The sequence below is a fragment of the Budorcas taxicolor genome, chromosome 1 (genome assembly GCF_023091745.1).
Source record: "Budorcas taxicolor isolate Tak-1 chromosome 1, Takin1.1, whole genome shotgun sequence".
Taxonomy (NCBI): Eukaryota; Metazoa; Chordata; class Mammalia; order Artiodactyla; family Bovidae; genus Budorcas; species Budorcas taxicolor.
In genome coordinates, this window is record NC_068910.1 from 8,635,103 (window position 1) to 8,923,460 (window position 288,358).

The following is a 288,358-nucleotide window of genomic DNA, read 5'->3' on the forward strand; positions in this document are numbered from 1 at the left end:
CACACGCCGGATGGTAATCTGCGCCTGTCCTCGCTTGCCTTCAGACCTTCTGCACGTAGTGACCCTGTCGTCCTTTGTAAACATCCATCTGGGACCCACACTTTCGGCTTCACACACCTTCCTCCCCTCTCATGGCTCCAGCCACACCAGTTCATTCCTGCCTTGGGGCGCTTGCAACAGCTATTCCCGCGACCTGGACCTCTGATTGTCATTTGTGAAGTGAAAGTCGCTCAGTCGCATCCGACTCTTTGCGACCCCATGGACTAATATAGTCCATGGAATTCTCCAGCCAGAATACTGGAGTGGGTAGCCTTTCCCTTCTCCAGGGGATCTTCCCAACCCAGGGATCGAACCCAGGTCTCCCGCATTGCAGGCGATTGTTTACCAACTAAGCTTGACGCTTTCAAAATCATAGCTTAAAGGTACTTCAAAAAAGTGATCCCTCCTAACCTTGCAGTCTTGAACAATCATACTCGCTCGACATTGTCGCGGTAGGACTCACCATGACTTGGTATTTTTCTTACTTTCTATATAAATTACATGAGAACCTAGTCTTGCTCACAGGTGTACCCTCAGTGCTGAGAAGGCCTGTTACCCAACAGATGTTCAATAAATATTTAATGAATGAATGAATGACTTATAGGGAGGCAGAAGAGTTTTAAATTATTAACGAAGTGTGTGATTGGCCGTTATGGAGTTTTGAACATAATGCTCTCTGACCCCAGAGCAGAAAGTGACAAGCTGTTTGTGAGTTTTTCAGACCAGCCTTTAAAGAAAAAAGAGAATATGATCAGGGAGGAAGGGAGATTGCAAACACGTGAGGGAAAAAAAAACAAAAACTGGAACAAAGGCTTTAAAGTGTGAAAGCATGCTTGGTGAAACTCCTTAAGCCCATGAACTGGAAGCAAAGATGTTACTTGGGGTGGCAGTGAATTTTGAATATCCTATAAGCACTGGAAAACCAGCTTGAAGACACAGAACGACATGACCAGATTTATAGATTAGGAAGTAGCTACTGCAGTAGTGTGAATGATAGAATAGAGAAAGAAAGCCTGGAAAAAAAATGCATGGACAACAAAAGAAAAAATAAATTGGACTTCATCCAAATTAAAATCTTGGGTGCTTCAAAATACACTGACAAGAAAATGAAAACACCCACTGAATGAGAAAAAACACTTGCAAATTATAAACCTGATGAGACATATTCAGAGAATAGGAAGAAAAAAAATAACTCTTACAACTTGATAATGAAAAACACCAAGATCCAATTTGACAAATTAATAACCAAATGGAATAAACTTAGTACATGCAACATTATGGATGAATCACCAGGTATTATACTGAGTTAAATAAATCTTACCTGAAAGGATATATACGGGATGATTCAATATATATGAAGTTATAGAACAGGCTAAACTTCAAAGTAGGGTTCCCTCTGGGGAAATAGAGGGGAAGGAGGGACATGAGGGAAATTTCCTGGGAGTGACAATAAGTTGATTTGAAATAGATTTGCATTACACAGATGTATGCATACCAGTTGTGGAATGGTAAAGAAAATTTATGCATTTTACTATAAATTTCCCCTCAGAAGAAAAGAACACTAAAGAGATACTGAACTCTTGTTCAAAATATGCATGCTAAAGTGTTCAGTGATGAACTATATCTTTCACCTAGTTCTCAAAGCTACATGCTAAATTCACACAGTGATCTATCCAAAAGTATCTTTATTGCTCAATAGGTGAAGAGTTGATTAGGTTTCTTCAGTTTTGAAGAAAAAAGAATTTTGAAAAGAACTGGAAATTGCATAATGGTTTGCCAGTTGTTACAGCCTTCTCAGTTCTGGGAGGTATACCAAAAAGCCTTCTCTAAAATGTACCAAAGAGTATGGTTTAGTAAATATTTTCTCTTTAATTTTTTATTTTAAAAAAATTAAAATTTTTTTTCTTTCCATTCTCTTTGTTTTTCAAAAGTTTGTGTTGAGGGCCAACTTTCAATAGATCACAGCGAGGGAGCTGCTCTGCTACTTACGAAACCCCAACTCAGAAGCAGGTCCTCTATGAATGGTTTAGCACTAGGTTCCCCACAAAGGAAAGTGAGGTGCGTGACGGGTAAGGGGGTGGCCGCCTTTCAGGTTTAGCAAATATTTTCTATAAAGGGTCAGATAACAAATATTTTAGGCTTGTGGGCCATATGTTCTTTGTGACAACTACTGAGCCCTACCCTTGTACCACAAAAGCCGCTATAGGCAATACATAAATGAGTGAGCATGGCTATATTCTAACAAAATTTTATTCACAAAAACAGGTGGTAGACAAGGGTTTTTGTTTGGGTTGATGAAAACGTTTAGGAGATGGATGGTAGCGATGTCTGTACAACATTGTGGTTGTACTTAATATCACTGAATTGTGTACCTAAAATTGATAAAATGGTAACTTTTATTATATATTTACCACCAAAAAAAGATTTTTTTAAAGCACAGTGGCAAGCCAGATTGAGTCTGTGCTGTATTTTGTTAAAAACTCCTGACAGTGACTAATATACATGTTACCTTTAGCTTAGAAGCATCTCAGTTATATCAATTTACTCAGATCTGCTTGAGAATATTACACTATTGCTTGTTTCACTGAGCTTTTATTTTGCCAGAGGCTTAGGTATATTGGTAGATTAGGTATACCATCTAGACCTTAGAGCCACAAATTTAGCTCATGTAATTTATGGAAAATGTCTGTCATATTACCTAATTGACAAAGTCAGTCTTATTGTCAACTCAGTTGGAAAAAAATGGTTTTGTCAGAGAAAATTTTACTTCATTTTTCAATTCAAATAAATGTGTTAATATTTAAGTCAAGAAATAATATAAAAGCTCTGAGGAATAGATTATGTAACATTTTATTCGATGGTTATTAAAAGCAGTCTGGTCAAGACTGAAATGATTATTTCAAAAACCTTCCAACAAAAACAAAGAAACTAAGAAAAGAGAGATTAAAAAAAAAAATTGCAACAAAGAAAAGCCTAGATATTTTGATGGCTTCAATGGCAAATTCTACCAAACATTTAAAGAAGAACTAATATTTACCCTTCTCAAACCTTCCCCAAAAAACTGAAGGGAAGGAACACCTCTAGACTCATTCTATGAGTCCAGCATTAACTTAATCCCCAAAACAGATAAGGTTACTACAATAAATATCACTTATGAACACTGATGAAAAAATCCTAAACTAAATACTGGCAAACCAAATTCAGCAGTATATTACAAGGGTTATACACCAAGGGAGATTTATTCCTGGAATGCAAGGTGGTTCAGCATACAGAAATCAATGTAACACACCACATTAAGAAAATAAAGGGAAAAAAACACATGATCTCTATAGCTGCAGAAAAATCATTTGACATAATTGAACACATTTTCATGATTAAAAAAATGCACATACTCAACAAACTAGGAATAGAAGGAAACTATCTCAGTATTAAATATAATAAAAGCCATGTAAGAGAAACCTACAGTGAATATCATACTCAATGGTGAATGAATGTTTTCCTCTAAGATCAAGAGAAAGGTAGAGATGCCTGCTTTCACCGCTTGTATTCAACATAGTACTGGAAGTTCTAGTCAGAACAATTAGTCAAGGAAAAGAAAAAGCATCCAAATTTAAGAAAGAAATAAGATATCTCTGTTTTCAGGTGATATGATTGTATACATAGAAAACCCTAAAAATTCTATTAAAAAAAAAAACTTGTATGACTAATAATACATGATTTCATCAAAGTAGCAGGATGTAAAATCAACACACAAAAAATCAGTGACATTTCTATATATGAATAATGAGCAAGCTAAAAAGGAAATTACAACAATTTCATTTACAATAGAACAAAAAACAATAAAACACTTAGGAATTAACCAAGCAGGTAAAATCATTATAAAATGAAAACTATAAAACTGCTGAGAGAAAACACAAATAAATGGAAACATATCCCTTGTTCATAGATGGAAGACCTAATAATTTTAAAATATCAGCACTACTCAAAGAAATCTACAGATTCAATACAAGCTCTATTAAAATCCCAGGGATGTTTTTTGAAGGAATACAAAAACCTATATAAACATAATGTTATCAATAGAATGTAAAAGAAAAAAGGAAAAAAACAAAAAATGTTGAAAAAAAATAACAAAGTTGGAGAAATCAACTTCCTGAATTCAAAACTAATCAAAGCACTATAGTACTGGCACTAAGACAGACATATAGATCAATGGAAAGAATAGAGAGCCCAGGAACAAACTTTGCATGTACGGTCAAGTGATCTTTTGATAACGGTGCCAAGACCATTCAATGGGGAAAGGGCAATCTTTTCAACAACTGGGACTGGTTAAACCAGATTAACTATATGCAAAAGAATGAAGTTGGACCCTTACCTCACACTGTATACAAAAATTAATTCACAATGGATCAAAAACCTCAGTATCAGAAATAAAACTATAAAATTACTAGGAGAAAACACAGGGTAAAATCTTAATGCCTGGATTTGGCAATGATTTCTTAGATATGACACCAAAGGCAATGATTTCTTGAATGTGACATCAGGGGCACAGGCAACAAAAGAAAAAGTAGACAAACAGGACTTAATGAAAAATTTTTAAATTCTGCATCAAAAGAATATCAACAGAGGAAAAAGGTGACCCATAGAGTGGGAGAAATCCCATAGACAGAGGAGCCTGGTGGGCTACAGTCCACAGGGTCACAAAGAAACAGACACACCTGACGCGACTTAGCACGCATGCATAATGAAGGATTTTATCCAGGATATGTGGTGGACTCCTAAAACTCAACAACAAATTCAAAAATTGACAAAGGAAATGATCTGATAGTTCTCTAAGGAAGATATACAAATGGATAATAAGCACATGAAAAGATTTTCAACATCTTTATAAACATTCAGTTCAGTTCAGTCGCTCAGTCATGTCCGACTCTTTGCAACCATCGCAGCACGCCAGGCCTCCCTGTCCATCACCAACTCCCGGAGTTCACTCAAACTCATGTCCATCAAGTCGGTGATGCTATCCAGCCATCTTATCCTCTGTCATCCCCTTCTCCTCCTGCCCCCAATCTCTCCCAGCATCAGAGTCTTTTCCAATGAGTCAACTCTTCGCATGAGGTGACCAAAGTATTGGAGTTTCAGCTTTAGCATCAGTCCTTCCAATGAACACCCAGGACTGATCTCCTTCAGAATGGACTGGTTGGATCTCCTTGCAGTCCAAGGGACTCTCAAGAGTCTTCTCCAATTGATGTTCAAAAGCATCAATTCTTCAGCGCTCAGCTTTCTTCACAGTCCAACTCTAACATCCATACATGACCACTGGAAAAACCATATCCTTGACTAGACAGACATTTGTTGGCAAAGTAATGTCTCTGCTTTTGAATACGCTATCTAGGTTGGTCATAACTTTCCTCCCAAGGAGTAAGCGTCTTTTAATTTCATGGCTGCAATCACCATCTGCAGCGAGTTTGGAGCCCCAAAAAATAAAGTCTGACACTGTTTCCCCATGTATTTCGCATGAAGTGATGGGACCAGATGCCATGATCTTTATTTTCTGAACGTTGAGCTTTAAGCCAACTTTTTCACTCTCCTCTTTCACTTTCATCAAGAGGCTTTTTAGTTTCTCTTCACTTTCTGCCATAAGGGTGGTGTCATCTGCATAAGTGTAAGTGTAGTCACTCAGTCATGTCCAACTCTGCGACCCCATGGACTCTAGCCCACCAGGGTCCTCCATCCATGGGATTCTCCAGGCAAGAATACTGGAGTGGGTTGCCATTTCCTTCTCCAGGAATATCAAAAGCACAAGCTGGAATCAAGATTGCCGGGAGAAATATCAATAACCTCATCTGCATATCTGAGGTTATTGATATTTCTCCCGGCAATCTTGATTCCAGCTTGTGCTTCTTCCAGCCCAGCGTTTCTCATGATGTACTCTGCATAGAAGTTAAATAAGCAGGGTGACAATATACAGCCTTGATGTACTCCTTTTCCTATTTGGAACCAGTGTGTTGTTTCATGTCCAGTTCTAACTGTTGCTTCCTGATGTGCATATAGGTTTCTCGATAGGCAGGTCTGGTGGTCTGGTACTCCCGTCTCTTTCAACATTAGAGAAATGAAAATCAAACATATAATGATGTACTACCTCATATCCATTAAGATGGCCACTATTAAAAATAATAAGTATTGACAAGGATGAGGAGAAATTGGAACCCTTGTGTACTGTTGGTGAGAATGTAAAGTATTACACTCACTATGAAAAACAGTATGATGATTCCTCAAAAATTAAGAACAGAATTACCATATGATCCAACAATACTACTTCCAGGTATACACCCACAAGAATTGAAAGCAAGGGCTTTAGGAATATTTGTACAACCACATACACAATAGCATGATTCACTAGCCAAAAAAAATGTGATACATACAATGGAATATTGTTGAGTTTTAAAAAGGAAAATGATTCTGATATAAGCTGCAACATGGATGAACTTTGAGGATATCACACTAAATGAAATACAACAGTCACAAAAAGATATGTATGATTCTACTTATATGAGGTACTAAAATGGGGAGTTACTGTTTAATGAGTACAGAGTTTCAATTTTATAAGATGAAAAGGGATATGGAGAGAGATGGGGTAATGGCTGTATAACATAATGAATGTAATTAATCACCGAACTGTACACTTAAAAATGGTTAAGATGCCTAAAGGAAATAAGTCTGACACAGAAAGATACCACATGATGGTCCCTTACATGTGGAGTCTAAAAAACAAAAATAAATACAGGCTTAAAGAGAGGAGAGACTGGTCGTTGCTAGAGGTGGAGGGTGGGGGATTGGAGAAATAGATGAAGAGGCTCAAAAGGCACACACTTTGAGTTTTAAAATAAATAAATTATAGGTATGAAATGTATAGCACTGTGACTATACTTAATAATACTGTATTATGTATTTGAAAGTTGCTAAGATGGTAGATCTTCAGTTCAGTTGCTCAGTCGTGTCCAACTCTTTGCAGCCCCATGGACTGCAGCACACCAGGCTTCCCTGTCCATTGCCAACTCCCAAAGCCTACTCAAACTCTTGTCCATTGAGTCGGTGATAGTAGCCCTTAAAAGTTCTCAAATCAAGGGACTTCCCTGGTGGTCCAGTGGCTAAGACTTCGTGTTCCCTATGTAGGGGGCCCAGGTTCAGTCCCTGGTCAGGGAACTAGATCCCACACGCTGCAACTACAGATCTTGCATACTGCAACTAAGAGTTTACACGCTGCAACGAAGACTGAAGGTCCTACATGCTGCAACTAAGACCTGGTGCAGCCAAAATAAATAATAAGGAAATATTTTCTTAAAAAGTTCTTACAACAAGAAAAAATTGTATAACTGTGTAAATGATGAATATTAACTGTTGTGATCATTTTGCAATGCATACAAATACTGAATCATGTTGTACACCTGAAATTAATATGTCAATTATATCTCAATGTAAAAAATAAAAATTAAGGGTTTCTCTGATGGTCCAGTGGTTAAGAATCTGCCTTGCAATGCAGGGGACATGGGTTCAATCCTTGGTCTGGAAGATTCCATGGGCCAGGGAGCAACTAAACTTATGTGCCACAAATACTGAATCCATGCACTGCAACTACCGAAGCCCAGAAGCCTAGAGCCCAAGCTCCGCAACAAGCACAGCCGCCACAATGAGAAGCCCGAGCACCACAACTAGAGAGCAGCCCCTGCTTGCTGCAACAGTGGACACCCCCACAGGCAAAAAACAGAGATATCAGATAAATCTTGCTTAAAAAAAGAATGGACTGATGCAAAATCAACCTTGTTAAAAAAAGTTTAAATTACAAAAATTGTTAACATGGCAAATGTTATGTGTATTTTATCACAATTAAGAATTTGGAAAGAAAGAGAACAGACCTACAGGGACTTCAAATATTGAGTTTATTACATATAAATCCATAAAACGGCTAACTTTTTTCTTTTTTCCCCCGCAGCTTTATTGAGATACAATTAACATATAAATTTTATTAGTTTAAGATTCACTATGCTTATTTTTAAGAAGTAAAATATAAGTTTGAAAGTTTCATCTAGAAATTGGAAAACTATGAGAAGTGATAGGTTTGAAAAAGAGCCAATGAGAAAATAAAATAAATGAAAGTGAAAGCTCACTGGACATGCTGAACACTAGACTGAACACAGCCAACGGATCAGTGAACTGGGGAGCTAAGTCAGAAGAAATAAGTCCTGAAGTTCAGAAAGACAAAAAAAAAAGGGAGGTATAAGGCAAGGGAAAGACAGGGTAAGAAAGAAGATACAGTGTTCTAACATACATGTTGTTGAGTCTCAGGATGAGAGAGAGTAGAGGCAATTGCTAAATAATGATTGAAAGTTATGTAAAAATAACAATGGATATTCATAGACTCAAGAAGCCTAACAAATCCCAAGCATGATAAATACAAAGAAATTCTCATTTATAATCATTTTAGTAAAACTGCAGAAATTCTAAAGGATGTACATCAGACAGAGAAAAAATGATTCCTGATTTGCAAAAAAGGAATGAAGAGCAAAGAGAGTAGTAAATAGTGGGTAACTCTCAATATTTACTGAGTAACTCTCTTAAAAAGAAGAGTGTGTTGTGTGGTTTTAAAAGACAGAATTTAAATACTTAACAAAAAAGGTAGGCAAGTTGCAAGTGGAGAAATGGTAGTAGTCTAAGAAGGAAGGTAAACATATTGATTACCATTAATATCTGACAAATTTAAGATACATGTTTAGTTTCTAGAGAACCAGTAGAGACTTGCATGTCATCCACAGTTACAGTTAGAAAATAATAAGCAAGAAAAGACTAGAATTGAGTATAGGGACAAATGAAAAACAAAACTGCATGGCAGGGCCAGCCCCAAATTTAGTAGCAATTGCATTAAACTTACCAGAAATAAAAGGCTTCACTTAAATGCAAAAATTTCAGATTAGATTTTTTTTTTAAACTAAAGCTTTCTCTCCTTCCCATTCCCTTCGTATCCTGAAAAATAGCTTCCAAAAGCTTTGGGCTTCCGTGGTGGCTCAGAGGGTAAAGAATCTACCTGCAATGTGGGAGACCCAGGTTTGATCCCTCGGTTGGGAAGAGCCCCTGGAGTAGGAAATGGCAACCCACTCTAGAATTCTTGCCTGGAGAATTCCATGGACAGAGGAGCCTGGCGGGCTATAGTCCATGAGGTCGCAAAGAGTCAGACATGACTGAGACTAACACACCAGGTGAGCAACTGTTTGCATGAGGAAGGGGACTACAGCAGCCCAGAGTGGGTTGAGTCTGGTGAGAAGGGCATTCACACAATGACTGAGGGCCTGTTTTTTCTTGGGGTGACAGTCCAAGAACAATTACGAGGGCGTCCATGGCGGGGGGGCAACCCAGCACAGTATGTGAGGTCCCACACGTGGTAAGGAGGGTGCTCAGAGTGCATAGGGGCAACCTGGCATGAGGGCATAGCCTAGATGGAGTGAGAAGGATTTCACATGGGAGAGCTGCTTGGTATGTTTGATCAGAGCCTGAGTTAAGTGAGGAAAGTCTCTCCAAGAAGAGAGCAGCCTGGCATGAAGTGTCAGAGCGAGAGGCATTTTTTCAGTCCGTCAGGGGCTGTCGATAATGTGACGGTCAAAAATGGACTAAAATTAAGTAGTCTAACTTAAAGAGAGGAAAGAGGAGATTCTAAATTTCAGGAAAGAACTAGATATTAATACTATCAAACGAAAAAAGAGCATGTGTGTGTCAGTCGCTCAGTCGTGTCTGACTCTTTGGGATCCCATGGGCTGTAGCCCGCCAGGCTCCTCTGTCCATGGGATTCTCCAGGCAAAAATAATGTAGTGAGTTGCCATTCCCTTTCCCAGGGGATCTTCTCAATCCAGGTGGATTTTTTTTTTTTTTTTTTTTTTACCATCTGAGCCACAAGGGAAGCAAAAGAGAGCATAACAGATTTGAAAAGGAGCAAGTAGGAATACTAAAGTCAAAAAACACAATGAATGTAATTGTAAGTTGATGCATACTTTTACTTTTGGGGGGTTTTTTTGGCTGCATGCCAACCAGGCGTCAAACCTGTGCCCCCTACATTGGGAGCGTGGAGTCTTAACTGCCAGGAAGACCCCCAATGGGTAGTTTTAATAGCAAACTAGACACAGCTAGGTAAACTGGAAAATCAAAAGACATATCCAGAAAGAAGCATGAGAAATAAAAAGAAAATACAAAGAATATAGGCTATGTGATGAAACGTCAACAAGAAGGGAAATTCACAAAGGACATACAGGACTTCTTTGCACTATTCTTTAAATTTCTGTTAGGGAAATTATTTCAAAAAAATTTAAAATCTACTTAGATATACTTCACACTATAGTCCAAGCTTTATGACAAGTTTTTGATATAACAATAAGGATAATATCTTTATAAAGTTAAAACCAGGTTTAATAATTTGTTAAGGTGCTGATCAGAGTTCTAACTCCAAGGTCTCATTCTCTAATTAACACACAGAGGACAGTGACATTGAAACATAAAACATACACTCTACTATATTCAGAAAGACAGTGGTGACGTCACTTCTAGATGCCCAGTGAGTCTTAGTTGGAAGAAACTGGGGAGGAGTCACTGCTCAGTAGGCCTCCTGGAACCCAAAGGAACTAAAGTGTTGACAAGGCAGGCTAAAGACCAGGCACTTGGAGAAGGTTCCTTCACTGAAGAACTTTAGAATGTAGTTTGGGTTAAAATGGAATCCAGTAAACAACAATTTTAAATTTTTTCACTGGAGTATGATGTACTTACAAAAATGCACGGAAATCATAATCTGGTTCACCAGATTATACCAAAGTAAACCCATTGTAAAACCATCACTCAGCTCATGACCTGGAGGTAACCAGAATGTCCTCTCCATGCCTTCTCTAATCCTTACTGCTTCCCAGTCCTAGAGCTTCTCTGTCGTCCTCGTCACTTACTGCGCCAGAAATTCTTCTACCAGTTCTAATAATACTCTAAACTGCCATAGGGTTTCAGCATTGAGTTTTACTTTTAAAACTCAATTTCCTTTTGTTTTTCTGCATATACAGAACTCAGATCCAAGGTAGAAATTCTGAGCATTTTATAAAACTTAGAACAAATGGCATAGTTCAGTTCTGGAAAAGCCATTTGACAAGGGTGAATTTCACAGCTCAACTTGAAAAGTTCTTTCCCTTGGTCAGTTGCCCTGGAAAGAAACAACTCCAGTAGCCAATCCATACTGACTCCATAAAGTTACTAGACATCTATGATGGGCCACAATAATACACTAAGGTCTTAGTAGCACAGAAATTACTCTGTTCTCATGTGACAACATCAGCTAAATGAAGTTAAGATGAGCCACTGCCTACTTAAACACAAGTTAAACATAACTACTGGTTTCAAACTCTGAGTAATCAAGTATTACTTGCAGAAAGTGACTAATAGCCACTACCACTAGAATTAATATAGTAAAGATGAAAACGGCAAAATTGGACAATTGGCCAGAGCAGAAGAGTGCTCCCTTCTAGGCATCCCAGTTGGTTCTCGGCTTATCCTTAGCAAAGGTTAAGATCAAGCCCTGTAAACTTTTGAGCAAATAAAGCCAAAGGTGAGAAAAAGAATCCTATCTGGGAGACCTCCAAGACAGTGAAAAAACCATATGATTTTTCAAGGTCAACTGTTAGCCAGAAAGATTCATAACAGTCTTCAGCAACAGTAAGACAATGTCTTGTATAAATCTATTTGTCCTAAGAGCCTACAAAGGCTCTCTAGGTACACGTACTCTGCTTGAAGTCTCATTCTGTAGCTACGCAGCCATATTCACAGACTATCTAACTAATTCCCATCAATGAAGAAGTACCATCTGTAAAACTCTGGCTTCCTAGATCTACCAGGCAGTTAAATACATCCTTGGCAACTATTTTGAGGAAGCTGAAATTCTAAGCGCCATAACTTAAAAAAAATCTGGTAGAGTCTTAGATGAAAGATAAGCTCTAAACACAAACGCATTCCTGCTTTGTGAGAATTTGACAAAAGTACTACGGTGAGTCCTATAGGGAAAGGAATGGAGCTTCCCAGGTGACTCAGTGGTAAAGAATCCACCTGCCAATGCAGGGAGATGAGGGTTCGATCTCTGGGTCAGGAAGATCCCTTGGAATAGGAAATGGCAACCCACTCCAGTATTCTTGCCTGAAAAATCCCATGAACAGAGGAACCTCGCAGGCTGTACAATCCATAGACAGGGTCACAAAGAGTAGGACATGACGAGGCCACAGAGCACAAGTGTGGTGGGGAAAGGAATAGTGAACCCTGCTGCCCTCTAGTGTGAATATAAGAACTGCACGTCCCGCGGCTGCCACTACTGCGTAGTCACTTCAGTCGTGTCCGACTCTGTGCAACCCCATAGGTGGAAGCCCACGAGGCTCCCCCGTCCCTGGGATTCTCCAGGCAAGAACATTGGAGTGGGTTGCCATTCCTTTCTCCAACATGTCCTGCTCAAAAGACCCAAAGGACAGGCCTGACACCAAAAAAGCAGGAAAGTGTGAATCTTTTACAGTCATTGTGATTATTGCTGTTTTGGTGTATATGTTTATTTTTCTGTTTACCATGCTTTTTCTTTACTTATATTCTGCCTTCTGTTCAATTCACAGTTTTATTTTTCTCTGTCTTGGAGAACTATATTTCTATTTCTTTAGTAGTTATATTTATATTTCCTTTATACTCTAAATAAAAATTTTTAACAAAATCCTATTCACCATCTTATCTTCCTCCTAAGTAAGACCTTACTTCTCCTTCTGAATCAGGGGTGGTCATTATTGCCCTAAGTGTTGGTGTATCTGCTCATGATGTGCTTGCTCATTAACTGTATTTTTAATTTCTAGGATTTCTAACTGGTTCTTTAAACATTTGCCATTTCATTTCTGATCACTTTTTTCATAATTTCTTCTTTCAGTAAAAGTATCTTTCCTTTATGTCTCTGAGTATTCCAAACATACTTAAAAGGTTTCAGTTCACGCCATTATTTTCATTTCAATTACAATGAATTCATCTCTTGATTCTGACTTTGTAGGTTATTTTTCTTTTGGCTAAGTTTTCTTGTATGCTTTAACATTAGTAAATTGACTCTGTTTGCACCGTGAAATTTGGGAGCCAGGAGATCCAGTCACCAAGTGAGAGGGTCGCTGGATTTAGGTCTGGATTCAGTGTTGTGTCTGCTTCCTAAGTATTCAACTTCACATAAACTATGTCTTCATGCACAGATGGGATGAAGTTTTTTCCAATATTAAGTTTAGGGAGCCCTACCTAAATTCCTAATTGCAAGCTGCAATCCAGGCCCCACATAGCCACATTCCCTCAATCGGTTACTTTCTAAGTTACAAACTCCAGACTGCCTCTATTTCTGAACTCATAGCCCGCCTGGCAAGATTACAGTAGTTTGTTCGTGGTCAACAAAATTGTTTATCTTGTTTTTGAATATGGATATGTTATTTCAACCTTTTCTGGTTAATTTTACCATGTGTTTGGAGCAGACGGAATAGCATCAAAGTGTGTACTATCTTGACAAGAAGTCAGTTTCATTCACTTTTTAAAAAAATGTTGGTCCTTAGGCAGTACCATGGTTAATAGTGATGGCTAAAAAGTGGCAGCTACAGTGGTAGCTGTACATTCTCTTTCCAGTTTTATCAAAAAATATTTTATAAGGTTGGGGATAACTGACTTGTACAATTTGGCCAATGACGTTAACTAGAGCTTCTGTTTGAAATAACTCATTTTGTGTTTACCGCATACCAAAACACGTGATACTTCATTACCTAAATTCCCCTATTTCTGCACTTTGAGGCTCAAAAAATTAATCCATGGAAAGTCAATACATCAATAAAATATAATCATGCTTTGATGCTGCAGTGGTACCAAACTTAAAATATTGGTACGAGGGAGAGAGGAGAGGGACAAGGGTAAAATTTACCCCAAAGAACTTACAGTGAACAGTGACAAAAATGATACTAAGGATTTACTAGCTTTCTAAAGTATGATACTGGTTTTGTTATTACACTGAATAAAATGAGTCTTCTAAAGATGCGCCCTGGAATTGTTACAGATGAAACGGTATCTGATTAAAAGAATCTGGGGTGGTAGACACTGGCTGATCTGGATGTAAAGATGAAACAGTTTTGGCCTTGAGTTGATAATTGTTAAAACTAGGTGGGAAAGATGGGGACCATGGGTGTTCATTGTACTGTCAGGATCTGGGCACGTGCAGGTCTGGAATTTTAACCTGCTGCTGCTGCTGCTAAGTCACTTCAGTTGTATCGGACTCTGTGCGACCCCATAGACGGCAGCCCACCAGGCTCCCCAGTCCCTGGGATTCTCCAGGCAAGAACACTGGAGTGGGTTGCCATTTCCTTCTCCAATGCAGGAAAGTGAAAAGTGAAAGTGAAGTCGCTCAATCGTGTCCAACTCTTAGCAACCCCATGGACTGCAGCCTACCAGGCTCCTCCATCCATGGGATTTTCCAGGCAAGAGTACTGGGGTGGGGTGCCATTCCCTTCTCCCAAACCAACTCTAACAACACCTTAATCTTGGTCCTATAGACTCCAGAACTACAAGAAAACAAATTTCTGTTGTTTAAATCACCTGGTCTTTGATATTTTGTTCTGACAGTCCAAGCAGACTATCGCAGATGTATTCTACTTTATTTAATTTCCTGATAAGAGATGTGGGGATTTTTAAAATTAAATGTAAGGTAGCAATGACTTTATCACACATATATGATTATGCTTAGATATACTCTTAGAACTGAAATGTGTCAAAGGGCACACACATCTTAAATCTGATTCAGCCAACCACTCTTTTTAAAAAAGTACTATTTACTGTCCCCTCAATACGAATGCATGTTTCCCTAAACTGGAACCAGTTTGCCACGTAACAACACTCCCTCATTCAACAACACTTATTCAGTATCTATTTCTGAATAGTACCAGGCACTGTGCAATGTGTTTAGGATATAGTGGTGAACAAAGGATTAAGTCCTTGACCTCAAGGATCTGTATTCTAGGTGGAAACGGGAGCTAAGGATACACATATAAATACACAAGATGGCCTGGGAAAGCTGTCTCTGAGAACATCTAAGCAGAGACCCAGATGGAAAGAGGAAACACATCTTACCAATACTTGAAGGAAAAATGGCAAGAGCGTTTCGTGGTTTTAATTGTCTTTTTAAAATAAGCAAAGTTGGGAGTTCCCCGGGGGGCTAGTGGTCAGGATTTGGTGCTTTCACAGCCATGTCCCTGGCCTAGGTTCAGTCCCTAGCAGGGAAAACTGAGATCCCTGCAGCCCCTTAAGCTTGTGAGGCATGGCCTAAAACGAAGACAAAAACAAGCTGCAATTCTATTCCTCACATACACCCCAAACAACAGAAAACAAACAGGTGTCCCAGTACTTGTGCACCAGCGTTCACAGCAGCACTGTTCTCAACAGGGCCACTATACAGGGAAGAATAAACAGCCCAAAGCAAGGCTGCGAAGGATAGGTAGGAAACTGTCAGAAGACGTGGAGACGTTTCTAGACAGAGAAGTTAGCAAAGAATGAAATCTAGGGACTGGACAGTGATAAGGGGAAAAAAAGGCAGTGATAAGGGCATAAGACTAGGCAGTGACTAGGAGATAAAAAGTGAAATACGGAGGTGGGGAGGGAAAAGACAGACACTAACGGGCACTTACCTTTATATAAAATGGGTCATTTTATCAGCCTCACCAGATACAGCCACTCATTAAGAATAGTCCCACGGCTCAAGAACAGGAAAAAACCTTCAGGTAAAAAACTAGAAACATAAAATGTGCAATAAGGAAAAGTGCTTAGAACATTCCACTTGTACCTCTTGCAGGCCTTCCTCTAGCTTTTAAGACTCATGTGCATGCTTTTCTCATCCTCTCTTCAGACTAGAATTTCCTCTGGAGCAGGCACCGCACCGTGTTTTTGTCATTTAACATTCTCAACAGCACTTCAAGCGCAATCTGAATGAGGCTGAATCTATCACCTCCAGTTTAATCGTATTAACATAATCCCTCTAGGCTTTCCTGGTGGCTCAGAGGTTAAAGCGTTTGCCTGCAATGCGGGAAACCTGGGTTCGATCCCTGGGTCAGGAAGATCCCCTGGAGAAGGCAATGGCACCCCACTCCAGTATTCTTGCCTGGAGAATCCCATGGACGGAGGAGCCTGGTGGGCGACAGTTCATGGGGTCGCAGAGTCGGACACGACTGAGCGACTTCACTTCACTTCTAGTCACCTGGGTACAACCTCAAAGTCATCCCTCCACACTCCTATGGCCAGAGACCAGTCTGGTGCTCTACAATCACCCTCTCATCTTTCTTGTCTTTTTCACTGCTGAGCACAGTTTAGTCCGTCATTACACTCATCTAATTAGTATCCTAGCTAATATTTTTCCAGCTGGCTCTATCCTCACACTTCCATAATAATGTCCCTAAAATAGAACAGTCATTCTACTCTACTTAGAACTGTAAAAATGTCTTACAAAGACATAAAGTAAAACTCCTAGTGTAGGAGAATGGATACATGTATATGTACGACTGAGGCCTTTTGCTGTTCACCTGAAACTATCACAACATTGTTAATTGGCTATACTCCAATACAAAATTTTAAAAAGTTAAAAAAATCCTAGTGTAGCATTCCTAACTCTACTTTTTCTGCTCTATCTCCTCTAAAGGACTTTCACATATCCAGCCCTCTGGTCACCCTAAACTACTGAATATTCTAAGGATTTCCCCTGTGTTCTGCCCGCATGCCTTTGCTCACAGGGTTCTCTCTCATCTTGGAATACTTTATACTTCCTCCCCAGCATTTACAACTTTCTTTTTGCTTGACGCAGATTTTCATCTTCTCTACTAGGCCTTAAGCCCCTTGGGGGCAGGATCTTTGTATCCTCTACACCTGCTTATCAATTGCTTTCTATCAATATTCATGCACAGATCATCCGCACGCGTCATAGTACCACGCCCTGCTCAAAACAGGTGACAATTATTTAACAGAACGATGTTCCATGCTCACCTCCCTCACCCTTCTGTCCAACGCAGAAAGTAAATAATAATAAATACTTGTTGAATTTATGTGTTTAGACAAAAATAACGGGATATGGCCACATCTTAAAAGCACATTTTAAGTCCTTCCAGCTGAAAATGGTGACCCAGCTTCAGAGCTATCCCCTACCGAGATTTCTCCTTTTGAAGCTGGAATTCACTGAACTCACACAGGAGTAGCCTCACTTCGAGGACAGAACAGAGCTTAAGGCCCTTTCTCACTTCTGAGCCGTGAGGGCGGAGAGGGAGGGGGCGTGACCTTCACAGCCGCCCAGCAGCACTCCGACCTGCAGGGGCCCCCTGGTCCTTTCCCTAGCGGAGTACTGTTTCCGACGCGCCATCACGTAGATTTCACCCTCGTAACAATCTCGTGAGGCAAAAATTCTCATCATCTCCCTGAAGAAACAAGATCTGAGGCGGGGTGGGGAGAGGGAGATGGAGAAGCTAGAAGAGGGGTGGCAACGAGCCGCGGCGAAGAAGGCGGGTGCGAGCCCAGGACTCGAGCGGGATGGATTTCGTTCCCGGCTCAGCCCTGATTCGAGCCCTGTGAGCTCACTAGCAGCGGGAGGCGCGGGGCGGGCGCGCAGACGACCCGAAGGCCCTCCCGCTCTCACAGCCCGGAGGCGAAGCCTCTGTGAGAGCCGAGCGGCTCACACTCGCCCCCTCGGAGGCCCCAGAGCCCCCCGCGCGCCCGCCCCCTTCGCTTTACCCTGACGGAAGTCCCGCCTCGCCCGGCCGCCATTGGACCCGGCTTCGGGGGTGGGGGTGGGGGTGGGTCTCGCCGCGGGTTGGCCGCCCGGGGGCGTGAGCCCTGGGCGGCCACTGCGAGCCCCAGGCTAGGGGGACCTTGCTCAAGAGCCGCGAAGACGCGGGGATCGAGCGCGGAAGGCGGGGTTGCTGGGGGGCGGGGGCGGCGCGGGGCGCCGAACGCCGGCAGCCGGCGGGACTTCCGCCACGGGACCCGGAAGGGGCCGCGCCGCCGCTGGTGGGAGTTGTAGTCCGGCCGTGGTTGGGGGGGCCCGCGGCTCATGCGCGGTGCATCGAGGCTTGTTTCACATCTGTAACAACAGGTGAATTGGGCTTTTAATTCTCCCCTTTCGTGCCCCCACCCCCGAGGAGCTTCCCGCGGCCGGGGGTGGTCAGCGCGAGCAGTGGGTCCGGGTCCGACCGCCGGCTTGGCTGAGAGTGGGGCGGAGAAGCGGGCGGGCCCGAGGAGCAGGCCGGGCATCCTAGGCCTGCCCGGGAAGCCGGCCGGGCCGAGCCTTGAGCAGCCAGGCCTCGGCCTGCCGTTGCCATGGAGGCGGGGCGGGGGCGGGGGCCAGACCGGTCCGCCAGGGCGGGCCTCGTAGCCAGGGGCACCGCGGGGGCCGCGGGAGAAGCCGCTCGATTGGCGCAACGACGCCTCCGCCTCAGGGGATGCTCTGTTTCCCCGAGGCAGGGCCTGGAGGAAGCCCCCGGAGTGCCCTGGGACCTTTGTCTGCCCCCGTGCCGCCTGGACCGTTCGTCCAAAAGGAGGCCTGGTGCATTCGGGCCCCCCTGGTTTGCCCCCTTTTGCACCGACCTTGTCACTTGGGGAGGCCAAGGGGTGAGATGTTCTTTGTTTGCTAGTGGCGACTTGCCCCATTTTGCAGGGGAAGACCTAATGCATGTTGGGTCCTTTGTTTGCAGTGATCTGGAGTCCCAGGAGTCCTCAGAACCCCTGAGCCAGGAGTATGGCGTTAGCATGCTGTCTGGCTAGTCCTCGTGTAGCAACACTGGTCACCTTAATTATGATTTTGCAAGGCGGAGTTTGTCCACTTTGCAATCCCCATCCACAGGGGCTTGTCATACACTTTAGCAAGTGGACTGCAAATGGCCAGTTGCAGATTCTCAACCTGTTTTTGGTTGCAACTGAACTGGTCAGAACGAAATGAGACATTGTTTGACGGCTTCCCTTGCAGTTTCTTTGAAGGCGATAATTCCACTGCCATTGTGGGTCTTGACTACATCTTATAATTTACACTTAAGTCTTGGAGTTTCCAGGAGGGAGATTTTTTTTCCCCGTGATACAGTATTTCGGATTTCCATAGTGCTGTTTATCTATGTAGCTGTTTTAGGTGCATAAAATACACCCTTTGTTGTGTTTTCTGCTGTGTAGATTGCCCCTTTACCTTGAAAAGATACTTACTCTCAAAGTGTTTTAATTTGTGGAACTGTGGTCCAAAGTTTATCAGGTGGACCTTCTTGCCTCTTTCAACCTTTGAAGATGTCAGTATAAAACAGTCTTCAAAGAATGAACCATGGACCTTGTAGGCAACAGCGTGACATCATGGAAGTAAGTAGTATAGTATAAGCATAGAAAACTTAGGAGCTCAGTACCTTAACTGCGATTTGCATTCTGCCCTGAGGCAGTTATGGCATCCTGAGCAGGTTGTGTAAACTTCTCTGGGAAAATCTGCCTCCATTTCCTTCTCCGGGGAAACAGATTAAGTGAGATAAAATCTGTGGAAGTACTTTGTAAATGGTACTTTTACCAATACAAATGGTACTTAACAGTCTTGTTTTCACAACCTGAAAGAGCTTCTTTATCTCACTTAGATAGGTTTCTATTATAGTCATAGGGGAGTCGAACTCAAAACTGAAGCAAGTTTTGCTCTGGGCTTGCAGAAAATGCTTTCAGGACTGTACATCCTTCTTTACCATGACATTATATTTCTTGGTATCTTACAGGTTCGGATATAGGACAGCTCACAACTTGATGGGTATAGAGAGTGGGTCATGGCTGGTCCTGAAGTGAGGCCAAAGTGTACGATGTGTGTTTCACGCCACTAACAAAACTTGTCCTTGTGTGTTAGAGTTAGTAGATGAATTTCAATGGTCCGGAACAACTTTCTTCCCCTGTGGGGGCCATCACTTTAGTGACCCAGCGTTGTACTTCCCAGGAGGAGGCCCAGCCTCGTGATGAGGAATAGCAAAGAGAGAATTCAGCTCCAGTTCAAAAGGATACAAAATCAGAGACTGTCACTGCTCTTGTAAGGTAAGTTGATTTAGTCACACACACAGAGCAGTGGTGGCTCTCCTGCTCAGCCACACTGTGAAGCAAAAGGCATGTGTTAAATCCATTTGTGACTGTCTTGGAAGAAGGGTATCATTTAAAATTATACTCTCTCTCTATCCTTGAATCATCTCAGAGAAACTCTGTCTGGAGTTAGGTGGTGTTTCATTATGCAAGAAATCTTGACATAATATTATTTTACTTTTCTCTAGATTATTTAAGAGAAACTCTAAACCACAAAGGTTTCTAACATAAATACTGTATAACAGCAAAGGCAATTTTCTTTTAGATTTCTATGATATTTCCTGTGAAGTATCTCTAAAAGATGCTATCTTGAATCTCATCATATATATTCTTTAAGACTGATACAGGAAAAGAGTGTCATATGAGCCTTGGTTGGCATAGAGAGGATCAGGGGCTTTTTGAAAGCAAAACCAAGTCTATTTACAAGCAAATAAACTGAAAACGTCTTAGCAAGAAAGTATCGATTCTTAAATTAACAATCACTTAGATGTTTTAGATTGTATAATATTCAGATTTTCTTTAAAATCAGAATCTCAAATTCCACCTTTTTTCTTTTAATTTGGATAGAAAGAATCTATAGAATGTAACTGATTAAAGTAAATTGTATCATTGTTGATATTGTATTGAAGTTTTCTCTCTGAGCTACCATATCCTATCGGCTGAAATTTCCGGCATCCCTGGGGGAGAGGAGGCCATCAGGGCAGACCTGCTATGGACCTGAAAGATTCGTCCCCAGGTCAGCCCTCCACCCCCACCCCCCCACGATTTGAGAATGAGAGGGAATAGCAGGCAGGAGCAGGAGTGTAGGCACCGTTAGACTCCCAGTCACGTTGGATTTGCACATCATCGTGATTTGCTAAAATGTGTTAGATGTTTTTAAACTAATGCCGCATAGGGTTACTGCGCTGAGACAGGAGTAGTACAGACAGTATTAAAACCTGTGGGGACTTCCCCGGCAGTCCAGCGGTTAAGACTCTGTAAGTCTGTAAGTGTGGAGTTGGAGTGTTTTTTAAAACAAAACCGTTACGCCAGAGGTGTTACTTTTGTGTACATGCGTGTTTTGGAGTCTCTAGGTATATTCCTAGTTAAATGTACTAATGAGCAAAATGCACCAACGTTTTTGACCGGCAGTTGAACTTTAACTTTAACATTTGTTATTTCATAGAGGTTCCGCCTTGAAAAGCCTTTTGTTTTGAATCACTCTTTGATACTGTCAGTCAAGTCCCATTCCTTGGGGGCTTGACTAGGTTTTCTGAAAGCCCAGTACACCAGTTTGTCCATAAGGCGATCATCAGTCCCATTTCCTGACGCCATATGAGAAAAGGGGTCATGTAGGATTTCCTTTCTTCCCACACGTCCCAGGATAACTGCAAGTATTGTGATGAGGTGGAAATATGTGTCTCTCGTGATGAAATCATCCCCTTCTGTTTAGGAGGGATCATGGAGTTTAGGACAGAGAAAAGAAGGAAGCTCTCAATTAGAAGCAAAGACATGTAATTACTCAATAGTGGAGGTGGCCCTTCCATCCTTAAGACTGGAAGCAGTTGGGGCTCATTAGTGAAGAGCTTCATTTCTCTTGTGTTTTGTACAGTGCTCTCTGTGTTACTGAAATCTGCTCTATGGTTCCTGAACCAAGAATGTTAACCACTTTTTTTCGGCCCTCCTTCTTCTTAGGATTCCAGCTTTCCCTCCTGGCCAGAAATGTTCAGCCTGGACTCATTCAGAAAAGGTAAGGGTGTGACTGCACTTGTGGCCTCAGGCCTGTCTTCCCTGTGATGGTCAGCTGTGAAGCCTGTGAAAATCCCTCCGGTACATATCCACTGCTTACTGAAATCCAGCTGTTTTTCTAGGCCAGTGTTTTACACCATTTCCTCTGTGAACCTTTCTTAATTCTATCAACCAAAAACAGTCTCTCTCCTTTCTGATTTCCTCAGTGCCGCCTCTGTACTTCGTCATGCATCCTCTCTCTGAACTACTCATTGCCTCACTAGATTAGAAGCTCCCTGCAGCCAGGGCCTGTTGAGCTCTTTTATCATCCATGGTACGTGGCATAGCGTTTTGCACATAACAGACCTCAGTAAAAGCTGGTGGAAGTGGACTGAGTCAATGTTTTTTATTAGTGGTTAGAGAAGTTGCCGCAAGACTTGAAATCAGTGTCCTGCAGCAGCTGGGGTGAGAGAGTTGCATAAGCAGTAGCAGAGTTGAGCCATGGCAGGGCGAGAGGACAGTGTCCAAGAGCTTCTCGTAGAAAGTGGTATAGCTGGTGAAGATTCGAGGCACCAGATCGCAAAGGCATTGTGTATCTTAGACAGGTGCGTGACTTTTCTCCTTTAAGGGAGTAAGGAGTAAAATGTCTGTCACCTGTATTAAAGCTGACCATGAGCCTCCTATCTGTACATATTTGACAAATAAATGAGAACCGTAACAGACCGTCTGTAACTGCTGATGAAAAAGATCCTCCCAGTTGTGTCTCCTCTCTGACTGGTGTCCCTGGAAGCCTGGAAAACCTTGGCCAGGTGGTGCCCTCTGTCGCTCACTGAATAGGGCCAAAAGGAGGATGGATGTTCCAGATCTCAGAGCCACCTCTTCCTGTCTCCTTGTTCGTTTCCAGCCGCCCCATCTGTTTCCATACTTCATGAAAAAACTAATTTTTGTCTTCCTCATTGTGTTGGTTAACTCTGTCTAATAGGAAAACACTGAACTTGAGATGAACGTGGACAGCACATTTTGAGCTAAAAATTAAGTGCATTTAACTGCCCTGCGTTTATCTCCTCATCAGTGGGTGTTGATGTCCACCCACTTGTAACAGTTGGATGAAAATGGGTTCTCTCCTGGTGGGAGTGTCTGAATTAACAATACTGATTTCTTAAAGAGATGGACAGCCCAATAAAATTAGAGTCCTCATCCTCCTCACTGTGGTAGGGACATGGTACCAGGTGAGAGAGTTTCGGGGCAAATTTGCTTTCTAGCCTTTTTGACTTCACTTTCTAGGCTGGAAATTGATTTGTTCAAGCGGTTTTCCATCAGGGGTGACACTGTTAGCACTCATCTTAGTGGGAGGCAGCAGAACCTGACTGAGCCAAAGCTGCCGACCCCGATGCCCAATTTACATCACGCTTCTGTGTCTCACTGGCCCAGGAGGCTTGGGTGGAGACCAAGCCTTGCTGTGCCTTCTTCTTCACTATCTAAGTGGTCATAGGGTTATTCTAAGGATCAGATGAGTTAATATGTATAAAGAGCTTAGAACAGTGCCTGACACCTGGTAAATTCACAAATCCATGGTATTAAGTAGTTTGAGGACATAGTAATCAGACACAGTCTGAATTTGGGGCCTTGCTTTCCACACAGTTTAGTATTTTTACCAAGAGCTGTCTTATGCTTGAAGGTCTTTAGGAAAACCATTAATCAGAGAGAGTCGTTTATTTGAATATTTTCCTTCAGGCAGACCTATCTTTTCGTGGCTGTGAGGCTGAATACCTTCTCCTGTCTTCTGAATGTGGCTCTCGTGCTTGGCTTGCATCACGACCTTGACAGTTGGTCATGATGGGCCTCCCAGTTGGCACTAGTGGTAAAGAACCCACCTGCCAATGTAGGGGATGAAAGAGACACGGTTTTGATTCCTGGGTCGGGAAGATCCCCCACAGAAGAGCATGGCAACCCACCCAACCCACTCCCAGCATTCTTGCCTGGGAAATCCCATGGACAGAGAAGCCTGGCGGGCTACAGTCCACGGGGTCACAAAGAGTTGGACATGGCTGAGCGACTTAGCACACACACGCCCAGCCTTGTGACACTCATTGTTGTATAGCACTTCTTTATCTCCTAGGGAGTTTTTCTGTGTTTCTTTGTTTCTCGTGGTGAAATTATGCGCTCCCTAGGGCATTATGAATCTTGAGAGAAAATGTTAACATGGTGTAAAGTTTGAGTCAAACTGGCTAGGGTTCCAATTTGGTCCCCATTAACACTAACAAGGTGTTAACTTACCTGTTTCCCTACCTTCAGGGGTGCAGTGAAGACAGAGGTGATACATGAAAAGCTTTTGGTTGTAGTCTGTCCCTGGCCCTTAGCCATGGGTTGGCAGGCACTTGATAAATGTGAGTTGATCTGTTTGGGGTAACAGCCACATAGCTCATGCTTTTCTGGAGAGTGACAGCCTAGCTGCAATATGCAGTGTGCTGTATGGCTGCAAAACTGAGGACCTGCTGTGTACAAGCCACTAGGGTGGAGATAGGTGTGTTTCAGAGACGATTTCTGGTACTCAGGGGTTTATGTTCTCAGTGGGCTGGGACTTTTTATGGTTCTGAAGGTAATGGCCCTAGCAATTCCCTGTAGCATTATAGACAGTGGCCCAGTGGGTCTTGTGGCTACCATCTTTCCTATTATGTAATTAAACAAAGCTGCCAACGTCTGCCAACTAGAAAACTTGTGTGCCTGGTAACTAACCTGTTATTAACTTTGCCAGCATCTTAACAGTTTTCTTGTCTCAGCTGTAATGCCATCAGACGCATGCCACAAAGGGCAAGCTGAGTCTTTCTTTTACAGTCCACAAAAAACTTTGAAAAATACCATATCAACCTCAAGAATGTGCAGTTTTCCTCCAGCTCCAGTGGTCAGAAGAGGACTGTGTGATGTTGTTGTGGAATTGTAACAACCTTCCCCCAGTTACTGGAAATGCTTAATGGAATAACATAATCGTCAAATTACTTATTCTTTTTTTTTCCCCCAAGCCAGCACCCTTGGATATGAATGAAGACCTTCCTCAATCAGGAAAGGAAAGGTTCAGTTTACAACCTTAGCTTCAAGACAGAGCCAGAATTAATTCCAAGATAAACCTTGATCTTAGGCTCTTGGTTCCAGAAGTAACAGCATGTCTGCTGTGACTCCACCTGTGTTTTCCGCAAAATCACACACCTATATATAATGTTTTAAGAGGGTTTATGGCAGAAATCGGAGAAGGCAATGGCACCCAACTCCAGTACTCTTGCCTGGAAAATGCCATGGATGGAGGAGCCTGGTAGGCTGCAGTCCATGGGGTCTTGAAGAGTTGGACACGACTGAGCGACTTCCCTTTCACTTTTCACTTTCATGCACTGGAGAAGGAAATGGCAACCCACTCCAGTGTTCTTGCCTGGAGAGTCCCAGGGACGGGGGAGCCTGGTGGGCTGCCATCTATGGAGTCACTCAGAGTCGGACACGACTGAAGCGACTTAGCAGCAGCAGCAGCATGGCAGAAATAGAGTTGAGGCAATACACTGGCAATATGACCAGGAGATGACCAAACTGTCACGGGCGACTAGGAAGGAGCTTTGGCCCACCGAGGCAGGCGGCTTAGTGTAATGCTGAAAATGTACAAGGAGCCTTCAGAAAGCAGAGTGGCAGCTGCTGAGACGGAGGCGGAGCCCTGAGCCCTGCGGGGCTAACCCTGAAGCAGAGAGTGCTGCTGGGAATGTAGGGGAGGGGGCCTTGAGTGCAAGTCAGTGCTTCCCCCAACACTGTACTATGAGAAAAATTTCAGAAATACTGAAATGTTGAAGCACTTGTATAGTGAGCACCTGTGTGTCTACCACCTCGATCCCCTGCAGGCACTTGACTTTAATTAAAAAAAAATAAAGCTGAAGGGGCTTTTACTTCTGTTGAAAATGGTCATTCCACTCCCACCTTTCAGTTCCTTTGCCTTAGCAGAATTAGATTTGAACCAAAGGTTCTTACATTTCACTGATGTCATTCCCCCACATTTGCCAATCATATATGAGCTAATTTGCGTGATAGAGGCAACATTTTTGCACTGTGGGCTGTTTCTCAAGTGTGCAGAGTGTGTGTGACTGTCTCTCCCTGCTCCTTTTCTCCCCCATTTATTGTAGCAAAACCTGTGGGGCGGAGAACAGAGAGCTCATGCACCTTTCCCCCCAGACTGGTGTTCTCTGATGTTGTCACCACTTAGGTGGTTTTAAAGACCTTACACCTTCCTTAGCCATAGATTTCCACCTTCCCATGGAATGCTCAGTGAGCATTTTAATTTTAGTTTGTGTATATCGAAAATTTGGAACTTCCTAAAAATGTACTTTATAGGTCACTGATGGATAGTATTTAGTCTCCGAGTGAATGGAAATATTTGGAATGGTAAATCATTAGCTTCAAGAAAGAGAAGACTAGAAAGTGTGGATCTGATACTGGCTCTTGGGGAGGACACCAGGAGTCAAGTAGTCCCTTCCCTCCCCAGTTTGTAGAGAGAGAGAGTAATTTGGGATCCGGTGGCTCATATGGGGAGCCTATAGCAGATGCAGGGATAGTTCCCATAAGTGGAAGAACCCTGCCGATTTGCTTGGTACCACGAGACTATGGAGAAGCTTATGGGGTGGGCATTACACTCACGGAGGGTCTGGAAGAACTGGGGCACTGTGGGGGCTTATTGGAGAGCCGAGGGGAACTGAGGCTGTCACGTATTGCGTCTGTATCTATAAAACAGCTGCCTTCTTTCTGAGCGGTGTTGGTGGCACTGTTTCTCAGAACCTGTGACTGGCTCCAGGTGCTGTCCTGTTGCCCAGAGCTCCTCCTGGGTGCTCTGGGGTGAGTCATTGCAGGGGTCTGTAATGGTGAGGGGTGAGACCTCGTCGCCCTGATGCCCTCTCTCTTTCCCCAGATCGGGCCCAACACAGGCAGCGTCAGTGCAAACTTCCTCCACCCCGTCTTCCACCCATGTGTGTCAACCCTGCCCCTGGAGGGACCATCTCTCGAGGTAAGGGAGGAGCCATGTCTCCAGCACCAGCTGGGTCCAGGGCCTGCGGGGAGGCGGGTGGCACAGGGAGCCTGGGTGCCAGGGTCGTAGGCCTCTGGAAAGGGAGTGAGGAGGAGCAGGTTAGCAGAGCTCTTGCTGCCCTCAGGGAGACATCATTTGAAGCGGTCTGGGTTATCTCATGATGCTCGGCCACTTGGCTTAGACCCTGCTGTCTCACTGGGCCTCCTCGTGTGACCAGGGACAAAGCCTAGGCGCCGCCTGGGTGTCTGGCTCCAGGGCGGAGACGCAGAAGGCTTGGGCCTTCTAGGCAGTCTCGGCTCCGGTCTCAGAAGACGCAGGGCGCTCGTAGCAGGGTCAGAGCAGGGAGCCTGGCTCGACCCAGAGCCCTCCTTCTGGAGGCTTTGGGGACACCTGACATCACCATCCTCTCTCCTCCGGCGCCTCAAAGCACTTTACTGACCTTCAGCTCTGCCTTTCGGGCTGTTTGGCAAGGTAGGCTCTCCCTTTGACCGGGAGAATATCAGAGCCCCGAGACAGGTGGCCGCTCACCTCAGAGCCCACTGGCACCCAGGGCAGGGCCAGTCCTAGGACCCAGGGAAGCGTCTCTGCCTGCGAGTGTCTCTTCTCTCCCCTCAGACTCAGATCTTCTCCAGCTTTGCTGAGAACAGTGCTCCTGGCCCACAGCCCTCTTCCCAACTCCACTGGCTGGCTGTCTCCGCTCCCTCAGGTTTTTAGTGGAAGAACACTATGACAGTTCCTATAGTCTTTGCCTTCTGTGAAGACAGCATGTCCACTTGAGGCTCTGTCTGTAAAGTGCTTTGAAGGTCAAGAGCTCAGGAAGGGTGCGGGGAGTGCCCAGCGCCTCCGGTTCTGCAGCGCACGCTGCTCTGCCCACACGGTTTGTACACGCACTGCCCCCTGCTGCGGTGGCCCTGACTACAGACAGCAGCGTAGAAATCAGTCCTTCTGGCCCCTCTGCCCATTTGACTTAGGTATTAAAGAAATGCCACCCCCTACCGTTGCCAAAACAAGAGTTGATTGCCCTTTTTTCTTTCTTTCTTAAAATGCCCTGTAACTCGAAAAGGCTGAACGTTAACATTTCCAACATGGCAGGTGAGTGGCTCTGAGAGTGTCAGATGTGCTTTGGCTAAGCTTACAGACGGTTAGCCGGGATTAACCAGGCAGCATGACTAGGCAGTGCCTCCTGGAGCACACGCAGAGAAGGCCACTGCTCTTGGGAGCGGCAGCTGCCCTGCACTGTCGGCCCTGGAGGAACGGACACCCCCCACCCCTGAGCCTGGTTGTCTTCTCACAGCTGCGTCTCCAGAAGGCATCTGGGTGTGTGCATCTTTGCCTTCCCCTTCTCTCTTTTTTAAGCTAGCAAGAGTGCTTGCCTCTGTTCCTTTGTGACGGGAGCAACAAGCCCGTAGTCCACGTGACTCTTGGACCTTTCTGCCATGCTCTCTGATTCCCTAGAGGCTTTGCTGGTACCTCTGAAGAAGGAAGTGCGAGGCAGAAACAGTCTCTCTGGTATTCAAATGGGAGACTAGTGCTCGAGAAACGGGGGCCACTGAAAGAGGTTACAGTGCCCATCCGAGTCAGATTTGAAATTGGAAAAAAAATACCACCTCCTTTCCCAATCTCCCCCTGACTCGACCACCAACCTCTCACCAAGGCCTTGTTCCAAAGTCAAGGGTGAATGAATTGAGAGCCTTGTCCCGTCCCCTCCCCTGGGACTCTTTCCCACCACACAGATCTGACATGTAGAGCGCTGGAGAGTGACATGGAACAGCTCACCTTCCGGCAGGACCCCGGAGACCACAGTACTGGTCCTGTCCGTTTCCTGGTGTAGACGTATTACCTCTTGGTGTGGTGCTTTGCCTCGGGGACCTTGTGGCTTTCCATACATTGATGGGAAAGCTGTGAGAACGGGTTAGGTGGTCAGGGTGGTCCCCCAGCCCCTGTAGGTCCCATTACCTTTCTTGTTGCCAAACTGATGGACCATTTCTTGCCATATGACTGTCCATAAAATATCAAACTCTGACTAGGTGGACAGGACGTTGACCCTGGTTTTAACAGATGTCAGTGGCCCTCTGCTTTCCCTCCAGAAGTTCTCTGGTCTGCCCGAAGTACAGACTATCTTGGGCTTCCTCCTGTTGCTTTTTCCTGGGGCCAAAGTTTAGAATCCTCAAATTGCCCTCCTGCGTATTCAGCAGATTTTTAACCTTAAGTGCATGCTGCTAGATGTCACTATTAGCACTTTGAGTACCCGATGTTGTGCTTGATCCAGAAGTGATGGAGAGATCTCTGAGCCAATAAACCCTTCCTTTTTTCAGAACTTCCCTCCTTTTTCACAGGCAGAGGAGTCAACTTTCTCTCCCCAATGAATGGACAGTAGAAGAGAAGGCTTAATGTTGGTGGAAAGGAACACGGGCATGCCTGAACCCCCTTTAATTTTCTTCAAGGTCCTCTAAAGCAGGAGTCGGCAAACTTTCTTTAAGTCAGGAGTACACGTTCCAGTCTTGGCAGGCCATGTGGTTTCTCATGCAGCTACTTAACTCTGCCATTATATCACGAAAGCAGTAATAGATAACACAGGAACGAGTGAGCGTGGCCATGTTTCAACAAAGCTTCATTTATAACAACAGGCAGTGGGTGGGTTTGGTCTGCAGATTACAGTTTGGCCACCCCTCCTCTAGACTAACTGAGAGATCGCAGAACCAGAGGGGTTCTAAGACCTGGTCTAAGAGTTGCTCTCAGTTTGGAAAAAGCAGTGAGGTTTGTGGAGGTGAAATATTTGCTCAAGGTGACACTAGCTATTAGAACCCAGATGGAGAAAATGGAATAGGAAAAGAGGGCTTACCAGAGAAAGAGCTAGTTGGTTGGCATCCATCACCTGACTTTTTTTTTTTTTACATGAAATCTCACACATTTGTTTGAGATATGTTTGTAAAATAGACAAAACAGTATGATGAATCCCTGTGTACCTGGCTTGAACAATGAACAAGCTCATGGCTGATCTTCCTATCCACTTTGTACCCTTTGGCAGCAAATCCATGAAATCCATAGCATTTCAACCTTAGCTTAAGTGACTGTCAGAGCAGAGTGCTATTCTGCGGGTTTCCCAAAACACAGGATGGGCCCAGGCCCTACTTTCCAGGAGGTCTAAGCTGTTGCCTCCTTCAGCTTTCAGATACCATAGTTTTCAAAATTTGGCCTCAGCTGCTGCCGCCACTCCCTGACTTACTAAGCTTTTGGATTCTTTTGAGGGAATTTGGGCTGCTAACAGTCCTTGAGAACTACTACTGAAGCTGGGTGGATGCCTTAGCTTTTGGCAAATTAAAGTGCCACTTGGCCACATTCAAAGCTCTGGTAGCATCATTTTCTGCTCCAAGGGTCTTGCCATTCCTAGATGGATCATAACAACCGGCAGTGGGTGGGGGTAGAGGGCTTTGACACAGATGGTGATGTCCCTTTGTGAGGTCAACCATCGGCGCCAGGGCCACCTTCCCTTTTTCCCGCTTTTATGGTTAAACACTGAGATGGGGAGGGAGGAACAAGAGTTACAGCTACCCCATTCTGCCCTGGATCTGCTTCCGAGAGCCCTGTCTCCCATTGTCTCAGACCTTACAGGGCAGAGGCGTCTCTGTCAGAGCACTCTGCAAATCCCTCTTCCAAACATACCCATTTTATCTTTTTATAAAATATTTATTATTTTTTATTTTACTTTATAATACTGTATTGGTTTTGCCGTACATTGACATGAATCCGCCACGGGTGTACGTGAGTTCCCAATCCTGAACCCCCCTCCCACCTCCCTCCCCATATCATCTCTCTGGGTGATCCCAGTGCACCCGCCCCAAGCATCCTGTATCTTGTATCGAACCTAGACTGGCGATTCGTTTCTTACATGATATTATACATGTTTCAATGCCAACATCCCTATTTTATCTTAACCACAGCCATACCAAGTGAGTAGAGCAGGTTCGTCCTCATTTTCCCCAGAGATAAAATGGCCCAAGGTTCACAGCTGGCAAGTGGTAGACTTGGAACTGAGCCCAGGTGTTAGGACTTAAATCCCATGTTCTTGTCATAGGCCAGCGGTTCTGAGTGTGACCGCAGACTGGCAACCTCAGTATTACCTGGAAACTCGTAAGAAATGCGGGTCTTGGACCCCGCTCCAGAGCTAATGACTAAGAAACTGTGGAGGGTGGCTCCCAGTAACATTTCAACAAGCTCTTCAGGGGATCCTGGAAATCTTATCTAGAATTATAAAGCAAACAAACAACAAACAACTCCCACCCCCTCCACAGCTTACCTCCAACTCCAGGCTGCACTGCTCACCTCTTACAAAGGCCTCCTTCCAAGGGACTGGGACCTTGAGGCCCTTGCTGTCACTGCCCGGCCCCAACATGCAGTTTCAGTCTGATTCCCACCTGACCCAAAGCCCTGCCCTTCAGTGCAGGAAGAGGCAGAAGAGGCATGAGCCTGGCTAGAGCCCTGGGGGCGTGGTTTGGAGGCAGAATCCCATCTGGCTTTCACACACGTGCGGAACAGCAGCAGCTTCAGACTTTCACTGCTGCACCCGCTCAGTTCTTGGGCGCAGGGTCTGAATCGGGTATTTTTCACCTTTGACTCCTCTTCTGGAGATTCAGTCTGGTTTGCTAATATTCAAGAGGTCTTCCCTGTCCTGGTTCCAGATTCTTCACTAGTTGTAAGCCATTAAATGAGGTGGATGTGCCCCAGCTTAGCAGTAATCGCTATCTTACGGTCCGCCTGCTGGAGTGCAAGCCAACTGGGCACGTAGAAGCCATCTACCAGCCCTGGGTAGGACCCAGAGGGAACTTCTACTTCATTTCTCTGGGTGGACATTGAGCTAAGGCCTGTACTGTTTCCCGAAAAACCCCACTCTCTCTTCCGGCCTTCAGATGACGAGTTTGTGGGTTTGGATTTCCTAGGGGAGTGATTTCGGCAGGATCCCAGACCTATCCAGTCGACCCACCACCGGTCGACTGGAGTATGATGTCGGCTCGGTCCCGGGTCCGCCCGTCCGGCAGGGGGCGCGCGGTGCCCGAGTCTCCCGTTCCTGCCCTTCTGCCCGGCCCCTGCCCGGCTCCGGAGTCGCGGGGGCGGGCGGGAGCGAGATGGCGACCGCCAGGAGACTCATGGCGCTGGCCGCCGGCGTCTCTCCGCGCCTGCGGCCATCGGGTCCCCGCTCCATCGGGCGACAGGGAGGCCCGCGCGGCCTCTCGACAGGCTGCTCCCGCCCCGACAGCACCCAGGAGGCCGCCGAGGCCGAGGCGGCCCCCGGCGAGCCTGGGGAAGGCGATGGAAGCATGGTGAACGGTGAGGGCAGTGGCGGGGGCAGCCAGGCTGCGACGCCCTTGACTCCTGGGGATGGCAGAGCTAGGGGCGCGGGCCGGGGTCGGGCCCTCTTCGGTATGGCTGAGACAGCCATTCAGTGGCGGGCCGCAGCCCAACTGCTGTAAAACTCAGTGTGGTTCAGGTCCAAATGGACCCCAAGCGCAGAGGTCTGGGACTGGAGCGCCTGCCCTGGCAACAATAGGTGAGAGGTGCGTACCACGAGGGAGCTGGGGAAAACAGGTAAACGTCCAGTTCCTGCCAGGGCGGTGGTGTAGGCTTAGAGCATCACGGGTAAGCACATCCTTCCCGTTGTAAGAAAAAGAGAAAGCTCAGTATCCATCTGGGACTTTAAGATCTGAAATAGAGACAGAATGATTGGTCACAGTGGATCCCAGCGCTTGCCTCCTGAATAGTGCAGGAGATGAAACTAGTAAGAGCACCCCTGCCGACCAAGGATGGACAGAGAGTGTGCTAGCCTCTGCCTCTTTATAGAGCTGCAGTGGGTACCCCTGCACATCTGTATTATACGTGTGTCTGATGGGCTACTTAAAGTTACGCCCTCCTGTGAGGTGGAAGCCCTTTGAGTCTGCTTACATACTCTTTCTTGGCTACTTAATTCTCAGTAGTTTTAAGAGTGATCCTTCAGAAGGAGATAGGGCCAGGCAGAATCTTCCCTCTTGGCCAGTTGTCAGGGGAGTCTTCTCCAGGGAAACAGTTTGAACCCAGGCCGCAGAGTTACAGCAGAGCTTGTGGAGGAGCGTTTTCAGGACACAGAGACTTGCCCAACACCATGGCCATTCTCAAGTGTCCTGTGGGGATCCGTGTGCAGGGCTGTGAAGACGTTCCCCACGTGACTTACGATCGATGCACACAGGTGCATATACGCACACACGCACACACGCACACACACAGGCTCTATAAAAAATATTTTTTGGAGCTGAATTATAAGCCAGAGACTGTGGGTGGAGAATGAAAAAGCTTTCCATCTCCTCTGACTCCGCATCTCTTGAAGGTCCACTCTGGTGCTTTGGGACTCTTCCTTCTGTTTTCAGTCACTCTCAGCAGGATTCTTCATGGTCTCTCTAAGTCCTGTGTTTGGCACAAGCTGCCTCTAGGTGGACATCTCACCCATTTGTGCTCTGGAATTGATCCAGAGTGCAAGTGAGCAGATGTAAGGTATCTCTCATGATGGCTGATGCATCCTGCCTCCACTTGGTTCACTGCAGTGAACTCTTGGGAGGACCAGCTCATGCCTGTGGCTCAGCTCTGGAGGTCTCTAACCAGTGTCCCTGCACATAATCCGGATGAAAGGGGAGGCCTTTTGCAGGGTGCTGAGGTGTGATGGAGAACTGCGGCTTGGTGTTCAGACTCTGCAGGCATTCCTCCCTTTTGTGTATCTGTTGTTTTAGGAGGGGCCTTGCGTTGTCTTGACCTCCAGTGTGTGTACATGTGCCTCTGTGTGTGTGTGTGTGTGTGTGTGTGTGTGTGTGTGCCTGTGTGTGTGTGGTTGGTTTGGTTTTGTCTATTTAGTGCTTTCTTTCAGACATCAGATTAGGGGGGTTGCTGTCATCTAGGCTTCTATAGCTGATGTGTAAAGTTAGGAGCTTGGGTGAGGAAGAGGATGCTGGCTGGTTCCCCTCTGGTGTCTGGGGCATTGACCCTTCTCTTTCACAAGGAGATGCTTGTCCAGTGGGTCTAGGTCCACTGTCCCCTGTAAACCCTGAAGCCATCTGCCCCTCCTTTTTAAGATGCTCCTGGGTGGTTTGGGTCGCGAGCCAACATCCTCAGTATCCAGCCCAGGGTTGCCCTGAAACATACCCCACAGAGTTTTTAAAGCAACACAACTATAATGCTTTTGTCCTTATTTTCTTAGCTTCTAGGGACCTATTAAAAGAGTTTCCACAGCCCAAAAATCTTCTCAACAGTGTGATTGGAAGAGCCCTTGGCATCTCACACGCAAAAGACAAATTGGTCTACGTGCATACAAATGGACCGAAGAAAAAGGTATGGTGGCAGGGAAACACGTTGGTCTGAGCCTCCGGAAGGAAACCAGCTGCCCTTTGCTCCCCCGGATTTCTCGTCAGGGAGGCCACAGTGGAGGTTGTTTGAATTGTGAATGGTCAGCAGAGAATCTCAGAACAAAGCTAGGTCTGGAGCAGAGTCTGGTTTAGGGAAAGGAAACATGGGCAAGTGAAGCGAGATGCTCTCTCATCTTGTGTGAGACAGGCCACTGTAGTGGGCCCTGGTATTGGTCCTTCCTCAACTTCTTGGAACTGTAGAGGGTTAGGGTTGATGATGATTCCTGCTCCCAGAGTCTTGTAGGTCCTGGGACCAGGAAGCACGCAGGCAAACCATTCTGAATGAAGATTTTTAAGAATAAGGGTGGGTCCCACCTTGCCCTCTGGCTGGAACATGGCACTTTGAAGAAGCAAAGCAACTTGAGGTGGGACAGTGGCTTGGTGGGGGCGGGGGGAGGACTGGAGCCTTCCAAGGAGCTAATGATGGGGTCGGGGTTCTGTCTTGCACCCAGCCCTGCTGCCATGAGGCCTGCAGCTTTCCTGTGGATTCTCCGTGTGATTTGTAATACCTTTGTAGTCCAGAGGCAAGGGTTCTGATTCTCTCTTCTTTTTCTCAGAAAGTCACCCTCCACATAAAGTGGCCCAAGAGCGTGGAGGTAGAAGGCTATGGCAGCAAGAAGATTGACGCTGAGAGGCAGGCTGCAGCCGCGGCCTGCCAGCTGTTCAAGGTGACCCTCCCCTCATGAAAACCACGCAGACCTCCCTCCTGGGAACTTTTTGCAGTAATGGTCTTCCTGGGCCCAGATGCTCCTAGGTTTAGGATGGCAGAGTGTTCAACCACTCAACCTATCCTAAGCCCTTTTCATCATGTGGTTCCTTTTTGCTTCAGCCATTGAGGGAACAGATGGATGTTATTTCCTTGCCGCTGTAGTTACTCACTTTCTGTGGTTTCAGAAACCACAGCGAAGAACCTCTTTGTGGGGAGCACTCCCTCTGTACAAATAGACTTCTATCTTGGCTTCTGTTCTCCCCCTGTTATTTCATATAGGTTTTTCCTTGTGGCCCTGTAGTCCTCTTGCTTACAAGGAAAGAATAATAACCGTTTCTCTATCACTTTGCACTGATCGGACATGGGTTGCTTTGAGTTTTTGGTCAGGCAGCAGTTACCAGATGTTCACTGTTGCTCCCAATCTTTCTTTCCCTTGCTAACTGACTCCTTTCATGGCTGTGCCATCCTTGGGTCTTCCTCACATTCCCTGGTCTTCGCTCTGCCACGGACAAAGCTGTATTCCTTCAGCTTCTCTCCCGCTCAGTCTGCAGACTTCATTGTCCTGCTTCCTTCCTGGATCTGAGGAGGAAAGTCCCTCTTCCTATCCCGGGTCTCCATACAACCCTTCTCTTTTCTCTTTCCCCTCTCTGTGTCTTCTCCATCCCATCTCTCACCCTTTTATTTAATTTTCCAATCCTTCCTCATCTGATTCTTTTCTGTAGGCATCAAAACTTCTCCAGTGTTGGGTAATCCCCTCGCGGTCCAGTGGTTAGGACACCGTGCTTTCACTGCTGAGGGCACGGGTTCGATCCCTGGTTGGGGAACTGGGATCCTGCAAGCAGTAGAGAGGCTTAGCCAAAAAAAAAAAAAAGTCTTCAGTGTTCCGATTGCTCCCCCGGCCCTGCTTCCCCGCACACAGCTCTCCGTGCTTGCTGTCTGCTCCCCTCGAGCGCCGCAGCCCTTGCTGTGGTCCTGGTTCCCTTCACATCCCTGAGGTGTTTGATGGTGATTGTCGGCTGACTGGGGCAGCTTTGCCAGCGCCCAGCCTCTCCCCAGGCCTCACTCTGCTTGAATGTCTGTGGCTTCGGCCCCTTGGGGCGTCTTTCTCAGCCAATGGGTGTGCCTGCTCTCCTTTTCTCTGGCTCATTCCAAGTTCCTCTTCGTCTCCCACTCTCTGTAAATGTCTCCTTTTCTGTACTCCTTCCCCCAGTGGATCCTGTCTCTCTCAGAAGTTCAACCATCCTTTCTTTGTTTAATGTCTTGGAAGTTGCTATCCCTCATTGAGTGCCTCTACCTCAGGGATTCTCAATTAGAGGGGATTCTTCCCCGTAGGGGACACTTCATAAGGTCTAGAGACATGTTTGGCGGCCACAAAAAGAGGAATGCTGCTGGTATAAGGCCAGGGATACTTCTAGATGTCCTGTAATGCACAGGATAGCCCGCTCCGATAAAGAATTACCTAGCCCCAAATGTCACTGGGCTTCCCTGGTAGCTCAGATGATAAAGAATCCGCCTACAATGTGGGAGACCTGGGTTCAATCCCTGGGTTGGGAAGATCCCCTGAAGGGGGCCCTGGCAACCCACTCCAGTATTCTTGCCTGGAGAATCCCCATGGACAGAGGAGCCTGGTGGGCTTCACTCCACGGGGTCGCAGAGTCAGATACAACGGCGCGATTAAGCACAAATGTCAGCAGTGCCGAGGATGAGAGGCGCTTTTCTACCTGGATGTAAAAGGCACTTTAAACCGAGACCATGCGCAGCAAGTTGTGCTCACGTTCCTCCCCAGCCTGTTCTGTCTCCTCTGTCTGTGCTCGTAGTCTGTTTGTATGTTTAATTGTGGGTAAAAAGTTTGCTCTCTTAACCACTTTTAAGTGTACGCTTCAGTAATAGTAAGCACAGCCACATTGTTGACCAACCAATCTCTAGAACTTCATCCGCTTGCAAAACTGAATCTCTGCACCCAAGAAACAACTGTTCATCCTAGTCCCTTCCCCAGCCCCTGGCAGCCACTGCAACAGCTTATGGGAAAACCTGAACAAACTTTTTGGCCAACCCAGTTCTTTCTGTTTCTGTGAATTTGACTACTCATCATATAAGTGAAACTTGTAACTGCCTTATTTCACTTAATGTCCTCAAGTTTCATCCATGATGTAGCAAGGGTCAGAATTTCTGTGTTTTTAAAGGCTGCTATATTCTATTGTATGTATATATTCATTTTGTGTATCCGTTCATCCATTGATGGACTCTGGGGTCCACCTTTTGGCCAGTGTGAATAATGCCGCAGTGAACTTGGGTGTACAGATAACCCTTCAAGACCCTGCTCTCAATCCCCAGAATTGGAATTGCTAGATGATATGGTAATTCTTAATTCTTTGAGGAACTGCCGTCATGTTTCCATAGTGACGGCCCTACTGTGCCTTCCCCCAGCAGGGCACTAGTGTTCCAGTGTCTCCACGTCCTCCCCACACTTCCTAGGTGTCTCCGGTAGGAGTCTTGACTGATGGTGTTGGAATGGGTGTTGGAATGACACGCTGAGTTCGCCTTTAGGAATAGTCCCCAGCAGCCGCGGCAGGGTCAGGCAAGCCCAGAGACGGGGACCTGGAACAGGCGCGGATGCCGGTAGCAGCAGGCAGGAGCTTTTCTCTGGGGTTAAAGAGCTGCAGAGGTCAGTGGAGGGTCTGATGGCGGAGGCAGCAGGAAGAGCGGGTGGCGGGGAAGCGGGAGTGGGCAGAAAGAGCCCCTGGGAGGGAGGCAGGCCGTGCAGGGAGCAGGCTGGGAGTGAGTGGGAGGCAAGGAGGAAGAGCTTGCTGACGCCCTGGGGAAGGCCAAGGGAGAGGGTGTTGCGTGTGTTTTCCGTATAATCAGACGGTCCGTGTAAACAGTGAGGCAGAAGCATGCAAGCCGAGCCTGGGGCCAGGCACCCGTACTAAGCGGTTATGGCTTTCCTGCATGTGGGTGTGTGTGGCGTGCCCTTTTCCCGTCCTCTGTCACAGCATCTTACTGTCCTAGGATCTTCGTGTTCCTCCGTAGAGATCTGACAGTTTGGCCAAGGGCCCAAAGAGTCTGTCCACACTTTGATTGGAGTTCCATTACATGGCTTAATTTAGGAGGCTTTGCTCTCCCTGGGCAAAAACGTTTCATCACAGGAACTCCCTTTGTGTCCTTTTACCAAGTTCTGTACCTTTTAAAAGACATATATACATGGTCACTGTTGCTGTTGTGAATAGGCTTTACCTGATACCATTTTAAATTACAGCTGGTTCTTTCAGAAACCTGAGGGGAGAGTTTTCAGAAGGGCGGTCACTCCTCAACTTGTCGGGAGTCAGGTGGGGCTGAAGCTGCCCGGGAGCGGCGCCTGGATTCCAGCGCCCACCGCCCACTGTCACGTGTTGAAGCCTCTTGACTCATCTGCGGCTTACCTCTCTTGTCTTTGCCCCTCGCAGCTTGAGCTTTTGAACCTCGTGCCCTCTTCATATGCCACTCCTGTTCGTTCTGGCCCCTTGCTTACTGTTTGCTCCTCAGACTCTGGTTTTCTGCGCTTCTCTTCTGCCTCTTAGGTTCAGAGCTGCTTGAGGGCAGGGACCGGGTGTCCCTCGCTTGGTGCCCAGAGTGCCAGGCGTGTTGCTCTGTCCATGTTAGAGACGTGGCAAATAATGTTTTTCTATAATGGCTTTAAAAACATTTGGTGTTAGTTCTAGAATAGGTTCCCAGTGTAGGATTCTTGTTTCAGAGGTATATCTGTTTTACAGTATAGACGGCATATTTCCTAATCACCCCACTCACTGAAGCTTTCTAGATCACTTTGTGAATGCATCTGCTTCCTGTTGCGCTGTGGGGTTTTTAATGGGGATTTTTCTTTAGTTTCTTGGTCTTTTGTCTAACAGCTGTAAGAATTTACCTCGTCATTTTCATCTGTTGATGCTAGACAGGTAAAGTGCTCTCTCTGCCCAGTTCTGGGCCAGGCCTGAGGTGAGCAGATAGGTGAGAAAGCATGGCTCCCACACACGAGGGGCCTACAGGGTAACTGGGCAGGCTCTGAACAGCCTGCGGTGTGAGGGTGCTAAGGGCCCTCACAGCGCCCCCCTTTCTCCCCTAGGGCTGGGGTCTGCTGGGTCCCCGGAACGAGCTGTTTGATGCAGCCAAATACCGCGTGTTAGCCGATCGCTTTGGCTCTCCGGCTGACAGCTGGTGGCGCCCAGAACCCACCATGCCCCCCACTTCCTGGAGGCAGCTGAATCCTGAGAGCATCCGGCCAGGGGGACCTGGGGGCCTGTCCCGCTCCTTGGGTCGGGAAGAAGAGGAGGATGAGGAGGAAGAGCTAGAAGAAGGGACCATCGATGTCACTGAATTTCTGTCTATGACCCAGCAGGACTCCCACGCCCCACTCAGGGATTCCAGGTACAGCCAGGGGCAGGGGAGGCTGGGGAAACGGGGCTGCGCCTTGACGTGGGGTGGGGACATATTCCCTGGAGCCTTCTCAAAGATGGGAGACCTTTGCCCTTCGTCTCAGTCAGCGTCTCTCATTCTCAGTACGTCTGCCTGTTTGGGGACAGCCAGCTGTGGCCGTGAGCTCTGGCTGGGCTCTTGCAAGACAGCAGCATGGGCCTTCCCTCCAGCTCACACTTGAGCCCTTCAGAGCCCTGGCAACTGCTCTGCCTGCCCCCTGCTCTCGCTCTCTTGTGTGTCTGGGGGAACTGAGGGCACGCCCTGTGTGCTGTGTGTCTGTAAGAGGACCACAGGCCAAGTGGAGATGCCCCCACCTCCTGGCTGCCCACTGCAGTGATGCCGCATCTGAGCCCCTGGGTTTCAGAGCAGGTGAAACTGGCTTGAGAAGAGAGCGCTTTTTCACCTACACTTTTGGTCCTCTCAGGGGGGGTTCCTTTGAAATGACAGATGACGACAGTGCTGTTAGGGCTCTGACCCAGTTTCCACTTCCCAAGAACCTTCTGGCCAAGGTGATTCAGATAGCGACATCCTCCTCCACAGCCAAGGTGAGCTGGGTCTCCTGAAGGTGTGTGTGAGTGGGGAGCCGGCTTGCTCAAGTCTGGGTTTCCCCAAGATCAGGTGGGAGGGAGACTTAGGTCTGTGGGAGGCCTTAGATGCCCGTTCCCTTAGCCCAGCCTGCGCCAGCTGAGGGAGCTTGGGGTCCTCGGAGGGTGAAGCAAGCAGGGGCAGAACGGAAGTCAGGACACTGGAGCCTGGGAGGGGGCTGAGGACTCTAGGAGTGGAGACCCCGGGTCTGTTCACGGGGTGCGGGCACCGATGGAGGCTTGGGGAGCGGGTGGCTGACTTGCTGAGGTTTTCCTCTTCACTGCCGGGCTGAAGGGCTTTGGTTACTCAGAGCTTCGCTCTAGGCGCAAGGCCTTTTTGTTCCCCCAGGATGTGCTTGGCTCTTAGCTTGTGTTGGCAGCTTCCACCCACAGCTGCCATCGCACCTGTGTGCCTTGACAGTGCTGAGAGGGTAGTGGGCTAGGAGGGCAGGCAGTGGCGTTGCCCAGATGCCGTCTCTTCCTGTGAAACCATGCCAAGATCCTGGAACTGCAGCCCCATGGGGCTCTCTTCTGCCTGTTCATTGGCACTTCTTTTGTGGCTGACGTTTGGTACCTGCTCAGATGGGGGTAAAATCCGTATCTGGGTTCCTTGGCATTCAGAGAACACTTAGACGTTCTTGTTCCTTGCCGTCTTGTAACCCCCTCTCTCGCCCTTTGTGTAGAACCTCATGCAGTTCCATACTGTGGGCACCAAGACCAAGCTGTCCACCCTCACCCTGCTCTGGCCTTGTCCCATGACCTTCGTGGCCAAGGGGCGTCGCAAAGCAGAGGCAGAGAATAAAGCGGCAGCCTTGGCTTGTAAGAAACTGAAGGTGAGTGCGGAAGGGTCCCTGGTGTGATGCATGAGCTCCCTGCTACCCTTGGCAAGTGGTCCATTTTTCCAGGAAATGAAAATCCACCTTTGCCAGGCTTTTGGAGTAGCTAGTATCCCAGCCTTGTGTGTCAGGCTCTGGAGGCGCTATTTCCAGGGCTTCTCCACATTTCCTGCAGAGGGGCTTTGCTGTGAGCTCAGTCTTTTCAGTGCTGTGGGCTGGAACCCGGGTGAAGCCAGGAGGAGACATACTCATCTTTCTCAATGGTGTGGAGCTGGAGAAATGGTGTCTCTCTTAGGGGCCAGGCTTGGTACCTAGAAAGATCTTGGTAACTTGGGCTTTGTGGCCAACACGAACAGTGTGAGTTCACGTGGGATGCAGACTGAGGGGACCAACAATCAGGCGAAGGCAGTGTGGCTTGCAGCCGGCAGGCGTTTTGAAGCAGCTTTGAAGATGAGATGATTCATGGGTGTTGTGAAACCAGTGGAGGTCTGGTTTGTGGACTAAGAGGAGAGACACCGTGTTTTACTCCAAATGGACAGAAACCTTTGGTACACATTTGGCCCTGAGAACTGAATATCATATATGACTGATGGGGAGAGGTAGCGAGATTCGGAGAATTGAAGAGGGATGGGGTTGGGTGAGTGGTGAGAGAGAGTGGCTGTGTTGTTACCTGTGGCTCAAGAGGACAGAAGTAGGGCTACTGGGAGGACTTTGAGGAAGTCTGTATTTTAATCTGACAAAACCAGTGATGAGATTACCCAAGCACGGTAGACACCTATCTCAGGAAGGAGCAAGCTTCCTGGGGGCCGCCATGTTCTGCCAGCACCTGGCTGCCCACAGGCAGACTGCAAACAAATCCTCAGAGTCCTGGGAAAGGACAGGGGCCTCCCCTGAAGCAGGGTGGCCCTGTGGGCACCTCTTTTGTTCCTGGGACTCAGAGGCTAGAGGAAGGTGATTGGTCCCTACAGGGGTAGACTTCCTTAGAAGAAGTGCAGAATCTGGACATGACGGAGTATGGGGGAAATGGCTGGCTTTCCAATGTGTTGGAATGCTTTGTCTTAACCTCTGGGGAGGTGGTTTTGGGTATACGTGGAAATAAAACAAGTCTCCCTTCCAGTGGCTTATTTTACCAAGTTGTGTAAGTAGATACTTACAGGAATTTCCATGTACATTTGTGTGATGAACTGGGTATCACGCAAGAGTAGGAGGTGGGTGTGGCAGTTGGACTTGGAAGGCTGGTGGGGGGATCGGGGTGGTGGCTTTGCTGCGCAGAGAAAGCGGAGGAGCTTGCAGGCTGTGTTAGGGGCCTGGCCCAGCTGGCCTAGAGGTCTGTGTCGGGGATTCATGGACATGAGACCGGGCTGTTGTGGGAGCCCCTGCTGCGCAGGGAGAGATTTCTCAGGGGCACGGACCTGGCCAGCTGGGGGCTGTGATTAATACTTAGACACGTCAGGTCTTACTTTCCTTGAATTAACTTTTTTTGGTGGAGACTTAACATTTTCCTGGTTCCTGATTTCTTCCTCCTGTACCATGTCAGTCCAAACCCAAAAATCTCCTAGAAAAGAGGTTGCTCTGAGGGTGGGGCGGGGGAGGGGAGGTTGCTTTGCAGGACTTCTCTGGAGCTGCCGAGCAGGTCTGGGCCAGTTCTGGGGAGCGGGCCCTAGACTGAGCCATCCATGTCCCTCTGCAGAGCCTGGGACTGGTGGACCGGAACAACGAGCCGCTCACCCACGCCATGTATAACTTGGCCTCCTTGCGAGAGCTGGGTGAGACCCAGCGCCGGCCGTGTACCATCCAGGTGCCTGAGCCCATCCTCCGCAAGATTGAGACTTTCCTGAACCATGTAAGAGAATCCCCATGTTCCCCCTCACTTGCCCACAGCCTCCACCTGCAGTAGGCGAAAGTGACCCCCTGCTTCCCCACTGGGGTGGAGCCTGGGAGCACCCTGGCCCCGAGCCGTCTAGTCTTGCCCACAAATGTCCCGGGGTCCTGGGGTAGTCAGGGACTGAGTCCTGCTCAGCGGATTGGACCACAGCCTCTGGTCGAGGTGTGAATCGTGGAGGGACTGGCTGTGGGTAAAGGAGGAAGTATTCCTCTTCATCATCTCATCTGCCTCTCCTGTCCCCCAGTACCCCGTGGAGAGTTCGTGGCTCTCCTCAGAGCTCCGGCTGCAGGGTGAGGACATCCTGCCCTTGGGCAAGGACTCGGGGCCCCTGAGTGACCCCATCACAGGCAAGCCCTACGTGCCGCTGTCAGAAGCAGAGGAGCTGCGTCTGAGCCAGAGTCTGCTGGAGCTGTGGCGGCGGCGAGGGCCGGTCTGGCAGGAGGCACCCCAGCTCCCCGTGGACCCTCATCGGGACACCATCCTCAATGCCATCGAGCAGCACCCAGTGGTGGTCATTGCTGGGGACACGGGCTGTGGGAAGACCACGCGCATCCCCCAGCTGCTGCTGGAGCGCTACGTGACCGAGGGCCGCGGTGCGCGCTGCAACGTGATCATCACCCAGCCACGCCGCATCTCGGCTGTGTCTGTGGCGCAGCGGGTCAGCCACGAACTGGGCCCTTCCCTGCGCCGGAACGTAGGCTTCCAGGTGCGGTTGGAAAGCAAGCCTCCGGCCCGAGGAGGGGCCCTGCTGTTCTGCACGGTGGGCATCCTGCTGCGGAAGCTGCAGAGCAACCCCAGCCTGGAGGGCGTGAGCCACGTGGTCGTGGACGAGGTGCACGAGCGAGACGTGAACACGGACTTCCTGCTGATCCTGCTCAAGGGCCTGCAGCGGCTCAACCCAGCTCTGCGCCTGGTGCTCATGAGTGCCACCGGCGACAACGAGCGTTTCTCCCGCTACTTTGGTGGCTGCCCTGTCATCAAGGTCCCCGGCTTCATGTACCCCGTCAAGGAGCACTACCTGGAGGACATCCTGGCCAAGCTGGGCAAGCACCAGTACCCGCACCGGCACCGGCACCACGAGGTGAGGGGTACGCCCGCCCCGTCCCGCCGCAGCTCCTGGCCTGTCCTCCCGGACTCCCCTCCTTCCCTGCTAGAAATGGCAAGGATCGGGCCTGCCTGACGAGGGTGTGGTGAGGGTTGGAGGTGAGGTGTCATGTGCCTTGGCCTCACCGAGTCGCGGTGGCCGTGTCCCGTGCACGACCCCTGGCCCCGGGACTGTGACTGGCCTCTCTTCCCACCGCAGTCTGAGGATGAATGCGCTCTGGATTTGGACCTCGTGACTGATCTGGTTCTGCACATCGACGCCCGCGGGGAACCAGGTGGGTGCTTTCTTCTGTCCCCCAGGCCCACCCTGCCCTCCATCTGCCAGGAGCCACTGGCTCATGCCTGCAGGGCCCCTTTACAGGTGGGATCCTCTGCTTCCTGCCGGGCTGGCAGGAGATCAAAGGAGTCCAGCAACGCCTCCAGGAGGCCCTGGGCATGCACGAGAGCAAGTACCTCATCCTGCCAGGTAAGAGCATGTCGGCGAGGACAGTGGCCCCTACACCAGGCCTGCCCTCTGTCCCAGGGACTGACTCGCCTCGGTGGGCTCAGGGTCTTGGGTTTGTCACCAGGCCACACTACTTTTTACCGGGTTGGTGACCTCTACTGGGCATATTACTAATCTGGACTTGAGTTTCATCAAAATAGGGTCAAAATTCTTGCCCACCCGTTTACGGGGAGGATTTGACGGAGGTGGTACGTGCCCATGACCAGTGTGTTCTCGCTGCCACCAGTGCACTCCAACATCCCGATGATGGACCAGAAGGCCATATTCCAGCAGCCTCCCATTGGGGTACGCAAGATCGTCTTGGCCACCAACATCGCCGAGACGTCCATCACGATCAATGACATCGTGCATGTGGTGGACAGCGGTCTGCACAAGGAGGAGCGCTACGACCTGAAGACCAAGGTGGTAGCCCTCTCGCAGCCTGGCGCCAGCCCAGGTCTACCCCGGGCCTGTGTGTCTGGAAAGGGCCGCGCTCGTGGGGTCTCAGTGTCCTTGCGGGAGGGCCATCGAGGGGTCGAGTGGAATGAAGGCCAGGCCTGGGGGAGCTTAGAGGAAGGGCTCTGGCATGCGTGTGGCTGCTCACAGGCCCCCTTCCCCAGGTTTCCTGCCTGGAGACCGTGTGGGTGTCACGAGCCAATGTGATCCAGCGCCGGGGCCGGGCGGGCCGCTGCCAGTCTGGCTTTGCCTACCACCTCTTCCCGCGGAGCCGGCTAGAGAAGATGGCCCCTTTCCAAGTACCGGAGATCCTGCGCACACCCCTGGAGAACCTGGTTTTGCAGGCCAAGATCCACATGCCAGAGAAGACGGTGCGGCAGGGGTGGCGGGGGGGGCCTGGGAGCGCACAGACGGGGTGCATGCTGACAGAGGCTCTGCCTCGTTCACGCTGTAGGCAGTGGAGTTCCTCTCCAAGGCCGTAGACAGTCCAAACATCAAGGCGGTGGATGAGGCTGTGATCCTGCTCCAGGAGATTGGTGAGTGGGGCACGGCTGGGCCAGGCTGCCGAGTGGCTCTCAAGGGCGGGACTGACCGCTGAGCTTGCAGGGGTTCTGGACCAGCGGGAGTACCTGACCACCCTGGGGCAGCGCCTGGCCCACATCTCCACTGACCCACGGCTGGCCAAGGCCATCGTGCTGGCTGCCATCTTCCGTTGCCTGCACCCGCTGTTAGTGGTCGTTTCGTGCCTCACCCGGGACCCCTTCAGCAGCAGCCTGCAGAACCGGGCGGAGGTGGACAAGGTCAGACGCGGTGCCTGCACGTGGCCCTCCTCTTCCCCTTCCAGCCCTCCGCTGCCTTCTGTCCCGAGGTGGCCGCCTCTGGCCCCTGCCCTGTGACCCCGGCACCCTCCCCCCTCCCAGGTGAAAGCACTGTTGAGCCACGACAGTGGCAGTGACCACCTGGCCTTCGTGCGGGCGGTGTCCGGCTGGGAGGAGGTGCTGCGCTGGCAGGATCGCAGCTCCCGTGAGAACTACCTGGAGGAGAACCTGCTCTACGCACCCAGCCTGCGTTTCATCCACGGTCAGCGGGCCCCACGCTGCCCTGAGCGCCCTGCCCCTCCCACTTGCACTGGGCCAGTGTGGTGAGCGGTAGGCTTACCCCGACTTTGCCTCCCCAGGACTCATCAAGCAGTTCTCAGAGAACATTTACGAGGCTTTCCTGGTTGGGAAGCCCTCGGACTGCACCCTGGCCTCTGCCCAGTGCAACGAGTACAGTGAGGAGGAGGAGCTGGTGAAGGGGGTGCTGATGGCGGGTCTCTACCCCAACCTCATCCAGGTGCTGCCTCGGGGTGGGGGCACCAGGCCATGGTTTCTTCCTATCTTGGCTCCTTGCTCAGCCCACCCACCTTTTCCCTTCATCCCTGCAGGTGAGGCAGGGCAAGGTGACCCGGCAGGGCAAGTTCAAGCCCAACAGTGTCACGTACAGGACCAAATCCGGCAACATCTTGCTGCACAAGTCGACCATTAACAGGTGGGGACTGTCAGGTAGAGCGGGGCAGCGGGGGTGGCTCAGGAGGGGGCCTCACCCAGCCCTTTGTTCCCAGGGAGGCCACCCGGCTGCGGAGCCGATGGCTGACGTACTTCATGGCTGTCAAGTCCAACGGCAGCGTCTTCGTCCGGGACTCCTCCCAGGTGCACCCGCTAGCTGTGCTGCTGCTGACCGACGGGGACGTCCACATCCGTGGTGGGTACCTGCGCCCCTCTCTGCGCCTCTGGCTGCCCTGCTTCCCTGGGCCTGGCCTCACCCGGGCTCCTCGCACCTTTTCCTTCCTCTAGATGATGGGCGCCGGGCCACCATTTCCCTGAGCGATAGTGACCTGCTGCGGCTGGAGGGTGACTCGCGCACCGTGCGGCTGCTGCGGGAGCTGCGCCGGGCCCTGGGCCGCATGGTGGAGCGGAGCCTGCGCAGCGAGCTGGCGGCACTGCCAGCCTGCGTGCAGGAGGAGCACGGGCAGCTGCTCGCCCTGCTGGCGGAGCTGCTGCGCGGGCCCTGCGGCAGCTTTGATGTGCGCAAGACCGCTGACGACTGAGCCCTGTCTCTGCTGGGGCCATGTACAGAATGAAAATGTTTATTTAAAATAAAGTTCTATTTATCCCTTGTGAGCATCGCTATCCGCGAGGCTCCTCTCTCACGGAGGACCTCAGCGCCCTGGGCTGGGGGCCACGCTCCCCAAACCACGAGAAGCGTGAAGGCTCAGAAGGGAGGGACCCAAGGTCTTAGAAGAAGGGGCTTAAAACCCACACCTCAGGAGCCTGGACCAGCCTGGTCTGCACTGTCTTTGCAGGTATGGCAGGGCCCACCGTGGGCATCTGCATTCAGTCTGGCTGCCACCTCCCAGCGCAGGCGGGTGGGGGAGGGAATAGCTCCATAAGCAACCAAGGCCCGCGGAGACCCTACCCCTCGGTCACAGCCATAGGCTCACAGAGGAGGTGCTGAGGTGAAGACCACAAGGCATACACCGGTCCCTTGATGCAGAGGGACAGCGACGGGGTGGGCCACAAGCTGGAGGGGTAGAGACCAGGACGCACAGAAGACAGGGCCTACGTGTTGGGGACATAAGAGCTTTATTTACTCTGGAAATCGTTACAACAGAATCACAGATTGACATGAGGAATGGCTGAGCCATAAGCAAATGGGGAAGCACAGAAACGTCCCTGCCCCGATGGCTGCACAGCAGAGCACGCAGGGCCTCTGGGCCCACCTGTCGGGGCAGCCTTAGCTGCTCTGGCTGGTGGGACCCATCAAGGCAACTGACCAGACCACCCCTCAGAACACTAACCACTCCAGCGCCCCCTCAAGGGCCCTCCACGGGGGTCACCTCTCCCGCCCCTGCTTTTGGCCAAAGGAGTAAAGACCCAGAGCTCGCCCACCTCAGCGTCAACATGTCACTGCCACCCGCCTCCCACTGTCCTCCCAGTTCCCTCACCCCTTTCTGCAGACAAAGCATGGACACCGTGATGTCCCTGGCGCTACTGAAGCACCCTAGACGGCCTCTGGCTCTGGAAGTGCTTTTTCCACAAGATCCCTGCAATTTCTACCCCTGGTAGTGCTTGGGGAGTTGGGGATGTATCAAACCTCTCTGGAGAAAATGCTACCTCAGAAACGGGGAGAACCTTCCCAGCCCAGACACCCTCCCTCTATACAGACATCAAATCTGCATGAAGCCTAGTTCGAGGCCCCACCCCCCTTCTCAGTGCCAGGGGACGCCCGAAGAGGAGGTGGGAGGGTAAGGGGCCAGGTCTGCACTGCAGAAAACAACTCTTCAGAGGAGAAGCCTTGGAGACTCCCAGGCCATTTGACTACAAACTGTTACATTTTAATCCTTTATTAGAAACCATGCAAACTTTAATACAAAAAAATACAAGTGCAATAAGAATCTTCATGTCAATATAATCCCCAGGGCTAATCATTGCAGCCATCCCAAGACCAGGCCTAACTGGGACACGCTTCCTCAGGCGGGGCTCGCCTCGCCTCTCCCCCTCTCCAGTCAGGCTCAAGGGAGCCTGGATGGCCCACTGCATGTCCTTGCTTCTAAATTTCCCACCTTGATTCCCCACTATCCACACACGTGCTGGACACATCGGGCTCCCCGGCAGTGTCCTAGGCTGCAGGCTTGGAGGAATTTGACCTCCGTGGCCCTCTCCAGTCCCAATTTTGTCTTCCACCAGATCCCAGGGAATGAGACAAACAGATGCCAAAACCAGCCTCTTGGTTAGAAAAGAAAAGCAGCATACACACAAAATGCCAGAACCACCAGTCCACACTGACCAGCCCCTAGCGGTCCCTGCCTGCTCTCCAGCCCACAGCCCCCACACCACGCCTGCCCTGCCCACACCATCTCCAGGGCTGGGGCCCCGAGCTGCCCAAGCCAGGGCAGCTCCTGACACCTGACCCCCCCGGCTGGAGGCTTCAGAATCTCCCCTCCCTGTTTCCTTTAACACCTACTGAGGACTTTCATTTAGACATGGCTTCAACCTGCAAAACTACTCCACTGGTTTTTAGGTTATTAAAAAAGAAAACAAAGTGTGACAGCAGCTAGGCAGGTATGGGGAGGAGTGGGGACAGGCAACGCTGCCTCTGACTAACTTGGGGAGGGCAGCAAGTGGCGCCTGGTACCACCTGCACGGCGGGCACCATCGTAGGGTCAAAGGAAGAGGCAGTGGCTTAGCAGGCTCCAGGGGATGCACTTAACGGCAGCCGTCACGTGGACGTCTGCTTCCACTCCTCCCTCCGGAAGGACCAGGGAGGAGGGAGGGTATGTCAGTTTCTCTTGGGTTTGGTCCAAAAAACCCAAACAAAATGAAGAGGATGCTGGGATCCAGCTCGCCCCTACACCCCAGGTCTCAGGAGATCCCAAACTTATTCTTCCCCACCCCATTTTCCACCCAACCTTCTCTGTGGAGCAGTGGCGCAAAGTGGTGAGGATGCAAGCCAAGCAGGGAGCTGGGCCTGGGGCAGGAAGTGGAAGGAACATGGGTGTGGGGGGAACTGCTGCTGCCCTGGGCAAGCGAGGGAGGGAGAGAGGGAGGGGTCGCCTAGAGGGCTGCCCGGGGCCCGAGCCACAGGCTGGGGGGCGGCCTGGGGCGGGAAGCTAGGGGCCTGGCTGCCTGAGCTGGGGCCGCCAGGGAAGTGAGGGCGGGCGGGAGACAATGTCGGCCCCGTGATCGGTGCGGGCCCTGGCGTTTGCCCGGAACGTCAGCCTGTAGGTCTCAATCTGCAGTGACACGGGAGGAGGGAAGGGAGAGGGTAACAGGGGAGACAAGAGGGGGGACATGGGGGACGGAAGACGAGACCAGAATGTCATCATTAGATGCCTGGAAAATAAAAGGTTGCTTCGTTAAAATTCAGGCCACTCTCCAGTCAGAAAACAAAGGAGTTTCAATTTGCAGCCAGTGGCAGGGCCCCTGGCTGGCCCTCAGGCCAAGCCCAGCCACTTACTTGTCTCCTGGATCTGGCTGTCCAAGGTCTGGGCCTCCCTTTGGTCACCACCCCCTGCCAGGGTGGTGTGGCCACTGAGGCCACTGGCTGAAGTGGGGGCGCCAGCTTCAGGCGCTGCCTCAGGGATGGCCAGCTCCTCCCCAGCAGGGGGGCCTGGACACGGAGGGGCCTCGCTGCCACCGCCCTCAGTCTACAAATGAAACAGTGGGGGAGACAGTGCAGGGTCAGTCGGGGAGGGAGTGGGATGGTGATGGTGGTGGGTTCCACACACTGCCCCCACCCCCACTGCCCCGACGGCCTAATGTACAGCGCATCTGGGAGTCGAGCCCAGGCACTCCCCACCCCTACCCCAACCCAACAGGCCAAATCCTGGTTTGAATGGCCCAATGCTCGGCAAGAACCCAGGCGTGGGCTCTGGGGCAGGAAGGGGGTGCAATCTGGCTAGGGATGCACTCCAGGAGCCTCCTCTGGGCAGCCTCACGAAGCCTCTGACATGACAGCCCAGCTCTTTAACAAGGCTGATGCCAGATCAAAACCACTATGACAGCAGGTTGTTAGCAAAAAAAAACCCAAGGAATGATCTCAAGTTGCAGGTCAGGTCTCGGCTAGGGAGCTCTGGGAGCTGGACCCATTCCCGTGGGGTGCAGGCCACCACCTCGGACCTGAGGGACCCCACAGACTCCCTGCCTGGCTAATCACTGTTCACTCACCCCTGACACAGGCCTGTTCTGTGCTGGGCACCCTTTCAGGGCCTGGAACAAAAAGGAGCCAGGAAAGTGTCCAAGAGGTATGATGAGGGAGACTACAGGGGCCGGGAGAGCTTCAGGGTAGAGTAAGGACTGTGGGGACCATGGACATCCAGTGTGAGTCAAGAGCAGAAGAGAGTGGGCTTTAGGGGTGGGGGGTGGGGCCCAGGGCACTGGGTGAGCTGGTACGCCTGTGCCACAAATGCCCAGAGGTGACAACGGAAGGCTCCAGGGTGGTCCTTGCTTAGAATAGTGAAAGATATGGCCTCCGTGCTAGAATAATAGTTCCAGAAGTGGTTAAAAGATTAAAAAAAAGGGAGATGATGTGAATAAAGAAAAGACTGGCGGTCAGAAAGGCCCAGGAAGTGAGCCCTGGTCTGCACGTGCTTGTCACGTGGCTGGGACCACACTGAAGTTAGTGCCCCAGGGAGGGCGACCAGAGAATGGCCCCTCACGAGGTGTGGAGCACGACCCCAGAGTCTGTGATAGAGCCAGGGTCCCCAGCAGTCAAGGGAGCTCGTCGGGGCTTGAACTGGAGCACAGAGGGCGACCAGGACAAAGCTGGGATGGAGCTTGCGAGGGGTGATCGGACACTGGAGGAAGGCCCACAGCGCTGCTCACATCCCCGCTTCCTCACCCATTTCCCCGAGGCAGCGCAGCCACCCTCAGGCTTGGAAGCCTTCAAGACGTTGCCCCCATATGTCCCCTGCCTGATGACATGGAACATGGACAGAATCTCTGGCAGACAAAGGGTCTCACAGTACTGTGGAAGGAGGGGAGGGAAGAGAGGGGAGGAAGGCAGGAGAGGCCCAACCAGGATAGGAAGCCGAGCACTCTCCAGGGCCTGGCAGTACAGGCCTGAGGAGGTGGACGTCGGGCCTGCCGCCACGGGCAGCTGAAAACGCGCCACCCCGTTCGCAGGCCCGGAAGGAAGCCTGACACAGAGCACTGCACTGCCCTCTCGTGAGGGGCTGCGAGAACTGCACTCCACTGACCCCTGGCCTCAGTGGGGCCTGCACATCAGCTCTGCTCCTCTGAAAACGGCCGAGATGGGCTCACAAAGGCAGCCCATGGCTCTCAGGAGAAGGTTCTGTCTCCAGCTGGACAGATGAGAGCTGACTGGGCTGGGGCCTCTTCACCTCTCCTGCCTCACTCAGGACGGATGACTGACGATGGGAACAGTAATGAAGTGGGTGAAACATGACTCCTGAAGTGACTGAGGGGCGGTGACAGGTGCCCATGGGCTGGGACCAGACTCCAGCTGCACAAGCCCACCCCCCACCTCCAGCCCCATCAGGACCCAAGCACTACCTTCACGGCACCTCCTGCAGGCAGGTGGCCCACATTATCGAGGGATCCCACCTTTGCCTGGGCCTTTTCTTTGAAGTTCAGCTTCTGACTTTCGATCTTGACATCTCCTCCACCTGGAACCAAAAAGAAATGGGTCATTATGGGTGACAGAAAAATACCCCTACAGGCAGAGCCAGGAGGCTGGCCAAGGACTGGGCTGCACCCAGGAGACAAACAGGGAAGATGTAATCTGCTCTTGGTGGCCCCAAGGACGGGGGCGGAGGCACAGCACACCCATCTGTCATAACAGGGCTCCTCTTCTCCAGGTCAGGCTGAGCCACTTTCACCACACAGCCAGAGAGAAGGAAAGTTACCCTACCACTGCTGTGCGTGCCCTGCCGCAGCCCCAGGAGAGCCTCGGAAGGAGCCAAGATGCACGCCTGCCTTGGGGTCACTTGGCGGAGTGACATCCCCCTCTGACAGCAGTATGGGAGTCCAGCCCGCTTTCAGCCTCATGGACGCCCTGCTGGTCAGGGTCAGGATCCTGGAATCCTCAATTTCTACCTGCCAGCACAGATACTGAAGGAGAGGAGTGACCAGCAAGACAGGATGGGCACGTGGTTTGGGTGAACAGTTTACCCAATCTGTCGTGAAAAGAAGCAGTGAGAGGTGGGAGCGGAGGGAAGGCAATCTGTACGCGGGCAACATTTGCAGCTCAGCCAGCGTGCGGCCATGGAAGCAAGGGCCAGAGAGCTCTCATACCACCCAGACTCTCAGCTGGGCTTTTCCCTGAGCCTTCTTCACTCTCCCATCTCCTCTCTGCTCATGTCAGCTAGCCTCCTGCCCAATTCTCCCAGTATCCTACCCACTGGACTTCTGGCCCCTGTAAAAGCTGGACCGCAAGTCACTCAGTGTCACTAGGGAAGAAGTTACCTCGGAAGAGTGGGTTTTCTAGATACAATGGAAAAATGAAGGTGAGCTGTCAGCCAGTGTGTCTGCTACTGCAGATACGGTTCTGCCCCACGTCTGCTGCAGACTCTTGACCAGGACACACGAGACTCCGGGTACAGCCAGAACGCAGGCCCTGCCCAGACAACATGCCACCTGCCACAGATTTTTGCAAGGGCGCCAGGCCTGTGCTGCTGGAAGGAAAGTCTGGACTGCTGTGGCAGCAAGATCCAAGTCCGTGGGCCGAGGCAGCATTGCTGAATGGCTTCCTGTCCCTTGTAGGAACTGTGGTTGATGCTTCACTGCTTGGAAATATTCTCTGCTCCTGCATCTGACAGGCAAGGCCCGGCCACCATTTTCCAAAGCTCCTTCAGCCCCAGCTCCTGAACATGCATCAGGGAGGCTGAGAAGGGTCTCAGCTGGTAGAGCACCTCTACCAGAGGGCTAGGTCAACAGTGCTATGGACACAGTGGGGCCTCAAGACTCTGCCCGTGCAAAAGGCAGCCTTTACAAACTGTTCCTCCTCCAATGAAGAGGTTAGTGCCCAGAAAGCCCCTCCCTGACAGGGGCTGAGGACTATGCTGTTTTCATTGCTGTGCCCTGGGTGTGGGTGGCTCTAGGAGTCTTAATAAAAAGGACAGAGGCGCAGGGGTGAAACCTGGGATGAGGGAGGCACCACTCACCAGGCTTGTGCTTGATGTTAGCCTTCGACCCACACTTGGAGGAGACCTTAGAGATGTCTACCTTCTTGTTCTGAATCTGAACCTGAGGAGAAAAACATGCACACAAAAGCGATTCACTCAGAGAGAGGGGTACTGTCAGGTTCAAACCCAAGCACTCTTTATGGTCCAAAGTCCAGCTTAGAGGCCGCCTTTTCCAAAGCCTTCCCGTGTCTCCCCTCGCTCCATCTCCTCTCCATGCTGTCTCTTGTAGGGGCGTCGGCTCGGTACTAACCGCTTCGTGTGCTCAATCATCATTTACAGAGCACCTCCTATCATCAAAACGGCAGCCTCTGCTTCAGCTCTGTCTTTCCAACAGTGCTGCAATTATGCCTCAACAGGAGCGTGGGGAAGTGCACTCTTCCCAGTCACAGGTCTGGCAGCTGCTAAAGCAGGCCACCACGTGTCCTCAGCAACTGTGGCAGGCTCATCTTGCACCATACCCGAGATGACCTGTGAGGGGTCAACAGAGGTCACTCGCCATGGCCAGGCTCTTGCCAGGACGTGGAGCCCACACAGCTCTTGACTGTGTTCCAAATGTGAAGCCTAGTCCTCAGTGAAAGAACAGTTGATGAGGGCAAGTTTTCCTTTATAGATGCATTCCAGCCAACAAATGAAGAAGGGATGGGAGAATTCCAGTTTCACCACAGTGCACCTTTGCTGAACTCAGGGTTTTGGGCAAGAACAGCCACCAGCATCAGGAAGGGAGAGATGAAGAGAAGAGTGAGACATTATGTGCCTCCTGACAGAAACACCACCACTGCCTATGAACGTCCTGCAAAAATGTGGGGGTAAAAGAAAGAATCAAGCCTGAATTAATCTGAAGAAAAATGTGGGACTAAGGAATATCTTAAGTGAAACCATGGGGATATCCTCAGTAGAACCCAAAGTCTAGGACAAGCCATTCAGTTTTACTCATGAAAAGTGTTACCATGAAGAAAGAGAAATGAACCAGGAGCTTGTGCAGCAAGAGGCATCTAAGGTTACAAGGGGGCAAATCAACCAACCACAACCTATGCACCTTACTTGTGTCCTGATTAAGTAAACTTGTTTAACATGTTATGGGGTTTTATACTATACATATGTATATTAGAGTTATCTGTTACAGTTATATATTGGGATATTTGCAGATAAAAGATATAACTAGAACTGGCTTCAGAATAATGGAGATAAACATACATAGATAAGACTGGCCACAAAAATAATAAATGCTGAGTAAAAAAGGACATCCAATTCACTTTACCATTTTTTTTTTCTAATTTTGTATATGTTTGAAAATGTCTACAATTAAAAGTTTTAAAAAGCTTAATCGCTTCTCACTAAGTTAAAAGCCACTGAGACGAGGCTGGTACATCGAGGAACCACGTGCTGCTGTTTCTCATGCTGGCCCCAAGGCCCCACCCAGGGATGCCCAGTGGCCAGCACAAGCCCATCCATGACCACCCAGCATCCACACAGTTCCTCCTGTTACCTGCTCGCACAATCTGCCCCTGGGGCAGCACAGGTGTCAATACTGCTAATGAAGTGACCCTGCCAACAAGTCTCAGAAACCACTGACATACACACCCCTCCTCACGAGGGTGAAATGGAACTAAATTGCTGCAAAATTTAAACTCTGATCATCCGCAGAAGCAGCTGTGATGTTCTCGCTCAATGGCCTTTTGGTTCTCAAAAAGGGGCATGTTTGTGTGTACATGGGGGCTTGTGTAGCTCCAAGCCACTCATCTGTGTGGTAACCCCAGAATTTCTCTCTGGGCAGAAAGAGGGCTTTTGGCGGGTCAGGGTTACATGCGTATGGCTGGTGGCTACCCTTCTCCCATGCAGGTATGACCATGGTGGCTTTACGGAGGGGCTGATGGAAGGCGCAACAGTAACTTAGTCTGGGCTGTTTACCCTCATCGTCCCACCTGGAAACATCTCCACAGGCAGTTTCCTAAAGCTCTGCTGTTTAAGGAAGCCTCCTAAAATGAAACACTTGAAAAAAGTGCATTCCCTGGCCAAAATAATCCTGTTTGAAGTCATGTGCAGGCAGTGTGGGAAGACCATAGTAGGTGAGAGATAAATGAGGACTATTTCCAGAGCTCTGACATATACCACACAACATATACTAACACATTTCTATTTCACACATACATACACACACACAGACAACCCAATTCCCTCACTGTTCACATTCTGTTTTTGCATCTAGGCGAAAAGCCTGAGAGGAAAAGCTAGAGCCAGTGCCCACTGGGCCCCTCACAGGCTGGATCTTTATCACCTTATCTAGGTGCTGCCTTTACACCTTACCTATCTCAATCTTCTCACACCAGCATGGCCAGTGTCTGGCCAACTTCCAAGTTAGCCCAGCACCGTCCACCTGAGTGCCAAACCATGCCAGGAACAGCCAGCGGTGGGGAGATGCCCAGGAAGGACATGAAGCAGGGGAGTCATGTAGGGGGAAAAAACAGGTGCTCTACGTTTGCACCGTCACAGCAGAACTGTGCGGCGGGGGCCTCTGTAACCCATGGGCAGGATGGCATGACCACTGAGACGGCAGAGGATGGAGCCTAACAATGAAGAGGGTAAGCAGAGTGGGACTTAATTCAGGTCACAGCGGCAAGGAGAAGGAACTGAATGAAAAAGGGAGACCAGGACAGGCAGCTCTCCTCCGGGAGTGGGAGCGAAGCAAGGGGAGAGGCGGTGAGGGCAGAGCCCGCCCGCTGCGGTCTGCCACAGGGGCGTGGAAAACGCACAGGGCCTTCTCCACGTGCTGGACGGCAATGGTGGCCAGCGCAGTCCCTCCCAGGAGCGCCCTCTGAGCTCTAGATACGTATGTCCCCAACACAGACCCTAAGGGTGGCACAGAGCAGGACCGTGACAGACAGGATGTCTGAATGGGACAGGGAGGGAGAGGAAAATAAAAGGGAACTGGAGGAGAAAGGGGTAGAAAAGGGCAGCAGTGAGGGAAGGAGAGCAGAAGGAAGAGAGGGAGGAGGTGGCAGAGAGAGAGGAGGAGAAAGAGGAAGCGGGAAAAAGAGAGCAGAGCCATGAAAATGAAGGGAAGACCCAGCAGATGGGGAGGGCCTGGCCACGAACTGCCTGTTCTAGAGCAGCAAGGGCTCCAGGACGGGCTCTGGAAGAGTCCTGACATCTGTCTCCAGGTCGGAACCAACGCATCCCCGGGGCGGACCTGAGACAGACGGCGGGCCAGCTGCTGACCGCATCCCTCAGACCAGGTCTCTGACACCAAGGCCTCCCACCCACAGGGGCGGAAAGATGCCAAGTGGGTGTCACTGAGCTGTCACTCAGGGGCTCACCAGGGACACCCAGTCTGAACTCATGTGAGCATCAGGGTCTCCCCGAATCCATTCACCCACCAGTGAGGGGGTGGCCCTCTCCCCAGTGCGCCCCATGGGGGGCTTGGCCTCAGACACCAGTGGCCCCGAGCGCATACTTACATTACCACCTCCAGGGACATGCTTAATATTGTCCTTGGAACCACACTTGGACTGAATATGGCTGTAGCTCACTTTTTTGGAGACTATCTGGACCTGGAGTGTTAGAGAACAGAAAAAAAAAAAAAAAACAACACAAAGGGAGAGGGCTGGTTAGAACCGACGTGGGGCAGGCAGTGAGTCTACACGTGACCATGACGAGCGCCAGATGGTGCTGTTAAAGCCCTACCTCGAGTGGAACAGCTGTGGAAAAGCGCAGGGCAAGGGGCAGGAAGGAGCAGGAAAGAGTGAAAACACAAACAAACAACACAAAGACAGCAGATGTCGCCAGAGTGCTACACGGACATCCTCACCACTCCCCGGGCCAGCTGCTGTCCACAGGGTCCAGACAGCAGTGGCCTCAATCCCAATCCACCACAGCCCACCCGCATCTGTTCTCTCCCCGAGGCTCCTCTCTGCAAGAGTCCTGCTCATCTGGACCCATCCTCACCCAAGGACGGCACTTCCCTGAAATATAGGGTCTGGAATCGCTGCAGAAAGACCTGGTCTGGGAAAGCAAAGGCTGCACGGAGAAGCCTGGGGCAGCTGGCTCACAACTCAGATCTGATGCTGCCAGGAAGGACAGCAGAGGCTGCAGGACCTGCGATGCAGAGCCCTGGGCACCAGGGGGCACCACCACAGCCACTGCTACACTACCACGGTGAGCCCGTTTCTCTCAGGGCTAAAGAAAGGACGCTGCAATTGCAGTTAAGCTCTGGTCTTTTTTGATGCCAGGGTAAAACCTCTCCCACAGTCCTCCAGATGCCCAACCTTCTGTGTCCTGTGAGTTTCACGTGCAAAGGGACCAGGTTCTGGGCAGGGCTGCAGTGAGGCACAACTGGAGGGCACGCCCACTGCTGTACAGGAACGCTCCACTTGAAGAGAGAAACATGAAGGCCCAGGCTCCAAGTGGGACAAAGAATTCTTTTTGAGACTTCTCAAGAAGCAACAGTTGCCAGCTTCCTTCCTTTCCTTCCTTAGAGCCCATCCCAAGTGATGCAGCCCCTAAACTGAAGAGTTCTCCACAAAGTAGAGAAATCTACCCTGAGATACTCCAACTGTTTCTTGCCTTCTTAACAACATCAGTGATAAAACCACTTTCCTAATGAACCGGGTCTGAACCAGAGGCCTGAACAGGACCTCTGGGAGGCCCCGGGAGCCATGGTACAGCATTCCGCGCCTGCCAACCACACAGAGTCCTTGGCCTGAACCCTCCCATCCTGGTCCCTCAGGGCTGGAGCTCAGGCTTCTCTGGCAGCTCCCGACCACCCATCTGCCACAGAGAAGGGCAGAAGGTTCCCAGGGCAAGAGGAGGGTCCTGGCTCCAGGGTGTGGAGGCAAGGGGAAAGAACCTAGCACCTCTACTCACCTCTGCTGTCCACGTAATGCTGCAATCCCTATGCCAAGTGTGTTTTCTACTGGGAAATGGGAATGAGCATGCTAACTTTCAGTTCAGAGGTCCTGGGGGAACGAGGGAAGCTAATTTCACACCCAGCGGTGTGGAGAGGGGCCTTCAGCTGAAATTGAAGCACGGGGCTCCGGGGTTCCTGGTGCTGGACGGTTGCCAGTGCCGTGCCTTACTGAGGAAGACGGTGGGTGCTATGGGCGTAACAGGTAGGTTTCAGATCAAGATCAGTGTGAAGGACGTGACTGAAAGTCTTTGCATCCATTTTATCCGCCTGAATAAATATCCCCTAAAGGGCTAATGGGCTCCCAGCTCTGTTAACTTTCAAGGTTATTAGAGAAAATTTTCTGATGCCTGAGTCATCAAACACAGAGGAGGGAACACGGGGAGGAGTAGAAACTAGTTAGGGATAGGAAAAAGGTGCAAAAGAAGGGAAAGTGACTCAGGCTGGAAGAAACAGTTGACCGTCTTTTACCTTCAAGAGGTAAAAGTCTAAATAAAACTCACTTTCCCCGTAGGCGGTTTCTGTGCATTGCCAATTGGGCCGGCTGCTTTAGTGACTGCGTTAGGTTCAGGCTTTCGAGCTGGAGCAGCTGCCTCTGTTTTTTTCTCTACTTTGGCCTGGATGGAGATAAAGGGAGGGCAAATTTCAAACCAAGAGGATAACAGCCCAAATGCTATGAAGGGAAGAAGGCTGAAGGGGACTTGAATACAGGCCAGGCCACCATGCAGAAGCAGGTCACCCTTGCTCCTAGAAAGAAAACGACCATTTGCCAGGGCAGACCAAGCTGGAAGGAGAGGGGTTGCAAAACAGTCTTGAGATACAAGGAAGAGATCAAGACACCATTCGTGGAGAAGAGGCAGCAAGAAGGGATAAATATGAGTGTGTACTGCGGGTTTCAAATCACAGTCCACCCCTCCCCTGGGCCCCATGTTCTGATGCGCTCCAAGCAAGCTGCCGTGGTCAAAGGAAGCCGGTGTTGATGACGGGAAGTGTCACACCCTCAGGTATGTTGGAACAGAAAATACTTTCATCACCAGACTGAGTTATTCAACTCCCCACCAAGACCTGTAGCAAGTTTTGCGCCATGTACGCGTAAGAAGAGCACAGAGGTGGGGAAAGGCCATCAACACACAGCGCAACACCTGGCTGCGTACGCCAGAGCTACACTCTTGGCACAAGCAACCCTTAGGCCCTCATCCCATTTTCCATAAACGTCCTCCAACAGAACAAGGATTCTGTCTCATTTTGGACCCTCTTCAATTTTTTCAGCAGCTCTGGATTGAAGCAATTTAAATGTCCTACTCTGAGTAGGGGGAGGCAGTGGCAGCGAGCGGTTTAAGCACTAGAGAATGATGCAGGCAATGAGGAGGTTACTGCTCCAGAAACTGAGCCTGGACTCTTGCCACCACCTTTTCACACACAGAAGCCCCATGGTTGCTAACAGGTAAATAATTCTGGGGTGGACGCACTCAGAAAGTCCTTCAAGTGAAGAGCATGGTTCTCCACCATGACACTCTCCCACAGTCCTTTTGTCTAGGAAAGCCAGGGATAGAAGAAAGTCACCCTGGCCACAAGAGGACACTAGTCCTCGTCTAGACAGACTCTTCAGCCAAGACACAGCTCAGGGAACAAAGAGGCAGCCCATCTTCTGCCTAGCCTGCGCGAGGAGAAGGAACAGAATGGACCAGGTTCCTGCCCAATGTCTCTCACCTATGCAAGGCTCAGAGGCATTCTCTGTTTCGTAAATAAAGCAGAACCCTTTGCCTCCAAACAAAAATGTAAGCCCAAACCCCAATATGCAGACTAGGAGAGGAGAAGAGAAAGCCTGAGCTAAGCCCACCTGCATCCTCTTGCTGGGAGGTGGAGCCCAGGCTGAAACTCCCTGACCCTGAACCCACTGTCCTGACTGTCCCCTGCATGGTGGGGCCCCTTGGGCTGATGCAAGAACATGCCTGGGAACAGTGCTTAGATGTGGCAGAGGATGAAGCAGGGGCCAGCATGCCAGGGACCCAAGCTCCCTGGACTCACCCGGCCTCCTCCAGGCTGGTGCTTGATGTTTTCGGTGGAGCCGACCTTGGAGCGGACATTTTTCAGATCAGGGGCAGAAGCATTGGGAGCCACGCGGCCCAGCCTCGGGGCAGAGGAGCTGGGCTTGGCTGCTGTGGGCTTCTTGTCCGCGGGAGGAGTCCCGGAGGGCCGGGGAGGCGTGGCTGTGGGCTTGGCTCTGCTGGGAGCCCCTGCTGGGGGTGCTGTCCCAGGGACAGCGGTGCTCTTCTTCACAGAACTTGTGGTGGTGCTCTTTGGGCGACTCAAGTCAGCTGCTCAGGGAGGAACAAGAGATAATACGTGTTCAGGGGAGAAGGCAATAGGGAGCCTTAAAGCCAAGGAAAACGTGGGGTTTAAATCTGGATTCCACAACGTGGGGAACGGATCTTACCTGGTGCAGACTTTGTAGCCATCTTCTTGATCTCTGCAGGTTTCCCCTCAGTCTTGATTGCTGCACAAATATACACTTTTTAATATCATGTTTAAACAAGATGACCCATGGAACAGCTCATCCTAAACTGAGATTATGCATTTGTTCAACAATGACTGAATCATTTGAGTCAGGGGCTGTGTTAGGCTTTGGGAACAGACTGGTAAATGAGACAGTCAAGTAGAGACTCGCCCAGATGGAGCGTCCAAGGCCAGGCACTTAGTCATTTCCACGGTCTTGACAATGCTTCCACGTGGCCTTTCTTTAAATGGCCTATTTCTTATTACAAAAGACCATGAACACAAAGTGCTGGGTACTGTGGAATTATGAAGAAAGGAACAGTAAATTCTACCTGGCAATTCATGAGAGTTCCCTTCACTCAGGATTCTTCTGGATACACATAGCTGCTAACTTCACATGGAGATTGAGGCTCCACTTTTCAATGGGCCCGTGAAAGACTGGTTCCCAAGTCCTTCTATCTATCTACACAGCTGTCTGGAGCTGTCTGGGGTAAAGCCACTGGTTCCCATGGGAGGGACATTCAGTACTCACCAGTGGGCCTCTTGGGCAAGGGTGTGGACAGGTTCCTACTGGTTGACCCAGGTGAAGCAAGAGCCGCAGTTGCTGGGGCTTTGGGAACAGCCTGGGTGCTCTTGGAGCCAGGTTTGACAGCTGGGGCAGAGGCCGGCTTGGATGGAGAGACCCGCTTCTCAGGAATCTTTGCCTCTGCAACAGGCTGTCAAAAATGGGAAAGCGGCAATAAGAGCGGTAGGTCAGGAACAGCCCCAGGAAGTCATGCCAAAGGATGGTTCCATATAAGCAGATATCAGAAAACAAGAGAAGAGTGGGCTTGGCAGCTACTAATAGGAAATATGTGGCTCTAAGATCAAAGTCCTCTAGACAGCATGGGAAATGGCCATGTAGGGTGCCTTGTGACTGGAATCAGGAAACAGGGAGTCAAACCACCTCAGCAACCTGAACCAGTGAGGATGGACAGCCCTAGAAATACACCACACTACAAACTATGTCTGCTTCAGGATCCACTGCATTAAATACTGATGCATTTAATGTAGCAATACTTAAATACCAGAAGGTAAACGAAATTATAAAAAATAACAAATGTTTAGTCCAATCCAGCTATTCTGTGGGCTAAGATGCACCCAGTGAATTCTGAACAGGATGGGGCAGCAGATGGAGACTGCATTGGCCAAATCAATCAGGTCAGAAGCCTAACCTCCAGCCCCAGGCAGCCCCCGACTCACGTGTGCTCTTGGGCAAATCACTGAGCCTTTCTGGGCTTGCTTCCCTCATCTGGACAAAGGAGGGCAGAACATAGGATCACTAAGGATCAGCTCCATTAGGGACTGGAGGATGAGAATTCTGTAAGAGCACAGGGACGAGTGGGAAGGGGCAGGTGGAGGGTGTGGGCCTGACAAGCAGAGGGCAAGAGGAGGCTCATGCCAGACCTCTGACTGAATGCCAAAGGGAAAAGCCCCTCAGGCACAGACACAGGCATGTGGGTCACTCCAGCTCCTCTTCCATGGAGGCTGGGCACACTATCACTACCAAGAAAGGGAAGGAATCAATACAGGCTGGCGTCTACAGGAACACAAGATGGACAGACCTACCACGTTACTCAAGAGAGTAAGCCAAGCCAAAGACACAGTGGACCTGTCTCTTCTACTCCAAGAGAAATGGCCATACAGAGGGCAGGATGTGGGCGGAGACAAGGACATTGCTTAAATGAAAAATCAGCTAAAGAGGTTCTCAGAAATTCAGGGTTGGCATTGATTTAGAGAAAATCTAACCCTACTGAGCATTGCTACAAATGAAGGGCCCAAGCATCATGTAAAGAACCTAAGGTTGGAATCAGGGAAATGGTTCAACTACCAGCTCCGTCTAGAAAAAGTCATGGGTTCTGCGGAGGGGCACTCCTGCTCTATTTGCTCTAAAATGTTAAGGACTAAACCAGGAGCTTTCTGGCAGCTCTTTTCAATTTTCAATACAGTCAGTCAGAATAATTGAGTGGGGTCTTATATTTTGCTAGTAACAGTAACAACGATAAAATAATTTAGAAAAAGGTTACAAGGGATAGAAATCTCTGAAAGACATGACATTCTTCAGGCTGCTTTTGGCCTCAGCGAGCTGCAGAACTGGCCTGCTTTCAGAGTTACTCTCCTGATTTCTCAACTTTCATTTTCTCCTCTGTCAGACTGACAGATCTGAATAGTTTTATCCCCTTTGTTTCCGTAAATCTTTTTACCAAAATAGGGAAAAAACTAGATTTCATTAGGCTTTAGTTTTTATCCATCTCTCAAAATATCTACACATCTACATCTTATCTAAAAGATAAAGAGGAGTGTTGATAGAGGCCCTGAGCACAAGCCCTGGAGTTAGACCCAAGTTCAAATACAGGTTCCTCTGCTTACCTGCCCTTAACTAAGTTTTGAAATGAGAATGCTAATATCCATATCACGGGTTTCTGAGAGATTTAAAGGAGGTAATGTCTATAAAGAAATCTGTACCGTATGCTCCATTTTTGTTATTGTTATAGAGTGAATTTCACCAGATGGATTTCACCCGTTCCTTCCCACGGCCTCTGTCTCCCTCAGGATTTGCTGCTAAGAAAGTGTCAGGGTGAAGCTGCTGCCACGGCTCCAGCCACTCTCCCTCTGCCCGCTCATTCAAATAAATTGTTTTCTAAAGATCAGGAAAAGCATTCAACTTGGTAAATAAGGATCAGAAAGTGTTCCGAGATTTTCTCATTCCTAGTCTATACTAGGATTTCTCAGTTTCTTGGCTGCAGTTTCAACCTAGCCTTCGATTCTTAGGTTCCACCAGTTTTATGTACTAGATTAAATTAAAAACACAATCATTTTAACATGGTAAGCTACTCCCCATCATGAATTTAAAGTGTAACATCAGGCTGACCTAAGGCCATTCTCAAAGAAAAGAAGATGTTAAGAAAAGGCGCCACAGAGTCCACCCACCCTCTCTTCCCACACCAAACCTCTGAAGTTAAGGTTGTTCTGAACTGCCCAGTTTCTAAGCAGTAATGTGTGGGTGACCTGGAAAACTGAAAAACTTCAGAAGGAGCCCAGGAAGAAGAAGCCTAATGCCAGGTGCAAGTAAGTTATCATATGATGTTAGAATCTGCTGAGATAAGCTGGAAGAGCTAATCATAATCAGCTAATGGAGGAAATTCACTTCTGCAGGGTGATTAAGAAGAAAGACAAAGAACTGAATCTGATTGAGAATCTGATGTCAGAATTATACCAAAAGTGAGTATGTGATTGGCAATGAGGAGTAGGGGAAACTGGTTAACAAGTATTGAAATAGATGAAGAGTACGGAGGAGCTGGGAGAAAGGAGGAGTGGAAGCAGAGGCAATATTGCCTCCAACCAGGGCAGAGAAAGGCACAAAGCGAAAAAGATGGTGGGGACTTCCCTGGTGGTCCAATGGTTAAGACCCTGCACTTCCAATACAAGACAAGCGAGTTTGACCTCTGGTCAGGGAACTAAGATCCCACAGGATGTGCAGTGGCCAAAAAAGGTTAAAAAAAGATGTAGAAAAGGCCTTCAAATGTCCTGGCTCCATCATGGGTGCCCAAAGTGATTTGAATTAACCTTTCCCATTTCCCTTTCCTTTCCCTAGCCCCCCAGCCTATTTTCATGTCTGGAAGCAACAGCGCCTAACTATTTGATGCTGGGAGGGGAGAACTTTTCCCTGGCACAGTGCTCAGGTGACTACTTACCTTGGGCTTCGTGTCTTTTGAAGGTAAGGTGGAAGGCCTGGCAGTGGCAGCAGCAGGGCGTTTGGGTGGGGCAGCTGGTACTGAGCCTGAAGCAAGGCTCATGGGTTTTTTATTCGACCCACCAAAGGTGGTGGGAGCTGTCTGCTTAGGGAGAGAAGTGGGCTGTGTTTTGGCTTTCGATGTTGAAGTCTTTGCAGGTTGAGTGGTGGCCAAAGGCTTTAAGTTGATTTGTTTTTTTTTTTTAAAAGGGCAACATCAAACACACAGACAAGAATAAAAACAAATTAAAAAAAAGTATAAATTGCACAATTCAAAGTAAAGCTATAAGCAATGAGGAAAGATGCAACTGAAAATTAGCATTCCTTTCTTCTGAGCTCAGTAAATAGTGGAAAGATGGCAGGATGAGCATAAAGAAAACTGGAAATTGTTTCTTAATGACAGTGTCACAAATTCCAGTAGTTGGACACCTCAAGATTTCAATTCAGTAATAACTTTAAACAATTAACTAACTTTTGAAGGCTTCAATAATTCTGAGAAGAAAGTCACCAGCAGGTGATTAAGCTATTTACTATCTGTAACTCTGTGATGTAATATCAACCACACTAAAATGAGCATTTATACTTTAGAATAAGCGTCTGGAGCTATATTCCATCTTAAAACTCTGTGCTCCTTTTTCATGAAGAAAGACTTCAGAATGGATTTCTGAATAATTCCGTAATTCCCTTTATTGGTGTTGTTAAAGGAAGCAGAAATATCTACAAAACAAATATTCACGATAATAGGGTCAAAAGCAGAGATTTAAGGGTTCGAGTTAGGCCAGCATGATAAAATGGGAATATAAAATATTTTCTAAGCATGTTTGAACTTGAAGAAGGAGAACACATTATTAGCTCAGAAAAAAGTAATTTCACTTGCATAATCCAAACAATAATAGCAGAAGGTAGTTTTTAAAAATTACAGGAGTAGAAGACAACCCACCCTTCTTGCACTTACCTTTGTTTTCTTCTCTGGGCTTGGTGGGAGCTCCTTGTTTGGAGGGGCGGTGATGTCATTTCCAGACACGCTTCCGGTAGGTTGTCCTTCTTCTGGCTTGGCTATTCCTAAAGGGGGGAAAGTTATGCTAAACAAATGTTTTTAACACTCATTGCGAAGAGGCAAGTCTTTGCAGTGATGCGCCACTAACTAGCACTCCATCCTGAGAAAATCCCCAGAACTGTGCTGCTGCAAGCGGACAAGACTCCCCAGTTTCCCTCACTGTGACGAAGGGCAGTTTTAGATTCTAGCCTGTCCCTGTGGAGAAGCAACCTAACTAGGATTTGCACAAATGATCAATGGAAGGAAATGGCCCTTGAAGTTTGGTTTCCCTTCCCTGGAGACTGGCAAAGGTGTTCTGTCACCCTACCACTAACTCCCAGAGCAACAGGGGACAAAAACCACTTCTACTGGAGTTTATCTCTTGGAATAAAGGGTGCTGAGAGATGGGATAAGAGCCAGATGATCATCCAATGTTCTCCTTTTACTTCCTTTCCCTGCAAAGCACCACTTTATGGAGGATGTGAGATGAACCTGATCTGGTTCTAGCGGTGACCCACATTTCCAACAAGGCTGAGGAGACCCGTGCAATCAGATCCAGGGCCAGAAATAAAGTCTATGGCCTAAGGCTATGCTCAGCAGCACCACTGTGGGGAGGTGACTCCAGATTTCAATAACTTACACCAGAAAGCATTTAAATACCATGAAACTTGTAACTTGGGTGTGGGGAGACCGTTCCAAGCAGCACAATCTCTGCTGCTGCTGCTGCTAAGTCGCTTTAGTCGTGTCTGACTCTGTGCGACCCTATAGACGGCAGCCCACCGAACTCCCCCATCCCTGGGATTCTCTAGGCAAGAACACTGGAGTGGGTTGCCATTTCCTTCTCCAGTGCATGAAAGTGAAAAGTCAAAGTGAAGTCGCTCAGTCGTGTCCGACTCTTAGCGACCCCATGGTCTACAGCCTACCAGGTTCCTCTGTCCATGGGATTTTCCAGGCAAGAGTACTGGAATGGGGTGCCATTGCCTTCTCCAAGCACAACCTCTAGATGCCACAAAAGATAAGTTGGAGTATAGAAAAATAAAAAGGCTCAATGTGCCCCAAACAACAAGAAGAGTCAAAAGGCAAATGATAAACAGGAAAAAAGTATTGAACTTCGCATCAAATGCACAGAGCTTATTATGTTTACTCCTACAGATCAGTAACTGCTATAAAGGCCAACAACCTGCTAGAAAAATGGCCAAAAGAATATGAACACAATTTACAGAAAAAGAATACAAATCACTTTGTATTTGTATTTGAAAATATTAAAAGATATCCAATCTTTAAGAGAAATGAGATGTAATTTCCAATCTAATATTTGTTAAAAGTCCTAAAATGTGAATGTAGCTGCTAGAGAGAATATGAAGATATACATGGCTGGCAAGTATGTGAAGCATACAACTCATATGCAGGGCAATCTAGCAGAGCCTCTGAAAATTCCAAGTGCAGATAAATTCTAATTCAGAAGTACAGTTCCTGAACATTTATCTTAGAGATATATTCACATACCTGCCAAATAGCAAATTTGCAAGCTTTTCCCCCAGAGCATTATTTCTAAAGGCAAAGTAATGAAACTACCTAGAAGTCTACTAACTGAAAACTAGTTAAAGCATATGGCAGAAATATCAACGTAACCTCTGATTCTGAAACTGGTTCAGAATCTGAATCTGATTGATAGGGAACAACCTCTTCTAAGCAAAAGCAAAGCAAAGCACATAACTGTAGGTATAACATGAGACAATACACTTCTATTGCAAATATACTGGTGCATGCATTTTTAAAAAGTCTTTGGAAGGATCATGATGAAACAAAACAATGGTGATTTAATTCTGGGACGGGGCAAAACTAGAGAGGCTATATATTAAACCTTTTTACTTTGAGGTACTGATTCACAGGAAGTTACAAAGAAATGTACAGGGAGGTTCTATGCACTGTTCACCGGGTTTCCCCCAAAGACATCCTGCGTAACTACAGGACACTCTCAAAACTGGAAAGCTGATACTGATGCAATCCACAGAGCTTCTCAGATCTGTCCAGCTCTACATGCATTCATTTGTTTGTGTGTGTGTGCATGTAAACAGTTCTGTGCAACTTTATCACATATGCAGCTTTATGTAACCACTACTAAGAATCAAAACGGATTAATTGTTCCACCACCAAGAGCTCCCTCATGTTACCCTTTTTATTTTTTTAATAGCCACCCCACCCCGCTTTCCCTTTCCAATCCCTTAATCTCTGGCAGCTACTCATCTGCTGGCCATCTCTAAAATACTATTTCAAGAATATTACATAAGTGGAATCATACAATGCACTACTTTTCGTACCTGGCTTCTTTCACTCTGCACAGTGCTTCTGACCTGCGTCCATGTTGTACATGATAAGTCCATAGTATGGCTGTACCACAGTTTAGCCCTTTGTCTACTGTAGGACATTTTGATTGGCTTCTGGCTCTTTGCTATTTAGGAATTTTATTACAGGATTTTGAATAAAATAGTTTCTTTGTTACTATATGGAAATGCAGTACAGTTTCTGACAGGTTCATGGGGTATCCTGTGACCTTGATAAACTAATTAGGTCTGGGGGTGCTATTTCCCGGTAGGGACGGGGTGGGGGGGGGTTTCCCTGCATGTGGGTGGACTAGGCCTTCAGTGCGGCCAGGTGTGAAGGGAGGCCCTGATGACCTCTGCTGACACTGTACCTGCAAGAGGACTGAGCCCATCCCTCTTCCTGGAAATGGGTAGGGAAATAGGGCTTTTCCTTTCTGGGTCTTTTGGCAAAAGAGAGCAGGTCTTTCATTGTTTCTTCTTGTCTTTTCTTCTTTATTTTCCACTTTTTAAAAAAATCTATGCTTGTTGATGATTCCAGGTTGAAGATACTCTCCAGTACCCAGACCAGGACACATGGGAGGGTCTTCCTCAAACCGTGAGCCCCACCCAGCCTGCCCTCTCCCTTCTATCTTTCACATTCCTTTTCTGATTATCTGGTACATTCTTTCCAGAGTATTCAGCTGTATTTACAAGGGTGAGCATGAAAAACTGAATCAATGTCACTTTCTCTTGGTAGGAGATTTTCTTAAGAATAGCATTTTGTACTTTTTGATGTTTGAAACCATATATATTTCTAGTCAAAATGGAACTTTTTTACTTTTAAAAATATGAAAAAAGAAAACCACTCCCACCATGTAAGGTATTGGTAACGTCTTTGTTCTACAGCCAGCTGAAAGAGGATCCCACCAAACGTGTGACTTGCTGTCACTGGCCCCAGACCACCACGAACATTTTTCAATAAGCACAGGATTTTTCAGCAAACAACATAAACACTTCATGAAATCTCACTGCAATGAAACAACCACACAACATTTCAACTTGCACCACTACCCAAATGTCCCCACAGTTCCACAAAGAATGTTCAAAAGGAACACATAACTGCTCCACAAAACTGCTCACTTCTGATGGATCTTTCCCTCATTTGTATTACCACATGCCGGAAAACACAGGCTCCACATCACAGCATCATCTTCAGTTCCTCCCTCCCCACCGCCCCGTCTCTCTCTCATCCCCCACGCCCAGTTTTCCGTCCAGGTGACTTCACCTATGTCATACTTCCCCTATCTCAGCAGTTCCCTTTGTACTCCTACACGAATCCCACTGTCATCAAGGGAATTTTTTTCCTTCCAAACCTCTAACTTCCAGTTTATCTTATTTATTGAGAAACAGGTGAACTCCTCAAAGCCAGCTTTCGGCCACTGTATTTACTGTCACAGGCAGGCAAGCAGGATAGCTTTTTGAAGATGGGAGTAATGTTTAAACATCTTACAGGACAAATAAGTTTGGGTTCCATACAAACTTTTAGATTTGTTATCCCATTATTTCTTGCTCAGATGTACAGATGGCTTTGGCATGTTTGGTCAACCTACAACCTTCTCCAGAGGAGCGCCAGATGAAGTGGGCTGCTCAAAATGGCCAACACTGGTGAAGGCAGCTTTGGAACCTGGCAAAGAGGTGACCAGACCAAGCAGAGACAATAAGATATATTTACTCATTTTTTCCCTAAAAGAAAGAAGATATGAAAACTATAGTCAAGCAACCTTGGGTTCCTGAGATGTGAAGTGGCATAAAGTAGGGCATAGAACCCCAAACCACGGCAACCAATGTCCTGTGCAGACCAGAGTCACAAAGGAAGCAAAAAGTAAGACAGTAGAGAATCGTTTCCAGAGGGGAAGAGAATGGAATGCGTGTTTAGAGGGGAGCAGAGGTCCTCAGACACACGATGGCTGTAGCCAAGCTACATTTCCTGCAATTAGATTCCCTGAGATTGCCTGTCAGTAAATACCTGTTTATAAACTAGAGTTCCTGTGTGTGTGTTTCTGTTCTATGAAACTAAATAATAATTAAGAGAAGCCCCACAAATACTCATCACTATTCTTTTACCTAATGTGAGCTGTCTGAGCATCACACCTTTGACACCTCCACATAGTTAGGCATCCGAGGCTTCCAAGGCTACCTCCTCCAAAAAGTTTTCATGATTTAGAAACCCTCTCACACAACCCCACCCCCCTGACCCTTGCCCAGCCCAGCTAGTCACTTGATGGTACCTAGGTAGTAACTGGCATATGATATATATGTTGAATAATGAATCTTCATATAGCTTTATCTACAAATTTTAGCAGTCAGCATTCAAACATCTATAAGGTGAACAGGTCAGTGAGGTTTTTCAGTCATCTGACATATTTTTTTCTTACCAGCATGAACTTCCGTTAGTGTGAACTAGGACAAAGTTGTTCTGAAATAAACAAGTATCTTCATTTATTACCACCTAGAAGGTATAGAACACTGAATTGGGCATGTGGTGATCAAGGGAAGAAAAGATGAGACAATCCTATCCATAAGGACCTTACAGTTCTGCCACCATAGAAGGAAGCTACAGCATAGAACATTTGAGTCTTAACATTTTGGAGTCATAATAAATCATAAACTAAATATGATGTGTATTTGGCCATCTCCATTAAAAAGAAAAAAAAAAAAAAAACCAACACCACAAAACTATCAGTCTTCAAGGGTCCTTTCCCCGAGAAAATACACTTAATATTAAGAAAAAAAGTTAAACATTTTTGAGAAAATGTACTCAGAGGTATAAATACTAGAGGAAACGGTTCCCAGAAACAGCTATTTTTTTTTTAAAACAAATAAACAAAACACACATTTTCAATCTCCATTAAGTAGCTTGTAAATCCTGATCCTTTGTGCTCAAACTGGACTCAGAGGAAAGCAAGTTTTCGTAGACCACCAACAATAAGACTGGTGGGGGGCTGGGGGTGGGGAAGAGAATAAAGGGCGAGGAAGAAAGACAAAGGGGCAGCCACAAGAACCGCAACCTTCAGCTGTTTATTAATTGCAAGTCTTTCCTCTCTCCTCTTTCCCTTTCTTCCCCTTCTCCCCACAAATCTTCCTAACACACAGACAGAGAAAACTAGAAGCTAGATTGGGTCAAACATGAGTAACAGGAAAAGAATATTAAATAGCCAGCTTTACAAGGCTCTTTTTCAGCTCGAACAAAAGTAAAACATTCTCAAAAGCAAAACGGGAAACAGAGCTCGCACCCAGACTGCGCTACTTAAAGAGACGAGGCTAGTGCTGATAAAGCCATTGTGAGTCCACACAGTGACAGATTTTCAAGCAAGGAAGTCAATCGGTTGTGATTGGATGATTTAGAGCTTGGGAATCATCTGGTTCAAACCAACAGAGAGCTGAGGGGTGGGAGGATGGGGGGTGGGCTGGGCAGGGTGACATGAGGTCAAACAAGGGCTTCTGTGTCTTAAGCCCACCCCTCTCTGACCCCAATCGGCCCACACCCTCAGTCCACACCATCTGTCACGCCAGCAGACATGCAGGCTGACCCAGCTGGAGTCACTTTGTGCACTCTCTCGCCTCACTCTCCCCAGCCTTCCGATGCAAGGGAATTCGGCTTTCCCCAAGCAGTCATAGACTCCAGCAGGAACGAGCTGCCTAAGGCTCCTGCCGGTAATCTGGCACTTTGGTTCCTTCCTTGCTGTCTGCTTGTTCCCCATGGAGGCAAAATTTAGAAACATACCATCACGTGGGGTCTCTTCACACAGGAACGATGGAGTGCTCAGGGTTGCAGTGACCTCGATGTCCTTTTTCCCTGCCAGAACCGGCTGTCCTGGCTGTTTCTCACCTCCCTGGCAGACCTGGGAGCACAAATCCGCTGTTTCACTAGTATCTTCCTGTCCTTTCTCTGCGCTGCTCACTTCAGGAATCTGCTCCAGCTTACCAGGGAGAGAGAACCCAGCAGTGCCCAGTTCCCTCTTCCCAGAGCTGCTGTTGCTGCTGCTGTGGTTGTTGCTGAAGTGGGTCAATTCCTCCCTCTTCTTGGCCACTGGTTCCTCACAGTTGAAAGGAGGTGTCTCTTCAGTAGACAGAATGGGCAGTTCTCCAGGGTTCAATTTGTGGCTGGTTGTCTGCTCCTCAGCCACCGTCATAGAGCGTCTAATGGCAGGAGCCCCCGGTTTTTTGGGTGTGGGACTCAGCACTGGGCTACTGGTGAGGGGCAGCAGGCCAGAAGAAAGATCTTCTCGGGCGGGACGTTCAGGATACTTGTCTGCAAGGTTGACAGCTGGGGGCACTGAGAGGTGAGAGCATTCAGACAGGGCCCGGCGCACTGCCTTTTTCTGCTGAGGGGCTTGCTCAAGTGGAGCCCCCTCCTCAGGAAAACTCAATTTCTCTACCTCCTTATCATGGACTTGGATATGAGAGCTGGTATCCCAACATTCTGGGGTGAACTCGACCCTCGTGATTGGTGGAACGGCAAGCGGTGAGTGCGCTGGGGCTGGGTGGGCTGCCGCCACCGGCAGTGAGGACTCACATTTGGGCTGCCTGGAGCTGGCACTCCCCACCCCAATCACCCGGCAGCCAGCAGGCGTGCCATTCTCCTTTCCTGGAGTTCCTTCCCTTGAGTGCTGAGGGACTTGAGCTTCTGACATTGGATGAAAGTTGGGGTTCCAAACACTGGTTTCCTGCTCCTTAACATACTGGGTGGGCATGTCAGCAGCCCCGGGGAAATGCAGATCTGGCTGGCTCTCAGTCTCCGGCGCATTCTTCCCCATCACCGTCCCCAGGACTGTAGTGGCTTTGTTTTTGTCTGGCCCCTCTCTGGGTCCCAGATGGAACTCGGCCGCCTTCTGGTACATCGAGCTCCCCTCTGAGGGATGGTAGGTGTCTGCAATCACATACCTGCTCGCAAGGTGACCCGAGGTGGCTTGATACTCCTTGCCCTGCGCTTCAATGCCGAGCTCTTTGTCTAGCTTCCCCTCAAAGAAGCAGAGCTTATTCTGCTCCAGGAAGCTGGCATTCTTCACAAGCCCGTCTTTCAGCTGCCCATCCATGCTGACATTCAGCCCAATCTCATTCAGCTTGCCCTCTGTCCTCTGCCACTCAAACCCGGCTTGGCTCATTTCTTTCGGAGAGACTGCCCGGCACTGTGTGGGCTGGCCCTGACGGAGCTGGCTGGGAGCGGCGGTGTGCGAGGCTGGCTGCCTGTGTGAGAGCGACATCGCCTCTTCCACTGCTCTCCCCGCCTCGCTCCCGGAGCTCTCACACCACCTACGATCACATAGCTGGCAGTGACATCACACTGAGTCCCCAGCATTCATGACAAAACCCATTCCCGGCCCCCCCGCCCCCACCGCCAACACTCCTCTCTCCATGAGCAGTTGGTGCTAAATGTATTTACTAGTGTGAAAGGAAGGAAGGAATGAATGGAAAAGAAAGAGAAAGCAAGGAACCTAACTCCTTTCTGTACAACTGAATGTCACTGTTAGAAGTAAAAATATAATTTTCTGCTAACTAGCATGCTGTCAAGATCTGCAATTTTAAAGACGGGATGGTGCTAATCTGGGTATGGAGGATAGTAATGATGCTGGCTTTCACCAATATAGATACATGTATACCCACACACTCGCTTATCTGACATTATGCTCACGCTTCCACCCACTCAACAAAACTGTTTTAAAAATAAGACTCATTTGCCAATCCTCAGCCACAACCCTTGAAGAACAATGACTCTATTAAAAATTGTTCATAATTTCACTTAAAAAAAAAAAAAAAAACCCTCAATGAAATATCAAAATTGGAGACATTCAATCCTCAGGGGAAGAGCAGGTTCACTGTCACAACCACCTGTCAAATTCACTTGAAAACTGACTTGACTGAGTCCCCGAAGCCCAGTGAAAGCTCCATCTGAAGCTCTGCACTGTGCAAGAGTCTAACGAACGGTTCATTCAACGGTTTCTGTGATCCGTGCTTTGGCGACACGTACCCCAGCTGTAAGACACTTGTGTGACAGTATGTCCCTCGTACTTCTACTCCTGGCCCTGCTCCCTCCTCGTTCCTTGGACGAGCTGTGTCTCTCCTTCCTGCACCAACCCCGCTCTTTCTGGCCTGATGGTCACCGAGTTGCCACAGGAACCCACTGGAGCAGCTCATCTTTCTTGGACCTCCAGCACTTAGGGATGCTGGCAATCTGTGGCCCACCAGAGCCCACTGCCCCTATGTAATTCAGTACAGTTCTTTGCTATCCTGAGCTTTGAGTTTACAAACTGTACATCCAGGACTGAGGGACCTACGAGAAAAAAGTCTCAGAGAAAATGTTACACTGAAAAGATAAAGGTCAAACTCCGCCTTGAACAAAGCTGAGATTTATTGCCTGGCCTCTAAGTTCCTAACTGAACTAACATAGGATATTGTGAAATATTCTACCAAGAGCACAAGAGATGTCTTTCTCTAAGATGAAGAAAAGTTATTTTTTCTTTTTAAAATGGATTTTTTTAAAGCCGTTTGCCATCAACTGCAATGATCTGATTATAGTTTTTAAATAATGCTTAAAAAAAAAAAAAGCAAGTTAAGATTGTGCTATTGTTGGTCTATAAAATGAGAGATTACCAAGGCCAGCCCAAGACAGTTTCTTTAACCGGAGCATCTGTCTCCATTGCTCACCTTCTCTGCTTACTATTCATACCCTTCACATAGTTTTCTCAAGCTCCCAACTAGAGTGCAGGGGCCACACCCAACATGCTTCCTGCATTAACATCAGCACCTGATACGGGGCTATGTTCATGGCCGGAAGTGGCAGTGTTGCAATGCTGGAAAAATGTGAATTTGACCTCTGTTCTGAACATAATCTGAACTCATATACACTGATCCTTCATCTTAACCTTAAGCAGCTCAGGGGTATTATAGGTAAAAGCACAATAAAGGTGCACTGGCAATAAAATAGGGTCACCTTACTCTACAGCAATGCTCTCACCAAGGAAAAACGAGCAAGAGGTATAATAAAGTGAAAAATGCAGGTGGTACCAACAGGGTCATAGTTCTAATCACCAATGGGAAAAAATAAAAGGCGAGTCTAGGTTACAAACAGGCTTAATGACAAAACATAGTCAAATTTTGTCTTTAAAGGAATGAGGAAAGTGTGTCTTATTCCTTAGCTATCTTCTGTTACTATTTTGCTTTCTCAAGAGAACTTACATTCACCTTGGTGTCCTGTTACAGCTCTCAGAACTGTGAGAGCATCCCTTCAGACTGCTTCTGAGCCCACAAGCAGGTCCTCCTGCTTCACGAAGAAAACATGGGGATCCAGAGGCTTTTCAAGAGGGAGGGGACAGAGTGGCTTACAGCTTCATTACACGACTGCTTTGCAGTACATAGCAAGGAAGAGACCACATGGAACAAGAATGAATGGGTTTATTTATCTCCCAGTGAGGTGCTACCTGGATGGTAAATCAAGAGGAAAACCTAGTGCAGAGTAATGAGCAAAATCAGAGGAAGGCCCTGTCAGTACCCTAGTCCGGTTCAGAATTACAGACACAATCTCACTCACGAATGCACACTCACCCACAGGAGGCAGCTGTGTCAAGGAGCTCAAGCCTCATCAGTCACTGTGACAGTTTATCAAGTTGGTGAATGAGGAACCTGAAGCCTTAAGAGGATGAGCATGCCCAGGCAAAAAGAAATGTGCTCAAGAACCCGAAGACATAAATTCTAGACTCAGCTGCCACTAGAATTCCTTGCCTCTGGGTTCTGATCCTCCTCATTCGGAACCCACAGAAACGTCACCTCCTCTGTAAAGTCTCCTAGACCTCCAACTCCCAAACTGAATTCTTTATGTTGTCATAGAACTATACTTGACCTACCTACCTCTTCTTAGGATTTGGAAACTACACCATAATCTTTTCCTTATGTGCCTTTTGTGGAAGCTTCTAGAAGGCAGGAAGATTTGTCCACCTCTGCTCTGAAGGTGCCCAGAAGTGTTGGGTACATATTAAGTGGGCTCGCAAAAAAGTTCTGCTCAAGGAGAAATGGACAGATTCTGTTCACAGACTTTTATCATTTGGCCTGATCTCTCTCATCATTAAACTCATCTAGACAAGTGGTGATTCGGAATGCCCTTCGGGCTGAAGGTTTTTAAGTTCCATTATGTCTGAGTCTGAGTAAAGTGCACGGATTCTCTCGCATGTATGGTCAGAAGGTAACCTCTACGGTTCTTTTATCAGACTGTATAATTACTTGTCAAGCTTTCAAGGGCACTGATACAGCTTGATCTCAGCAGGTGCCCTGGCAGACGTTTTTGGTTTTTTGCCCTTTGTCTTGAGCTTGTACTCAACCTGTTCAAGGCCTTGGTTTTGATATGCTCCACAACTGGCTTCTCTGCATTCTTTCAGTTACCAAGGGAACAAAACTACTTCCCAGATTGACAAATGTTCCCAGTTACTGTCTCCAGGAAACGATTTCTAATAAATTATCATTAGTCAGTAAGTCTACTGGTTAGTGATGGATGACATTCTTCACTAATAACAGCTAAAGATTGTGAAGCTGCAATCTAGTTTCTTACCTGGAAGTAAAGGCTGCTTGTGTTTATATATAAATACATATGTCTGCAAAAATATTTCAAATTCATATTCTACTAAATTTTAGAACCATTTCTTAGTACATTAACTCAAAAAAAATCATGATTCTTCCTGATTAACTCTCAAAAGTTGGGAAGCAGAGAAGGAAAAAACTGAAGCTAGTTACCTGATTTACATGACCTTTGATAAAGGCAGTTTACCAGGATGCACAAAATGGATGCCATCTCAGTCGCCCCTGAATCTAAGTCAGGCTGAAAAGGGAAGCACCTGTCAAACCTAAAACACACCAAACACAGTCCTCCAACTCAGCTTCAGCCAGTTCACCTTACCCTCGAAAACAGGACCTGCCAGCCTTACATAAGGAAACCCTAGGCCTCAAAAACCAGTCATGCCCTATTTCCCCCAGTTGCCGCTTATAATGCTCTATAAAACTCACTCTTGCTCAGAATCTCTCGGGAAAAGTGGTTCACTGCTCTCCACTGTACGCCCCCAATCCATGGATTGTTCTCCCTTAAGTTAACAACATCAAGTTCAATACTAAATTGCATTGTTTTTGTCATTTAACAGGCCAAAGTATTAAAATGTTTATAGATGAAAGTCCTTCAAGAAGTACAACTTAAAAATCCCAGGCCTTTGAGTACTGAGCCAGGCATAGCCTCCCTGAAAAAGATAAAGAGAATACCTTGCTTACTAGCTCTTCAAACTTCGAGATCCACCAAATGTCACGTCCTCCAGGAAGCTTTCTCTTGCTCTCCTAAGAGGACTTAAGTTACTTTCTGCTCTGTATTCCCATAGCTCAAACTATTATAGAACTTCTCTCACTAGAATAAAACTTCTGTGTTATCTCCTTACTCAACAATCCTTGAGGTGTAAAGGATGTGTCTTCTCAATCTACCCTTAGAATGTGAGAGTAATGATACATTACAATGTTTGTTCAACAAATGAACTAAATACTAAAAAATCCAAATCATGTTGCTGCTGCTACTGCTGCTAAGTCGCTTCAGTCGTGTCCGACTCTGTGCAACCCCATAGACAGCAGCCCGCCAGGCTCCCCCATCCCTGGGATTCTCCCTGTCCACTATTTGCAGAGCAATAGACAATGTTTATCTGACGATCAGATTTTTGTCTAAACTTAAAAACAAATAACCATCATTGCTAAACAGCTTAAAAACCAGCAATTTTAGTCTGCTCATGGCTGAATGACCTACTTAATGTCACAGGTTAAAATAAGAATGGAAGTCCCCTCTACTGTCCACTGCATATTTTAAAGAAGTAAAAATACCTACAACACCAAAAGTCAGAAGCAAGTTACTTTTGGTTTTCATTTGCTGTATGACTCCTCCAATGCTACTGTCAGTCAGAGGGTAAAGAAAAGTGAGGGGTGAGGGAGTGTGAGGGGGAGAAACTCCTTTGAAAGTAGAACAACCAATATTTGCTGGACTCATTTCCCACAACATTTAGATGTTCAAAGAAGGTGAACAGTAGCACAGAACTGTTCAAGGGTTAAAACAGTTTAACTGAGCATGTAGGAAGTTTCAACAAATGATAACTGATTTAAATTATGGAACATACAGAATTTCCCAATAACTTTCATTAATACGTAGCTAGTAAAAAGATGGGAAATAGATGGGGAAACAGTGGAAACAGTGTTTATTCTAGATAGCATATTAAAAAGCAGAGACATAAATTTGCCAACAAAGGTCTGTCTAGTCAAGGCTATGGTTTTTCCAGTGGTCATCTATGGATGTGAGAGTTGGACTGTGAAGAAAGCTGAGCGCCGAAGAATTGATGCTTTTGAACTGTGGTGTTGGAGAACACTCTTGAGAGTCCCTTGGACTGCAAGGAGACCCAGCCAGTCCATTCTGAAGGAGATCAGTCCTGGGTGTTCATTGGAAGGACTGATGCTGAGGCTGAAGCTCTAGTACTTTGGACACCTCATGCGAAGAGTTGACTCATTGTTAAAGACCCTGATGCTGGGAGGGATTGGGGGCAGGAGGAGAAGGGGACGACAGAGGATGAGATGGCTGGATGGCATCACTGACTCAACGGACATGAGTTTGAGTGAACTCCGGGAGCTGGTGATGGACAGGGAGGCCTGGCGTGCTGTGATTCACGGGGTCGCAAAGAGTCAGACACGACTGAGCCACTGAACTGAGTAAAAAGAAAACAAGCCAGAAAATGAGAGGGAAAGTGGGAAGAAGGCAATTAGGAAACTTCACAAATGGCACTACATTTAAGATATTCTCAAATAGGCACATCTCCAGTTGTAAGACTGTAGTGAGCTCTAAGATTACAAATGATTTTTTCATCTGCTGAGCATATTTTGTTTATGTACAAGGGCCTTGAAAGTGTTAGGAAATGGTGTTTATAAATTACTTCAAGTTTCACACCAAGAGAATTTCCTACCGTAAACTGATATTCCCAACTGTTCTAAGACAGTAGATGGGCGCAAGCAAACTGAAGAAAAAGGAATGCAGCCAGATAAGAGGGGGAAAACGCTCTAACTGCGGCAAAGGGAAGGGCCTATCTACGGAGACCTGTGATGACTGCCCCACGCCCAGCTCTCCCCGGCTTCCTTCTGGCGGGGCACCTACTGTAGAGCCATCGGATATACCAGAATCCAGGAAGGATCCCCCCTTCAAAACAGCTCCCCTCTACACAAAACACACAGTCCCCAAAGAAGTCCTTTTCTGACAAGCTGAGCTCAGATTTTCTAAAGTATCTCAATGTTCCCTGCTTAGAACAACATGCATAATATGCAAAGGAACCTTCTGCTGAAGTTTCCCTAAACTTAAGGCATGAAAAAACAAGAGAAGAATCATTAAGCTGGAAGAGACTTTAGCAGTATATTTACTTTCTCTACTTCCAAAGAAGATAAGCCTAGCAAAAGGTAACTCATTTATAATTCAAAAACTGTCATTAGGCATCATATATATAAAGTCAAGCTCTATACTGGGTATTAGGGAGAACACATGAATAAATCAAACATAGTCTCTGCCTAGAGACTAAAATGCTGGACAGACCTAGATTCTAATCCTAAATTAGATTCTGATTCAGTTTATGTCCTCATGATGTGTCTCCATTTTCCAACTAGAAAAGTGCTTAGTAATACAACTTAGGTATTAGAATTTAAAAAATATAATTACTAATCATCAACCGTCACCTTTTTTTTTTTTTTAAGAACCTAAAGCCTCTAGAAGGTTCCTCTGAGGCAAGAATGAGAAAAGCATGGGCCTGAGAGTCAGAAAGACTTGGGTTCAAATTCTATTCTGCCACATTACTATCTGTGTGACCTTACCATGGTCATGACCTCCACAGTCATAACATGGGAAGCCTCCATCTTCTCATGTGTAAAATGGGGAGAATCATTCAAAGTACCGTAGGGTGAGTGCATGTGTTTGCGTACGTGACTATCCACCTACCTACCCACAGTCAACTAGGCACTTAGTACTCACTTAATAGGTGGTAACTGCTATTAATTTTATGGATACCTCTAATAACACACTGTTCAAACCCTGAAAACCATGGGTAACACCATCTGACCACAGGAGATGATTCAAAGTGAGGAACAAAAGTAAAATTTACTAAACCCAGGTCTGTTACCAGTTATACATGAAACATCAGAGCCCACATGAACCAACGGTGGTTGGGCATAAAGGGTCACCCTGCCCCGTTCCCCATGACAAACCCAGACACTCCCCATATTCCAACGCAGTCCCCTGCCTCAGAGCACAGCCTTGCTCAACGCTCTCTGCACTGGAACATTCACTAGCTTTCTGAATACCTTCAAATAAGACTTACTAGAAATATACAAGATATGCACAAAGGAAATATCAAAATACCAGCAAGGGATGAAAACACATAAACTTAAAACATGTGATATTATTGAACGTGGCATGATTATGTTGTTGGATAGAAAATCTCAGTATATACAACAACTCTCCCTAGGGTAGGTAATCTATACATTTACTGTGATTTCAAGAACAAGATTGACTGACTCCCCCCTGCAAAACTATGAACTAACTATCAAGTTTATATGAAATAATAAGCAAAAATAGTAAGGAAAACTGTGAAAAATAGGGTGAGATGTGGGGCTAGACCTATTAGATATTAAAACATATTATTAAGCCACACTGTGTTACTTAGAGCACGACAAAGGTGGCATTTCAGAGGGAGATACAATACCCCAATACAGAAGGAAAATCAACTAATTGTGTCTCACATCTCATAAATAAAAAACAAACACACAGAGAGAAACAAATAAGCAAATACTACACTGATCAGAAAGATTAAAAATGTGAAAAATTTAAATTTTTTATAAACTCAGAGTAGATACAGCTTTCATAAACTGGATAACAAAGCAAGTCATTTGAGAAGTAAAACACAAAATAAACTTGTACCAAGAATAAATTTTTTAACCTATTAGGTTGGCACATCTAACAAAAAAGAAAAACCACACTATTAGAGAAAGTAGAGAGGAGCAAGTACTGGTCTAGATCGGGGTGGAGAACAGCTCTGGTGCATCTCTGGCCCGATGAGGAACTTCGGCAACACCGATCAAAATGACAAATACATATTCTTCAAGCCAGAGGTGTAAATTCAAAGCCCCTTTTTATTATATAGATGTGCTTTTAAAAGTATATACGTAAGTATGACATTCTGTATGTACAAGATTAGTTTATTTACCTGGTTTCTAATAGGAAAAAAAAAAAAGGAAAACACCTATATATCTATCAATAAAGAAGTAATAAAATACATTAGGGTTATTTCCATACAATGAAATACTATACAGCTATTTAAAAAGGGGGCTTCCCAGGTGGTGACAGTGGTAAAGAATCCACCTGCCAATGCAGGAGGTGTGGGTTCTATACCTGGGTTGGGAAGATTCCCTGGAGTTGGAAATGCCAACCCACTCTGGTATTCTTGCTTGGAAATCCCATGGACAGAGGAGCCTGGCTACAGTCCATGGGATCACAAAGAGTGGGACATGACTTGGCCCACATGCACACATTTAAAAAAAGACTGAGGCCCCTTGCTTTGCTGATTTATAAAGAGCGCTAAAATAATTAGGTTTACAAAGCAAGGTACATGTCATTATGCACGGTATATCTCACTTTTATAAAATCAGGAAATACATGGCATTGATTCTTTATGCATAAATTGTCTGGAAGGCTGTGTACGACACTGTAAACATTGGTTGCCTCTGCAAAGAGAAACTGGCATGGGGCTTAAAAGAGAGAAGCAGACTTACATTTTACTGCATATCCTTTTATACCATGTGAATGTATTAGCCTATTCAAAAATTAATTTTTGAGAATTTTAATTTTACCTACCAAAGTTTTAAGTAGCAAAAAAAAAAAAAAAAAAAAAAAGGATAGATTGTCCTTAGGGAGAAGGTGTGATAAAATCTAGAGAAGATTTTTTGTCTAAGATACATCATTTCCTCCTGGGCCACTCTGCAAAGCTACTCCTAACACGTCTCTGAGGGTGGCTAGCCAAGGGAGGGGCCCAAAAGTCTTGTTGCACCCGCCTTGTTTCCTCAACAATCAGAACAAATCCTCTACATTTTCCAGCAACACTGAGCTAAAACAGATGCCTAAGTTGCAGAAAACTTAACATGTTATCTTTTAATTACCGCTGAAACAAAAGAAAGGGTCTAGAAGCTACAACCAATGAATCAGATAGAGGGCTGGGAATCTCAATGAAAGCTGGAAGCACTTTACATACATTCTCATTTCTGGCCTTGCCAATAGGGTAGCTAATAGAAAGAAGATACAAAAACAGAAAAGATCAGAATGTCTTAGGCAAATAACAATGTTTAAGCATTCTCTACTGTACACAGAACACACATTCCTTACTGGGTACAAATTCATGCAAAGCACAAGCTCTACCCAAAATAACAAGTCCATACCATGCAGAACACCATCCCATGATGAAGCCCCTCCAAAAACCTAACTGGCTACCCCAAGGCCAACCAGCGTGTTTTCATTTCTGGAGTTAGTAGCTACCTCATGCAAGCTGGAAACAGTGATTAAGAAACAGCATCGTTGGTAGGTTGTGAACAACCTCAAAGGCCATGATGAGATGTATACTTTTCAGGGAAAAAAAAAACCAAAAACAGATACAGTCCATTATTGAGAGATCATTTCCCAGTATGAGAAACACAAATATATAAAGTCTGTGCCTACCAATCTGGTTGGAGGCTACCATAAAGGGCCTTCCATTTCCATTTACTCCAAAAGCAATTTGGATATTGAATCCCACCAGCATAAGCTACATACATATACTGGAAAAAAAAAAATCCCCAACACAGCTGGACACGAAATGTTTTCTTTCCTCCTGTGAATCCTAATGGTTAAAATTTGGCTGTATGCATAGGAGGCACATTATTTTGGTCGTTTAATTGAGAATATTGTGGATGGTGACAGGCTTCCTGCTAAACAATTCATCGTTTGAATTCAACTTCCCCTGAAAGTCAAGGTTCAGTGCTGGGTAAAAAGGCATGCAACCAGGTCACCAGCCTCCCAAGCTGGACACAAGGCGTGCATGCCTTGGCTGCAGAAAACACATCATTAGCAGTTACAGGTCTTCATGCCAACAAATCAACGGTTAACAAGGATGATTAGAGTCTGAATGAGACCAAAGCACAAGCTCTTTGCCTTTTTGATGCTGACCAAAAGCCACAAGCACACACATTTCCCCACGGCAGGTGCATACCACTGGACTTGAGCTGCTTGGATCGCTCTCGCTCCTGGATGGTAGATTTTGGTAAAAGTGGAGTCAGTCCTCGGGACTTGGTAGGTCTCATGTAGCCTTTCATGGGTTCGGCTGCTCTGCTTTTATCTTCCTTCTTCCCTTCTCCCGGTGCCTTTGATTCAGATTTTTCTGTCATTTTCTTAGGTGCCTCCAAGATCTTGCCTTTGGATTCTGGGAGTTGAGGAGCTTCAGAAGCAGTTATTACTAACTCATCTATCATTGTTGAAGAAGTCACTTCAACTTTGCCATCTAAGACATCTGATTGGAGTTCTGGTGGTGCCAAGGAAACATATGCCATTTCTCTGATGTCAGAATCCAGACTGATTTCCTCCAATTTATCCTTTTTATCCTTTTCACTTTCTGGAAGCGAGAGAGTCATATCTACCTCCTTATTCAAATTATCTGGGCCCTTGGAATCTCTACCTTCAGTACTTTGGTCCTCACAGAAACTGGGCTTTTGTGCTTTGTCTCCCAGTGGGTGAGGAATTGAAACTGGAGCAGAACCTTGCTCAGACTCTTTGTTTACTGGACATGCTGGGAAATTACTCCTATCTGCACATGGTTCTAGGCGTCTGACCTCACCTGCCAGGCTGGGTTCGTTTATCAGCACTCCAGAAAGAAGGTGTCCCCCTGCCGGCTCTGCGGGTTTCTCTACTGAGCGCTCTGATGCACCACTGGGCATGGGCTCAGAGTCTCCTATCACATGCTCTCCATCTCTGCCTGCTTCATCTTTCACGGCACCAGCAAGCTCACCTTTCTGCTGCAGACAGTTAGAATGATTGCTAACTGTTTCTATGGCTCTTGTCAGAGTTGAGGCAACTCCTCCTGTGCTCATAGAGGGCATAATAGCTGAGGGACCCTTGGGTCTTTGTTCCTTTGAGACTCCATCTTTGCTGTAACTATCTACCTCTAATAATTTGGGAATCTCGGCTGGAGCTGTCTCTTGCTTACTTTCTGTCAAGGTGCCTGGAAATGAATCACTTTCCTTTACTACTTGAGAAGCAGAAGTGGGTGGTTTTTCACAGGCTGCTGATTCCTGAGCCTCTAGGGGGACTGACTTATTCATCAACCCTGGTGGAGTTCTAGGGCAGGTAAATGTAATATTGCTATTTTCGTCCACATAGCCCATTCCTTCAATTCTGTGGTCCCCTATGGTTTCCATGGGAACATGTATTTTTGTTGCATCTATCTTATTCTCCGGAGTGTGCTTCTCAGGGAAACTATTTTTAGTCTTTGTGCTTTTTCCATCATTACTCCTTTTATTTGGTTCGTCAGCCACTGCAGTATGCCCTTTGGCCACATCTGTCTTATTCTCCTCATCCAGGACTGAAGGAACAAATCCTGCCCCCTGGATTTGGTCTTGGCAACTCACGTCTGTCATCTTGGAAGCCAGTTCAGTAATAGGAGAATCCTTGCCTGTGTTTGTTTTATTTCCACCAAGAGCCCCAAGTTCAAAAGACTTAACCTCAACATTTCTACCCTTCTGGTCAACTACTTCCACTGTGGGTGTATCTGATATACGTGAGAACAAAGGGACAGTAGGTTCTAATTCCTTGTTTTGACGGGGAGTACTATCAGTAACTCCATCCTTCCTTACAAAAGGTGGGTTAAGGATTTCTTCCTTCCTCTCCATTCTAGCAGGCTGTGTGGAATAATTATTTTTATACTTTTTGGTTTTGCCTTCACTGACTCTATTTTTAGGCTTTTCAAAAATCCAAGGAGCTGCCTCATGACCCATCCAAGGACACTTTTCCTCCTTGCTCTGGTTGCTGACCCCCATGTCTGTGGCTACAGCGCCTCTTTCTGCTCTAGCACTGGAAGCCTGACTCATGCCTGACCCATTTCCCAAAGGAATCAATGCCTGCAAAGTGCCTGCCCCCCTAGGGTCCATCACCTCCTTAGGCTCCCCCATCACTATTGCTTCAGGGAGCTCAGCCACAGCCCCTGGCTGCTTTGAAGAATCCAGCCCCACCTCCTCGCTTTTATCCCCAGTAGCCATCCTCCCACTTGGCACAAAGACAGCTCTGCTGTCCTGGCTATCTGCAAGGAACGGTGGCTCAGACTTTGCTCTCACCTTCCCAGAACTTGCTCTCACCTTCCCAGAACCTGTCCTTCCCTTCCTGCTTTTGCCTTCACCTGCCATTCTCTTCAACGGTTCATTCCCTAGTCCAGGGGCCTGAGCTAACACCGTGTCCTGCAGCTGCTCAGAAGCAGAGATGCTGTTCTCATGTCTTTGCCTGGGAACACTTTCCTTTTTCAGTTCTTTAACCTCTTCAGCTCCTTCAGAAAACTCTTTCTGTTTGTCATTCTGCAGTTCAGTCATTTTACTTTCATCATTCCCTTCTTTTAGACTGTTTCCTAATGGATGACCTGCTGTCAAAGTGGATATGGAAGTAGGCAGTTCTTTGGCTGCACTGGGTTTTGAAACTCCACCCACAGCCTCTTGGTTCATGATGGGAGAGCAACCCTCTTTGGGTCGGACCTCCAAAGGAATTTCTACTTTGTGTGAAGAAACCTCTGTCAGGGGTCCTTTCAGACTGAGGGAGCTGACTGTCTGGCTGTCATCCGCAGGAGTCTGGCGGTGGGGTGCAGCCTGCAGTCTGCACTCATCTTGCAGCAGTTTCTTGTCCTGGCCCTGTGGTGCTGCTTTGTTACCTTTCACCTGTGCCTCAACTCTCTGTTTGGGCTGAGAATTTACCAGAGTTTTCGGGGCTTCTTCCAAAGGATGTGAAGGAATACTTAGACTGTCTGAGACAACGCCCTCAATCACCAGTCTGGCTTCTCTGGAATCGGTTTCACATCCCCCTTTCAAGTCTTCTCTGGACACTAGTCCATGTTCTGTGCCCCCACTGGTGGGCTGGCTGGGGGGCACAACTGACTTTTGTGACTCAGTGGCAAAGGAAGAACCTTTAGGCTCATCTCCATTGTCATCATCCCAAGGTCCCCCAGCCCGGGGTTGAGAATACCTCTTCTGCTTTGGTTTCTTCTTTTTTTTCTTCATCATCATTGGTGAGCTTTCTATATCCCAGGCCTCCCTGCCAGGATCCCTCTGGGGTTCAAGGAAGTCACCATGAATAGTTTTCCTCTGGCTCCCAGGCTCACCATAGGAAGACGAACCAGAAACCCAACCCAGCTCAGACAAAAGGCAGGGGCCCAGCCCAGGATCAAGAGTCTTCCGTGGAGAAGAGCCTCCCAGCAGCTCGGGAGGGACCCTGGCAGGCCTGGGCCGGGTGGGCCGGGCGGACCTGCGGTCACCGGGTCTGCACGCTGGTTTGGCTTGTGTGGGAGGGGTACCTGCAATACATGAAGCTGGCTAAAATTCCAAACAGAAAATCCCTCGTTATTGTTTCTTTTTTAAAAAATCCATTTACTGACATTTAAACAGTGACATTTTCACCAACCCACAAACTGATTCATTTAGGAAAACAGTTTTTTCCAAAACATTTCTCATTCTTAACTGGGATTAACAAATATTTAGCAAAGACCCAAGATCATCTCATCTCAGGTGAAGACTTTTTTTTCCCCCAAAACATATTTACAAAATATTTGAAACTTGAGAAAAGAAATTCAAACAGAGATCTTCCGAACTGTATAATATACACCCAAATACCTATAAATCTCAACTGATGCTTATTTGTAATTATTGTTAGCAGGTACATAATTCCCAAGATAATAACAATGGTAAGCTCCTCTTTTGGTCCCACTGATTAACTGAATGAAATACATATGATTTTACAATTCTAATAGTCTGTCACCAAAATTACACTACTTATCAATATTTTACCAATTACTTGGGAAACAGACCAGAAAAACAGAACTATACTACTTTAAGAAAAAAAAAGGAAGAGAAAAAAGAAGAAAAAGGAAAGTGACTGAATTAGTATTTTGGCCAGAGAAACGGCCACACTATTTCAGAACCAGAGCCTCCTACTTTGAAAAGACCAATGTGTTAAATTTCAATGTTCTGTTGCTAAAGGTACTTCCCCAAAGACAGAGATCTATACATAATGAAAATAGAGTGATGAATTAGAACAATTAGGGTGAGCATCCTTGGAAAAGTTTCAGGAAGTCAGCTAGTACCACCTCTGGCCTCTTAGTTAATGAATGCAGTATGGATCCAAGATCCTGGAAAGAGGCTCAGTGAGAGCAGCCTAGGACAGCTCCTGCCAAGTCTGATGCAATGAATGACTTCAAAGAATATGAAAATACTTAAAGCGTGACTTTGGTTCTTGTCTTTATCCAGCGAATGTCCTCTGAATCCTATCATTTACTTAATACACCTCAGGCCAATTATTGTTTTTCTTGAAAATTGCTAGGCTTTAACAGCTCACAGCATTTATAACATTTAACCTGGCTATTAATCCACAGCTATTTGGTGCTATCTCTTATACTATTTAATTCAATTGCTATATAAACCTTTGATTTCAGAGTTCATGCCTGGGAACTTATGTCTTAGCATGAAGTGTACACAAGGACTAGAGAAATCTTTAATGGTATGCTAAATCACTGAAACAACATTTTCAAAGTCATATATTTATTTACTTGGTGCTAGACAGTGTTCAAAGCAGTAGAGATTCCAAGTGAACTAAGTCTTGGTTCCTGCCCCCAAGTGCATGTTCTAACCACAGTCACAGAACAGCAGACAACGAATCACCAAGTTGATAAAGTTGATAATCACGTGTACATGCTTCTGGCTTAGCATCAAAACCGCGTGAAGCTCACTGAATAATTCAACTCTCAAGTTAGCAAGTATTTTAGGCTCCTTTAATGTATTTAAGAATTTGTTAAATTCTGGAAACTTATTAAAATGCATCTTATGACTAAAGGCCTGAGGAGGAGCCGACGATCCTGCATTTCTAATAAGCTCCTAGGTAATGGCTGAAGCTGTTGGGCCATGGAGCGAACTGTAAGTAGCAAGGAGTGACAGAACATATGACCAGTTCATTCATCTTGGAACTGAGTTAACTGGATATAAGGAAACTAAATAACCTGCCTAAGGCGACACAGGATATAACAGTAAATGGCTGTCTTGGATGAGGTGTCTTGGGTTGATGCACGATAACTTTAAAATATCTAACAAGATGACTCTGCCTAATCAACACAAAATCTCGTTAAGAGCTGGCTTTGTAAGTGGTCCTGATGACTACCACCTTATAACCAGGAACAATGTCTTCTAACACCTTCCCATCTTTCCCAGTTTAAGTGATTTCAAAGAGACCACTTTGTTTCCTGACTTACCTGAAGTCTCTGAAGGAAGCTCAGAAGTTTGACTAGATGGTTTCTTTTGCTCTAGTTCTTCTAACACAGAATCCTCATCTGTTGGCAAGCTGTGCTTTTGGCCCATGGCCACGACTGCTTCTGAAGGTAAAAATCAAAACCACAAAGATTTCAGAAAAGCACTGATTCAGCCACCTCTCCACCTTGCAGAAACTGGAAATGGGGACAGTTTTTGAGGAATGAGGGATGCTCCTATGAGGGCAGAGAGAACTGGAGTGGTAGTTTGAAGGGGGAGAGCAAGGGGGATTGGGATGGTTGGTTTCTTTTTGTTGTTTATTAACATAAGGGGAAAATAGCAACTGTTTTTATGTTTGTGGGAAAGATCCAATATAAAGCAGGGTGGGTGGGGGGAGTGGCGGAAATTGGTGAGAGGCAGGAAGAGAGAGAATGGCCAGGGCAATGTGCATAAGGAGACAAGGTGGGATTTAGTTTAAGACAAAGATGCTGGCCCTGATGAGTAGGAGCAAGGACCATTTGCTGATGGCAACAAGAGGGAAGGCAGAGTCTAAGATAAAGAAACAGGTAGTAAGATACATGAGCAAGTGGAATTCTGTGAAAGTTCTCTTTAATTTCTTCAATCTTCAATTATCTATAAAGAAAACAGGAAGATGAGTGAGAAAAAGGATGGCGAAGGGGCTGGCAGCCAGTGGAGGGTGATGTGAGAAAAAACTGTCTAGGGGAGCAGGAATGTGTGTAGGCTTGCAAAGTACAGTGGGCGGTCTTCATTCTACCTAGCATGACACTTGTCCCTTACCCTTCTGGAGGCTACACGGACAGAAATATTGCAAGTAAATGTAAGCCCATACCTGGTGAAGTCATAAGAGGAGGTACAGCTGACTGTCCCTCATCCTGGAGAGATTTTAACTGGGAATCCTCACTTGTTGCTTCCTGGGTCCGTGCAGTTTCCATGTCCTTAACAGGAACTGGTACCACCTCTGCTTCTGAGAATTTGGCCAGAGCTGCATTGTTGGCCAGGTTCACCTCCGTTTCAGGGGGCTGAGCAACATCCTTTGCCAGGGTTACCTCTGTTTCTGGGGGCAGAGCCACATTCCTGCCCAGGGCCATCTCTGTTTCTGGAAGTGAAACGGTATCCTTGCCCAGGGTCACCTCTATTTCTTGACGTGGAGCCACGTCCTTGGCCAGGGTCTTCTCTATTCCCGGGGGTGGAGCCATGTCTCTGACTGGCACGATCACTTCTGTTTCTGGAGGTGCAGCCATGTCCTTGTCTAGAATGGCCTCTGTTTCTAGGGGCAGTCCCATTTCCCTGATCAGGGCCACCTCTGTTTCTGAGGACAGGGCTCTCTCTTTGGCTGAGCGTATTTCTGTGGATGACACAATGTCCTCATCCAGGGGCGCGTCTATCTCTGAGAGTGATGCTGCACCCTTGACTGGGGCCATCTCTTGGTCTGTAGGTGGGACTGTGCCCTCAGCTGAGGCCAAATCCGTGGTAACAGGTGGTGTGCTCTCTGTTTCTTTGAACAGCAGTATGTCCTGGGCTGCGGATACCTCTGTTTCTGTGGACAGTGCCAGGTGCTTGTCCAAAGACACGTCTGTTTCTGTGGGCAATACGACATCCTTAACTGCGGTTTCCTCTGTTTGTACGGGTAGTACCACATCCTTGACTAAGGCCATATCTGATTCGATGGATGATTCCACGTCCTTGACCAGTGCCTCATCTGGTTTGGTAGGTGATTCCACGTCTTTAGCCAATGCCACCTCTGTCTCTGTGGCTGGCACCACATCTTTAGCTGGGACCATCTCTGCTTCTCGAGATGGCACCATGTCAGCAGCCTGCAGATTCACCATCATCTCCAATGATTCTGCTGGTGCTCTCTCTTCTCCTGATGCCATTTCTCCTTTCTCAGCTGGCTCTAAGGGAAGTAAGTTGGACACTTAGTTGGACACTTAGGATCCATCATTGCCTGCTCATAGCTCTTCACTCAAAACTTACTTTTTTAGGGCATGAGAGATCTGGCTTTTGTGACCTTAATGTCCTAAACATAACTAAAAAGCTGTCCAGTTAATGCATTTGTTGCTACTCTTCAACAGTTTCAATATTTAGAAGAATAAAATATCGGCAGAACATATAGTGGAGGAGGAAAGGCAAAGGAGAGAAAAAAAACACAGGTCAAAAAAAACCCAAAAACCAAAAAACACACACCAACACAGGTACACAATTAGTGGCAGGAAGGGAACCTGTGGACATCAAGAGTTCTAAATCTGTACTGATTTACACGGACTGTCTTTGCCCTCTAACCCTAATTGTATTTCAACTACAACTTAATTCCTCCAGCTGTGAAGTCAGTACTTTAAAAACATTTAAAAGTTTAGAAACATTTGTGACAGTTGTGAAAATTTTATCCATACTGCAAGCGAAAGGCTAAAACCTATATGATGATTACTGATACTGCAACTATTAAGTGCAAAGAGGGAGTCTAATAATGTACCTGCTGTTGGCTGCAGAGGCTGTGGAACGGCCTCGGGGGAAATGAAGGATTCCAAGTGTGCAGGGTTTGGGGCTTCCGCAGACCACCCCTGAGGAACAACAGCTGCAGGAGCAAATGTGTCGCAGGGTAACATACCTAACAGTAAAACAGAAATCCATTTTTGAAACTCAGTCGACATTGAGGAAAAAACACATTTGATATTGAAATCAGTTTATATACTGCCATAAAGACATAGGTCAAAAGGAACAATGAGAAACAAAGCGGGAAAATTTAAAAGTAAAAATCGCTGGCATCTGTCAGGTTTGGCTAATTGTTAGGCTGTCACACCACTAGTCAACATTGACTGGCCACGTACAGTGTTTTGCAAAGATTCAAAAATTACAATTTTGTGAAAATGATTTGTAAATTATTAAGAACTAGACAGATTTAAAGTATTATTTTTATGCTGTCCTCTGCCAGACATAATACCACATGGGATTTAATATCACCGGGTCCTTGCCATCAGGATTACAATTTAGCTAGAGAGGCAAAAGACACATATATCAAATAAGGAAAATGGTGTTGTATGGACTAAATGTTACTAGAGTTTACAAACAACCATGAAGAAGACCAGAACAGTCACAGAAGGTTTCAGAGGAGAAACAAGAGTGAGAGAAGAGAGAAGTCAATTTCAGGAATGGAGATACCACTGAGCAAAGAAACGGATGAAGATGCCAAAAGCACATGAATCTTTCTGGGACTATGAGATTAGTCTGATTTAAATACGTCTTGTAAACGAGAGAGGTAAAACAAGATTAGAACAAACAAAGGAAGGAGGATCTGGAAAACCGGATAAATCAAGAGCAAAAAGACCCCAAAGGACAGGGGCATGCTATCTTAAGGTATTAATCATGAAAACGAGATAAGAATAAAGAACAAGGAGTCAGAGTGATCAGGTATATTCACAAATAATTTTAAAAGGGAGCAGGATTCTGACAGGTGACAACTGAGATACTCTAGGTATGAAGTGATAGGGGCATTCATTGGGGTAAAGCAGAGAGAAAATAAAGGAAGAGAAGAAAGATGCTGTAAAGAGACGTCAATGCAACTAACTGACTCCCTAGCTAGTGAGCTGAAAAAAAAAAAAAAAAACACCAGGAATCAAAGCCAAAATCAACTCAGGAGATTAGATGACAGCATCAAAGTCAATTTATTCAACATCCTTCTTCCAAGAGATCATCAGGCCACAGGAAAGCACAAGTGAAACATATTACTACTAGTCAGGATCTTTACAAAAGCAAAATTATAAACATAATTTGAAGTGGGACTTACTGATGATGGGTACTGAAGGAGACCAAAACATGTCGCCCTCAGATATGCCACTCTGGCATAAAAATTTTGAGCTGAAGGCAATCAGGCAAACAGCAAACCCAGAAAAAGCTACCGCCTTTCTGACTAAAGGCAGGATATAAATTTTCCTTTCACTGGCAAGAGATGCTTCTCCGGCCAGAGAGGGCACCAGAGGAATCTGCCAACAAACCTGACTCCATTAAGTTTCCTCCCACATGCTTACCCTCCCACAGTATGGCTCTTGGAAGTGTAAAATTGCTTCATTTTTCCTGTCATTTCTCTATAAGTTTATTATTCTTTCTTGAGGATGTTACACAAACTGAATTTCTAAGCTACCACTTTGAGTTGCTTTCTTCCCGTGTGATGTATGTTGCATGCCTCTCTGTCCATGGGGATTCTCCAGGCAAAAATACTGGAGTGGGTTGCCGTGCCCTCCTCCAGGGGATCCTCCCAACCCAGGGATTGAACTCAGCTCTCTCGCATTGCAGGTGGATTCTTTACCATCTGAGCCACCAGGGAAGCACAAATTATTTGCTTTTTTTTTTTTTTTTTTTGATAAATCTTTTTATTAAACTCAACTGAACACCCAAGATGAGCAGAAGTCAAGTTTTGCCTGCCCTACAGGACCCTGGCCACATTCATGTTCAGCTATATAAAACCAGGAATGAGGATACTCCTAACTGACAACTAAGATCTGTTTAACCCTTTACTACGTACCAGACACTATGTGGTATACTTTCACATAATTTTATTTAATCATCACCACATCTTTAAGGTAAGAACTAATGGTGGCTCCATTTTATAAAGAAATCAAACTTTAGGGAGGACATAACTTGCTTAATAAGGCCACGAGTTAATAAAATGTGGAGACAGAAGCTGGCCCTAGGATACAGGATTCAAGATTCTCCCACAACAGGAGGTGAGCAGCCCCTGAGCAGTCCAACTGTGAATTCTCTATGACTAAAACTCTGTCCATGGAATATTCCTGGCAAGAATACTGGAGTGGTTTGCCATTTCTTTCTCCAGTGGATCTTCCTGACCCAGAGATCGGACCTGGATCTCCCACACTGCAGGCAGATTCTTTACTTACTGAACCATCAGGGAAGCCCAATTTAGAAACAGCCTTGTGTCAGACAGAGTCCCTAAACATGACTTTCCCTAGTGGTTCACTTCAACTGTGATGAATGAAAGGCCACATTAATTGCTTGGAGTAAAGAAATAAATCCAGTTAGAGAAATCATACCATAACTGTCTTTCAGGGGATCATTTTGTTCTACAAATGCTGAAGTATTGGTTGTTCCACTGGGGGGAAAGAGCAAATCTTCTAGGCCATCATCATGGTGCATCTTAAAGGGATCTGGAATAAAGAAGGAATTTAAAACTCATTTCCAGAACATAACTAGAAAGATTAGCATTTATTATTGAATGAACATTCAATATTATTGAATATTGTGTGCTGTCCACAGTGTGTTAAATAAGGTAATATGTGACTGAACATGCCAGGGAATCAAATATTCACTAATTCATTTTCACAGTTAAAAATACAAAATCTCATATTCTCTAGTATTTGATTATCTAAATCAGTCAGGCAACAAACACACAAAACTGAAAGTACAATTCATGCTTGAGTCTATACTAGGAGGTGAGAGTACAAATATAACTAAACTTTCAATATGTATTTACAGAGCAGACATTCATTCCAGGTTATTAAAAAAAAAAAGTAAAAAGGACATTTTCACCTCTTGTGAACATCATGAAGAAAATTGCATTTCAAAAGCTGTCTGAATGAGACAAGGTGAACAGCTGGCATCTGAAGAGAATGAACTCTATACTCAGGAGCTGCCATGAGTAATGGCACTGACAACATCAGGTAAACTCTACCTTCTTACGAAAAAAGAGCAAAGCCACTCAGGCCAAGCAAGACTTCTGCTCTCGCGGCTGCACTGAAGTCTAGGCCTTAAATTAGCAACAAAAATAACTGTTGTATGGTTCCCGTATTAGGAGAGGAAGACTGCCAAATCACATGTAAAAATCAAATATTTCTATGAAATTCTGTCATTTATTCATTACTATTTTGTTGTTGTTCAGTTGCTCAGTCATGTCCCACTCTTTGCGACCCCATGAATTGCAGCACATCAGGCTTCCCAGTCCTTCACTATTTCTCAGAGCTTGCTCAAACTCATGTCCACTGAGTTGGTGATATCATCCAATCATCTCATCCCCTGTGGCCCCCTTCTCCTCTTGCCCTCAATCTTTCTGGGCATCAGGGTCCTCTCCAATGACTCGGCTCTTTGCATCAGGTGGTCAATATATTTTACTGGGTGTGTATGATATGCAGACCCTGAGCACTCTAAAATTCCTAAGATGTAAAAAAATAAGGGTTGAAAACATTTAACAGATGGATATACTTTAGTTCATATTTAAGCTGAGAACTAAAGATGGGGGAGAGATGAAGATCTTTCTTTTTCTACATTCCCTCCCCTTAGTGATCTCATCCAATCTCACAGCTTCACAGGTAAATATACAGAGACATAAAGTAAGTTAGTGGTGGCTTAGGGCTGGGGTGGATAAGGAGGTAGGGAGTGAGATCTAAGGAGTACTGAGTTTCTTTAGGAGGTGATAATTCTAAAATGGATTCTTGTGATGACTATACATATATATAAATATACTAAAATCCACTTAATTGTATACTTTGAATGGGTGAATTGTATAGTTCGTGAATTATATCTCAATAAAGCTTCTTTTACAATTACATATATCCAGGGTAACCAACGACTGGAGAGTGGCACAGAACATCAAGTACTAGATCATCTGGAACCAGTTATGAGCACCTTACTTCCCTGGTGGCTCAGATGGTAAAGCGTCTGCCTACAATGCGGGAGACCCAGGTTCGATCCCTGGGTCAGGAAGATCTCCTGCAGAAGGAAATGGCAACCCACTCCAGTATTCTCGCCTGGAAAATCCCATGGACAGAGGAGCCTCTTAGGCTGCAGTCCACGGGGTTGCAAAGAGTCGGACACGAATGAGCAACTTCACTTCACTTCGCTTCATGAGCACCTTATAAGTTAGATAACAAAAAAGAAACCATATAGTATCAGTGGAAACAAATACCTTGAGCTCTCAACTTGACTGCTCTGACTTGGAGGTATCAATGCCACTGCTTTGAGGTCCTTATGCAGCCCACCCCTCCTGCCCCTTCTAGCTCTAGGCAACAACAGATATGCTTTTTTTCTCTATATAAATTAGTTTGAATTTTATAGAAACCGGGTATAATTTTTCATTTCTCTTTTGTCAAATGAAGATAATATATATTTGGCAGAGTTAGGTAATAAACGTAGAGAGTACGTATATTGAGGCTCTAGCACTGTGCCTGGAGCAAAACAGGCATTCCACAAATGGTGTCCTTATTACTATAATTCTCTACAGAAGAATTAAAGTTCTAGGGTACAACTTATCATTTAGTCCTCAATGAAGATGAATTTCAGTTAATTTAGTCAAAACAGGTGTTGAAGAGGAGAGAACAAAGGGGCACTTGCCTCAGAGGAAGGGATAAATAGGAGAAAGGTCAACTAAATGTTCAGAGGAAATAATTACACCTGGGTTGTGCTTTACGAGCAATACTTAGGCTGGAATGTTTTGTCTGAGCGGTGACTGGAGGCTTTTCGTGTTTAAGTTATTACATTCAGTGGTCACAAGCAAGTCTTGCACTTACCAGTCTGGATAGGATTTACCATTTGCTCGGGTTCAAAGCAAAAGTTTGTATTTTCTGGCCAGTTCTGGCTGTTCTGATATCCCTGGTAGGCCATCTTCTCTTCAAGGAATTCAGTTGGAAACCCTTCAAACAGAAACAGGAAACAAAAGTTAAAAGGTATCACTGTTGCCATTTGATTGTTTCCATTTCTGTCTTTTGTAAATAAAATGCTCTGAACATTCCAGTACAGGTGTTCATGTAGACATATGTAAGATTTTATAGAATTAATTTAGCTTAGTTCTCAAATAACAAAAACACAAATGTAATAGCACGGCCCCACTCTGAATTATTAAGGAAAAATCAATCAGAAGATGATAAGAGAAAACAAGATTTTTCTGATGCCCTGAGGTTGACTATAGGACTCCATTTGTAACTGACTCAACAGATTGCAAGCAACAGTCTCAAAACCTGGCTCTCTGGCTGTCTTCGAGAATAGTTTTTCTTTCCCCCACTTCAGTTCAGTCGCTCAGTCGTGTCCGACTCTTTGTGACTCCATGAATCACAGCACGCCAGGCCTCCCTGTCCATCACCAACTTCCAGAGGTCACTCAGACTTACGTCCATCGAGTCAGTGATGCCATCCAGCCATCTCATCCTCTGTCGTCCCCTTCTCCCCCACTTAACTATTAGTAAATATTCTAGTAAATCTGCAAAGGTTAAACCACAGGAGGGACAGGAGGGATAGAGGGAGGGAGACAGAGTAAACAAGCAAGCAAGCAAGCAAAGGGGTGGGTACTAGTATAGACTGAAAAGCTCACCGTTGCTGAAAGTTAACTGTTCAAGCAAAGGACAGCGTTTTTATTCCTCCTGGTCTCAGTAATGACCTCTAAGGATACTTGTCACTTTATCAATAATTTTACACTACACAGGAAAGTATTAGCATTTCAATCTTTGAATTATGGCCTACTTAGAGAAGGTACACCAACCATCTCTTATTTCAAAGCTAATAAAGTCAATCTGCTTAGGGTTTTTACACAACAAATGCTTCCCACAGAATAAGAATGAAAGTGTTGGGTGCTAATCTAATACCATTCCTCATCCACTGAAATGAACCCATGCCAGGCTTATTTCCTGTGACTCCAACCGGAAAGCAGGTTAATGCCCTCAGGGCCCCTGCTGAAGCCCGTGCTTCTTGCCCCTGTGCCTTTGCTCACATGATCCACCTGTCTGAAGTGCTCCCTCTTGTACCAACATCCCAAGGCCAGGACCCAGGTCAGAGCTTCCACAGAGCCTCTCTTCAGATTTTAATGCTCATTTTCCTTTTCTTAGCTCTTTCAACATTTGTTGTTGTTCCTAACAAACAATTTAGCCCTTAGCCACATTATTGTTTTTATTAGCCTTTAGTTTTTAAAAAAACAACTTAAACCTAGACAGCATATTCCAAAGTAGAGACATTACTTTGCCAACAAAGGTCTGTCTAGTCAAGGCTATGGTTTTTCCTGTGGTCATGTATGAATGTGAGAGTTGGACTGTGAAGAAAGCTGAGCGCCGAAGAACTGATGCTTTTGAACTGTGGTGTTGGAGAAGACTCTTGAGAGTCCCTTGGACTGCAAGGAGATCCAACCAGTCCACTCTGAAAGAGATCAGCCCTGGGATTTCTTTGGAAGGAATGATGCTAAAGCTGAAACTCCAGTACTTTGGCCACCTCATGCGAAGAGGTGACTCATTGTTAAAGACCCTGATGCTGGGAGGGATTGAGGGCAGGAGGAGAAGGGGATGACAGAGGATGAGATGGCTGGATGGCATCACTGATGGACGTGAGTCTGAGTGAACTCCAGGAGTTGGTGATGGACAGGGAGGCCTGGCGTGCTGCGATTCATGGGGTAGCAAAGAGTCGGACACAACTGAGCAACTGAACTGAACTGAACTGAACTGAAACCTTTTAAGTATTCTATGTTCATCATTTAAAAATCCATTATTTAACACGTGTTAATCTTATTTCTCCAAATCATTAATATGTGTTCTTTAAAGAGTATGCTTTTATCACTTTATTTCTTCATAATGCTTAGCTCAGTGCATGGCACAGAACTGTGCTCAAAAAACAAGGTGCTATCAAAATTACCACAAGGGTCATTATTCTAGACTGGATGATTTAACAAATTCATATACATCAGCCTTCTTGGAAAGCAATTTATACTTAATATGAAAAGCAGAAGAAACCCAAGAAGCATTTAAGCTACAGTCAATCATTTCTAAAATAAACTTTAAAAGGCTGTGATTCTGCTTAAATTTCTTACCCTTTGGGAAATAAAGCAGTTGTTAATCAGTGAAGTGGGTACATTTTGCCCACACATTCTGGATAAGAGTAAGCAACTCTGGTGATCTCCACTCTGTGCTGGTGAGGCGGCCCAGCCTGGAAGCAATGTTCAGAATAGCCTCTGGCCAACAGTGTTATTAATGAGTGTTTTTGACACAGGCTCTCTCCCACATTTTCATTCAGTGTTACTGACCTAGATTTCCTTCTTAAAACTGCAAAGTATAAGCAGGAAAACTCCCTTGAGGAACAACAGCCTTCAGAATAAATGTGTTGGATTTTTGTTTTTTGAAAGCATAACTGCAATCTACTTAGAGAGTCTATTTCAGACAAAGAATGAAAAATGAAATTTAAAATAAGAAGTAATTTACTTAATACAATGGAAAAAACCCTAGATACTTTGGTTCTCCTATAAATGGAGGGAAAAAAAGTAGAATGGGGGAAAAAAAGGACAGTTTCTATTTCTATGAAATTGGAAGCATTTTACAGAAAAGGCAAATGGCTAGATATTTAAAGTGTCAATTAATCTAGTAATATCTGTATCTCTATATATCAAAGCCAGAATAATTGTATCAGATAAGAGCCATTCAAAGTGTAACACAGACCAATAGATCTTAATTTTAAAAAGTTCATTGATATGGTTTCAGATTCTACAATGCAAGTAACCTTTAAGAAATGACCACTTCTCCAATTATGATGTCAAATCAAAGAAGAATATCTAGTTACCTGAGAAAAAACTATCAAAATACCCTTTATCTTAACTTACATATATATATATGTGCGTGTGTGTGAAATGGATTTTCTTCTTATAGTTGAACTCAAACAGCATATTGTGACAGACTGAATTGCAGCTGTCTTCTATTAAACCGGACAGTTCACCAGAAATTTAGATACACCACCAGCCTTCTTACTGAACATTTATTTTTTAAAGTATACTCATTAAAAATGTTAAAGTTGGGCAGGGGGCCTTGGGTAGGTAACATGTTAACATATCATTATATATTTTAATATAAATTATAATTAATATAAATACATCATATTTATTGTTGCTGTTTTAAACAAATGTTTCTGAAGTCTTCATTTTAATATCTAATTTATAAATATATAAATTTACATATTGATAGATAAAACCCATTATATAAAAAAAATTCTTTGGGTCCTTAATAATTTTGTAAATAGCTTTACTGAGGTACACCAAACATACAATAAGTTCCACATATTTAAAGTATAATTTGATAAACCTTGACTATGTATGCCATCACCACAAGAGAACGTACTCAAAAGTTTCACAATTTTTAAGCGTGAAAACCAGTCTTGATGCCAAAAAAAGTGTGAGAGCTGATGCCTTAAGAGTATTTAGAACATATTCTCCCTCTGGAGAATTCTGATATTTATCTGGAGAGTCAAGTAAAAAAGATAAAGAAGCCAAAAGAGCATGGACTGGGGCAGAAGACTAAGGTACTAATCTAGCTCGATCCAAAGAGTTAACTCGTTTAATTCCTTCAAACTTCAGTATTTTCACCTGTACCACCAAAGCGCTGTACCAACACCTGGCATCTAAGCTCCCTTCCCTTACAAAAGTCTGTTAGTCTACACCCTACACCTCTATGTACGACACCGTAGGCTCATATTTACTATCATTCTTCTAGCCCCCTCCCCCAACACCCCCCCTCTTCTCCCCCGAGTCAAGAAGTCCAAGACTAAGTTTAGGCTTCACTACATTTTTGTGATAGAAATTTAACCATCTGAGGAATGGGAATACATATAATAAAATATGTCATTATCTCATTAAGCGTTAAACTATATGATGATGTTTAAAGTACATGGAAAGATAAGAAAATTAATGCTGGCAAGAGAGCTTCATAGATAAGATGGGGGAAATCTAGGAATATGGCTGTTGACACTATAAGTAACACATATGAGAATGTCTTAGATTATTATCACAAAGATAAAACAAAATTGGCTAGGGAAATAATGTGTATATTCATATACATATTGATTATAGAATGATAAAGCAATTGTGGCAAAATGTTACTGATTGGTAAACCTGGAAAAACATATGAAAGTTCTTTGTTTTATTTGTTCTATTCTTTCATTGTATATCTGTAATTATTTCAAAATAAAAATTGAAGTACTTCTAGTTCTATTTTCTAAAAATAGAAACAAGTGACAGAAGAAAATTCTTTTCTCAGATTTTCCACCAATTCCACTTTTTATAATAAAACAGCTTTAAATGCTCATATCCAGCTATATTAGGGTGTCTTTCTCCTCTGCACTAAACAGGCAAAGGCTTCATTAACCTTCCTGATTTGAATGATATATGGCCATCCCTAAATTGTTGGAGACGTTTTTAAAAGACTTCTAGAGTTCTAATACTATTTGAAAACACCAAAGCACTGAAGGTCTCAAGAAGAGAGAGAGATTGAGTTAACAGTTTCTATTTGGTTGGCCAGCATGCTTGTCTTAGAAATTTACTAACAAAAAAACAAAAACAAAAAACACAGTATGCTCATTTTGCTTCAACCAGAAACCTGTGCCCCTCCCAGAATGGGCACAGGTAAAGCTGCCACCATAGGCCACAATACACCCTAAGTTAGCTATAAACACTACATTGTTTCAGTTGTTCCTTTTACTTGCCCTGACACTGGATTTACTACCATCCTGAATGTACACCGTTCCTATAAAAATGTTTCTACACGAGATCCATTTTCATTCTCTAAAAGGTTGTTTCTGTACTCTCCTCGCCAGCATCCTCCATCCCATACAAACTCTTACTTTATAGAAAACAGTATTCTTCCACTGACCTTGCCTCTATTCCAAACTTATCTACATGAGTCCATCATTACTTCTTTCCTTCCTATTTGTGAGAGAGGTATGATCCTCCACCTTCACTTTCTTTTTCATTTGGAAAAAAACACACACACACACAAACCTATCAAACTAGAGAATATAAGAAACGCATATCATTCTCCTTTCCAAGGACAGCATTCATGCAAGTACCCCATTCATCATCTTTCCCTGTTTCATCTACTGCTCCAACCTCCTAGACTTGGTCTCTTACCCCTTCTCTCCTCCTGTTATAAGCACAATAAATCTCTACCATCTTTAAAACACAAGCAAGATTCAAACTGTATTAAATAATATTTCCTATAGAATTATGGATTAAAAGAAATTTAAATTCTACTTTGAATAAACCAACAGTTAGTGAAAAACAAATGAGATAATTTGGGAAATATTGGTGAACTGAATACTAACTGGACATCTGACATTATGGAACGGGGTGTGAATGTGTGTGTGTTGACCTTTAAGCCAACTTTTTCACTCTCCTCTTTCACTTTCATCAACAGGCTTTTTAGTTCTTCTTTGCTTTCTGCCAGAAGGGTGGTGTCATCTGCATATCTGAGGTTATTGATATTTCTCCTGGCAATCTAGATTCCAGCTTGTGCTTCACGCAGCCCAGCATTTCACATGATGTACTCTGCATATAAGTTAAATAAGCAGGGTGACAATATACAGCCTTGATGTACTCCTTTCCCAAGCTGGAACCAGTCTGTTCTGTTTAAAACTCAACATTCAAAAAACTAAGATCATGGCATCTGGTTCCCATGACTTCATGGCAGATAGATGGGAAAGCAATGAAAACACGGACAGACTTTATTTTGGGGGAGCTCCAAAATCACTGCAGATGGTAACTGCAGCCATGCAATTAAAAGACACTTGCTCCTTGGAAGAAAAGTTATGACCAACCTAGACAGCATATAAAAGCAGAGACATCACTTTGCCAACAAAGGTCCATCTGGTCAAAGCTATGGCTTTTCCAGTAGTCACGTATGGATGTGAAAGTTGAGCCATAAAGAAGGCTGAGCACTGAAAAATTGATGCTTTTGAACTGTGGTGTTGGAGAAGACTCTTGACAGTCCCTTGGACACCAAGGAGATCCAATCAGTCCATCCTAAAGGAAATCAGTCCTGAACATTCATTGGAAGTACTGATGCTCAAATTCAAACTCCAATACTTTGGCCACCTGATGAGAAGAGCTGACGCATTTGAAAAGACCCTGATGCTGGGAAAGATTGAAGGCGGGAGGAAAAGGGGGTGACAGAGGATGAGAGGGTCGGATGGCATCAGCAACTCAATGGACATGAGTTTGAGTAACCTCCGGGAGTTGGCGATGGACCTGGACCGGGAGGCCTGGCGTGCTGCGATTCATGGGGTTGCAAAGAGTTGGACACGACTGAGTGACTGAACTGACTGATTGTGTGTGAATGGATAAGTATGTTTTTAAAAAGAATCATATTTTTTAAAGCAAATCCAAGACATCATATTATCCTATCCATATATCAATCTTTATGCCTGAGATTTGTTTCAAAAAAATATCTAGGGGTAAGTGGAGGGAGTTAAGCACAGGACAAATGAAATCAGATTGCCCATCTGTTTGAAAAGTTGAGCAACCAACTAGAGTCTCTGCCTCTAGTCTGACGTTCCTCTTCCTAGCATAAAACATATAAAACTCTTCAGTGTTTTTTCCAAAACTCACAGATTACTGAAATTAATCACAGAAGAGTCTACACAAGCCAGTCTTAAATAATGTTTCAGCATCATTCCCAGCTAACCATACTATTCCTTACCCACATCCTACTATTCCACATGACCTGCTCTATCCATCTGTAATACTTTACTTTGCTCCCCCATGCTGTCTGCCTGCTCCAGGCTTACTCATCATCTCAGGTTCACTCCTCTAGGAAATATATGCATGTACCACTCCACGGGGACTTCTTTCCGGCTTTCGTTAAAGATACAACCGGAAAATTAAAGATTCTACTTTTTGCAACACCTTTGTTCTATTTAATTTCATTCACATTATTTTTTTTTTTGCTGAATATTAAAATATAATCAGTATACAATTTACTTTTTCTAAATGTTCAGGGCTATTAAACAATACAAATCTATGTTAAACTAAATCAGCCTATTCAAAGACTTACCCCTGGTTAGGACTACTTAAGGGTAAAAAAAGTACAATTAATAATTGTGTCAGGGCAACAGACATCAAAAACCATGACTGTTGTTTATCTGTGACAAGATGGGTAGCTACCCTAAGTGAAACTGAAAGTCACTCTGTCATGTCCAACTCTTTTCGACCCCAAGGCCTATACAGTCCATGGAGTTCTGGAGTGGGTAGCCATTCCCCTCTCCAGGGAATCTTCCCAACCCAGGGATTGAACCCAGGTCTCCCATATTGCAGGCAGATTCTTTACCAGCTGAGCTACAAGAATAGGGAGAGAGAAAAATACGGTTATTTCTTCGAACAAAATAAGAATTCAAATATCTCCTCAAAATATCAATAACTCATAATAAGCCCCATTTATATTTTCACATTCTGACGAACAGTTTTATATAAATAGAAGTATTTTTATTATTTTGGTTTAAAGCCAGAAAACACTTTACGAGTAGCCATAATCAAAATTCAACTGCAGTAGAAATCCCATGTGAACGTTAAATTGCATTCAGGTCCACAGTCCATATTTCACGACTTCTGTTCATTCTGCCAATTTATTCCAGGATAAATTGACATTTGGATAATTGACATTCCAGCTCTAAACTGAGAATGAAAACCCACTGTCCCAAGTAGGGCAAATTATTCATGGATATTTAACATTCTCATTACAGGATATGATTTGGAACACTACAACACACACGAAGCACGAAGGAAATTAATGTCCAAACCGTTTTCTCTCTTCCTGTTCCCTCAGATTCTGAAGGATGTCTTCATATTCTGAGAAGAAGTGTGTCAGCAGTGTGAGATTGTGGAAGGGTTTGGCTTCCCATGATTTCCGTTCCCCCTCTTCCTCCTGACATGGAGGCGACATGATCTTCCCCCCGAGGCAGCAAAGAGAGGCACCAAGCTAGTTGCAGGGTCAGGTTTCCATCTCTTCTTTCTCTCCACACACAGCCAGAGGCACATTTCTTTCCCACTCTCCCTAACTACCATACAGCAAGGGAGGCAAGGCCAGATAACCTGCCAGAAATCCTCCAAAACCCAACAGACCTCTGCTTCTTCAGTTCACTAATGCCTGATAAAAGGGTTATCACTGCAGGCACTTGATGCAGTAGCTTTCTCTCTGCTCCGAGAAAAAAATAGAATGAAAACTTAAGTCGTTTGTGCCCTCTGGTCACAACTGTGGCCCAGTCTTCTAAACAAGGGGGGGTGTGTTAACAGTGCAAACACACCAAATCTTCAGAAGGATCCACTGGTGCCCAAGGAGGGTGATTTTCTGTAAGCCAAATGAAGGTATCCTTTAACCCAACCATTCAGAATTTCATATCTATCAATTTCAATTGGATGGACCGGGTCAAATCGGGATTTTTCTTTAACTAAGTTGAATGAATCAAACATAACAAAGATAGCAACAATTCAGTGCTACCTTGAGCTGTACTCATTTGTTCATTCAACATCTATTTAAGCATCTACAGTATGTGCCAGGCTCTGAGGTGTTTTCCTTCGTTCTTGCTCTTCGGGTGAGTGAGCCACTGAGCGGTGCTCACTTCCACAAGTTTCAGTGGCTCCAAACAGGTGACCTTTCTTTACTTTTGCTGTCAGCCCAGTCAACTCCTACCGAGTTTCATGGAGAGTTCTGTTGGTATCCCTCAGTCCGTGGCATCTCAGAAACTTCTCCACCCTCCAGGAGACTTCAAGAGGTCTGAATCTCAGCCTGGGGTGGGCCCTCTTTCAAATGTATCCTTTTCTTGTATCTCCTGCCTCAGTTCCCTTATCTGCTATTCGTTTATTCCTCAGGGTTCTCTTTATCCTTTAGTGGGTAATATCTTATTGTTTTTATGTGTGTCTGCTCAATCACGTCTGACTCTTTGTGACCCCATGAACTGTAGCCTGCCAGGATCCTCTGTCCATGGAATTATCCAGAAAAGAAGACTGGAGCAGGTTACCATTTCCTTCTCCAGGGGATCTTCCTGGACCAGGGATGGAACTCTTGTCTCCTGCATCGGCAGGTGGGTTCTTTATCACTGAGCCACCAGGGAAGACCAGTATTACTTAGTTATTGTTTATATTAACTTTCTCTTGTTCAAACTACTGTTTCTATTTGCTGACTGGACCTTAACACAAAACTGGTACCAAAAGTAAACAGACTTACAAACATGGGATGTGGAGACTGGTTTGTCAGGCATTTGGGTTTCAGTGCAATGCTAATAAGCACCTTACCAACGGGAAACAGGATACTATTAATCCACAGCACACAGTGGCAACAGTTGAGCTGTCAAATGATGATTGTGTTGAAGTGTAAACTAAAGCAAGTACCTGGGGAGCCCAAGCAACTACTGCACTTGAATGTTTTGGTGAGAGCGATGACTGCAGTAACTGTAGTATGGACAGAGCCTGCTGAATACGCTGAGTCCTCAAAGAAAGAAAATGACCAACTCAGGTCTCTCAAGCGCTGAGAGTTAGCTTGAAAATCAGAGTTTATATCACAGCCCCAGAGAATCTCTTATTTCCTGTAGCCACAGGTCCATAACTGAAATTTATAATCATGAGGCCCCAGGTCACTGTGGGCCTCATGAATGAAGGAGCTTGTCCTTAGGAGCCTGAAGATACTGACTAAATCCCTGAGAAAATTTCACCTGGGGCAGATGCTTTGAAAGAGGATGCTCATTCTCCTTGCAGCCTACCACAACCACTCTCTCTCACTCTGGGCCCATCAGTTCAGTTCAGTTCAGTCGCTCAGTCGTGTCCGACTCTTTGTGACCCCATGAATCACAGCACGCCAGGCTTTCCTGTCCATCACCAACTCTCGGAGTTCACTCAGACTCGCGTCCATCGAGTCAGTGATGCCATCTAGCCATCTCATCCTCGGTCGTCCCCTTCTCCTCCTGCCCCCAATCCCTCCCAGCATCAGAGTCTTTTCCAATGAGTCAACTCTTCACATGAGATGGCCAAAGTACTGGAGTTTCAGCTTTAGCATCATTCCTTCCAAAGAAATCCCAGGGCTGATCTCCTTTACAATGGACTGGTTGGATCTCCTTGCAGTCCAAGGGACTCTCAAGAGTCTTCTCCAACACCACAATTCAAAAACATCAATTCTTCGGCGCTCAGCCTTCTTCACAGTCCAACTCTCACATCCATACATGACCACTGGAAAAACCATAGCCTTGACTAGATGGACTTTAGTCAGCAAAGTAATGTCTCCACTTTTGAATATGGGCCCATAACCAGGGTCAAATCTCAGCACGCTCTAGGACAACTAGAAACTACACTCCATGGGCAAAATTTGCTCAGCCACCTATTTCTGTAACAGCCCACAACCTAAAACTTTATAGACTAGTTTTAGGTTCAGAGCAAAACTGAATAGAAAGTAGATTTCCCAAATATTCCTGTATCACCAACCAGAAGGCTCTCCTTGCATCAAAATACTCACCACCAAGGTACATTTGTTATAATCAATGAACCTATACTGACACATCATCACCCAAACCTCATTTTTCAATGGTTTAAAAAATTAAAACAGGAAAGAATATTCTGAGAAATTCACATTTCAGTGACCAATTAATAAATGGGCACAGACACACTCATTTGTTTACATACTGTCTAAGGCTACTTCGGTGCTACAGCAGCAGAGCTGAGTTATCTGCTGACAGAGACCATATCGCCTGCAAAGCCTTATATGCTTATATCTGGTCCTTTATAGATAAATGCCAAGCCAGGTCTAGGATAACAGATGTACCTTATGAATCCTGAAGGAAACAGCCTGCATAGCAAAAAAAAAAAAAAAAAAAAAAAGACTTTGGTAATAATATATTGGCAGAAACTTGGGGACTAAGTGTAGAAATAGTTTCTAAGGACATTTGACCAAGGAGGGTAGAATATAATTCTATATTTGGCCTTTCATGTGTTAACTTATGCAGCTAAAAGTGGCTCTAAAAGCTTGCTCAGTTAGGGAAGAAAAAACTCTAGTCTGGTTTATACATGAATCTGCACAGACACAGCACTCGAGCCCCACTTCAAGGTAACCCTGAAGGACAATGGTGAGAGAAAATCCTCCAAGTGGGTGGACTTTTGAGCGGAGCATCTGGCTGCCACTCTCCATGGAGTGAGACATGGTTCACACTGATTATATTACTGTACCCCACATCACTAATCATTTAAAGGGTATCCACTGTAAAGAGAAAAAAAGTCAAAGTGTTAGTTGCTCAGTTGTGTCAGACTCTTTGCGACCCCATGGACTGTACCAGGCTTATCTGTCCATGCAATTCTCCAGGCAAGAAAACTGGAGTGGGTAGCCATACCCTTCTCCAGGGGAACTTCCCGATGCGGGGATGGAACCGGCACTCTGCACTGCAGGTGGATTCGTTACCATCTGAGTCACCACGAAAGCCCACTTATTGTAAAGGAAGACCTTAATAACCAGGCTGACAAAATGACTCTGTGGACACCAGCCAGCCTCTTGGCTCAGGCACCAGAGTGCTTCCTCAATGGATCCACAAAAAAGTGACCACTGTTGAAGGGAGAGAAGCTATGTATGGGATCAACAACACAGGCTTCCCCTAAATCAAGTTGACCTGGCTAAAGTTATTGCCAAGTGTGTCCAACTTGTCAACAGCACAGACTCAAACTCAGGCTCCCATAGGGTACCATTCCCAGGGAGACTAAGTTGATTACACCACACTTGAACATCATGGGGAGACTGTGGGAGCAATTAAGCAGAGGCAGAAATTTGTTCTCAGTGGACTAGACATGTATTCTGGATATAGATTTGCCTTCTCTTCCTACCTTGCTTCTGCCAGTGCTCATGAAATGCCTGATCCAGCATCGTAACATTTCATACAGCACTGCTTCCAATCAACAAGGCATTTCACAGCAAAGTGGGGGGAAAAAAAAAACCACTCAATCCCAGAGAATTAACTGGCATAATCCCAGCACATCACCCAGGATGGCTGGCCCAATTAAAAGATGGAATAATCACTTACTCAATTGTAGTTTCAACTGGGAAACAACACCCTAAAAGAATGGGGGTAATGCTTTGAATCAGAGAACCTTATAGAGTGCCGTCTCCACAACAGCCATAATATGTGGATTTGAGAATCAAGGGGAAAACACTATTGTGTCCAACAACTGACTCATCGAATTTTCACTTCAAGTCCTGACAGATTAGAGTTCTGCTAATTTGAAGGTCTTAGTCCCCAAGGAGGAAACATACCTACCATCATATACAACAGTTTAATTGAACTAGAAAATGAGACTCCTACATGGCCATTTGGGACTCCTTACTCCAGTGAAACAATGGGCAGGAAAAAGGGCTACTGTACTTCCTGGGAGAATTGAGCCTCATTATCAGAGGTAAACTGGATCGCTGCAACACAATAAAAACAAAGAGGATCAGGTATGGAACCCAGTGGAGTCTGTGAGGTACCTCTTAATACTTCCATGTCAATAATAAAGGTCCACGGAAAACTAGGACAATTTATCCAAAAAAGCCCATACTACTGAAGAAACGGCGACTTGAAATTCTAGATCAGTTCACCAAGAAAAGAATTTCTACCAGCTGAGGTTCTGGCTGAGGGCAAGGGAACCATAAAATGGGTAGCTGAACAAAGAACTCAGAGATACCAATTCTGGTCTTGTGACTAATGACAAAAATAAGAAGTATGATGGCTTTGTATATTTTCTCTTTGTTATATTCTGTTTGTGTATTCCAATAATTTTCTTTTCTTCTTTCCATTATTATAATTTGTCAAAGGTTAACTTTACAATCAGCCTCTTGACAAAAGAATATTAAACACTGCCACTGTGATTTGACGACTGCATGCATAGCATGACTATAGGTTCTGGCCATCTCACTTTGGGGAAAGGATGAAAGCCACCTCCATCATATGAGAGATAGTTATTCTTGTTAAACGCAAATGTAAGAGTTGTTCTGTTGGTATAGGAAAGCTCAAATATATGTAGACAAGTACATATGGGTACTAAGTAGTCAAACAGGTAGATTGTGCCAGGTGTCAATGTATTCCCTCAGTTCACTCAGCCTCCATTCACTGCCTTGCTTGATAATGGAGCCGGACCCTGTCAATGTTTCTCCTTTGCTCATTGGCATGATATAAAAGTTAGCAGAGGGTGACGAGGAAGGGGCTTCTCCTGCTTCCAGTGTGCTTTTCCATCTCCTTGCTCCTGTGATGCTGTGCTGGTGTGCAGAACACCCAGTGGCACTCATCCGAACATCTTTTAACGGGCACTCTCGTGAGCATCTTCTCAGGCAAGTTCTGCCAGTGCCCCAAGCTGACTTCCCGCTGATTCAGCAGCACGTCCACATACAGCTTCCTGTTTGCCAACCTTGGTCTATAGTTCCTCAGCAAACACCCAGTGAAGACATCCAAGAAAAGAAACTGGCTTTGGAGCAGGAGGGCATTCTTCCAAATTTTTCCGTACTATATACTCTGCTTCAGTCCAGGGTAGTTCACTGCTCCCCTGAACCTGCCATTCCCGTATCCTTTAGAATAGCAGCTGCCAACTTTCTGGCACCAGGTTTTGTGGAAGACAATGTTTCCACAGACTGAGGGTGGGGTGGAGGATTTAGAATGATTCAAGCAAATTATATGCATTGTGTACTTTATTTCTATTATTACTACATTGTGACATGTATTAAAATAATTATATAACTCACCATAACTTGTCACTCACTGATAGGATTTTGATGTGAGTGTGCAAGCAACTGATTTACCATGGGCTCTGTGCAAATGTCTCTGCTAATGACAATCTGTATTTGCAGGGGCGCTCCAGTGTGAGCATCACCGCCTCAGCTCCAGCTCAGCTCATCAGGCATTAGAGTCTCAGAAGGAGACATGTGCAGTTCGCAGCAGGGTTTGTGCTCCTGTGAGAATCTGATGCTGCTGCTCACCTGACCAGAGGTGGAGCTGAGGCAGGAATGCAGGCGACGGGGTGTGGCTGGAATACAGAGGGAGCCCTGCTAGCTCCTCTGCCGCACCCTTCTGCTGCAGCCCGGTTCCTAACGGATATGAGTCCCTGGCCTGGGGTAGGCAGGGCATCTGCTTTCAAGCTCTCTTTATTTATTTTTTAAAATTTAAATGTGTTTATTTTAATTGGAGGCTAATTACTTTACAATATTGTATTGGTTTTGCCATACATCAACATGAATCTGCCATGAGTGTACACGTGTTCCCCATCCTGAACCCCCCTCCCACCTCCCTCCCCATACCATCCCTCTGGGTCATCCCAGTGCACCAGCCCCAAGCATCCTGTATCCTGCATCAAACCTGGACTGGCAATTCGTTTCATATATGGTATGATACATGCTTCAATGCTGTTCTCCCAAATCATCCCACCCTCTCCCTCTCCCACAGAGTCCAAAAGACTGTTCTCTTCAAAGTGAAGTCGCTCAGTCGTGTCCGACTCTTCGCGATCCCATGGACTGTAGTCTACCAGACTTCTCTGTCTATGGGATTTTCCAGGCAAGAGTACTGGAGTGGGTTGCCATTTCCTTCTCCAGGGGATCCTCGTGACCCAGGGATCGAACCCAGGTCTCCTGCATTGCAGGCAGACGCGTTACCCTCTGAGACCCCTCAGTAATTAATTCTCCATTCCCACTACTGTGCGGTTTCTGACTCTTGACTAGGCCTTGATTGGTACAGATACTGAGAACTAAACCACTGAGATGGCTAAGAGTGAAAAGTTCTCATCACAAGGGGAAAAAAATTTCTGTAACTAAGGGTGGTGACAGACACTAACCAGAGTCTTTTGTGGTCATCATTTCACAACCTACACAAATTCCAACTCATTATGTTGTACACCTGAAACTAACAGTGTTTTATGTCAATTATACCTCAATTTAAAAAAATCCATAAGATGGTTTAAATCCACATTACAAAGAAAAATGGGGAGAAGAATAAGCAATGTTTATCCCAAAGAACACGAATCACAAGGCACCTGCTCATCTCTAAAAGGGCTGCCACGTGCAGGAGAGCACACTGCACCTCTGCTGCTCGGCACCAACACCGATGACAGCTGCAACAGCAGACTGGCTCTTTACTCCACACAGAAAAACCAACAATCAGAAATACTATCTTTTATTAATCAGAAAGTGTAACTCTTCAATGACGATCACTAAGAAGACTAATGTTAATACTTAAATTTATAATCTACACAGCTTTGCATCTTCTCAGCTCATTTCAAATTGCTGTAATCTCCACTGGAGGATCAACTGTCCCAGATTTTGGCAGTGACAAAGTCCTAAGTTAATTTCCTCACAAGAAACAAAACAAAGGCTCTTCCTTTAGCGTGCCTGGAGTCTTTTCAAAGTTTCACCTTCAATTTTGTCCTCCGGAAACACAGAATCTCCAAAGACAAAGGACACTGAATGTGCTCTAGTTACATCCAATAAAAAATACACACATTTAGATAGGAAAGGGGGCTGATGACCTAACAGAGAATGATTTATTGGCAGCACTATTTACTAGGTTGGACTTGTAAGAACTGTCTATGTGGATGTTAATCATTATTACATTTATTAAACTTCTAATTAATCATTTTACATTTATTAACCCCTCAAACAGGTTCAGTTCAGAAGCTCAGTCATGTCCGACTCTTTGCGACCCCATGAATTGCAGCACGCCTCCCTGTCCATCACCTACGCCCGGAGTTCACAGGTTACCAAGCACTGAAAGTATTTTCTGTCCCCTAATGCAAACAATTCTTTTATTACTAGTTCTCCTGTTATACAGGAAGAACTTAGGGCTTGAAAAGGGCAAACAACTTGCCTAAGAGAGCAAAGTTAGCAGGTGATAGATCTAGGCCTGCTCTTTACACAGCTTTCTCAAATGTAAACAGACCACTAGAGGGACTTATTTCCTGAAAGACATGTACCAATAACCTGTCAAAAATCACTGCAATTACATCTGACCCTGCTCTTAACATTCCCTGTCTATGTGAGTCCTGAAACAAACAGAAAGAACCACCTACTCAGAGAAAAATGCTGGTGAAAAAAAAAAAAAAAAAAGGAAACATAATCAAACCCTTATGAAACTTCACAATATACAAAAATTTAAGCCAGGTAATCTGTTTAAACACAAAATAGCAAGGTGGCCCACTCCTCTTCAACATTAAACAGCTATTATGGTCTAGCAGTTTGTAATTTTCTCAATAGCACAGGAAGTTCCATAGCACAAGTCTTTATTTCCTGCCACATCTCTCAAATGCTACAGAAATGTAACAAGGGATCTATGGGCCAAAGTCTTGATATGCTTGAGAATGACGCAGAAATCCCCTCCTCCACTGCCAGAGGGGTTCCGCGGCACTCCTGCCCCAGAGCTCGCCTCTCTGCTCCAGTGTGAGCCCATTAGAGCCTCCTCCCAGCCTCTACCCTTTCATCTTAGCAGATAAAACGCTGTCAATTTAAAACAGACTCCTTCTGTAGAACCACATTTCTTTCCTTCATCTTTAAAAATAAAAACAAACCCACATTCAACAAGACTGCCCATTCAATAGCTACTGCGCACCTACTCTATGCCAGACACTGGTCTAGGTGCGGGGCCACAGCAGTGACCAAAGCTAAAGCCCTATCCCTCTTGTAACATTTATCTTCTAATGAGGAAAGTCAGGCAATACTAATTAAATTGTACAAATGATAAAGCAATGGGTGCCATGGATAAAACTAAAGCAAAGTAGGAGAGAAAAATGGAAGGGGTACATTGTCGGGTAAGATAGAGAAGACCTCTCTGAGAAGATGGAGGGTGAACTACAAGTGTATCTGAGGGAAAAGCATCCCAGATAGAAAAATCAACGAATGCTCAGACCCCAGGGCAGGGGCCCACCTGGCTTGTCCAGGAACTCTGGTAAGAACAGCAGGGAAGCAAAGCTACAGGGAAGAATAAGGAAATGTGGTCATGAGGCCTTATGGCATCTGAGTAAGGACTTCAGCTCTTACTCTGAGGTAGGAAACTCCTGGAGGATTCTGAGCAAAGAATAACATGATCTATGTACAGGGCCACTCTGGGTGTTTTTGAGAATATACTATAGGGAGCAAATGAATGCAAGGAGGGAGACTCATCTGGGAGGTTGTTACAGCAGTCAAAGTGAGAGGTGGTAGCTCAAACCAGGGAGAGAAAAGGAGGGGAGGTGAGAAGCGGTCGGTCAGGTTGCAGATCTATTTTTCTGACAAAACAGACATGGGATGCCAAGACAAAGAGAGGATAGGGGAAGTCAAACATTTAGCCTGAGCAACTACAAGAATATTCTATTTCTGTTTAATGAGCTGGAGAAGGTTTTGTCTTCTGTTTGTTTTGGGGAGTGGGACAGAAGTTCAGTTTAGGACCCCTCAAATCTGACATGTCAACTCTACATCTAAATGGAGATTTCAAGCTCTAATTTCAAATTTTCTTAGTTTTCATCCAACCTCCTCATGGAATTTAACCAGTATTACATCTGTTCTCACAAGATGTTCCTTAAAACTCTGGTTAGCATTTAAATAATGTTTATAAATTTGGGCATTTCTCTGCACAACCGGAAAAATTAGTACAAACTCACAAGATGGCTAATACATAAAACAACATTTCAATTCTGACGAGGTCTGTAAGTACACGATGGTTACTTTGAAAAAAAAAATTTTTTTAAGTGAGCTAGTATTGTTTATTTATTTATTTTTACCATTCTTAAATGTACAGCTCACTGGCATTAAGTATATTCAAACTAATACACAACCATCACTGCCACCCATCTCCAGAACTCTGTACACACTGAAAAACAACTCCCCATTCCCTGCCTCCTCTCAATTCCTGTCAACCATCATTTTACTTTCTGTCTCTATGAACTTGACTACTTATATACAATACCTCATGTAAGCAGAATCATATAAGTGGCATCAGTGTTTACTCTTTTGTGACTGGCTTTTTTCACTTAGCATAACGTCGTCAAGGCTCATCCAGGTTGGAGCACATGTCGGAATTTCCTTCCTTTTCAAGGCTGAAGAATACTCTATTGTATATCCTCTTGTGGTTCAGCTGGTAAAGAATCCACCTGCAATGTGGGAGACCTGGGTTGGGTCCCTGGGTTGAGAAGATCCCCTGGAGAAGGGAAAGGCTACCCACTCCAGTTTTCTGGCCTAGAGAATTCCAAGGACTATATAGTCCATGGGGTTGCAAAGAACCGGACACGACTGAGCGAGTTTCACTTTCACTACTCTATTATACATTATGTATATATCACTTGGGTTGTATCCACCTTTTGGCTATTAAGAATAACGCTGCTATAAACACGGGTGTGCAAAGTTCATGCTTTTATCTGGGTATATATCCAGATGTGGGCTTGTTGGTTCATACAGTAATTCTATTTTTAATGTTTTGAGGGCCTACCATACTATTATAATGGTTCCACCATTTTGCATTCTTACCAGCAATGCACAAGGGTTCCAATTTTTCCACATCCTCATTAATACTTGTTATTTTCTGTTTGTTTTAAAACAACAGCCTAGATCCTAACAAGTGTAAAGCAGTATGTCACTGTACTTTCGATCTGCATTTTCCTAATGATTGGTGATAATAAGCATCTTTTCATGTGCTTCCTGGCATATAAGCCAATATATGGAGAAGTGTCTACTCAAGTCCCTTGCTCTTTTTTATTAAGTTTTGTTTTCACGTGGTTGAACTGTAGGAGTGTTTTACATATTCTGGATAATTAACCCCTTGTCAGATGTATGTTTTTGCACATATTCCCACTCCATGAATTGCCTTTTTATTCTACTGATAGAGTCTTTTGATGCACAGAACGTGTTTTTTTGGTGGAGTCGAATTTATCTGTTTGTACTTTTGTTGCTTTTACTTTTTACTTCTGTACTTTTGGTGTCACATCCAACAAGTCGTTGCCAGATCTAATGCCATGAAGCTTCTGCCCTACGTCTTCTTCCAAGAGTCTTATAGTTTTAACCCTTATATTTAGGTCTTTGCACCATTTTGAGGTAATTTTTGTATATGATATAATGTAGGGATCCAACTTCATTCTTTTGCATGCGACCTCCGGTTTTCTTAACACCAAGACTATCTTTTCCCCACTGGATGGTCTTGGCACCTTTCTCTAAAATCATTTGACCATATATACAAAGGTTTATTTCTGGGCCCTCTATTCTATTCTTTAGTCTATATGTCTGTTTTTATGCCAAGACCACCACTGCTTTAATTCCTGCAGCATTATAGTAGATTTGGAAGACTGAGAGCTCTAACTTTATTCTTTTTCAAGACTGTGTAGGCTATTCTGGATCCTTTGAGATTCCGTGAGAGTTTTAGGATAGATTTTTCAACTTCTACAAAAAAAAGTAGTTGATATTTTCAGGGGAAAAAAGTCTTTGAAAAAACTTTCTTCTTTTCTGTTATGATTTTTTTATAAGATACTGAATGGAGTTCCCTGTGCTGTATAGCAGGACCTTGCTACTTATCCATTCTGTGTATAATTGTTGGCATCTGCTAATCCCAAACTCCTAATTCAGCCCTCCCCCCACCTCCCTGGCAACCACACGTCTGTTCTCTCTGTCTGCGAGACTTCTCGCTTCCCTGCAAGTTCGTTTGTGTCATATTTTCAGACCTCACAGGTATGTGGTATCGTGTGGCACATGTCTTTCTCTTCCTGACTTACTTCACGTAGTATGATAACCTCTAGTTGCATGCACATTGCTGCAAATGGCATCGTTTCATTCTTTTTATGACCGAGTAGAATTCCATCATGTGTACGTGCCACGGCTTCTGTATCCATTCATCTGTTGCTCGGCATTTAGGTTGCTTCCATGTCTTGGCTATTGTAAATAGTGCTGCTATGAACACAGGGGTGCATATACCTTTTAAATTATTTTTTTCCAGATACATGCCCAGAAGTTGGATTGATGGATCCTATGGCAACTCTATTTTTAGTTTTCTGAGGCACCTCTGTATTGTTTTCCACCGCAGCTGTACCAACTTCCATTCCTACCAACAGTGTAGGAAGGTTCCCCTTTCCCCACACCCTCTCCAGCATTTGTTGTTTGTTGACTTGTCAGTGATCCCACACCCTCTCCAGCATTTGTTGTTTGTTGACTTGTCAGTGATGGCCATTCGGACTATGTGAGGTGGTACCTCACTGTAGTATAGTTTTGATCTGTGATAATTAGCGATGATGAGCATCTTGAAATAGCACTTTGAATCTTCCCACCAGTGACTGATATTTCACTACTGTTGCTGTAAGCTCATAGTTGGGAGTAATCATGTGTATACATCCTCTTATCCACACCCCATACTCTTTCACAACAAATTAATTTTTGAACAGTGTAATGTAAAAAGTATATAAAATCATTATTATTTGAATTTCTCCTCAAAGCATTAGGACGGGAGCTCTGAAATATACCAAGCAAAAACAAAATTGAGAAATAGACAAATCAACAATGATTGTTCGGAGACTTCAATATACCACTTTTAATAATGAATAGAATAACTAGGAAGAATATCGGTAAGAAACAGAAGACCTGAACAATATTATAAATCAACCAAACCTACCAGACATTTATAGAACACTCCACTCAACAAGAGAACAACATACATTCTTCTCAAGTACACATGGAACATTCTCTAGGACAGACCATATGTTATGCAATAAAACAAGTCTGAATATATTTAAAAGGACCGAAATAACTCAAAGTATGTTTTCCAATCACAACAGAATGAAATTAGGAAATGGCAACAATAAGTTAATTTGTGAAATTCAAAAATATGTGGAAATTAATAACACACATCTAAATTACCAATAGGTCAAAGAAATCACAAAGGATATTAGAAAATACTTTTGAGATAAATGAAAATGAAAACACAACACTTATGAAAACCAGAACTTATGAGATGCAGCTAAAGTACTGCTCAGAGGGAAATTTATAGCTGCAAATACCTTTATTAAGAGGGAAGGAAAAAAAAATCATGTCAGTAACATAACCTATCTTTAAGAACTAGGAAGAGAAGAGCAAACTAAACCTAAAGCAAGCAGAAGGAAAGAAATAATACAGATGAGTGTGGAAATAAATGAAATAGAAAAGAGAAAAATAGAGAAAACCAAGGTGACTCATTGAAAAGCTCAATTTAATTGACAAATCTTCACCTAGTCAAGAAAAGAGAGACGACTCAAATTACTCAATTCAAGAATAAAACAGAAGACATTATACCAATTTTATAGACATAAAAAGGTTATAGAGGAACACCAAGAACTACAGCATGTCAACAACTTAAATAACCTAGTTGAAATGGACAAACTCCTAGAAAGAGAGAGAGAAATTGCTAAAACTGATTCATAAAACATTAGGAAATTCCAAAAATAATGGTTAGTTACACAGTTTCCAACAATTAGGCTTTGAAATCAGTTTCATGGTAGATGAGAGTTCAGTTTTCCCTGTATAGAACTCAAGGATATCATCCTCTATGGTGAAGTATAGGCAGAAAGATCTTCTGTTGAGTTAACTTCCTGGTCAGCTGGACACCACTTGTGCCCTGCACCTCTCACCCTTTAAATTCTACCCAATAGGAAAGAGACCTCTTTGTCCACAGCAGTGACAAAGTTAGTAATACTTGATTTTATTGGTTTTTCTTTTTTCCTTCTCACTTTTCGTAGTCTCCCACTCTTGTTTCCCAAATCACTTCTCAAAATAAATTACCTACATGCAAAAAGACCTTTGCCTCAAGTCTAGATTTTTTCCCAGAAAACAGTGTCTAAGAAAGGCTTTAAACAGGACTTCAAATGTCCATTCTTTCCAACAGACTTCTGAAGATTAGAAGATCTACTGAGACAGGACACTGTGGTAGAAAGAGCATAGGACTTCTTACCAGACTAGGTTCAATTTTGAGCTCTCTTATTTAACCTACTTCAACTTCTTCAAATGAAAAATAAATACTGCTATACAGTGAAAAGCACTCTACAAACTTTAATGTGCTTTACAATAATAAGTTACCCTTATTATTAACAAGGTGAATCAGACAGAAAAATATGTTCATGTCTAGATTCAGGTAAAAAATACAAGATCAACTTACAGTAGCTATGTGTGAACGTTAGTTCTGTGAGTAAAAATTTCTGGTCTCTGATAGTGTGGCTCTATCTATAATGCATTAATTTTTCTTAGAAAGGAGAATGTATTCTTTTATTACTTACAGAATTACAAATATAAAAGAAAATATCGTATTATCAACATATGCTTTCTGGCATAGGGTAGAGTTTCATGCCACAAAGAGAAGCAAATCATATAAACAAACTTAAGTTTAAAAAGTATATCAGAAGCCTGTACTCACTCAAAGCTCAGGAAGAAGCTATTTGGTTTCATTTAACTCCAACAGAAATAGAAATTGAATGGCTCACTGTATAATTAAACGCTGTGTTTGGATGAAGGTTCTCAAGCTCATTCCCTGAGCTGCTTTCAAGGGAGTCCTAAATACCCAAGAAGTAAATGTAACGTGTTGTGTTAATGGGTACATGTGGATTTTTCTAAGAAGTTATTTATTTTTACCAGAAAATAATAAACAACAACAAAAAAAACTTCTAAGAAGTACTAGATGGGAAAAACAAAACAACCAAAAGAAATATTAGGAGCCCTGGTGTGTTTCCAACACAAAACTCATATCTGTAAATGAAAAGAAAAAAACTAAAAACTAAAGCTTTGTTTTCAGGATTTGAGCAGGGGCGGGGTGGAATGCCTGCCTTGCTGTGTCTACATCCAACAACACAGCGTGCAGCTTTATGCTGAGGCTTCATTTACAAGATCTAATGGCAGCTTATGGGTTGGTTTCAATAGCTATTCAAAGACTCTAACATTACCGATTTTTCTGTTTAGATTTTATATTTTTGATGGCTTAGAGCTTTTCTAACATAAAATCCTTTGCATTTCATCTAATGATACAGGTGACAGGAATGACAAACACCCAGGACGTTCTCAGAGTCACGACATTCTAACAGAGCAGTTTTGCTGCTTGTTTCGCTGCTGGGCTGACCTGAGGTAACGGTGGCATCACCTTCAGAAGAGTTATCACAATAAAAAGCCACCCCCTCGGACCGCAGTGCAAACACTGGTAACACTGCCGTTTGTGGAGCACTCAGTGTACTGCATCCAGCCCCCAACTGTAAATAACTGCAATCTGCCTCCATGGCAGCAGATTTATTCTACAAATAATTTGCGGTTAAATCTTATTAAGCCTTCACTGTAATGGAAACAGCATCAAAATAAAATGGAGGATAATCCAGGTTTATGCATGACTTAGAAATAAAACTAAAAGTCTGTGCCTGCCCCACCAGTCCTATGTGTTTGTCCAGAACCCTCTCCAGCCTTCCAGCTCTACCATATTAACAGGTTAATAAAGAGGAAGAACCCAACTGAGTCCAGGTTTCATCTCACTTTCATCGAAATGAATACACCAATAAAACACAAGGATTGCCCCATCATGAAGAGTTTAATCGTAGGGTACCTATAAGGTCAGTCAGGACTGAAAATTATTCTTTATAGTATTTAAATTACTGTGCTTCAAAACTAAGAATCAATTACTGAGCTCTCAATGACAAGGAAACCCAAGAACAAAAAATTGATCTTTCTTAAAAAACAATAACTGCTTGCCAAGCTAAAAAAGTTTATTTATGCCTTACAAATTACCTTAGATATTCTCTTTTCACTGTCTTAATTCAGTCAACATATTGCATTTGCAAATCTATCTACTGTAAAGAAAACACTAACCAAGAATGGCTAGGAAATTGGGCATTCCATTAAACTTTTCCCCCGATACAGACTACTAGATGATCAAACAATATGGTTACAAAACTGAAACACTTCTGAATGAAACACATTTTATTTATCAATTCAGAAGGCCTTTTAGGAAGAATGTAAATGTGAATTTTCATTAGACTAAACAAAATTTAAGTGTAGCATTTAGAAAGTATCTTAACAGTAATTGATATGCCATGGAATAATTTTTGGAATAACTTATTGCTACCTTAGGGAGATACTAGAAGACAGAGGAGCCTAGAGTGCTGCAGTCCATGGGGTCACAAAAGAGTTAAATACAACTTAGCTACTGAACAACAAACCACAAATTGCTTACTCTGCCAACTATCTTACTTATCAGATGCTACAAAATATCAAATAATTATTTCGGTTTCTTAACTCTTATAGATTGCAGATAAAAGGGAGTACATTCTGTCTAAAACGACAATGTAAGTGAAGGTAGATGGCAGAAAGTAAAAAGCCAATTATGGAATTATTATGGGTCAAATTAGAAGCTTTGTTAGACCAAAAGCACAAGGGTCTTTATTTACAAATCTCATGTTCTGGTCACATTATACTTCAATAATTAAGAACCCAGCCAAAATCCAGTCCATATAGTGTTAGTGTAAGATGTTTATTAGCGTGATTTATTTAGCACAATGATCACATAAAAATGTTCCAATGTACAAAACCACTGAAATCTATAATCACAAAAAATACAAACTTAGGTGTGTAAATAAAGTTATAAAAATATTATTTAAAAACAAAGCTCTACATTGGGCCAAAGAAGAATAAGAGAAAGAAAGAGAGATTGCATATAAGAGACAACCATTTCAATAGAGCAACCTTTATCAGTCTGGCTACCTCACCAGTGAGATCCTGGGCCATTGGGTATGACCATCATAGCAATACAGCATTTTATTACAGGACTTCATATGAAGCTATACATGAAATATTACATATATTTCCTTCAAAATGAAACATCCAAGTGAAATACAGCTAACAATATATATGAAAGTTTAGCTGGCTATTAGTAGAAATTTTCAACGATTCCATAAATTCAAAATGAAAACATATTTAGAAAACAAAAACAAATTTCAGACAAAAATAAATATGACAAAATGGAAATTAAAGTGGAATAAGTCAATGTCAATAATGAAGCGTGAGTGTGTTTCTGAACACAGCCTTACCACAGGGCTCGCACCCAGGCTTTTCTACCCACCTGTTACCTAGACAAGCTGCAGAGATTGTGAAAGACATGAAAGAAGGATGTCAAGTTTGACTTTTTAAAGTTACCACTATCAATTCTGAAAAGTTCCTTTGCCAGAAAAAAAAAAAAAGGCAAAAGAAAAACATGTGAGAAAGAGTTATGTTTTATTAGATGTTCTAATCTCCTGTGCTATTTTTCAGATTTTTCTCCAATGGTAAGAGTTTTCATATTTATCAACTGCTTAGAAGCTAAGGCTAAGCACTTCCTCTAAAATGTGCTTCCTGTGACTGTCTTCTCTCCAGAATCCACAAAAGGAATTCCTGGCAAAGGAACAAACCCTTGTGACCACAGGAGGGAACACTTTCTAAATTCTACAAGTCATTGCAGAGACTTGGTTTAAACTTTCGTAACATTCTAACTTTCACATCCCAAATGTACTCTTGTATCAGAGGATCTAAATGTACGTCTTGAAATCTTCCTCAGAACATAGTGGTAAATATTCAATCTGAAACAATCAGTAGCTTAGTGATTATAAAATACACATAGTCAGTAAGAGGACAGAAAAATTTTTAAAGAGTATCTCATATTCTAGATCTTAAACCAGAACTCCTCTACAATATCAAAGCATGGCCCATGCTTTATATTCTACTTTTAAAAATGCAATCAAAGCTTATCATTTGAAAAGTTCTACAGTGTATGTCCCAGATGGTTTCAGATTTTTTTAGCTATTATTTTGGAAAAATGAGGAATGAGAAAAAAGAAATTCCAACTGGGACAATCCTCAGAATGTGTAAAAATAAATGGTAAGGTTTATGGTAAAGGACTTAACACACAAGTCTTCACATGTGACCCACCAGTTCCACCTAAGGCTGCACAAAGACACCACCAGAGTTCTAAAGCAGGCAAACTCTGAACAGAGCTTGAGTCCAGTCAGATAATCATTTCATTAGAAACCTGGTAACTGGTTGTAATTCTTCAATGCGTTGCCATTTAACTTCTCAGGTTGCTACAGAAAGCTATTTTCTATCTATATCAACATCCCAATATTCTAACAATACAGGATTTCATTTTCCTTAACTTACCAAGTTTCTTTTTTTTTTGATAGCTCATGATCAAGCTAAGAAAGAAATTTTGGATATGAAATTCCATACATAATAACAAGGCTGTCAAATTTTTAGGAGAATCTAAGTCTGCACAAATAGATTATAATTTCATAACAGAAACAATTTCAGCCCAACTTGCAAATAACAAAGGATGATTTTGTTTGAGGAAATATTTTTCAAAGTTTAATCAGAACTACTCTAAATTAGAAAACTTTAAATTAAAATAGCTATCATTATTCAAATGTTAGTAAGGTGGAAAGAAACACAGGTAGCCTGAAGGATGAGTCTACCCTAAAAGCAAGCTTACAGAGGGAAAAAGGAGAGGAAGAGGGCGGTTCACTGCAGTACTGGTGGAATCGACCCCTTTATGAAAGCACACCATCTCATTTGCTGTTACAGTACCCTGATTTAGGTTGAAGATCGGAAAACCAAATGAAAAAGGCCAACTAAAAATGTTTAAAGAAAAGAAAAATGTGTGACTGAATTAAATGATAAAATGAGTTTTAAAAGAGAACAAGAAATAAAAGACACTGGATGACCCTCACAAAAACACTAGGATTAAAAAAAAAATCATCTGGTACTTCGAGCTCACAAAGGGAAAGCAGGTTCCATCAAGCCCTGCAGAGCACAAAAGGAAGCAGGTGGTTTGCTCAGCAATCAGCAGAAATGGGCCCCGAAGAACTACCCTCAGGTTCTTCTATATCGTGTCCAGGAAGGAAAGCAAAGCTCTGCAAAATGCTGAAGGTTTTACAAGTGTAACGGTGCTTAGGAAAGATCACTGGTCTGGTGTTGCAGCAGCCCCAGTGTTGAGAGACACGCTAGGCTTCTAGGAGGAGAAAAATAGAAAGGGAGGGAGAAGTAGGAAAGGACGGAAAAGCACAGGTCATTAGTAAACAGCAAGTTCAACATAGCAAGATGCTCATAAACCCTTATTCACTGTCAGCAGAGCAGGTGTGCTCTTAGAACTACAGATAACACTCTGAAGGAAACAAAAATGGGAAATTTCAAAACGGCACAAAGCTACATGCTCCAGTTAGTGAGGGCCAAATTAGAATGCAGTCACACCATGCTCCGAAAACATGCACTCTTTGCCCGCTTCCTACCCCTTCCCAGCCCCAGTGAAACATGCATATTTTCAGTAAAGCATCTGCTTTAACATAGTCAAGAGGTCAAATTCAGAAGACAGCATCTCCCCAGGTGTGCAAACTATATTCTACACTTTGGGCGGGGAGGTGTCCAAGAGCAGAAAGACCTGCTCCCATAATGGCAACAGACAGTTCATAAACAGTAGGGTTCTTTTTTTGATGCCACAGAACTAGTCTTCAAACAGTAAGGGTCAGGCTGCGTGTTTTTCCTGTTTTGTTTTTCTTTTTTTTCCCTTGCATTATTAAGCTGTGGCAGTGGGAAAAAAACTGCTAGATCAAGTTTAACTCTCCTCTGGTCAGACAGACCTGACATCCTGCTAGAGAAGAAACCTACTCTAGTGGCGATAGTCATTTCCTTACCAGATGAAAACGGAATTCATTGTTCCCAATGGCTAACCAAATCAATCCCCCTTTTCTCCCCTGGCACTGCCTCCTTGTTAAAGAAAGTGGAATCTATTCATTTTTTAAAAGTTTATGTTATCTATTCATTTTTTTAAAGTTTATGTTCAAACTTCTTCTTTGTTAGTCATGGGAATATTTCTCTAACTATTTTCTTAAAGCCTTTCTTAAAGCTTATATAGATCTTTGCTTTCTTCAAAGCAGGCACAGAAACAGTCAATACCACATATGAACTAAGATAATTTAAAAAAAAATCACAAAGATTTCAGTTCACAAAACAGAGAGATAAGTAAATTTGCACTTCTTCTTGTTTCCAGCTTTTAAAGTAAAGTGTTCCTAATTAATGAGTTGCTAGTAAGGATTTACTGTCACTGGGTCAAACTAACATTCATAAAAATAGAACCTGGGTGGAGGGAGGGGGAAAAAAAAGAACCTAGTCATCAATAAACCTAAGGTATAAAGATGTATACAACATTTCTAAAGGTCACAGGATCAGGATAAAGAATAAATCCTAGAATAACTGATACTGCTAACAGAAGGCTCTGCGGAAGCCTTAGAAACTGAGAAATCCCTCGATAACTCAAGGCAGGACTTCTAAAGGCTGAGGTAAGCACGCAAGAAGAGAAACACAGCCACGGCTAGCGCTGGCCTCCCTACAGTAATGTGAAGCAAACGTTATATGCCCCAGTTAAACAGAAGTCTTTTCATTTGGGTCAACAGCATCAGCCTGATTGTTCAATTAAGCAAATTAAGTGCAACTATTTTAAAAAATTCAGTATGGCTCTCATATTAGCTACCTAAATAATTTATTCACAGAATACATCCCTGTGGACCCTGCTACTGCTTTGAAAATTTTGCTCACTACAAATATACAAGGGGGAACCACAGTAACTCTGCACTAGCCCTGGTAATGGGCTAGGCATTACAGACGATTTCAAAGTAACAGTTAAGGGGAAAATAGAAAGACAAAACAGACTGAGGGCCCAAGAGAAACGAAAGAACTCTCGATTTCCAGCTCACAAGTTCCCTAACAGTGAGCCATGGAAAGCAAACCAAGTGTAGTCAGGGACAAGACCTGCTCAGAGAGTTGTGGCAGCCAAAGGAATCCACACTACATATTCTGATGATGGTCATTCGGCATCAAAAGTCTATTATTAAGATTGATCCAACTCTTGAGTGGTACAACTGTAAAAAAATATTCACAGAATATCAAATGAAATTCACTCTCTCCATTGTTGGAAATGTTATGGGGCAAGATGCCCTGGATTTAAACACAACCACCAAGAATAAGAGTACCCTGACAAATAATCCAGATGCTTCCACTAACAATCCTCCTCAAAGGAGCTGATCAAGGTGTTAGGTGTCTACCATGACTGTCTCACCCACACATTTGAGGACTCCTGGGAACCACTTACCAGTGACATCATTCCGTTCTATTCCGTGGTCACCGTTGGCGAGCACTGTGGCTTGAGAAGATGGAGTACCTACAACAACCAGAAAGGATAATTACCCACTCTGACAGAAAAATGAAAAACAGATGCCACTGCTGTCTAAGTACTAGGATTTTTGTCACTCTTCATAACATTAGCTTACAGCAGATAAAATCTGTCCAAAATTTAAAGATCAAATGAAAGGAAATCCAAATACAGAGAACAGAACTGAGTCATTAATTTCTACGGCATTCAAACTCTAATAGGAGCCACAACTACAGGAGAAGCCTTCCTTACAGCAAGTCAAAGTCTTTCCTGCCCTGTACGTTGTCAAAGACTATCGTTATACTCAGTAAACTACCATGAAGAACCAGTGGTTTAGAACCAGTGACTCAAACCAAATTCTCCAAGGACACAGACTTCCCTGGTGACCCAGTGGTTAAGAATCTACATTCTTATGCAGAGGACGCAGGTTTGTTCCCTGGTCAGCAACTAAGAACCGATGCAACCAAAAATAAAACAACTGCCACATAAAAAGTCTAAGGTCCCATCTCTGCTTCTTTACATGATGATTACCTGGAGGTCCCCTGCAGCACTTCTGGAAGCAGTGGGCTTTTTTTAAAAAAAATAAAAGCTATTCTAATAGACCATGTAGGCTTCCTAGGTGGCTCAAGGGTAAAGTATCCACCTGATAAACCAAAGATGCAGGTTCAATCCCTGGGTCAGGAAGATCCCCTGGAGAAGGAAATGGCATCCCCCTCCAGTATACTTGCCTGGGAAATTACATGGACAGAGAAGCCTGGCGAGCTACCGTACATAGGGTAACAAAGAGTCAGACACGACTTAGTGACTAAACAAAAACAACAATATACTTGTGTCTCATTTCCTAATAACTTAGGATACTGAGCATCCTTTCATGTTTGCCAGTCTTTCATTTTCTTTGATGAACTGATTTTTTTCTTTGATCTTCAGATTTTCCGGACTATTTTTTTAATTGGGCTGTGTATTTTCTTATTATTGAATTTTGAAGATTCTTTATTTTTCTGAATACAAACCCTGATCAGGAGAGTTTTGCAAATATTTTCTTCAATTAAAGTATTTTCCAAAAACATATACCCAAAAAATATGTCTTCATTTTCTTAACTGTGTCTGTTGAACAGCAAAAGCTTTCCATTTTGATAAAGTCTAATTTACCATTTTTCCTTCATGTTTCCATGCTTTTGGTGGGGTATCTAAAATATTTCTCCCTAGCTCAAGGTCACAGGATTTTCTCCAATGTTTTCCTCTAGAAGTTTTATGGTTTTCATTTAGGTTTCACACTGAGCCCTTTTTTATGTGTTGTTACAATATGGGTCTAGGTTCATATTTTTGTACATTGATATCTAATTGTTCCTTTATTTCACTGATTCCTTTGCACCTTTGTTGAAAAGGTGCAACTGACCATATTACATGTAGGTCTGTTTCTGGACTCTCCTGTGCCACTAATCTATAAACTTATCCATCTGCCAGTACCACAATACAATTAAAATACAATTGATAATTTTATTTTATAAAATCTTAAAATGACATCATGTGCGTCCTTCAAATTAGGTCTTTTCCAAAATTGTGTTGTTATATTTTAATGTTTTTGCTTTTCCATATAAATTTGAGAGACAGTTGTTGATTTATAAAAAAAAAAAATTCTGATGGGATACTGACTGCTCTTACTATATAGATCAATTTGAGGACATATACCCTTTCTGAAAGGCTCTGACTGTATCTAACATTCAGCAACCTGCCTAGCTCTGCAGTTAGCCTGCCAACCCAAGAAGTTCCTGCAAATTCTCTTAACCTCACAGATTTTTCATAAGACAAGTAGAAGTCTAGAACATATGCTACTAAAATATGAAATGCAAGAGTTTACTGTGGAAGACAACAAACTACAATGTCCAAGTTTCTGGGTTTCACAAACCCAATGCAGAAAAAAAATCTTTCATATAAACTCACTGAAAAGATCATGGAAAAAGCAAGAGAGTTCCAGAAAAACATCGATTTCTGCTTTATTGACTATGCCAAAGCCTTTGACCGTGTGGATCACAATACACTGTGGAAAATTCTGAAAGAGATGGGAATACCAGACCACCTGACCTGCCTCTTGAGAAACCTATATGCAGGTCAGGAAGCAACAGTTAGAACTGGACATGGAACAACAGACTGGTTCCAAATAGGAAAAGGAGTATGTCAAGGCTGTATACTGTCACCCTGCTTATTTAACTTCTCTGCAGAGTACATCATGAGAAACGCTGGGCTGGAAGAAACACAAGCTGGAATCAAGATTGCCGGGAGAAATATCAATAACCTCAGATATGCAAATGACACCACCCTTATGGCAGAAAGCGAAGAGGAGCTAAAAAGCCTCTTGATGAAAGTCAAAGAGGAGAGTGAAAAAGTTGGCTTAATGCTCAACATCAGAAAACGAAGATCATGGCATCCAGTCCCATCACTTCATGGGAAATAGATGGAGAAACAGTGGAAACAGTGTCAGACTTTATTTTTGGGGGCTCCAAAATCACTGCAGATGGTGATTGCAGTCATGAAATTAAAAGACGCTTACTCCTTGGAAGAAAAGTTATGACCAACCTAGACAGTATATTCAAAAGCAGAGACATTACTTTGCCGACTAAGGTCTGTCTAGTCAAGGCTATGGTTTTTCCTGTGGTCGTGTATGGATGTGAGAGTTGGACTGTGAAGAAAGCTGAGCGCCGAAGAATTGATGCTTTTGAACTGTGGTGTTGGAGAAGACTCTGGAGAGTCCCTTGGACTGCAAGGAGATCCAACCAGTCCATTCTGAAGGAGATCAACCCTGGGATTTCTTTGGAAGGAATGATGCTAAAGCTGAAACTCCAGTACTTTGGCCACCTCATGCGAAGAGCTGACTCATTGGAAAAGACACTGATGCTGGGAGGGATTGGGGGCAGGAGGAGAAGGGGACGACAGAGGATGAGATGGCTGGATGGCATCATGGACTCGATGGACGTGAGTCTGAGTGAACTCCAGGAGATGGTGATGAACAGGGAGGCCTGGCATGCTGTGATTCATGGGGTCGCAAAGAGTCGGACACGACTGAGCGACTGAACTGAACTGAACTGAACTGTTATCTCAGGTAACAGAGGAACAACTAGAGAAAAACCTAAAAGAATAAGGCAGACTGAAAAGAAAATATCAATTAACTGGAACAAGAGGAGGAAAATAAAAGGAACAAAAGATAACAGACTTTTCTTAAATACCCAGCATGCATCATGCACCATGCTAGGGTTTCACATATTGTGTTTTACTTATCAAGAGAGAGAACATGAGCTAGAACATATTTCACATAAATAAATTCACACTCATACAGTAAGCTTATAAAATGTATTCTTCCTAGCTCAAGAAAGAATGCCTATTTTCCAAAATCCATCTCAGTTTAAAACACAAATTGCAAAAAGAAAATAAAATGTAGACTATAGGAAAATGCATATTACAAAATGATATCATCTTTGGCTGTAAGCATGAGGAAATCTTTTTTAAATTTGATAATAGCCCATGATGGCAAAGGCGTAAGAAAAAGGGTAAGCTCATACACCGCTGGAGAAATATAAATTGAAACAAACTTTCGACAGTTTACCAAATTTTGAAATACCAGTGTAACAATTCATTTTAGGTAGGTAGTTCATGAAAAAGATATAAAAGTACACAAAATTGAAAGTAACTTTTATTGCAGCATTGTTTTAAAAGTAACAAATGCCTACCAGGAGATTCACTAAGCTGTGAAATAAGATGCAGCTATTAAAAGAAATGAGATAGCTAATATGGGAAAATTTCAGGATGCCAAATGCTATTAAAGAAAAAAGCACATATATTAAAATATAATCAGGGACTTCCTTGGTGGTTCAGTGGTTAAGAATCTGCCTTGTAACGCAGGTGACAGAGGTTCAATCCCTGGTTGGGGAACTGGATCCCACACGCCTGCGTGCTGCAATGAAAGATCCCATGTGATGTAACCAAGATCTCATGCGCTGCAACTGAGACCCAATGCAGCCAAATGAATGAATATATATATATAAAATCATGTTACTTTTTAAAAAAGAAAGGCATAATAGCACTATGAAAAACACACATAAATAATCAGGAAAAATATGGAAAAACATATACCAAACATCACTGCTAATTGCTAAGGAATGAAGTGCAGGAAAACAGAGACGGGGGATTAAAAGGAAGACCTTCACAGATGTAAACTACTGTTTTAACTGAGCACCTTAAAGAGTGGACAGATACCAGACTGAAGCACACAGGCCAGCTTCAACATGCTATCACAAGCAGTCAGAAGTAGCAGGAAAGACTGATTCTTTTAAAAGGCAATAAAAGATCTAGAAATCAAGAAGGGTACCCCCTAGCAGACCAGAAATTACAAGAAATATCCAAGTAAATGAAGCAAACAGACCACCCTAAGAAGAAACCCCAGCCCAAAGAAGGCACAGGAAGGAAAACAGCACTCCTTGGAGGTAACCCTAGCCTTGGAGACAGCCGCAACGGTGGGACTTCAGGAAAAGCTGCCACGCCAGTCCCGACTTCCCCCATGCTCTCCCTCCCTCACCCACAACAGTCAGCTTTATGCCAAACCCCAGCGGGAAGACACTGAATGCTTTGGCACAGGAGGAAGCCTGCTCACCCTCACTGGGTGGATGGTGAGACCCGGGGGCGCTGTGGGGGAGCCCCACGCTGCACCGGCAGCACCACCACACCCGCCAGAGGCAGGTGGCAGCAGACAGTCGAGTATCACAGGGAACCTCAAGAGACAACAGCATGGCCGAGCAACTCAGGAAAGCCACTACCAAAAAAAGACATCACAGCCAAAGAGAGCAAACTGTCACCCAGGGAAACAAGGCGGATACAACTAGACTCTTAAAAAGGAGTATGTTATTTTCCTCTTAAGGATGAAAGAAAATACCACACATCCATGAAACTAAAGCAAGCCCCTAAACAAAGTGATTAGCTAATGATTAACAAATCCTTTCCAGGTTAGGGAGTTTCCAATTATTTGATTTTCCAAAATTGAAAGAGGTCATAATGAGGTTGTCGTCTGATAGGACATTAAAAATAAATTTTAATAATACTGAGTTATGGAATTCTTAGCATAGAACTCAAAGAACTGAATATATTGCTATAATAAAGCTTCCATTCTCACATAGGAAGCTGTGTGAATAGAGCTTTTTGGCTGTTATTATCTATGAAAACAACAGGAATAAATATTGTTAAGTCCTTTCCATAGTAGCAAAAAAATGGTTACTCACAGATTTAGAACCTAATCAAGGAAAATAATAGAGCAAATAATCTCACTAGAAAAACACTTCCAGGGAATACCCTGGCAGTCCAGTAAATAAGACTCTGTGCTTCCACAGCAGAGGACTCAGGGTCAATCCCCGGTTAGAGAACTAAGATCCCACAAGCTGAGGAGCCCAAAAAAAAAAAAAAAAAAAAAAAAAATCCAATCAGATTCAACTATTATGGTTGGTAATAATTTGTCAAAAATTGTGACAAAGGTCACAACTGGGTACTACTAGTAATTGTGATGATACATCTCCTCTGGACCAAGTTATACGTAGGATCCTTTGGTTATAGGAACTTTTTACATCAAAATTTAAGTTTATATACTTGTTACAGAAATATGATAATTTACCCAAGGAAAAAAGCTTTCAAGTTTAAAAATATATTCCATTAGGATAAAAGTCTATGACAAATGGAATAGAAATGAGGGTTCAAGGGATCAAAAGAAAGATTTACATTTCCAATGATAAAGAACAGCTTGCTCATGCATTTTTTAAGTAAATGATAATAGGAATCAAAATGCTACATTATTTAGAAGCATTTGGATACATTTAAAGGACTGATATAACTATTATTTTATGTGGTAAAAGTGAAACATCCTGAAAATTACATACTTTCCAACAATGTAAACTTCTGCTTAAAAAATTTAGATGTCAACTTAAAAATGTACAAAGAGTACAAAATTTTTGAGAATTCCCACATGGCTATGTGACTAAAAAGTTTCAAGATTGCTACTTTAGACAAATGCAGAGTTACAAAGAATGGTTTATACATTCTAGTAGAAAAATTTCCAAGTGGCAAAGTAAACAGAGATTGAACCCATTTGTTTAAAACTTACAAATTTCTGTTTGTAATTTACATAGTAAATAATCCTAAAAGATCTACTTCTTCTTAAAAAATGAATAGATAAGTCAGAGTTAGGGGAGATTTTCACTTAAGTGAATTTCAATTTTTTAAACAAAATTTTTACTGTAGACTAGTTTTTTAAATTTACAGAAAAATTGTGATGCTAGGACAGAGATTCCCATATACCTACACTCAGTTTTCCCTATAAGAAAAGATGGCCAAAAGAAGCTGGGTTGTTTCCAAAGCAAAGGCAGATTGGTATCTGATGATAAAGTCATATAATGTTTGCCCGAACATTCCTGTCTACACCACACTCTGAAATGTCTTCTCTAAACCACTTCTATTCCCTTCAAAACTGTAGCCCTTTCCACCTCCATTTTTCAGCGTTATAACCTCACCTCTTTCAAAGAAAATAGGAAGCCGAGTCAGAAGAGATTTCCTGCCCCTTCTGCCACCACACACGCAAACCTAAAGCATCTGCAATGAAACGCTTCTGCCCATACCTGTGCTTCCTTCCAAAGACAAGCTTCTTCTCCTTCTAGTCTTGAAATCAGATATTATCACACCCCTCTCAAATCACACAGCTCTTTATTTGCTCTTTTCTTTTGGCACTTGACTACGTTCACTAATGAACTGTAAACTCCTTGAGGTCACAGCTTTGAGGTTCATTTTTTTCTCCTTAATAACACAGCATTCTCAACAAACATCTGCATACAGAATCAATGAATGACTGGAATAAATGTGACTGTCTGTGTGTGTACGGGGCAACAGCAGGGGACAACAAGGAGGGAGAAGGCAAAAGCAGCAACTCCTAAGTAAACCTTCAATTTCTAAACACATAGTTTTACAGACTGTAAAACACTTTACTTTAGAGACTTTAAAACACTTTAACTTTCTGATTTTCTTTACAGTGAAGTTTCAGTGTTATAATCAAGGGAATAAAGCTATTAACCGAAGGTTTCAAATGAGAGCAAATACCAGAGCCCATGAGCCATGTGCTATTTCCTTGTTTTCAGGACCAGACCTGCCACCTACACACGGGAGGGACGAATATTGCTGTGGCTTCACGGAGCAATCTTAACATAAAGATGCCTGCATCATATCCAGAAATTTAACTGTAAGAAACAAATGCTCCTCCCAACTTACCTGGAGTCTGTGCCTAAGAATAACGTAAACGTTTTATCTCTGAGGAGAGGAACATTTTTTTAAAAAGTACGTGAAAGATAGCTGGATTTGGAGAGTTTATTTCTTTGGTATCTCTGCCCTATGCAACTCTTGAGAATTTCTCAGCTACAGATAAAACATGGCAAATTAACCTCTTAGGAAGTCTCTGCTTTTCTCTCATACCAGGTAGGGTACCATTATTATGAACTATAACTGTTAGTACTATTTTTTTTTCTATTCCAAAAAGAAATTTAGGTAAGAAATAGAGTATATTTTCAAATCAAAGTCAGAAAACAATTTTTGCAAAAAATTATAAAGAGGGTTCAGGATCAGACACTTACACGTAAATGAAGACCTACCACTTTAGGCTGCAGGCTTAGAGTTACTTGTCAGTCTGCACCTTAACATAACCCAAACCTGAATAAGCTGACTTTAGTTCAGTAACAGACCAAATGGTCTCAGCTCAGCTTAACAAGCAATGACTGTATCTCTACATGTGCCAAGAGCAGTGACCTCGCTAACACACGTCCGACGAGCTTCCCACTCGCCTCTGTCTCTGCACACACTGTGAGACTCTGCGTAATGTCACTGGGCGTGTGTCTCCTGCTTCCGCTGTCACTTGTCTCACTTGTCATTTGACCTCTTGTTTCTTATCACTGAGCAACCTGAAGCTGCTGGTACACTATGAACTTATTCTCTGCCTCTTTGCTTTTGCTAAACGTGTCATTCTGCCAGAATATAAAAATACACAAAATACTATCCCTATTCTAGAGTAGCTTGAGTGTGAGACAACAAATAGCTTAATTATGATTTTACAAGTGCCTTGAAAAGGGCAGGCTCAGGTACGAAAAGTACCAAGGAGAAGAAAAGACAGAGGCGGGTAAGGGGCAAGTCGTGAGCAAGGATTGCAAGTCAGGAAATGTTCTTGGACAATTACAACAATCATAAAGGATTTTTTGTAGACCACCACCTTCAGCCAAAGCTTTAATTATCATCACCTCCAGATGTGTATCCCCAGCCCAGAATTACGCTCTCAATTTCAGGTTCTTTTATCTAGCTGCTACTGCTCTTGACTAGATATCTTCTCTACTATCAGATAAGCTGAAATTCTTACCTTTCCCTCAAAAGCTACTCCTTCTACAGCCTTCCCATCTCACGAATGATAAATCACTCCTTTTGGTTGCTCAGGTCAAAGTCCTCTAGATTCATTCTTGCCAATGTAAAGGCTTGTACCTTCAAAGGAGCAGCTGAGTGAAATGGTATGGGTGAAAGTTGGATGGAAGTGGGTTTAAGAGGGAAAGCAACTGACATTAGAGAGCAGATATATTTGCTTCAAAGAAGGAGCAGAATAAAAGAAAAGTAAATGAGAAGGGCATGGATTGAGACAGAATATTTTTTCTTATGAAGGAAAAAGTTAGGGTATATTTGATGCTGATGAATGACCCAGAGAAACTGGTGATAAAAGAGACAGAAGAGGCGAAGGCTACAGTAGTGCCCTTGAGCGAGAGCAGGAGCAGTTCACTCCTGAACGTTAGAGCAACGGCAGCGCAAAGGACACAGGACAATGTAGGCTAGGAGACTGGCTGAGGGGCCAGGCAGGGTATCAACTCTCTTCTGATTGACTTTACTGAATATCTGTTCTAAAAGCCCTCAAATGAACAAGAAGATGTAAAACAGTTGTTTATAAAGTAGAAGACTTTATAAATTTATATAACTTGGTAGTAGAGTTCTCAAGTACATGCTCTTTATGCAAATAATATAAGACTCTGATTTACATTTCCCTGAACATAGTGTTTACAGGTCTGATAATTCTTTTGACTTAAATAAGTGAATCTTTAGTTTTGAAAAACAGTGTCTATGAGACAGTAAATAAATTAGAAAGTAAGCATTCATGAAGACAGTATGGTTTCACAGAAAGACCACACAGTTTTAAATCACAAGATTTGGGTTCAGGTTGTGGTTCTATCACTATAAACTAAATGATCATATACTATTCCCTTGTACTAAGAAATCAGTCCTGTATATTCACTGGAAGGACTGATGCTGAAGCTGAAACTCCAATACTTTGGCCACCTGATGCTAAGAATAGACTCACTGGAAAAGACCCTGATGCTGGGAAAGACTGAGGGCAGGAGGAGAAGGGGCCGACAGAGGGTAAGATGGTTGGATAGCATCACCAACTTGATGGACATGAGTTTGAGCAAGCTCCAGGAGCTGGTGATGGACAGGGAAGCTTGGCATGCTGCAGTCCATGGGGTCGCAAAGAGCCAGGCACAACTAAGCGGCTGAACTGAACTCCTGAGCCTTAAAAACAGCCTCATCTGAAAGAGGGGTAATATCTACCTCCCACAGTCACCAAGAGGACTAAAGCAATAACACTGGAGGCAGCACTGTGGCAAATGCATTTTGTGAAGTAAACGTCAACTATTATTATTCTCACTGTTGTTGAACTATAGATTGATCAACCATATTGATCTACCTATACAACTATAGATCTTCCATAGACTGATCACTAAACTACAAAGTAACCTTGAGAGAACACTGAAATTAACTTTTGCCTTATGAAAAACTCATTAAAGTGACATTATCAGACTAGATCATAATTGTAAAACTAATAAGCCACTTACCAGAATAAAAAAAAAAGCAACGCAATGAGTTTAGAAGAAAAAAAAAGGGAGATGGAGATTCTAACCATATAACAATTAATGATCTCAAAAATCTAAGCTCAAGAGAGAAGAATAAAAACATTACTGCAGGAAAGAAAATGAGGTTTTACAGCAGGAAAAAAAAAGGTCTGCATACTTCTCTGCAGATAAGACATGGGTTCTAATTACGGGAAAGCTGTGCATTACTGGGTAAGTCTTCATTCAAAAGAAGCTAAACTGTCTTCTTTCTGATTTCCCAGAGGACAAGACTCCGGCTTCAGGAAATGAAAACATTCTCAGCTAAATACACATAGCACTGAAAACAACACTTTTTTTTTTTTTTAAACTAATCACATGCTCTGAGATAGCTGCTACATTTTTTTTTCTCCTGCAAGAGATTTCAGAGTCCCACAGCTGGCAAATCAATTGGCAGAGAAGGGAAACAGCAAGAAGCCAAGTGTGCTGTGAAGAAGAGAGCCACAGTAAGTCCGCATTGGGCAAAATGGCGAGGATTCAGCACGGTCTCAATGCAAGGCCTCCTCCTTGTGCAAAAGTCAGACCTGTGCCAACATCGCCCTCTGGTGGCCAATGAAATTAGTTGCGAAGCTCCTCAACAGAAAGCCCCAGTCAGCGGAAGAAGGACCATTTCTGAGGCTCTAGCTATCATCCTTCCCAGGACTTACTTAGGCCCTTTCTCTCTAAGACCAGTGTTTCTCAGTCAAGGACGGGCATCCAAGTCACTTGCAAGAGACTGTTAAAAAACAGACTGCTGGGCTTCCCTGATGGTTGACTGGTAAAGAATCTGCCTGCCAACTCAGGAGACATGGGTTCGATTCCTGATCTGGGAAGATCCCACATGCCTCAGAGCAACTAAGCTGGTGCGCCACAACTACGGAGCCTGAGATCTAGAGCCCACCGGTCACAAATACGAATGAAGCCCACACACCCCAGAGCCCAGGTTCTGCAACAAGGGCAGGCAACGAAATGAGAATCCCAAACACCGCAACTAGAGAGTGGCTGCCACTCGCCAAAGCTAGAGGAAGTCCAAGCAAAACTTGCTGTTGAGATTGTCGAGTCCTATCTAAGGTTTGCCTAAGAAATGCATTTTGAACAAAGAAACTATAAAGAAAGCTGAGTGCCGAAGAATTGATGCTTTTAAACTGTGGTGTTGGAAAAGTCTCTTGAGAGTTGCTTGGACAGCAAGGAGATCCACCCAGTCCATCCTGAAGGAAATCAGTCCTGAATATTCACTGGAAGGACAGATGCTGAAGCTGAACTCCAATCCTCTGGCCACCTAATGTGAAGAACTGACCCATCTGAAAAGACCCTGATGCTGGGAAAGACTGAAGGTGGGAGGAGAAGGGGACAACAGAGGATGAGATGGTTGGATGGCATCATCGACTCAAAGGACATGAGTTTGAGTAAACTCCAGGAGTTGGTGATGGACAGGAAGGCCTGGAGTGTTGCAGTCCATGGGGTCAGAGTCGGACCTGACTGAGCAACTGAACTGAAATAAGGAAGCTCTTTTCCTTTCTTTATTGATGTCTCCAAATAACCACCTCTCCTCTTCCTCCCATTTATCCTAAGTTAAGCCTTCTATAAACAAGGTAGTATGGGGGGGGGGGGGGGAATACCAAAATTACGCTAATGGCTATGCTGTACTTAGTCACTCAGTCATGTCTGACTCTGAGACCCCATGAGCTGTAGCCCACCAGACTTCTCTGTCCATGGGATTCTCCAGACAAGAATAGTAGAGTGAGTTGCCCATGTCCCCTTACAGGGGATCTTCCCACCCCAGGGATCAAACCCAGGTCTCCCGCATTGCAGGAATTCTTTATCATCTGAGCCACCAGGGAAACTCTGCTAAAGGCTAAGTGAAGGCTAGCATGAGAGTAAGGGGTCCTTGGCATCCACAGACACAAAAGGACTTCAAATCCACTCCCAGGTTACAAAGACTGGCGGCGGGGAGGGGGACACCAGGGTGCTGCCCTCTGTGGTGCAGACTAGAAAAATCTACCACTAAAGCAAAGACAAGAAGCCCTGTTCCCTAGGACCCTTCTCCCCTATGCAAACAAAAGCTTTCAGCTGCTGGCAGAGAAGTATCAAACGCTGTCAACCCCAGGGCCAGGTGAAGGCCTGAGGAAGGAGTAATGAGAAAAATTCCCTCCTACCTTAGGAAGAAGCCAGAAAGTCTGAGCCCAGGATCCTATACCAATACTTAGAAAACCCTATCCATGTAAGAGGGATAATATTACTGAGAAAAACACTCAACCATGAGATACATGCACACAGGACTGAGCCTAAACCAAAACCAAAAAACAAAGATAAACAAAACTCCTGCCCCTCCCAGGCTACCCCGCCCTCTTCTGACAAGGGAGGGGAGAGAGGGCCTCCGGAGGCACAGGTGCACAGCAGAGGCCAGAAGCTGCGAGTGGAACAAGGACTGACAAGCCTTTCAGCCCTTCAGCCCCTACTCTAAGAACCAGGAATAGAAGCATTTAAAACCAGTAGTGCAATGAAGACCATCACAGTAACAACAAAGCCCAACCCTAGTTCAGCCCTAGCCTCAACACTTTGAACTGACTACCTAGTAAAGAGATATGCCATTGTTGGGCTGTAACCCACAGGTCTACAAGGTCTTGCCCAGTTCCAAGACTGAAGAAAGAGCCCACAGTCAGCAGCAGAGACATCACCGGTGTAATGGATGGGGGACCTCACACAGCTGAAGCAAGGTCCTGGAGTGACACCTCGCCATGTGCAGTGGAAGGCAGGCTTAGGACACGGGGGTAATCTTTGCTTCCAGGTAGCAAGGGTGATTATCAGTTATACAGGACTTGATGCCAGGAGAGCTCATTAGGCACCAGGAAAACCAGTGGAGGGGCACAGCCCTCATGGCCCCTTTGATAAAAAACAATCACCAGCTAGTAAAGAACAAGTGTGTAGGAAGGTCAGTCATGTGAGTAGGGCATAGGTGAAGCAGGCACTGGTCGGACAGGTGATGTACATACAGAGAGCAAGAGAAGAGCCATCTTGAGTAGCCTAACCATACACTCATTTCCAGGCATAAATCCTTTTTTAATCTCAGTCTCTGTTTTACATGTGAGGTCTAGAAGTCACTCAGAAATGAACACACACATAAAAAGTGCCAGGAAAAAAACAGTGAAGAGACAAAATAATCAGACTGAGGAATGACCCAGATATTTAAATTACTGGACAGATGTTTAAAAATTATGATTAATGTGTTAAAGTCTATAGTGAAAAAGGTAGAAATAGGCATTAACAGGTAATTTCAGCAGAGAGATGGAAGCTCTAAAGGTCACATAGAAATGCTGTAAGTTAAAAACAGTAAAGATATTAAAGATAAAGAATGTCACTGAGGGTTTATTATTAGACTCAATGCAGCCAGCAAAAGAACATCAGGGAACTTGAATACAGGTCAAAAGAAAATACCCAAAATGAAACATAAAGAGGAAAAAAAGAGGGAGGGGAAAAAAACCAAAGCATCCAAGATCCCTGGGACAATATTCAACAATTTAACAAAAAAGTAACTGGAATCCAAGAAGGAGAAGAGAAAAATAAAGAAGCAAAGCAGAGAACAAGCTCAGCGAGTGCCAGGAAGGCAAAATATCAGCTAGGGCTTCCCTGGTGGTCCAGCGGCTAAGACTTTGAGGTTCCAATGCTCTTGGGTCTGATCCCTGGTCTCACATGCCACAACCAGGAGTTTGCATGCCACAACTGAAAGATCCTGCATGCCACAACTAAGACCTGGTGCAGACAAAGAAATACCTTTTTTAAAAAGCATTTATTAAAGGTATTTATCATCTAAACACAACATATTCAAGCTGCTAAAAACCCAAGATCAAGATAAAACCTTGAAGGCAGCCAGAGGACAGGAATAAAAGGAATAACTATCGAAACTGTAACAGACTTCTTATCGGAAACTGCAAGTAGGAAGACTAATTTTCCTTTAAGTTACTGAAAGACAAGAGTAACACAGAATACAACACCTAGCAAAAAACAACCTTCCAAAACTTAAGGTTTGTTTTTCAAATTAAAAAAGGTGAGATAATTTACTGTAAGGTAGATTTGTATGTTTCTGCATTCTCCAGACAATACTGGAGTTAAAACAGTATCATAAAAATAGTCAATTAATCCAAAAGCAGACAGAAAAAGAAAATCAGACTAAAGAACAGATGGAAGAAACAGAAAACTAACAACAAACTGACAGATTAAATCCAACCATATCAACAATCACATCAAGTATTTCAATAAATAGTCTAAACACATCAACTAAAAGATAAAGAGTTCTTCAGGTTAGATTAAAAGAGCAAGAACCATCTGCATTCTAAGAAACCCATTATTAATAAATAGTAAAAAAGAAACCTGCTGGAAGTGAAAGGAAGAAGGTAAACATGCCAAGCAAACACTGCCTAAGAAAACTAGAGTAGTTACACTAATGCAAGATGAAAATTAAACTGCAGAAAGAAGAAGATTACCAGCAATAGAGAGAGACGGTAAGAGGTCAATTCATCAAGGAGACATAACAATGTGAGTGTATATGCACATGACGACAGGTCTCCACGCAGCAAAAGCTGGCAGAACGGAAGGGAGAAGCAGGTCCACAGAACTTCATCAGAACTCCAATATCTTTCTCAAGTCATGAGAACAAGTAAACATAAAGTAGGCAAGGACAGGAAAAACCTGAATAACACTATCAACCAACTGGACTTAACTGACATTAAAAAAAAAAAAAATCTCTAAATACTGAGAAATGAACATACTTCTAAATAACTGACAGATTGAAGAGGAATTCATAAGGCAAAATAGAATACGTTTGAACTGAATGAAAATAAAAAAACATATCAAAATCTATGGGACACATCTACAACCTGGATTAGAGAGAAATACGTAACATTAAAAGCCTATTTTATGGTGTTGCAAGAAGTGGGGAGTGGGTGGGAAATGGGTGAAAGGAGTCCAAACAGTAAAACTTCTAGTAAAATAAATAAATCCCAAGGAGACAATGTACAGCATAGTTTTTATAGTTAATAATAACACTGTGCTATATTTCAAAGTTGCTTCGAGAACAGACCTTAGCAATTCTCATCACATGGGGAAGAGAAGATATAACTATATGTGGCAATGGATGTTAACTAGACTTATGGTGATCATTTCACAATACATACAAATACTGACACATTATGTTGCATACCTGAAAATAAAAAAACCAAACCTATGAAGCCAAAAGCTAGATCTTTAAAAAAAAAAACAAAACAAACTAATAAACTAGTATCTGGACTCCTCAAGTGAAAAGAGGAAACAAATTTTCATAATGAAAGAGAGGACATGACAAGAGATCCTCGACATTAGAAGAATATGTAATATTATAATTTCATCTCCATTAGTTCAATGACTTAGAGGAAACAGACCAATCTCTTGAAAGATACAAACCACCAAAGCTCACTTGAGAAGGGAAAACATGTACAGTTCTCTATCTCTTAAAGAAACTGAATTCTTAGTCAAAAAGTTGACAAAGAAAACTCCAGGTCCAGATGGCTTCACTGAAAAAATCTGTCAAACATTAAAGAAAAAAATCAATTCAACACAAACCGTTCTAGAAAACAGAATTAGGAGGGAACAATTCGCAACTCATTTTATGATGTCAGCATGACCTCAATTTTAAAACCAGACAAAGGCCTCACAAAAAAACAGACCAATATCCCACATGCACATAAATACAAAATTCCTCAATCCAATGTTAGCAAATTTGATCCAGCAATATAAAAAGGTACCAAATCTCTTTTAAAGGATTTAATCCATTTTTTAATCCTGACCTAGGATTACTCGCAAAGACAGGTGGCATCTGACTCCAATCCAAATTAAGTCTTGGTATAAAGTATCTAACTTTACAAAGCTACTTTCAAAGAAAGGCATAGCAGGCAGTTTAATTTAGGAAATTAATAAGCAGATAATACAGTAGTTGAGACATTACAGAAGAAACTTTAGGGTTAAGAGGTTAAGAGTAATCTACAGCCTGAAGAATACGTATTCAACTAAAAGGTAATGAACCTACCTCCTTGGTTTCTAAGAAAGGTAGATAAAGAGAAAGTGCTTATATTTAAAAACTCAAGTTTAGTCTCCTCGAAAGTCTGTGAGATTTGACCCAAAGTGTAGTCCCTAGCCTACTTTCTGAACCTGTGTCCAGGTTAATTTAATTACTTACCTTCAACCTGGCGAGTGTCTGAGCATGGTTTCTTCTTTGACTCCGAACTCCCGGTTTTTTCATCAACATCCAGGAGCGGAATATAGTCTGTTTTTCCAACAGTTTCTCCCACAACATCATCAAAGGCCTCTGCCTCCAGCGTGGCAATAAAGTCCCGTTTTATCTCTTCCTCAATTTCTGGAGATGGCTCTGTTAATGCATCTGCAAGACTGAGGTCAGCCATTCTGCACCACTGCAACTGCCTGGTTAATGGGGAAAAAAGGTTTCATGTGATGAGCAGTGCCAAAGAGAAAAACATTCCTAGAAACTCTTGTCATTGTTTTAAACAAAACATGGAATTAAAATGCAAAATTTTCAAGCTAAAAGAGACTCTCCCATTTTATAGAATGGAAAACCAAAGCTCAGTAACAGACTGTCTTACCCAAAGTAAACTCGTTTCCTCACATCCTGGGAGGTAAACAGAGCACATGTCACTCTGTCCTTTTCAACAATAATGAAAGTGAAGGGCAAAGAAGACCCCTATATTTATCCAGGTTTATTAGCCACAAGAATTCAAATCAGGTCTTTTGATTTCAAGTCTTCAAAACCCTTTTAACTATTCCATTTATCTTAATTTCCAAATCATGTGCAGAGTAATTCTTAAAATGAAAGTGAAAGTGGCTCAAGTCGTGTCCGACTCTGCGACCCCATGGAATATACAGTCCATGGAATTCTCCAGGCCAGAATACTGGGGTAGCCGTTCCCATCTCCAGGGGGTCTTCCTAACCCAGGGATTGAAACCGGGTCTCCTGCTTTGTAGGCGAATTCTTTACCAACTGAGCCACCAGGGTAAAAATACATACAAAATGAGGTCAGATTAGGTTACATTCCCATTTTATTTTAAAAAAAGGTTAAGTACTATCAGGCAAGTGAAATCACTTTTCCTTACCAGAGACTAGAATCTGGGCCTTATCTTGTAAGGGTAAATACTGCTTCATGAATCACTTGTAAAGGACTTGGTCAACCAAGCTACACTTAGCCCTGCTGGCATGAAAAATGCAGGCACGTTCCTTGAATTAGCTAGAGAAGGCAGTCTCTGTGGTCATGTACGTTACTACCTTTACAGAACACCAACCAAGCTTTCAATTTTTAAACATAACCTAAAACTAAAAAGTATATGGGAGGGTTTCCCTGGTGGCTCAGTAGTGAAGAATCTGCCTGCCAGTGAAGGAGACATGGGTTCAATCCCTGATCTGGGAAGACCCCACAGGCTGTGAAGCAACTAGGCCTGTGGGCCACAACTATTGATAGAGCCCAGGAGTTACAGCTACTGAGCCCGCCCAGCCTAGAGCCCGTGTTCCGCAACAAGAGAAGCAACCACAATGAGGAGCCCCTTCTCCTGCTTGCTGCAACTAGAGAAAAATACTTGCAGCAACAAAGACTCAGCACAGCCATAAATAAATAGATAAATAAAAGCATTTTTTTAAGTTAAACAAAAATCTTATATACATAAATGTACACAAATACACTGGTTTAAAAACAAAAAAGTATATGGGAAGTCCCTGGCAGTCCAGTGTGTAGGACTCTCAATTTCACTGCCAGGGGTGGGTTAAATCCCTGGTCGGGGAACCAAGATTCTACAGGCCGCACAGCACAGCCACAAAAAAAAAAAATAATTTTGTAAAGGCCTGATGAATGTCAAAGGGTTCCCTAAAAAGGAACTGCTTTTCCCTTTTCTATTTATGGTAACTATTATTACAGTTAGCCTTTGAAAGCTGTTATGAGCAAAAAACAACAAAGGATGTCTATAATTAAACAGTTTCATAGTCAAAGAGACCTTGTAAGAACACCTATACCATCTTTAAAAATATACAGTAAGAGCCCAACAGATCTACTTTTCTATAATACTTCATGCAATCTACTCCAACTTTCCCTAATTTAGGATACTGGTGAAAACACAAACAAAACCAGGAAAATCTTTTAAACCTCATTTATCTGAGTGAAGATTCTCAGAGGGCAGCTTTTTATTCACTGTAATCTTACTCTCCTGCCTGCCTTGCAACCTCCCAAACCATTTTCTCGGCTGATATGGGGTTTACAGAATATGAAGAGCAGCTTACATTCCGCTTAAGAGGGTAAAATTGATAGAAAATCTGACAGCTGGAAAGTGGGAGGGTCATGCAGCCAACCACCCAGCATCTGCCTTTCAACACAGTTTAGCTATTCTTTTCATGTCATCACATATAAATAGAAGTATGATTTAAACACACACACAACATACTTATGGAACATGACTCTATAAAGGCAATATTAGTCAGTAGAAGTGAAAATACTGGCTTTTAGCCCAAAAGGCCCAGTTTTTAATAAGGAGAAAATTATTCAATTATAATTATTCTACTCTAAAACATGGTTTTTCCAGTGGTCATATATGGATGTGAGAGTTGGACTGTGAAGAAAGCTGAGCACCGAAGAATTGATGCTTTTGAACTGTGGTGTTGGAGAAGACTCTAGAGAGTCCCTTGGACTGCAAGGAGATCCAACCAGTCCATTCTGAAGGAGATCAGCCCTAGGATTTCTCATGAAGGAATGATGCTAAAGCTGAAACTCCAGTACTTTGGCCACCTCATGCAAAGAGTTGACTCATTGGAAAAGACACTGATGCTGGGAGGGATTGGGGGCAGGAGGAGAAGGGGACGACAGAGGATGAGATGGCTGGATGGCATCACAGACTCGATGGACATGACTCTGAGTGAACTCCGGGAGACGGTGACGGACAGGGAGGCCTGGCATGCTGCAGTTCGTGGGGTTGCAAAGAGTCGGATACGACTGAGCGACTGAACTGAACTGAACTGAACTGAAAACATGTATAATGGATTCCTTAGGTGCTCTACAAATCTGTTAAGCTAGTTCTGCAGGTGCTCCAAAATTGATCTTAATAAGCTCATGAATGAATGTCATCCAACACATACAGAAACAGTTAAGGTCACTTAATAATATTTATTCACACAGTGTCCTTCTCTAATCTGGATACTCAAGAAAATCCAAAGACATAGTCTTGGGGGAATGAGAAGTATCTACATTTAAAAAAATTATCTCACATTGACTATTTATGCTTTTCTTCTTCTATCTGTATAAGATAACAGAGAAACTTATCTGAGTTTGGACTTTTTAAATTGAAGTATAGTAGATTTACAATGTTTCAGGTGTACAGCAAAGTGATTCAGTTATATATATATATATATATATATATATTCTTTTTCAGATTATTTTCCTTTATAGGCTATTGTAAAATACTGATTATAGTTGCTTATACTGTTAACTTTCAATGACTTTGCTGACAGGAGATTTTTAAAAAAGCTGTTTTTTTTTCTTATGGACATGTGAAGACATTTCCTTGCTTCACTAGTTCAGTCTGATTCTCAGTTTGGCTTTGAGTGGGTCACCTTCCAGGGTTGAGGTCCCTAGGCTGTAAAATGAGGGTGGTATGTGAAACAATTCCTGAGGTTGACTGTTCGATAAACTACTTAAAATTCAGTTTCATCACTTGGACCCTCCCTGTGACTATTATTTTATACATCAAGTACTCTCAATTATAACTAGGTTCAGGTTTATTTAAAAAGGCAAAGGCCTTTCGGCAAAGAGAAAGACTAAAAACCAACTCCCCAGTGCAGAGCCCTGATTGAGCAAATCCCACTGCAGCTTAAGAAACTCCACCCAGTTCTGGCTAACATCAAAGGAGATACGACACCACTCTGCCAGAAAATAAGCCCCATATTATTTAACCAAGCACCAGAGCACACCGTTTTCAAACACAGCACTCCGGACATCTGATCTTCATTCTGATTACATGCCTGACGTGAAATTATCTAGTGAGGATTTTGAAAATACCTAGGTAAACCAAAGCAAGAGGAAATGACAGGACATGATGATGAAGCACAGAAGACAATTTTTGTCTCTTGACTAGCCTTACTATTAATAGCTATGTGCTCGTAAAGAGTAAATAAGAATATATGATGAAGTCACAAGCACCTTCTCTTCTGTATGGTTTACTTCAGATCACAAACTCTGGATTTAATTACTGGATTAAATATTTTCTAGGTCTATACAGATTAAATAGTGTTCATATATTATTTAAATGCACAGAAGTATGGGTAACTTTTCAAGCTCCCAGAGATTTAGGTCAGTCTTACCTTTAGTCACTCAGTTAAGATCTGTGCACTTTCTGTCTCATTGTCTGCTGAGAAATTAGCATTCTAGTTAGCAAATGGCCTGTTGTTGCCTCTGTCCTCCTCTACTTTTCTCCCCATCCCAGCCCCCGACCAAAGGTGCTAAACTCTGAAACTAAACTGGAGGAAGAAAACTCATGAAAAAGAACAGAAGCCTAATTCCCACCAACATACTCAGACACTTCTCATAACCACTGCATTTTCATTTCATTTGGTCACATTAGCCAAACTTCTACTAAGATTAACTTGCACAGCTAGCATCCTCTTTTTAGAAGTACAGAACCCTATTTCACAATTTAAAGGGACATAAGGGGACATACACCCCTTGAAGGGCCATCATTCTGCTTTGTGTGTATTTAGTGATAAAGTTTGCTTTCCTCTCCACCCCTGAGATAAATTCCATTGAAAGTGTCTGAGTTTCTGGTTTTAGGGTAAAAAGGAAGAAATATAATGTAGCAACATGGAATACTTCAGGGAATAAAGCAGATTGGATAAGGTAACCAAGTAGGGAGAAGGTATATGGGCCCAGAGGCCCTAGGAGGTAAAACAAAGAGAGGAACGCCAAAAGCAAGCTCAGAAACCTTTTGAAATACTCTGTCAGTTTTAGAAAAAAGGAAGACGCTTTCTTCTCAGTAATTTGGATTAATTTAGAGCCAAAATTAATCATCACTTATAATACTGTTAATCTAAGGGAAATGCATTGAGTTTCAAATAACCAATTTAATAAAGAAACATTTAATAATAATTCTTCCAGGTAGGAGACTGTTCATAATACTCACTTAAATTGTCTCCATGATTGATATTCTGTCCTGTTTAGTAGGGGGTGGGAGTGGAGGGGTGAGTTGTGGACAAGACATGGAACTGTAAAGATATGTGGGCTAATATTTTCTTCTTCCCTTTATTTTTTTGCCTGACAGAGAATTTTGAAGCCAGCGCTAAGCTGCCATCCCAAGAGAGTGCTGCGGCCAAAATGCAGGGCGTGTTCCTCAGGCTTGGAAGAAACCCAGCATCCCAGAAAGTCCCAGGGATCACGTATAATCTGACAAGGTCAAAGGTATAGTCTGCATCGTTAGGATTTCATATTCAACATGAGACTTTTTTGGTCTGCCTAGCAAGCTTTCTGGAGAAGGCAACGGCACCCCACTCCAGCACCCTTGCCTGGAAAATCCCATGGACAGAGGAGCCTGGTAGGCTGCAGTCCATGGGGTCACTAAGAGTCAGACACGACTGAGTGACTTCACTTTCACTTTTCACTTTCATGCATTGGAGAAGACAATGGCAACCCACTCCAGTGTTCTTGCCTGGAGAATCCCAGGGACTGGGGAGCCTGGTGGGCTGCCGTCTATGGGGTCACAGAGTCGGACACGACTGAAGCGACTTAGCAGCAGCAAGCCTTCAGTTACTAAATGGGGACTTGATTCCTCAGATTTGTTTTAATGAATTTCTTTCAGAGGTCTATCACACATCAAGCTGAACCTCGTCTGGTGGCTGTGCTCTGTTTTTACTTTATTTAACTTGAAAACTCTGATTTATACTTTCAATAAAAACAGTATTTCTTTTGAAGTAAAACCAAATCTCTATGGACATGGGTTTGGGCAGACTTCAGGAGACAGGAGAGGACACGGAAGCTTGGCGGGCTGCAGTCCATGGGGTCACAAACAGTCGGACATGACTGAGTGCCTGAACAACAATGACAAAAGAGCTCTTTACACAGCTTGCAGGCACGTATCAGCCCTGAGGCTGAAGCCAATTTCTCCTGCTCCTCCCCAGAACCAGGCTGGAAATGGCAACAGACAGCTCAGCAACATCTTAACTGTCCTGAGCAATGAACTCCAACCCCCCCTGTAGAATATATTAATTTTCCACCCCCAGGTGCCTCCCTACGCACTAAGGACAACAGCTGTACTATGACGAACTGATGGAATTTCCAGGCTTGGCGAGGTTCTGTTTATCACCACCATTTGTCCTGTTCATCATAGGATTAGCAACAGGAGAGCGTCCTTGATTACTAGAATAGCTGAGGGCATCACCCAGTGAGATTCCTGTATGAAAGAACACACTGATTCACGTTACTTCCATGCAGTCCCCACAGCAAAGAATTCCTTTTTGCACTGCTATTTTAGGGAGCCTTGTCCTGTAAATATAAAAACATTGCACACACATGCACACACATACTCACATAACTAAGACCTTGCAGCATGAGGCTGAAAGCCTCGCTTGCTTACTTACAGGAGCTATCCAGGCAGCTTATACTCCGTCCTGACTGAATGCATTCTGGGTCTCTAAACAAAGCACCTGCCACATTTCTATCCAAGTAAATTTAAATCTATTTCCCCAAGAAGAATCTACACTAGATACCTCCCACTGTTAGCCATGTGATACAGATAGCATGATGTCTGCTGAAGACTAGTTACGTGCGCCAAAACAAGAGACGGCAATGACACAGCACTTAACATTCCTGTTGTAACCATCCTCAAGAGCAAACGTTTCTCTCGGTTTTTTTAAAAGAAGGGTGAATCTTAAGATGATTCCCAATACCTAATGCCCCCAAAGTTTGAAAAAGGGAAAGCATTTTTTAAACCTTTACTATTCATCCCAATTAATGTAACCTCAGTCTAGCACGCACAAAAACCTCCAGAGTTTGCTTATACTTATCCAAAAATTATCTCTAAACATTTAAGATCTCTAAAGGCGTTAAAAAAAAAAAAAAAAAAAAAAACTAGTTGAAAAAAAAAATAGTTCACACAACCTAGGATTCAAGTTCCTCACTTTAACAGATGACAAAGAATCAGAGAAACAAATCCCTTGTAAATGAAACTGGGGTTGAGGATCAGGCTAAGAGCCGATCCGGAGAATACCAGACACAGAAGCAGCGTGTGACAAAACTGGCAAAATCTTGAAGTTTTACAGTGATATCACCACACTTCAAAATTTATTTTTTTGCTCTACCTTTCCTTCTTAAAGGATGAAGGCAGTTGGGAAAAGACCTGAATATCAGGAAAATATCCTGGTTGACTGAAGAGGACTCCAACACGTATTTAAAAATAAAAACAAACTTCTTAGCATAATACCAAGGCCACACAATCTGAGAGGACCCAGTTCTACCACCTACTACAACCATCAGCAGACTTCCACTTGGGTCTCTATAATACATTTCAGTCACAAAAGACCGGCTTGCCATTTTACAAGCAGACCACTGATGTTATCAGTGCATACCCTGGCTCATATTGCTCTCCATACTTCAAATTGTCTTTACTTCCTCTTTGTCTTACAATTGTCTTCCTCTAGTCTTACAATTGAGGTCCACATCCTATCTATCACCTTTTCTCTGATTTCATTTTAGAATCTGCTCTCCAGTACTATTCAGGACTAATACATCATCTATACTTATAACAGTACAGTTTAATCTATAGAGGGAGCTCCTGTAAACTACCAGGTCCCAAAGGGGAAAGACCCTAAGTAACGTGCATATCTTCTCTTAGTGCTTTACTTTACACAGAAGATGGGCCGAAACAACAAAAGACACTAAAACACAGGGCCTTAAAAAAAAAAAAAAACAAAAACACAGGGCTTAACTAAACATATAGCTCTAAAATGGTAAACCGAAGATAATGAAAAACATGCCTATTTTAAAATTAATTAGAGAAAAAATAAAATAAAATAAAATTAATTAGAGGTGCCAAAGCTACAAAACTCAGAACTGGAAAAAGAATGAACAGATTCAAGGTGGAAGGGTCATCACTAATGAAGAATATTCACCTCATTTCTTCTACTTTCCAAACATGGCCTGTGACACAGCCATCACGAAAAGAAAGCTAACAGGGAGTAACCAGACAAGCCAGCTCTCCAGGCTGGTCATCTTATCGTTATTAGGCAGGGCAATAAAAATAGCTCTGCTTCTAGAAAAGCACAGCAACGTGATGCAATGTGGCAAAAACAAATTGTTTTCTGTTCAAGAGATCAGCTACCACCATCATGTTAACATCGCTATATAAGTATTAAAACTTCTATAATCGGCAAAATGTTAAATCTCTATAGCAACAGCTCACCTGTCTCTGTCAGGGAGTAATAAATATACTACGGAATTTTAAGCTACTTAGGTTAGGGAAATTGGATAGAATAATCATGACTGATCAGTTCTTAGCTTTAGAGAACTGTTTTATTTAAGGTTAAGTGAAGTTTCTCTCTGAAGTTCAGAGCCACGGTATTTCATACTTAATTGTATAAAACGTCAGTGAAAGTGAAGGGAAATAGAAGAGAGAACTAAGGAAATAGGAATTTGTGCTCATAGTTCTGTAATTATTTATTCACAGTGTGTCTCTCTCTTCCCGAGCCCACCTTCAACTCCGAGTTTCAAGATGGAAAAGAAAGCACCTTTTATCCTAGGCATCTAGTATAAAAAAGGGACTCCTCTTGCTGTCATTATCACACGGGCATCCTGCTGGTTGTGCTTTGTTCCGTATCATGACACCAGCCTGCTCTTGGTTGGGTCAACACTGACCCAGCTGAAGGAGCCTGCTGTATACACCAGACTCGGAATCAGTGCTGGAGCACAGTGGCTCCCCTCTGCTGAGCAGGAAAGGAGACGGATAAACTCTATGGGAGTACTTAGGAGGCACTTTGTGGAGTAGCCTTAGTGGTGGTAAATGTCTTACCTTTAACATAAAGTGAAAACCAAACAAGCAAAATGAAAAGTCAAAGGAACCCTTTTAGTTATTATTTAACAAAACCCTTTAACATTTTACCTGAAATAGAGGAAAAGATCTGATTTAAAGTGAAAAGCCACAGGCACAGGATCAATTAGAGACGGTCCAGCAATTTCAAAACAAGTTAATTCTGAAGGACGTCCACAGTTGAGAGCTACTGAATTAAACAAAAATCTACCCAATATATCAAAGATGAAGTTCACCAAAACAAAACAAAAAACAGGATTTGTACAACTTAACACTAGAAAGAGAGATCAAGTTCTCCCTCGTTGAGATGGTAGACGCTTTAGATTCAGTTTAATAGAAGAAAAGCCTGAAACAGGGATTTCTTATAAACTGAGAGAGTACCCTCAGGAGAAAGCAGTAGGAGACGGAAGGGAGGTAAAACTGGGTTTAGCTGAGGCCAGCCTCTGCCTCTTCCCTGGGGAAGCTGTGGAGCCCAACTGCAGCCCTGAGTCAGTGCCACCAAGAGGTAAGGGGGCCGGGTTACTGTAACCCTTGCAAAGCAGTCATTAGCTGAGTGACACACTGGCTGGTTAAGGGAATCCAGAAAGGGCACCAGCAGCATCTACTACAGAAGGTTCAACTGTGTAACAAAATGCATACCGGATTGGTGTAGGCATATAATTGTCAACAAAACTGACTCGAAGCAAAAACACCATTAGTAGAAATAAAATGACAGAAATTTTAATTCACTAAGATTTATCAATATTAAATATTAAACTTGTTCCCATCTAACAACACAGATATTCAAAAACACATAAAAGTGATAGTAATGAGGAGAAATAGATGAACCCAACTTCACAGGGGCATGTTGTTGTAAACCTTCTGCCAGAAACTGACACATAAAGACAAAAATCAGCAAGTACACACAAGCTTTTAATTCAATATACAAGTTTCAACTACTAGACTACACTGGAAAGTAGCATGGTACACTGGAGAAGACACTTTCTCTTCCAGCATTCACAAAGCTTTCTTTTTAAAATAAATGTATACTAGGAAATGTCTCATATTTTTAAAATTATTATGCATTCCACATTTATGAAACATATGAACAAATTAGAAATAAAAACCTGAATTTTTTAATGTATTAGGAAATTTGAAAACACTACAAATAGCCCATAGATTAAATCATAATAATAATGAAAAAAAATACTTAGAACTCAATACCAAAAATGTTACATAGCAAGGTTTGTAGAATATACCTAAAAAGAGAATTTAAGCACTGTCCCTAGTCTTAAGTGCTTATATTAGGAAAAGAAGAATAAAATTAATCGGTTAACGTATATCTTAGCTAAAAATAAATTTCAGTAAAATCAAAGGAAGGAAAATAAACTCATAAACAAAAATAAAGCACAAGGAAACAGACAAATAGATCAGCAAAGTAAAAGTCCTCTTTGAGGACTAATAAAGTTAACAGGGGCTTCTCCGGTGGCTCAGTGCTAAAGAACCTGCCTGCCAATGTGGGAGACACAGGTTCGATCCCTAGGATGGGAAAATCCCTGGAGAAGGAAATGGGAACTCACTCCAGTATTCCTGCCTAGAAAGTCCCATGGACAGAGGAGCCTGATGGGCTACAGTCCATGGGGTCACCAGTCAGACATGATATAGCAACTAAAAAACAAAGTTAACAAACCTCTGGGAAGATTGTTCAAAAAAGAAGAGAAGGAATAAATGAACAATTTTAGGAAGGAAAAGGAAAAGTATCACAAATGCAGGAGAGAAAAAAAAGATTATAAGACTATGACAAATTTGAAGAGCAGATGAAAAAGATCAATTACTAAAACAGTATATATAACAAAAACTGATTCAAAATATGATAAATAGAAAACCTCAACAGTATGAAATCAGTTGAAGAAACTGAAAGTTATTTTTAAATCTTCCAAACACATACACACATACAGACACACCCCACAAAGGGTTTTATAGGATTCTACCAAATATTTAAGATACTGATCTAACACAAACTCTAGAAATTAGAAAAAGAATGCTTTCCAACTCATTTTATGAGACTAATAAAAGTATAATGTATATAAAGTGCAATGTAGCAGGTTAGAGGCTGTCTGTAGTAAGTTAGAGGCCACGATCCACAATGGACTACCAGAAAGTGAAAGTGAAGTCGTTCAGTCCTGACTCTTTGTGACCCATGGACTGTAGCCTACCAGAATCCTCCGTCCATGGGATTTTCCAGGCAAGAGTACTGGAGTGGGCTGCCGTTTCCTTCTCCAGGGGATCTTCCCAACCCAGGGATCAAACCTGAGTCTTCCACATTCAATCTTAATATCTGTATCAATTAATATCTATGAGACCGTGGGCAAGTTTCTTGTTTTGCTTCAGCTTCCTCACATGTAAGTTGGGAATAACAGAATTAACTACTTATGGATCTGCTAACATATAAAATGTTAGAACAGTGCCTGGAACGCTGTACCTTAGGTATTTGCTAGTGATTACTATATAATTACTGGTAATATACCCCGATATCAAAACCAGACAAGATAGTAGTGAAAAATTATAAGTTCAACAACCTGGTTCAAGTTCCAGTATATTAACTGTGAATAACTGCATAAAGCACAAATTTGCTGCTAGCTCTTCAGTCTACAAATTACTACATGAATAACAGTTTGTGCGTCAAGATTAGTGACCTATCACGTCACAAAGCCTGTTAGTGACTTGTGACTGAGCATCTGTTATTCAGTTCAAGCATAAACGTGTGTGGCCTTGTCTACCAGTGATAAACCCATGTGACGTTTTACAAAAAAGGTAGCTTTAAAAGGGAACTGGTCAAAATGAAAGTGTAGCAAAGAACTAAAGAAGAGTAACATTGGAAGTGAAATTCAAATTGAATGTGAAGGTTACAGAAGCAACAGCTTCACTGTGGGAATGCAGACTCTACAGCCACTCCAGAGTCTGTACATGCAGTCAGAGGAACACAGTAAAGGTGAGTTCATCTATGTATTTTGGTGAAAAAGATGAGGAATCCAAGAGGAAGTGACACAGGCAAGATATTTCACATTAAAACAATTCTCAAAGGCACATTGTGACATTGAAAACACAAAGCAAACAATGTGGGAAGCTGGCCCAAACTTGGAAACCAGGATGACAACTTGCCAAGGCAGAGAGAAGAGGCCCATTCCACGTCATATCACAAAAAGAGAACAACTCTTGCTAAGCTTTTTACTATGAAAGAAAACATTTTAATTCTCAATGTTTCTAATGTTTTAAATTACACTGTACTATATATTCATTTTCCTTTTTTTTTTTTCATTTCCCTATGCATTTATAACAGGAAACAAGAGAAGTTTCTTAAGTTCACAATAATTTTTCACACAGATTTTTTTTTTTTTTCTGTTGCATGGCACACAAGGATCTTGGTTTCCTAACCAGGTGCCCCATCTAGCGGAAGGGCAGAATCTTAACCACTTGGACCACCGGGGAAGTCCCTCCCATTGATTATTAATACTTTGCACAGTTTCACCCTGCATGGCCATTTTTATAGTCTTGAACTACTGTGCTAAAGCAAGGTCCTCAACAACTAACTGTGCATAGCCAGAACTGCCTGTACTCCACACTGCCATTACAGTATGAAAGCTTCAGAAGACAATAAAGAAATGAGAGTGTCTCTGGTACATTAAATTTTACTTATGGACACAAACTCAAATGTGTTCACTTGTCATGAAATATTTTTCTTTTAATTTTCTGTCAATTATTTTTAAATGTAGAAGCCATTCTTAGCTCAGGGATTATATTAAAATAGGCAAAGCAAACTTCTTGGTGGTCCAATGGTTAAGATTCGCCTGCCAACACAGAGGACACAGGTTCGATCCCTGGATTGGCAAGATTTCACATGCCTCAGAGCAACGAAGCCCTGTTGCCCAGTCCAAGCTCGCTCTGCTCACCGCACAACAGGCCAATGAATCTAAGAGACAAGTTGTTAAGGCAAGGAATATGATTTTATTCAGAAAGCAGACTGATTAAGAAGACGGCAGACTAATGTCTCAAAACAACCATCTTTTATAAAAGAACAGCCAGGTTCTTTTATAAAACCAGAGAGAGAAACAATAAGGAACTAAAGTCAAAAGCCAGAAAAGAGACAGTGAGGCAGTGAGGAAGGTCACAAAAATCACTAACCATAAAAGGCTAAAAATGATAACCTGGACAATATCAAAGGCAAGAATTTATATCCACCCAAATATACCATTAAGAAAGTGAAAGCAAACCAGAGCTGACAATATCCACAGTATGTAAAAAGAAAGAACCCATACATGGGATATATAAAGAAATTCTACAAATGAAAAGCACAAGAAAATAGAACAGCTAACTAGTTGACTCATTGGAGAAGACTTTGATGCTGGGAGGGATTGGGGGCAGGAGGAGAAGGGGATGACCGAGGATGAGATGGCTGGATGGCATCACTGACTCGATGGACGCAACTCTGAGTGAAGAGAGTTGGTGATGGACAGGGAGGCCTGGCGTGCTGCGATTCACGGGGTCGCAAAGAGCCGGACACGACTGAGCGACTGAACTGAACTGAATCCAAAAATTCAATACAAAAAAAAAAAAAGTGCTTACTTTCACTAATCAACTGGGATAGGTAACTTAAAAACTATTCTGAGATTCAGTAAATACCTGCCAGAGTTACTAAAATGAAAAAGTCAGACAATATCAAGCATTGGGAAGAATGAGCAGCAACTGGACCTCCCCTGCACTGCTATAAATTGATACAATCATTTTAAACAACAGCATGTCATTGTCTACAAGAATTTGTATACACCCTTAGACCCAGGCTTTCCAGTTCTAGACTTGTATCTTAGATAACCTCATGGATCCATGTTCAAGAATGTCAAAGCAATATTATTCACAATAGCAATAACCTCATAACAACCCAAATATACATCAACAGATACAGAGAATAAAATAAATACAGCACTGAAAATGAATTAATTAGAAAAATACACATCAACATGGATGAATTTCAACACAGTGTTAACAGAGTCCTACATCTGTACACAAACATTAAACACAACAAAAGGCACAAAGTCAGCACAGTGATACTCTGGTGGGAAAAAAAATTAAAAGGGAAGAAACAAGAGATTTAGAAAAGTACAATTTTGTAAGCTGGCTGGTAGAGGCATAAATGTTTACCTTTTTATTATCTTTAAACGTTGTACATTTTACATACCAAAAGGTATATATAATGTATCACAGCATAAAAGGGGGATGCAGAAGACAGAGATGATGGAGGGAGTAGAAAGACAGGACAGAAGGGGAAAAGGAGAAAGAAAATTCCCCCAAACAATATCTACCAAGTTATGAGAAACAGCAGCAACTAGAATGCTAGAAATGCTAGGATGCAAGAAAGCAATGGGGAGATGGCTTTAAAAGTGAGAAGTTATTTTGAACCTAGAGTTTTATACTCAACCCATTTATGGAATCAGAACCCGAGCAGGAAATTCACACATGCAATAAATAAAAAAAAAGTTTATTTTCCAGACATCCTTCCTAAAAATGAACTTTCGGCACAGAGTTTAGGAAAAATGACAAATGAACGCAGCATCCAAGGAAAGCCACAGTATCCGAATAATAGTACAATTAACCTGTGAGACATGAAAAGAAATCCCAGGACAATGGTTATGCCTAGGACATGGAAACAACTCTGTCTAAAATCAATCTTTCCAAAAACAGTATAATTTTTAAAGGCTAAAAGACTTAGATATATGGTACATATTCTTCTGCCTACAAGGGAAAAAAAGGCCAACTGCAGTGGGGGTTGAGGGGTAATTTATCAGAGGGAGAACTATACAAGAGAAGTATTGATTCAAATTATTTCAAACTGAACTGTGGCATTATTTTGAGCTAATTATACGTTTTAAAGAGCTTCCCTGGAGGCTCAGATGATAAAACGTCTGCCCGAAATGCGGGAGACCAGAGTTCGATCCCTGGGTCAGGAAGATCCCGTGGAGAAGGAAATGGCAACCCATTCCAGTACTCTTGCCTGGAAAATTCCATGGACTAAGGAGCCTGACAGGCTACAGTCCATGGGGTCGCAAAGAGTCAAACATGACTGAGCAGCTTCACTTTCACACGTTTTAAGGGAAAATTGTATTTAATACTTAGGCTTAAAACATTCTCATAAGATTTACTAACAGAGGACATATTTATGAGGAAAGATACATTTTGCCCTTAAGTACAAAAGTGAATGGGGGTTTCCCAAGGTGGCTCAGTGGTAAGGAACCCACCTGCCAATGCAGGAGACTCAGGGGATGCCAGTTCAATCCCTGGGTTGGAAAGGGCAACCCACTCCAGTATTACTGCCTGGAAAATTCCAGACAGAGGAGTTTGGCGAGCTATAGTCCATGAGGTCGCAAAGAGTTGGACAGGACTGAGTGACTGAGAATGTACAGAAGCGTATATGTAACGGATCACGGAAAGAAGGGGGTGGGATAACTGTAACAGCAGCTGAAATGAAAGCTGAAAGGCTTCTGCTGACTCTCTAAGTTTAATCTCAAGTGGGCAGAAGGCAAAGAGAACTTTGCCTCTTCACTGGAATGTGCTTCTCTACTGGTCTGCAAGCCTGCATGTGCTGACCTTTAAAAAAACGGGATAAGGTTTCTCTGTTTTCCCTTCTGCTGGTGGGCTGACAGACTGACCATGAGCGGACAATGACTTGGTGGCTCTGGGGCTGACGATGTTCAATATTCTGGTGTATTTCTTGAATAAGCAATGGGACATGTTTGCCATAGATGCATTTTTTAATCCTTCAAAAATAAACAAGGCATAATGAAGTTTTCAAAAAGTTTAAACCAGTAATGAAATTATAAAAGAAAATAACATGATATAACCATCCTGGGGTAAAAAAACAAAAAAACAAACAACAAATGTCTTAAATATATCAAATACCAAAGAGTTTATAAACTAAAACAACAAAGACTTTCAAACTAAATTTCTTCTAAGAAATCTGGAAGTAAATTCTGAATGACCAAAGGTACAAAAAAAAAACATGCAGTAAGAGAAACATTTCTGTGGTGAATACAGAATCCAAGAATGCACAAACTGAATGGGAGTATGAGATGCTCAATGCTCAACCAATCTGCTTTCTTCTTCCTGGGCACTCAGAACTAACATCTCCCACCTCCACTGAAGTGACAAGGTAGACTACGTGACTGGGTTCTAGTTAGCAAGATTCCAGCTAAAGTAATATTTGTTGTTGTTCAGTTGCTAAGTCCTGTCCGACTCTATGCAATTGCATGCACTGCAACAAGCTAGGTCTCCCTGTCCCTCACTATCTCCCAGAGTCTGCCCAAGTTAATATCCACTGAATCAGTGATACTATCCAACTATCTCATCCTCTGCAATCATCTTCTCCTTTTGCCTTGGATCTTTCCCAGCATCCGGGTTTTTTCCAATGACTCTGCTCTATGCATCCGGTGGACAAAGTATCTGGAGCTTCAGCTTCAGCATCAGTCCTTCTAAGGAATATTCACGGTTGATTTCCTTTAGGACTGACTGGTTTGATCTCTTTGTTGTCCAACAGACTCTTAACAGTCATCTCCAGCACCACAACTTGAAAGCATCCATTCAGTTGGCACTCAAGTCTTCCTTATGGTCCAACTCTCACATCTTGTACATACAAATGGAAAAACTATAGCTCTGACTATACGCGCCTTTGTAAGCAAAACGATGTCTTTGCTTTTGAAAATGCTAAGTTTGCCATAGTTTTGTTTTCAAGGAGCAAGTGTCTTTTAATTTCATGGCCGCAGTCACTGTCTGCAGTGATTTTGGAGTCCAAGAAAACAAAGTCTGTCACTGTTTTCACTTTTTCCCCTTCTACCTGCCATGAAGTGATGGGATCAGATGCCATGATCTTTGTTTTTTTCAATGTTGAGTTTTAAGCCAGCTTTTTCACTCTCCTCTTTCACCCTCATCAAGAAGCTCTTTAGTTCCTTGTTGCTTTCTGCCATTAGGGTGGTGTCATCCGCATATCTGAAGTTGTTGATATTTCTCCCAGCAATCTTGATTTCAGTTTGTGATTCATCCAGCCCAGCATTTCACATTATGTATTCTACATGTAAGTTAAATAAGCAGGGTGACAATATACAGCCTTGACATACTTCTTTCCCAATTTTGAAGAGGTGAGTTGTTCCATGTCCACTTCTAACTGTTGCTTCTTGACCTGCATATAGATTTCTCAGGAGGCAAGTCAGGTGGTCTGGTATTCCCATCTCTTAAAGAATTTTCCACAGTTTGCTGTGATCCACAGTTTGCTGTGATCCATAGTCAAAGGCATTGGCATAATCAATAAAGCAGAAGTAGATGTTTTTCTGGTATTCTCTTGTTTTTTTGATGATCCAATGGATGTTGGCAATTTGATCTCTGGTTCCTCTGCCTTTTCTAAATCCAGCTTGAACATCTGGAAGGTCACAGTTCATGTACTGTTGAAGCTTGGCTTAGAGAATTTTAAGCATTACTTTGCTAGCGTGTGAGATGAGTGCAATTGTGCAGTAGTTTGAGCATGACCTTTTCCAGTCCTGTGGCCACTGCTGAGTTTTCCAAATTTGCTGGCATATTGTGTGCAGCACTTTCACATTATCATCTTTTAGGATTTGAAACAGCTCAACTGGAATTCCATCACCTCCACTAGCTTTGTTTCGTAGTGAGGCTTTCTAAGGCCCACTTGACTTCACATTCCAGGATGTCTGGCTCTGGGTCAGTGACCACACCATCATGGTTATCTGGGTCATGAAGATCTTTTTGTATAGTCCTTCTGTGTATTCTTGCCACCTCTTCTTAACATCTTCTGCTTCTGTTAGGTCCATACCATTTGTCTTTTATTGAGCCCCTCTTTGCATGAAATGTTCCCTTGGTATCTCTAATTTTCTTGACGAGATCTCTAGTCTTTCCCATTCTGTTGTTTTCCTCTATTTTTTTGCATTGATCAGTAAGGAAAACTTTCTTATCTCTCCTTGCTGTTCTTTGGAACTCTGCATTCAAATAGGTATATCTTTCCTTTTCTCCTTTGCCTTTAGCTTCTCTTCTTTTCTCAGCTATTTGTAAGGCCTCCTCAGACAACCATTTTGCCTTTTTTGCGTTTCTTTTTCTTAGGGATGGTCTTGATCATTGCCTCCTGTATAATGCCATGAACTTCCATCCATAGTTCTTCAGGCAGTCTGTCTACCAGATCTAATCCCTTGAAACTATTTGTTGGAGTATGTCAAGGCTGTATATTGTTAGCCTGCTTATTTAACTTATATGCAGAGTACTTCATGGGAAATGCCGGGCTGGATGAAGCACAAGGTGGAATCAAGATTGCCAGGAGAAATATCAACAACCTCAGATGCACAGATGACACCACCTTTATGGCAGAAAGCAAAGAAGAACTAAAGAACCTCTAGATGAAAGTGAAAGAGGAGAGTGAAAAAGCTTGTTTAAAACTCAACATTCAAAAAACAAACATCATGGCCTCTGGTTCCATCACTTCATGGCAAATATGGGGAAACAATGCAAACACTGACACACTTTATTTGGGGGGCTTCAAAATCACTACAAATGGTGACTATAACCATGAAATTAAAAGCCGCTTGCTCCTTGGAAGAAAAGCTATGACCAACCTAGACAGCGTATTAAAAAGCAGAGACATTACTCTGCCAACAGAAGTCTGTCTAGTCAAAGCTATGGTTTTCCCAATAGTCATGTATGGATGTAAGAGTTGGACCATAAAGAAAGCTGAGGACCAAAGAATTGATGCTTTTTGAACTGAGGTGTTGGAGAAGGCTCTTGATAGTTCCTTGTACTGCAAGGAGATCCAACAAGTCCATCCTAAAGGAAATCAGTCCTGAATATTCGTTGGAAGGACTGATACTGAAGGTGAAACTCCAATACTTCGGCCACCTGATGCAAAGAACTGACTCACTGGAAAAGACCCTGATGCTGGGAAAGACTGAAGGCAGGAAGAGAAGTGGATGACAGAGGATGAGATGGTTGGATGGCATCACCAACTCAGTGGACATGAGTTTGAGCAAGTTCCAGGAGTTGGTGATGGACAGGGAAGCCTGGCATGCTGCAGTCCATGCGACTGCAAAAAGTTGGACATGACTGAGCAACTGAACTGAACTGAAAGTACCGAAATGCTAGATATATTATAGTGAAGTGAAATCGCTCAGTTGTGTCCAGCTCTTTTTGACCCCGTGGACTGTAGCCTACCAGGCTTCTCTGTCCATGGGATTCTCTAGGCAAGAATACTGGAGTGGGTTACCATTTCCTTCTCCAGGGGATCTTCCCTACCCAGGGATCGAACCTGGGGTCTCCTGCATTGGAGGCAGACGCTTTAACCTCTGAGCCACCAGGCATTAATTAACCTAATACAGGGATTTTATTAATAGATATCAAAAATCTCAGAGGTATCCATCCCAAATACTATGATTGACACTAGCTCTCACATCTGACCTGTATCTTTAAAAATATTACAGAATTATCTAAAACTCTGTATACCACAACAGATAAAAAATTACATAAAACTTTACCTAATTTGTTACTCTTATTATCTCCTTATTTTCTATGAAGTAATTTTAATGTATTATGTGAAAATAGTATTTGTGGTCTTTTCTATGAAGAGTAACTAACATGGGCACTAGGTCCATGGTCAAATACATAGCTTCAGGTTATGTGTTTATTTCTACAAGAAAACAAAATAATTGAAGCTTTTAATAGTATCTCAAGTCAAATTTTCTTTAAAAAACCAAAATACCAAAAGTTGATACAATGAGTAAAAACTAGATGTCTTAAGTTTGTAAAACTTCACAGGATATTAAGTTTAAATACTGTACTCCTTTAGTTTTATAAAATTATATACATGTTACTGATGTTTTCAAAAGCACTAAATGTAGACCATTTATGATTTTCATTATCAAATTTAATTTTAAGCTTCCCAGATTGCTCGTTTCTCATACGAAAATTTTGGGAAATGTCCAACAACTTCGTTAAAGTGAAGATTTAATTCCCGATAGACAGTGATGTTGGTTTAGCTGCTAAGTCATGTCTAACTCTTGTGACCACATGGATTGTAGCCCACCAGGCTCCTTTGTCCATGTGCATTACCAGGCAAGAATGCTGGAGTGCCTTGCCATTTTCTTCTCCATCAAGTCAAATTTAAAATAATTCACCACTGGCAGATCATCTGGAATCTTTTTACCTCTGCCATACACTAGATATAAGATCTTGGGCAAATCACCTCACTTTATTTATAAAAAGAATTATCCAGAAGTCCTTTTTAAGCCTACCATGATCTCATTCTATTCAGGTCAACAAAATGTACTGAATATTTATTAAGTGGAATCACATAAAATTACTGATATTTGTTTTTAACATAGAAAACCTTTATTTTTGTGAGGCTTGACCTAATACTAAGTGCTACCCACTGTGTTTAAAATATACTAATTGTTTTATGCATGTACACCAATGTACTTCCTTAGGGAAAAAAAAAAAACCCACTATTATGCTGATTTAGGGGCTCCTGGACATGGAGCAACAGATTGGTTCCAAATAGGAAAAGGAGTACGTCAAGGCTGAATATTGTCACGCTGCTTATTTAACCTCTATACAGAGTACATCATGAGAAACGTTGGACTGGAAGAAACACAAGCTGGAATCAAGATTGCCGGGAGAAATATCAATAACCTCCGATACGCAGATGACACCACCCTTCTGGCAGAAAGTGAAGAAGAACCAAAGAGCCTCTTGATGAAAGTGAAAGAGGAGAGTGAAAAAGTTGGCTTAAAGCTCAACATTCAGAAAACGAAGATCATGGCATCTGGTCCCATCACTTCGCGGGAAATACATGGGGAAACAGTGGAAACAGTGTCAGACTTTATTTTGGGGGGCTCCAAAATCACTGCAGATTGTGATTGCAGCCATGAAATTAAAAGACGCTTACTCCTTGGAAGAAAAGTTATGACCAACCTAGATAGTATATTCAAAAGCAGAGACATTACTTTGCCGACTAAGGCCCGTCTAGTCAAGGCCATGGTTTTTCCAGTGGTCATGTATGGATGTGAGAGTTGGACTGTGAAGAAAGCTGAGTGCTGAAGAATTGATGCTTTTGAACTGTGGTGTTGGAGAAGACTTTTGAGAGTCCTTTGGACTGCAAGGAGATCCAACCAGTCCATTCTAAAGGAGATCAGTCCTGGGTGTTCACTGGAAAGAATGTTAAAGCTGAAACTTCAATACTTTGGCCACCTCATGCGAAGAGTTGACTCACTGGAAAAGATTCTGATGCTGGGAGGGATTGGGGGCAGGAGGAGAAGGGGACGACAGAGGATGAGATGGCTGGATGGCATCACTGACTCGATGGACGTGAGTCTGAGTGAACTCCGGGAGTTGGTGATGAACAGGGAGGCCTGGCGTGCTGCGATTCATGGGCTCGCAAAGAGTCGGACACGACTGAGCGATTGAACTGAACTGACTGAACTGACTGCTGTCATTAGAGCTAAAGAGCAAAGTCTACACATGTGAAAAGAAAAACCTCTTATATATTCTCTTCTGAACTCTTATAGCTTGTGCTATTTACCAAGAAGCTACATAATTTTCGTTAATTAGTATACTGCATTAGAATACTAATTCAAATGTCTTGGCCAAAATTGCTTCAGTAACTGTATAAACACAAATCCCACTTGTCTGTTACTCCACTAGTTTAGACTTTTACTTAAAATTTAGGGTTAAGTTTGCCTGGTGAAGTTCACAGAAGATTAAATTACCTGTAAATAACCATTTACAGGTAAATCATGAATGCTCATTTACACCCAATCAAATCAATGCTGCTGCTGCTGCTGCTGCTGCTGCTGCTAAGTCGCTTCAGTCGTGTCTGACTCTGTGCGACCCCATAGACAGCAGCCCATCAGGCTCCCCCGTCCCTGGGATTCTCCAGGCAAGAACACTGGAGGGGGTTGCCATTTCCTTCTCTAATGCAAGGAAGTCAACTTTCCTTCTCTAATGCATGAAAGTGAAAAGTGAAAGTGAAGTCAACTTTTCGCGATCCCATGGACTGCAGCCTACCAGGCTCCTCTGTCCATGGGATTTTGCAGCCAAGAGTACTGGAGTGGGGTGACATCACCTTCTCCAAATCAAATCAAAGGGGTCTCTAAAAACTTTGGCAATCTATACAAAATAGGAATTTAGACTGGCCATCAGAATAGAAGTATGTTTGTTACCAAATTACCTAACAATAAGATACTTTATTCCAAAGACAATGCCCAGAGCCAAATGAACATATTGTTATAAAAATGCTACAGCTGATCTATCAAGTGAATATTATTATTCTCAGAGTACATGAAAAATTTATATTTCCTTTGTCTTTAATATTTTTCTTAAAGAATCTAAATCTTCCTTCCTGATAAAAAGCAGTCTGAGGTCAAAAGAGAAGGTAACAATAGTCTTTTCTTATCTCTGTAGACTGAATTCCAGAATTTAGTTTTTCAGATTTCAATTTTGCTGTTAATGAGGATGTCATTATGCAATTTTAAGCAGCGAACATCAAATACATAATTACTCCAAACTGCCACCATCTGATTAGCTTTAACTAATGAAACAAATCAAACTAAAGAAATTATACTATGTTCTTCATAACTAAGAAAACACTGTCCACTGTCGGTTTTACCATAGCCCCCAAAAGGCCCATGCACCAATACAGCTATCAATACAGGTTTTCTCATTAGAATCAATTTATCTGAAGAAAGAGAAACATTAACATGTATCATTACATGTGCACAACTGCCAGATACCGACTGGAGGCAGCAAGGAAAAGCAGGCAAGAATCCTCTGTAGTCTACATGCTAAGTTGCTTCAGTCGTGTCCAACTCGATCCTATGGACTGTAGCCCATCAGGTTCCTCTCTCCATGGGATTTTCCAGGCACCACCTGGGAAGCCCCTGTAGTCTATAAGAAACTACTTTTGGAGAAAACATTAACGATCCCTCTATTCCTAAACTGCTTATACTGATAAACCTGTACGGTCATTGTAGAGTTCAAGTGAAATACATGCATAAAAACATAAAGAGTAAAAGGGAATTCTTAAATTATCAAGCTTACTCTCATACTGTACAACTAGTGAGATCCAAAGAGGATTCCCTCTGCCCAAAGGCATCCAGCTAATTAATGGGAAAGCGACAATCAGAACCAAGGTCTTACAACTGCCACCCAGCCTGAAATTCTCTCCCCAGGGAGCATACTCAATGAACCTGTAAGAGATGCCCTAGTTCAGGGGTCATAAAGCAGTTATCCTAGGTCTAACAGGACCCCTTGTGCAGTGGCCTACAAAGTGTTTTGGAAAAATCTGTGTCAACATCTCAAAAATCAGAAATTTGTGAATGAAGACACAGATCTATAGCTTCTTTCAAAAGTCAGATCAGACTACTAAACATTCCCACTCAGCAATAATACACAGGAGCTGAGAAGCAACTGCCTTTAGAAGACACCCACTCAAACAGTGTTGCAGCATAAGCTTCTTCTGTTCACTTTAACTGCCAGGTTGCTCTAAGAGTCTGACTCCTACTCTAGAGTTATTTAAAGCATCATCAATTCTAAACAGCTCCTAATAGTAACAGAATTTCTGCTGTGTTTTAGCAGCTGGGTGTAAGTAAATTACTTACTACATAGGCAAGATGGAAGAGGGAGAGGAAAAAAACACACATAGCATGAAAATGGTGGCAGTTTCTTTAGTGCATATAGCCCAAAGTGTCTTACTTTCCTGGAAGTAAAAATTACTAACTCCTCTTTCAAGAGTTTTAGTCAATGACAGGAAAAGCTGTGTCCTGATACTGCTGCTTTAAGGAAAGAGCAATAATGGTTACTCATATTTCCTAAGGCAGTAATAGTTTTAAATTCTATATATTACAGCTACAAACCACTAGTTTAATGGCATTTTAATGATACATATTTTAAATTCTATATATTACAGCTACAAACCACTAGTTTAATGGCATTTTAATGATACATATTTTAAGATTTAGTACTATATTGAAAAAGGAGGTGGCAGAAAAGAGAGTAGAATGGGAGAAAGAGGTCTATAAATAAGAAACAAGCCTAAATTTTCCCTCATAAATAGGACATTTCCATTCCATTCAAACACAGATAAAGTTTAATTAAATTCCTCAGGGGCATTCCAGAAGTAACCAAACAACAAGCACACATAGTGTACAGGACTTGGTTTCTAATATTTTCTCTTACACAGGAAAACGGGCTCCTTGGAGAAATGACTAATTCTAGGATCAGGACAGAAATTGTACAAGCAAAGTCTGGGACATCTTGTAATGCCAGAAAGGTAGGAAATGCTATTAAAATAGTAATTAATTAATTAATGAAGCAATGTGAAAGGAACACATGGGTTAACTAAAACCTGAAATAATTTGAGCAACAAAATACTGTATTGGATTGTAACTCAAAACACAAGCATTCATGAATTCATACTGATATAAATATATGATGATTGAATAAATTAGTGAAAGATAACAAAATTCTTCTACCACGAAGAATTCCAAAGCATTAGTCTAGACTTTTCAGCTTCGAGGCTGTAGAACTTAACCCTGATTGCTTAAATGTGGTGGGTCACACAGTGACCTCCTTCCAAAAAAGTACAGCATGAAAATGGAGACAAAAGAGAAGCCTACTCTTGATCTCCTGATACCTAAATCAGGAGATCAAGAGTAACTAACAGCGATGAGTCATGCTGATAGTATGTACCTTTGATACATGATAAGAATGGCATTTTACCTCTATAACCTTCCTCTTGAAAATATAAGCAGTCAAAACATAAGAAAAAAATCAGATAAATCCAGCTGAAGGCATCTACAAAATAACAGACCAGTACACTGCATAAATGTCAAGGTCACGTAAAAAGGTCATAAAAAATTAAGCCTGAGAAACTGTCCCAGACAAGAGAAGCCTAACAACTAAATGTAATATGGTATCCTGGATGAGACCCAGAAGAGAAAAGGTTTGTTAGACTAAAAAACTAGGAAATCCAAACAATAATAATTAATAATAATGTATTAAAATGTTAATTCATTATAACAAATATTCCATACTAATCTAAGATGTTAACAATAGAGAAGATCCTAACAACTTTTCTGTAAATCTAAATCTATTTTCTATAGTTTACAAAATTAATTTTAAAAATACTCAGATGGTCTTATTTACATAAAAATATTGATGTAATAATTATAAGCTGTCTTTATTTCTGAACATGGGCAAAACGTACACTTCCAAAGTAATCAGGGAGATTGCTCTATGGCTCTAAGCAATCAAGCACGTGAATGGCTAATGCCATTTCAGTATTTTACATTGTTTAAGCATCCAAGTCGTGAACTTGGGCCATATTTACAGAAATTCTGAAATACAGAAAAAGATAAACTGCCCACAATATATCCCCTATTGTTCCCATAACAGATATTCAGGAACAGATCTAAAGAATAGAGAAGTATAGCCCTACATGATTCACAGTTGGCTGAATCCACAGATGTGGATATGGAGGGCTAGCTATGGAACTTAGCCCTCCAGGGGATTTTGGTATCTGAGGTGGGTCCTCGAACCAATCCCTGGTGAATACAGAGGGACAACTGTATATGATATCCATCTCCAACATTCCAATAACAGTATTTACTTCCAACTGAAATCTGATTGTTGTTGTTCAGTCGCTAAGTTGTGTCCAACTCTTTGTGACCCCATTGACTGCAGCATGCCAGGCTTCCCTGTCCTTCACCACCTTCCGGAGTCTGCTCAAACTTATGTCCATTGAGTCAGTAATGCCATCCAACCATCTCATCCTCTGTCATCCCCATCTCCTCCTGCCTTCAATCTTTCCCAGCATCAGAGTCTTTTCCAATGAATCGGCTCTTCGCATCAGATGGCCAAAGTATTGGAGCTTCAGCATCAGTCCTTCCAATGAATATTCAGGGTTGATTTCCTCTAGGATTGATTGGCTTGATCTCCTTGCAGTCCACGGGACTCTCAAGAGTCTTCTCCAGCACCACAATTCAAAAGCATCAAATATTCACTGCTCAGCCTTCTTCCCTGGTGGCTCAGATGGTAAAGCGTCTACCTGCAATGCGGGAGATCTGGGTTCAGTTCCTGGGTTGGGAAGATCCCCTGCAGAAGGAAATGGCAATCCACTCCAGCACTCTTGCCTGGAAAATCCCATGGACGGAGGAGCCTGATAGGCTACAGTCCATGGGGTCGCAAAGAGTCGGACACGACTGAGCAACTTCACTTTCACTTTCAGCCTTCTTTATGGTCCAGCTCTCACATCTGCACATGACTACTGAAAAAACCTGAAAAGCCTGTGATCCATGAAGGAGATAAATCTGATCCATGACCTAAAACTGCACTCTCAAAATCTACAATTCCGTTGAGAAACTTACTGTGGAAAACAGTCTGTATACGTAACATCCAAGACTGTAATCACTGAAAATTAGCTGGCTCTCATTAAAGTTTCAAATCTGAAGTTCTACCACTGATACTCTTAACTCTAACTTTGTAGATTCACAAAGAATGACCAACTTTAATAAGGACCTATGCTGTGAAATATAGAATCCTACATTCAGAGAAACAAAATAACTTAGCAATGTATGTCTAATATTTCCAACCAAATCACAAACACACACCAAAAAAGGCATCTGAAACCAGATCGCGCGCACACACATACACACATACACAAAAAGGCATTTGAATCCAAATTCCTTATTTTATGAGAAAAGGGCTAAGGGAATTAACAAACATACTGTTCAAGGTCATTCCTAAATCTCAACTAGAACCAGGATTTCCTCTCAGTTCTATACTATTCCAAAGCAGGAAACTAGGGAAAGATAAGGGGTATTAAAATTCTGAACACTTCCTATGCTAGGTTAGGAAGCTTTAGTTTTCTCAGAGGTCAGCCTACCTACTGGAAATAGCACCAAACAGCTATTCTTTTTTAAATGGCCCTCCTGACATAGATTCTTGTCTCCTATTTAATTATCTACTCTTGGATTGTGCCACTATTCAATATCCATGATATGAACGTTGAAGCCCTGGTTAACGCTCCTAAATGTTCAGTTTAATTTGGTACAATCAGAAAAATAAGTGTATAATTTTCCTTCCAGTTATCCTTAATAGTTCTTTTCCTTTTGTTATTGAGATGAAATTTACAGAACATACACTTAAGCATTTTTAAGTATTCAATACTGAGGCATCAACTTTTCTCTAGCTTGAAAAGGCCAAAAAATTTTAATTAGAGATGCACTAATCCAAATGCAGAAGGACTACTCTGTTTTCAATTAATTCATCACATCTCAAGGAAGGCCTCAATCCAGGTTCCACCCTTGAGTGTGGCCTGAGACCCTTTATCATTCTAATCTCTTTCCACACGTGCCCAACCACGGTCCAGAGGTACTGTGTCAAGTACCTTTCACCTTCTTCCACATATCAAGGGTATTCTATCACACTCTCCTGCCCTGAACATAACCACAAAATCAGGCTTACTGTGTGGTTAGCTGACCCAGCAGGCTTTTGTTTCAGTAAATACTTCAACCATTGCAAACTACTTAGGAAGGAATGATCTCATCCCACTGACCCAACAGCCAACTTTATCAAAAAGCTTTTTGTTACAAGCTGTGATAACCTAGGAAACAAGATCTATTTTTACTGTCCAGGCATGGAAAAGGAAAAGAAGAAATCAAAAGGAAAAAAACAGCTCACATACTGACCATTTTTAAAAATCACTTTTTCTACAGAATTTCTCCCTTTCTTTGATAACTGACGACAACTGAGCAAAAAGAAATACTTTTAGAACTGTTCAATGCTCCAGAAAAACTTATTACGACAGGTGAAAACCAAACTTCAGGGACTTCCCTGGTGGTCCAGTGGTTGAGACTTTGCACTTCCACTGCAGGTAACACAGGTTTTAGCCCTAGGTGGGGAACTAAGATCCCACATGCCACAGAGCATGGCCAAAAAAAACAAGCAAACTTCATATTCCAGTCCAAATACTGAATCTACTTCGGGTCAATTTGTATGAATAAATAAGGATTCCTCTCCAGCATCACCTCAACATTTACTGCATGCTTGTGTTCCAGGTATTATTCCAATCACTTTACATATAACAATTCAAGGAGTATGTTGAACAATTCTATTATGGAGGTATATTATTATTTCCATTTAAAATGAGGTTACCATGGCACTTAGAGGTTAAGTAACTTGCCTGATTTGTGGTGCTAGAGAAGACTCGTGAGGGTCCCTTGGACAGCAAGGAGATCAAATCCAACAATCCTAAAAGAAATCAACCCTGAATATTCATTGGAAGGACTCATGCTGAAGCAGAAACTCCAATAGTTTGGCCACCTGATGCAAACAGCTGACTCAGTGGAAAAGCCTCCAATGTTGGGAAAGACTGAGGGCAGGAGGAAAAGAGGGTGACAGAGGATGAGACGGTTGGATGACATTATCTACTCAATGGACATGAGTCTGAGCAACCTCAGGGAGATAGTGAAGGACAGGGAAGCCTGGCGTGCTGCAGTCCCTGGGATCACAAAGAGTCGGTCACGACTGAGTGATTGGGGGCATTCAAAGTACATGGATGTGCCTTTTCTGTGCTTGGCTCCAAGCGGTATACTGTCACCGATGGAGCTACGGCCAAATGAGCCAACACAGGGCCATACCCAGGCTGTTTCTTCTGCTTATGTGGTCAGTGATCAGCCTCTGCTCTAAAACACTCCGGTAAAACAAAACAGATCAAGAGCACTATCTAGAGTGAACCGTCCTAAATCTCTGTTAGTATGTATGTGAGAAACAGGTGCCTAAAGGTGGCTGATGCGAACCAAGGATTCTACAGTAGAATCCTATAAGGAACAAACTATAAGCAACCAAAGCTAGCACAACCTCTGATGGTTTGTGGCCAGGCTGCTGGACATTCTAAAGGTGAATGCCAGCCTACCTTAAGATGAAACAGAAAGATGGCTATAAAGTCAACTGAGAGATAAAGGCTAAAGTTAAATTACTGGCCTAGAGCCTGAAAAGGATTCTGAAGACAGAAGGAGACATAGAGTTGACCCTTCTGAAATGCATGAAGCTCTCTCCAGATCTCACCGAGACCACCACCCCCCACCATGTCCTGAACTCTTAATGGGTAAAAACACACCTAATGAGGACAGTGATACAAGCACTAACATGAAATAAAATCTGAAAAAGAAACAAGCAAACTCCAGTAAACAAAGTTCCAAGAAAAGGAAAGAAAGAGTGTCTCCAGGAAGAGGATAGCTGTGACAAGAGCTCGAGAACCTCCCTTCACCTCCTCACACCCTAAGACATCCCCATGCACTCTGGTGCCACACCAGAATTCATGTAGGCAGTACATGAGTAAGAGTGGGTAAGCACATCACTACACTGAACCAGAAATAAATATAAATATGGATGATATCAATTCTTCCTCTACAATTCTAAAATAATTCTCTCTCATTAACTAAAATGACATAGTTCTTTTCCACTTTTTCAAGGCCTACCTTTACTCACTCAGTTTGTCTCTAGGAAAGCCTCCATGGCTTCCAGAGCACTCTAGCTATGTGATGTGTGTTACTAGCACACCACTAACCAACTTTATTATTTATATGTCTATTACCTATTATGGGGTTCCCTGGTGGCTCAGTGGTAAAGAATCCGCCTGCCAATGCAAGGGACACAGGTTCGATCCTTGGATTAGGAAGATCCCCTGGAAGAGGGAATGGCAACCCAACCAGTATTCTTGCCTGAGAACTCCCATAGACAAAGGAGCCTGACAAGCTACAGTCCATGGGGTTGCAAACAGTCAGACACAACTTAGCAACTCAACAACAATTACCCATTATAAACTGTGAGCTCAAAAACAACAATGTTCAGTGATGGGCACCAACACTTATTGCAGTTTCATGAAAATGAAAGATACAAAATAATATAAAATATCTTTAATATTTTTCTAATTCTGATACCTTCAATTTTTTTCTCTTTTGATCACAACCCATAGGGAAAAAAATCACTTCATATAATGACCCATATATATTAGCACCCATATAATTATATATTACACACACATATACATATAAATGAAACATATAAATGAAGTATGTAAAATATACTGATATCTTCTGTTCCATTTTTTTAAGGTCTTCCTGTAAAATTTTCTATTCTGGTAAAAATAATCTCTTAAGCGAAGAAGGTACACGATTAAAAGCAGTTTTCAAACTTTACTGTGGACATCCCTTGGGGAGATGATTTAAAATGGATTACAGAGTCCTATTTCCAGAATCTGATTTAGTAAGTCTGGGTAGAAGCCGGTGTTCTGCCTTTTGAAGTACCCCAAATCATTCTGATGTAGATGATAAAACTATACTTTGAGAAACATGCCCATACAATTTCAGATTTAATCTCAAAAGACACAGTTTCAACTCTCCTTACTCTAAAGTACAGGTTAACCAAACTATCTGCAAGAGGTTCCTGCCTTGCTAACAGACTGGTTTTCAATCTGAAAGCTGTCTGGCTCAACAATCCTTTTATAGACTTCCTCTAATACAACTTGGTAAACCACTAAAATCTAACTGTTCCTCTTAACTACAGCTATTTGCACCAAGAAAAACAAAAGAATGATATGAATGAAAGGCATTTTTGTTGCCAAGTCATTTGCTTTAGAACTGAAAGGGCTTTTCAAAACCAGTCACACTGGCCATACAAGTGGCATATGTAGTCATCAGTTTGGAACTCCTAAGTACAAGTGGCCTATAGCTCAAAAGTGCTCGGTGAATAACTCAACGTCTGACCACAAACTGCTTGAAAGCTACAATACAAGCCTCCTCCACTTGTAATTACAAGCCAATAAGAAGACCTTTGATTCCTCAAAGTTTTAAATTCAACAAGTCAATATTAAAAGAGCATCAAACACTTGCAATGAACAATCCAAAAATGAGATTAATTCCATTGACAACATCAAAAAGAACACAATAAATTTAACAAAGTACAAAACTTATAGTACTATGAAAAATACAAAAATACAAAAAAATACAATATAGTACTATGAAAAAATGCAGAAATACTAAAAAAAAAAAAAAAAGGAAAGGAAAGAAAGAACATGCCCCAGATTCATAGGTGGGAAGACTTAATATTGTTACGAAGGCAATAGGCCTCCCAAACTCATCTACAGACTCAATGCAATCCCTATCAAAATTCCAGTTGGTTTCTTTGCAGAAATTGACAAGCTAAACAGCCAAAACAATCTTGAAATAAGAACAGCACAGTTGGAGGACTCACACTTCCTTATTTCAAAACATACTACAAAGTCACAGCAAGCATTAGTACAAGCATAATATAAAGATCAATGGAACAGAATAGAAAGTTCGAAAATAAATCTTCACATTTACAGTCAATTTGCAAGAAAGGTGCAAATGCAATTCAACATGGAAAGAACAGTCTTTTCGACAAATGGTGCTGAAACAACTGGATATCTACAAGCAAAAAGTGAAGCTGGAAAAAAAAAAAAATAGAGTCCAGGAGCCACAACTACCACCACAGAAGCCCATGTGCCTAGAGCCCTTGCTCTGCAACAAGAGATGCCCCCCACGGCCCCCAGCCTCTGCCATGAGAAGCCAGCATATAGCAACACAGAGCAGGCCCCACTCACAGCAATTAGAGGAAAGCCCTGGCAGCAAGTGAAGATCCAGCAAAGCAAAAAATAGAAAAAAATAAATTTTTCAAATGATACAAAAAACAAAAGACACACACAAGCCAACACAGGATAGGAGAAAATATTTGCAAATCGCATATCTACAATAAGAAACTTCTATCTAGAATACATTTTTTAAAATACTCTTCCAAAGCAGTAATAAAGAAAAAATTACCTAATTTTATTAATAAAATGAGCAAATAATGTAAGCAGACATTTCTCCAAAGATGATACACATCTTTCCTGATGACTAATTAGTCATCAGGAAAATGAAAGTCAATACCACAGTGAGATATCACTTCAGACACACTAGGATGATGATAAGCAAACGAAGGACAGATAACAAATGTTTAAAATTACAAGGACAGAAACTGGAACCCTCATACACCGCTAGTGAAAGTCACTCAGTTGTGTCTTACTCTTTGCAACCCCATGGACTATACAGTCCATGGAATTCTCCAGGCCAGAATACTGGAGTGGGTAGCCTTTCCCTTCTCCAGGGGATCCTCCCAATCCAGAGATTGTACCCAGGTCTCCTGTAGAGCAGGCAGATTCTTTACCAACTGGGCCACAAGGGAAGCCCAAGAATGCTGGAGGGGGCACAGACTGCTCAGAGGACTGTAAAATGGTGTGGGTATGTTAGAAAGCAGCATGGCAGCTCCTCAACAGGTTAAACATATGATCCAGCCATTCCACTCCTAGGCGTAAACCCAAGAGAAGTTAAAACACGTCCACACAAAAGCTTGAACACAAATATTCACAGCAACATTATTCATAATAGCTAAAAAGTGGAAACAAAAATGTCCATCTACAGACGAATGAATCAACAAAATGTGATATATTCAAACTGTAGAATTTTGTGTGTCCATAAAAAGGAAGGATACTAATACAAGCCCCAAGACAGATGAACCTTGAAAACATGCTAAATGAAAGATGACAGTCACAAAGGACGACATGCTGTATCACTTCATTTATATAAAATATCCAGAACAAGCAAATCTAGAGGGACAGAAAGATTAAGTGGTTCTCAAGGGCCTGTGCGAGGTAGATAATACAAAGATCAGAGTGATGCCTATAGAGTATGTGGTTTCTTTGGGGAGTGATGAAAATGTTCTAAAAGTGTAGTATGAGTCACACATACCTGTGACTATACTAAAAACCAGGGATTTCTACACTTTAGATGGGTGAATTGTATGGTAAGTGAATAATATCTCAAACTGTTACCCATCCCCCCAAAAGAGAGAAAGACAAACAGCACCACACACATGAAACTAACATCTTTCCTATGAGATTACCCTAAATATCAGCTTCCGGGATTTTTTTTTTTTAATTATTAGAAGACATTTTATTTCTTTTTCCGTAAGCACAATTTTTTTTTAATAGCAAAGCTTGGTAAAAGAAACACGCTTTGTTGTTTGAAGAAATTATATACAATGTTAGATGCACATAAAATTATACACAATGTTGCTGCTGCTGCTGTTAAGTCACTTCAGTCATGTCCGACTCTGTGCGACCCCAGAGACCAGAGACTGCAGCCCACCAGGCTCCCTTCTCCAGCCAAGAACACTGGAGTGGGTTGCCATTTCCTTCTCCAATGCATGAAAGTGAAAGTGAAGTCGCTCAGCCATGTCCGACTAACGTTGCCTTCTCCCAATGTTAGTTGTATATAAAAACTCCTGCAAGAAAAGGCTACAGGGAGCCACTAGACGACAAGAAAAACTAAACTTTCAACAGTGAAGTGTAGGCAGTCTTCATTTTCCATAGCAATATGAGACCAAAGTAACAATACAAGTTGAAACCATGCAAAATTACAACTGTTGTCTTTAAAAATTTTGTTGAAATATTAAAATTCTGTCATTTATAATTGTATAAGAATAATAGAAACAGACAAACTAACATTTATTTAGTATGCTGTAAATGATTAATAACATTGAAAATTGTAGAGCAGTTACCAAAAAATCAAGAGTAGTTAACCTGTGATGTGGAATGGGCATCTTCTCCATGCTTTGGCAAGTCACACTCCTTTCTAAGTCTACATTAGCTTCCTTTGTGTTTTCAATGTCAAAAAGTATCTTTGAGCATGCTTTTAATGTGAAATTTCCTGCCTGAGTCACTTCCTTCTCTGGGACACCTTCATCTTTTTCACTAAACTTTTTTCCTCATTTACAGAGATGAGCTCACCTTCACTGACTTTCAATAGCTCCATATCCAGAGTTTTTTTTAATGACAGTAGTGTCAACATTCCCACAGTGAATTATTTCTTCTGTAATTCCACTCACATACAATTTGCATTTCATTTCCAACACTGGAAGTGAACTCTCTGGTTCTCTGCTGTACTTTCTTCTTTATTGGTTAGCTTCTCCTTTCAACTGTTCATTTTTGTAAAATGTCACATAGAAGGAGGCAACAGAACTGCATGCTTTACTATCTGTGCATGAAGGGAATAACAGATGTGCAGTGATCAGTCAGTCACCAACAGGCTTTGAAAGGAGTAAGACAACAAATCACTGATACTGATAACACCTTTTTTTACATAGTAATTTGCAGACAGAAGAGCTAGCAGCAATTTTGTAGTTTCTCCAATATTATTTTATAATATAAAATCTGAATTGTGTTATTAGGTAATGGGTATTACTTGAATCACAGAATCTCGGGACTTCTGGGAAGTTCCCTCGGGGTTATCTAATCTGACCACAGAGTACACAGGGATCAGCGATGCAGATGCTGGTGACCATTATGTGACACACATTACTTCGCAGCAAAGCTCTTCCACTGCTGAACAGCTCTAATGATTAAACCCCCAAGCAGTCAAGAGCACTGCTTCTAAGACCAGAAGGCCTGACTTCCCATCCTGCTTTTCCTTTTGTTCAGTTCAGTCACTCAGTCGTGTCCAACTCTTTGTGACCCCATGGACTGTAGTCAGGCCTCCCTGTCCATCACCAACTCCCGAAGTTTACTCAAACTCATGTCCATTGAGTCAGTGATGCCATCCAACCATCTCATCCTCTGTCATCCCCTTCTCCTCCTGCCTTCAATCTTTCCCAGCATCAGGGTCTTTTCAAATGAGTCAGTTCTTCGCAGCAGGTGACCAAATTATTGGAGTTTCAGCTTCAACCTCAGTCCTTCCAATGCATATTCAGGACTGAGTTCCTTTAGGATGGACTGGTTGGATCTCCTTGCAGTCCAAGCAACTCTCAAGAATACTCCAACACCACAGTTTAAAAGCATCAATTCTTTGGCGCTCAGCTTTCTTATAGTCCAACTCTCACATCCATACATGACTACTGGAAAAATCATAGCCTTGACTAGATGGACCTTTGTCGGCAAAGTAATGTCTCTGCTATTTAATATGCTGTCTAGGTTGATCATAACTTTTCTTCCAAGGAGTAAGCGTCTTTTAATTTCATGGCTGTAGTCACCATCTGCAGTGATTTTGGAGCCCCCCAAAATAGAGTCTGTCACTGTTTCCCCATCTATTTTCCATGAAGTGATGGGACCATGGATGCCATGATCTTAGTTTTCTGAATGTTGAGCTTTAAGTCAACTTTTTCACTCTCCTCTTTCACTAAGAGGCTTTTTAGTTCTTCACTTTCTGCCATAAGGGTGGTGTCATCTGCATATCTGAGGTTATTGATATTTCTCCCAGCAATCTTGATTCCAGCTTGTGCTTCTTCCAGCCCAGCGTTTCTCATGATGTACTCTGCACAGAAGTTAAATAAGCAGGGTGACAATATACAGCCTTGACATACTCCTTTTCCTATTTGAAACCAGTCTGTTGTTCCATGTCCAGTTCTAACTGTTGCTTCCTGACCTGCATACAGATTTCTCCAGAGGCAGGTCAGGTGGTCTGGTATTCCCATCTCTTTCAGAATTTTCCACTGCTTGTTGTGATCCACACTGTCAAAGGCTCTGGCACAGTGTAGAGCTAGGTAAACTTGGGCAAGTTATGTAATCTCTCCATGACTCAGTTTCCTTATCTGTACAACACGAATGTTATGACCTGCAATCATGGAGCTGTTACAAGAGTTAAATGAGAGTTAACCTCATTAATTCTAACATATTAAGTGTTCAATAAATGACAGCCATTATAATTAATCATATCACCATCATGAATTGTACAGTGCTTGAGCTTCCTCATTGATCCCCATCTGCCTTGGTTCAAACCTTCTCCCTTACCTGGATTCTGTATCAGCCTCTTATCAGAGCTCTCCAACATAGCTCCTCACCCGACTCTCTATACAGTCATCAGAATTATCCCCCCAAAAATCAAATCTGATCCTCTTCTTGCCAAACAATTGAGTCTAAAGCACTAGGTAGGGGAGAGTAAAATTAGAGTCCTTGTTTTGGGGTGGGGAGGCAGCCCTGATGGCCCAGAGTAGGGCATCAAAAACCTAGTAAAGTAAGGCAGGAATTCGCACGGTGAGGTGGCCTGACCCAACGTATTTAACTTACAAGGAGTCAAAAGATAGCTACAATTTTAAAAGAGCAAATGAATTTCAAAACTGAGGAAACAAATAGTAGTCCAAGGAAGAGTAATTAAACTTAATTTTAAAAGAAAACAACTTGTCAAAAGGAGACACAATTACAATACACAACTGGTAACCCTAATTCATTAAAAATAAGTTGGCATTTCAATGTTTGTTCATTTCATTATTCTCAGTTACGATTTTCACTGCATTCTCTTTCAAAATAAAATTTCACTTGGAATGGTGGTCTGTCTTGAATTTGTTAAAAGAAGGAAACTGATGAAGGCTACTCATTAGGTACATTAAGTATTTGAAAAAAATGCTAGGTCTTAAACAACACATTCCTCGTTTTCCACCTGTTAAAAACAAAGAAGGAAAAAGGGAAAAGCGAAAAGGATGATAGAGAAAAAAACAAGACAAAGAACAAGGCAGATAATAATAACTCGCAAACTAAAATAGGTTGTAGAGCTGCTCTTGAGCTGTAAGCTGATCGTGATGGGCTGATCCTCTCCCATTACAGCAACACATGAAAGCCACAGGCAACGGAGCAAGCACCTTCCTCGTATTACAATCTCATACACTTGCTTTGGATGCTGTTCCTCCATCCACACCTAGTTCAAGAAGCACCATGCGTCTGGGATCATCTAGAACCAAGTAAAAGCCTGAAAGGAATTAACCAGGCAAGGCTGCATGGTACTGAGCAAGAACAGACACTTCATCATCAAAAAGACTGACATCTGAATCTGTCCTTTTATTGGCTGTACAACCTTGGGCCTTACCTTCGCTAACAGCTATCATTCCCAACTTTATAGATAAGGAAAATGTCTACACAGAAATATTATAAGGACTGAATGAAATAGTACATGAAACACCCAGCACAAGCCTGCCTCAGACCACGTCATAAAACCCCTCCAACTCAATTTGAATATAAACCACAGCAGTTTAAAAGAAAAAAACTAGAAAAGAAAAATAAAGATTTCCCCCTCCAACCAACAGAACAAAGTGTAAAGGCAGAAGCACTACAAAGGAGGCACTCAAAGTCATAGCCATGTGAGGAGCCGAGGGGAAAACCTACATGACTTAGTGAGTGTGAAGGACACACTCCATCATATTTGCTGTACAAAATGATGACAAGTTAATGTAAAATATTATATTTAGGTTATAATAATCACTTCCTATATATGAACTTATTTTATGTCAAGTTCAAATATGCATAGATTCTATTTTAGTTATAAAATAGATTCAATTTAAACATAAGAAATTCCCAAGTCATGCCTACTGGGATAGGTAAAAATACGGAACTGGGCAACTGGGGAACGAAAATGAACATAAATGGATAATACAACAAAAGTCACTTTTGTAATGCAGTCTTAGATCGAGACAGCTAGCTGTGGGACTGCACTTATACAGGAGGAAGAGGTGAATAAGTAAACAATGACAGATAAGTATTATTAACTTCTTGTGAAAAAGAAAAGTAGTATGGGTCATAACTTTTACTAACATATGAAGTGGGGAAAGTTGATAAATTATCCCAGAATACATGTGGATTCACTCGGTAATGGGGTTAACTTAGGCTTTACCCATCTCAAGAAACCAAGTTACTTTCCATCTCCCTACCAATCTGATCCAGAAATGAACATAGTGGTTATGAAACAACAAATTTTAAAGCTATTAAACATAATCAAACGTAAGATCGTACAGGAAAAGGTGTTCATGTGCAACATGCAATAAGACACTGAAACTTGAAATGCAAGTACAGAAAGTAAAAAACTTAACTGAAAGAAAAAAATTATGAATTTAAGGTATTTGAAGCTGTTTTATTATGAGCTGTCTGCTATTTAAGGAGCTGTAGAAATAGACACATAGATTAAAACAGCTAAAATAAAAAGAGTGACTATACCAAATGCTAGTGAGGATGCAGAAAAACTGGCTCTCTGCTACACTGCTGGGAAGGTAATGCTACAGCCAGTCCAGAAAAACAGCTGGACAGTTTCTTCAAAAATCAAACACACCCTTCCCATACAAGTCAGCAATCAAACTCTTGGGTATTTATTCCAAAGAAAACATTATGTTCACTGAACAACCTATACACAAATGCTCATAGCAGATTTATTCACAACAAAATATGAACCAACCCAAATATCTTTCCACAGTATAAAGCTAAACACATGACATCTATACCATGTAATATTTGTTGTTTCTTAGTTACTAAGTCATGTCTGACTCTTTGCGACCCTGTGAACTACATGCTGCGAACTACAGCATGCCAGACTTCCCAGTCCTTCACTATCTCTCAGAGTTTGCTCAAACTCATGTCCAGAGTTGGTGATGCCAGCCAGCCATCTCATCCTCTGTCGCCCTCTTCTCCTGCCCCCATCTTTCCCAGCATCAGAGTCTTTTCCAATGAGTTGGCTCTTCACACCAGGTGGCCAAAGCTTCAGCATCAGTCCTCCCAATGAATGAATATTCAGGGCTGATTTCCTTTAGGATTAATTGGTTTGATCTCCTTGCAGTCCAAGGGATTGAGTTTTCCAAGCACAAAAATTTGAAAGCATCAATTCTTCAGCACTCAGCCTTCTTTATAGTCCAACTCGCATATTTGCATGTGACTACTGGAAAAACCACAGCTTTGACTATATGAGCCTTTGTCAGCAAAATGAAGTCTCTGCTTTTGAATACTCTGCCTAGGTTTCTCATAGTTTTCCTTCCAAGGAGCAAGTATCTTTTAATTTCATACCTGCAGTCACCATCTGTAGTGATTTTGAAGCCCCCAAAAATAAAATTTCTGTCACTGTTTCCACTTTTTCCCTTTCTATCTGCCATGAATTGATGGGATCAGATACCATGATCTTAGCTTTTTGAAAGAAGTTTCACATCAACTTTGTCATTCTCCTCTTTCACCCTCAAGGGCTCTTTAGTTCATCTTCACTTTCTGCCATTAAAGTAGTATCATCTGCATATCTGAGTTTGTTGATATTTCTCCCAGTAATCCTGATTCCAGGTTGTGATCCATCCAATCCGGCATTTCACCTTTATGAGCCTTGTTGTGGCAAAGGGGCTTGCTTAACTCAGTGAAGCTATGAGCCTTGCCACACAGGACCACCCAAGGACAGGTCACTGGAGGAGGGAATGGCAAACCACTCCAGTATTCTTGCCTCAAGAACGCCATGAACAGTATGAAAAGGCAAAAAGATATGACACCAGAAGATGAGCATCCCTCCTTGCCCAGGTCAGATGATGTCCAACATGCTACTGGAGAAGAGCAGAGACATAGCTCCAGAAAGGAAGAAGAGGTTGACCCAAAGCAGAAATGACGTTCAGTTGTGGATGTGACTGGTGGTGAAAGTGAAGTCTGATGCTGTAAACAACAATATTGCATAGGAACCTGGAATGTTAGGTCCAGGAATCAAGGTAAATTGGACGTGGTCCAGCACTATATTGCAAGAGTGAACATTGATATCTTAGGAATCAGTGAACTAAAATGAACAGGAATGGGTGACTTTAATTCAGATGATCAATGTATCTACTACTGTGGCTAAGAATCCCTTAAAAGAAATGGAATAACCCTCATAGTCAGCAAAAGAGTTCAAAATACAATACTTGAGAAATCTCCAAAAATGACAGAATGATCTTTGTTGGTTTCCAAGGCAAACCATTCAACACCACAGTAATCCAACTTAATTCCCAACCACTAATGCCAAAGAAGCTGAAGTTGGCCAGCTCTATGAAGACCTACAAGACCTTCTAGAACTAACACCAAAAAAAAGATGTCCTTTTCATCATAGGGGATTGGAATGCAAAAGTAGGAAGTCAAGAGCAACCTGGAGTAACACGGAAGTTTGGCCTTGGAGTATCATGTAATATTCAGTTCAGTTCAGTCACTCAGTCGTGTCCGACTCTTTGCGACCCCATGAATTGCAGCACGCCAAGCCTCCCAGTCCATCACCAACTCTCGGAGTTCACCCAAACTCTTGTCCATCGAGTCAGTGATGCCATCCAGCCATCTCATCCTCTGTCATCCCCTTCTCCTCCTGCCCCCAATCCCTCCCAGCATCAGAGTCTTTTCCAATGAGTCAACTCTTCGCATGAGGTGGCCCAAGCACTGGAGTTTCAGCTTTAGCATCAGTTCTTCCAAAGAACACCCAGGACTGATCCCCTTTAGAATGGACTGGTTGGATCTCCTTGCAGTCCAAGGGACTCTCAAAAGTCTTCTCCAACACCACAGTTCAAAAGCATCAATTCTTCAGCACTCAGCTTTCCTCACAGTCCAACTTTGACATCCATACATGACCACTGGAAAAACCATAGCCTTGACTAGACAGACCTTTGTTGACAAAGTAATGTGTCTGTTTTTGAATATGCTATCTAGGTTGGTCATAACTTTCCTTCCAAGGAGTAAGCGTCTTTTAATTTCATGGCTGCGATCACAATCTGCAGTGATTTTGGAGCCCCAAAAAATAAAGTCTGACACTGTTTCTACTGTTTCCCCATCTATTTCCCATGAAGTGATGGGACCGGATGCCATGATCTTTGTTTTCTGAATGCTGAGCTTTAAGCCAACTTTTTCACTCTCCTCTTTCACTTTCATCAAGAGGCTTTTTAGTTCCTCTTCACTTTCTGCCAGAAGGGTGGTGTCATCTGCATATCTGAGGTTATTGATATTTCTCCTGGTAATCTTGATTCCAGCTTGTGCTTCTTCGAGCCCAGCGTTTCTCATGATGTACTCTGAATAGAAGTTAAATAAGCAGGGTGACAATATACAGCCTTGACGTACTCCTTTTCCTGTTTGGAACCAGTCTGTTGTTCCATGTCCAGTTCTAACTGTTGCTTCCTGACCTACACACAGGTTTCTCGAGAGGCAGGTCAGGTGGTCTGGTATTCCCATCTCTTTCAGAATTTTCCACAGTTTATTGTGATCCACACAGTCAAAGGCTTTGGCATAGTCAATAAAGCAGAAATAGATGTTTTTCTGGAACTCTCTTGCTTTTTCCATGATCCAGGTAATATTACTTAGCTATAAAAAGGAACAAACTATTAATACAATGGGGCACAAGGGCGTTATGCTTAGTGGAAAAAAGCTAATCTCAACAGATCACATATTATGTGATTCTAATTTTATGTCATTCTCAAAATGACAAAACTATAAAGATAGAGAACAAATTAGTGGTTATCAAATGATTGAGACAGGTTGAAAGAAGAGGTTTACAAGAACTACACACACATACACAAATGCAGGTTAAAAAAGTTAGGGTAAACTGAATAAGGTCTGTAATGTGATTAACAGTAATGTACCAATGTAAATTTCCTGGTTTTGATATTATACTACAGCTGTTTAAGACGTCCGTCACTATTGGGAGTAGTTAGGTAATGGGTACACAAGAATACTATTTTTAACTTCCTGTGAGTCCAAAATAATGTCAAATAAAAAGTTAAACAGTAAAATAAGGGCTTTTATGGATTCACTTTTTCATGGATTCACTTTCAAGTTCCACTGAAAAGCATTACAGTGGCAAAACGTATGACCACCCATTTACTATGTGGTGATCTCTTGATACCTCAACTTCCATGTTCATATAAAGAAGATAATTATTAAAATTCTTACTAAATTTCTCAAATGCAAGCTTCCCTATCAAGAAGGCTCTCCAGGATTTTTTTTATCCTTGTGTATACGGAAGAAATACTTTATTACTAAAGTTCAAAAGCCCATAAATCAAATTATTGAAAATTGTGACTATGCAAAAATTTTTAAAGCTTATTTTTAAAATAACATAATTTAAAAGGCAAAAAAAAGTTTAACAAAGAGGAAAATATCTGTATTACAAATAATAAAGGGCTTTCTTTTTAACTTTTATAATGTACTAATAGCTCTCACAATAAGAAAAATGTCAACAACCCAACAGAAAAACAAGCCCAGGATACAAAACTGTTCATAGAAATTTTGATGATTAATAAACTCATGTGAGCCTTTCTCATGTTACAAAAAATACAAATTAATCAGAAACCAATTTTCACTTGCCAGGAAGAAAGTTTTGGTTTTCATTTAATACTCCTATACTGCTTTATTTTCTTACTGTTATTTGCCCTTAACTTACAGACATTTTGTAAACTATTTATTTATTCATTTTTGGCTGTGCGGGGTCTTCGCTGCTGCATGGGCTCTTCTCTAGTTGTATCAAGCAGGGACTACTCTGCTCCAGCGTGCAGGCTTCTCACTGTGGTGGCTTCTCTTGTTGCACAGACTCCAGGGCACACAGGCTTCAGTAGTTATGGCACATGTGCTCAGCATCTGAGTTTCTGATTCCTAGAGCACAGGCTCAATTGTTGTGGGCCACAGGCTCTCAACGTGCGGGATCGTCCTGGATCAGGGATTGAACGCGTGCCTCCTGCACTGGCAGGTAGATTCTTTACCACTTGTCACCAGGCAAGTCCCACCATAAACTTTTTTAAAAAAATTACTCAGCATGTGTCACATTCTGGAAAAATTTTGTTTCATTTAGAAAACTTCCCGTTTGTGAAGACTTTAAAAGTGAGTTTAACTGAAAAATTTACTTCAATTAATCACTGCATTTTCCCTACAAGAAAAAAGTTTTATTATACCCGCAGATTACACGTCTGATTTTTCTCAATAATATTATACATTTAAGAGAAGGGATGATGACTTTTACCTTTCTTTAGTGCTTCATGTTATCAAACATAATACAGGACAAAAAATGACAAACATGAAGAAAAAAATGAAGAGATAGGGGAGAGATGACAAACAGATCTCAGATTCACATTTAGTCTCACTAAACAGCACCACTTCTGAAAACCCTAAGATTTAAAAACATACACATACATTCTCTGCCACTAAGTCATATTACAGTCAGTCTCCAATTTCATTTATAGGGCTATTGAGACATTTTAAACAAATTTCCATTAAAGTATTTTCTTTGAAAGAAACTATAAAATCAGACTCCATGTACAATCTTTTATGCAATCACTGATTTCGATACAGTAGAGGGACTAAAGAGAGTGAACACAACCTGCCACACAGACCTGGAGCAGACCAATGAGGTTGGTGTGGGGCATTTGGGGTTTACTACCAGATAGCGATGAACATTTCAAACCACAAGCTGTAGAGACTGGCAAAGAGGAAACAGCTTTCTGAGCACTCCTCAATGATTAATTGCTTGTAAAAAGAATATGAAAACTGGCAACTTGGTAAATATTTTCCTTTTTCTAAATTAAAAAATTTTTTTCATAGCATTACTTATCACTTTTGGAAAAGCAAAAGCGATACAATTTTGAAGTTTCAAAAATATTAAGCAATAACATTACAGCTTTATGTCTAATTAGTGACTCCATGTCAGGTTGAAAGAATAGCTTTCTAAACTATGACATATGCACCTTCATATTTAAGAAACAGAAATTAAAACAACTCCAAATATTATATAATTCTACATGTGTGTTTATCTGTAAAGTAATTTTATCATTATTAGTTTCAGTTTGACATACAGTGCAACTATTCATAATACTAAGAAAAAGATACAGAGTGAAAAAATGAAATACAGTAAATTTTAATTAGATCTACTACATGAATCTGGACATCAAATATTAAATTCCCAATCTATGAAATAATCTAAACTTCCCAATAAATCTGAACATCTGGAAGTACACTGCACAGCAATTAGAAAAAGTTGCACTATGGAAAAATATTAAAATCATTCTGGCTTATGTTTTGCAAACTTCAGCAGAAAACTAATGCTAGGGTTTACTGAAACAAACACTGCTGGTATCTCATATTTCCTCCAAGAAAAAACAAAAAGCCATTATTATCTCTGATTTTCTCCTAAAAAGTATAACGACCCTTCTTATGACATAATGGAAAATATGAACTTCAATCAAAACAGCATTCATAAAGACGTGTGGATACTTCTAAACTTTAAAACCTAAGTATCTACCCATACATCCAGAGTTTCTGAAACTAATAGCTAAATATGGTTTACTTTAGACTCCCTTTCGTAAAAAAGCCATGTCTAAACACTGAGATTCATGGGAAACAGTACACCCTTTTAATGTATGGGGGCTCTCTCTTAAGCACTTAACCTAGCAGAATAACACATATGGATCACCTCCTGAATATACACATTACAACTTAACTGATACCACAAAAAAATGTCATTATACACAAGCACTTCCTGACCAGGAATGATACTTATAATAGTTAAGTGGAAAGTCCTTGAATAGTATAAACAGTTCATACTTTATGTATGAAGAAAAGTAAGTATATATATTCACAGAAAACAGCTAAAAGATTACATATCAAAATGCTGTTATTCTTTCATTTTTTTTATTTTCTAAATTTTCCACATTAAATATACATTCTCATAAATAGAAAAATAAATGTCATTTTTAAAACCACACAAAAACTTATGCTTCTTGGAAAATACAGATTTACTTTTTCCTCTTCCTCTCATTAGTTACAACTAAAAATCCTGGATATTATACATATATAAAACAAACATAAGACTTTGAAAGGTGGAGAGAAGAAGGTAGAATGTCAAGGGACCTTGGGATCTAAGGAACAAAAAAGTGATGAGTTCCCTGGGTTTTCTTTTTGTCTAATATATCTCAATATTGGAAATGACGAGCATGGCAATCCAGAAACACCTAAGAGTGCAGACAAGGAAAACTCCAACAAAACTCTGCTCACTTTAGCCCAAGGACCAGGAAAGAAGCAGCTAAGCAAGACAGGAAACTTTTAGACAATACCCATTTTACTCCAGCCAAACACCAGAGAAAACACAGTAGTCCCAACACTACCATATGGCAAAGGTGGAACTCTCTCTAGGATGGAGACAGGGACCAAGGAGCGGATTCAGAACTTCATCCCTGAAGTAGGTAAAGAAGGAACTGCAGTATCAGTGAAGACCACTTGCAGAGCCCAGACTGCCACCATGTTATATCAATATAAATGGCATTTCTCTAAAAACTAAACATGCAACTACCACACGACCCAGCAACTGTACTCTCGGGCAAACTGCCAAACTGTTTTCCAGAGGGGTTGTACCATTTACTGTTAACTGTTTCTATATCAATATCCTTGTTACATGGTTTTGGAAAATACTACTAGGGCATCAAAAAAGCAAGAGAGTTTCAGAAAAACATCGATTTCTGCTTTAATTTTCTATGCCAAAGCCTTTGACTGTGTGGATCAGAATGAACTGTGGAAAATCCTGAAAGAGATGGGAATACCAGACCACCTGACCTGCCTCTTGAGAAACCTATATGCAGGTCAGGAAGCAACAGTTGGAACTGGACATGGAACAACAGACTGGTTCCAAACAGGAAAACGAGTATGTCAAGGCTGTATATTGTCACCCTGCTTATTTAACTTCTATGCAGAGTATATCATCAGAAATGCTGGGCTGGAAGAAGCACAAGCTGGAATCAAGATTGCCGGGAAAAATGACACCACCCTTATGGCAGAAAGTGAAGAGGAACTAAAAAGCCTCTTGATGAAAGTCAAAGAGGAGAGTGAAAAAGTTGGCTTAAAGCTCAACATTCGGAAAACAAAGATCACGGCATCTGGTCGCATCACTTCATGGGAAATAGATGGGGAAACAGCGGAAACAGTGTCAGAGTTTATTCTGGGGGGTTCCAAAATCACTGCAGATGGTGATCACAGCCATGAAATTCCATCTAGTCAAGGCTATGGTTTTTCCAGTGGTCATGCATGGATATAAGAGTTGGACTGTGAAGAAAGCTGAGCGCCGAAGAATTGATGCTTTTGAACTGTGGTGTTGGAGAAGACTCTTGAGAGTCCCTTGGACTGCAAGGAGATCCAACGAGTCCATTCTGAAGGAGATCAGTCCTGGGTGTTCTTTGTAAAGAATGATGCTAAAAGCTGAAACTCCAGTACTTTGGCCACCTCATGCGAAGAGTTGACTCATTGGGAAAGACTCTGATGCTGGGAGGGATTGGGGGCAGGAGAAGAAGGGGACGACAGAGGATGAGATGGCTGGATGGCATCACTGACTCGATGGACGTGAGTTTGAGTGAACTCCTGGAGCTGGTGATGGACAGGGAGGCCTGGCGTGCTGCAATTCATGGGGTCGCAAAGAGTTGGACACGACTGAGCGACTGAACTGACTGACTGACTGACTGACTGACTAGGGCAAAGGATACAAAAGATTTCTCTGTATTGTTTTCTTACAACCTTATATGAATTGACAATTATCTCCCAGTTACAGGTTTAATTAAAAAACAGAATTCAAAAACCATCCAAAAAACTGACAAATACACTAAATATTTGGACTTCTTAAGGCAGCACTTGAAGGTCAAAGTGTTAGTTACACAGTTGGGTTTGACTCTTTGCCTGCCAGGCTCCTCTGTCCATGGGATTGTCCAAGAAACAATACTGGAGTGGGTTGTCATTCCCTTCACCAGGGGATCTTCCCAACCCAGGGATCACACCCAGGTCTCCCGCGTTGCAGGAAGATTCTTTACCATCTGACTCACACAGTCTTATACCCAAAGAACCTAAACTGAACCTAGAACATATAAATTCACTCTTGGCCTTGTGGTTAGAATTCTGGGCTTTCACCACCAGGTCAGGTCAGGTCAGGAGACAGATTCTGCAACCTGAGTGGCACAGTCAAACAAAAAAAAAAAACCACTTACTGAATTAGATTGAATAATATAACCAACATTTCAAAAATAAGACCCTTAAAAATCTAACAATTCCATTTCATTGGTTTTAAACAAAACAATCTTAGAACAACAACAACAAAAAAAGGTGATTTCAAGAAAGTAAAGTATCCTGGTATTTCTCCACAAAAAGAACAGTAACTGATATCACTTATATGTGGAATCTAAAATATGACACAAATGAACTTATTTACAAAACAGAAAGACTCACATTGAAAACAAATTTACGGTTACCAAAGGGAAAGAAGGTGAGGCAGGAATCAGGAGTTTGAGATTAGCAGATACAAACTACTACATATAAAACAGATAAACACCAAGATTCTGCTGTACAGCACAGGGAACTATATTCAATATCCTGTCTAAACCATGATGGAAAAGAATATGAAAAAGAATATATATGTATAACTAAATTACTTTGCTGTACACTGAAAGCAAACACATTATAAATCAGCTATAATAAAAAAATGAAATATAAACCTCAACTGAAAAAAAAAGTTCTATGCATGAAATCTGAAATTACCATATAGCAGAGATTCTTTACAAACCAAGCAGCCCACATAAATACCATGTATCCAGTAATAGCGGCCTCCCCAGCACGAACCTGAAGTGCGAGGGGCCCTTCCTCCATTGCCACGGCCAGATCCCGCTCCATTAAGGCAGGGCAGGGGCAGGGGCAGCTCTGCAGCACCTCTCCTGCATGTGGCCACAACTAGCTCACCAGGCCTGCCCATTCTGGGGACAACAGCTCCCAGGCTACCTCATCAGTCACCAGCTGAGGAGTGAGGCCAGTCGCAGGCTGAACCAGCCACCTCAGTGATCCCACTAACGGGCATGTCAACTGCCTCTGCAAGGCCACCGAGGTCTCCACCATCTGCAAGCCTAGCTCCACTGAGGGCTAGAGGTCCTGGTCACTTTCTGGTGTCCCATCTTTCTGCTCAGAGTATAGAGGCATCAAGGCCAGTGCACACATTGATAGCTGCTGGAGCAGCCGTTAGGGAGCAACTGTCAACCAGCAACCGTTAGTGGTCCTGCTCAGCCATTGGTTGGTGCCACAATGAGCACCTCCCCCAAGCAAGCAACCGTTAGTGAGCAACTGTCAACCAGCGACCGGTAGTGGTTCTCCTCAGCCACTGGTCAGTGCCCAGTGGGCTCCTCCCCCAAGCAAGCAACCGTTTGCCAGCGACTATCAACCAGCAACCTTAGTGGTTCTGCTCAACCACTGGTCAGTGCCCAGACGGCCCCTCCCTCTCCTGTATACAAAAGGAGTCCAAATTCAGACTGAGGGAAGACGGGTTTTTCAATATGTAATTTTATTTATCTTTGGCTGTGGTGGGTCTTTGTTGCTGTGCAGGCTTTTCTCTAGTTGAGGCGAGTGGGGGTTAATCTCCGTTTGCAGTGCCCAGGCTTCTCCTTGTGGTGGCTTCTCTTGTTGCAGAGTGCGGGCTTTAGGGAGCCAGGGCTTCAGTAGCTGTGCCGCACAGGCTTCGTTGCTCCAGGGCATATGGGGTCTTGCCGGATCAGGGATCAAACCCATGTCTCCTGCCTTGGCCAGCGAATTCTTTACCACTGAGCAACCAGGGTAGCCCAGAAGATAGTTTTTTGAGATGTTAGTCTGCCATCTTTTTGGTCTGCTAGCTTTCTGATTAAAGTCGTTATATCTTGTTCCAACAACTCACCTCTCGATCGATTTATTGGTCTGTTTTTAAGAATAACTGTCATAATTGGTGACCGTCTCTATTACGTATGAACACAGCCCTTTTTACCTGACAAAGCGTAGCATTAGTCTCAGTCGTGTTCTCTTTGTGATCCCACAGACTGTAGCCAACAAGGCTACTCTGTCCATGGGATTCTCCTGGCAAGAATACTGGGGATTGCCATTCCCTTCTCCAGAGGATCTTCCCGACCTAGGGATCAAACCGAGGTCTCCTGTACTGCTGCTGCTGCTAAGTCACTTCAGTCGTGTCCAACTCTTAGTGACACGACATTTCAGTCATGTGCGACTCTTAGTGACACCATGGACTGCAGCCTACCAGGCTCCTCTGCCCATGGGATTTTCCAGGCAAAAGCACTGGAGTGGAGTGCCATCGCCTTCTCCTGTACTGCAGGAAGATTCTTTACTATTTAAGCTACAGGGAAGACTATTTGGGTGGGCTCCAGGAGTTGGTGTTGGACAGGGAGGCCTGGCGTGCTGCAGCTCATGGGGTCGCAAAAGTTGGACACGACTGAGCAACTGAACTGAAGATCCTTTACCTGACAAAATTGTCATTCAATAACAAGAAAGTCTCTAATTTTACTAAAAAGATCCAAGCCATTCATTAATTGAAGGGAAAAAATGTATATAGGGACCTGTGTTGTCACTTCATTTAAAAACAATAAAACAGTTGTCTTTTCTAAGTTCCCCTGCATGAACACCTGATCTGAAAATCTAGGTGCAACATCAGCTGACTTTATGATTAGTGAAGGTGAGGGTGAAGTCGCTCAGTCGTGGCTGACTCTTTGCGACCCCATGGACTGTAGCCTACCAGGCTCCTCCGTCCATGGGGTTTTCCATGCGAGAATACTGGAGTGGGTTGCCATTTCTTTCTCCAGGAGATCTGCCCGACCTGGGGATTGAATCTGGGTCTTCCGCATTGTAGGTAGACACTTTACCATCTGAGCCACCAGGGAAGTCCAGGCTCTATGATGGAATAGGGCCAAGAGTGCTAGGCTGCTACGGGGAGGAGCTACCCCACACCCGAGGCGGCAGCGAAGAGGAGCAACCCCACGTCCAAGGAGCAGTGGCTATGCGGGCGCAGGAGGGCCAAGACGAGCTACTCCTCCTCCTCAAGGTCAGGAGGGGCGGCCATGAGGAGATATCCCTCGTCCAAGGTAAGGAGCAGTGGCTGCGCTTTGCTGTAGCAGCTGAGAAGAGATACCCCACATCCAAGGTAAGAGAAAATCAAGTAAGACGGTATGTGTTGCGAGAGGGCATCAGAGGGCAGACACACTGAAACCATAATCACAGAAAACTAGACAATCTAATCACACTAGGACCACAGCCTTGTCTAACTCTATGAAACTAAGCCATGCTGTGTGGAGCCACCCAAGGCGGATGGGTCATGGTGGAAAAGTCTGACAAAATGTGGTCCACTAGAGAAGGAAATGGCAAGCCACTTCAGTATTCTTGCCTTGAGAACCCCACGAACAGTATGAAAAGGCAAAACGATAAGATACTGAAAGAGGAACTCCCCAGGTCGGTAGGTGCCCAATATGCTACTAGAGATCAGTGGAGAAATAACTCCAGAAAGAATGAAGGGATGGAGCCAAAGAAAAACAATACCCAGTTGTGGATGTGACTGGTGATGGAAGTAAAGTCCAATGCTGTAAAGAGCAATATTGCATAGGAACCTGGAATGTTAGGTCCATGAATCAAGGCAAATTGGAAGTGGTCAAACAGGAGATGGCAAGAGTGAACGTTGACATTCTAGGAATCAGCAAACTAAAATGGACTGGAATAGGTGAATTTAACTCAGATGACCATTATATCTACTATCGTGGGCAGGAATCCCTTAGAAAAAATGGAGTAGCCATCATGGTCAACAAAAGAGTCCGAAATGCAGTACTTGGATGCAATCTCAAAAACGACAGAATGATCTCTGTTCATTTCCAAGGCAAACCATTCAATATCACAGTAATCCAAGTCTATACCCCAACCAGTAACGCTGAAGAAGCTGAATGGTTCTATGAAGACCTACAAGACCTTTTAGAACTAACACCCAAAAAAGATGTCCGTTTCATTATAGGGGACTGGAATGCAAAAATAGAAAGTCAAGAAACACCTGGGGTAACAGGCATATTTGGCCTTGGCGTACGGAATGAAGCAGAACAAAGGCTAATAGAGTTTTACCAAGAGAACGCACTGTATCCTGTACAATCTCACAAACCTCCGTCCAAAGTTCATCAGGCACTCTATCAGATTTAGTCCCTTAAATCTATCTCACTTCCACTGTATAATCATAAGGGGTTTGATTTAGGTCATACCTGAATGGTCTAGTGGTCATAGCAAACACCCTTTTACAACAACACAAGAAAAGACTTTACACATGGACATCACCAGATGGTCAACACTGAAATCAGACTGATTATATTCTTTGCAGCCAAAGATGGAGAAGCTCTATAAAGTCAGCAAAAGCAAGACTGGGAGCTAACTGTGGCTCAGGTCATGAACTCCTTATTGCCAAATTCAGACTTAAATTGAAGAAAGTAGGGAAAACCACTAGACCATTCAGGTATGACCTAAATCAAATCCCTTATGATTATACAGTGAAAGTGAGAAATAGATTTAAGGGACTAGATCTGATAGAGTGCCTGATGAACTACAGACGGAGGTTTGTGACATTGTACAGGATACAGGGATCAAGACTATCTTCAAGAAAAAGAAATGCAAAAAAGCAAAATGGCTGTCTGAGGAGGCCTTACAAATAGCTGAGAAAAGAAGAGAAGCTAAAGGCAAAGGAGAAAAGGAAAGATACACGCATATGAATGCAGAGTTCCAAAGAATAGCGAGGAGAGATAAGAAAGCCTTCCTTGGTGATCAGTGCAAAGAAATAGAGGAAAACAACAGAATGGGAAAGGCTAGAGATCTCTTCAAGAAAATCAGAGATCCCAAAGGAACATTTCAGGCAAAGAGGGGCTCAAGAAAGGACAAAAATGGTAGGGACCTAACAGAAGCAGAAGATATTAAGAAGAGGTGGCGAGAATACACAGAAGAACTGTACAAAAAAGATCTTCACGACCCAGATAATCATGATGGTGTGATCACTCACCTAGAGCCAGACATCCAGGAATGTGAAGTCAAGTGGGCCTTAGAAAGCATCACTACGAACAAAGCTAGTGGAGGTCATGGAATTCCAGTTGAGCTATTTCAAATCCTGAAAGATGATGCTGTGAAAGTGCTGCACTCAATATGCCAGCAAATTTGGAAAACTCAGCAGTGGCCACAGGACTGGAAAAGGTCAGTTTTCATTCCAATTCCAAAGAAAGGCAATGCCAAAGAATGCTCAAACTACTTCACAACAGCACTCATCTCACACACTAGTATAGTAATGCTCAACGTTCTCCAAGCCAGGGTTCAGCAATATGTGAACCATGAACTTCCAGATGTTCAAGCTGGTTTTAGAAAAGGCAGAGGAACCAGAAATCAAATTGCCAACATCCACTGGATCATCAAAAAAGCAAGAGAGTTCCTTGAAAGCAACATCGATTTCTGCTTTATTGACTATACCAAAGCCTTTGACTGTGTGGACCACAACAAACTGTGGAAAATTCTTCAAGAGGTAGGAATACCAGACCACCTGACCTGCCTCTTGAGAAACCTGTATGCAGGTCAGGAAGCAACAGTTAGAACTGGACATGGAACAACAGACTGGTTCCAAATAGGAAAAGGAGTACGTCAAGGCTGTATATTGTCACCCTGCTTATTTAACTTATATGCAGAGGACATCATGAGAAACGCTGGGCTGGGTGAAGCACAAGCTGGAATCAAGATTGCCGGGAGAAATATCAATAACCTCAGATATGCAGATGACACCACCCTTCTGGCAGAAAGTGAAGAGGAACTAAAATGCCTCTTGATGAAAGTGAAAGAGGAGAGTGAAAAAGTTGGCTTAAAGCTCAACATTCAGAAAACTAAGATCATGGCATCCAGTCCCATCACTTCATGGCAAATAGATGGGGAAACAGTGGAAACAGTGACTGACTTTGCTTTCTTGGGCTCCAAAATCACTCCAGATGGTGACTGCAGCCATGAAATTAAAAGACGCTGACTTCTTGGAAGGAAAGTTATGACCAACCTAGACAGCATATTAAGAAACAGAGACTTTGCTTTGCCAACAAAGTTCCCTCTAGTCAAGGCTATGGTTTTTCCAGTAGTCATGTATGGATGTGAGCGTTGGACTATAAAGAAAGCTGAGCACCGAAGAATTGATGCTTTTGAACTGTGGTGCTGGAGAAGACTCTTGAGAGTCCCTTGGACTGCAAGGAGATCCAACCAGTCCATCCTAAAGGAGATCAGTCCTGAGTGTTCATTGGAAGGACTGATGTTGAAGCTGAAACTCCAATCCTTTGGCCACCTGATGCAAAGAGCTGTCTCATTTGCAAAGACCGTGACGCTGGGAAAGATTGAAGGTGGGAGAAGGGGACGACAGAGGATAAGATGGTTGGATGGCATCACTGACTCAATGGACGAGTTTGGGTAAACTCTGGGAGTTGGTCATGGACAGGGAGGCCTGGTGTGCGGCAGTCCATAGCGTTGCAAAGAGTTGGACACGACTGAGCAACTGAACTGAACTGAACACATATATATGGAATCTAGAAAGAAGGTAATGAGGAAGCTATTTGCAGGGCAATTTCTTTAAAGGTTAAATATACACCTACCCTCCAAACCAGCCAATCCACTTTCAGTGTTACCCGCTCAAAAAATTAAAACATGTATCTACACACAAACACACCACACACACCCAAATCACCCCCAGCACTTATCACAATGCTATGTGCAAAGAAGATTCAGAAGGAGCTGTGCTATTAAGCTGAACATAGTAAAAAGAATGCTAGAAATTAAAGTTCAAGTCCTGACTCAGCTTTGTGGTATGTGACCTCAAAGAAGACAATTATTCCGGGCCTCACAGTAGTTTAATGAGTCTATGATTTCATCGTTTCACAGCCAATTTACCATATATATGGTAAAATGAAGCTTTTAGAGGCAATGCAAATCCCACTGAAAACACCGAACACCACCAATTCCACATCCACCAAGATTATAGTTTTACTTGGACCACTAGGCAGTATCTCACTAGCATTTTAAAGGGAGCCTTCCCCATTCACTTATCTCTTAATTCTCACAACAACCCTGTGAGATAGGTATGATCAGCACCCTGATTCTGTAAATAAAAAGGTTCACTGAGTTGCCCCAGACTTCAGAACTCTTTTGTGATAGAGTTGGGACCTAAACTCTTGTCTTTTGACACCTGGTTCAGTGCTAATACTGTCATACTATAACAAATATATCTGACAAAGGATTTATATCTAGAATATATAAAGAACTCTTAAAGTTCATGGATTATAAACAAATAACCTAATTTAAAATGGATGAAGGATCTGAATACACATTTCTCCAATATGTTCTACCTATAAGAAAACAATTGAGAGCTGTCTAGAATCTTCCTGTGTGTTTCTATTCCTAAAAGAGAAAATGGGTTATAATCTAAATATCTCAGAACTTCAGACAGTTTAACAGCAAAAAAAAAAAAAGATATCATAGAATTTCAGACAGACAGCAAAATGATATCTGAGAATTTCAGACAATTTAATAGCAACAACTTTAATGAAGCAAACTTTTTCTTAAGGGTCTCTCTACTCATCACCTATCCCCAATCTCCCCGAAATTTTTCCTTTTTTTTTCCTTTTTAAGAATATAGTATAATCTTCTGTAAAAGCTTTTTAAGTTTTTTCATGACAGTCTCAACATATGTGGGGTGGGGGTGGGGTGAAGGATGAGAGAGAGGCTGTAACTTTTATATGTGAGTCATTTATAAGTCAGAATCTATACTTTGTCATAATAAAAAAAAACCTTATAAACTAACTTCAATCAGTAATCATTAACTACCGTTTGAAGGAAACTAGCTGTGCCTTTAGAGTAGTAAGATGTAAAATATTTTAATTACAATTTTGCACACAAACTATAGCAGAAAATAAGAAACAAGATCTCTTTTGGAAATACTTCACTTCACTTCAGGACCTGATCTTGAAATTCTCTAGCTGAATATTAATCTATTCAAATAAAAATAAAGAAAGAACATATCAAAGTTACAGATATAGAAAGGATAAATAAAGCAAAGAGAATGGAATCAGGATCCAAAAGGTCCCCTATGGAACAATGGAGAGAATACAGGAATTACAGAAAGGATATGAGTGTACTGGTGGGTCAGATGGTAAAGTGTCTGCCTACAATGTGGGAGACCCGGGTTTGATCCCTGGGTCGGGAAGATCCTCTGGAGAAGGAAATGGCACCCCACTCCAGTACTCCTGACTGGGAAATCCCATGGACAGAGGAATGTGGTAGGCTACAGTCCCTGAGGTCGCAAAGAGTTGGAGACGACTGAGCGACTTCACTTATAGGAGTGTAAAGAAGTTCTATACATAGTTTCAAGAAACCAACCAAGGACAAAGACTGGTTAACCGCAGCTCTAGAGAAAAAAAGACCTAAAGATGCGCTTACTACCAGACAAGTATAAACTTACACTGAAAAAAAGTGGATATTGGAAGAAAAAAGAACCTAATTTATTCTGGAGCAGCACATATGGAAACTAAGCTCCCTAAGGGCAGGGATCATTTTTAACTCCTTAACCACTTTACCTCCAAGGCCTAATACAGTAGTATCTGTGTGTGTTGTTAGTGGCTTAGTTGTGTCAGGACTCTGCGACCGCAGGAACTCTAGTGAACAAGGCTCCTCTGTCCATAGAGTTCTCCAGGGAAGAATGGGGAATGAGTTGCCATTCCCTTCTTCAGACGATCTTCCCCACCCAGGGATAGAAACTGGGTCTCCCAAGATTGAACCGTCTGACCCACCAGGGAAGCTCTTGAGGACAGAACATATGTGACAAACTGCAGCATGCCCAACATGGTAAAAAGTTTAGATAGCACATTTCAGAAGACGTGGCTAGAAGGAAAAAACTGTTTAGGCTGGAAAAGAAAAAATTTAAGTAGGACAAAATAACTGTCACTGAATAGCTGTAAAGTGGACACTGGATCTACAGGGGATAACTGTAGACAGCAAAAGTAGAACCAGTAAATAAAAGCTACGGGGAGGCACCTCTGAGGTCATGATCAAGGAAGTCTTCCTAAAACAACAAATTTGCAAACCTGGAATTGATAGCCACCAGCTGTGAAATCCCTATCTAGGGGAGTACTTATGAAAAGACAGGGCTGGAGGATTCACCTGTACTGTGTGGAAAGCTGCATTAGATTATCTCTAAGATCTCTTCCAAGTTTATGATTCTGCAAGTAGAAAGAAGTCCAGTAAAGTAACTGTTCTTGCTCTCAACACTCCCAAAGTTTAAAATTTAAACATAAAACCCAGGAAAAAAAATAAAAATAAAAATAAAACCCAAGAACTTTGTTAATTAAAGGAACAATCCCACCAAGAAGGGACAAAGGTAGTCAAGATACCTGCTATGAAGAGATTGTTTTGCTTGGGATTAAGCTTATCCTTGGGAGTGAGAACAGGTCACCTATTTCAGCTAAAGTCACTCATTCCCTGTTTGGCCAGGGGCAAATGATTTCATCTCTCCACTGGAACTGAAAAAAAGTAATTTAAAATACCAATATTATAGGAATATAATTTAAATCGGTTAACTGCAAGATGCTTTGGAATTTACCTCAGGTGACAGTTGAAACTGTACTTTCCACCTGAAACTAACACAATATTGTAAATCAACTATATTCCAGTTAAAAGTTAAATTTTAAAAAAAGAAATACGAAAAGAAAACCCTGTATTTTACTTTACTTTCCTACTTTATATATTAGGGTTGAACTAGTAACTAAATCTATTATAAATAATAAGAACCAAGTATCTCACTGTCAAAGAAAGAAATTACAAATAAGCAAGGAGGGGAATGCTACAATGAACTCTGTGATGCTGGATTAGAGTCAGAGAAACCAGCATGAATCCATGTTTATATTTATATACAGATAGATACAGAAACAGGTATGTGTAGGGAATTCCCTGGTGGTCCAGTGCTTAGGACTCTGTCCTTTCACTGTTGAAGGCACAGGTTCAGGGAACTAATACTCCGTGAGGGGTGGCCAAAAAAAACAAAAATCAGATGTCTATACCTGGGTCGGTATACATAAATATATCTCCTGTCAAGAAGCAGTAATATCCCAGTAGCAATGAGTAAATGAACACCCAGTTCATTTAGAAACCAGATCTTGGTTTCTAAATATTTTTCTCCAATATAAGAAACCAGGAGAAATGGTTGATTCTAGGACTGAGGCAGAGAAAATACAAGATCAGACTGGGGCATCTGTGATATCAGAAAGTAAAAATATGCTCAAAAAAAAAAAAAAAAGGGACAGGGTAGGAGGGATGTGTCAAAAGAACATAGGTGCCAAATGGTCAAAGCTAGAAGGATTTATACAATGAAATACAACCCAGAGGGGGAAAAATATTCATTAATCCACAGTAAATGATTAAATTAAGTAAATGGGAGGAAAAAAACACAAATCTTTCTTACAGAAGAATTCCAAACAATAATGTAGGAGGAATGAGAGAAACAGAAAATCACCGGTACAACAGCACAGTAATTGCTGCTGTGGGCGTTTCACTGACATTAGAGGATGAAACTTTCAGAAAAAAATCAGATCTTTGTATAGCCTCTCAGAGATATTAACTAATTACTGTGGGTGGTTTTAACATATGCTCACAAATTCTTTGATACTCAGGAGGTGGAGTTTAAATTCCCTTGCCCTGGAGTGTGGGCTTGACTCGGTGACTCATTTCTAGCTTCTAACAAATGAAGTAAGGAAACGGAAAAAGAGTCACTTTATAAAAAACCAGGCAGCCAAGTCACTAAAATCAAGTTGCTAAAGTTAATATCAGCAATAAGCCATGATGATATCAGATAGCATCTGATACAAAATGTGTGACAGGAAGGCCATACTATCTCCCTGATATTCTTCGCTAAAATGCTTAATCTCAGACTAATCAAAAGAAAACAAAACAACAAAAAACAGAAAACTCAAATTCAGGAACACTCTACAAATGATCACTACTCTTCAAAAGTGTCAAGTGTTAAAGGCAAGAGGAAACCAAGAAACTGAAGGTAGTGGGTACAATATATATTTGCTTGATCCCCTTTCTTGACCCTAATTGTCCTCAACACACTCACTTCAAGCAATAAGGCTGTCACAGTGAGCTGGTTCTAGGGGGCTTCCCAGGTGGCACAGTGGTAAAGAAACTGCCTGCCAATGCAGAAGCTTGGTGATAGACCATGAAGTCGGAAAAAGCTGGACAAGACTGACTGAGCGCACACACACACACAGTCTGGTTCTAAGAATGCCATTTAGAAGGACAAAGAAATCAGAGATACCTACTCGGTTTCCTTTTCAAATTGAGCAAACCATATGAACTATATCAAGACAACTTCAAAATGTTCCTTTCAGATGTCCTTGCTTTTTAAGGAAAAGTAAAACCTACATATCAACAAGTGATGATTAATACTTTAAAATAAACAGGAAAAGGAGAATAGTGATGCCAAAAGTTTGAAGTGTCAACAGCAAAAGTTTACACAGCCAAAGGATGGATCACCAAGTTCAGAGACAAGATCAGGGAAGAAAAGAACAAGACCCTAAGATCAATAGGAACCACATCTTTAAAACTAAGCCACCTATCTTGGTGTAGGTGGGAGGTTCAAACCACACAAAGGAATGCTCATCCCCACCCACCCCCACTCTACACCCAAAATTAAAACTGCAAGCATCTTTCCCTGTTCTCAAGCCACTCTGATAACGTTTGACAAACTTGTCACTCTCTCCCTTGAAAGCCAATTAGTACACGAACATTTTTATACCCTCTAAAAAAATAAAGCCAAGCCACGTAAACCTAAGAAAATCCAGGTGTTTCCTTCACTGTCACCAAACAATGGAAAATGACTTTTGAAATATGTAATATAAGCATATTTATAAATTTGGGGATTTTAACTCAAGTAAATATATGCTGGGATGACAAATATATGCAGAGACACCTTAAAAAACTGAAGAGGCTTCCTTGGTGGCTCAGTGGTAAGGAATCCACCTGTCAATGGAGGACATATAGGTTAGATCCTTGATCCCTGATCCAGGAATATCCCACACGCCACGGAGCAACTAAGCCTGTGCACCACATCTATTAAGGCTGTGCTCTAGAGCCTGGGTACCACAACTGCTGAAACCCCCAGTACCTAGAGACAGTGTTAGGCACCAAGAGAAGCCAACTCAACGAGAAGTTTACGCACTGCAACTACGGAGTAGCCCCCTCTCGCCCAAGCTAGAAAAAGTCCCTGCCCAACAATAAGTAAATAAAATTATCTATTACAAAAAAAAAAACTGAGACAGTGAGGAAATGTGTTAGAATCTCCTCTCCCCAGCACTGTCCAACATAAATATGTGAGTAAATATGTGAGTTAGCACAATGCAGAAAGAAGGCTGACCCACTAGGCTTCTGTAACTTGATTAAAACATTCCCTAAGAACATCCAGTGCTCTTAGTTTCAATTCTATAATCAACTGCACTCTTATTACTGATTTGCCTGCCCAGAAACAAAGGAGGTGTCCTGGGCCTGTAGGTAATTAATGCCAGTTGTTCATATGGCACTTAAAACTTCGGACGTAAATAAATTGATATCTGGATTATCATTCTCCAGTGAGATTACTTTGCACGAATAAATTCTCAAGTGTTTGAATCACCCCTGTGTGAACCTACAGTTTCTGAACTACTGTGTGGGAGTCAGAAGGACCCTGGTGTGGATGCCACTTAATCTGTGTGACCTCTGATTTCCATCAGTCTCAATTTCCTCACCTAGAAATAAACACCTACAACTAGTGCCTGGCAGACAGCAAGTACTCAAGAAGTGATAGCTTTATTCTACTTAAGCCATATTTGAAAGCAAGCGTATAACTGAGGTAAAAACATTTCATTTAAAAAGCAGCAGTATGGACCGTCAAACCACAACAATTTAAAAGACACCCCCAGAAGAGAGACGTGCTGTACAAGAGAGTTGAAAAAAGCAAAGTTAAAACGTTGCAAGTAAAGTACCCCCTGCACTGTACAGGAGTCTCCTGCTTAGCAACTCTAGTGTTGTCGACCAAACACCCAGCCCTTAATAGTTAGAGCATGACAACTGTTCACTCTAAATCCATGTGCTCAGCTTGGATTCAGGACTGATTTATAAAAATAGCTGCTGCTGCCGCTCTTTGAATCTCTTTGAGCTGATGACTGGGCAGTGTTACCCTATAGGCCTAGAGCAGCTGTATTCCCTCACCACACCCATTTCTCTGTCTGCCCAGCACCACCTCCCCCTCCCCCAGCCCCCATCTCTGCAGCATACTATTCTCCCTCTTCCTGGGCTGAGTGAGCAAATTACAAGCACAAATATCCCCTGATGCAATGCCACAACCATCCCTGGGAAAGAGCAGGGGCAGTTGCCAAAAGTGCAGCAGCAGGGAAATGGGCGGGACACACACAGAGCAAGAAACACAGCAATCCTAGGGAGCCAGGGAAAAGGAATCGAGAGGCCCTGGGGAGCAACAATGTAACTGGACCGAGGAGGGAGGGGAGAAGAGGGGGTTCCCGGGAGAAAGCTGGGTAACACTATCCTGAGAAGCACGTTTCACTCTGGGTCTGGGTCCTAAAACACAAAGCTAAACGTAATCCTGTCTCCTCCCCAAAGCACCAAATGCATTCCCTTTACCCATTCCAGGATGAAAGCAAAAACCCTAACACTTCCTTTCCCCCCCAACCCCACCCCGCCCAAGGAGTAATTTCTCCAAAGAACAGCTCAAGCAACACACTAGTGGAGAACCTGGCCCATGTGCTAAATCACAATCTCCGTTCTGGGTAACGTTTCTAACTCCCCTCCCGGTCCTATCCTCGCATCCGCGGGCTTTACAGCGACCCATGCGCACTCCCGCAGCCAGACACATGCTTACTCCCCAAATCTTGTGCTGGGGCAGCGCGCGCCGGGAGAGCCCAGCCTGGGGCCACGTTCTCTCGACCACTACCCCCTACCTCCTCCCGTAACTCCCTGGCCTAGCACCCTCTCTGAGGTTCACCTCCGCCCCACTTCAACTGACCGTCAAAAGCTTCACAGCACAACCTTTGAGTTCTCCCGTGTCTCCGAGCCCCACCCAGGGCCCCAGGCTGCAGCCGACCCTCGCTCACCCGGCTCAGCCCCAATCCCGCGCCTGAGAAAGGCGGCTCAGCCCCGTCACTCCAGACTCTCTGGGTCCGCCCCGCCCTGCGGACCCCCTTATCGTGCCTCCAAGACTTGGAAGATCGCGCCCGCAGGCCCCCCTCGCCCGACCGCCCCCGCGTCCCGCAGGCCGGCGGCCACCGCCCTTCCCTGCTTCGGGCGGGCCTGGTGGGGTCCCGGGCGACCGCGGGGGAGGCTCGGGCAGTCCCGGGGACAGTGAGGAAGCCGCTCCTCCGATCGGGCCCCGCCTGCCGCTGCACCTACCCGCCGCCGCCGCCGCCGCCGCCGCGCCGGAGCCGGAGCCGGAGGGAGCCGGGAGAGGGCCGGGAGGAGCCAGGAGCCAGCAAGCGAGCCCGAGGGGCGGGACGCAGGGAGGCGGCCGCTTCCTCGTCGCCCTCTTGAGGGCCCGCGCGAGGGAGGGGCGCCGCCGCCGCCTATCCCGCGGGCGCGGCGGCCTTGGCCAATAAGCGGGCCGAGGGGGCAGGCGGAGGCCCGCGGCGGGCCAATAGGGGCCGGCCCCGCCGCCTCGACCTAGGCGGGGTAGCGGCCGAGCGGAGGAGGGCAGTGGCGGGCGAGGTACGCGAGGGGTCTTCAGACGCCCGTCTCCCGCCAGCCCGCTGCTGCTGCTGCTCCCTGGGCGGCGGGAGGACCGACCGACCTCCCCCGCTGCTCTGTGTGCTGGTTGTCGCTTCCTTTAGAAGTTGAGTGCGGGGAAAGGGGAAGACACGAGAGGCCCAGTACACGCGGCCGGGCCCGGGTCTCCCCGCCGGCAGGACCAGTGGGTTCTATGACGTAACTTGGGAGGGGCGCGGGGCGGGGCCAGGGCGCCGGCCGGCTGGTCGCGGTGAAGAACTGTTGCTGGATGAGGACGCGACTGGGGGGCCTCTCACGGGCTGCTCTGCCACCAGTCCCAAGTGACGTGGCTGGTCCAAGCTGAGATGTGCTATAAAGTATAGAATACACACCGAAATTTCGAGGCTTAGCTCATTTTTAAGCTTAAATTGATCACAATGTGGGTCGTTAGAAAATTGATTGCAGTTTGGTACATCTTTGGTCAAATAAAATGTTTAAAATAATCTTGCTTATTTTTTACTACTTTTTAAAATGCGGCTACTAGGAAAAAAATAGAATTACTGTTTGGTTCACATTGTGTTTCTTTTGGGTAATGCTGGTTCAGAACTTAAAAGTGATAGCTGACACCCTATTGAATGCTCACTATGCTCCAGGCACTCGACACCTAATAACTCATTTAATCATCGCAATTCTGTACGGTTGGTATTCATGTTCTCATTCTCATTTTACAGATGAGAAAACAAACACAGAACTAACCTAATGTCAGCGAGCCAGTAATTGACAGAGTGGGATTTAACTCTGTCAACCAGACACTGCTGCTAAGTCGCTTCAGTCGTGTCCGACTCTGTTCGACCCCATAGACTGCAGCCCACCAGCCTCCGCCATCCCTGGGATTCTCCAGGCAAGAACACTGGAGTGGGTTGCCATTTCCTTCTCCAATGCATGAAAGTGAAAAGTGAAAGTGAAGTCGCTCAGTCGTGCCCGACTCTTAGCGACCCCATGGACTGCAGCCTACCAGGCTCCTTCGTCCATGGGATTTTCCAGGCAAGAGCACTGGAGTGGGTTGCCATTGCCTTCTCCGCAACCAGGCACTAGGGGCCATATACTCAACTTCTAGACCAGGCTGGTTACCAGAAAGAACACTGACTTGGTTGAAAGCCAGAGGTCTAGCCCTGATACTTTCTAGATGTGTAACAGTAAAGCAGTTAAGCATCAGTTGCCTTATATATAAAAAATGAGAGTATACATCACCAGCCTCTCATAATTACTGGTAAGATGACCTGGAGATAGCATACTTAGGTAGTTAAAACTGGACTCTGACCTGGACTCCCTGAGCACTGCTACTTACAAGCTTGTGAGCTTGTGGAAGATATATAATCTCTCTGTACCTCAGTTTCCTCAACTATAAAATGCATAATAATGGTGCCTACCTTATTAGTGTTTTGTGGATCAAATGTGTTAATATATGCAAAGTGCTTATGTTGGTGCCTAACAACAAGCACTTAGAGAGTTTACAATTAATATCATAATGACTGTAAAGGAGGCTTAAGAGCCTAGACATATATGAAGGGATTAAAAGGATGAGGGCTTCCCTGGCAGTCCAGTGGTTAAGATTCCATGCTTTCAATGCAAGGGGTGCAGGTTTGATCCCTGGTTGGGGAACGAAGATCCCATATGCCTTCTAGGCTGCCAAAAAAAAAAAGGGAGGGGGAGTAAAAGGATAAGTGGAGGGGGGGTATTTACCCAAGGAAAATAAAAACACTAAGTTGAAAAGATATAGGCACCCCTATGTTCATTGCAAGTGCATATCAGTAGATGAATGGATGAAAAAGGTGTGGTATATTTATACAATAGAATATTACTCAGCCATTGGAAAAAATGAAATTTTGTCATTTGCAGCAACAGGAACAGACCCAGAGGGTATTATATTAAATGAATCAAGACAGAGAAAGATGAATACCATATGGTTTAAATTATCTATAGGATTTAAAAAAACAAAACAAAGCAAAAACAGAAATGAGTTCATAGATACACAGAACTGATGACTGCTAGAGAAGGAGGAGGGTGGGGAGTTGGGCAAAACAGGTGAAAAGGATTAAGAGGTATGAACTTCCAGTTACAACTAAGTCTCAGGAATGTAATATACAACATAAGGGATATAGTTAATAATTACTAAACACTGAAATAATTTTGATGGTTATTAGTCTTATTGTGGTGATCATTTTGTAATGTACTTAAATGTTAACTCACTATATTATATACTTGAAAATTAAAATATTGCATATCAACTATACTTAATAAAATTAAATAAAAGATAAGTGAGAAAGGGATAGCACTATGAATCTGGAGCACTGGAAGGGACTTTAGGACAATCACAGCTAACTGAAATGACTGGCCTACATCACACACCAATTAATAAGTCAGGTGTCTTAGCCCAAACACAGGGCTTTCCCCCTCTCTCACCTTACCCAGACTCCAAAGTAGAACTACCATTGCCAAGCCTGAATTCACTCATCCAACAGATGTTGACTGAGTACTGGCATATCAGGAAGGGCCACACAGTGAAGAGCACCTGTACAAAGATGAATAAGATAGATTTCCTGTCTGGTGAAATTAGCATTACTTCACACCATAGCCCACTGCAGGTCTAAGCAAGAACTTAACTGTTGTAGGGAACCACACAGGTGGGAGCTAAAAAAGTTACTTTGTTCCTTCTTCCCGCTGCCTGGAATAATCAGCCCCTAGATATGTCCCAGGCTTCAGGACTAGAATTGGCTTTGGGCTTTGAGCTCCTTAGACATAAAATGGCTAAGAAGATTCAGAAGTGTTAGAATGCTCCACTCCATAAGATAATAGAGTCATCATGTTCTGTGTATTCCAAGCTAGACACCAATTTCAGTTATCCCCTTCCTTCTCCTTTCTCAGGCCTACCAGATACTCCTTCTGTCTCAGAAACATCTCCATCAGCATGGATGCTGTTCCCTGTTCTCTTCGCTATATACTGCCACAGCTACTTCCAAGTCCCCTGCCGAGCTTGATGACCTTCTGCCTGCCCCCTCCAATTCATATACCCACTCCTGCGCTTCTTATATACCTATTAACAGGACTTGCCACATATGAACTAAAGAACCTCTTGACGAAAGTGAAAGAGGAGAGTGAAGAGAGTTGGTTTAAAACTCAACATTAGGAAACAGATCATGGCATCTGGTCCCATCAATTCATGGCAAATAGATGGGGAAACAGTGGAAACAGTGTCACACTTTATCTTTTTGGGCTCCAAAAATCACTGCAGATGGTGACTGCAGCCATGAAATTAAAGGACATTTGCTCCTTGGAAGAAAAGTTATGACCAACCTAGACAGCATATTCAAAAGCAGAGACATTACTTTGCCAACAAAGTTCTGTCTAGTCAAGGCTATGATTTTTCCAGTAGTCATGTATGGGTGTGAGAGTTGGACTATAAAGAAGGCTGAGCGCCAAAGAATTGATGCTTTTGAACCATGGTGCTGGAGAAGACTCTTGAGAGCCCCTTGGACTGCAAGGAGATCCAACCAGTCCATCCTAAGGGAACTCAGTCCTGAATGTTCACTGGAAGCACTGATGCTGAAGCTGAAACTCCAGTACTTTAGCCACCTGATGTGAAGAACTGATTCATTTGAAAAGACCCTGATGCTGGGAAAGATTGAAGGTGGGAGGAGAAGGGGCTGACAGAGGATGAGAGGGTTGGATGGCATCACTGACTCAATGGACATGAGTTTGGACATGAGTAAACTCTGAGAGTTGATGATGGACAGGGAGGCCTGGCTTGCTGCAGTCCATGGGGTTGCAAAGAGTTGGACACGACTGAGTGGACTGAACTGAATCACATATGTGGTAACTTATTTGTATAAACATGGATCTGCCCTGATTCTTTCTTGAGGTACAGGTACTTGCTGTTTGTCCACCTGCAATGGGAAAGAACATTCCCTTCAGTTTCAGGGTACCAAGGATGGAAACACAGATCACCAGTAATCCCTGTCAATCCAGTGATTAGGACGCTGCGGTTCCACTGCTGGGTGCTCAGGATGGATCTCCGGTCAGGAAACTAAGAACACTCAAGTCACACAGTGCAGCACACACACACACACACACACACACACACACACACAAACACCACATAGATCCCCAGCGTCTCAGAGTTGAAGGGGATCTTAGCAAACATCCAGTACATAATGTCCAGGGTCTAAGGATATATCCTTGAGGCTCTCAGTTCAGATCAGTTCAGTCGCTCAGTCGTGTCCGACTCTTTGCGACCCCATGAATCGCAGCACGCCAGGCCTCCCTGTCCATCACCATCTCCCAGAGTTCACTCAGACTCTCATCCATCGAGTCAGTGATGCCATCCAGCCATCTCATCCTCGGTAGTCCCCTTCTCCTCCTGCCCCCAATCCCTCCCAGCATCAGAGTCTTTTCCAGTGAGTCAACTCTGCATGAGGTAGCCAAAGTACTAGAGCTTCAATTTAGCATCATTCCTTCCAAAGAACACCCAGGACTGATCTCCTTTAGGATGGACTGATTGGATCTCCTTGCAGTCCAAGGGACTCTCAAGAGTCTTCTCCAACACCACAGTTCAAAAGCATCAATTCTTCGGTGCTCATCTTTCTTCACAGTCCAACTCTCACACCCATACATGACTACTGGAAAAACCATAGCCTTGACTAGACGGACCTTAGTTGGCAAAGTAATGTCTCTGCTTTTGAATATACTATCTAGGTTGGTCATAACTTTTCTTCCAAGGAGTAAGCGTCTTTTAATTTCATGGTTGCAATCACAATCTGCAGTGATTTTGGAGCCCCCAAAAATAAAGTCTGACACTGTTTCTACTGTTTCCCCATCTATTTCCCATGAAGTGATGGGACCGGATGCCATGATCTTTGTTTTCTGGATGTTGAGCTTTAAGCCAACTTTTCCGCTCTCCTCTTTCACTTTCATCAAGAGGCTTTTTAGTTCCTCTTCACTTTCTGCCAGAAGGGTGGTGTCATCTGCATATCTGAGGTTATTGATATTTCTCCTGGCAATCTTGATTCCAGCTTGTGGGTTCTTCCAGCCCAGCGTTTCTCATGATGTACTCTGCATCTAAGTTAAATAAGCAGGGTGACAATATACAGCCTTGATGTACTCCTTTTCCTATTTGGAACCAGTCTGTTGTTCCATGTCCAGTTCTAACTGTTGCTTCCTGACCTGCATACAGATTTCTCAAGAGGCAGGTCAGGTGGTCTGGTATGCCCATCTCTTTCAGAATTTTCCACAATTTATTGTGATCCACACAGTCAAAGGCTTTGGCATAGTCAATAAAGCAGAAATAGATGTTTTTCTGGAACTCTCTTACTTTTTTGATGATCCAATGGATGTTGGCAATTTGATCTCTAGTTCCTCTGCCTTTTCTAAAACCAGCCTGAACATCAGGGAGTTCACGGTTCACGTATTGCTGAAGCCTGGCTTGCAGAATTTTGAGCGTTACTTTACTAGCGTGTGAGATGAGTGCAATTGTGCAGTCGTCTGAGCATTCTTTGGCATTGCCTTTCTTTGGGATTGGAATGAAAACTGACCTTTTCCAGTCCTGTGACCACTGCTGAGTCTTCCAAATTTGCTGGCATATTGAGTGCAGCACTTTCACAGCATCATCTTTCAGGATTTGAAATAGCTCAGCTGGAATTCCATCACCTCCACTTGCTTTGTTCGTAGTGATGCTTTCTAAGGCCCACTTGACTTCACATTCCAGGATGTCTGGCTCTAGGTGAGTGATCACACCATCATGATTATCTGGGTCGTGAAGATCTTTTTTGTACAGTTCTTCTGTGTATTCTCGCCACCTCTTCTTAATATCTTCTGCTTCTGTTAGGTCCATACCATTTCTGTCCTTTATGGAGCCCATCGTTGCATGAAATGTTCCCTTGGGATCTCTAACCTTCTTGAAGAGATCTCTAGTCTTTCCCATTCTGTTGTTTTCCTCTATTTCTTTGCATTGATCGCTGAGGAAGGCTTTCTTATCTCTCCCTTCTATTCTTTGGAACTCTGCATTCAGATGCTTATATCTTTCCTTTTCTCCTTTGCTTTTCACTTCTCTTCTTTGCACAGCTATTTGTAAGGCCTCCTCAGATAGCCATTTTGCTTTTTTGCATTTCTTTTCCATGGGGATGGTCTTCATCCCTGTCTCCTGTACGATGTCATGAACCTCATTCCATAGTTCATCAGGCACTCTATCAGATCTAGTCCCTTAAATCTATTTTTAACTTCCACTGTATAATCATAAGGGATTTGATTTAGGTCATACCTGAATGGTCTAGTGGTTTTCCCTACTTTCTTCAATTTGAGTCTGAATTTGGTAATAAGGAGTTCATGATCTGAGCCACAGTCAGCTCCTGGTCTTGTTTTTGTTGACTGTATAGAGCTTCTCCATGTTTGGCTGAAAAGAATATAATCAATCTGATTTTGGTGTTGACCATCTGGTGATGTCCGTGTGTAGAGTCTTCTCTTGTGTTGTTGGAAGAAGGTGTTTGCTATGACCAGTGCATTTACTTGGATTCAAACTCAAATAACATAGAGTCATAGAATTTAGGACCTGGAAGGGTCTTTTGGGGTCATTTAGCCCAAACCCTTTTTAGAAAAGGTAAAAAAAAATTTTGCCACTACACACAGCATGTGGGTTGTAGGATCTTAGTTCCTTGACCAGGGATTGAACCCGCACACCCCACATTTTAAAGATGAAAGAAAGACTTCCCTGATGGTCCAGTAGTTAAGACTCCGAGCTTCCAATGTGGGGAGGATGGGTCACTCCCCCTGCTGAAGGATCTAAGATCCTACAACCCACATTCGGAAGCCAGTCCTGAATATTCATTGGAAGGACTGATGATAAAACTGAAGCTCCAATACTAGAACTGACTCACTAGAAAAGACCCTGATGGTGGGAAAGATTGAAGGCAGGAGGAGAAGGGGACAACAGAGGAGAGGATAAGATGGTTGGATGGGATCACCAACTCGATGAACATGATTTTGAGCCAGCTCTGGGAGCTAGCTGGTGATGGACAGGGAAGCCTGGCATGCTGCAGTCTGTCGGGTAGCAAAGAGTCCAACACAACTGAGCGACTGAACTGAACTGATATATATATTACACATGTGCCTACATATATGTATATATACTATACATGTACATACACATATACTTATTAATTTATACAGTAAGTCCCTTACATAGGCATGAGTTCTGTTTTGAAAATGAGTTCCTAAGTCCAATTTGTTCATAAGTCCAACAAAGTTAGTCTAAGTACTCACACAGTCAGCCATATATATAGCCAAACTGTACTATAATCAGTTTCTAATGCTTTTCACACAAATAATACATGAAAAGAAAACAGTTTTAACCTCACAGTACAGTACCTTGAAAGATACAGTAGTAACCGCTACACCACTACTGCTCTTATGCTTGCTTTGAGACATCCTGGGCTTGAAATAAAGTGACTGTACTACTGTACTCTACCCAGTACTGAACAGTAAAGTCCACAAAAGCACAACCACTTGCAGAGGGTGCACACACGGGACAATGTACGCCAGACACAGGAACTAACTTATGTGTGTGAATGAACATTCGAATCTTTGAAAGTTCACCACTTGAAGGTTTGTATGTAAGGGACTTGCTGTTAAATATAATACAACATGTTAATACACAGCATAGGGTATTTTATAGAAGTATTATATATATATATATATATATATATATATATATATGATATGGAGCCTTCAGGTAAGCCTTTATGAAAAGACAAATTCAGCTTCATTTCTTCTACCTGTCCAGAATATGGACACAATGCCTACCGGAAAAGCAGCCATCTCAAGAAAATAAGGACCAAAGCCATGGGCTGAGGGTGAATATAAGAAGATAAGAGGAAAGGGAAAAAAATAAAAATAAAAAGAGAAACCAAAAAAAGAAGATAAGAGGAGACTAGGTCCTTAATATCTTCCAGCAGCTACGTTAATCTTTGACTTTCCACCTCCAGACTTCTTAGAAAATGAGAAAAGTAACCCCTATCTCTTAAAGCCATCATTAGCAACAAATATCCACTGGTGTAAGCCACCATTGGTCTCTGCCATTTGCAGTGAAATACAATCCCAAATAGTACACAGAGTAAAAGAACTGGGCTTCAAATTGAGAAACCCCATTACAGTTCCAGCTCTGCCAGGAACAAGCCATATGGCCTTGGGCAAGACATTTCCCATCCCTAGCCCTCAGGTTCCTCATCTCTCTCAGGGGAACTAGAACAAGATGGTCTCACCTCTCCCTTCTGTGATCTCCCTCACTTACGTGCTGTGTAATGCACTGGGTGGGACTTCCTCTCCCTTAAAAGACTACTCCTTTCAAGGTTCGGTAAGTATTTCCTTGTTCCTGTGACCTCCGGAGAAATTACAAGGGCTTGTCCTTTTTTTTTTTTTTTTTGGCGCACTGGGCCTTTGTTGCTTTGCGTGAGTTTTCTCTAGTTGCTGGGAGCTGGGGCTACTTTTAGTTGTGGAGCTCAGGATTCTCATTGCAGTGGCTTCTCTTGTCGTGGAGCTCAGACTTTAGCCACGTGGCCTTCAGTGATTATGACGCACGGGCTTAGTTGCTCTGCAGCATGCAGACTCTTCCCAGACCAGGGATCGAACCAGTGGCCCCTGCATTAGCCGGCGGATTCTTATCCACTGTACCACCAGGAAAGTCCAGGCCTGTCACTTTTGAGTACATAGGATGAAACACATCATTTTGGGGTATCCCTTGAACCCAAAGTCCCCTCGCTAGCTCTCTCTTGGTAGGCTGTAGTCCATGGGGTCGTAAAGAGTCGGACACGACTGAGCGACCTCCCTTTCACTTTTCACTTTCATGCATTGGAGAAGCAAATGGCAACCCACTCCAGTGTTCTTGCCTGGAGAATCCCAGGGACGGGGGAGCCTGGTGGGCTGCCGTCCATGGGGTCGCACAGAGTCAGACACGACTGAAGTGACTTAGCAGCGGCAGCAGAGGGAGCACAAAGGTAGTTCTACTCTGAAACTAATGGAGCACTCTGCCTACCTCTGCCCCACACTTGCTGTGAAATTTCTCCTCTGGGCCTCAAATTCTTCATATGTGAAATGAGAAGGTTGCAGACGTTCACACGGCCCTTTACCCCTAACATTCTAAGACTACATTATACCTCCTGAATTCCACCTCACATTGGGATAGTGTTTCCCCAGCTGCTAAGTGCTTTGCTCTATGGTATGACAGTTAAGCTTTCTATAACTCTGAGATAGTCAGGGCTAGTATTATCATCTCTATTTCGAAGTTGAGGAAACGGGTTCAGGGATGTGGAGTAATATGCCCACAATCACATGATCAGTAAGTGGTAGGTCTGGAACTAGAAATCCCATCCTTTGATTCCTTGCTCAGTGCTCTTTCCACTACACCTTCATTGTTTTGTTTCCTCTTTCCTTTTTCTCTCCAGGATCCACTTCCTGGCTACAAGTCAAAACTGCTCTCCACTGTGACCCCATCACTGTTACTGATCACAGTCACAGCTTCGGTTCCAGGCACTTGGCCAGCTCAGCAGACACCTGACTTTTCCCCAGTTCTTCTATCTTCCATTCTGAACCCTTGGTCTCAAATAAAACCTCCTAGTTTCTTCCCAACTTTGACCAAGTATCACATCCCATCTCGAGCCCCACTGGGTATATCACCAGGTTGAACTAGACTCTGGCCCTTTGTCTCAAAACACTTCAGATAACTCTCATCCTGGTTCTGTTATTGCTTCTTCACCACACTCTTCACTTCATCCAACCTCTTGTTCAGCATCCAAAGACCCCAAAGAGATAAGCCATGGTCAGGGAAGATGTGAACTGAAAGGCCCTTAAAGATCTTCCAGTCCAAACAGCCAGCAGAAATTGTAAATGGAGAAGCTAGTTAGCCACAGTATAAAAGAGTAGGGTAGGGGCTGTGAGGAGCAGGAGGGCATAGACCCCACCTCCAGCAATTGGCTAATTGCTAATTGCTGCCAGTTACTGGAAATGCGGACCCAGTGTGGTCACACTGGAGCCAAACATTTATGTACAGTACCCTGGTTGTTGAGTGTCAACAACTGATAAAGCTTTTAAGAATACTGTGTTCAATTCAGTTGCTCAGTTGTGTCTGACTCTTGGCAACCCCATGGATTGCAGCACCCCAGGCTTCCCTGTCCATCACCAACTCCCAGAGCCTGCTCAAACTCATGTCCATTGAGTCAGTGGTGCCATCCAACTGTCTCATCCTCTGTCATCCCCTTCACCTCCTGCCTTCAGTCTTTCCGAGAACACTGTGTAGCCCGTGTCGTTATTGCTCCACATCTCGTTGTTGCTGCTTACATTCCTTTATGAGCCCATATCTTCATAAGCTTTTTGGCAGGTATATGTTGAACACTTCAATTTCATGGTCAAGAAAGGATCAGAGCCCATGGTTACTGAAAACTGATTTGTCTGTTTTCTTCGGCCTTTTTCCATGACTGTATCTACCGCCTCATCTTGATTTACAAGCAAAACCTAGAAAACCTACAAAAAATAAGTGTTTTGTGGTTTGCCTAAGAATAATACAGAAAATATTGCTGTTATTTTTGGTGAAGAAAGTCAATTTTGTATAGTTTATTCCAACCTAAATGTGAATTTTGTTTAAAAAAGAAAAAAAAAAAAGAATACTGTGTAGGCCAAACACCTCTATGAACCAGTGTCTCCTGGCTTGCCAGTTGGCAACCTCTTTCTGCTCTGGTCCAAACCCTTCACCTCACAGATAAGAGACCAACATCAAGCACCAGATCAGCAGGAAAGGAGGCAGGACCCAGACTTCAGACCCTGTATTTGGAGCTCACTAGGCATCACTCTGACACCAGAAAGCAGGTCTGGCCAATTCAACAAGCTTCTGGTGAGAATGTGCTCTAGAAAGATGTTCTAGATGAGAGGAGACAAAGAAGAAGGGATTCTTTTAAAAGATGCTGTCTTAGCTCCATGGCACTTCACTTAGCTTGGGATCAACCATTTGGCTTGACAAACTGACTTATATTTAGCAAGGAGCTGTCCATGTTCATGGAATTTCTGTGGGCACAGTCCACACTGACTGAATTAGGATTCTGGGCACTTTGCAGTGGAGCATTTTCTAAAACTTTTCTTTGGCAATAATTTAAAACATACAAAGTTGCAAGGATAAAAACAGTGCCTAGCACTGTCATGTACACTTTACCAAACTTCACCTCTTTTCCATATTTTTCTCATTTGCTAGATTATGTGCTACGCACACACACACACGTACACCCTCACAAATAATATTTTTGGAGCTGAGTGTAGATCACATGCATCATAGCTTTTTATCCCTGAATAGTTCAATGTGTGTTCCTAATGAAGGTATTTTTTATAACCATAATACAGACTTCAACTTCAGTAAATTTAAATGACTCAGTTCTATCTAATCTACCGTGAGTATTGCAATGTTGTCAACTGACCCAGTAATGTCTCTTAAATTATGTTTTTTCTTCCTCCAGAACAGGATCCAGTCCAGGATCAAATGTCACATTTCATTGTCACGTCTCTTTCATTTCCTTTAACGTGGAATATTTTCACAGCCTTTGTGTGTGTGTGTACATGGGAATTTTCTTTATGATATTAACATTTTTGAAAAATACAAATTCTTCAAAATTCCTTTCTTTTATTAGAATGTATCTCATTTAGGGAGTCTGATGTTTTCTCGTTGGTTAGATCAGCCTGTATCAATATATCCCCATAAGAATACTGCATGAGCTATGGCATGTCCTCAGGGTATCATTCTAGGAGGCACAGGGCCATCTGCCCTTCACGAGTAATGTTAATTTTGATCATGGAGACAAAGCGCATTCTGACTTCCCCGGCATACTCTTACTAATTTTTCCCTTGCAACTGACATGCAGTCTTTGGAGAGACACTTCACGACATGCTCAGATGCTGCTTCTCGTCAAAGTTACTCCCCGATGTGTCATCCCTTGTTGATTCTTGCCTAACCAACCTTCCCTGTGGTGACTGCACAGCAGTGCATTTTCCATCCCACATCTCCCTCCACAGTTACCTGTTGACACTCAGCGGTTTGTGGTCGACTAGATCCCTCCCTCCTGTTTTGATCTCTATCAAGGTGAGTGAAATCTGGAGTTCCACTAGAAAACAGTCATTCATGTGTAACAGAGGGAAAGGAGATAGCCGATCTCGCCCAGCCCCTAAGGGCAGATAAAGGTGAACTGGGACAACCACTCCAAGGGCTTTGGCTAAAGGAGCTAAGAGAAGTAAAGTGGCACAGAGATTCCTCTATGCAGGGGCTTCACACAAAGAGTGTCTCTTTCAAATTCTGTTTCTTCCTCTCATCTGCTCTGTGACTTTCAACAGCTCACCTAACTTCTTTTCCCCTCTGGTTCCTAACTCTTACCTTAGAGGGTCATTGGGAAGATTACAGGAAACAATTCTCATCTCACTGGGCCCATGGTGTGCTAAATGAGAGGTACATGTTACATAGTATATAGGATAATTAGGTTGTGCTTGAATTGTGTTTCATTTCCACAAACATCTGCTGAGGATATACCACATACAAAGGAACCATGCTGGCAGCTAGAGGGAAAATACATCAGCTCTATAAAAGCTCACAATCCAGAGGAATAAAGACAAACTTAATTCCAGTCCTAGTATTTACCTTTCCCCTCCCCAAATTGGGGCTTCCCTGGTAAAGAATCTGCCTGCAATGCAGGAGACCCAGGTTCAATCCCTGGGTTGGGAAGATCCCCTGGAGAAGGGATAGGGTACCCACTCCAGTATTCTTGGGCTTCCCTGGTGGCTCAGATGGTAAAGAATCCGCCAGCGATGCAGGAGACCTGGGTTCAATCCCTGGGTTAGGAAGATTCCCTGGAGAAGGGCATGGCAACCCACTCCAGGATTCTTGTCTGGAGAATCCCTACAGACAGAGGAGCCTGGTGGGCTAGACTCCATGGGGTCACAAAGAGTCAGACACAACTCAGTGAATAAGCACAGCACAGAGCACAGCACTCCCCAGATTAAAACAAACATCGTCACACAAAGATTTCTGCAAGAATGTTTACAGCAAATATATTCTTAACAGACTCAAACTGGAAACAGCCCAGGCATCCATCAACAGATGAGCAGACAAACAAAAATTATAGTACATCCATACAATAGAAACTACTCAGCAATAAAGAGGAACAAACAACTGATTTTATGTAACCTGTCTGAATCTCAAAAACATGCTGAGTGGAAGACGTGTTATACAAGAGTACATATTATGTGAAGTCATTTATATCAAGTTCCAGGACAGGAAAGGCAGGAAAAACCATCAAGAGAGTGCTTGCCTAGGAGGAAGGCAGGGCAGGGGGGTGCTGGGAAGGGGCAGGAGGGAATATGCTGAGTGATGACCACATGCTATATGATGAGAGGGGCTGGATTGCACAGTGGTATGCATGTGTTCAAATCCAGCCACTGCTCACTTAAGATTTGTGTGTTTCATTGCATATAAATTTCACATCAAAGTAGGAAAAAAAAATTGTACCAAACAATTGAACTCTGATTAATGGTATACTTCTAGAAGTATTTAGCAAGAAGTGTACTTACCTCTGGGCTTCCCAAGTGGCGCTAGTAGGAAAGAACCTGGTTGTCAGTGCGGGAGATGTAAGAGACATCTCCCTGAGTTGGGAAGATCCCCTGGAGGAGGGCATGGCAACTCACTGCAGTATTCTTGTCTGGAGAATCCCATGGACAGAGGAGCCTGGCAGCTACAGGCCATGGGGTCGCAGAGTCAGACATGATTGAAGCAATTTAGCAGGCATGCACGTACTGATGTCTAGAACTCCTTTTGAAACGTATCAAAAATAAATGGATTAATAGATGGATAGCAGCATGGAAAGATGGACAGATATATAATCAAACAAAGATGATAAAGTGTTAACAGTAGAAACAGACGTCAGAGAAATGGGAGTTAACTGGAAAATTCGCTCAGCTTTGCTGTACATGTGAAATGTTTCATAAGAAAACATTGGAGCGGAAAGCCAGTGTTGTGGAGTGTAAGTCAGACTTTGATGAATGATGTGGTAGAGAAACAACCAGCTTTTTCTGCTGTGGGAGCAGAGAGGAGAAAGTGATGACTTCTGCTGGGGGAGGAGGGTGGCAGGGGTCAAGGAGAGTCTCAGAGAGGAGGAGTCCTAAGAAAGGGGCCTGGAAGATAAGATGTTAAAGGCAGAAGACGGAAAAGGGGAAAAGGGCAATCCAGCAGATAAAAATAGGGCAGTGTGAAAATGCTAGGTCCTTCTGGGAAGCTGCAAGGGAGCAGACAGACTTTGGGGGCAGAGTGGAAAGAGAGGTGGCCGGTGAGCTGAACTGTGCTCAGGCTGGGATGGGAATTGAAAGATAGACAAGAGCATGTGGTTTTGACTCAGTAAACAATGGGGAACCACTGAGAGTGTGTGTGTGTGTGTGTGTGTGTGTGTGTGTAAGGCTTTGACATCTGACAGCTAGAGTCGAGGAAGGCGGGAGACAGAGCCAGCAATGGGGAGAACAGCAAGGCCGTGTGTGTGCTGGTCAAAGTTTTCTATTGCTATGATTATAAGCTGATAAGGAGGGCAACTTTTGTGACAGAAAAATTGGTCAAGGCATGACCTTCCTGGAGATGAGAAGTCTGAAAGTGAATTTGGGAGATAATTCAGTTTGTCCTAATTCCCAGCTCTTCAGGAACTTTGACCTCCCTTAAAGACTTCCTGTTCCCTTGGAAGGCCTAGGCTGCCCACTGACCTCCCCTCTGGCCCTCAGCCAGCACCTAGAAGCTGCAGCTCCCCCTCGGCGCCCTCCAGAATGAACCCACCGGGAGCCAAGAAGCCTGCTTTCCAGCCCTGCTGTTGCCTCCGTCCCTCTGTGCACCCCAGATCCCTCACTTGTAAATTAGTTGTGTTGGCCCCATTATCCTTCATGGTTTCTTCTGGTTTCAAGACTTCGCTACTGTGATTTTTTTTTTTGGACTGACTGTGACTTGCAGAATCTCAGGTCCCCAATCAGGGATTGAACCCATGCCCCTGCAGTGGAAGCATGGAGTTCTAACCACTGGACCACCAGGGAACCCCGAACTCCGGTCTTCTTGCAACCAGTTTCCTAAGCTCTGTCTCAAATGTTCATTTTCCCCTTGACGTGCAGTATCTCCCTGATTGCAGCCCTCACTGTCTTTTTCCCATCCTACCTCTTTCTTCCCCAGTCAGGGTTGTCGCTGTGCTGTCCAGCTCCAGCTCCTGGCTGATCTCGACTGAGGCTTCAAAGAGCCCTGGAGGCAGGTCAAGAGCCTCTGAGCTTTGGAGGGGGGCTGAAAGTGTGAAAAGGAGTTAGGATTCCCACAGCCCTGGTTGTGTGAATAACGAGAAAGTGGTATGTAAAAGCTCAACCTGGGGCCACAGGTACCAATCCTCCGGCTCTTCTCCACAACTTCCCCTCATTCCCCAAGTTCACAGAGGACAGGCAGTGACTCAGGGAAAAGGATACATCACAGTCACAGCCCACCTTGGTCCGGCACCCACAACACCTGTTTTCAATCCTCATGCCAGCCTTGCAAGGAGGGCAGGACAGAAATGCCCCATTTCCCCAACCCTTACTGAGTTCAAGGAAAAGCTCAGAGTTTCACACACTTCATCTTTAACTCCCACCATGAGGCTTGAATGTTTCCCTTGTAACAGTTAAGGAACTGAAGGCTCAGAGAGGCTACATAACTTACCCAAGGTCACACAGCCAAATGCCAGAAATTCACAAAGTATCAAAAGGAACAGTTACTCAGTGTTCTATATGCCAGCACTGACTTCTACAAATATATACTATAATCCCCACAGCTAGAGTCCATGCAGGCCCTGAGGAGCCTGCCCCAGGGTCCGGGTGCACACATGGGAAGATGGGGGTGGGAAGGGCTGCTCATTAGTCTTGGCTGGAGAAAGGAAAAGGCCTACAGGTGGCATTTGCTGCTTCCTGAGTGGCAGTAAATCTATTTCTCACTTCCACTTCCACTTCCATAATCATAAGGGATTTGATTTAGGTCATACCTGAATGGTCTAGTGGTTTTCCCTACTTTCTTCAATTTAAGTCTGAATTTGGCAATAAGAAGTTCATGATCTGAGCCACAGTCAGCTCCCGGTCTTGTATTTGCTTACTGTATAGAGCTTCTCCATCTTTGGCTGCGAAGAATATAATCAATCTGATTTCAGTGTTGACCAGCTGGTGATGTCCATGTGTAGAGTCTTCTCTTGTGTTGTTGGAAGCGGTATTTGCTATGACCAGTGCATTCTCTTGGAAAAACTCTATTAGCCTTTGCCCTGCTTCATTCCACATTCCAAGGCCAAATTTGCCTGTTACTCCAGGTGTTTCTTGACTTCCTACTTTTGCATTCTAATCCCCTATAATGAAACGGACATCTTTTTGGGGTGTTAGTTCTAAAAGGTCTTGTATGTCTTCATAAAACCATTCAACTTCAGCTTCTTCAGCATTACTGGTTGCGGTATAGACTTGGATTACTGTGATATTGAATGGTTTGCCTTGGAAATGAACAGAGATCATTCTGTCGTTTTTGAGATTGCATCCAAGTACTGCACTTGGACTCTCTTGTTGACCATGATGGCTACTCCATTTCTTCTAAGGGATTCCTGCCCGCAGTAGTAGATATAATGGTCATCTGAGTTAAATTCACCCATTCCAGTCCATTTTAGTTAGCTGATTCCTAGAATGTCGACGTGCACTCTTGCCATCTCCTGTTTGACCACTTCCAATTTGCCTTGATTCATGGACCTAACATTCCAGGTTCCTATGCAATATTGCTCTTTACAGCATCGGACCTTGTTTCTATCACCAGTCACATCCACAACTAGGTATTGTTATCGCTTTGGCTCCATCCCTTCATTCTTTCTGGAGTTATTTCTCCACTGATTTCCAGCAGCATATCTCCAGACCATCCCCATGGAAAAGAAACGCAAAAAAGCAAAATGGCTGTCTGGGGAGGCCTAACAAATAGCTGTGAAAAGAAGAGAAGTAAAAAGCGAAGGAGAAAAGGAAAGATATAAGCATCTGAATGCAGAGTTCCAAAGAATAGCAAGAAGAGATAAGAAAGCCTTCCTCAGCAATCAACGCAGAGAAATAGAGGAAAACAACAGAATGGGAAAGACTAGAGATCTCTTCAAGAAAATTAGAGACCCCAAGGGAACATTTCATGCAAAGATGGACTCGATAAAGGACAGAAATGGTATGGACCTAACAGAAGCAGAAGATATTAAGAAGAGGTGGCAAGAATACACAGAAAAACTGTACAAAAAAGATCTTCATGACCAAGATAATCACGATGGAGCGATCACTCACCTAGAGCCAGACATCCTGGAATGTGAAGTCAAGTGGGCCTTAGAAAGCATCATTATGAACAAAGCTAGTGGAGGTGATGGAATTCCAGCTGAGCTATTACAAATCCTGAAAGATGACGCTGTGAAAGTGCTGCACTCAATATGCCAGCAAATTTGGAAAACTCAGCAGTGGCCACAGGACTGGAAAAGGTCAGTTTTCATTCCAATCCCAAAGGCAATGCCAAAGAATGCTCAAACTACCGCACAATTGCACTCATCTCACATGCTAGTAACGTAATGCTCAAAATTCTCCAAGCCAGGCTTCAGCAATACGTGAACCGTGAACTTCCTGATGTTCAGGCTGGTTTTAGAAAAGGCAGAGGAACCAGAGATCAAATTGCCAACATCCACTGGATCATCAAAAAAGCAAGAGAGTTCCAGAAAAACATCGATCTGCTTTATTGACTATGCCAAAGCCTTTGACTGTGTGGATCACAACAGACTGGAAAATTCTGAAAGAGATGGGAATACCAGACCACCTGACCTGCCTCTTGAGAAACCTATATGCAGGTCAGGAAGCAACAGTTAGAACTGGACATGGAACAACAGTCTGGTTCTAAATAGGAAAAGGAGTATGTCAAGGCTGTATATTGTCACCCTGCTTATTTAATTTCTATGCAGAGTACATCATGAGAAACGCTGGGCTGGGTGAAGCACAAGCTGGAATCAAGATTGCCGGGAGAAATATCAATAACCTCAGATATGCAGATGACAATGGCTCTTGCCTGGAGAATCCCATGGACAGAGGAGCCTGGTGCTGCAGTCCATGGGGTCTCGAAGAGTCGGACACAACTGAGCGACTTCACTTTCACTTTTCACTTTCCACTTTCATGCATTGGAGAAGGAAATGGCAACCCACTCCAGTGTTCTTGCCTGGAGAATCCCAGGGACGGGGGAGCCTGGTGAGCTGCCGTCTATGGGGTTGCACAGAGTCGGACACGACTGAAGCGACTTAGCAGCAGCAGCATGCAGATGACACCATCCTTATGGTAGAAAGTGAAGAGGAACTAAAAAGCCTCTTGATGAAAGTGAAAGAGGAGAGCAGAAAAGTTGGCTTAAAGCTCAACATTCAGAAAACGAAGATCATGGCATCTGGCCCCATCACTTCATGGGAAATAGATGGGGAAACAGTGGAAACAGTTTCAGACTTTATTTTGGGGGGCTCCAAAATCCCTGCAGATTGTGATCGCAGCCATGAAATTAAAAGACGCTTACTCCTTGGGAGGAAAGTTATGACCAACCTAGATAGTATATTCAAAAGCAGAGACATTACTTTGCCAACAAAGGTCCGTCTAGTCAAGGCTGTGGTTTTTCCAGTGGTCATGTATGGATGTGAGAGTTGGACTGTGAAGAAAGCTGAGCGCCAAAGAATTGATGCTTTTGAACTGTGGTGTTGGAGAAGACTCTCAAGAGTCCCTTGGACTGCAAGGAGATCCAATCAGTCCATCCTAAAGGAGATCAGTCCTGGGTGTTCTTTGGAAGGACTGATGCTAAAGCTGAGACTCCAGTACTTTGGCCACCTCATGTGAAGAGTTGACTCATTGGAAAAGACTCTGATGCTGGGAGGGATTGGGGGCAGGAGGAGAAGGGGACAACAGAGGATGAGATGGCTGGATGGCATCACGGACTCGATGGACGTGAGTCTGAGTGAACTCTGGGAGCTGGTGATGGACAGGGAGGCCTGGTGTGCTGTGATTCATGGGGTCCCAAAGAGTCGGACACGACTGAGCAACTGAACTAAAACGAACTGAGGGGCAGTAGGAGTTCCTCAAACTCGGCCGTTCAGTGAGCGAATCCTGAAACTTCACCTGAGAGTCCACTGGTGAGAGAGAGACAGGGCCTTCCAGGGTCTCTCAAAGATGCAGTTAGGAAGCTGAGCAGTGGCCTGGCATACAGCATGCTCAGAGAAGTGGCAGCAGAGAGGAGAGAAGACTCTCTTTGGTGGGTGGGGGTCCCTCCAGGCCACGGCTCCCAGGAGCAGCTTCCACATTCTCTGTGCAGGCAAACAGTGTGCCGTCAACCTTCCATGGGTATCGCCAGCACCGCGCTTGTGGGCTCAATAAGAGTGTTGGAAGAATACAGCTCAGACGGCACCTCGACAGATGTTCCCTGACTCTCCTGCGGGGGATGAGGTTCACGTCCTCGGGTTACACGTTCACCAGATGAGCACCTCCTGCCCTGGTCCAAGCCACTTCTGATTCCTCCATCCACAGCATGCGGCGCTGTGTCTTCACTGAGTTGTACACTTCACTGCCTCAACTGCTGCCAGGGCTCATGATCCCCTGGATAGATGACACGGGGACAGGACGGTGGATCCCCAAGAGAGGCTGGGCACTTGGAAGCCTGCTCACCTCTGAAAGTCTATGAGCTCTGAGCAGACAAGCCTTCCCACCCTCGTTACCTGTGGTTACATAAACTATGTCTGGGCTCCCCAGGTGGCACTAGTGGTTAAGAACCCACCTGCCAATGCAGGAGACATAAGAGGGTTCAATCCCTGGGTCAGGAAGATCCCCTAGAGGAGGGCACGGCAACCCACTCCAGTATTCTTGCCTGGAAAATCCCATGGACAGAGGAGTCTGGTGGGCTACAGTCCATGGGGTCACAAAGAGTTGGGACAATACTGAAACAACTTAGCATGCCTGCACAAAATACATCCAGGACTTTCCTGGTGGCTCAGTGGAAAAGAATTTGCCTGGCAATGCAGGCGACATGAGTTCGATTCCTGGCCCAGGAAGATTCCACAGGCCGTGGAGCAACTGAGCCCATGCACCCAACTACTGAAACCTTTGCCTGTGCTCCCTATCTCGGGAAGCCACTGCAATAGAAGCTGGTTCGCTGCAATGAAGAGTACTCCCTGCTTGCCACAACTAGAGAAAGCCCATACAAACCAATGAAGACCCGGTAGAATAATAAAGACAGAAAGAAAAGATTCAGAGATTTTTTTTAATTTTAATATATAAAAATATATATTTCCAATAATTCTTGGTTACTTCTCTTTCAAAGGTGGACCCTCATTCCCATCCCACTGAATGTGGGCCAGATTTAATGACTTACTTCTGCTGTTTAGAATGTGGCAGAAGTGATGCTCGGATTTTGGAGGCCAACATATAAAGAGGTTATAGCTTCCTCCTGGCTCCTTCTCGGACCGCTCACTCTGGGGGATGTTGGTTACCATGTTTTTAGGACACTTAAGCAGTCCCATAGAGGAACTCGCAGGAAGAGAAAGGGACATCTCTCACCACCAAAGCCAGCACCAGCTTGCCAGGTAAGTGAGTGAGCCCTGTGGAAGGGGATGCCCCAGGCTTAGTGAAGCCTTCAGATGACTATGGCTCCGGCCCATGTGTGACCACAACACTTGAGACTTCAAGCCAGGCCTGGCCAGCCAAGCCATCCTCAAATTCCTGATCCGCAGAAACTGCTAGAGATGATGAATGTTTCTTATCAAATTAAGTCACTGAATTTTGGATAATTTGTTGCATAGCAGAGGATAACTAAGACATTATGCTTCTCCCCACTGCTTCTCAATAAGCTCCCTCTGCTCCAGCCATATTGAAACACTCAGTGTTCAAAGCAGTACATTTCTGCTGAGTATCCTGTGTGCCAGCCCAGACGCTGCAGACAGGGCAGTGACCTGGCTAGACCAGCGCGGCCACTGTCCTTAGGAGCTTAAGAGGTCACCACCCCAAACATTTACAGATTCTGCTTTGGCCCACATTTTGCCCTCATCTAGAAAGTTGGCTGCAACCTACCCCTTATAGCTTTATCCTGAACATTTTTGAATTGACCTTTCTCCTCCAGCCCTGAACCAAAATGCCTCTTCCATGAAGTCTTTTCTGATTGCGCCACTGGAAATGAGCTTTCTCAATTCTGAACTCCTGTAAAGCTTCATCTCCACCTTAGCTTGCCCACTTAACATCTTCCTTGTACTAATAATTGAATAATTCTAATAATATTAATCACACAATACCTCTACAATCCAGCAATTCTTCTCCAGATAGGTCCTTAACAGAAATGGATGCTCGTGTCCAAAAGTACACTTACACAAAAATGTTCAGAGCGTCTTTATTTGTAAAAAGCCTAACCTAAAAATCCAGAAAGGAATGGGTGAACGAATTGTGGCACAGTCATAGGTGGAATCCTACACAGCAGTAAAAAATTTTAAAAAATAAAATAAAAGAAGAACTACCACATGCAACAACATAAAATCTCAAAAATATTCTATGGAATGAAAAGCTGAACACAAATGAGTTCATAAATGTAATAATAAGTGATCTCATTTATACACCATGCAAAACAGGCAGAATTAATGATTCCCTCTGGGGGAGGGTATTGCCAAGGGTGGAGGAGTGTGAAGGAATTTTCTGGGCTGCTTAACTCTCTTGATCTGGGTAGTGGTTAAATGGGTGTATATGTAGGTAAAATTAATTGGGCTGTAATCACATTGTATTTTACTGTATGTAAATTATACCTTAATCAAACAAAACAAAGTCTTAGTAACAACCCTGTGCTCAGCGCGGTCCAGTCATAAGGAGACCTATAGCACACACATGCTGAGTAATAATCAAGTCCCATCAACCGGCACACCTCGACCTGCTTTAGTGCTTTGATTCTGACATCAAATCTGATGTATTTTTCCCCCACACATCACCAACCAACTCTCTGACACTAGTGGGCTGCCGTCTATGGGGTCGCACAGAGTCAGACACGACTTGAAGCGACTTAGCAGCAGCTGGGTGTCCTATAGTCCAACTCATCTCCGACACAAACCAACCAGAGAGAGCAGGATAGCATTAGATCACACAGGTTAAAGGCTCAGTCCTGCAAGACTGCCCCCAGCCTCTCCAGACACTGACCCAAAGCCCAGCTTGTCACCTGTGCTTCTGACCCACCAGCTACAGAGCAGAGGTTCCAAGGATTCCCTCTTGGGGCTTGATTAACTTGCCAGAGCAGCTCATAGAACTCTGAGAAACTTAGAATAATTTTTTTTTAAATATTTATTTGGCTGCATCTGGGTCTTAATGTCAGCATGCGAGATCCTTACTGGTGGCACGTGAACTCTTAGTTGTGGCATATGGGATCTAGTTCCCTGACTAGGGATCGAACCCAGGTCCCCTGTGTTGGGGGCATGGAGTCTTAGCCACTGGACACCAGGGAAGTCCCCTGAGAAACTTTTCACTTCCTAAATGACTGGTTTATTATAAAGCAATATAACTTAGGAACAGCCAGATGCAAGATACTCAGGTCAGAGTACTGGGGAAGGGGCTTAAGCTTCCATACCTTCTCTTAGAGCACCACTCTTTCAGGACCTCCATGAATTCACCAACTCAGAATCTCTCTGAACCCCTCCTTCTGAATTTTTATGGAGACTGCTTTACACAGATGGAATCTATTAAATCTCTGGCAATTGGTTCAACCTCCAGCCCCTCTCTCCTCCCCAGAGTTCAAGGGGGCAGAATGAAAGTTCCAACGTCTAATCACCTGGTTAGTTTCCCTGGCAACCGACCTCCATCCTTAGGTACTTTCCAAAAGTCACTTAGTTAACATAAACTCGGGTGTGGTTGACCAGAGTTTGTTATGAATATCAAGATATCTTTATTGCGCTTTCCGCTTAGGAAATTCCAAGGGATCTAGGAACTCTGTGCCAGGAATGGCGACGAAGACCAAATATACATTTATTATAAATCACAATAGTACAGTGAAGAGTTTCACTGGGAGGTGGGATTTCAAACAGTCTAGAGCAGGATTTTACTTGCCAGACTTACCGAAGTTATAGCTTATCTTCCTGAACTTTCTCGGTGGTAGAGTTCGGACTCAAGCATTAAGCGTTCTTCTTATTATTTTTTTTAAGTTGTATAACACATATAGAATAAAACGAACCATTTTAATCATGTTTAAAGTCTACAGTTCAGTGCCATTAAGCACCTCCACATTCTTCTGCAACCCACAGCACCATCCCTCTCCAGAACTTTTTCATCATCCCATACTGAAATTCTGTACCGACTGGACAATAACCCTCCAGTCCCTCTGCCCCACCCCCCGGTAACCATTGTTCTACCTTCTATGTGTGATTTTGACGACTCTGGGTATCAAACAGAAACAGAATCATACTGTATTTTTTTGTGCCTAACTGGCTTATTTCACTTGGCATATGTCTTCAACGTTCATCTCCACATTGGCTACAACGTGTTGCAGCATGCATTAGAACTGCATTCACTTTCAAGGCTAAATAATAATATTCCGTTGCATTTAATAATTTTTTCCCCCCCCACAAGGAGATCTTAGTTCTCCCATTAGGGATAAATCCCAGGCCCTCAGCAGTGGAAGTATGGTGTCCTAACCACTGGATCACTAGGGAAATACCAAATGCTTTTTGATAAAAATGATTCTTTTATGAGCATCCTTACCTTAAGCATAGCGAATATTTCTTGATGCTTCAGCGTTGACATGCCGAATCCTTCTACCTCTGCCAGTGCCTCAGTTTCTCTCTACAATGAAAGGGCTCACTTGGGTCTTCCTTATGGCTATGACTGTGGCTTTTGCCTTCCTTAAAGTTTTAGGCCCTGACTCCCTCTCTCCTTATGCAGGAGTAGGAGGATTGTGAGTTCTCTAGACAGAGAAGGGATATAACCTTGAGCAGCACCTTTTCTTGGCCTGGAAAGCCCATCATAAGGGGTAAGCACAGTATGATAAATGGTAATATTGTACTATCATTATAAATGTGATAAATGTTGCTGTAAAAGCAATCACATTGCAATATATAGATGTAGCCAAGTAACACCTTATATACTTTAAGCTTACATAATCTTATACAGAAAATTTATTCAACTAAAAAAAATTCTTTCCTTTCTTTTTTTTTTTCATTTTTTCTTTCAACTAAAAAAATTGTAATAAGAAAAATAAAAGGTGGGGGCAGAGTTTAAGGAGATGAACTCAGGGAGTCTGCAGCCATAGCTAGGAACACACATGTGACACTGGCGTCAGGACAGGCCACATCCCTCCCCGTTCAAGCAGGTTGGCTGAAAACCACTTTGAGGCATTTCTCCTGACACATATCACCCCAGAACCCAGCCAGAGATCAGCAATGATGTCAGCAGGGAATCCCAGGCTATCGGCACTCAGGTCCAAGACCCCACCTGCAGAGAGGAACGTGACGGTCTGGTCTGGCTCTTCCAGGCACCCAGGTGGGACAAACACTGCCTAGAGGCTTGGTTAACAGTAAATGTATGGGAGGAAGCCCCTGCTCCAGACAATGTGTCTGAGATCCCATGAAGGGATACAGCAGGCACCCATGCTCTGTACCAGCCTGTCCCAGACCTGAGACCCACGGGTGGGCTCAGCAGCCTTCCTTAAAAGTGTGGGAGAGAATATGATGCTGTACACACCAGCATTGCTTTGTAGCTGGGCTCCAGTCCAAGCTCCTTCATGATGAGCTGTGAGGTCTTTGGATGAAGTATCAAACCACCAGAACTCACTCAACATGCCCTTGGGAAGTAGAATCAAGGGTCATCACCAGCATCATCATGTTTCAGCCTTGTTGGAATGGAGAGCAGGTTGACCAGGAGAGGTTGTGGATTTTGTCATTCATAATACACCAAAAAACGGAGAAGACCAATGGAAAGGAACCTAGCGGGCAGGAGCAGAGAGCTGTTTCCCTGGCTGCTGTGGGCCTGGGCGCAGGTCACACACTCACCAGTCCTGTCCCATTCTCAGCAGTCAGAAGCAGCTCTTTTCTAGGTCACTTGCTCAAACTGGGGACTTGCCTGCCCAGTTCAGTCTGGAAAGTCACTGAAGAAGACCCTGCTCAGCCTATGGGCAAGGAAAAGACCCATACTTTGTTCCAAGGTAGAACCAAAAAGGGGGCTGTGCTTCGTGATTCCTCTGGCTCCTCCCTGGGTGCCGGGGATGTTACTCACATCATCAGGAATGAAACACTGTACGTGAGGGCTAAAGCACCTGACCGTGAGCACTGGCTTGGTCCGTTAGCAGGCAGTGACCTTGAGCAAGTCGGTTAACCTCTATAATCCCCAAGCTGCTCATCTATAAATCAAGCAAAGGGTTAGTGAGACGGTCAAAGGAGATAACACACGAAAGCGCATTGTCAGTGACCAAACTCTACACGAATGACAGGTATTGTGAAAAAATAAAGTGAAAGTGTTAGTCGTTTAGTTGTGTCTGACTCTTTGTGACCCCATGGACTGTAGCCCGCCAGGCTCCTCTGTCCGTGGAATTCTCCAGGCAACAATACTGGAGTAGGTAGCCATTCCCTTCTTCAGGGGATCTTCCTGACCCAGGGATCAAACCTGGGTCTCCTACATTGCAGGCAGATTCTTTACTGTCTGAGCCAAGAGATAGGTGTTATAATTATTAAATAGTTCCAGAGGTCTTCCTTGGTGGTCCAGTGAATTAAGACTCTGGGCTCCGTATGCATAGGGCATGGGTTCGATCCCTCATTGGGGAAGATCTCGAGTGCTGCCTGGCTAAAACAAAGCACCAAATAACTCCTTGGCCAGAGGGTCTGGATTCTGGTATTCTCTTCACCTTTACCTAGAGTTAAGTCCCTTCCCGCTCTGCCTATTTATTTATTTATTTATTTTCCTCTCTGCCTATTTAAACAGTTGGGCTAGAACAGTTTCTCTGTTTGATCCAGCCTGATGCTCAATGGGATCACGGTGGGAAAGGCAGGGCTTGTGAACCCTGTGTGGGAGGCCACGCACGGCAAACGGACAGCAGCTACCAGAGCTGAAAGGCCTCAGGAAGAGCCCTCACGTGGGGCAGCCTGAGGTAGGGCACTGAGCCAAGCTTCTGGTGGTGCTGGGTTTAAGCAGGGAGGCCTCAGCTCAGCCTCAGTTTCCTGAGCAGCTCCAGGACAAAGCTGGCACGGCGGCATGGAAGGGCCACTCGGAACAGGCCTGGAGTCTGCAGGCCAGGCAGACATGATGTCATCTGTGCATCTGGAAACCACAGACCCGCCCTCCTGGGTCCCCAGTGGCTCTCAGGCTCTCTAGCCAGGATCCCCGAGTTCCGCTCTCTCTCTCTCTCTCTCTCTCTCTCTCTCCCCAACCCTTCACATTCCAGGCTTCCAAGGAACTCAGCCTGGACCTCCTGGGCTTCCGTCCAAGCAGCTCCTTCTATACTCCCCCACCCCCACGTCTCTTGGGAGTAAACAATATAACTTTAAACGAAGACCGCTGCCTCAGCCCTGAGGAAAATACTGGGCTGGATTCTGCGCTCGGCTGACTGTTCATTTCTTCCTACCCACGCTTTCTGCCAAGATAGAACCTGAGGGGCTGTGTTTATCGCCATCTCCTCTCCCCTCCCCGGGACTTCCAGGCCCTGGACATGGTGCTCACATTTTCCAGGGTTCACACGAGTGCAGCAAGTGTGTCAAGTCCAAAACTTGCTGGATCCCAGCTCCGCCCTCTCATTAACTGGCAAGTCTCTCAGCCTCTCTGAACCTTAGTTTCTTGGTCTGCAAAATGGGGCCAATAATACTGACATCCGATGGATGCTGTGAGGATGAGTCACTCAGGGCCGGGCCAGCAGCTGCACACGGCGGGTGCGCAACATCCACGACTTTCCTGTTCTCTCCCCCTTTCATCAGACCATGGTTCTCACTCCCCTGGAGGGTGGTCCAAGTTCCCATTGCTGGGCCCCACCACCAGAGCATCAGTTCTGATTCTCCCATTCAGATTTCTGATTCAGCGGTTGTGAGATCTACATTTCTAACAACCCCCCAGGGGCTGCTGCTCCGGTTTTCCAGAGGGTAGTCTTTGAGAACCACTGTACACAAGCCTTCTTCTCCTCTGTGAGGAGGAGGTGGAAGGTCTCTACTCCAAGCCTGGCATACAGGGGAGCTCCAGGATGGACTTTTTATTATGTATAATTGGCATATCAAAAAATCCACCCGTTTGAAGTGTGCACATTGACAAGCTTTAGTGAATTTGTAGAATTGTGCAACCATCTCCACAATCCAGTTTTAAAACATTTCCACCACTCCAAAAAATTCCCCCAGGGCCATCTGTGGTCAATCTGTGTCCATTCCAAGCCCAGGCCACCACTAATCTGCTTTCTGTCTCTAAGTTTTGCTTTTTCTAGAAATCTCATATACACAGACTCAACAATTTGTGGTCTTTTGTGTCCGCCTTCTTCCGGTCAGCATAATGTTTTTGCAGGTCATCCCTGCTGTAGCATGTGTCAGGAGTCCATTCCTCTTTATTGCCCAGTACTAGTCCACTGTGTGGGGGCAACACAGTTGGTTTATTATCTTGCTTCCCAGGCGGCACAGTGGTAAAGAATCTGCGGGCGAGGCAGGAGACACGGGTTTGATCTCTGGGTCGGGAAGATCCCCTGGAGTAGGAAATGGCAACCCACTGCAGTATTTTTGCTGAGAAAATTCCATGAACAGAGGAGTCTGGAAGGCTACAGTTCACAGGGTCACAAAGAGTCAGACACGACTGAGTGACTGAGTGCAATGATGGACACCTGAAGTGTTTCCAGTTTTTGGTATTATGAATAATGCTATTATGAACTTTCCCATACAAGCCCTTTGTGTGGACATGTGCTCCCAAAGGCTGTCCTTAGAGGTAGACCATAATTTACCAAGTCTCTCCTCCCGAGTCCTCAGGGTGTCTGCCACCAATACTGTTAGCGACTAAGAGCAAAAGGGAGGGCCAGGCTCTCCTGCCAGCAGCTAAGACCAAACTTGGACTCCTCCTCAGGCTTTGTCTCCCTGCAGCCTCACCTTACCCGCTGGTCTTCGCTCTCCCCCGCTATTACCCCAAATGTCATGCCTTGATTTAGAACTGGTGATTAAAGGATTTTGCCTTTCAGTTAAATTAAACTGCTCAAAGCAGCCAGCAGGGAAGAGAATGAAAACAGGATTGACCCAGATTTCTTGATAGTCCTGGAGTGTCTCATCCCTCCTGAGCATCACCGAGCCTAGGTGTCCCCATGGATGCAGCACAATCTGGTCCAAAAGGAGCATCCTGTGTACGTGCACAGCGGTCAGAGCAAACCGAGGACCCAAACACTGGCCTTCTAATCCCAACACCCCCTGATTTTTGCTGCTATTCAGCTCCCCTGGTTTGGCTGACTTCATATCTGACACAGCAAGATTCTTCCTGTCTCTCAGGGGCATCCCAGCTGCTGTACAGGAAAGTATTTTTCCTCTCCACTCCCGAATCCTTACATCTGCCACACAAGAGGGACACCAAAGCTGTTATCCTGGACACATACACTGTCCCTTGCAAGGGCCCCAAAGGAATCAGTGGAGCAAAGGCTGATTGGCTAAGGCCCTTTGCCCTGAGCCAGTTCCCCTTCTCCCATTCCAGGAAACCTCTCCTGTGTCCAGGTAGTTTCTGGCTCATATCTTAAGCATTCAGGAGAGGAGGTTCTGGCCTCAGAGTTCAAATATCTGGGCTTGCATTCCTGTGCGGACTTGTGGCAGCAGCGACCTTGGGCTCTTTCTTATGATGAAGGTGATGTTTTTCATCCCGCTGACCTCCAGGGGCAGATGAGATAAGAGGAAGAGATTGGTTGGGTGCAGCTGCTCTGGCAACCCGTGGAGGATACGCAGGTCCCAGGTCAAAGAGATTCAGAGAGAGGTAAAGACTTCACTTCTGGCACCATTGTGGGTAGAAACAAGGACCCTTTCGGGGAAACGGCCTCTCAGGAAACTGCCATTCTTGACTCGCTCTCTGGATTTGTCGAGTCAAACGGTGTCCCTGCCAGGAGTTATAGAGATGCGTCAGAATGGTGGATTAGAGCTGTGTTTTTATGTAGTAATAAGAGGCTGGGTGACAGGTTGGAAAGTGCCTGTGCATATAGTGCAGATGCTGAAACTGAAGCTCCCATACTTTGGCCACCTGATGCGAAGAGATGACTCATTGGAAAAGACCCTGATGCTGGGAAAGACTGAAGGCAGAAGGAGAAGGGGATGACAGAGGATGAAATGATTGGATGGCATCACCAATTCAATGGGCATGAGTTTGAGGAGACTCCGGGAGATAGTGGAGGACAGAGAACCCTGGTGTTCTACAGTCCGTGGGGTGAACAACAGAAACAGCAATAGTGCAGAATGGATTATAACAAGTAGCTGAGAATGAAGCCAGGAGCGTGAATCCTAGCCCTGCCACCCACTAGGTATGTGACCTTAGGCAAACTACTTAACATCTCTGGGCCTCAGTTTCCTCATCCTTACAGTGGAAACAATCATCTCACAAGGTTACAGTGAAAATTAAGTGAGAGAAGGTTTGTGAGACTCTCAGCTCACTCTGTGCTGTGAGCTTAGTCTCTCAGTCGTGTCCGACTCTTGCGACCCCACAGACTGTAGCCCGCCGGGCTCCTCTCTCCATGGGATTCTCCAGGCAAGAATACTGGAGTGCGTTGCCATTTCCTTCTCCAGGGGATCTTCCCAACCCAGGGATCGAACCCAGGCCTACCCCATTGCGGGCGGATTCTTTAACAGCTGAGCCACAAGGGAAGCCCAAGAATACTGGAGTGGGTAGCCTATCCTCCCTCCTGACCCAGGGATTGAACCAGGGTCTCCTGCATTGCAGGCAGATTCTTTACCAACGGAGCTATCAGGAAAGCCCATTGGCTGACAGCAAACGTGTCAAAAGTGGCACTTTTCTTATTTATACTTTATTTTTAATAAAGCATTTACTGGGACTTCCCTGGTGGTCCAGTAGCTAAGACTCCATACTCCCAAAGCAGGGAACCCAGGTTTAATCCCTGGTCAGGGAAACTAGATCCCACATGTCACAACTAAAACCCAGCACAGCCAAATAAATAACAGGAAAAACAAATAACGGGGGAAATTATTATAAATGAAGTATTTTGGAAAAAAAAAAAAAGAAAAGCAGTTCCTGAGTTCCTGCTATCCATTCGCTCATCCATTGGTTTGTTCATTCATTTACTTGTTCATCTAGTCACTAGAAACCCTCAAGTGTCAACAGTGTGCCAGAATCTATGAAACGCACTAGAAATAAAAACAGTACAGTGCTGGGACTTCTCTCTAGTACATAGGAGGCCACCTGCAAAGGCAGGGGACAGGGCTTCAGTCCCTGGGCGAAGATTCCACATGCCAAGGAGCAATTACGTCCTTGGGCCACAACTACTGAAGCCCACACTCCCTAGAGCCCGTGCTCTGCAACAAGAGAAGCCACCGCAATGAGAAGCCTGCACACGGCGAGGAGAGGTAGCACCCGCTTGCCGAAACTAGAGAAAGCCCACGCGCGGCAGAGAAGACGCAGTGCAATCAAAAAATACATAAGTAAACTTTAAAACCTAGTACAGTGCTTGACCATTTTTAAAGCTCTTTTCCATACATTGCCTTGTTTTACCTTCCTCCTACTTTCAGTCTGATGACAGGAGAACGGAGGCTCTGAGGATGTGGTGATTTATCCAAGATCCCAACTAAATGGTGGCACAACAGCCTCCAATGAATGTTTTCAGACATACAATCCATTTTACTTTATGGGACACTTCACTGCTGGAAGGACAGGGTCATTAATAAATGAGTAAGACTGGGCCTCTCCCCACCAGTCTCCACAGTCTGTGCTCCTGGGACGCAGGACGCCTCCCCTCATTGTAGTCTTTTCCCCACGGCCCTACTGGAGTTGCTGGTTCTGATTCATCTCCATATGCCAGGAGGCGCCTGCCCAAAACACAGTGCAGCCTCTGCATGATGCCCATGTCCAGCTGGGTTCTCAGCTGCCAATGACCGAGCAGGGCCCAGGGCCCAGGCGGTGCCCCAGCTATAAAGAGGCTGAGAAAGCTTAGGTCTGGCTTCTACCTGGAGGAGTGGGACTCAGAGTGGGGAGTGTTCAGAGGTTCTGGGAAGCCAGAGAGCATGCCATGGGTGCTATGTCCTGGCCTGAATTTGATTCTGCCTGGCTGGGGAGACCTATGAACATTTATCCTAATTAAAGGGTAATTCTACTTTCTGCAGAGCCTCAGTGCCTCTATGGGGGCTCAGGGCCAGGATCTAAGACTTCTGTGTTCAGATGGAGTCCTGGCCAAGGAGGTCTTTGAGCTCTTGGACAGAAGGCCTTACTCTTCACAGTCACGGAGACACATGGGCTCCTGGCCCTGCCCCACCCACGTGCAGGGGCAGGACTCACTGCCAGCTGGCCACTCCCAGGAGAGGTGGGAGCCTCAGTACCTAGAGGCCCGTGCAGCTCCTGCCTGGACACCAGCGTTGGGAGGAGTCATCGAGTGTGGCATTGAGCAATCCATGAACATCGCCCAGCTAAGCTGCAGGTTCTGGGGGTGATCCTGTTCCCCACCCTAAAAAGTGCACAACTCCTCTACCCAGCTCAGTTTCTGCAACACTGTTGAGAATACGGAGAGCCGGAGAAACATGAAGATAAGAAGTCAGAGAAATGGTAGCCAAGATAAACATGATAAAGTCACATGGCCAGGGTTTCTCTGATGGCTTAGCAGGTAAAGAATCTGCCTGCAATGCAAGAGTTTTAGGTTTGATCCCTGGGTTGGGAAGATCCCCTGGAGAAGGGAATGGCAACCCACTCCAGTATTCTTGCCTGAAAAATCCCATGGACAGAAGAGCTTGGTGGGCTACAGTCCACGGGGTCACAAAGAGCTGGACACGGCTGAGCACACAGTCTCACAGCCAAACCCATGAGAGAACAGAGGAGAGGTGATGAATGCTGCCCCAGGGCCTGAAAATGCTGGGGAGGAGGACTGGGCCAGGTGAGAAGGACTGGCAGAAGTTTGCTATGCAAAGCAGGGGAAGAAAGGTGTTTCACGGGAGGGAACAGTGGGCTGTAAACAGGCAAATCATTGAGGCACGCTGGGGACGGACAGGAGGCAGGAAGCAGGCAGGAAAGGCCAGTAGGGCAAACCGGAACATGAGACCTTGCCGCGGCCTTCAGACAGAGACCAAGCTGCCTGGGAAGTTGAGGCGTCTTGCATTTGAAAGGAAAATGAACATCTAGGCTGAGAAATAAAGCTGTGTATGTAATGCCCATTCTGTGCCCAGTGGTTTACAAGCTTTTCCTCCACACCATGCAACGTGCACGCTTTACAGGTGTGGACACGACACAGAGCCACAGTTTTTCTACGGTACTAGCCCTGTCGGAAGGATGACAGGGCAGAAGGAACCCCCACAGAACCATAGCAGTTCCTTGAGGGTGAGGACTCCCTTACATGGAAGGAAGCAACCTGGAGCTTTTTAAAAGAGTTTGGGACTTCCCTCGTGGTCCAGTGGCCAAGACTCAAGAACCCAGGGCGGGGGGCCCAGGTTCGATCCCTGCTCAGGGAACTAGATCCCACGTGCCACAACAAAGACCTGGCGTAGCCAAATCAATCCATAAATATATGAAGAGTTTGCTCTTCTGATCTGAAGATCTGAAACCTGGGTCCCTGCTCTGGGCCACCGTAGTGCCATCCAAGGTCACTGAACCCAACACCTTGAATGGGCCACCCGCCAAGGATCCCCCAGACTGAGGCTTCTCAACGGCAGTGCCCATGTGTCTAGTGCACAGTGCTCAGTGACAACTGTTAGATGAAGCTTTCTGCAAAGAATTCTTCCAGTTGTCTCTGGGGCGCAGCAGCCAACACCTCAGGAAGTAACTCCCGGTCTCTCTGGTTCACCAAAGTCACAGGGAGAGGGTGGGGCCCCCCTCTACTTCCATGGTGCCGCCCAGGGGTGAGAGTGCTGCTGGAGCCCCCAGGCAGCTGAGTCAGGGTGGGGGAAGGCTTCCTGGAGTAGGAGAGCCAAGAGCCTAGGTTTCCCCACAAGGCGGGGGTGGGGTGGGTTGGGGGAGGGGTGGGGCTCGGGAGGGAGGAGGGGTCTGGCGGGGGCTGCCTGGAGAGGGCACTCGGGGCGGGGCGGGGGCGGGGAGGAGGTAGCCCCGCCTCTCAGGCTGTGTTTCCCCCTGCGCTTCTGCTGCCTCAGCAGGCTTGCCCAAGGTGGTGGGTGCTGAGAGAAGGTGGAGGGAGCAAAGGAACCAGCTCTCCCTGAGCCAGGGTTTGGATCAGGCCCTCTGGAGCTACATGCCAGCCTCAGCTGTTACTTGTGGTAACTTCCAGCCCCTCCAGGCCTGTTTGTTGTTGCTGTTTAGTGGCTAAGTTGTGTCCAACTCTTTCGCAACCCCATGGACTGTAGCCCACCAGGCTCTTCTGTCCGTTGGATTTCCGAGGCGAGAATACTAGAGTGGGTTTCCTCCTCCAGGAGATCTTTCCAACCCAGGGGTTGAACCCACCTCTCCTGCATTGGCAGGCGGATTCTTTACCCCTGAACCACCTGGGAAGCCCCCAGGCCTATTTACCCATCTGCAAAATGGGCTCAATAATGAGGTTTCCTGAGGACTCCGTGGAAGGTGATTTTTGCTGCTCTTTGGATTTTCTCTGTTGTTTCCGAGTTCTGTGGAGGTTGAGAGATGAACCCACTGGACCCTCTGTGCTGGATTCACAATAGTCAGATCTGGCGTTTTTGAGCACTTACTGGAACTGTCTTAAGTTCCTTACGTGTACTGTCATTTCGTTCTCACGCCACCCTGCTATTAGCTGTGTTTTGCAGATAATGAATGTGAGCTTTCCATCCACCCATTCCCTCACCCAGCACTGCTCATCAGATGCCCGGTGGCCTGGGCTCTGGGTCAGCCCACACTCGTCAGCACACCTGGCTTCCCGAGCCAGCCAGATGTCTGGGCAGGCCTCGCAGCTCCCAGACCTGTCGTCGCACCCTCTTTCGGCCCCGCCTGGCTGCTTTTCCTACTCGCCTGGCTAGCTTGGCGGCTGCCAAGGCTTGTCAAGCTTCCCCCCTCCACAACCCAGTTGTTTGGGTGCTGGCAAATGCCAGGCTGGTGAGCAGCCCCGGCTTCCACCGGCCCAGCTGCCCTTGCCCTCAAGGTGCAGGGTAGGCGTGGGGCAGTGAGTAGGGGAGAGACAGGGTGTCTCCCAGGCTGGGAATTGCTGAGACGAACTGTAGCTGAATCACAGCATTAACTCACCCAGAACTGTGTGTGTCAGTTGCTCAGTCGTGTCCAACTCTTTGTGACCCCATGGACTGTGGCCCGCCAGGTTTCTCTGTCCTTGGGATTCTCCAGGCAAGAATGCTAGAGTGGCTGCCATTCCCTTCTCCCAGGGATCTTCCCAACCGAGGGACTGAACCCGGGTCTACCACACTGCAGGCAAATTCTTTACCATCTGAGCCACCAGGGAAGCCCAGGACTGGGGCTCAGGAAAACAAACAGCTATGCGTGTCAGGGGAGAGACCAAGCATCCCTGGAACATGAGTGGCCAGGAGGTGTCCTCTGCCCAGGTGCGGCCACAATTTACTTCCCTCTCTGAGCTTAAGTGTTCCCAACTTCTCCCCTTATTCTGAACCAGTTGTTCAGAACCCAGCATGAGCCCAAGGAAGAGAAGGCAAGGGAGAATTTCCCCAGATAAATTAGAAAGTGAAATCTCACGGGAATCGAGTGGTATTTCAGTCACCTAGGAGTGGTTTCTGGGCTCAGGGAGCTGAAGCCCAAATCCAGAACTGACAGTCAGGAAGGCAGCTTGGATGTGGGAGGACTAAGTAAGGAAACTGAAGTGCAAACATCAACTCCCACCTCTGCTGTTGGTGGCCAAGTAAGCAAAAGTGACTCACCTATTGATGAGCATTGAGTGTCCTCATCCCTGAGATGGGAGCAACCCCACCGCGTGAGAATCAAGCAAGGATGACCACAGAGGAGACACCAGTGACCACAAAACCAGTCCTCAGCAGCCCAGCTCCACGGGAAAAGGGCTATGAGCAAATAGGTTTGGAAAACACTCTCTCCTCTCTGGAAATGTGTCCCACAGGTGAAGGATTTGGAGAAGCCCTGTAATAAGGAAAGTATGTGGAAGTCAACACTGGGATTCCCCAACTTGGCCCAGGAAGGAAGCATTCTGTGGGGGTGGCGCTCTGAGTGCCCTGTATGCGAACATCAGGTGGCCGTGGCGTTTGGAAAAGGGCAAGTTGTCCACTTTCGTGGGGGAGAGGAGTCGACTAAGAGAAGGGTGGCAGCAGCCTGGAAACCGGGTGGGCGTTCAACACGCTCCTACATTGGTGGGTGGAAGTGGACATGAACAGGGCTGCGCTGAAGGCAGGTGGGCCAGGCCGAGTAAAATATCAGTCTCCGCCGCTTGATCTCCAGGAACAAATCCGCCGCTTGATCTCCAGGAACAAATCCTCCGCAGGAACTTATCCTGCCTAACTGCTTGCACTGAACTGTATGTACAAGAATCTTCACTGAAGCATCACGTGTAAATACTAAAAGGGGGAAAAAAAAGTGAACAATCGAGACATCCAGCCCTAGGGGAGCATTTGAGCGATGACGGTCTACGCTTACCGCAGTCATGCATATGGCAGCCTGGACCGTTACCATGGATACAGCGGGGCTGTGCACTCGGATGGGCAAGACTTCCCAGATGTGCACTTCCGCAGAACAAGAACTTTCTCTCCTGTCTCTCTCTCTCTCTATATATATACACACACACACATATAATATATATGTCTGATTTTTTATATTCAAGTAACACTTCAGTGAACATTCTTGTATATATACCTCATGTAAGTATTTACAGAGGACTAAATTCCTAGAAGTGAAATTGCCATATCAAAAAAAAAATTTAATTCATGTTGATGCTTGGCAGAAACCAACACAATATTGTAAAGCAATTATCCTTCAATTAATAATAAATAAAATGTAATTATAAAAATTTTGTTATTTTTGTTATATATATAGTATATATATAGAGATAAATGTAGACATACAGATATGACACATGTATTATGCATATATTTATTAGTGTGATATGTATATATACATATACTATATAGGTAGACACATATATACAACCTACTTATACAAAGATATATGTGTGTGTATGAATACAAATACAAATGACACACACCCATATTCATATGTGCTAAGTGCTAAGTCACTTCAGTCGTGTCCGACTCTGTGCGACTCCATAGACGGCAGCCCACCAGGCTCCCCCGTCCCTGGGACTCTCCAGGCAAGAACACTGGAGTGGGTTGCCACCTCCTTCTCCAATGCATGAAAGTGAAAAGTGAAAGGGAAGTCGCTCAGTCGTGTCCGACTCTTCGCGACCCCATGGACTGCAGCCCACCAGGCTCCTCCATCCATGGGATTTTCCAGGCAAGAGTACTGGAGTGGGGTGCCATTGCCTTCTCCTGATATCAATACTATAAGTACATAGAAAAGTATCCAGAAAAGGATATGACAAACTTAACAGAGGCTCTCTCTTCGCAGGGACATGTGTGATTAGGAAGAAGGGTGAGAAGGACCATGACACTTAACAGCATTACCATCCTGTTTTTCTTTTTTACAGTGAAACAATTTCAACAGTAATGAAATTGTCTTTTTTTTTTTTTGGCCAAGTCATGCAGCATGGAGGATCTTAGTTTCCCAAGGAAGGATCGAATCTGGGCCCCCTGCACTGGAAGAATGGAGTCTTAAACACTGGACCACCAGGCAAGTCCCAAGATGTCTTAAAAAAAAAAACCTGCTAAAACTAGACTGAGGATGGCTTTGCTTTGGCAGCCAACGCAAAGCCTTTGTTTTTTTTTACCTGAAGCCACGGGTGTTTGTTATGAATATAAGCATCAAATGACTATTGGATCCCAAGATTCATTGCTTTTGGTTTCAATATAAAAATCACTTTTTTTGGTTTGTATTTGAAAAATACCAAAGATCGCAATAATGTGTAACACACCACTTACAAGAATTATATTGAAAGAAGATGTCAGAACTACCTTCATTAACCTAACCAGACTTCTCTCTGAAAATAACGCTCCTAACAGTCTCCAGGGAACAGGATGGCGCAGATTCTGAGTGGAAGTCTTGTGAGGCTGTGGGGCACTCTCAGAGTCTGTCTGTCTGCTATGCGTTCACGGTCCCTGGTCTCCGGAGCACACAGCCTAGAGGGGGCGTGTGAGCCGGCAGTGCCCACCTACCCTGTTCCCCCACTCACATCTGTGTATTGACCACTGTGCTTGGTCCCCAGGCCCTGTTGCATTACTGACCTTCTGGGATTCTTTCCCATGCTTTTGAAGTGTATCCTTTGGAAGTTCATCTAGTTTGGTTTTCTTGGTGGGGAACTCGCTGTTCTTGTTTGTCTGTAATTCTCTTCCTTTCACTCTCATTCTTGCAAGGCAGTTTCTCCAGTTACACATTCTAACTTGACCATCTACCGTTTGTGGACAGCCTCCTCTGGTCTCAAGTCTCCCATTGTTGCTGGTGAACAGCTGTTAAATTGTCCCTGTGTTAAATGCTCTGGCTTTCAATCCAGAATGAGCCCAAGATCCTCCATCGTTGGTATTCTGCCCACATTATGTGCCCAGCTGCGGCTTTCTTCTCATTTACTCTATTTAGGATTCATGGGTTTTCTTGATTTTGTGGATTCAAGTTTTTCATCAGGCACTCTTCCTTTAAAAAGTAACTTTCTTCCATTTTCTCTATTCTTTCCTTTGGGGACTCAAATTTGCTGTAGTGAGACCTTTTCATTATATTCTGTTTCTTCTCTCTTTCTACCTCTTTCCTACTCTCCTCATCAGTATAAGCACGATAACCATCTGTCTTACTGTTACATTCTAAAGAATTTTCTGGAATATTTCTCCAGTGCATTGTCTCCTCAGCTGGGTCTAATCTGTAATTTAACTCATCAATTGAGTTTTAAATTTCAATAATTATATTATTCATTTTTACAAGGATAAATGAATTCTCTGGAAAAGAAGGGCATTCCTCGGGGATGTCAGCAGAGGTGAGAACAGGGTCACAAGAAAGGGAGAGGAGTCCTGGGTCAGAAGGATGGGGGTGCTGTCCAAGCCCATTCTTTATTAGATAAGACCTGCTGCCAATTTCATGGATGCCTAGTGTGTGAGAGCATCCAGGAGTGCCAGGCGGGAGGGGACCAGGAAGACCCAGCCTAGGACGTGTGGATTTGAACCTCCCCATTTTTAACCCAAGGTCTCAAAAGACTTCGTGATTCTGGTCCATTGGACTGTCAAGTTAATGCAGGTAATCTTGGAAACAGTGGTAACAAGACAGAATTGGAACAAGCTTCTGGCTCTTATGGGCTTCCCTTGTGGCTCAGCTGGTAAAGAATCCGCCGGCAATGTGGAAGACCTGGCTTCAACCCCTGGGTTGGGAAGATCCCCTAGAGAAGGAAAAGAAAGGCTACCCGCTCCAGTATTCTGGCCTGGAAAATTCCATGGACTGTACAGTCCATGGGGGTCACAAAGAGTCAGACACGACTGAGTGACTTTCACTTTAGCTAATTATAGACCACTGCAAAGTGTGACCCTCCTGGCTTGGCTTCTGTTGAATTTGAAGATCCTGGAGATGCAGCTGATGCTGTCTGAGAGCTAGACAGAACACTGGCTGCCGAGGAAGAGCGGAGCTCTCAAATGGTGAAAAGAGAGGCAGAAATCATGGCCCACCTCCTTCTTGGGGTCGTTGCCCTCCAGATGATTACGGGAGGAGTCCTTTATCTCCATGCACATCTCCAAGATGGAGATGCTTCTCCTGCAGCCAGAGCAGGTCCCTTTCTAGAGACAGGAGAAGAGAGCGATCCCTGTCTCAGGAGAGAAATCACAAGCTGTCTGGTTCTTTCTAGATCTTTCTAGACCTAGCAGGTCTAGGTCAAAGGAAAGGAAATAGACCTCTGAAGTCCAGAAAGGCACACAGCTAGTTAGGGGCAGAGCCAGGATTGAAACACAGATCTTCTTATTTCTTGGTTAGGGCCTAGCAGTTGGTTAGGACCACCCAAGAGGGAAGGGATTAGATACTGAAGACTGAGATGGATTCTGGTCCGTGTCATCCAAAATAAACTACAATGAAGTATAGAGAGACCCAACAAAGATCAGTTGTTCTTCCATGACTACTTTGACGTATTTATTGAAAAAGTATACACTGATAACCCACCTGAATCCTCTTTTTGTTTCCCCTTTTGGTGTCCCTGCTTTGTGGTACACGAAGCATACTTTCAAACTAGGCTACTAGGAATTGCAGGCTGAAAAGGGAGCCAGAGCTTTGCCTGCACTGGAGCAGGCAGGACGGTCTTGAATGCAGCTGGAAGCCAGGGAGCGGGGGGGGGGGGGGGGGGGGAGCTCCTGGAGACCCGCAGCTCCTCCCAGTCGCTGATTCCGGGAAGAGCGGCTGGAAGGCAGATGCTTGAGGAGGTTAACTTTGGGGCACCGTCGCCACCTGGTGGCGTAGCCTGGTTATTGCCGCGATCGCGCCTACAAGCCCAGAGAAAAGAGAACAAAGGAAATGTGGGCGGAGGCGCCAGGCTGGGCGATTTGACTTTGCTGCAAGAATTGCTGAACCCCCTTGTCCATCCCTGGAAGGTGCTAGCCTCCTAAGAGCTGATCTCTTGGTTCTCAGAGTGTGCAAACAGGGAGCCTTGGGCCTTACACGACTTCCAGGCGTCATCACATGGAAATTAGAAAGACCACAGTCTTGAGATCTTAGAACCACCAAGGTAATCCCCACCCCCCATCCCTGCCGCTAGGTCACTGTCAGAGTCTGAGAACTGCCCGAGATCACCCAGCTCCAGTAGCTGTTCCCGCCTCCGCCTCCGCCCCCGCCCACTGTGGGCAGCCTTTGTTCACCAAGGTCTCAGCGACATTCCGGCCCCAGGCGGCGGAGTTTACCTTATCTCTGTGGCCCTCCCTGGGGGCACTGGGCCTTCGGACCCACGCCCTCTCCCTCCCTCTCCCCGCTGGAGCTGACCTCCCTCCCGCCTCCTGCTCCCCTTCTCTCGGGTCTCCGCCGCCACCGAGACCTCTGTCCTACACCAGTCCTTTCAACTGCCGTTTGCACATCTGGGACAAGTTGCTGTCCCCAGTGTGGATACTTCTCCGGGGCAATCCCCTCGCTTTCACCCCCTGACCACCCAGAATCTGTACAGTGCACTGTCTTAACCCGCCCTGTCCACGTAGGCGGTGCTCAGCACTGCTGTCTCCTCCTACGTTTTCTTTCGAAATAACATCATACTTCGAGAAAAGTCGCAAAAATAGTACAAAGAAGTCCCTTACCCGCTTTGGTGGTGATTAAGTCTCTAAGTCATGTCCGACTCTTGGAACCCCATGGACTGTAGCCCATCAGGCTCCTCTGTCCTTGGGATTTTCCAGGCAAGAATGCTGGAATGTGTTGACATTTCCTTCGCCAGGGGATATTCCCGACCCAGGAATCGAACCCCGGTCTCCTGCATTGCAGGCGGATTCCTGCATTGCAGGCAGATTCTTTACCGACGGAGCTACCACTGAGCTGCGGGAGAAGCCCTATCCCCGCTTACTGACATTTATTTTTAACATTTGCCCCATTTGCTTTCTTATCCTTTGTTTCCATCACACACACACACACACACACACACTCTTCAGAGTTTATTAAACCATCTGGAAGTAGGTTACATCATAGTCCTTAACCTTCAGTGTCATTTCCTAAAAATAAGGATATCCTTATTTAATTATAAAATTCAGAAAATGTAACATTGAGACAATATTTTAACCTAATCAATACTGTGTATTTCAGCTTGGATAATTGTCCCCAAAATGTCCTGCCTAGCACTTTTTGTTTCTGTTTTGTCCCAAACTCAATTCAGGTTCACATATTTCATTTACTTGTCATGTCTTGAGTCTCCTTAATCTGAAAAGTTAGCCTCTATTGTGTGTGACACTGATATTTATGAGGGATACAGGTCAGTAATTTTATAAAGTTCCTCAGTGCACATACTTCCTTTCCTCCTGTATTTTTTGCTCTAAGTGCCAAAGGTCTTCCCAGGTGAAAGTGAAAGGCACTCAGTCGGTCTCTTACCCCATGGAATAGTCCATGGAATTCTCCAGGTCAGAATACTGGAGTGGGTAGCTGTTCCCTTCTCCAGGGGATCTTCCTGACCCAGGAATTGAACCGGGGTCTCTTGCATTGCAGGCGGATTCTTTACCAGCTGAGCCACCAGGGAGGCCCAAGGTAATGCTAGTGGTAAAGAACCCACCTGCCAGTGCAGGCAGACCTGAGACACAGGTTTGATCCCTGGGTTGGGAAGGCCCCCTGGAGGAGGGCGTGGCAACCCACTCCAGGATTCTTGCCTGGGAAATCCCATGGACAGAGGAGCCTGGTGGGCAACAGTGCATAGGGTTGCAGAGTCGCACACATGCCAAGGGTCTACCCAGTTCCTCAGTTTAGGAGCGTGGGCCCCACCCTGCCAGCCTCACCAGATCCTCACGCCTACTGCCCTTCTCTCCAGTGCCCTTATCTCTCCTCACCAGCCAGCCAGCCTCTGGACTTACTCAGCGACTGGACTGCTTCTCACAAGCTGGTTTAAAGTGTTGTCCTGCAGCATCAGGAGAGCTTGTTAGAAATGCAGACTTTAGGCCCCAGCCCTACGGAGTCAGAATCTTTTTAACCTGTTCCTCTTGCGTTTCTTTGAGAAGCCCTGCTCTCAGACATCCCTGAAGCAGAGCCCCCAGCTCCACATTGAAGGAATGTCACTCTTCACTGCCCCTGACCCCTAGACCTCATTCTTGCCTCCCTATGTTCAATGAATGCGTGCTGTCACCTTTGTGCCATTTAGTCTTTCCTGGGATGCCCTCTCCTGAGACTTCAAGATGAGGCGTAAAGGTCACCTCTTGTACGCTTCCTGTCACTCCTCTTGGGTGCCATTTCCTCTGAACCTATCTTTTATTGTAGCTTCTGTTATACTCAAGTGTTACTCCCAAAGGCTCCTGATCTTTAAGTGACTATTCCATTCATTAGTCAGTGAACTTTCTGAAGGGGAACCTGCATCGTATCCACCTCCTTATCTCCAGGGCCTGGCACAATTCGAATGTCTGTTGAACGAGCACATAATAGAAACAGCTCTTTGTGGGCTTCCCTGGTGGCCCAGTGGCTTAGAATCCACCTTGACAATGCAGGGCACACGGGTTTGATCCCTGGCCCAGGAAGACCCCACGTCTCTAAGTAACTAAGCCCACGGACCACAGCTGTTCAGCCTAAGTGCCCTAGAGCCCATGCTCCGCAACAAGAGGCCACTGTGATGAGAAGCCCCTATCTGCTGCCCTCAAACAGCAAGAAGTACCCAGTGCAGTAAAAAACAAAACACAACCCAGCTCTTCTTCCACGTTTAAGTCCTCCTTCCCAGTAGACCTGAAGTGGGTATCGGGGTATCCAAATGTTGGGACAGAGGTGGCCACAGGGCACCTCAATGGCCCTTTGTGATCCCTGAGATCAGGCCCCAGAGAGAAGCGGCTTACTTGCAGGTTCCTTTCTGGAGAGGTTGATCCGGTGAGTCACTACTAACTCATGACCTTCCTGGACAAGTGCCTACGTGGTTCAGTGTGAGCGGCAGAGTAGTCAAAACCAGAGTTACAGATGCATGCATACAGATAGGATGGAGATCTCCATACAGATAGGATGGAGACTTAGGTGAAATTTTAAACATGAAAAACCATTATGTACCTCTTGCTTAGGAAATAAGTCATGCTGGTGAAGGATAATGGTTAGCTCAAGAAGGATGGGGGAAGACTAGAGGGTTTATAACCAGGCTGGGATAGGCAGGGGACTTCAGCCATGCTGTTTATTCTTAAGCTGTGTGTGGAATATGAGTGTTTAATTACTTTTTATACATTCTTACATCCTCTGAAAATTCTTACCTGAACCAAAGCATCATGTCTGGCACACAGGTGTCCTCTTTTTTTTTTTTTTTTAATGTGTTGTTTTGCCCAAGGTTTTCAGTTAACCAGCCCTCAAACTTGTGGGTGCCCACTGTTTACTACATGCAAACTTTCTCCATGGAGTGCTTCCAGCTCTAACAAGCAAAGTTCAGAGGGCAGGGTGAAAACAGAATCCCACCCTGTGATGGAAGCTTAAGATGAATGTAGATAAGGCTGGGGTTATGTCTTAGCACACGGGCTACAGTTCAGATTTCATTTTATAGGCAATTAAATTCTCAAGGAAGAATAGTCTGAACTAATTCTTTATTTTAGCAAGGTGACTGTGACAACAAGCCAGATAGGAGACCAGCTGGCTTTTACAATAATCCAGAAGTACTACCTGCTCACTTATTTTTGGTTGTGCCACATAGCATGCAGGATCTTAGTTCCTTGATCAGGGATTGAACCTGTGCCCCCTGCAGTAGAAATGTGCAGTCCTAACCACTGGACTGTCAAAGAACTCTCTCAAAGTAAATTTAAAAAGCAATGTGTGGTATGAGGTGAGGAGGAAAGACTGGCTGAGTTGATACTGAAGCTGTGTGACTGGCAGAAAAGTTTACTCAGTCTACATTTATGTCTGAAATTTCTCATTAAAAAAAGTAGGCATCTTATAGAAATCATTAACATCCACTGACCTGACAAGTAAGAAAACCTTAATTACCAGAATGGATACTTTGTCTTGGCGCAGTTTCTCATAAATGAATAAAGTGCTGTCACTTCATATAAACTGGGTAAAAGATAGGTCCAAGGAAACTAGCAAATGATACAGAAATAGATGTTGAAGAGTTCTAATAACATTTCATTGTGAAAGACTGAGAAAAAGCATATCTAAATTAACATTTAATATGCTTCCATTTTTTTTCCCAGTTTTTTTTTTTGGGGGGGGTAACTTTCTACTTTGTATTGGGGACTAGCAGATTAACAAGCATGCAATATTTTGGGGTATTTTATATGCTTTTAAATGTGTACAAATATAGTTGTAGATATTGTGGATATTGAACTATTTTCACCATGCAACTTAGTTTGTGGTCTAACTAATCAGAATGTTCAAATCTTCTCATTAGGAATATGGGGTCTTTGGGAAGGAACTGCAGTACGGGATGGGTTAAACTGACTACAGCCATGTGATTTTACATGTGGTTGAAAATCACCTGCCTATATATATATATATATATATATATATATATATATAACTCTTTAAATTTATGTGTATATATACATACATACATACATATGAGGGTATGGCAGCCCACCCCAGTATTCTTGCCTGGAGAATCCCATGGACAGAGGAGCCTGTCGGTTAGTCCATAGGGTCACCAAGAGTCGGTAGCTCGGTCGTGTCTGACTCTTTGTGACCCCGTGGACTGTAGCCCACCAGGCTCCTCTGTCCATGGGATTCTCCAGGCAAAAATACTGGAGTGAGTTGCCATTTCCTTCTCCAGGGGATCTTCCCAACCCAGGGATCAAACCCGGGTCTCCTGCATTGCAGGCAGATGCTTTATCCTCTGAGCCACCAGGGAAGCCTGGGTTAATAAACCATGTGGGAGAGGCAGTGGGGAGACTAGTGCTCACTCTGGGGATGTGCTCTCCCTTCCAAATCTTTGAGCACATTAACAGTAATACCCAATGGACTTTGGTATCACAAATTTCCTTCCTTAACAAATCATCTTATAATCTTTATTTTTAAAAGGCTGGGATCAGGCCTCTACTAAAGAGGCAAACCAGAAGGGAATTGTGTCTGAAGACTGAGGGAATGGTCCATTGTTTAGGACTCCACAATTTCTCTGCTGATTGGGCAACTAAGATCCCCAAAATGGTGTGGCTTGAGGTGGGACAATGGGCGGAATGTAAAGGAATACAAATTCACTGCTATTCAGGCTCTACTCTATTTTGTAATAGACTTTTGCTCCAGCTGTTATCCACTCTGGCAGCAGCCCCCAGCATCGCACATCCAAGTTTCTCTGGTTGCGTGTGGGCCCATGACTCACCATCTGCCTGACTTCCTTCTGCAGTGTCCTCTCTGGCTGCTTCAGTACACAACTGAAACCCCTATCTCCTTTACACTGGTCCCTCCTCTGGCCTGTTGCTCAATCCTATGAATTAATACATCTTGTCAGGGAATGTCAAGAAGTCCAGGCAGGCTTTTCCTATCCCCATTTCATCTTGTAAATCAATCTGAATCACAAGCTTGCTTTTGGACTCAGGGGAGTAACTGAAGGTCATCTGGCCAAGCCTGATGTCAGGCCACATGACAGCTCTTTGGCATCTTGAGAAAATGTCACTGCCTCTAGCCAGTGCTTTTAGCCAGGTGTGGTCCCAGGTCTTTAGAGACTCACAGTTCCCTTTAAATCCATCATGAGGCAGGCAGAGAGCATGGGTTCAAGATTGTTTTTATTTTCAGAGCCTGCAACAGTTGGTTAGCAATGCTAGCTGAGCTGGTATGATCTGAAGGCCATCCCACCTCCCTTTTCAGGCATTCAACCAACAGAATCCCTACAAACAAGATTGGAGACCAATTCAGATGGGTCTCAGTGTGTGTGGGGGGGTAGAGGCCTTCTCCTGTTCCCCTCCTCTCCATATACTTTTTCTAACAAGATTGTTTTATAGTCAAAAGCAACTCAAACCCATAACATAGCAACCAGTCATCTCCAGTATCACTGATTTCCTCCCCACCCCCAGAACAGGAAGCTGAGGCAAGAGGGGAGACTGACTCTTGAACATAAGAAAAACTTGGCAACACCCCAGAGGAGCAGAGATGGTGAGGAAGCCAGCGCCTAAGGGTAGGGATGAACAGGCACCAAACAGCCCTGTCTGGAATCAATCCACTCAGCCCCAGCTCCTTGGGAGGTGTTCCTTTGAGATCCCCACTTCTGTGGGGTGAGATGAGGGGGAACTGGTGATAACCCATCTCTCCCTGTCCCTCAAATTAAAACATGATAAACTCAAAAGTTTTACCTTCAAAACCCACCATGCTGCTGCCTCCCGAGAAACACACGCTGTAGTCATCTCTGCCAGCACCCACTCCTTTCTAATGCCCAGGGCTTCCAGCCCCTCCCCATACTTGGGGGGCCCAGGCAACATGAATTCCATACTCCTTGACTCATAAAAGGGCTATTTTTTAAAAAAAAAAACAAAACAGAAGCTGTCAAAGAGTATCGGAATAATGAAGGAAGACACTCAAAAGTATACTCCCTTCCCTTATCCCACAGAGCCCCCCCATCTCTGCCCCCCAACACTGGGATACCTATTCTATACGTTCCAACAATGGCTTGGGAGTGGCCCCACGGAAGCTGCCTCTAGTGCTTTCCTGATCGTGACTCTTGCCCAGTGACATCACAGGGAGCTGGGGTGAGGAAAAGCAGGGTCACTCCCCCACAGTAGGTCTCAGGGGCCTTTCGAGGTAGGTCTGGGAGATTTAGCTTATGTCCTGAAGCCAAGTCTGAGTCCGGCGCCTGCTCCCACCAGTGTCTCAGTCCTTGGCTGTAAATAGCAGCGGCCCCAGCACTGCAGTGCCTCCCGGGGGAGACAGACAGAGCCCCTTGTTCTCTGTCCCACAACTCATGTCCCTCTTCTTCCCCCTCCTTTATTCTTTTTCTCTTTAAAAATGAAAGGCAGAGGTAGTCCCCGGGATGATAAAATCCTACCTAGGATGGCAGTATTCTAATTGAAAGAAGCAATTAAATAAAAGTCTCCAGGAGTTGATTTTTTTAAAAAAAAAGAAAGAAAAAAAAGTGATTGGTGAAGTTGAATAAATTAATGATGTGGGCTAGCCCACAAAGACCTGTGCTTCCCGGGACGTCTTTGGTGTCTGGCCAGCAGCGTCTGGCAGTCTTCTCTCCGTCTCTCCCCTCAGGAGACAAGGCCAGTGCCCAGCGAGGCCGCAGGGGGCCCATCCAACCATGGGGGAGGAGGCAGAATGCCTTGACTTGCTGCTCGGAACCCTGCTGCGGCACGTGACAGCCTTGGCTGAGCGCCCTGCTGAAGAAGGACGTCTTCCAGGCACTGAGAGGCGGCGGGAGGCTCCGGGCTCCAACCTCGGGAGGGTGGGAGGTAGGTTTAAGACGTGGAGGCCTCCACCCTTCTCTCCAAGTGTCGTGCCGCTGGCCCCTCTGCCCAAGTTTCTCTGCAGCAAAGAGAGGAGTGGGGAGGGCTGGGAGGCTGCTGCCGCCTGGCCGCGAGACCCTTAGAGCTTCTTCAGGCGGCTGTACATCTCCCTCTTGCTCTTCTCCCCGGCCCAGGTCCGGCTCTTGGTGCGGAATTTCTTCAGGTCTTCTTTAAAGTCCTCGTGGTGCATGGGCCGGTAGCTGGGGGGCTCGCAGTGAGACTGGAGGGAAGACAGGACAAGATCTGGGCACACTGGCCTCCCATGCACACTCCTGCTCCCTCCCTGCCAGGGGCCACAAGGCTCTGCTGGGGTGGGGTGGGGGGCGGTTCTAGGCCCCTTCTTTGCTCAGGGCAAACCCCCAGACCCTGGGTAGGAAACAGCCATGACCACCAACTAGGGGGTGGTGAGGGGTGGCCTGTGCCCTCCAGAGAGTCCATCTCACCTGGCATTTCAGGAAGAACTCCTTGTATCCGCCCTTCAGGACATACAGTTCTGGGTAGTGGAGTTTGGGGTACTCATTACCGAGCCGATCCCTCTCTCTCACATATCGGCACCTGTAAAGGGCAAGGAGAGCCAGAGTCTGATTCGCTCTGCACGGGGAAAGCAGTACCTCTTACACATCTCCCCAGCTTGGCCTGCACTCCTGGAGACAGTGCCAGATGTGATTTCTGCCGCTGCCGCGACCCTCAGGGACCCTGCGCACAGCCAGCTCCACGGCCTTGTCTTGGAAGGCGGACGGTCTCCTCCCCACTTTCCAAGTTAAACAGCGTCTTGGTTCCCACCCAGCGTCCTCTCTGCCACCACCACCACCGATTATTTTAAATCTGAAGTGATGCTTTATTGTAGCTATACTTCCACTTATTTTGGTATAAAATTTATCTCTGTAGTAAACTGTAATAGGGCCTTAGTCATAAAAGCTTGTGTATGGGGGGCAGACGGCGTAGTTCTTTTCACCTCTAGTGTGGCAATAACCTGAAAGTAACATAACCCCATTCTTTGCGAACACGGATTTGACAAGTGTTTGAAGGCGTCATGCTAGGTTTTGCCGAGAGGACATCACACTTTCCTGGCATTTGCATAAGGAGTCACCACACTGTCCCTGAAGGATGTCACCCGAGAGTAGCAGCCCCACCAGCAGGACTAGGGGCAGTGGGGGAACCCAAACAGCCAGAGTTTAATTCAACAGAAAGGCAGGCGGAATGATGGGCCAAGCCCAGCAGTGGCCAGGACTCACCCAGGAGTGGGGGTGATGAAGCAGATGCCCGATCCCTGGGGCATGCTGCAGAGGGGACACTAGTGTAATAGCCTGGACTGGGGAGGCCACAGAGCCCTTCCAAGCCCTTAACAACAGCTATGGTGAAACCATTAGGTCAAGCCTAAAACTACACTCCAGGAAGCAGTGCATGAAATCAACTGACTGCCCAACAGGTAAGGATTTAAGAGAACATCTGTTACACACGAACGATACTTAGCCCACTCACATGCGAGGGCCTCGCTCAGAAGAAAACTCGCAGTGGAACACCACGATAACACGCTTGCCATCCGTAGGTACGATAGGCTTCTTGAGTAAGAACTCTTCAACCTCCTCTTCCATGTGCAAGTTCACTGCACCCTGTGAAGATACCAGAGGCTTAGGTCTCACGCTGGTGCTAATGATCCTTGGAGACTGGTCTTCACATGGGTACCTCAAGATTCTGTTATGACAGCGCTGTGTGAGCGGTATTTGTCAATGTAGGGACTTTCATGGCCTTAAGAGAGTGGCAGACTCAAACACTGTCTTTAAATTACCTTTTGTGTATTTCAACGGGCTTCCCAGGTGGCATTAGTAGTAAAGAACCTGCCTGCCAATGCAGGAGACATAAGAAACATGGGTTCAGTCCCTGGGTTGGGAAAGTCCCCTGGAGGAGGGCATGGCAACCCACTCCAGTATTCTTGCCTGGAGAATCCCATGGACAGAGGAGCCTGGCGGGTTAGGCTCCCCTCTTGCAGAGGTCACAGAGTCGGACACAGTGAAGCAACTTAACACACATACATAATCTATTTCAACCCAATGGCTTTCTTCCTGGGCAAGTTACACATGAACTGTTCCAACACCCACTCCATCAGACAGCTTAACTCAACTATAAACCTAAGAGGCATCACTGGGCCTGGCCTATGTTGCCAGAGACTGGCTTCTCCTCACGGCTTCATGTCCAGGCATGGCTTTAGAAGTCAGTGGGTCCCACCTCGAAATGCCCCTGACGGTGATGGCGTGGGGGACAAAACAGGGAGCAGTTTGCTGTGCAATCAGTGCACACCAGGGAGCATTCTTTCAGTGCACCAGGAACCAAACGCCTTTTGCACCCACTGCCTCTGTTTACAATTCTCATAAGCAGCATGTGAGCATTCTAACAAGCAGCCAGGTATCACCCCCTCCTTTAAAAATAAAAATAAATCACAGATACTGTCTATAGGGCTCCTGCTATGCCTCCCACAGTAGCAGAGCTTACCCACAAGCCCCAGGAATCTATACCTTGATGTGGCCTCCCTCATATTCATATGGGTATCGGCAGTCGATGATGACAAACTCTTTAATGAGGTTGGCAAACTTGCCATTCAAAACAGATGTAATCTGTAGAGAAAGAGCCAAGGAGAGTCAACTCTGGCTGCCAAGAATGACTAGATCCCAGTATCGCATGGGTGGCAGGTCCCCAAAGGATAACTTACAATTTCTGGAGAGATGTATTTTAAATCCTGATGCTTTCCAGCAACGGTATGAAAGAGGTAACCCTTAATAAAAGAAAGAAACACTTAGCAAATCTGAAAGCTTATAAAGGCAACATTTATATTACTTGCCTTCCTGGTAAAAGTCAGCTTAAACAAACAAACATGAATCTAATAGAACATACTGGTTATTTGTGTAAGTACTTCATTAATATCCTGAGACTGAATATTCGTACGGCCCTTGAGGCACATCATCCCCATTTGTAGATGTCAAAACTAGGTCCCTTGTCCAAAGTCAGCCAGCAAGCAAGCCAGACCTGAATTCAGAAACCTCAGGTGAATTCCTTTATCGCCTGCTTTTGTCAGGAACCCCTCATGTCAGCAGCCAGACTGTGCTCAGCACTTAAAAAGGACACAGCGAGGAATGACTTCACTGTTTACTGAGCACCTGACTTTTGCAGCAGGTGCTGGGGGAGACACTGGAGGTGGAACAAATGAGACCCACCCAGCCTTGAGGGGGGAAGATGGGCACACCAGCAATCACGAGCGACTGGCAGAGTCGAGTGCTCACCCAACCCTGTGGTCACGTGTGGGGTCATTTTGACAACCAACCAATAGCTTCAATTCAGACACAAGCTTTTACCAGCGAGGAGGCACCACACCCAGGTCTTGGCCTGCTCTTCCTTTCAGACTAGAAAATTGTCTTCTATTCTTTTTGGCCATGCTGGCATGTGGGACCTTAGCTCTCAGACCAGGGACTGAACCCATGTCCCTAGTGTTGGAAGTGCAGAGTCTTAACTGCTGGACCCCTAGGGAAGTCCTGTCTTCTATTTTTAACCCACTTATCTCTCCTACCTGGCTGAAATGTCTAGCACAGACCCAGAGCTTCCCCAACTGCCTAGCTGACATAACTCTTTTATTCCTTAGTCTAATGCTTACACTGCACTGATGTTTACTTCAGTTACCAGGTGGTACATGTCCACGTGGCATGATGTCTTACGACACGTTAAGTGTCTTGAGGGAAGGAACTGTGTCTTGTTTTGGAATCTTTGCCTTACACATAGTAAGTGTTTCAGTAGATGTTAGCTACGTTAACATGTAAAAGACTGGTCTGGGGACCTTCAAGTTACACACGGCTAAACAAGTTACTACTGACGCAGCAAGGTGTCACATTTCACCACAGCACAAAGGTAGATAATCTGTACCAGGTCATCAGCAGACCTTCGTCTGGACCTCCCTGGGGGCATTTTCCCACAAAGACCGTGCTCCTCTGGACAAGGGAGAAATTTAGTCTCCATCTGGGACATTCTAAGATGACTTTCTTTTTTAAAAATTAATTAATTAATTAATTTAGCTGCACTGACTCTTAGTTGGGGCACATAGAATCTTCAGTCTTCGGCATGCAGAATTTTGTTGTTGTGGTGTGTGGGATCTAGTTCCCTGACCAGGGATTGGGCCCAGGGCCCCTGCATTGGGAGCATGGAGTCTCAGCTGCTGAACCACCAGGGAAGTCCCCTAAGATGACCTTTTAACATACAGACTTACACACAGTAAAGCTAGAGCTTCACTGCTGCTTCTTTACACTCTCCTGTAGCACTGCTATTATAATCGCACGGTTCCCAGAGAGACTGGTTTCTGGGTTGGTGTCCAGGCGGCTGGCTTCCTACTTGAAACCTCTGATCAGCACCAGTAAGGTCTACAGTCCCCAAGAAATGGAGGTATACCAGATTATGTGTTTCTTTATTTTTTTAAATTTCAAACTGTGTCCCCTCGGTGGGAGTTGGAGGGGAGGCTACATAACCCAGGAGCCACTTCAGGGGAGGAAGGCTGGAGGGGTGTTAGGTGCCTCCCCCATTCTGCACCACAATGTAGTTCTGCTTGCAGTTACCTTGGAGAAGTCTCCTATAAGGTCCCTTGGGTCATTATCCAAAATGTTCTCAATGGTCCCTTTTGGGGAATATGCTAGGGATAAAGACTGATGATGTAGAATCTGTAACAAACCAAAAGTTGAGAATGAGACCAGGCTTTAGAATAAAGGCTTTCTCCTTTTTAAAAATGGAAGAGTAAAATTAGTTTTAAGTCTACAAAAAGTATTTCTAAGCTCTACCCACTGAGACGCTCCAGGGGTGCAGTACGTACCCATTTGTCAATGTGTTCCCTAAATACTACAGTTGACCCCTGAACACAGAGGTTAGGGCCACCATTCCGCATCTCCAGTTCAACCAACTACAGATCATGCAGAACCATAACATGTATTTATTGAAACCAGAGCTTTCTGACTGAATCCAGGCTGGGACAAGAAATGTACAAGATAAACCTGGAACACCTTGTCATTAGTAACAAGGAAGTGCTCATATTTCAAAGAGCATGTCAAAAGGGCTAATCGTGGGAGAAGTCGAGATATCTTAAACAGTACACAAAAAGCACTAAACATAAAAAGACTGGTAAATTAAAACATGTTTTAAAGAAATCAAGAAATTCTGTTCATCCAAACAAAAAGATGAGGTAAGAACAGGCAAGCCAGAGTGGGTAGATAAATAATTCATCTCAATAAAAGATTCATCTCTTAATATATAAAGCAATCTCACAAGTAAGAGATAACCCAATAGAAATATGGGCTAGAAAGGCAGTTGGGTAATAGGAAAATCTAGAAAAATGACTAACAGAAATGCAAAATAAGATACTACACAGGGTTCCCTTTGATGGCTCAAGTGGTAAAGAATCTGCCTGCAATGCAGGAGACACAGGAGACGCAGGTTCGATCCCTGGGTTAAGAAGATCCCTTGGAGGAGGAAATGGAAACCCACTCCAGGATCCTGGCCTGGAAAATCCAATGGAGCTGGCGGGTTACAGTCAACAGGGTTAATAAGAGCTGGACACAACCTGAGCATGCACATGCCCGTGCTACCCACTCCCCAGAAAGGGTAAAAGTAAAGGGAGGAACACCTCCAGGTACTGGTGAGGACGTGGAAGAGCTGAACTCTCACACTGTCGTGAGTACAGCTGGCCCCTGGTGTCCCTGAAATTGGTTTGAGGATGCCCAAGGATGCTTATGGCACATAGTACAGTTGGTGCTCAGTGGTGCTTAGTAGCCATGGATTCCAAAGTTAGTTGAATCCATGGATGTGGAGACCCCAGATACACAGGGTTGACTGGACCAACATTTTGGAAAGTTATATGGCAGTGTCTACTGAAGCGAAACACATGCCTAGCCTAGGACACAGAGAGTCCACAGGAAAAATGAAAGTGCATGTTTAGAAGAGAAACAGCACAGACAGCATCAACTAGAATGCTTGATGAAGAGAAGAGAAGTCTTCAATAAACGGTGCCGGGCAAATGGAATATTCACATGTGAAAGAATGAAAATTAGGCCCCTATATTCCATTATTCACAATAAATAACTCAAGATGGAGTAAAGACTTAAATTTGAGACAGGAAACTGTTAAACTCCTAGAAGAAAACACAGGAAAAAAGTTCCTTGATGTGGGTCTTGGCAATTTTTTGGATCTGACACCTAAGATACAAGCAGCAAATCAAACTAAAAATCTTCTACTCATTAAAAGAAATGATCAACAAAATGAAAAGACAACCTACATCCGGAATTGGAAAAAATATCTGCAAACCACATTATCTGATAAGGGGTTAATATCCAAAATGTCAGGAATCCATACAACTTAATAAACCCCTCCGCAAAAAAAAAAAAAAAAACCTCCTAAATAAACCAGTTTTACAAACAGAAAAGGATCTGAATAGACATTTTCCCAAAGGTACAGAAATGGCCAACAGGGACACGAAAAGATGATCAATATCCAGACTACAGTGAAATATCACCTCAGGCCTATAAGAAAGACTATCTTCAAAAAGACAAGATGGGGCTTCTCTGGAGGCTCAGTGGTAAGAATCCGCCTGTCAATGCAGGAGACGTGGGTGCGATCCCCAATCCGGGAAGATCTCACGTGCCTTGGAGCAACTAAGTCTGTGTGCCGCAACTACTGAGCCTGTGCTCTAGAGCCTGGGAGCTGCAACTACTGAGCCCACATGCTGCACCTGTTGAAGCCCGAGTGCCCTGGAGCCCGTTCTCTGCAACGAGAAGCCACTGCGATGAGAAGTCCACGCACCACAACTGTAGAATAGCCCCTGCTCACCGCAACTAGAAAAGTCTGAGCAGCACCGAAGACCCAGCACAGCCAAACAAGGAAAAAAAAGAAAAACAAATTATAAAATGAATCACTTAAAAAAAAAAAAAAAAGACAAGAGCAATTCCCTGGTGGCCCACTGTTAGGATTCCACACTTTTACTGCTGAGGGCCTGAGTTCAATCCCTGGCAAGGAAACTAAGATTCCCCAAGCCCGTGGAGTGGCCAAAAAAAAAACAAAAGACAAGAAACAAGTGTTGATAAGGAGGTGAAGACAAGGGAACACCTGTACAGTACTGGTGGGGCTGTAGAGTGGGATGGCTGCTATGGAAAACAGTATGGACGTACCTTAAAAAGTTGAATGCAAAACATATGATCTAGCAATACCACTTCTGGGAACATATTCTAAGGAAACGAAAACACTATGTCAAGAGATATCTGCACTCACATCACAGCAGCATTATTTATAATAGCCACAACATGGAAAAAAGTGTTCACTGACAGATGAATGGATGAGGAAGCTGGGCTACACATTCACACAATGGATTATTATTCAGCCATACAAAAAGAAGGAAATCCTGCTATTTGCAGTAACATGGATGGACCTTGAGGGCATTATGCTAAGTGAAACTGAAGTAAGTCGGACAGAGAGAGACAAGTAAGTATATGACATCACTTGTACGGGGAATGAAAAAACTGAAAACACACAATGCTAACCACTACCACAACCACCAAAACAAAAACCAAACTCATAAAAAAGGAGATCAGATTTGTGGGGTTACCAGAGGTAAGCAATGGAGAAGGGGGGCCGGATGAACGTGATCAAAATGTACAACTTCCAGTGATGAGACAAGTACCAGGGATGTAATGTACAACATGATGACTATAGTTAGGTCGGATGTATGGTGTATATGAAAGTAGTTGAGAATAAATCTTGAGTTCTCATCACAGAGAAATAAAAAGAAATAAAATACTAAGTGACAACGAAAAACACTATAATCAAAGTTGTGAGACAAACCTAAAGTAGCCTAAATAGGTCAGGACACAAACCTAAAGTAGTCCTAAATAGGTCAGGACACAAGAAAAATGAAAACAAACAAACAAAACAAAAAACCCAACCAAGGGAAAAAAGTTATGGCCCTACGCCAGGACCCAACAGCAAGTAGGGAGCTTAGACTTCCACCCTTGCCCAGCTGTCATTAAGTGCCCCAATCTCGACCTCACTGGGATGGTGTTGGTGGAGGTCTAGAAGGGAGCTTGAACTTCCTTTCCCACTCCTGCCCAGCAGCCATGAGGTCTGACCTACCTAAGTAGCACATTAAGGGAGACTGAACTTCCGTCCCCCTTTCCCTGCGGTATCGGAATACTACTAAAACAGCAGTTACATAGCCTCATAACATCCAAAGTACACAGATACAACTGAAAAAAAATCTCTTCTCATATGAAGAACCAGGAAAAATCTCAACCTGAATAGGAAAAGACAATCAACAGAAAGCCACACCAGACGCAGATGCTGGAACTACCTGACTAGGATTTTAAAGTAGCCATCATAAAAATGCTTCAACAGGCAATTCTGAACAAGACTGAAACAAATGAAAAATAAAAACAGCCAGTCTCAGCAAAGAAAAAGAAACAAACGTGCATTTTAGAACTGACAGATACAACATCCTTGAGCGAAAAAGAAGCTGCAGAACTAACCTCTTGGGGCTTCTCTGGACTAGCTGCCTCTTCCGGACTGGCCCCAGCCACGCTTTTCCTCCGCTTCCTGCTTCCACCTGGGGACTCCTCTAGTGATCGGTCTGGTCTTTTCAACACTGACCGGATGGTAGAGCTGCACGACTCCGAAGGGGAGTCAAACAGCTTGCAGCGATTGCCCTTTGGGGGAAAAAAAAGAGACTCATGTTTCATTAAAATACACTGATTTGAATGGTAAAGAGGACAGACCAAGGACTTCCTGGGATGGTTTAAGATCAAGCCATTCTAAAGTGGGCTTCCCAGGTGGTGCTAGTGGTAAAGAACCTGCCTGCCAATGCAGGAGACAAAAGAAACTGGGGTTCGATCTCTGGGTCAGGAAGATCTCTGGGGGAGAGCATGGCAACACACTCCATCCAGTATTCTTGCCTGGAGAATCTCATGGACAGCGGAACCTGGTAGCCTACAGTCCACAGGGTCGCAGAGTTGGACACGACCAAAGGGACTTAGCACAGATCCTAAATTAAGAAACAGACACTGTCCGTTTATCCAGTCCTTGGCACACAGTAGACACTGAGACCCTGGTGTTCACTGAACATGTTCAAAACCTGACACTGGGTACAAATGAGGAAGACTACCCAGGCCCTGAAAAGCCTACATTCTGCACAGGGTCCTAAGAGTCAAAGGGTGCCTGAAATACTTCCCAGCAAGTGTTACCTTCCAGCCAGGGCCACAATTCTGGCTTCCTCTTCCCTCTACTTTATTATTTGCACCTTGCTCGAGCAGCTTGAAGAGGTTTTAACAGCCCCCTAAATCCAGAAGGTATGAGGCATCTGGATTATACTATATATTAGAGCCAGTTAAGGAGATAAAACAGAGTTGAGTTTGAGTTTGCAGTGGGCAGGGGTGCCTTCAAAACTGTTTAGAAGCCATGCTCTCTGCTTGGCTGTTTTTCTTTCTGGACTGTAGGAGAGCATTTTAAATTCAAGACTTACAAAGCCAAAGGAAATACAGAAAGATGTGCTATAGTACTCCTAAGGACTACTTTCTCGGGGTTTGAGAGCAGCCAACCTGACTAGTGGTAGAGACAGTCTGACTTCAGCAACCTAAACTCATCTCAGCCCGTTCACAACTCAGTGCTCTCTGGCTGGGCTTTTCCTTCTGAACTCGGTATCCTTTCACACACACCCCGCACCCCTCTCCTCTGTAAAGCACTCCCTTTCAAGCTGATACTAATATTTCAGTGTCGCCTCTTCTTTGGAAAAGTTCCTAAGAGTTTGCAGCAAGTGTGTCACCCCCATTGCCTCTCCCAGAGACCAAGGGTTTTCCGCTTGTTTTTCTGAAGTTCCTTTTAATAGGATGTTGTTCAGAGAAGCAAGATCACAGGGGTTATTTTTCGTATGTTTGTTTTTAACCTAGAAGAGCTGGAAGCATTTTGGAAAGAGGGTCTACGGCTTTCAGTAAGGTCTCAGAGGACTTGTAAGCTCTTCAAGGGCAGAAACCCCAGTTCTGACTCAGCCCCTGGCCCTTATGATGAGTCTATTGTGTTTGTGAAACTCCACCGTTGTGAAGGGCCTACACATACTGTTTCATGGTTTTTCCATCCAACTTATAAAACTGATAGCCATTTTCCAAGCATTCTCACACTGTATATATTAATAATGTTATCTTTCAAAAGGACTTAGTAAATCTGGTCATACCATTTTATTGGGGTGGTCTAATCTCTCAAAGCTTTGCACATTAGTCTACTATAATGTGTAAGTGGCTTCAAGACTAGACTACTTCATTTGTTCCATATTTATAGTTCAGGGGCATGGATTAAAGACGTAGTCAGCGTCTATACATATACCTTAGAGTGTGTAGCTGTGTGTATACTATGATAAGAGCTCACTTTCCCTGGATGTTTACATACATGAGGATGTGTCCCTCTACAGGCACAGCTTTTGAAAGTGTCCCTGATGGAAACAGATGTCTCTAGTCTACACAAGTAGGTGGGTATTAAACAAAACAAAACACCCTTGAAAAAACAGCATACATTAACACCAGGAAACACTAGTGACCAGCCAAACAGGCCCATAGGCTCAAATGCAGAATCTCAAAAGAAATAATTTGGATTCCTGTCACTCCCTTCAGACACACTGGAACTTACTAGGTTGCTAGTTCTTCTCATGACAAGGGGAGCTGTCCAGAGGCTGGCCATGCAGGACGGGGTCTCTTCATCATTCTAAACAAAGAAAAACTTGTGTCATAAAGGTCCAAAGCTCCAGTAGAAACAACATTAGTTTAAATGCGTTAGATTTCTTCTTGCAGAATACCAGAAAGACGTGAACAGAAGTCTTCTAAGGGTCAATGCCTCCCCTCTCCACAACATTTTAAGGTCAAGAGAGTAAGAGTGATGCTATCTGAGCATAGCTAAGGGAATGCCCCTGAGGGGCCACGAGGAGCCACTGGTCTCCTCAGCTTTACATCACATGGCAGCTATTCTTTTAGTCCCTGATTCATGTCCTTCCAGGAAAAAAAAAAAAGAAAAGACTGTCAGCTCCTGCAGGGGAAGAAGGATCACATCAGTGTTTTCTTTGGAACACCTCCATAGAATTTAAGCAGACTAGAAGCAGAGTCTCAATAAATTCCCAACAGATGAATAAAAGCATCAGCCAGGGCTTCCCCTGGGGGTCCAGTGGTTAAGAATCCTCCTTGCAATGCAAAGGACACAGGTTCCACCCCTGGCCCGGGAAGATTCCACATGCTGCGGAGCAGCTGAGCCTGTGGACCACAACTACAGAGCCGGTGCCCTGGAGCCCACAGGCTGCAACTGCTGAAGTCCGTGCGCTAGAGCCTGTGCTCCACAACAAGAGAAGCCGCCACCGTGAGAAACCCGTGCACCGCCACGGAAGAGTAGTCCCAGCTCTCTGCAACTAGAGAAAGCCCAGGTGCAGCAACAAAGAGCAAATACAGCCAAAAAATGAATTAAGTAAGTAAACAAAACCTTAAAAAAGTATCAGCCAGTTGGGGGAATCACTGTTCTTTATCAGATGACGGCTCTCCAGGGAAAGTTAGCAAAAATGGATCGGAAAGCACATACTCACACCATACCTTCAAACTGTCTCCATCAAGAAGATCCATGAAGCCATCATCCTCATCAGACAAAGTGGGAGTCACAGGTGACTGGGGCATAAAAGGAATGGAATTCCCTGGTTCATTGCCATCTCTTTCATTTGAGGAAAGCTAGAAGACAGAATTCATGGCTTGTTAATAATCAGCTTTGATTTCTCTGAATGGGTTACTAGTTTTTATGAGGAAAATATACCATATTCGTTTTAAGAAGTTTTAGCAGCTACAAATCAAAGGAAAAATAAGACCTAAGATTATAAATGAACTGATATCCACACACAGTTCTAATTCGAGTCAGGCCAAATAGCCTTCACAAAGAACTCTCCCCAGGAGCAATTCACCTCATAGTGGGAACTGGGGCTAGCCTCCAATGAAGGGCAAGGCTTGCTTTTTCTGAGGATTATTACTGGTGAACAGGGATCAGCATGAGGGTAGTGACAGGTGATAATCTGCTAAAATGAGGAAGGGTGAGAAGATACCAAGTCCCTGTGGAGACCACAAAACAGACTAGAGAAATGTTTCTGTAACTCCAGTTCTGACAGAGGGATATAAAGTCTAGAAAGCTCTAGAAAATCCATCCTTGTTCTTTAGATTCGCAATTTGAATGACAGTTGCTTAGTTCTAACTGAGGAATTACTTGGCCCAGACACTGGGTGTGCTGCTGTGTACTTATTTGCTAAGTCGTGTCAGACTCTTGTGACCCCAAAGACTGTAGCCTGCCAGGTTCCTCTGTCTATGGGATTCTCCAGGCAAGAATACTGGAGTGGGTTGCCATTTCCTTCTCCAGGGGATCTTCCCGACCCAGGAATCAAACCCAGGTCTCCTGCATTGCAGGCAGACTCTTTACTGACTGAGCTATGAAGGAAGCCCTGTTTTCAGACTGGGATATAACCTTTTATGTAAAATCCCATTTAAGCCACACAACACACTAAGGGTAGTTAATCCTCTATTTTCCATTTTTATTTAACAAATCAGGAAACCAATGCTTAAGAAAGGTTACCAAGATTACACCGCTCACTCATTTGACTGCAAAGTCCAAGCTTTTCTGCCCATTATACTCTCCCTAGGAGAAACCATTCCTGGAGTCAAAATAAGAGTATATCTCATTAGAGAAGCCTATCTTGTTTTTTCAGTAAAACTCCCATTATAAAATGATTTATAGGGCCTCCCTGGTGTTTCAGTGGTAAAGAATTCACCTGCCAATGCAGGAGACACAGGTTCGATCCCTGATCCAGGAAGATCCCACATGCCTGGGAGCAACTCAGCCCATGTGCCACAACTAACGAGCCTGTGCTTTAGAGCCTGGGAACCACGACTACTGAGCCCACATGCCAATCACTGAAGCCCGTGTGACTGACAGACACGATCTTCTCTGTCTACAAGAAGAGAAGCCACCACAATGACAAGCCCACACACTGCCATGAAGAACAGCCCCTGCTCTCCCAAACTAGAGAAAAGCCTGGCCAGCGGCAAATACCCAGCACAGTAAAAAATAAATACAGAAAATTATAAAAATCTTTAAAATATATTTAATATAGAAAATTTATAAAATCCATTCAAAAATCCACCATCTAGAGACAAACACTATTAATAATGAATTCTTTTCTAGGTACTTTTCAAAGATAGTAAAAAAGTCCAGAGATAGATATTTTTTCTCTTCCATAACAGTAAATCTCTTTGGGCTGGGGTATGAATGCATTAATCCTCAAGTGACCCTCAATATTGAGTAGCCTCTTTACTGGCTGAACCCGAACCTCAGGCCCAAAGCCAGACTGGAAAGGTGTATTTTCAGGTACAAGTTCCTGGGAAAACGTGGAAACCGAACACGGTCATTTTGCTCAAGTTGGGCCTCTCTAGTCCATAGCTGTCTGTCCATCAGATCACCAGTAGGAAATCTGGAAGTAATGACCATCTCTGACAAACAAACAATCCTGGGACAAGTGGCCCCAAATACAGTCAAATAGCCTTATAGGCAATGGGTTCACTGGAATACCTAATAGTTCTTATTAAACCAAGTTTGGTAGAGATCATGTGCTCGCTCCAAACAAAATCACTCTGGGAAGCACCTCTCAGCACTTAGAAAGCAAGTTTTCAATAGGACAGATAATCCCACCATACACACATTCAGAAGAATGACCCAGGATTGACAACGTCAAATATGCTTTGCTCGAGTCCAGTATTTCAAACACACCACCTCTCACCCTGCTTCTGCCTCTCTGCTCTCCAGACACAGCAGAAACACTGAACATGTGAGTCTCAAAACATGTGAGTTTCAAAAGACAAAGTCAAGATAAAGACAGCTAGAGCTGCTGCAGGGTCTTTAACTCAAGATTGCGGAGGCTTTCATCTTCCCATCAGGAACTCCCAGGAGTATGAAAGGACATACCATCCGAGCCGGGGCGGAGTTCTGCCTCTGTGTGAAGAGATCTTTACCCTCCTCCAGTCCGTGAACATGTAGGCAGCCTCGAGATGCAGGTCTTATTGGCTTCTTAAACTCAAAGACTTCCTGCAAGACAGTATAGATGAGACATCATCCACTGTCTGTGAAAACCAGCTCTAGGGTCTCAGCTATAGCTCTGGAAGGCAGGCAAGAGTGGGTACTGATCACCTGTCTCCAAACCCATGTCTCATCTAATTCACTGGATCTGTGTAATTAAGAATTTCAGGACTTCTTTGGTGTTGCAGTGGATAAGAATCCGGACTGCCAATGCAGGGGACACGGGTCCTCCGGTCTGGGACGATTCCACATACCACGGAGCAACAGAGTTGTGCCGTGTGCCACATCTACCGAGCCTGCGCTCTAGAGCCCACGAGCTGCAACTACTGAAGCCCACTAGCCTAGAGCCCGTGCTCCACAACAGGAGAAGCCGCCTCAATGAGAAGCCCCCACCTGCTGCAACTAGAAAGCCTGCATGCGGCAACGAAGGCCAACGAAGGCCCAGCAGAACAAAAAACAAAACAAAACAAGTATTTTAAAGATTCTGTCAAAAGCTAACTTCTCCAATCTAAGTACTAACCAGGTCTGACCTTGCTTAGCTTCTGAGACCAGATGAGATCAAGCACAGCACGTTCAGGGTAGTATGGCCATAGACAAAAGCTAACTTCTGATAACAGAACTTTTTTCTCTTATCACAAACACTTTATTTCCTAACAAACACATGAGTATTTGCCAGGTACACAAGACAGAGTTAAAACTAAATCAACAGCAATAACAAACTAAATCAACAGCTTTCTATCAATTATACTTCAATGAAAAAATTTTTTTTCTGAAGTCTAAACCAATTTCATTTCAATATAATTGAACAGGAATCGAAACTTTTCAGTCCAGACTTGTATTTGAGGACTTTATATTTTCCATCTTCTTCCTACCAATAGGAGACAATGAAGTGGAAAACATTTAATGTTATTGTTTTCCATAATAAAAGCAATGAAGAAAAAAACTAATGCCAACATAACTGTAGCTAACACTGCTGTACGATAAGATAGTAAATCCTAAGAGTTCTCATCACAAGAAGACAATTTCCCCTTTTTCCTTTTTCTTCTATTGTATCTATCAATATATGAGAAGATGGATGTTAGCTGAGCCTACTGAAATCATTTCACAATATATGTAAATCAAACCATCATGCTGTATGCCTTAAATCTATAGTGATATGTCAATTATTTCTCAATAAAACTGGGAAAAAAGATCCTTTTAGTTTATTCAACATGGATGAATCTCACATGATGATGAGTGAAAGCCAGAAGTAACAGAACACATACTGTATGATTTCATTTTACTTAAAAGTTTAGAAACACTCATAATTCCCCTTCCCTAAAATATCCACTTAAGAACTTGTCAAGCACAGCTAATATCAGAGTATTTACTTGCCCACACAGCACTAAGTACTTTCAGTGCATGAGCTCATTTATCCATCCAATCATCCGCATTTTACAGATGAGGCAACTAGGCCTGTAGGTTAAGTGATATGCCTAAGGTCTGGCTTCCCAGAGCAAAAGCTCTTTAACCTATGCTATTGCCCCTTCAGAATGAAGCTATAAGCAGGCAACCCTGGGAGAAGCCAAGCTGGGGGTAAGGGGATGGGGAATGTGGGAAAGAGACCAGGCAACAGTGTAATAATAGCTTCAGACTGTTTGGTTAAAAGCACTACACAGAGGCAGACTTAGTGTTCCAAGCACTCAAGACAGGAACTCAATTGTTCTTTCTTTACCTCCCTCAGGGCATCCTGTTGCCAAAGGAATCATTAGGAAAGTTCATGGAGGCAGTAGGTTCTGTAAGTAATAAGTCCAGAAGATTCTAAATATGTGTTGTAGCATTGTAGTGGAGGATGAAGAAGGGGAGAAAACAGACATGGAAATACAGTGAGAAAGAAGACAGGGAAAGCTGAGCTGATTCACTGAACTCTGCCCTGTGCACAGCACCCGGCAGGTTTGAAAGAACCCAGGCGAGGGTGTTCTTCGGCTTTCAGCTGCATAACTGCAACTCACCCTCTAAGCTACCATTTCAGTTACCCCGAGATTCCCTGGGATTTGTTGGCTTTGTTCTTGAAAACACTGTCAAGAAGCCTTTTCCCAAACTTTTCACTCATCCCACGGTCAGCACAAAGAGGCAAGGAAGGCCTGCCCAGACCCTTCCACATAAAGTGTTCTTGGATGTAATTCCCCCTATGAGCCACTTTTTGAGCAACTCCTACCTGCCAGGAACCATTTTAAATGCTTTATCTACATTATCTCATTTAATTCCAACAACAGTCCTACAAGGGAGTGCTACTCCTATTTCACAAAGAAACACAGAAGCCTAAAAAAGCAGCTAAGGGCACAGCTAGCAACCAGTAGGATTCCAATCCAGGTTTCTCTGACTCCAAATACCATCATGACTTTGATAAAGGTTTAGTCTCCTCTCCATAAGCCACTTGCGGGTGTGAGCTCTGCCCCTAGGTGAGTAGGTTAATGCTACACTCACATTTTCCTTGTTCTCATCCTGGTCAATCAGCTGAAAGACATCATGGTCAAGAGAATCAGAATGGCTCCTCTTCAGAGCTGGGCTACACCCCAAGAGCTTCTGCTGTCAGAGTGAAAAAAGGAATTAGGGTACATCAATGAAAATGGTATGGAAACTCAGTTGTAAAAGGGAAAAAAAATGGTGGTGGCAGGTTAGGGAGGCTTAGCTCCTCACAGTGCAGTGGGTGACCAGTCAACGTGACTAGGACTCTATGGCTTTACACCTAACTTCACAAGGTCTACAGCCCTCTCTGCAAGGACTCAGGTACCAAGTCAACCCCCAAATAACATCATTTGCATAAAAAGAACCCCCTTCCTGATTGGAAAAGCCCCCAAGAGGCAACCATTATTGAAGCTGCTTTAGGTAGAATGTTTTGAATGTTTATGAGACAAAGTAAGCAAAATTACTGTCTAAATTAAGGTTTATGATCAAGGTTACTGGTAGCTAAGGGGCAGATAACAGTTATTAGCTCAAAAGAAACAAGGGAACGAACTTACAGGTAGGGAATTTATTCTCCTCATGGGATTTTCAAGGCTGCAATGAGATCAGAAAGTAAATCATGAGAATCGAGGAAGGAAAGTGGTATTCATATAAGACGTAGTGTCTAAACTACTGTTTGATGGGGTGAGGGGAGCATCAAACATATTCCCGTTTTAGGCAAGATGGAAGAATAGATTTCTGAAGCTGTTCTGTTTTCACAAGCAGCCCCATAACTGGGCTTCTAGTGAAAAAGCATGGATCTTCTCTTAAAATATACACCTTCTAGGGAATTCCCTGGTTTTCTAGGGGTTAGTATTCCAGGCTTTTACTGCCATGGGTTGGGTTCAATCCCTGGTTGGGAAACTGAGATCCTACAAGGGAGGCAAAACAAAATAAAAAACAAACCTAAGTTCTCTTAGGACAATGATGTCAGGAGACAGAGCAAGGGTTTGAGTGATATTAGAACAGAACCCCAAAATTACGGCTAAAATAAAGGGAGGGAAGTTCTGAAAAACTGCTGACACAAACTACTCATCTCAAAAGATACCAGACTTTATAGGATCCGGGAGCCTTAATCGGGATCACTACATCCAGAGCTTCAGTCCAGAGCATGAAGAATTTCATTCAAAAAATTATTTTTCTAAGCACAAACATTCAAAGGCAGTGAATACATACTTTTCTTTACTATCCAAGGGCCCAGGAGAATCCAGACAGAAGCCTGTGTGTGGGGAAAAAAAAAAATCACCTCAGACTTTATTGTTTTGGGCTCCAAAATCACTGGAGACGGTGACTGCAGCCATGAAATTAAAAGATTCTTGCTCCTTGGATGAAAAGTTACGACCAACCTAGACAGTATATTCAAAAGCAGAGACATTACTTTGCCAACAAAGGTCCATCTAGTCAAAGCTATGCTTTTTCCAGTAGTCATGTATAGGTGTGAGAGTTGGACTATAAAGAACACTGAGTGCCAAAGAACTGATGCTTTTGAAGTGCGGTGTTGGAGAAGATTCTTCAGAGTCCCTTGGACTGCAAGGAGATCTAACCAGTCCATCCTAAAGAAAATCAGTCCTGAATATTCACTGGAAGGACTGATGCTGAAGCTGAAACTCCAATACTTTGGCCACCTGATGTAAAGAGCTGACTCACTGGAAAAGACCCTGATGCTGGCAAAGACTGAAGGCAGGGGAAAGGCGGGACAGAGGATGAGATGGTTGGATGGCATCACCGACTCAATGGACATGGGTTTGAGTAAACTGCCGGAGTTGGTGATGGACAGGGAGGCCTGGCGTGCTGCAGCCCATGGGGTCACAAAGAGTCGGACATGACTGAGCGACTGAACTGTAACTGTGACACCGCTCATTCGTTAAAATAAGTACGTAAAACTGCTAGTACTGTTTCTTTAAGGGAGCCAACTAAGGCTCATGGCTTGGACTTTTGCCGGAATTGAAGCTTAACCTCCATGATTGCCAAAACTCCATATCTGCACAAGTCTAAGCATTTTCATAGTGTGTCTACTCATGCTCTCCTCCTTGCAAACACCATCTTGGATAATAGGATATGAGGAGACAGCATTAAACCAAACCTCATGACTTATTTAAAAAACAGAAGCAGACTCACAGACTAGAAAACAAACTAACGGTTACCAAAGGGTAAAGGGGACAGTGCGGGGTATAATACTACTATATTCGATATCTTGGAATAACCTACAATAAAAAAGAACTATATATGTATAACTAAATCACTTTGCTGTACACCAAAATCTAACACAACACTGTAAATCAACTACACTTCAAAAAAAAGAAAAAAAGGTCTTAAATCCTGATTATTAATTCAGTTAGAGGTTACCCAGGCTACCTTTCTGTGCGTTCCAACCATAGAAAGGAGAAGTATTTGTTTTCTGGAATAGTTTTTTATTTCAAATATCTTATATCCTGTCAGATCATGTACATAATTCAGGGGGCTGGAAAATATTATTATGTCCTTTGACAAGCAAGCATTGATTGCCTTCAACAAGATAACACCAAGTGAGGTGCTCAACTCAAAGGCAAAAGAATAAAGGAGATGCTGCTTAGCATGGTTCAGAGCCATCAGGGCCTGCCTAGCACACATCTTTCCTCCACGATGTCTAAATAATCATACAGAAGTTAGGTGTTACTGCTCCTGGCAGGACACTCTTCCTTGCCACACTGCCACAATAACAATCCTATCCCTGGTTCTTAAGAAGCTTACATCTTAAGACTTTTGCTCCTGTAGTTCTTTACTCTAAAGCATCTGTGCAAATAAACCTTGCCCCAACATGCACTTTGTTATTGTTTGGTGGTTAAGTCGTGTCTGATTCTTTTGCAACCCCATGAACTACAGCCCACCAGGGTCCTCTGCCCATGGAATTTTCCAGGCAAGAATATTGGAATGGGTTGCCATTTTCTTCTCCAGGGGAATCTTCCCAACTCAGGGATTGAACCCACATCTCCTGCGCTAGCAGGTGAATTCTTTTTAACACTGAGCCACCAGGGAAGCTAACATGAACTTATGGTTAGAATTAGATGTACTGGCAGTTTCTCCAGAGCAGGCTCACTGAAATAATCTCATTATATTTCCAATAACTTGATGCAGAATTTTAACCAATAAGATTTCCTGAACGCCACTTAAAGAGAGGTATGGTTAATTTCATACTACTACTCATCTTCAAGACCAAGCATTAACCACCTCCTTGCGGCCACTTGACAGTTTCCTCTCTTCATCAACTGCCACAGGGGCTCCTTTGTACTGTTCTAACAGGTGTCTGTCACTCAATGTCAGACTTCTGTTTGCTACCTTAACTCACCAAACTGAGTTTCTAGGTGAAAGCCCATGTTCCAGCAAATTCCAAGCACTGCTCCCCACAAGGCAGACACATGATAAAAGACTAAAAGAATACCTGAATCAGTTGATTCGGAGGAGCCCATTCTTTGCAGACTGCTGTTTTTCACCTCCATGGGTTGTTCATACTCACTGAAACCAAGAAAAGTAACTCACAGGAGATAGCCCATGACATGGCAAGTTGCCATACTGCCATAAACTATCATTACTTCTAGGCCACACCACAAAACACTTGGCCACCCAGAACACCCAGTTAGCACTTACATATAAAAGGAGATGAGAAAAGAGTAGCTTGGCATTGGTCACACTGTAGACAGGAGGACAATGACTATTGGACTATTTCCTGAAATGAGAGCATGTGTTCTAGGTACTGAGCTAGGAGCCAGGATGAACAGGGCAAGTTCCTGTTCTTCAGAGATTGGAAAAGACACGTGCTTCTTTAGAAAATGGGACGTCCAAGACTGATGAGAAAGCAGCGTTACCAAAAACAAAACAAAACAAAACAAAAGGTGGGATGCATTTTTTTAATAAGGATAAAGTGCAGGAAAATTTTAGGAGTGGAAAGCTGAGTTAAAAGACCTGGTCTTAGGAAAGCATGGGGCTGGGTGTGTGGGGGGTGTCACACAGCAGGAATATGCCCCGGGAAGAGGGACTGCGACGATTTTTGCAAACGCAAGGAAAGAAAACGCCACGTCCCTTGGCTGAGAAGGAAACAGAACTCACAGAAAGCAAAGATAACTACGAGGTGGTTCTGCAAAGGATAGAAGTGAGCGACTAGGAGGGCCTGTTTTTCCCCGTGGAGGCAGATTTCAAAGAGCTTCGTGAGGTAAGGACAGAAGAGCACAGGGCAATCTAAAAAGGGGTGGCGAAGGTGGGGAGCCCAGGCGTACCCCACCCCCTACCCGGCCCGTCTCGGGGCTGAGGGCGGCCCCGGAGGGTCCGAACGGCCTCTCCCGCCCAACATTCGGCCTGGGGGGAGGGTGCACATGGCGGGCCCCTGTCGGTGGGGCCGCCCCAGAGCGGCAGAGAGGCAAGCGCTACCCTCGCGGCCGGTTTTCTGGCCTGATCTACCCGAGAGCCGTCTCGGAGGCCAAACGCCTGAGGCACCACTCCTCGCTCCCTCCTCACCTGCCCAGTCCCTGCAGCTGGTCCATGGTGACCGTCAGGTTGGTGACAGGCGACAGGCCCCCGGCGGCTGGCGTGCCGAACAGCGCCTTCACGACAGGCTGCGGTGCGGGCGGGGGGCTGCAGGCGAAGAGCAGGCGGCGGCGGTGCGGGGGCTCCGGGCCCAGTTCCATGGCGGCGCCGGGCTTCCTAGGATCCCGCTCCTTCTTCCTCCGCCTCCGCCGCGCCCGCCCCGCCCCGCTGGCACTGGCCTCGGCCGCGCGCCCCGCAGCCGGCGCCCGCGGGTCAAACACAAACACGACCCGCGGTTCAGGGATGCGGCTGCCGCGGGCAAGAGGCGCGGACAGGCGGGTGTCCAGACTCGGCAGGCGCCAGCCACAGGCGCGGGTGCGTCCCCTCACTCCGCGAGGCTGGCGGGCGGGGGGCGCCGGCAACCTTAAGATTAAATCCAAACAAACGGAGCGCGTCGGGGAGGGAGAGCGGCTAGAGCTGCAAGGCAACGACCAGGGCTCACACTCTCTTCACTTTTCTTTCACTCTGTTGCCCCGGAGTGCAGACAACCAGGCCGACATTCACCTCCCTCCCCGGCCGTCGCTACCAAGGTGGCCTTTCGCGGTAATAGCTGCTCACTGCGGCCTGCCTCTCCCCCGCCTCCCTTTCCTAGTTGGCGCCAAACAGAATTCACCAATCAGTAAGCAACTTCTCCTCCTCGCACAGGAATGGCAGCTAGGCTGAACCAATGAGAGGGGAAGAAGGAAGCTGCTCTCGGGACACTGTGAGGTCGGCCCCCTCTCAGAAAGGGGCGGGGCCTAGAGGGCCCTCCGAACCCGAGGAGCTCAGAGGTCAATGAAAACTCCCAGCTGACCCTGCGAGATGCCGGGAGAGACCGGAAGGCCTCTCTTGACGCGTTGCATGGTGGGAAGCGTAGTTCCCACAGCGCGCCGGCGTGTAGTCGGCTCTTACCGCGTTAGGCCAAAGCCCTATCGGCGTCTATTCTGTGTTCCACACGCTGAGGAAATGTGGAGGGTAGAAAAAGCTGTGCGGTCCCCTCTTCCGCTCCGGGCCTCCAGGCCCCAGTTTTATCACGAGAGAGAGAGAACTGGATGATCCAAGGACTGGGCCTTGCCTCACAAACACAGGGCCCAATTCTGGAGCACTGAGGCTCCTGTCCAGCCGGCTGTCCTGGCCTTGAGCTGCTGATTACAAGACTTAACCTATGGCCTGCGTTGTGGGCCTCGGCATTGTTTGCTCACCTCTATTTTAGCTTTGGTATATTTTCTCAGAACCATTTCCTTCTGTCGCACCCTTTCTTGCTTCACTCGGAGTGCCTGGATAAGCAACACCTGGTGGTTCAGTGGTAAAGAATCTGGTTGCCAATGCTGGAGGCTTGGGTTCTACGTCTGGGTCCAGAAGATCCCCTGGAGAAGAAAATGGCAACCCACTCCAGTATTCTTGCCTGGCAGGAGGAGGCAGAGGAGCCTGGCGGGCTACAATCCATGGGGTCGCAAAGAGTCAGACACGACTGAGTGACTAATACTTCACTTCACTTTGTGTCTAAATAGCAACAAATATAATAATAGTAAACACTTACCTAGTGCTTATGTCGCACTGTTTGAAGGCCTTTATGATTCATTTAATTCTTTTTTTTTTAATGATTCGTTTAATTCTTACAACAATTCTATGAAAGAGAAATTATCCCCACTTTATAGGTGACCAGATCTGTTGTAATATCCCTTGGACCAGTGATGATTCCTAGAATGAATGATTTTATGAGAGAGGCAGAGGTACAGCTGTCAGTCCTGAAAATGACTTGTCTTTAGCTTGTGTATTTAAATATTTTGGGTGTTTGGTTAAGAATATGACCATTCTGAAAGAGATGGGCATACCAGACCACCTGACCTGCCTCTTGAGAAACCTGTATGCAGGTCAGGAAGCAACAGTTAGAACTGGACATGGAACAACAGACTGGTTCCAAACAGGAAAAGGAGTGTGTCAAAGCTATATATTGTCACCTTGCTTATTTAACTTCTATGCAGAGTACATCATGAGAAACGCTGGGCTGGAGGAAGCACAAGCTGGAATCAAGACTGCCGGGAGAAATATCAATAACCTCCGATATGCAGATGACACCACCCTTCTGGCAGAAAGTGAAGAGGAGCTAAAAAGCCTCTTGATGAAAGTGAAAGAGGAGAGTGAAAAACTTAGCTTAAAGCTCAGCATTCAGAAAACGAAGATCATGGCATCCGGTCCCATCACTTCATGGCAAATAGATGGAGAAACAGTGGAAACAGTGTCAGACTTTATTTTGGGGGGCTCCAAAATCACTGCAGATGGTGATTGCAGCCATGAAATTAAAAGATGCTTACTCCTTGGAAGGAAAGTTATGACCAACCTAGACAGCATATTAAAAGGTGGAGACATTACTTTGTCAGCAAAGGTCCATCTAGTCAAGGCTATGGTTTTTCCAGTGGTCATGTATGGATGTGAGAGTTGGACTATAAAGAAAGCTGAGCGCTGAAGAATTGATGCTTTTGAACTGTGTTTTTGGAGAAGACTCTTGAGAATCCTTTGGACTGCAAGGAGATCCAGCCAGTCCATCCTAAAGGAGATCAGTCCTGGGTGTTCACTGGAAGGACTGATGTTGAGGCTGAAACTCCAATACTTTGCAACCTGATGCAAAGAGCTGACTCATCGGAAAAGACCCTGATGCTGGGGAAGATTGAGGGCAGGAGGAGAAGGGGACAACAGAGGATGAGATGGTTGGATGGCATCACTGAATCGATGGACATGGTTTGGGTGGACTCCGGGAGTTGGTGATGGACAGAGGCCTGGTGTGCTGCAATTCATGGGGTCGCAAAGAGTTGGACACGACTGAGCGACTGAACTAAACTGAACTGATGACCACTACCTCTGTTTTTGGCCTACCATAAGCTCAAATATTTTTTTAAAAAGCTTTTCCTTGGGGCATGGGATAAATTAGGGCGATAGGATTAACATATACACACACTACTATATATAAAATAGATTACCAACAAGGACCTACTGTATAGCACAGGGAACTATACTCAATGTTTTATAATAACCTGAAAAAGGATATATAACACACACACACACACACACACACACACACACACACACATATAATAGCTGAATCACTGTGCTATACACCTGAAACTAACATAGCCTTGTAAATCTACTATTCAGTTCAGTTCAGTTGCTCAGTTGTGTCCGACTCTTTGCGACCCCATGAATCGCAGGATGCCAGGCCTCCCTGTCCATCACCAACTCCCGGAGTTCACTCAGACTCACGTCCATCGAGTCAGTGATGCCATCCAGCCATCTCATCCTCGGTCGTCCCCTTCTCCTCCTGCCCCCAATCCCTCCCAGCATCAGAGTCTTTTCCAATGAGTCAACTCTTCGCATGAGGTGGCCAAAGTACTGGAGTTTCAGCTTTAACATCATTCCTTCCAAAGAAATCCCAGGGTTGATCTCCTTCAGAATGGACTGGTTGGATCTCCTTGTAGTCCAAGGGACTCTCTAGAGTCTTCTCCAACACCACAGTTCAAAAGCATCAATTCTTTGGCGCTCAGCCTTCTTCACAGTCCAACTCTCACATCCATACATGACCACAGGAAAAACCATAGCCTTGACTAGACGGACCTTAGTTGGCAAAGTAATGTCTCTGCTTTTGAATATACTATCTAGGCTGGTCATAACTTTTCTTCCAAGGAGTAAGCGTCTTTTAATTTCATGGCTGCAATCACCATCTGCAGTGATTTTGGAGCCCCAAAAAATAAAGTCTGACACTGTTTCCACTGTTTCCCCATCTATTTCCTATGAAGTGATGGGACCAGATGCCGTGATCTTCGTTTTCTGAATGTTGAGCTTTAAGTCAACTTTTCCACTCTCCTCTTTCACTTTCATCAAGAGGCTTTCCAGTTCCTCTTCACTTTCTGCCAGAAGGGTGGTGTCATCTGCATATCTGAGGTTATTGATATTTCTCCCGGCAATCTTGATTCCAGCTTGTGTTTCTTCCAGCCCAGCGTTTCTCATGATGTACTCTGCATATAAGTTAAATAAGCAGGGTGACAATATACAGCCTTGATGTACTCCTTTTCCTATTTGGAATCAGTCTGTTGTTCCATGTCCAGTTCTAACTGTTGCTTCCTGACCTGCATACAGATTTCTCAAGAGGCAGATCAGGTGGTCTGGTATTCCCATCTCTTTCAGAATTTTCCAGTTTATTGTGATCCACACAGTCAAAGGCTTTGGCATAGTCAATAAAGCAGAAATCGATGTTTTTCTGGAACTCTCTTGCTTTTTCCATGATCCAGCATTGTAAATCTACTATACTTCAACTAAAAAAACAAAAGCTTTTTGTGTCAAAGGTTTGTATTACGCAAATACTATAAAATAATTACAGCCTTAGAAAATACAAATAGTTATACTTCAAAAAATCATCTGTAATTCTACCAGCTTCAAAGAAACAGTGGTCAACATTTTGAACTTTTTGTATAGGTATGCACTATTATTCTATAATCAATATTTGTTTCATGGGTAAAGGAATGGAAAGACAGCTGAGCAGACAGACGTTTCCTGAATGGGATCAAATCTGAATATTGGAATGAAAACAATGTCAGAAATGTTAAAGAACTATTCATTTTCTTTTTTTTCCTTTTTAAAAGACTGATGAAGTGTTGAGGGTGATTTTATTATGTTTGGGTCCATGGATTGTGAAAGAAAGCAAAAGGAAAAGAATAATTGAACCACATCCTTTTCCCCATTCTCTCAGGCATGCTCTCCAAAGTCCTGGAGCAGCACTGGGGGATGGGAAGAACACCTTGCTATGAATTGAGAGGTCTGATTTCTGATCCAGCTCTGCTCTGAGGAAAGTCGATATTTGTTTACTCACTGAATCTCTACTGACAGCCTGCCAATCTTCCAGATCCAAACAGACAGGATTAATTCTTCCTTGGAGACTTCCCTGGAATACTCTTCTTCACCCAGCTAATACTCACCTTTTCAGGAAAGCTCCACCCTCAGATACCCTCACTGATACATTCCCCTGTTAACCATCCACCCTCCAGGCACCTAGTGTTTACATTTGTTTCTGTGATAATTTAATCAGGGTGCATTCCTCCTTTCCTTAAAGGAGTATAAACTCTAAAGGGTAGGGACCCCTCCCCCATTTCCTTTACTATTGTGCTTGATTCTGGGAACCCTTCAGTACCTGTAGGTTGAATACGGGCTGTGAAGAAAAAGTATGACTGCTTTGAGAGTGTTTAAGAAGGGAATTTGCTCTGGTCTAGTACCATCAGGGAGTCCTTGAGAAAGTGTCCAGGAAGATAAGCCTTTAGGAGGGGAAGAGAGTGTATTCAAGGCAGAGTGTGTGTGTTAGTCGCTCAGTCGTGTCCGACTCTTCATGACCCCATGGACTCTAGCCCACCAGGCTCCTCTGTCCGTGGGATTCTCCAGGCAAGAATACTGGAGTGGGTTGCCATTTCCGTCTTCAGGGGACCTTCCCTACCAGGGACCTTCCTGACCAGGGATTGAACCCAGTCTTCTGCATTGCAGGCAGATGCTTTACCATCTGAGCTACTAGGGAAGCCCTCAAGGCAGGGTCAGACCCTAAGCAAAGGCTCTGAAGCTGGAAGAAGACCCCTCCCTGTGTGTGGCAGAGAAGGAGTGGGAGGGGAGGATGGCAAGGGCCCAGACTCTGCAGGGGCTCACCACATTCTGCAACTTTTATCTCAAGGGCAATGGGAAATCACTGAAAGGTTTACATTTTATTTGAAAAAGATAATCCGAGCTGATTTACTGTTTTACATGTGCCCATTCTCCTTTCACCCAACTGTGGGGTTAGCCAGATTGGATTTATTCTGCATGGTTACCTGAGGCAGCAGTGAGCCTCCCTGGAGGCTACAAGGTTTCAGTTTAACACTAAAAAGGAAAATCAGAACTAACAGTTTTCCGAGATGGAATGAGCAGTCCACAAGAAACTGTATAAGCAGTGTCTTAGATGCTGTGTGGAGATGAGGAGTACCTAGAATCAAGGATTCCCAAATCCTAGGTCTACATTACAATTTTCCGGGGAGCTTTGATATTTATTTATTTACTTACTGAGTTGGCAATCCATTTCCGTGGTATACATTCAAATGATACCAAAAAAGGCCTAGACCAGACCTCCCTCCCATCCCTGTCCCCAGGTACCCTGTTTTCCTCCCTGTTGGTCATCACTGTAGCCAGATTTTTGTGTGCGTCTCCTAGAACCTGTGTCTGTGCTAACACGTGCTTGTACATATTCTCTCACATATACTTTTCAGTTTTCACAGATGGTAACAACATGTTATAAACATTGTCCTGAATCTCACTTTTTTTCCACTTCCACGTATGTTGGAGTTGGTTCAATATTAACAGATGAAGTTCCTCTTTTTTTTTTTAAATGGTTACCAGTTGAGGAGCTTGTTTGAAAAATACAGATTCTCTGGTCTCCCTTGAATATATCAGTAAAATTTGTATTTGTTTATTTATTTTGACTGCACTAGGTCTTTGTTGCTGTGTAGGCTTTTTGAGTGAGAGCTATTCTCTAATTGTGGTGCTTGGGCTTCTCATTGCGGTGGTTTCTCTTGTTGTGGAGTACAGGCTTAGTTGCTCTGAGGAAGATGTGGGATTTTCCCGGACTAGCAAAAAGCAAAGGAGAAAAGGAAAGATATAAGCATCTGAATTCAGAATTCCAAAGAATAGCAAGAAGAGATAAGAAAGCCTTCCTCAGCGATCAATGCAAAGAAATAGAGGAAAACAACAGAATGGGAAAGACCAGAGATCTCTTCAAGAAAATTAGAGATACCAAGGGAGCATTTCATGCAAAGATGGGCTCGATAAAGGACAGAAATGGTATGGACCTAACAGAAGCAGAAGGTAATAAGAAGAGGTAGCAAGAATACACAGAAAAAACTGTACAAAAAAATCTTCACAACCAAGATATTCACGGTGGTGTGATCACTTACCTAGAGCCAGACATCCTGGAATGTGAAGTCAAGTGGGCCTTAGAAAGCATCACTATGAACAAAGCTAGTGGAGGTGATGGAATTCCAGTGGAGCTATTTCAAATCCTGTAAGATGATGCTGTGAAAGTGCTGCACTCAATATGCCAGCAAATTTGGAAAACTCAGCAGTGGCCACAGGACTGGAAAAGGTCAGTTTTCATTCCAATCCCAAAGACAGGCAATGACATTGAAACATGTATAATATCATCTAAGAAACGAATCGCCAGTCCAGGTTCGATGCAGGATACAGGATGCTTGGGGCTGGTGCACTGGGATGACCTAGAGGGGAGGGAGGTGGGAGGGGGGTTCAGGATTGGGAACACGTGTACACCCTTGGCGGATTCATCTTGATGTATGGCAAAACCAATATAATATTGTGAAGTAATTAGCCTCCAATTAAAATAAATAAATTTAAATTAAAAAAAAAAGAAAGGCAGTGCCAAAGAGAGCTCTAACTACTGCACAATTGCACTCATCTCACATGCTAGTAAAGTAATGTTCAAAATTCTCCAAGCCAGGCTTCAGCAATACATGAACTGTGAACTTCCAGATGTTCAAGCTGGTTTTAGAAAAGGCAGTGGAACCAGAGATCAAATTGCCAACATCTGCTGGATCATCAAAAAAGCAAGAGAGTTCCAGAAAAGCATCGATTTCTGCTTTATTGACTATGCCAAAGCCTTTGACTGTGTGGATCACAATAAACTGTGAAAAATTCTGAAAGAGATGGGAATACCAGACCACCTGACCTGCCTCTTGAGAAACCTGTGTGTAGGTCAGGAAGCAACAGTTAGAACTGGACATGGAACAACAGACTGGTTCCAAATAGGAAAAGGAGTACGTCAAGCCTGTATATTGTCCCCTTGCTTATTTAACTTATATGCAGAGTACATCATGAGAAACGCTGGGCTGGAAGAAGCACAAGCTGGAATCAAGATTGCCAGGAGAAATATCAATAACCTCCGATATGCAGATGACACCACCCTTCTGGCAGAAAGTGAAGAGGAACTGGAAAGCCTCTTAATGAAAGTGAAAGAGGAGAGTGAAAAAGTTGGCTTAAAGCTCAACATTTAGAAAACTAAGATCATGGCATCCGGTCCCATCACTTCATGGCAAATAGATGGGGAAACAGTGGAAACAATGTCAGACTTTATTTTTTGGGTCTCCAAAATCACTGCAGATGGTGATTGCAGCCATGAAATTAAAAGACGCTTACTCCTTGGAAGGAAAGTTACGACCAACCTAGATAGTATATTCAAAAGCAGAGACATTACTTTGCCGACTAAGGTCCATCTAGTCAAGGCTATGGTTTTTCCAGTGGTCATGTATGGATGTGAGAGTTGGACTGTGAAGAAAGCTGAGCACCGAAAAATTGATGCTTTTGAACTGTGTTGTTGGAGAAGACTCTTGAGAGTTCCTTGGACTGCAAGGAGATCCGATCAGTCCATCCTAAAGGAGATCAGTCCTGGGATTTCTTTGGAAAGAATGATGCTAAAGCTGAAACTCCAGTACTTTGGCCACCTCATGCGAAGAGTTGACTCATTGGAAAAGACTCTGATGCTGGGAGGGATTGTGGGCAGGAGGAGAAGGGGATGACAGAGGATGAGATGGCTGGATGGCATCACGGACTCGATGGACAAGAGTTTGGGTCAACTCCGGGAGCTGGTGATGGACAGGGAGGCCTGGTGTGCTGCAATTCATGGGGTCGCAAAGAGTCGGACACAACTGAGCGCCTTCACTTTCACTTTTCACTTTCACGCATTGGGGCAACCCACTCCAATGTTCTTGACTGGAGAATCCCAGGGACGGGGGAGCCTGGTGGGCTACCGTCTATGGGGTCACACAGAGTCAGACACGACTGAAGCGACTTAGCAGCAGCAGCAGGCTTGCTGTGGAGCCCTTCCTGGAATATGTATAATTAGGAAGCTCTATGAATTGTTCTGAAATACAAGCAATTTGGGAACCACTTAACTAAATGACTTCTAAAAGTGTAAGTTTAGTCGCTCAGTCATGTCCGAATCTTTGCGACCCCATGGACTGTAGTCCACCAGGCTCCTCCATCCACAGGATTTTCCAGGCAAGAGTACTGGAGTGGGTTGCCATTTCCTTCTCCAAAATGACTTCTAAGGCCACTGAATTCCAGAGATCACACACATTGTTCTAATACATAATTTGTGTTTATCCTGCGATGTGCTGGGTAACAAGTCCTATAGGATGGTTTTGTGAGCACAGGCTGAGTCCTACCTCTTGGTTAAATGTTTGCTCTGGGTTGACAGACTTTTCTAGCTGAAAATATGCCCCGCCCCCATTCGTTCATGGGTGTTTTCTGAACAGTTTCACCCACCTCCTGTACTTCTTCAGCCTCCTGTCTTATCGCAGAGAACTACCAAATTCCTGTTACTGATAGGCATATCCCTCCTGAATTCCTGCCTCTCATCTGAATTAACCTAGAATGGCCCACCGGCAACTTACGCTGGACCTGCCTCAAGTCCATTTACTTCTCTCTTTCCTTCCTAACTGAACTTGTGGCCTTCCCTAGTGCCCCTGGCAGGAAACAGCCCTGGCTCCTTCCCCTGCCTGTTCACCTATCCCCTGCTGCTGGCCAGATCTGGCTAGACTCCCAAACCCTTGACCCCAAAATGCTCTGTCTAAATGCAAATATGATCTCCTCATTTCACCACCACTTTGAAGCTGTCCTACCCACCCCATTGCTTTAAGCAGGGGCCCCCATACATTTTGGACCTAGGACCCAGAATCACATATCAAAAAATTTTCAGTGTATCGTGTACTCAATAGTACCTGTAATACACTGTTTTCTCTTTTATTTTGTGTTGCTTAAGAGTCTTAGCTATGAAAAAAATTTTAAAATCCTAGTGATAAACCCCTAAAATTAATGTGTTATGATGGCCTGCGACCTGCAGTTTGAAAGGCAGTGGCTGACAGGCTCAGCAAGCTGATAATGGTGACTTTCATCTCAAAAGCAGTAAGGAAAAAAAAACACACAAAAAAACCCAGAATTCCCTGGCGGTCCAGTTGTTAGGAGTTTGAGCTTTCACTGCCTTGGCCTGGATTTAACCCCAGGTCAGGGAACTAAGATTTCACAAAACTGCCCACAGCACAGTCAAAAAAAAAAGAGGCTACATCTCCTTTTGCCTTCATAGGCACTCCACTCATAGAGCTACCCTAACCAGTTCACTATTTCAAATATTTTCCACCTTAAATCTATGAAAAATTCCTTGCTTCTCTTGTTTTGTGTCGCTACTTGACTCAATATCCCTATTCTCATATTCATTCATTCAACAAACATTTATTCATTCCTTACTGGGACAGACCTTTTGCTGGAAATAAAATGCCACAATCCCTAGATTACTTTGCCGACTAAGGTCCGTCTAGTCAAGGCTATGGTTTTTCCTGTGGTCATGTATGGATGTGAGAGTTGGACTGTGAAGAAGGCTGAGCGCCGAAGAATTGATGCTTTTGAACTGTGGTGTTGGAGAAGACTCTTGAGAGTCCCTTGGACTGCAAGGAGATCCAACCAGTCCATTCTGAAGGAGATCAACCCTGGGATTTCTTTGGAAGGAATGATGCTAAAGCTGAGACTCCAGTACTTTGGCCACCTCATGCAAAGAGGTGACTCATTGGAAAAGACTCTGATGCTGGGAGGGATTGGGGGTAGGAGGAGAAGGGGATGACAGAGGATGAGATGGCTGGATGGCATCACTGACTCAATGGGCGTGAATCTGGGTGAACTCCAGGAGTTGGTGATGGACAGGGAGCCTGGCGTGCTGCGATTCATGGGGTCGCAAAGAGTCGGACGTGACTGAACGACTGAACTGAACTGAACTGAACTACCCTCAGGAGGCTTACCTCGGTCCAATGCAGTCTCACAGAGGATTCCTTGAAATCATAAACATGATAAAGGATGCTGGCTGAGGGGGTGAAGCTAAGAGGAAGGCTGGAGGGGAGAGTGTGGAGGGACTTCCCAAAGGAGATTAAAGCTACTGAAACTTGAGGGTGTAGGTTGTTGGAAAAGAGGGGAGTTGGGGTTGGATGAGGTGGGGTGATTTTAAGGAGAGGAAAGAGGCCTCTTCCTCTGGACAGCAGAGGGTGTGGAGGGTGGACCAGAATTGCTGCAGGGTGGATCAGTGGGGGAGGGGGGAAGCCAGTGAGGAGTGGCAAGATCCTAAATTCAGGCAGAAACAGGGTAAGGGGTTCTGCAATAGTGGGAGGGGAGCGAGTGACCTTGGGAGCTGGAGAAGGAGAAGAAGCTCATTGGGTTTTGATAACAGAATCTTTGAGATGGGGGAGGGAACGGGAGGAGTCTAGAAAGACTTGTAGGTAAGGACTTAAGCACCTGCGCGGGGTGGGAGCATTATTTCAACAATAGGAGGCCCAGTTCTTGGTGGAATTTGATGAGCTCAGTTTGGGGCTTACCTACTGTCTGGGGTTGGTACTGGGGAGAGAGATTTGGGGTTCATTAGCCTAAGGATGGTAAAGTCCACAGAGGGTGTGAGAGGAGTGTGTTAGGAGACTGGTTCCATGAAGCATCAACACTGCGGCTTGGATGCAGAAGGAGAAGCCCAGGAAGCTGGGGCTGGAGAAGCCACTCAAGGCAGGAGTGGCCAGTCCGTGGTTCAGTCCTTGTATCTGCAGGGAGTCACTGAACGGGGCCACATGGGGAGCTTCACCGTGCTGAGTGAGTGGTGGAGGAGGGAAGTGAGGAAGCAGCCACAGGAAGGCTTTGGGAAGGCAAGAATTGGCACAGAAGGCATGGTACAGTTCACAAATATTCAAAGCTACATTATTGATTTTAGCCCCAGCAGACAGCAACCTAAGCGCCTGTCAGCCATGGAGTGGGCAACTAGAGGTTCTTTCATACAGCAATGAAGTCTTACCATTGGCGATGAACATAAGCCAGATATGGAAGAGAACATATTCTTTGGCTCTGTGGCATAAAGTTTAACCGAAAAAGAAATTCTTGCTTTATAATCCTTAGTGATAGAAGTTAGGGTCCTGGTGATTTTAGGGAGTGATGGGGCCTGGAAAAGACCATGAGGAAGACTTTGTACATGAAGGTGCTCACCCTGTGAAAATTGTCCTCCAGATCTGTTCACTTTTCTTCACGAATAGTATATTTGAATGAAATGTTTCTTGTTAGTAATAAAACAACTTTTCCTTGACTCCACTTTTCCCCTCCAGCTACATTCCTCCCCTTCACGGTAAAATGCAAAAAAGCTGTCTCTAATCTCTCTCCTCTCATTTTTTCCTGAACCCACTCCAACCAGACAGTCACCCTCCCAATTTCATGGACATGGGGTCTGGCAAGTTCTCCAGGGACCTTCCTTTGCTGAACCCAGCACCAACTTGCATGCCTGTCTTACTCTGCCTGGCAGTCACCTGTTAGAGCCCAGGATACAACTGACTACTCCCATCAAGAAATATTTGCTGCTTTTGGATTTCAGGACACACTGCTCCAGATTTTCCACCTCTCTAGTTGCTCAAAAAACAAAAAACGATGCTTTAACAACATTGTAAATCAGCAGTACTCTGATAAAAAATTTTTTTAATGCTTTAGAGAGGTCACGATGCAGTAAGTCATTTGGCCCATCAGGAGTGGGAGGCAGGCTCAGGGAGCCTTGAAGCTTTGAAGCCTTGGAGTTCTTCACAGACATGGCAGGCTCTTGTCCCAGCAGGAGCAGCAGCTTAAAGCCTTGCCCAAAGAAAGAAGGGGAGATGTTTGTGGAGTAAATGAAAACTAAGAATGTGAATGTTATCCTGAAGGCAGTGTGGTTAGAAAGGGCCTCTGAGACACCATTATTCCTCTCCCCTTCTCTCCCCGCAAAGAAAGTAAACTGAACTTATGGCCCAGGGTAATGAGGTCCCTTTTCTCTTCAGAAAAGGTTGACTTTTTCGGCCATTGAGCATTGGTGTAGTACTCAAGGAGGCCACCGGAGGATGCTTGTTTCCCAGAAGAATATTCTTAGGAATAGAATTAATGAGTGTTGGCAGAAAAAGCAGCTAGAGGGACTTGTCATGTGTGAAAAACTGAAGGCACCCCAGTCTCTGAGGATGTGTTTCTAGAGCCCTTTTCATGGTGGGACGTGCTCAGGGGTAGGAGCCCCAAACCTCCGTTGCGAGTCTCAGCTGGCCCTATATCTTATGAGTCAGCCTCTTGATCACTCTTGGTCTCAGTGGCACCACCTCAAGGAAATTGGAGGAATGACTCCTGAGCAGTGTACAACACAGGTGGCATTAGCAAGAGAGAATAAAGCAAGAAAACACTTCTCAGAAGTTGGAAATAAACGGGATTGCTGACCCTCATTGTCCCAGCCTGTCCCTGGCTAATGTAGTTCTGTTGGGTGTGTGACCTTACACTTACGTGTCCTACTGCGTGAGTGAGTGTCCAGCACTGGATATTTTGAGAGAGGCAGCCCCTGGCAGGTAAAGGTGGGGACGCCAAAGTTAGGTCCGAGGCAGCTGCTAGGTAATGGAGGACCCCAGGGCAGTTGGGAGCCATAGTATGTTCTGGAGTAAGGGTGTGTGACTTCATTTCAATTGCAGAGTTCCCTTGTGAGATTTCCTGGGGCCCTCCCTCTGGAAGTTAGAGATCCTGAATAGCAGCTGGGACCTCCTTACAGTTTGCACCTGGGTGCTATGACCAACCCCCGGCCCCTAATCCGTTCCCCCCACCCCCATCCCCCTAACAGAATGTTCTGGGAGGAGAGGAAACACTTTGTGTTGAGGCTGGAAGAGGCTGGAAACCAGAAACCTCGGCCTGTGGTAACATTGCCTTGTCCTACTCTTTCTTAATCCCTGGGCCTCTGGGAGGTGAAATTGTCCCTGGGGCTCCCTCTGTCCTGGTTGAGTTAGGGCCTCTTGTGCCATCCTGCTGCTGACTGGTTGACAAATGCCCCCATTAGGCAAGGTGCCTTGTTGGGGAGGGGTGGCAGATGGAGGAAGAGCTCATGGTTGTTTATTATTATTATTATTATTAATCTTATTTATTTGGCTGTACTAGATCTTAGTTGCAGCACATGGGATCTAGTTCCCTGACCAGGAATCGGACCCGTGAGCCCTGCATTGGGAGGGTGGAGTCTCAGCCACTGGACTACCAGACCACCGAGCTCAAGGTTTTGATAAAATAAATTTTCCCATATTGAGGTATGGGGAAGCCATTCTGGCTTATACATGAATTAACTTGAAAAGCAGCCTGCTTGTGGACTCTCAAACATATATTGTATATCTGTTTTAATTATTGAAGAAAAAGGCACATTAAGTTCAGTTCAGTTGCTCAGTCGTGTCCGACTCTTTGCGACCCCATGAATCACAGCACGCCAGGCCTCCCTGTTCATCACCATCTCCTGGAGTTCACTCAGACTCACGTCCATTGAGTCCGTGATGCCATCCAGCCATCTCATCCTCTGTCGTTCCCTTCTCCTCCTGCCCCCAATCCCTCCCAGCATCAGAGTTTTTTCCAATGAGTCAACTCTTCGCATGAGGTGGCCCAAGTACTGGAGTTTCAGCTTTAGCATCATTCCTTCCAAAGAAATCCCAGGACTGATCTCCTTCAAAGTGGACTGGTTGGATCTCCTTGCAGTCCAAGGGACTCTCAAGAGTCTTCTCCAACACCACAGTTCAAAAGCATCAATTCTTTGGCGCTCAGCCTTCTTCACAGTCCAACTCTCACATCCATACATGACCACAGAAAAAACCATAGCCTTGACTAGACGGACCTTAGTCGGCAAAGTAATGTCTCTGCTTTTGAATATGCTATCTAGGTTGGTCATAACTTTTCTTCCAAGGAATAAGCGTCTTTTAATTTCATGGCTGCAGTCACCATCTGCAGTGATTTTGGAGCCCCCAAAAATAAAGTCTGACACTGTTTCCACTGTTTCCCTATCTATTTGCCATGAAGTGATGGGACCGGATGCCATGATCTTAGTTTTCTGAATGTTGAGCTTTAGGCCAACTTTTCCACTCTGTTCTTTCACTTTCATGAAGAGGCTTTCCAGTTCCTCTTCACTTTCTGCCAGAAGGGTGGTGTCATCTGCATATCTGAGGTTATTGATATTTCTCCTGGCAATCTTGATTCCAGCTTGTGTTTCTTCCAGTCCAGTGTTTCTCATGATGTACTCTGCATATAAGTTAAATAAGCAGGGTGACAATATACAGCCTTGACGTACTCCTTTTCCTACTTGGAACCAGTCTGTTGTTCCATGTCCAGTTCTAACTGTTGCTTCCTGATCTGCATACAGATTTCTCAAGAGGCAGGTCAGGTGGTCTGGAATTCCCATCTCTTTCAGATTTTTCCACAGTTTATTGTGATCCACACAGTCCAAGGCTTTGGCATAGTCAATAAAGCAGAAATAGATGTTTTTCTGGAACTCTCTTGCTTTTTCCATGATCCAGTGGATGTTGGCAATTTGATCTCTGGTTCAGAGAACATCAAGAAGTTCACGGTTCACGTATTGCTGAAGGCTGGCTTGGAGAGTTTTGAGCTTTACTTTACTAGTGTGTGAGATGAGTGCAATTGTGCGGTAGTTTGAGCATTCTTTGGCATTGCCTTTCTTTGGAATTGGAATGAAAACTGACCTTTTCCAGTCCTGTGGCCACTGCTGAGTTTTCCAAATTTGCTGGCATATTGAGTGCAGCACTTTCACAGCATCATCTTTCAGGATTTGAAACAGCTTAGGGGAGTTCCCTGGTGGCCTAGTGGTTAGGACTCTGAGCTTTCACTGCCGCAGCTGGGATAACTGAGATCACAAAGCCAACTGGTAAAAAAGAAAACAAAACAAAACACAAAACCTTAAATGCTTCACTTCCTGGGACACCAATGCATTTACTCCTCCTTTGATGATAAGGCCCCTTCCACCTGCCAAGGCCATACTGACTTGCTGTGCAAGTGCTAGTCTGCTTTTTGTAAAAAGTTGGCTTTATTTGTTTCTTACTTGGTCTGTTTTGTTTTTTTTTTTAAACCTTGATGAAATATATTCCTGACTTCTTTAATGGTCTTTTTTTCTGAAAAGATATAAAACTGTGTTGAGAACCAAGCTTCTCAGGGGCAGTTTCTCAGAGTAATCTGGGAAGCTGACTTCCACGCTGTAGTCCTTGGTTTTCAAATAAAACTCTTTTCTACTCCTCTTATAGATGTTTTTTCTTTTTTTTTAATGACTGTTTATTGATTCTTTTCATTGACAGTTTCCACGACTTTGCCCTTTCCAGCCCTGAGCAAAACCTACCCTAGAGGGAGATGGGGCTGGACTAGTTCCAATCTTTTGAGACTAAAATCCAGACTCCAAGGCGTGCCCTGGGCCTTGTGGGATGTTTGTGTGTTCTCTGGAAAAAGGGCTACATTCGAGGAAAAGGGATCAATCAGAGTGAAACAAGTTCCTTTTGTTCAGGACTCCTTAGCGCCTTTAATAAGCTCATGTGTATTGTGAGTCTCCTTCCTGGTGGCTCAGATGGTAAAGAATCTGCCTGCCAATGCAGGAGACCCCAGTTTGATTCCTGGGTTGGGAAGATCCCCGGGAGGAGGGAATGGCTACCCACTCCAGTATTTTGGCCTGGAGAATTCTGCGGACAAAGGAGCCTGGAGGGCTGCAGTTCGTGGAGTTGCAAAGAGTCGAACACGACTGAGTGACCAATACTTTCAAGAAACAGCAAGGGAGATTTCACAAACTTATTTGAATGTAAGATCCTTTTCTTGGGAATCTTGCTTGACCCCTGGTCCATGGAACATACTCTGAGAAGTACCCACTTAATCCAATGCAGGCCCCAGATTGCTCTCACAGAGATAATGGAAATACAGCAGGGTTCGCTTGCCCCAGCCCCAAGTTAGTGGTC

General features: G+C 44.2%; 3 protein-coding genes, 1 non-coding gene and 1 pseudogene across 15 annotated transcripts; 2 read left to right on the top strand and 3 right to left on the bottom strand.

The window, feature by feature from the left end:
* Nucleotides 1–18,151: 18,151 nt before the first annotated feature.
* Nucleotides 18,152–47,021, top strand: DHX30 (DExH-box helicase 30). Of its 11 annotated transcripts, XM_052654664.1 has the most exons (25): nucleotides 18,176–18,214; nucleotides 19,350–19,458; nucleotides 19,979–20,160; nucleotides 20,832–20,938; nucleotides 21,877–21,931; nucleotides 26,843–26,938; nucleotides 28,023–28,051; nucleotides 34,176–34,306; nucleotides 34,938–35,048; nucleotides 39,186–39,487; nucleotides 39,960–40,080; nucleotides 40,803–40,952; nucleotides 42,646–42,798; nucleotides 43,085–43,921; nucleotides 44,144–44,219; nucleotides 44,306–44,410; nucleotides 44,676–44,851; nucleotides 45,049–45,255; nucleotides 45,339–45,420; nucleotides 45,491–45,684; nucleotides 45,805–45,964; nucleotides 46,062–46,219; nucleotides 46,311–46,414; nucleotides 46,488–46,627; nucleotides 46,720–47,021. In XM_052654664.1, exons 4-25 carry the CDS (start codon nucleotides 20,914–20,916, stop codon nucleotides 46,971–46,973), a joined length of 3,666 nt encoding a protein of 1,221 aa, XP_052510624.1. In that variant the 5' UTR covers nucleotides 18,176–18,214; nucleotides 19,350–19,458; nucleotides 19,979–20,160; nucleotides 20,832–20,913; the 3' UTR covers nucleotides 46,974–47,021. The 11 variants fall into 11 exon arrangements, with proteins under 11 accessions (XP_052510549.1, XP_052511230.1, XP_052511158.1 ...); XM_052654589.1 differs by lacking the exon at nucleotides 19,350–19,458 and having other exon boundaries at nucleotides 18,152–18,214; nucleotides 20,066–20,160; XM_052655270.1 differs by lacking the exons at nucleotides 19,350–19,458; nucleotides 20,832–20,938 and adding an exon at nucleotides 22,137–22,243 and having other exon boundaries at nucleotides 18,152–18,214; nucleotides 20,066–20,160.
* Nucleotides 47,022–49,431: 2,410 nt separating this feature from the next.
* MAP4 (microtubule associated protein 4) lies at nucleotides 49,432–202,917 on the bottom strand. 2 transcript variants are annotated; one of them, XM_052647596.1, is made up of 17 exons: nucleotides 202,785–202,917; nucleotides 141,769–142,010; nucleotides 125,533–125,601; nucleotides 96,214–96,336; nucleotides 93,745–93,858; nucleotides 91,173–91,307; nucleotides 89,532–90,596; nucleotides 88,687–88,806; nucleotides 65,694–65,800; nucleotides 64,701–64,916; nucleotides 61,499–61,682; nucleotides 60,908–60,967; nucleotides 60,499–60,788; nucleotides 58,974–59,087; nucleotides 53,550–53,631; nucleotides 51,940–52,052; nucleotides 49,860–50,072 (listed from the first exon to the last, which is right to left on the bottom strand). In XM_052647596.1, the coding sequence occupies exons 2-17, from the start codon at nucleotides 141,989–141,991 to the stop codon at nucleotides 49,860–49,862; spliced, it is 3,228 nt and encodes a 1,075-aa protein (XP_052503556.1). In that variant the 5' UTR covers nucleotides 141,992–142,010; nucleotides 202,785–202,917. The 2 variants fall into 2 exon arrangements, with proteins under 2 accessions (XP_052503562.1, XP_052503556.1); XM_052647602.1 differs by lacking the exons at nucleotides 88,687–88,806; nucleotides 89,532–90,596; nucleotides 91,173–91,307; ... (3 more) ...; nucleotides 141,769–142,010; nucleotides 202,785–202,917 and adding exons at nucleotides 49,432–49,758; nucleotides 57,026–57,118; nucleotides 71,862–73,356 and having other exon boundaries at nucleotides 49,883–50,072.
* On the bottom strand, nucleotides 160,950–161,022 carry TRNAW-CCA (transfer RNA tryptophan (anticodon CCA)). The gene has a single exon. It is a non-coding gene; the product is annotated as a tRNA-Trp (tRNA).
* A 35,937-nt stretch (nucleotides 202,918–238,854) lies between the features above and the next one.
* Nucleotides 238,855–242,208, top strand: LOC128044861 (serine/arginine-rich splicing factor 3-like; annotated as a pseudogene).
* Nucleotides 242,209–250,443: 8,235 nt separating this feature from the next.
* CDC25A (cell division cycle 25A) lies at nucleotides 250,444–271,645 on the bottom strand. The gene is made up of 15 exons (XM_052647420.1): nucleotides 271,476–271,645; nucleotides 270,406–270,479; nucleotides 268,164–268,206; nucleotides 267,506–267,542; nucleotides 266,970–267,071; nucleotides 264,393–264,512; nucleotides 261,989–262,120; nucleotides 261,045–261,119; nucleotides 258,902–259,078; nucleotides 254,957–255,058; nucleotides 253,072–253,134; nucleotides 252,878–252,976; nucleotides 251,847–251,977; nucleotides 250,808–250,919; nucleotides 250,444–250,584 (listed from the first exon to the last, which is right to left on the bottom strand). The coding sequence occupies exons 1-15, from the start codon at nucleotides 271,643–271,645 to the stop codon at nucleotides 250,444–250,446; spliced, it is 1,578 nt and encodes a 525-aa protein (XP_052503380.1).
* Nucleotides 271,646–288,358: the final 16,713 nt, after the last annotated feature.

Excerpts from the sequence above, each read along its gene's own strand:
- DHX30 (XM_052654589.1), top strand. The coding sequence starts at position 20,914 with ATGGACCTGAAAGATTCGTCCCCAG. Across the intron at positions 34,307-34,937 it reads CAAATGGACCGAAGAAAAAG|AAAGTCACCCTCCACATAAA; the intron begins GTATGGTGGCAG and ends TCTTTTTCTCAG. Across the intron at positions 46,415-46,487 it reads CACAAGTCGACCATTAACAG|GGAGGCCACCCGGCTGCGGA; the intron begins GTGGGGACTGTC and ends CTTTGTTCCCAG.
- MAP4 (XM_052647596.1), bottom strand. The coding sequence starts at position 141,991 with ATGGCTGACCTCAGTCTTGCAGATGCATTAACAGAGCCATCTCCAGAA. Across the intron at positions 125,602-141,768 it reads AGACACTCGCCAGGTTGAAG|GTACTCCATCTTCTCAAGCC; the intron begins GTAAGTAATTAA and ends TGGTTGTTGTAG. Across the intron at positions 60,789-60,907 it reads GGCTACAAAGTCTGCACCAG|CTGACTTGAGTCGCCCAAAG; the intron begins GTAAGATCCGTT and ends CTCCCTGAGCAG.
- CDC25A (XM_052647420.1), bottom strand. The coding sequence starts at position 271,645 with ATGGAACTGGGCCCGGAGCCCCCGCACCGCCGCCGCCTGCTCTTCGCC. Across the intron at positions 264,513-266,969 it reads AGGATGAGAACAAGGAAAAT|GAAGTCTTTGAGTTTAAGAA; the intron begins GTGAGTGTAGCA and ends ACTGTCTTGCAG. Across the intron at positions 261,120-261,988 it reads TTGATGGAGACAGTTTGAAG|AATGATGAAGAGACCCCGTC; the intron begins GTATGGTGTGAG and ends TTCTTTGTTTAG.